Source organism: Rutidosis leptorrhynchoides, chromosome 2 (assembly GCF_046630445.1).
Source record: "Rutidosis leptorrhynchoides isolate AG116_Rl617_1_P2 chromosome 2, CSIRO_AGI_Rlap_v1, whole genome shotgun sequence".
In the NCBI taxonomy this organism is placed as follows: Eukaryota; Viridiplantae; Streptophyta; class Magnoliopsida; order Asterales; family Asteraceae; genus Rutidosis; species Rutidosis leptorrhynchoides.
In genome coordinates this window covers 444,342,062-444,630,419 of record NC_092334.1, presented here as the reverse complement: position 1 = coordinate 444,630,419, position 288,358 = coordinate 444,342,062, and the positions used below count along the sequence as shown (strand labels likewise).

Here is a 288,358-nt window from a genome sequence, read left to right as displayed (position 1 = left end):
CCAAAGTCCACCTTATGTGTTTGGTGGTCCTCCTTCACCAAACTATAGTCCGAATACTTTACCTAATTCTCCCGATTACCACCCAAGACCGGAAGGCAAGGGGAAACGTCTTGAAGAAACTGGCCCATCAAAGAAAAGATCTCGATCTCCTTTCTACGACGAAGTTGATGCCAAGTACGAGATCATGAATCTGCAAAAAACTACAGATGACCTAATTCACCATATTGCAAGGATCGATGTTCAAATGAAGGAAAAAGACCTAGCAATCAGGAAGCTCATGGAGGAAAATGCTAAGCTAAAGAAGGAGATAAAGTTGGTGAAGTATGAAGGTGATAGAAATGCCCGATGGGGGAATCAATCTCTCTCCTACCTAAGAGAAGATGTTGACCTTAGATTGAAGATGGAGGAAAACCGCATGAATAATCAACTTTCTATGAGGAACCACAAGTACTATGTAATCAACAATGGTGTTTCTAATCTTTATGATAATCTCGAGTTCGTGCATGAGAAACAAAAGGCGAAGAATGAGAAAGTTGAGAAGTTTATGAAGAAGGTTGAGGACGAGAAGAAGAAATATGATGACTACTGCAATCTTAATATTTCCTAGTTTATCCTATTCTAATTTCTCATCTATGTAAAGGCTATGCCTTAAACCAGTTCTATATCCGAATCGTGTATTAAAAAGGCTTATTTAATGCCTCATTCATAATAATATAAAGTGTTTTGTTTATATCATATTCATCTTTATCCTATCGGATTTATCAAACTTCTATACACCCTTATGTAGTGAAGAATCATGGTTCGTCCAAATACACTAACTCTTACCACGATGTTTCATAATTTCCCCGTCTGACTACGTCTTCCACAACTTCCATAACTATCAAAGATATGAAGGTTAACCAAGTCTATAAAGACTGCAACTTAAAACTAGCCAACCATAAGTTAGTAACTGTTTTCACGGATGACATTTCGAACTGCTCCAAGAGTGAGAAAGGACGTGAGCAACATTTGCAAACTCATTCTTGAGAAAAAGAACAACTCTACGCAAACTTTTTCAAAGTGCAAGTTTTGGCTTAAAACCGACATGTTGTCGATCCAGCTAAGATTACTGATGTCCTTAACACACTATATTAGAAGTCATCATTGATCACATATCCTGACCTTATGGAGTGACCTTGGAAAGGAAATATGAATTAGTGAAATATAATGATGGTGGCCAACGTGATTATATTACGGTAATTCATAGAGATATTCCAATATTATGACATATGGAATAGAAAGTGAATCAAAGAAAAACTCTCAAGCTATCTGTTCAAAAACCCAAATGCAAGGGCATGAAAAGAGAAAAATGATCATCTTGATATTTAGTAGATACGAAGAACTCATTCTAATCAAACTATATATCTATCTCATACTCATTTAACAAACTTTCATGTACCATAAAAAGTTGTAGACAATCGAATCTTGAAATTCATTCATCCTAAATGGATATCTCCTGATCATCGATACATAATCATCACTTGTTATTACACTCTCAGTGTAAATTCTCATATGACTTTCAAAAACCTATGTTATTTGAACCCTCCAACGTCGATATTACAAACACCATGTCCAATATTATATTATCTATGTCGAGATGATAAATATCTCATATGTATAATCTTCTAAAGAATGGAACCTCCATACATGTATCGTTTTAACTATCATAGTCAAGAGACTTCTGTACTCGTACATCTACTTATAATAGACTACTTGGCACCATGCAAGTAATGGCACCATACTCAAACAATAATCGATCATTGTCAACTCGAAAACCAGAGGTGAAATACACTATCTCAAGTTATGGCTTGAGCCAAACTCATCTGAAAACTGCTGTAACAATTAAAATGATTCCATCATACTTTAACGTATCCTCCTCTTAGATCAATTAAGGCTGAATTCAAACAATCATTACATAGTTGAAAGTCAATGCTTTAACATTTATTTATACTTGTCTAAGCGACTGCCAGATTATTCATGCCGAGTTCTTTAACTCTCACTATCATTCGAACGATTCAAAGTTGCAAAACTTATTTGAAGTTCTTTCATGCATAACTCTAAATCCGAGGGATTTACTCATTCGATGATAATTACATTATCATCCTTCTTACTTAAATGATAACATTTTTAGTCCAAGGACCCGTGCCCTGATAAAAGTCAATTCATTAGTTTTCACTATCTCGAAACAATTATTACACAAATTATCCTCCAAAATTTTAAAAATCTTCAATTAATTTTTCTCAAACGAATAAACTCTTAAACATCCTGTCTTTCAAATATTCTTTACACGTGTCTTTATTTTTAATTTATCCTAGAAAATGATTTTTCACTTATGCGATCTATAAAATCTTATACATAAATATACCTATACATATTTTGATTAGTACATATCAAATTATACTTTCGCTTCTACAAATTTCCACTTTGATTAAATCGAAATTACTTCACAAATTTTACGTAACCCTAGTTTTACTATGAACATCATTTCGTCACCTTCTCTAAAATTACTTTCACTAACAATATCAACACTTTCGCATTTTTATCAATTTACCTTTGTTTTATCGAATTAAACATTCTTTTAATCAACTCTTTTTCGTATTGTCCAAATTATTTCACGTAAAATAATAAGTGTTGTACGTAACTCAAGTTTTACTAATAGCTCCGCTTCATTTATATTGTTATATCAAAAGTCGCAACTTTTCAAGAATTACTTTGGCTTATTATTAAAAACTTTCGTATTGTTCTCCAATGCGTTTGGATCAACTTTATTCTCATTTTCCGTGCAAGAACGAAACTTATCTCCCTACAAACATCATCTCTTCCTTGTTGTGTTAGTCATTAAGAAGTTTCTACTTTCGGTATTTCACGGCTAAACCACGATGCTCTTATAAATGTTAAATCTATGATCTTTCGAACAAGGAAGCAAAGGTTCCTTCATGATAGAAACAATATCTCATAAAAAATGATTCACCTTTATTCGAATCCGCGTTTAAACTCATAAGTAAATAATAGACCGACCCGCCATTTGTGCAAAAATGACTTTCTTGCTCTGAAGGAGTTACCTTAAACGTTTATGAAGATACTCTACACATTTCTTCCTTCTTGGATTGTAACTAGATGTTATTCTAGTCAAGTCTAGATCTATGATTCGACATGAAGCTGAAATCATAAATCTTGAAGCTACATTCTGAAAATATTTCTAAAGACAAGTTCTCATGTATACTGAACGATGTCTTTCATTTAATCACTCGTATTATTCTGAGGTCAATGAATCCACAACTAATGTCTCATTTGCCTATTAGACATCTCTTGAAAACTAAAGGTATTATGGTTACCTTTCGCAACTTGGAGCTGGTACTATCTCTAACAAACACCAACCATACATCAAACTACGTAACTAAAATCTTTACGTACTCTACTCTATTTTATCTGCCCTACTATTGTGGCATGAACACTCAAGACTCTAATGAGCTCAACGACACATTTAATGCTGGTATAGCATCATCTTTCCTTTTAAAGAAAAACTAGTCAAACGACACTCTTGTTATTCCTTGGAAAATCTCCGCATTTAATGCACTTTGTAAACGACCTATTAAGTTTAAGGATCATGGGATCAAACATATAAACAAAACAATATACTTATTGTTAACACTCATTAGAATTCACGTAAGGGCCCCGATTGTACCAGGGAACGTGAAAATCAAACTTTATTGTTAAAATCCGTTGGGATTCGCGTAGCAGCCCCTAATATACATGGGAACGCAAAGACCAAATGATACGGAAATACTTCCATCTCTTCTCAACTGCTGATGCAAACGAGAGCTTTACCTAAAACTTCGGGACGAAGTTTCTAATAACGGGGAGGTACTATAGCGACCCTCATTTTTCCATTCTATATTAAATGCCCAAACAATATAATTAAACTTAACGATTAAACTTTAATCAATAATTGTTAAGCGCTAAAAAATTATAAAACGTATAATTAACTTTGTGTGATAAACGACAAGTTAATAAAAATAAATAACCTTAAACTTTGTACATTTAAATAATTAAACTTGGATAATTAGGGAACCATTTAAGCTAAACCAAAGTACAAGGTTTAAAACGAAAAACTTCCAAACTACCCCATGTAACCCTAGCCGACTTTTAAAGGGGGAAAAATTACCCATATACCCTCCCAAATTCGGCCACCCCCTCCCTAAACCCTAATCCTAACTTTTCCTTCAAGTAAACCTAAATCTAGAATTATCCTAATGCAACTATAAATAGATGAGCCATTCTTAGGTTTTCTTCATCCCATTCTCATACAAATAATTCTCTCTCAAGTCTCTCTCCCCTCTCTCTTGGAATTCGGCCAAGAAACCCCCACCACCATCGAAATTCATCAAGATCTTCAAGGGTTTTCCAAGTGATCTTCAAGTGTTCTTCTTATTCTTCGTGTTCTTCAAGAATCTTCAAGGTGTTCTTCGAATCTTCAAGGCTTTGATCTTCAATCATCAAAGAATTTCTTCTTTTCTTGTTAGTCATCTTCGAATCTTCAAAGGTATAACATAAACTCTAAACTATTTACATAAACTTTGATATTTGTTAATTCATATTCATAATATAAACTTGTTTATTCATAAGTATATACATAAACACACCTAGATCATATACATTTATATTGTTCTTGTAAAAAAATATACATATACATACATACATACATGTCGACTTTTAAAAAAAAGTGAAAAAGGAAGTTTGATCTTTAAAAGCTAGGAGATTAGATAAAGATTTATTTATGGTTAATTAAGGAGACAAAATAACTATATATATATATATATATATATATATATATATATATATATATATATATATATATATATATATATATATATATATATATATATATATATATATATATACATATGCATACATATCGACATATACATATATATACATGTAAATTTTTTTTTTATATATATACATATATATACGAATTATATGTACATATACATATTAAAACCCTAAACCCTAATTACACCTAAACTGTACTACTTTAGTTAAAACCCTAATTTATTAAACCCTAATTAATTAAACCAAAACCCTAGACATTTATTAAACCCTAGGACATTTATTACTAAACCCTAATTATTAAAATACTACTTTGATTAATTAAACCTAGTTCATTAATGAAACCCTAATATTACTTAGACTATTATTTTACACTTACACTTATACTATTATTAACACCTATAACCTACTACTTATATTATAACACATAAAAACATGTTGGGATATGTATTAGAGATGTATAGATCTTCGAACTTTCTTGACGAATGGTTTCTACAAAACTCTAGGCGGAAGGGTTTGGATTTTCCGATTTAAAGGATCCTATAGCTCAAGCCCCTAGACCTGAAATGGCCATTCGAAGGGAAAGGGGTGATGGGAAGCTTATCTAATACGCGCAAGTATCCTAAAATAGAAAACACTCTTAAAGTAGAAACTTTCTTGTTATAGAAACTTACTAAAATAAGGAACCTACTAAAAGTGGAAACTTTCTAAAAATAGAAACTTACTAGGAAAGGAAACTTAGTAAAACGAACTATACTTAAAACACTATCATACTTAAACAACTACTTAAACTTGGGCAAAAACATTTACTACTCTTAAATATCAATAGGTTGACTTTTCTGCTCACTCATCCAACTTTCTATTCTGAGGAATAACTAGCTCTCTCTCTACTTACTAAGGTGAACTCATAGCCCCACTCTTTATTGCTAGCAAACTTACTTACTTTTATTGGGGTGAGACACATGCTGTTTTTACATTATACACTTTAGACACAAGTACCAACTGCTAAAACTATGCTATACCTGGCTATGACCAACTAAGTCCCTACAGTGATATTTTTAATTGCTCGTTGATTGCATGCTTAATTATTGGGGGTAGGCCTATCGGGAGTAACGTCCCCGATACATTTGACTAAGTCTTTGTATTACTTAATAATGAAATTAAACCGACAAGGATAGACACAACTTGTCATTGGGACAAACTTGAACGTTTAGTCTAAATATCACGCACTGGCATAACTTTTTGATCCCGCGGGAGATCAACTTTACAAACCAAATCTTGTGGTCTAAAAATAATGATAACTACTTTTGTTAAACCTATGATTTCACTCAACCTTTTTGGTTGACACTTTAGCATGTTTGTCTCAGGTGCTGATTGATTCAAGCTTACTTACTTACTGCTTATGTGATGCTACTTGGACTTCGGAACAAGAGATATCGCATTTACTATTCTTACATTTGAAACATTTAATTTATTGTAATTTCAATTCTTGTAACGATATTTCATTTTCCGCTGCGTACTCTCAATAAAGTTTAATTTTATCATGTAGTATTGTTCTCGTATATTATAATATGTTGGTTTATTTGATATTAGTGACGTTTCTTCCAGACCCTATCTGGAGGACGTTACAGTTTTTAGTCTCTATACACTTTGTAATTAAGATTATTTCAAGTTTCTTTCAATTATTCAAGGTATTATCACTTTTAATTCTTTTTTCTACGTTAGTTATGTTTTTATTTACTTTTAACTGCATCTGTTCGTCTCCAACTATGATCTAAACGTTCATAGTGGTTACTTTACGAAAACTAAACTTTGTCTGGGAATCAGATGAAGGCGCCGGCTTCCTCAGTTAAATCCGCCGGCTTTACTGAGACAAATCCGCCGACTTCGTACTTTAATCTGTACAGTTTCTGGTTCTTTTCTGGATCTGTATGGTCGAGTTTCTGTAATGATATTTGAACTGTTTTGAATCTTTTGTGATTTAATATATTTGTCATGCTTAATGATTAGATAACATGATTTTAGGGTTGATTATTACTTAATCCGATTATCTATTATTCGATTCATGCTACTTGTTTAGATCTAGTCCATCAAACTTGTTAAATTGAATTGCATGCAACTAGGTTAAAAAATAATAGTGATAAACTTGTTTGATTTGAATTATTCTTTTATAATAAAGTTTGTGTAAGACCCTAAACCCAAGTGTTCAGGTATACATAAATGTCGAATAATCAAACTGAAACTGACAGCCTGAGTTGGAGCTTGTGCATGCCACGTACATGTAGTGGTGCGCTCAGCGCACCTATCCTGCTACAGAATTTTGCTTTTTGCTATTTTGAGTTAAACGAAGGGCATTTTGGTCTTTTCACTTGAGGCTGGATGTGTAGCCATATTATAAGTTTGGGATCCAATTTTGGATCATATTTAACATCCATAAATACTCCCATTTCATCTAGAGAGAGAGATTTCAAGAGAGAGATTGGAAATTTGGGGAAGAAGGAGCTTGAATCGATCAAATGCTCGAGTGTTTAAGTTATTCATCTCGCTCCTAGCTACGTTGTGATAGTATTGGTAAGTTCTAACTCTGAGTTTTCATAGTTTGATTATTGTTCATAATTGGGGTTTTGATTTGGGTGTTCTTGAGTAATCCCACTAGTTGATAAATGGGTGATTAAGCTAATAAATGGTATTGATAACCATTGTTGGTGAGTTTTGGGTTGGAGGATGAAATTGATTAGTTGATAATCATGTTCGGGTGTTAATATCACTAGTTAACTTAGGTTATAAGTGATTAATTGTGTAAGCTTGCAAAATGGGTGTTTTGACTAGAGATTAGCTCAAAATGGGTTTTGTGTAAATTGATGCAAGTAATATGTTTTGATGATGAAACCTTGAGTAAAATGAGTTGTTGGAACATAATCACTAGTCGATTATGATTATGGGGGTTTTTGGGTGAGATTTGACTTAGTCAAAGTGGAAGTAAGTGCTAATGGGTCGAAATTTGCACTTATGGTGTTTTAGGTATAAGCTAGAGTGTTTAGTGTAGTGACCGAACTTTTCCATGTTTATATATATTAAATGAAATTGTTATTTACATGATTAAGTGTTTTCAACATGTTAAGCAATCAAACTTGTTAAGACTTGATTAATTGAAATAGGTTTCATATAGACAATTGACCACCCAAGTTGACCGGTGATTCACGAACGTTAAAACCTGTAAAAGCTATATGATGACATATATATGGATATATATAGTTAACATGATATTACGATAAGTATGTATCTCATTAGGTATTTTAACAATGAGTTATATACACAAAAATGAGACTATTGAATTAAGAAACTCGAAAACGATATATATAACAATTATCATTATAACAACGTCTTACTAAATACATATGAATCATATTAAGATATTGATACACTATGTTTAATCATGATAAATGATAAGTAAACATATCATTAAGTGTATTAACAATGAACTACATATGTAAAAACAAGACTACTAACTTAAGGGTTTCGAAACGAGACATATATGTAACGATTATCGTTGTAACGACATTTAAATGTATATATATCATATTAAGATATATTAATTCATCATATTATTATGATAATATAATAATTTAACATATCATTAGATATAATAAATAATGGATTAACAACATTTAACAAGATCGTTAACTTAAAGGTTTCAAAACAACATTTACATGTAACGACTAACGATGACTTAACGACTCAATTAAAATGTATATACACGTAGTGTTTTAATATGTATTCATACACTTTTGAAAGACTTCAAGACACTTATCAAAGTACTCCTACTTAACAAAAATGCTTACAATTACATCCTCATTCATTTTCACCAACAATTCTACCCGTATGCACTCGTATTTGTACTCGTACAATACACAGCTTCTAAACATATTTACTATTGGTATATAGACTCCAATGATCAGCTCTTAGCAGAACATGTGAGTCACCTAACCATGTAGGAACCATCATTTGGCAACTAGCATGAATGATAACACAAAATTACAAACTAATGGAGCCTTTATGAACACCCCATATTCACGTGAAGGAGTACACACACAAACACTTTCATTTTCAATTTTTCTTGAATCAAACTTATCTCTCTCAAGTGTTATTCCATTATTCTAAGTGTTCTTCAACATCTTCATCAAAATCTAGCTCAATCTAGTTCATAAATCCATACATAAACCAAGTTATAAAACAACTACTCAAGAACACACCAACAACACTTCCAAGTTTGCTAGCTTACTTCCAATCTTGCAAATTCATTTTGAGTGATCATCCAACCTTAAAAAATCCTTCTTATTTACAATAAGATATCATTCTAATACAAGGTAATACTCATATTCAAACTTTGATTCAATTTCTATAACTATAACAATCTTATTTCGAGTGGAAATCATACTTGAAATTGTTTTCGTGTCATGATTCTACTTCAAGAACTTTCAAGCCATCCAAGGATCCTTTGAAGCTAGATCCATTTTTCTCATTTCCAGTAGGTTTATCCATAAAGCCTGAGGTAGTAATGATGTTCATAACATCATTCGATTCATATATATAAAACTACGTTATTCGAAGGTATAAACTTTTAATCACTAGAACATAGTTTAGTTAATTCTAAACTTGTTCATAAAAAAAAGTTAATCCTTCTAACTTGACTTTTAAAATCAACTAAACACATGTTCTATATCTTTATTATATGCTAACTTAATGATTTAAAATCTGAAAACACGAAAAACATCGTAAAATCGGATATACGCCGTCGTAGTAACACCGCAGGCTGTTTTGGGTTAGTTAATTAAAAACTATGATAAACTTTGATTTAAAAGCTATTCTTCTGGGAAAATGATTTTTCTTATGAACATGAAACTATATCCAAAAATCATGGTTAAACTCAAAGTGGAAGTATGTTTTCCAAAATGGTCATCTAGACGTCGTTCTTTCGACTGAAATGACTACCTTTACAAAAACGACTTGTAATCTATATTTCTGACTATAAACTTATACTTTTTCTATTTATATTCATAAACTTAAGTTCAATATGAAACCATAGCAACTTGAATCACTCAAAACGGATTTAAAACGAAGAAGTTATGGGTAAAACAAGATTGGATAATTTTGCTTGTTGTAGCTACGTGAAATTTGTAACAAATCTATACAAATCCTAACTTAATCAACTTTTGTTGTATTATACATGTATTCCAACATATATTATGTAATCTTGGGATACCATAGACACGAATACAATGTTTTGACATATCATATCGACCCATCTATATATATATTTCGGAACAACCATAGACACTCTATATGCAGTAATGTTGGAGTTAGCTATACAGGGTTGAGGTTGATTCCAAAATATTATATATACTTTGAGTTGTGATCTAGCCTGAGACTTGTATACACGAGGTCGTGGATTGATTCGAGATAAAATATATTGCTTTATTTTTGTACAGCTAACTGTGGACAACTAGTTGTAGGTTACTAACGAGGACTGCTGACTTAACACACCCAAATCATTAAAACGTAATAAAAAAATGTTGTAATTATATTTTGATCATACTTTGATATATATGTACATATTTGTTATGGGTTCGTGAATCAACTCGTGGCCAAGTCTTACTTCCCGACGAAGAAAAAATCTGTGAAAGTGAGTTATAGTCCCACTTTTTAAATCTAATATTTTTGGGATGAGAATACATGCAGTTTTATAAATGATTTACAAAATAGATGCAAGTACGTGAAACTACATTCTATGGTTGAATTATTAAACCGAATATGCCCTTTTTAGTCTGGTAATCTAAGAATTAGGGAACAGACACCCTAATTGACGCGAATCCTAAAGATAGATCTATCGGGCCCAACAAGCCCCATCCAAAGTACCGGATGCTTTAGTACTTCGAATTTATCATGTCCGAAGGGAGTCCCGGAATGATAGGGGATATTCTATATGCATCTTGTTAAGGTCGGTTACCAGGTGTTCACCATATGAATGATTTTTATCTCTATGTATGGGATGTATATTGAAATATGAAATCTCGTGGTCTATTATTACAATTTGATAAATATATAGGTTAAACCTATAACTCACCAACATTTTTGTTGACGTTTAAAGCATGTTTATTCTCAGGTGATTATTAAGAGCTTCCGCTGTTGCATGCTAATATATGGACAAGATTTGGTGTCAGCATGCTTGTATAATATTGTTTAAAACTGCATTCGAGATTTATTTTGTTGTAACATATTAATATTGTAAACCAATATGTATTGGTAGTGTGTAAGTGTGATATTTTTATATTATCATTTCTGGATAATTTAGGTGGTGTCTTTTTAACCTTGTCGATAAAATAAAGGTTATGGTTTATTTTAAAAACGAATGTAGTCTTTGAAAAACTTCTCATATAGAGGTCAAAACCTCGCAACGAAATCAATTAATATAGAACGTTTATAAATAATATGAACGGAACATTTCATTTAGCTTACTTGTTGTGAATTACTTAGGTGATTTACTTTTGGACAATTAGGAGCTCAAGCGGGATTGGCTCTTCAAGTAACCGAGGTGAGTGGAATATTTATACATTTATGTATATAATTTAGTTGCTTGCGTGCAACGTGGAAAGTGTTATCCGGTAGGATACGCTTTTCGTGGGCCACATTTGGGTTGGGAAAAATATAGTGAGTCCGTATGGATAGCTCTTCGTCGGCTATATTTGGTTTGCGTTATGTGGTGAGTGATATTCGGAAGGAATGACTCTTTGTCGACCACGATTGGAGGTGAGGCATGTGGCGAGTGGTTAATGTTTGACCTATCGCTCTTCGTCGGCCACATGTGTGCTTTGGGGTAAGTGGTGAGTGTTATCCGTTTGGAGATCCGCTCTTCGTTGGCCACTTATCGTAGGATGGTAAGCGAATTCGCTTTTCGTTGGCCATCCTTGTGATTGAGGTAAGTGTTAACGTTTCGGTTGCACTTCATGGTGCGTAGTGGTGAGTGGTTAATGATTTTGACCTACCGCTCTTTGTCGGCCACGTACGCATTGCGATGGGTGGTGAGTGGTTAACGTATTTGACCTACCGCTCTGTGTCAGCCACCATCGAGTCGAATGTCGACATTGTGTATATTGGGGTGTGTAAGTTTTTGTTAGCATTGTACGTTGATTATTCGTTTATTACGGTTTTCTAATGATATTGCGTTGTTTGTGTAGGTGTATGCAAATGATTGAATTATGTATGTATGCATATAAGTATTGCATTCACTATGCATTAGCTTACCCTCTAGTTGTTTACATTTTTAGGTTCGGAGGCGGACGTGGCAAGGGTATGCTCGGGATTAGATGAATTCCCCTTTTGATGCTTGCTTGGATTACTTTTGGATTCGACTTAGGATTGGGTAGTTTATCCCCAAACATCATGCTGGTAATTATGTTTGGAACTTAAACCCATGTACTCGAAAACTTGAATTTTGTACGAAAGTCGTAAAACGGCCGATGTGGGCCCGGTGTCGTAAAACTTGTTTTATTATTGAAACGTGTTAGTTTTACATATTATAATATGTTGTGAAAAGCATTTAGTCTAAAAGTGCCGGAAAGTGGGAGATCTTTAATCAAAAAATGAAAATTTTAGACAGCGGGCTGTCAGGCCATGTGCGCGCCGCGCACAACAAGGGTTGCGTACCGCGCACCCTTTTGTTATAAAAAAAATATTTTGCATAATTGGTTGGATAACGGGTTGGGTCGTTACAAGTGGTATCAGAGCATGGTCTAAGGGATTTAGGTGACTTGAGATAGGCCCCTAGACTTAGACTTTTTGTGTGTGCTTATTTGCTGCAGGACTTGTAGGATTACGGGTCGGTTTGGGTTTTAGTTAGTGCCTTAGAGAATAGGTGAATTAGCTATGTATTGATTATGTTGTTACTAATCATGTTATTTTGTGTTGAACATCTAGAGAGATGGTTGTTGTATTCATGAGCTCGGCATGGTGTGTGAGCGTAATAATGCTTCGCGACCATTATTACGGTTGCAAGCCAAGTCAAGTAAGTGATGTACAACAAGTATTGAACTAGATGGGATGTGCGAACGGTGGTGTATTTATATGATTGTGAATATTGTTCGTGACAGTGTATGTAATTTATTCGTGTTGCGTTCCTAACCAAGTTCATTTCTTAGAATGAAGACGAGGAACGGACATGATAACGAAGATCAAAGCGAAGACTCCGAGTTCAAGGCCAAGGTTGAGGCCATTATATAAAGGCATTGTGCGGATCTTCTAGAGGACGTTAGGAAGATGTTCCTAGATTCGATTAATGAGGAAGTAGTCGATCTAGTCAGGGAACAAGTGAAGATTGTTCTTCACGAAGATAATATAGTAAGGCGAGACTTCTACTACAAAAACTTTAATGATGCTCAACCTTCCACTTTTGATGGCGAACGAGACCCACTCAAGAGTGCTCGATGGATCTCCGATATGGAGGGGGCCTTTCGTACTAGTGAGTGCCCTCTCAATAAGAAGGTGAGGTATGGTAGTAGTATGTTAAGGGGTGACGCCAAGTTGTGGTAGGATACGAAAATCCAACTCTATGGTGAGGAACAATGTATGGAGTTCACATGGGACGAGTTTAAGGCAGAATTTTTCAAGGAATATCGAACTTCGGCTGACCTTTCTAAGCTTAAGGATGAGTTGCGTGCTTTGAGGCAAGGGTCAATGGATTTAAACACTCTCAAATCCATTTTCTTATCGAAGACCCAATTTTGCCCGGAATATGTCGGGAATGACCACATGTTGAAGGAAGACTTTTACCGAACCTTGAATGATCATTACCAAGAGAAGATTAGTAGGAACTTGGTGAAAACTTTTGATGAGTTGTTTGACATGGCGAAGGGTTTTGAGACGCTTGTCCTGAAGAAAAGTGGTTCCGATGTTAGTAAGTGAAAGTTCGAAACTACGATACATTCGAACAAAAAGAGTAAGAGTATTTCTGAGGGTGTCGGAAGCATGAAGAAGAGTGGTACCCGTGGTTTTATACCCACGTGTTATAATTGCGGACAAAGGGGTCATTTGTCGCGTGAATGTACGAATGCGAAGTCTAACAAGGTTACGTGTTTTAATTGTCGAAAGGAGGGACACCGAAAGTCGGCGTGTTCGGAACTAGTTGGTGATGCATGAGAACCTGACGACGATGTTCAGGTACTTTTCGATATTTCTTTTGAAAAGTACTTATGATTTTGCTTGATGCATTTTGTGTTAGTGCGTAGAGTGATGAGGGGTAGCGTTCCTTATGGAATTACCATATGATGATGGTCGGGATGACGGACGAAGGGCGTAAGACTTGGTGCTTCCAAGCATTCCTTAGTGTTGGGAGAAAGATTTTAACAAGCCATGAGAATGGGCTTTGGTGTTGTTTTGGTAGCGCGTAGTCGCTTTTGTGTCGTAATTGACGAAACATAAGTTTTGTCGGGTACGATGACTTAAGGTCACTTTAGCGTTGTGATGGGTGACATCGGATGAATGGAACCCACAAAGTCGAGTCTTTCGGTCTCGATGAATGTTGGTAGTGGAGTCTATGCGACGCGTGGTCAGGTGCCTCTTTCATACCTGCAAGCGTAATATTCGACTCCAACGATGTTGTGGTTACGTTGTACTTAGGGTACCGGAGAGAAACCCTTAGGTACATGAGTGACTAGGTGGAACTTTAACAAGCTATGGCAATCGGAGGATTGCAAAAAATAAAGTTTGTGTAATTTGTGATGAACTCTTCGTTCGAAGTGATTAAGGATAGGTTAAGATCCTTTGTATGCTCAAGGTTGGAGCAAGATGTGGTAACGGGTCGTGTGAACCTAATTGTTGGAAAAGTCTACCTTTTGGTAGCATTGTACGGTTGTACAAGGTGCGTGTTGTGTTGGCTTTATGTCGTTGCTTAAATAACGCCAACGGGTGACGGTGAGCGTCAATTTCTAGTGTGCGAAATGAATTCTTGGGAATTCAAGTGCTACGACCGATGGAGAGATTGGTCACATATATCGGGGAGTGGTAATTATCGCGAGATGTTGTTACCACAACGACGTGGTTAAGGAACGTAGATCCAAGTGGGGAAGTTACACTCCCACATGAGGAGGTTTTAGTGTGAAACTTCGGATGATGCTCATGGTAGATCCGGCGATTAGTGTCGGGACCTAGATTCGTCGATTTGTGGTAAAGTACAATTTTGGTTAAATTGTATTTATTGGTTTGGATGTGAATTACTACTTGAGGTGATAATGTGGTTAAGCTCATTAAGAGACAAATGGGCGGGCTCGTTGAGCAAGGTAGGGTCCCGTAATCGAGGGATGGTATGCCAATTTCTCTTTTAGAGAAATGTATTCTTGAACGTATGCGTGATATAGGTTATAATTTGCGCGATCGTGATAGCGATGTTTGTGCATACGTATGATTTCGTGTGCTGGAGATTCCAAGTCAAGTGGAATGATTCTAAGTATGCGTATATACTTAGTTTGTTTGTAGGTATTGTGGTAAGTGTTATCTAATTGCGAGGATTCACTTTTCGTTGGCCACGATTGGAGTGTGATAAGTAGTAAGTGTTATCCGTTAGGATTCGCTTTTCGTTGGCTACTTAATGGTGTGTGGAATGCATTTTCTGTTAGGAATCGCTTTTGTTTGGCCATGTGTGAGGAGAGGTAAGTGTGATCCGTAAGGATGCGCTTTTTGTCGGCCTCTTGTTGCGTAGTAGTAAGTGGTTAACGTTTGATCTACCGCTTTTCATCGGCCACGTACGGGTGAGGAAGTGGGGCAAGTGGTATCCAATCGTGAGGATTCACTTTTCGTCGGCTCCATTGTGTTGTTTGTCGGCCATATTATTAGTGTGTTGTTACTTTAGTGGTATACATGATAAGGGTACGCTAAAGGGATTGTGATATCGCATATTTAATACGCGTATTCCTTAGCGATATCGATCACATTTTGGTCCTTTTGGATACGATTTGGTGTTATTTCGATAAGTGTTATGAAAGTTCGTGTTCTAAGACCAAGAAGATGAAATTTGAAGTTATTTGATGGTTTTAGTGATTTTCTATGTAAACGAGTGAAAGAGATTGGTTCGATTCGAGTTTGGATGGATTTAGTGAGTTTTTATGCTCGGATTCAGCAAAAGGGGCCTGGAGCGCCGCTCAGAAACATGGAGCGCCGCTCCAGTAGGCAAGAAAATGATGTTGAGGGGTTTTGGAAGTCCACAGACAGATTTTCAGCATATGGAGTGCCGCTCAACATTTGGCGCGCCGCTCCACTTTCAGCCAGCTTCAGAATTTTCCTATTTAAAGCACGAATTTTTACCCTAATGATCATATATTATTCCCAGACGATTTGCAGCAGCTTTTGGACGAAAAAAAGTAAATTTTGGGGAATCCCAAGATCATTCTAACGCTTCAATTATTACGGGAACATGCTTCGATTCATTCTTCGTACAAGGTTACTAGGCTTGGTTAGTGATCTTGTTTGAACAAAGGGAACCCTGTTTCAATTTAGTGAACTAATTTCCAATTGATTTGTCTTAACCAATTGGGTGCTTACTGGACCAAGGGGGTAAACCGGGTAACATAGATTGAACAAAATAAGGGTGAATTGTGTGGAGCGAACGCGCAACCAATTAAATCTTAATCTTATAATTAGTTAATTACTAAGTCACAAATGAAAGAGGTCTTTGGTGAAAGGGAACCCTAAGCCAATAAATCCTAGTTTGACGTGTTTGCTAAAAGAGAACTCTGGGTAAACCGACTCTGTAGTTGCACGTATTGATAAATTGAACTAGTGCTTAATAACAAATCATCCGACACTGTGAATAAGAGATCTAGGCGAACATTCTTTTATCTATTGAATTCAAATATATTTACTTTTCGTTGAGTCTGCATTTATTTTCTATAAGCTTTAAAACACAAAATATTGTCTTTTACTTTTGATCTATCCTTGATTTGGCTAATCGTTAAATAGCCACAAAACAAATTATCTCGTACTTTCAATTTTCATAGATTAACTTAGTTATTTTTTATTAGTTGCAAACTTAATTCTCACGTTTAAACTGTCCTTGGAATGATTTTGAAATTACCAACTTTATACTATTGCACGATCGGGTACACTGCCCGTTAGTGTGTAGTAATCTTTAAACCGGCATTTTCCAGAGATAAATTATATACTAGATTTCACACATCAAGTTTGCTAACTCGGTACAAGATATGAAATGTTAGCATGTGTTTGTCATGCGGTCGAGGCGTGAGTTCGTTCTGGTTTGGGAATGAAACGAGACTTAGTGCTCGGTTTGGTACATTTTGTATATCGCGGATGATGATTTAAATCGAAAGGGTAACTTTTGAGTAAAGTCGCCTAAAGGAGTTATGCGAAATCTTCGGATTTGTGGGAATTTTTGTGGACATCGAATTTGGACGGATGTCGGAGGACCATCGAGTATGGGTCCTGTTAGTTAGAGTGGCGAGGATCACGGGGACGTGATCCAATTTAAGTGGGGGAGAGTTGTAAGACCCTAAACCCAAGTGTTCAGGTGTACATAAACGTCGAATAATCAAACTGAAACTAACAGCATGAGTTGGAGCTTGTGCGCGCCACGCACATGTAGTGGTGCGCTCAGCGCACCTATCCTGCGACAGAATTCTGGTTTTTGCTATTTTGAGTTAAACGAAGGACATTTTGGTCTTTTCACTTGAGGCCGGATGTGTAGCCATCTATCAGTTTGGGATCCAATTTTAGATCGATTTCACATCCATAAACACTCCAATTTCATCTAGAGAGAGATTTCTAGAGAGAGATTTGGAGATTTGGGGAAGAAGGAGCTTGAATCGATCAAAAGCTCGAGTGTTAAAGTTATTCATCTCACTCCTAGCTACGTTGTGATAGTAGTAAGTTCTAACTCCGAGCTTTCATAGTTTGATTATTGTTCATAATTGGGGTTTTAATTTAGGTGTTCTTGAGTAAACCCACTAGTTGATAAATGGGTGATTAAGCTAATAAATGGTGTTGATAACCATTGTTGGTGGGTTTTGGGTTAGAGGATGAAATTGATTAGTTAATAATCATGTTCGGGTGTTAATATCACTAGTTAACTTAGGTTATAAGTGATTAATTGTGTAAGCTTGCAAAATGGGTGTTTTGACTTGAGATTAGATCAAATTGGGTTTTGTGTAAATTGATGCAAGTAATGTGTTTTGATGATGAAACCTTGAGTAAAATGAGTTGTTGAAACATAATCACTAGTCGATTGTGATTATGGGGGTTTTCGAGTGAGATTTGACTTAGTCAAAGTGGAAGTAAGTGCTAATGGGGCAAAATTTTCACTTATGGTGTTTTGGGTATAAGCTAGAGTGTTTAGCTTATTTGTTGTGAATTACTTAGGTGATTTACTTTTAGACGATTAGGAGCTCAAGCGGGATTGGCTCTTCAAGTAACCGAGGTGAGTGGAATATTTATACATTTATGTATATAATTTGATTGCTTGCGTGCAACGTGGCAAGTGTTATCCGGTAGGGTACGCTTTTCGTGGGCCACATTTGGGTAGGGAAAAATATAGTGAGTGATATCCGTATGGATAGCTCTTCGTTGGCTATATTTGGTTTGCGTTATGTGGTGAGTGATATCCGGAAGGAATGACTCTTTGTCGACCACGATTGAAGGTGAGGCATGTGGCGAGTGGTTAATGTTGACCTATCGCTCTTCGTCAGCCACATGTGTGTTTTGGGGTAAGTGGTGAGTGTTATCCGTTTGGGGATCCGCTCTTCGTTGGCCACTTATCGTAGGATGGTAAGCGGATTCGCTTTTCGTCGGCCATCCTTGTGATTGAGGTAAGTGTTAACGTTTCGGTTGAACTTTTCGTCGGCCTCATGGTGCGTAGTGGTGAGTGGTTAATGATTTTGACCTACCGCTCTTCGTCGTCCACGTACGCATTGCGATGGGTGGTGAGTGGTTAACGTATTTGACCTATCGCTCTTCGTCGGACACCATCGAGTCGAATATCGACATTGTGTATATTGGGGTGTGTAAGTTTTTATTAGCATTGTACGTTGATTTTTCGTTTATTGCGGTTTGCTAATGATATTGCGTTGTTTGTGTAGGTGTATGCAAGTGATTGAATTATGTATGTATGCATATAAGTATTGCATTCACTAAGCATTAGCTTACCCTCTCGTTGTTTACATTTTTAGGTTCGGAGGCGGGCGTGGCAAAGGTATGCTCGGGATTAGATGAATTCCCCTTTTGATGCTTGCTTGGTTTACTTTTGGTTTCGACTTAGGATTGGGTAGTTTATCCCCAAACATCATGCTGGTAGTTGTGTTTGGAACTTAAACTCATGTAGTCGAAAACTTGTATTTTGTACGAAAGTCGTAAAACTGCCGATGTGGGCCCGGTGTCGTAAAACTTGCTTTATTATTGAAACGTGTTAGTTTTACATATTATAATATGTTGTGAAAAGTGTTTAGTCTAAAAGTGTCGGGAAGTGGGAGATCTTTAATCAAAAAATGGAAATTTTGGACAGCGGGCTGTCAGGCCATGTGCGCGCCGCGCACAACAAGGGTTGCGCAACGCGCACCCTTCTGTTATAATTTTTTTTTTACGTAATTGGTTGGATAACGGGTTAGGTCGTTACAGTTTGATATTGTTAGGCTTAATCGAAGATCCTTTGTTTAGATTTGTTTAATTAATGATTGCATGAAAACTTAGTAGTAATTGACTTTCAGCTAGTAACTTGAGTTGATCTACTTGGTGTTTAATAGGTTATATAATTTGTCAGTCTATTTGCATGTTGATCCTCATCACAAGATTAATATGTATCATGTAATTGAATTAAATATGAAGAATTGAGATGTTAGTTATGCACATCACATATCTAGCATATGCTTTAAGTCCTACCTATTGAATGATATGCAACACTGATAATAGTTGGTCTATGATTATTATCTTGCTTTGTGTTAATATAAGTCACGAAACTTGTCTAATATGATTCCCGTATGAGTTATTCGTTCATGTAACTGCTTTTATTTATATTTGTTTATTTTGAATCTTCAATTCCTTATTATTTCAATTGTTTTGTTTATCTTTAAATCATGTCTTTCCTAAAAGATAAGAATCTATCCTATAAAAAACATAATATATATTTCTAATTCTTTAATAAGAATTGGACTAAAGAATAAAACAACAACTCTTATCTGCTTCCACGCTCTCTTGGAACGATAACCTAAAATTCTATATCTGACCGGGTCTTGTTGCTCATTACGGTGTTAAAAGTAAAATAAAGTTTTATAAATTTAAAAGTTGAATAGAAAATTAAGCACTACTGCACACACACTTTTGACACATCAACTTTTTAGCGCCGCTGCCGGGGAGCGCGGTAAATACGGAAATTGAATATATTTTGGTTATTGATATTTCTTAAAAACGGGTGATGACTATCTTCCTTTAGGGAAATGTTGATGGGCTTCCGATTTAATGGGCTCTGCAGGAACCTAGACGCTGACAGGTCACTTAAGTATTGAAAGATTCAATAGGCTGATTTATGTTTGATTATTTGTTGTTACGCGATAAAAGTTGTTCTATAAAATACTCATATATATAATATTAATATATTTATAGTTACTATCATAATTATTTAATAATTAATTAAATTTTAGCATATTAATATAATATTAAATTTTAGTTATTTATTACTTCCATATTAAATTAGAATCTTAATTTCCTAAAACTCTTAATACACTTCCTAGAACATTTGAAATGACAGCATCTATTCTAAAACCAGAACCTATAGAAAACACTATGTTAGTGAAAACTGCTCAAATTTTAAGGTTTGATGATATTGATTCTTCTCTTGAGGAAGACTTTTGGGAATTAATGAATGTAGACACATGAGATTTTAACCATATATGTATTAAGGATGGAGATCTAGATGCCGAGTTTGATGAGTTTATGAAGGTCAACATCAATGATGAATCCGAGAATGAACTATTTGAAATATTTACTAAGAAAGAACTTAAACCGGAAACACCACTTGAAATATATGTAACTCCGATAGACTTCGTGTATCCTCAAGAAATTATCATATGTGAAATGGTATTTAAAGACCCCGTTTGGCAAGAACCCATAAACGAAAACAAAATTATTGCCACAAGACCTACACAATGGAAAACAATTTATTGACACTCGGGTTAATTTCAAAATTTTGAACAAACAGTAAATTAAATATATCTTTACAACCCGAGGTGTTAATGATTGGTTAACGTTACTAATTCGTAGAACGTTTTCCACTGATTTTATATGCCGCCCGATAAGTGTGGGGGAAGTTAAACCCCACTAAGGAAAAATTTAAATGGGGTTGAGTTAAGTTTATGACTTAATAAATAAGCATGTTTTATGGTTCGGTTGATGGCCTTCTATGAGTAGTAACCTGAGTGGCGCATGCTGATCTTCGCGCTAACATTTTTATTTCTTCGTATACAGCTTATAAAACCCGGTGATGTTTTCGCACCCTTTTAGTTTTACATTTTTGTCTTCCTTTATTTTATCGTTGTAGTATAAATTCATGCAAGTGAGGACATTGCATGATTTTAAGTGTGGGGAGAAAAAAATGAATTTTTAACTTAATTAAAAACCCAAGATAAATTTTTGAAAATTGTTAAGGAAATACTAATAAATTGAGGTTTTTATCACACTTGATTTTGTTTGTCCTATATTATAAAAAATTGTTGTTTTGATTAATAATTCATACCCTTAAGAGTAACTAGTTTTTGACTCCCTATATGGTGTAATTTTTAAATTTTAAGATGGAATAAATTGTAAAAAAAATATAAAACACCTAAAATCAAGGTAATGTTAATGATAAAGAAATATTTAGGATTTTAAATTTATGTTAGCCTTTTTGATTTTACCCCATTTTAAGCCAGTTTACCCAGGTTGTTAGCACCTAGTATGCGTGCTAGAAACAAATAGTTACCATTAGAAACCTAAACCTTCTTAGGAATAACCAATTTAAACAAAATTCCCATTCCTAACCTAAACCTTTTTGGAAGTATAAATTCTTAGTCAAACTTATGTCTTTTCATTAATCTAATCTTAAAGCTAATAGAACTACTCTCAACTTCGAGATCGGACTACTTGTTTAATATAGGAAGTAAACGCCAAAAATTGTGAAACGATTGCAAACTTATAGCCACTACTAAATGACATAATAAGCATGGACCACTGAGGCAGCAAAAGAGTCCCAATGAGGGCTAATTTAGAAGAAATTACCAAATGTGAAGCTAAGTGCTAAGCATGAAAGTAAAAGAAATGAAAAGGTAAAAGAGCCCAATGAAGGCCAATAAGAGTGATGAGAGCGAGAGAAAAGAGTTCCAATGAGAAACACACACCTTTTAAAAACTATAGTTAGAAAATAAAAGAGTTCAATGATGACCAACTATTGTATAAATCTGAATTAATGAACATTAGGACCACTTGTACTCCTTGGTCTGGTTTAGACTAGTTCTTATAATAATAAGAGAAAATTGTGCGGATAGTCCCTGTAGTTTGTACCACCCAGCTTGGATAGACGAAGTTGCTGTTTTGAGTGTGGATAGTCCTTGTGACTTAAAAGTGGAGTAAGGATAGTCCAGTTCACTAACACTGTTAATTTTTCTGTTAAAACTGAATCATGTGCCAAGCATGTGAGGGTATTTTTGTCATTTATCCTTCCTCATCCTTACTTATCTTGTTCATCCCTTTTCATTTTTTCTTTATCTTTAACCATTATATCATCTAGCCACAAATAAATTACAACACACAAACAAATTAAATAACTGAACTCAAACACAAATAAATCTGCAACTTGTTCTTCCCACATCAAACTCAATCCAAATTTAGAAAACCTTCTGTATTGATGTTCAAACTCAATCCAAATTAAATAACTTGTTCTTCCCACGTCAGATGCAAAAACTCAAAAACAATATGTATAAACCCAAAATCATGGGATTAAATTTAATCAAAGAAAATAAAGTATGAAAGAGACTGATTGTTCGGTGCTATTGATCAAAAAACCCAGATCTTGTATCAAGGTTTGAACCTTTATAACTACAAATCTGGTAATCGGAAAATATCAAAAATCAAAGCAAACCCTCCATCGTTTTATCTTTGTTTCTTCCAGATCTAGTGCAACGAAGATGAATCAGAGATCGAAGTTTCAAACCTTGATTTGTAGTAAAAGAAGGATTCGAAGCAAAAGAAGGATTTATATCAAACCTTGATTGAAGTTTCAGATATCGAAGATGAAACAGATCGAAGTTACATATATTAAAAGAAGGATTTGTATTTATTTGTTTGGAATTGAAAAGATGAAACGTAAAGTTAGTTTTTATGAATTTATTATTTGTTTGTGATTTCCCCACAATTGACAAAGTGATTGAAAAGATGATTTTTATTAATTTATTTATTTGTTCGCGTATGATTTGTTTATGAATATATATAATTATATAAAAAAGAATTAAGTAGTGACGATCGAGTGGTTCTAAACTTTAAACCCATTGATATATTATACACCACCCGAGATGTAAATAACTGGCTCACTATTCTAATTCGTGAAACTTATTCTACCGACTTCACATATCGTCAGCTAAGTGTGGGGAAGTCTAACCCCACTTAACGTTAAATTAGGGGTTCGGGTTAGTGCATAACTCGTTAATAAACATGCATAATAAGTAAGGGTAAAAGACGCATTTTCAAATATTAACAAACAGCTCAGAAAATCAGCCGTTTTTGAAGAGAAAAAAACATGTGTGATAAAACAAGAAGGGATGAACGATGAGGCGCGCCATCTATCATTCGACGAGCTTTGTAATTACAAAACTGGGTATCTTTAACTACTTTTCTGCACTAATCACCCTCATGAATTTATAATTAGAGTCTGATTTCATGCAAATGAGGGCATTGCATGATCTCAAGTGTGGGGAAGGGTTATAAATTCTCTCAGGTTTACACTTGGTTTAATTGCCAAATTTTGTGAAAATTTGAAAATTTTTCAACTAAATGAATTCAAAATCATGTTATACATATTTATGAACGATGAAAACTAGGTGTTAATACCGAAATTATCGTTACCTCGGAAAGGACATAAAATTGAGAAACACCCTAAAACGTAAAATGGAATAAAGAAGAATAAAAAGGCAAAGAAAGAAACTAAGTGTGGGGAGAATGTACCAAGTTATTCAATTAAAAAAAACTATCTATCACATGTTTCTGTAAAGTTATTGCAGGTGCTTTTGTTTTGGACTAAATTGACTGTTTTACCCGCAATATTATAATAAAGATAAAAGAAAAGATGGATCTACACGATGAATCAATTCAATCATTAAATGGAAGTAAAGTCTTCCGAAAAAGACACGCGCTTCTTGATTTAGTCAAGAAGTTGTCGTCCAGACCAGCTGTAGGTTGACGAAAAATCTAGAAAAGTCATCTCAAAAATCAGCAGGAAATCCACGGACCTCAGCATCAAACAGGGTCGCCAAGTGGTCAGACTTATCCTAACCATGAGAGGATCTGTCTCGTAAAATGGGGAGGGCGCCGTGCAAATTAGCTTGATAAGACTAATGAGTCAGATCCCCAGAAAGGATAATCTCCTTAAAGATTAAAAATCAGCTTTTAAGACTGATATTACTCAATCCTAGAGATTGACCTTAAAGATTGAGAATTACAAACTCATGAAATTCGATGATATCTAAACTCGAGCTTGAACGAGAAAATATTTTGATCAAATTAAAACCGATTTGTTTTCTGAAAACCCATTTTTAATGCGTTCATTACCATTGAACGTAAAATCCTAGGAATTCACCTAGAATTCATTAGGTCACCTGAACCAATTCGGGTGTCAACCGTAAGAACTGTGGTTGCATTGTATGGTCGAAGACAGGACCTTGTGCCAGACCGAAAAAAAATTATAGGGTGATCTTTACTATTGCTCCTACAAAAGATAGTAATTGCATCCGACACGTTTTAGACCATGAACAAATGCATGTCATTAGACATTGCCTTAACAGTTTCTTGTTCATCGCTTTCCTTTACAACCGGACGGTAGTTTGCCTAAAGGTGATATACGGGACAAGTATACTGGACGTGTTGCTTTCCCAATACAAGTTTAGCAAGTAGGTGACACAAAACCATAAGTTTTGAGCTAAAATTTTCAAATCTGAAACCCACAAAACCCATAAAAACATTTTGCAAACACCGGTGAAGGGGTATTCCGGAAAACTTATCTAGGGTAAAAGCTAGAATGAATTTTCAAAAGATCAAATGTTTTCATAAAGATCCAATTTCCTTAAGGATCTAAATTTTTATAGTCATGTGGGACTGTAAACCACATCGTTACTATCATTGTTTATACCGCCATATCAAAATCACTAATATATAAAGTGTGAAGAATAAAGAAGTGATTCGTGTGATTTAATTTCAAGTTCTGTATTGCTTGAGGACAAGCAACGTTCAAGTGTGGGGATATTTGATAGTGCTCCAAATGAACATATATTTAGTAGCAATATCCTCCCAATATGTAAATTATTTAGTTGTAATTGTCCTATTTTAAGTTGTAATCGTTTATATTAAATAAGTGCGAAGACAAAAGGCGAAAACGACGATTTGAAGACGCAAATGACCAAAAAGCTCAAATGTACAAGATACAATCCAAGTGGTTCAATTTATTGATGAGAAATGTCTAAAAATGACAAAAGTACAAGTTGCGGAACGCAAAGTACAAGATATTAAATTATACGAAAGGACGTTCAAAAATCCGAAACCAGGACCTGAGCCAACTATCAACGCCCGACGCAACGGACCAAAAATTACAAGTCTACTATGCACAAGAATATAATATAATATTTAAATAATTATATAAATTATTTATATATTTTATATTATATTAAATAGTGTCGGCAGACTAAAAAACAAATGAATGTGAGCTGGTGCCAGACACCATGCGATCGCATGGCCAGAAGGCACATATCCCATGCGATCACATGGCCCGAAAAAGTTGGTCAGGTCCTATAAATAGCCAGCTTATTCGACGAGTTTTAAACATAATAATAGTAATACTCCTCTAATAATATATATATATATATATATATATATATATATATATATATATATATATATATATATATATATATATATATATATATATATTATAGTATAGGGTAGTTTTATATTAGATTAGTTTGGGTTATGTAAAGGTTATTTTACGGGTTTTAAAGTCGAAGCTCTGTCCGTGTAACACTACGCGATAAATAATCAATGTAAGCTATGTTCTCCTTTTTAAATTGATGTCTCGTACTTAAGTTATTATTATGCTTATTTAATCCGAAGTAATCATGATGTTGGACTAATTACTAAAATTGGGTAATTGGGCTTTGTACCATAATTGGAGTTTGGACAAAAGAACGACACTTGTGGAAATTAGACTATGGGCTATTAATGGGCTTTATATTTGTTTAACTAAATGATAGTTTGTTAATTTTAATATAAAGATTTACAATTGGACGTCCCTATAAATAACCATATACACTCAATCGGACACGATGGGCGGGATATTTATATGTACGAATAATCGTTCATTTAATCGGACACGGGAATGGATTAATAGTCTATGGAATTATTAAAACAGGGGTGAAATTATGTACAAGGACACTTAGCATAATTGATAACAAAGTATTAAAACCTTGGGTTACACGCAGTCGATATCCTGGTGTAATTATTAAACAAAGTATTAAGACCTTGTTACAGTTTAAGTCCCCAATTAGTTGGAATATTTGACTTCGGGTATAAGGATAATTTGACGAGGACACTCGCACTTTATATTTATGACTGATGGACTGTTATGGACAAAAACCAGACAGACATATTGAATAATCCAGGACAAAGAACAATTAACCCATGAGAATAAAATAAAATCAACACGTCAAACGTCATGATTACGGAAGTTTAAATAAGCATAATTCCTTTATTTTCATATTTAATTGCACTTCTAATTATCACATTTTTAATTATCGCAATTTTATTTCATCGCACTTTTATTTATTGCAATTTCATTATCGTTATTTATTTTACGCTTTAAATTAAGTCTTTTATTTATTTAATATTTTACATTAGGTTTTAACTGCGACTAAAGTTTTAAAATCGACAAACCGGTCATTAAACGGTAAACCCCCTTTTATATATTATTATATATAATTATAAATATTTTGTACAAATATAGTTAATTAAAATATAGTGTACAATAAGCCCGCTCCCTGTGGAACGAACCGGACTTTCTAAAAACTATACTACTCTACGATTAGGTACACTGCCTATAGTGTTGTAGCAAGGTTTAGGTATATCCTATCTGTAAATAAATAATAAATATCTTGTATAAAATTGTAACGTATTTAATAGTTTTTCCCAGTAAAATATAAGCTATTTCATATACACCTCGCATAACATCAAGTTTTTGGCGCCGAACCCCTAATTAGGTTAGTTTATTTAATTATTATTTTTAGTTTTATTTAATTAATTTGTATTTTTAGTTTAATTAGTTTTAATAAATTATAAAACTAATACTTTTATAAAATAAATAATATAAAAATAATATTTTTATAAAAATTGTACTTTTTACAACTTTAAGTTTATTTTTATATTTTGTATCTTTTTATTTGTTTTAGTGTAATATTTGTATTTTTTTTTTGCTCGTATTTAGTTTTAATATAGTTTTTACCATAGTTATTTTTATTTCTAGATTTTTAGGCTTTGCCGTAAAATCCCTGAAGTGCTTTTTCAATAGACTAAGACTTAGGTGCTTTAGAATTTTGCGACGCTGTTTATAAATTTTAGTACCTTTTTAAATTATTGCCATTTTGGGATATAGTTTTCCTTTTAAGCTTTAATATTTTTAGACGCAACTTTTAATTCTTAGTTTTTAGTTCCTTTTTAAGTTTCGACGCGCTACATTCTTATTTTTATTTTTCGACGCCTATTATTTTTCGACATTTTTATTTTTCGACGTTTTTCGACGCACTTCTTTTTCTTTCTTATTTCTCGACGATCTAGTTTTTAGGACATAGAATTTTGTATTTCTTCTCTAAAATTTCAAAAACGAAAAATTATTTTAAGCGGTTAAATTGATAGACATCCAAATTTTCTGCTTCGTAGTAATAGTTGGATTTGTTAGTGGCTGAGTTGTGAGCTTCCGATTTAAAGGGTTCTGGCTCCCTGCTGCATCTATTGGCTATTCGAAACGTGGGCAAAAGCAGAAAAGTCTATTAATTTGATAACTTATATAATTTTTATTTTTATAACTAATAGGATAATTAAGTAAATGCACCACATTGTAACTAAATTTTGGTAATAAGCGCATTATGGAAAATCTCGAGAATATTTTGGAAACTCTTTATGACATCCGAAATCAATTTAATCAATACTCTCAAATGGGTGTTGATGAAAATTCGTTCGGTCAATCTTGGATCACGAATGACGAAACAATAACTGGTTGTGAAATCTGTGGAGATTATCACTCAACATGGAAATGTTATTATTACGTTCCTATGGAAAATTATGAACCCATGGAACCTGAAGGGAACGATTATGAAGAATACAATTCAAATTGGGATTATTCCCAAGAATATTTCCAAACTCCACAACCAGAAGATGAGGAAAATTATGTGTCTGAAAATTCTTTAGATTATATGAAAATCAAACTCGAAGAACTTGATGCTTAAAATGAACAAATGAGAGAGTTTGTAAATAGGCAAGCTGAAACTCTATCAGATTACGCACCTGTTGATCTGAGGAGTCATGTACAAGAAAATCTCATATCATCGAATTTTGATGAATTCGAGATCTCCGAAATCACCAATTATCCCGATGATACTTTTTATTCAGTTTTACCAATTTCACAACATATCGACACATTAGTCTCTACCGACAAAATCATCGATCCATCAATGAATGAAGAAGAAGTAAGGGTGACAAATTGGTACTCTTGGGAAAACGATGACGTTGAAAATTTTACCCCCGAGACCAAAATGGTGAGACCAATAAGTACCATTAATGAAGAAGAATTTGCTTCGATCCCGAAATTCACCATTCCACAACCTTCCAACCCAATATTCTCAATAGACGAGTCATCTACCAAAGATGAACTACAAGCTGTAATAGATATTGACACCTCGAATTTCACCCAATTGGGTAATAGAGGTGAAAACCTTGATCCCGAGAATGAACGAAAGGAAATGTTAGGAATTGTCCACCTATAGAAATATGTATGTCGGTGTATATCGATCCATTTGACCAAGAACCAGAAAAGAGACGTATCCATTTACTAAAAGCTACACTTAAAAAAGAATTAAGTAGTGACGATCGAGTGGTTCTAAACTTTAAACCCATTGATATATTATACACCACCCGAGATGTAAATAACTGGCTCACTATTCTAATTCGTGAAACTTATTCTACCGACTTCACATATCGTCAGCTAAGTGTGGGGAAGTCTAACCCCACTTAACGTTAAATTAGGGGTTCGGGTTAGTGCATAACTCGTTAATAAACATGCATAATAAGTAAGGGTAAAAGACGCATTTTCAAATATTAACAAACAGCTCAGAAAATCAGCCGTTTTTGAAGAAAAAAATACATGTGTGATAAAACAAGAAGGGATGAACGATGAGGCGCGCCATCTATCATTCGATGAGCTTTGTAATTACAAAACTGGGTATCTTTAACTACTTTTCTGCACTAATCACCCTCATGAATTTATAATTAGAGTCTGATTTCATGCAAATGAGGGCATTGCATGATCTCAAGTGTGGGGAAGGGTTATAAATTCTCTCAGGTTTACACTTGGTTTAATTGCCAAATTTTGTGAAAATTTGAAAAATTTTCAACTAAATGAATTCAAAATCATGTTTATACATATTTATGAACGAGGAAAACTAGGTGTTAATACCGAAATTATCGTTACCTCGGAAAGGACATAAAATTGAGAAACACCCTAAAACGTAAAATGGAATAAAGAAGAATAAAAAGGCAAAGAAAGAAACTAAGTGTGGGGAGAATGTACCAAGTTATTCAATTAAAAAAAACTATCTATCACATGTTTCTGTAAAGTTATTGCAGGTGCTTTTGTTTTGGACTAAATTGACTGTTTTACCCGAAATATTATAATAAAGATAAAAGAAAAGATGGAACTACACGATGAATCAATTCCATCATTAAATGGAAGTAAAGTCTTCCGAAAAAGACACGCGCTTCTTGATTTAGTCAAGAAGTTGTCGTCCAGACCAGCTGTAGGTTGACGAAAAATCTAGAAAAGTCATCTCTAAAATCAGCAGGAAATCCACGGACCTCAGCATCAAACAGGGTCGCCAAGTGGTCAGACTTATCCTAACCATGAGAGGATCTGTCTCGTAAAATGAGGAGGGCGCCGTGCAAATTAGCTTGATAAGACTAATGAATCAGATCCCCAGAAAGGATAATCTCCTTAAAGATTAAAAATCAGCTTTTAAGACTGATATTACTCAATCCTAGAGATTGACCTTAAAGATTGAGAATTACAAACTCATGGAATTCGATGATATCTAAACTCGAGCTTGAACGAGAAAATATTTTGATCAAATTAAAACCGATTTGTTTTCTGAAATCCCATTTTTAATGCGTTCATTACCATTGAACGTAAAATCCTAGGAATTCACCTAGAATTCATTAGGTCACCTGAACCAATTCGGGTGTCAACTGTAAGAACGGTGGTTGCATAGCATGGTCGAAGACAGGACCTTGTGCCAGACCGGAAAAAAATTATAGGGTGATCTTTACTCTTGCTCCTACAAAGGATAGTAATTGCATCCGACATGTTTTAAACCATGAACAAATGCATGTCATTAGGCATTGCCTTAACAGTTTCTTGTTCATCGCTTTCCTTTACAACCGGACGGTTGTTTGCCGAAAGGTAATATACGGGACAACTATACTTGACGTGTTGCTTTCCCAATACAAGGTTAGCAAGTGGGTGACACAAAACCATAAGTTTTGAGCTAAAATTTTCAAATCTGAAACCCACAAAACCCACAAAAACATTTTGCAAACACCGGCGAAGGGGTATTCCGGAAAACTTATCTAGGGTAAAAGCTAGAATGATTTTTCAAAAGATCAAATGTTTTCATAAAGATCCAATTTCCTTAAGGATCTAAATTTTTATAGTCATGTGGGACTGTAAACCACATCGTTACTATCATTGTTTATACCGCCGTATCAAAATTACTAATGTATAAAGTGTGAAGAATAAAGAAGTGATTCGTGTGATTTAATTTCAAGTTCTGTATTGCTTGAGGACAAGCAACGTTCAAGTGTCGGGATATTTGATAGTGCTCCAAATGAACATATATTTAGTAGCAATATCCTCCCAATATGTAAATTATTTCGTTGTAATTGTCCTATTTTAAGTTGTAATCGTTTATATTAAATAAGTGCGAAGACAAAAGGCGAAAACGACGATTTGAAGACGCAAATGACCAAAAAGCTCAAATGTACAAGATACAATCCAAGTGGTTCAATTTACTGATGAGAAACGTCTAAAAATGATAAAAGTACAAGTTGCGGAACGCAAAGTACAAGATATTAAAGTATACGAAAGGACGTTCAAAAATCCGAAACCGGGACCTGAGCCAACTATCAACGCCCGACGCAACGGACCAAAAATTACAAGTCTACTATGCACAAGAATATAATATAATATTTAAATAATTATATAAATTATTTATATATTTTGTATTATATTAAATAGTGTCGGCAGACTAAAAAACAAATGAATGTGAGCTGGTGCCAGACACCATGCGATCGCATGGCCAGAAGGCACATATCCTATGCGATCACATGGCCCGAAAAAGTTGGTCAGGTCCTATTAATAGCCAGCTTATTCGACGAGTTTTAAACATAATAATAGTAATACTCCTCTATTGATAATAAATATAAATATATATATATATATATATATATATATATATATATATATATATATATATATATATATATATATATATATATATATATATATATATATATATTATAGTATAGGGTAGTTTTATATTAGATTAGTTTGGGTTATGTAAAGGTTATTTTACGGGTTTTAAAGTCGAAGCTCTGTCCGTGTAACACTACGCGATAAATAATCAATGTAAGCTATGTTCTCCTTTTTAAATTGATGTCTCATACTTAAGTTATTATTATGCTTATTTAATCCGAAGTAATCATGATGTTGGACTAATTACTAAAATTGGGTAATTGGGCTTTGTACCATAATTGGGGTTTGGACAAAAGAACGACACTTGTGGAAATTAGACTATGGGCTATTAATGGGCTTTATATTTGTTTAACAAAATGATAGTTTGTTAATTTTAATATAAAGATTTACAATTGGACGTCCCTATAAATAACCATATACACTCAATCGGATACGATGGGCGGGATATTTATATGTACGAATAATCGTTCATTTAACCGGACACGGGAATGGATTAATAGTCTATGGAATTATTAAAACAGGGGTGAAATTATGTACAAGGACACTTGGCATAATTGATAACAAAGTATTAAAACCTTGGGTTACACGCAGTCGATATCCTGGTGTAATTATTAAACAAAGTATTAAGACCTTGTTACAGTTTAAGTCCCCAATTAGTTAGAATATTTGACTTCGGGTATAAGGATAATTTGACGAGGACACTCGCACTTTATATTTATGACTGATGGACTGTTATGGACAAAAACCAGACGGACATATTGAATAATCCAGGACAAAGAACAATTAATCCATGAGAATAAAATAAAATCAGCACGTCAAACATCATGATTACGGAAGTTTAAATAAGCATAATTCCTTTATTTTCATATTTAATTGCACTTCTAATTATCACATTTTTAATTATCGCAATTTTATTTCATCGCACTTTTATTTATTGCAATTTCATTATCGTTATTTATTTTACGCTTTAAATTAAGTCTTTTATTTATTTAATATTTTACATTAGGTTTTAACTGCGACTAAAGTTTTAAAATCGACAAACCGGTCATTAAACGGTAAACCCCCTTTTATATATTATTATATATAATTATAAATATTTTGTACAAATATAGTTAATTAAAATATAGTGTACAATAAGCCCGCTCCCTGTGGAACGAACCGGACTTACTAAAAACTATACTACTCTACGATTAGGTACACTGCCCATAGTGTTGTAGCAAGGTTTAGGTATATCCCATCTGTAAATAAATAATAAATATCTTGTATAAAATTGTAACGTATTTAATAGTTTTTCCCAGTAAAATATAAGCTATTTCATATACACCTCGTATAACATCACTTGGTTAAAGGGAAGCCGCTGGCTTGGGTCAAAAAGTCAACATTTTGCCCGACATAATTTTCTTGGCCTCCAAGCTCACATCTAAAGTGAAGCCGCCAGCTTGACATCTGAAGCCACCGGCTTGGACCTAAAACGCGTTTTATTAAGCGATCAAGTATTGAGTGGAGAAAAAGTCACCTTCAAGGGAAAGCCGGGGGGCTTCGTACGAAGCCGCCGGCTTGGCTCGGATTTCGAGGTCTATAAATACTGGCTGAGTTTTACAGTTTACATGGTACCTTTTCATTCTGCACTTTCAATATACGAATTAGTTAGGTTTTAGGGTTAGTTTTTAGTCTCTATACACTTTATAATCAAGATTATTCCAAGTTTCTTTCAATTATTCTAGGTATTATCACTTTTAATTCTTGTTTCTACTTTAATTATGTTTTTATTTACTTTTAACTACATCTGTTCATCTCCAACTATGATCTATATGTTCATAGTAGTTACTTGGATGAAAACTAAACTTTGTCTGGGAATTAGATGAAGCCGCCGGCTTCCTCAGTTAAAGCTGCCGGCTTTACAGAGACAAAGCAGCCGACTTCGTACTTTAATCCGTACAGTTTCTGGTTCTTTTCCGAATCTGTATGGTCGAGTTTCTGTAATGATATTTGAACTATTTTGAATCTGTGATGCTTTAATATACTTATTTGCCATGCTTAATGATTATATAACATGATTTTAGGGTTGATTAATCTTAATCCGATAATCTATTATTCGATTCATTCTACTTGTTTAGATCTAGTCCATCAAACTTGTTAAATTGAATTGCATGCAACTAGGTTAAACAACATAATAGGGATAAACTTGTTTGATTTTAATTACACTTATATAATAGAGTTTGATATTGTTAGGCTTTATCAAAGATCCTTTATTTAGATTTGTTAAATTAATGATTGCATGAAAACTTAGTAGTAATTGACTTTCAGCTAGTAACTTGAGTTGATCTACTTGGTATTTAATAGCTTATATAATTTGTCAGTCTATTTGCATGTTGATCCTCATTACAAGATTAATATGTATTATGTAATTGAATTAAATATGAAGAATTGAGATGTTAGTTATGCACATCACATATCTAGCATATGCTTTAAGTCCTACCTATTGAATGATATGTAACACTTAGCTTAGCCTATTAAGGGATAATAGTTGGTCTATGATTATTATCTTGCTTTGTGTAAATATAAGTCATGAAACTTGTCTAATATGATTCTCGTATGAGTTATTCGTTCATGTAACTGCTTTTATTTATATTTGTTTATTTTGAATCTTCAATTCCTTATTATTTCAATTGTTTTGTTTATCTTTAAATCATCTCTTTCATAAGAGATAAGAATCTATCATATAAAAAAACATAATATATATATTTCTAATTGTTCAATAAGAATTGGACTAAAGAATAAAACAACACTTATCTGCTTCCATGCTCTTTTGGGACGATAACCTAAAATACTACATCTGACCGGGTCTTGTTGCTCGTTAGGGTGTTCAAAGTAAAATAAAGGTTTTATAAATTTAAAAGTTGAAAAGCAAATTAAGCACTACTGCACACACACTTTTGACACATCAGAAACCATTCACGCTTTGGCTGATTTATGAGCAAGCATTAATCGTATGCCTTACTATCTTTTTAATAGATTAGAGCTAGGAGACTTATTACTAACCAAAGTGATGATCCTACTTGCTGATCATACAATTCGTTATCCCAAAGGCATAGTTGAGAATGTCAAAGGCATAGTTGAGAACGTCTTGGTAAAAGTCGATCGCTTATTGTATCCTACGGATTTCGTAGTGATGGACATTAAGGAGGACCTTAATACCCCTATTGTTTTAGAACGACCGTTCATGAATATGGCTAGGACAGTCATCGATGTTTACAATCAATCCTTGGTCTTATGATCACATGAGAAGTGTGTTACGTTCAAAATTGACCAACCTACCTATTTATTTGAACATGAAGATATGTTTACTATTTCCAGCAGCCGGATCACTTCCGACGACGAATCTCCACCATCAACCACCGACACAGAGATGAGAATTATGTCACCTGAGCCACAGTCTGATGAAGATCCCGATATGGAAGAAGAAGTTCCTAAAGAAGAAATATAGGAAGAGGAAGAATCCGAGGAGGAAATGGAAGTTGAAGAAATTGAGGAGGAAATGGAAGAAACGGAGGAAGAAACTGATATAGCCGGTGTTGTAAATCTCCCGAGATCTCCCCCGAGATCTCGTTTTTAGAAGACAACCGAGACGAGATGTTCATCTCCCGAGATTTCTCTGTCAATGGGGTCAAACTTAGTCAAAGCCACGATTTCTCGGATTTTCATGCTAATTTGTAAGATTTTCTTGTAAAATTCGTAATCTCTAACATTTTCTCGCTCATTTCTCGAATATTTGTGTAACATCTCGTAAAAATGTGTATAAATATACATATATTTAGGTTTTTATGTATATTTTTATTAAAAAAAACTATAAAGTCAACGTAAGTTAACGTCCGAGACCTCCCCGAGATTATTCCGAGATGCCGAGATCTCCCTAAAAAGTCCAATTGAGATTATGCAGTAGCTATTCAAGAGCACCATGAAGAGATTATGCAGCTTGAGACGGAAGATCATAGCTAAGGATTGGTGATTCGTTTCCGTAAAACAAATGAAGAGCCGACCGATGTCAAAGATATAAAGATTGATCCTATCAGCAGAGAAGCAAGACACCAGAGCATAGTCACACCTCATTCACCTGCCACTTCAGTTGAGTTCCCATCCTACGACTCAGTTTCAGATGATGAGGATGATCAGCCACGCCTAGATATTCTGGTCGATACTCGCTCTCTCCCGACAGTTTCAGCTCAAGAGGAGCCGGACTCTTCTTTAGAACATTCCGAAATTCCAATCATATCAACCCATGCTGATATAATTTCATTCATCAATGATAACGATGAATTCTTTGATGACATTCTCGAAGCCATCCGACACTCGACGATCGAATTGACGACTTGCTTAACTGAGCGGATTGAAGCTATCAAAGATGAGTATACCCGATACGAGCAGAGAAACAATAATGATACGGCATTATTGGAAGCAGGACTTCAGAACTTTATCGTTGCACTCCACGATCATATTCGCCGAGAGGAATGGGAAAGGGAGCACAATTCAGTAGTTCGTACCATGCACGAGACAAGGTTTTGCCGAGAACAGAAGAACATCTATACCAAAGTGTGCAACGCTTTAGCAGGATCAGCACTTCCTTATTCCATTACTCAGAGATCACTATTATCCCTTATCCATTGAAACATGGAGCTTTTGACTGGACGCCCGACTTCCCACTCTGATTCACAAATGGTCGAAGACATTAGAAGCCTTTTCATTCTCTTAGCTCAAGACGATTTCGAGAGCACACCAGAAAGACTTGTGATCTATGTTACTATCGATCACCACGCCAATCTGATTATCAAAGGGTTAGAAACCGCTGTTATGGAAGAAGAGCATCGCAACAATCCTTTCTCCTATTTGGATCCAGACAGAGTTAACCTTGCCACATTTGTGACATCTGAGCTCAGACGTATCTTTAATGAGTCAATGGATCTGAGCTTCACATTCAAATCTGGTTGCCGTGAGATCTACTAGAAAGCAGGTGCCTTGTTTCTAGACTCAGGTTTGCTATTTACCTTCCTTCCAGCTCCGACTAATAACTAATCTATGCCGAACTGTCAACAGTTTTTGCGGAGATCCCCATTCTGAAGATTTTAAGACCATGAAGATACAGTTCCTAGCATTACTTGAAGACCTCAGACATGAGCATCCGAGACGAGAAACTATCACCACCAGTACCGCATCTATGATTGACGTACATGGGACCGTCAGTAGGGCTGTGGAGTACATCCTCGTCGGACTTCAGGACTTATCTAAAGCTATGACTGCCCACTATCTCTCCTTCATAAAATCGACACGAGATATTCCGGACCTTCTCCACTTTTTGGTCTGTCATTCTCTCAGGATCTACCCACCGAGATATGTTCACCCTCAGCTTAACGAAGACATCATCAGGAGGGATTTATCTACTTTACCATGGTAGACAGAGTATTGGTCAAGCCAACGACGTTAAACAAAAGCGCTTCTTGGGAGGCAACCATGAATAAAGTAGAGTAGAAGACAATAAAGAAATGAAGATGACAAAGAGCCTATTGAGACCAAGAGCCGAGAGATCGAAACCTTCTGCCTCTTCAAAGTCAGCCAGCTTCTTAATCCGCTTTCTCAGCAGCTGACAAAGGGTACTCTTTTCTTGTTTTTACCGCATTAGCTCTATTTTCTAGATAAATAAATCGCATCCTTTCTTATCACTAAGTGTGAGATTCCATCCCAAATAACCACAAAGGTAAATGTTTCCCAAAAATCTTTATTAAAAACCCTAAGTGTGGGATTCCACAATAGGAACATTAGGGACAATGTTCGTCTAAGTGTGGGATAGCGATGAACGTTTATCGTATTAAGGGTGAGTTTGTTTACCTCTTAATGGAATGGTTCAGCGCTGAATGCTGAATGATTCAGCATTTAGCGCGTTTGTTTCTGACCTCTGAATGACTGATGGTGCTGAATGGTTCAGCATTCATTGCTGAACCATTCAGAGCTGGAATCCTCTCTTAACCATTAAGCACCTACTTTTTATTAAATATTCTCTTTAATTTATATCATTAACACTTATTAATAAACTATATTGTAATTTTTATTCATGTCAATGATTAATAAGGTAATTTTACATCATTCTATAAAAATGATTATCAAACAGCTTATTATCATTCAGAAGCAACATCATTCGGAACCTTTGAATCATTCAGATTCTGAATCATTCAGCGCTAAATCATTCAGTTTTATCAAACGCACCTTAAGTTTGTTATCAAGATTCTGTGTTCTTAACCCAAATTTCAAAATTTTTAACCAAAAAGGAAGCCTTTACGAAAAAGTACTTTTAAAAAACTAAAACGTTTGTAAATAAAAGAAAGGGTTATCCAAAATAAGAATCTTGCTAGGGCGAACTGATTCTCTAAAAGATCATTGCATGACTTTTCGTATTCGACCAAAATTGATTATGGTGAGGCACCCAAATAAGACTATGAAAAGCATTCATTTTTAACGCTTCACTATTTTCCGTTGAGTGTGCCGATGTTTTTGCTGGGAATCAGAACTTGCTCCTGATCTACATATCTGAGCAGCAAAGTGTGATATAGGTATATACCAGAAGAGCTAGCCATTTGTCAAGAAACCACTCTCACCCCTTCATTCATTTCCCTTCATCATCTACCTTCACTACATACTCTACCCAGAAAATGAAAATCTCCTCATACGAAATTCCAAAAATAGTCACTAAAAGATTATGGCAAAAGTCTTAAAAAAACTACTAGCGGAAGCTCCTCGAGATGGTATTCGAAAAAAAAATAATAGTTATGATACATCTCGATTCAAAATTCTGAGGAAAGGAATAGAATTTATAAAACTCAAAATGAAAACTGCTGAAGTTCCAAGAGCCCAATTCAAAGGAGAAACCCCTAGAAAGAAGTTCAAAAGAACTCAAGTGCTTCACAGAATTAGTTGCACTCCTATCTATCCTTTTTTCATACATATCAATAAAGTCTTTAAAAAGACTATTCTACCATTTTTACCTTTTTCACCACCGAAAGTCAAAACTCCACTCTTCAAACACCTTCATTAACCCTTTTTGACAAATGATCTAGAAGATATGGGTATCACCACCGTCATACCAAGCACGCGAAAGATTTGAGTCTCGACCAAGCCTATGACGAAAGGTACAAATATGACTGGCTATGAGCGAGCAAAATTCTAGATCTATAGTGTAGTGACCCGAACTTTTCCATGATTATATATTATATATTTGATCTATATTTACATGATTAAATGTTTTCAACATGTTAAGCAATCAAACTTGTTAAGACTTGATTAATTGAAATGAGTTTATGTAGACAATTGACCACCCAGTTTGCCTGATGATTCACGAATGTCATAACTTGTGATAGTTATATAATCGTTTTTTTATGTAAGTTTTTATTTTATATATATATATATATATATATATATATATATATATATATATATATATATATATATATAAGAAAAAATACAATTAAATCAAAGATGTACAAGTAAAACACTATTTACTACAGTAAAACACTATTTACTACAGTAAATTTTTGCTTTGCTACATTGAAACACTATTTGCTACAGTGAATTTTCGCTTTGCTGCAGTAAACACTATTTACTACAGTAAACACTATTTACTCGTATTCAATCCGTATTCATACTCGTACAATACCCAGCTTATAGACGTATATACTATTGGTATATACACTCAATGATCAGCTCCTTAGCAGCCTTAATGAGTCATCAAATATGTGAGAACCATTATTTGGAAACTAGCATGAATGATTACACTAAAAATCAAACTAATGGAGCCTATATACACATGCATACATTCATGTGAATGATGAACACACACACACACACACACACACATATTTTCAATCAACTTCCATGCATCAAACTCATCTCTCTCAAGTTCTCTCTTGATGTTCTAAGTGTGTTCTTCATCATCTTCATCAAAATCTACATCAATCTAGCTCATAAATCCATACATAAATCAACTTACAAAACAACTACTCAAGAAAACTTCAAGAACACTTTCAAGTTTGCAAGTCTACTTCCAAGCTTTCTAATCCATTCCAATCAATCATATAAGATCAAGAAACCTTTGTTATTTATAGTAGGTTATCTTTCTTATTCAAGGTAATATTCATATTCAAACTTTGATTTGATTTCTATAACTATACCTATCTTAATTCGAGTAGTAATCTTACTTGAACTTTTTTTCGTGTCATGATTCTACTTCAACAACTTTCAAGCCATCCAAGATCCTTTGAAGCTCTAGATCATTTCTTGTCATTTCCAGTAGGTTTACCTACTATACTTGAGGTAGTAGTGGTGTTCATAACATCATTCGATTCATATATATATAACTATCTTATTCGAAGATTATAACTTGTAATCACCAGAACATAGTTTAGTTAATTCTAAACTTGTTCGCAACCAAAGTTAATCCTTCTAACTTAACTTTTAAAATCAACTAAACGCATGTTCTATATCTAGATGATATGCTAACTTAATGATTTACAACCTGAAAAAACGAAGAACACCGTAAAACCGGACATACGCCGGTGTAGTAAAACCGGGGGCTGTTTTGGGTTGGAAAAATAAAAACTATCTTAATCTTTGAAATTAAAGTTTGTTTTCTGGAAAAATAATATTTCATATGAACATGATACTATATCCAAAAATCATGGTTAAACTCAAAGTGGAAGTATTTTTTTTTTTCAAAATGGTCATCAAGATGTTGTTCTTTCGACGGAAATGACTACCTCTTTAAAAAATGACTTGTAACCTGTATTTCCGACTATAAACTTATACTTTTTCTGTTTAGTTTCATAAATTTCAGTTCATTATGAAACCATAGCAACTTGATTCACTCAAAACGGATTTAAAACGAAAAGGTTATGGGTAAAACAAAATTGGATATTTTTGCTTGTTTTAGCTACGTGAAACTTTGTAATAAATCTATACTAACCATAACTTAACTAACTTATATTGTATTATACATGTAATCTAATATATATTATGTAATCTTGATAGACCATAGACACGTATACAATGTTTTGACATATCATATCGACGTCATCTATATATATTATTTGGAACAACCATAGACACTCTATATGCGGTAATGCTCGACTTAGCAATACATGGTTGAGGTTAATTCCAAAATAATAAATATACTTTTAGTTGTGATCGAGTATGAGACTTGTATACACTGGGTCGTGGATTGATTTGAGATAATATATATTGATTTATTTCTGTACTACTAACTGTGGACAACTAATTGTGGACTACTAACGTTGGACTGTTAACTTAACAAATTTAAATCGTTAAAACATAATAAAATATGTTGTGAATATTTTTCGATCATACTTTGATATGTATGTAGGTTCATGAATCAACCCGTAGCCAAGTCTTATTTTCGACGAAGTAAAAATCTGTGAAAGTGAGTTATAGTCCCACTTTTAAAATCTAATAATTTTTGGATGAGAATACATGCAGTTTTATTAATGTTTTACAAAATAGGCACAAGTACTTGAAACTATATTCTATGATTGAATCATTATACCGGATATCACCATTTTAGCTTGGTAGCCTAAGAATTTGGGAACAGATCCCCAAATTGACGCGAATCCTGAAGATTGATCTATGGGTCTAACGAACCCCATCCAGGTTATGGATACTTTAGTACTTCGATTTTTTATATACAGATGAGTGTACCTGTATATTGGGGATATTCTAGATGCATTTTGTTAATGTCGATTACCAGGTGTTCATCATACGAATGATTTTTTTATACACTTGCGAGTGTATGATTATTTATTAAATGAAATCATGTGGCCTGTTAATTACAGTTTGATATATATATATATATATATATATATATATATATATATATATATATATATATATATATATATATATATATATATATATATATATATATATGATTATTTATTAAATGAAATCTTGTGGCCTATTAATTACAATTTGATATATATATAGGCTAAACCTATAACTCACCAACATTTTTGTTGATGTTTTAAGCATGTTTATTCTCAGGTGATTATTAAGAGCTTCCGCTGTTGTATGCTAAATTAAAGACAAGATTTGGAGTCAGCATGCTTGTATGATAATGTTAAAAGAAAAACTGCATTCAGAAAATAAATTATTGTAATATATTATCGTAACCCATTATGTAACGGTCGTATGTAAACGTTGTACTTTAGATTGCCATTATTTGGTAATCTACGCTATGTCTTTTAAACCTTTATCGATAAAGTAAAGGTTATGGTTTGTTTTAAAAATCGAATGCAGTCTTTGAAAAACGTCTCATATAGAGGTCAAAACCTCGCAATGAAACCAATTAATATGAAAGTTTTATAATCGATATGAATAGGACATTTCAGTTGGTATCCGAGCATTGGTCTTAGAGAACTAGAAATTGCATTAGTGTGTCTTATCGAGTTTGTTAGGTTGCATTAGTGAGTCTGGACTTCGACCGTGTTTTTCTTTAAAAACGATTGCTTAACACGTGTGTTGGAAACTATATATTGTTAACATGTAAATAATATGTGATATATTAATCTCTTAACGTGCTTGCTATTGTGTGATAGATGTCTACCTCTAGTACAAATCCCATCGACTCACCTAATAATAATGAAAAGTCGAATGTATTTTAGGAAGATTCACAAATTCCGGAAGAAGAAGAAGAGGAACCGGAAGAAGAAGTTCCGGAGGAGGAAATATTAAGAACCACAGAAAAACAGATAAATAAAAGAAAATCCTCAACCAATGGACCAAATTTAAAAATGGTCAATGGTGTTTCCGCCGAGGAAGCAAAATATTGGGAAAATTACCAATTCTCTGATGAATTGGATTCCGATGAGGATTCCGATGATGTTATAGAAATTACCCCGGCTTAATTTAATAAGGCAAAAGAAAATAATAAGGGAAAAGCTATCAAAATAGAAAAACCCGAGTCCAAAACCGATGAACTTTATGTTAACATGAAATATCCCGATGGGATATATCGTAAACACCCGTATTTCTTAAACTTTAACTATAATCCAGGAACATCTAAGCCACCAGGTTTTTCTAAACCATTTGTGAAAACAATGGCTCGTATTAGAGGAGCACCATGTATCCCTAGGAAATTAGCAAAACGAACCAAGTCCGAGGAGGAGGAAACAAGTGAGTCGGAATAAAAAATTGTAATCATGCTATGTAATATATGTACTGTAGTGTGCTTGTACTTTTATAGTGTATGTAAAAATGGCTTGTAATGTTTGTATTCTATCATCCTTTACAAGACCAAATTTTTTCATCTCTTTTACAGTATAAAAATACAAAATGGATGTTAAGGATAGACGACCGAATATTTTAGAAGACTTACCAGGGGATATGATTGATGAAATCTTGTCTAGAGTTGCTCAGAATTCATCGGCTCAATTATTTACGGCGAGATTAGTTTGTAGGAAATTTGACAGACGTTCAAGGCATGCCTTGGTTTATAAAAGGCTTTCCTTCGATAGATGGTGTATATCACTGATAGTGCTCTAAATGATCATATATTTAGTCGCAATATCCTTCCAATATGTAAAGTTTTTAGTTGTAATTGTCCTATTTTTAAGTTGTAATCGTTCTATTTTTAAGTTGTAATCATTTATATTAAATAAGTGCGAAGACGGAAGACGAAAATGAAGATTTAAAGACGCAAACGTCCAAAATGCTCAGACGTACAAGTTACACTCCAAATGATACTATTATCGATGAATAACGTCTAAATATTGACAAGAGTAAAAGCCGCAAAATGCAAAGTACAATATATTAAAGCATACGAAAAGACGTTCGAGAAACCGAAACTGAGACATAAACCAAGTATCAACGTACGAGTCAACAGACCTAAAATTACAAGTCAACTATGCACAAGAATATAATATAATATATATAATTAATAATAATAATTATAATAATAATAATAATAATAATAATAATAATAATATAATAATATAATAATATATAATATATAATAACTAAATTCAATCGATTGATTGAATTAGCAGCCATCAAGTTGAATTATTTTAATCATGCCAACAAACTTTCAACTTGGGACTAGTACTATTTTACACTATAAATACGGAGTATGATCGATCAATTGAAACACACACCTTCACACACCAAATATCTATCAATCCCTCTGTATAATGTAATATATATATATATATATATATATATATATATATATATATATATATATATATATATATATATATATATATATATATATATATATAATATTTTAGTTTAGTTTTATATTAGTTAGTTTGGGTAATGTAACGGTTAATTTACGGGTTTAGAAGTCAAAATTCTGTCCGTGTAAAGCTACGCGATAAATAATCACTGTAAGTTATGTTCTCCTTTTTAAACTAATGTCTCGTAACTAAGTTATTATTATGCTTATTTAAGCCGAAGTAATCGTGATGTTGGACTAAATATTAAGACGGGGTTAATGAACTTTGAACCATAATTAAGGTTTGGGCAAAAGACCGATACTTGTGAAAATTGGACTATTGACTATTAATGGATGGGGGTAATTGTCTATTCGAGTGAAAACTCATTGGAGTCTGTTAAACCTATTCTCAAATTATTTAATCTAATAATTAATAATGATTGTAGTTGTCCTATTTAGTGACGTTTATACGGAATCTTTTACAATTATTTAATTAATCAATTGGGTTGGGTAATTGATTATTCATTCTGATCAAGTGGATGAATTAATATTCATAAACTAATTAAAACAGGAGTGGATTATACACAGGGAGACCTGATATAATTGTTGACAGAAGTGAAAACCGCGTCACAGTCTAAATTCCTAATTAGTTGGACTATTTGACTTCGGGTATAAGGGTTAATTTGACGAGGACACTCGCACTTTATAATTATGACCGATGGACTATTATGGACAAAAACCAGATAGACGTATCAAACAATCCAGGACAAAGGACAATTAACCCATAGTAATAATTTAAAATCAAAGCGTCAAACATCATGATTACGAGAGTTTAAATAAGCATAATTATTATATTTTCATATTTCCTCGTACTTTTAATTACATTTTTTTATATTGTTATTTTCATTATCGTCATTTATATTTACGTTTGACTTAAAATCGACAAACCGGTCATTAAACGGTAAACCCCTTTTATATATTATTACTATAAATAATTATATATATTTTGTACAAATATAGTTGTTTAAAATATAGTGTAAAATAAGTCGTCTCCCTGTGGAACGAACCGAACTTACTAAAAACTATACTACTCTACGATTAGGTACACTACCTATAGTGTTGTAGCAGATTTTAGGTATATCCCATTTGTAAATAAATAAATTAAAACTTGTGTAAATTGCGTCATATTTCGTAATAAAAATAATAGTATATTTCGTACACCCCCGCTACCACATTAAGTTTTTGGCGCCGCTGCCGGGGAGCGCTAAAACGCTATATTTTTAATTTATATTTGTAAAAATAAAAAAATAATAAAAATAATAAAAATAATTAAAAATAATTAAAAAATAAAAATAATAAAATAAAAAATATATATTTTTAAGATTTTTGTTTATAAAAGTATTTTTATTTTAAGTTTATAAATATAAGTTTATTTTTATTATTTATCTATTATTTTATAAAAATTAAAAAAAAACAAACGAGTTTGAACCTGAAATGAAATCTGAGCCTGCATAGCTCTGCGATCGCGGAGTAAATTAAGTAGAAACTGTGATGACCCGTCCAAATCCATTTGGATGAATACATCATTCATCGATTTCACAGTGAGGTACTGACCTCTACATGATATGTTTTGTAAACATTGCATTCTTTTGAAAAGGCACACCATAAATGAATATCTAATTCTAAGGTTTTTGACGTTTGATGATTTCTACATATAGACAATCACCGTAAATAATAGTTTATAAAACTACATCCGTTGATAATGCAGTCAAAATAAGATACATGGTGATGATTTTGTGAATGCAATGTTTTCTCGAATAAAGCATGTATGACTCCATGCACATAACTTATATAACATATAAGCAAACAGCGGAAGACTTCTAGGAACCTGAGAATAAACATGCTTAGAAGTGTCAACACAAAGGTTGGTGAGTTCATAGTTTTAATGTTGTGCATAATCTGTATATAAAGGCGGATCACAAGATTTCAGTTGTTTCATCCAAAAACGTTTATCAAAATATTCTACAAGATTGAGCACCCTGGTAACTAAACTTTAACGTATATATAATAAGTACCCCTGTTTTAACATACATGCAACCAACATGTATAATACACGCAATTCAACGTGTACTAAACTCAAATAGCATACGTCTGTTTTATAGTTCAGGCTAGGGTTTCTATACCTGGAACAGACGGGGATGTCAAGCCTTATGGATCCATATATAACTACTCGTGCCCACCAGTTCTTATAACCGGCAGTTACTAGTTACCAAAGCTAAGGGATTTTCGGTTCAAACTCAGTGTAGAATTTAGTATGTACTTGTGTCCATTGTGTTTAAAATAAAGTGCTTGTATTCTCAGCCCAAAAATATAGATTGCAAAAGCAATTAAAAAGGGAGCATATGAAACTCACCTTAGCAGCACATAAATTCATTCACCGAAATGTGACCGAAACTCGAAATGCAAAGTAACCGTAGATCTCAACCTAGAGAATATATGTTGGTCAATAAATGTCTAACAAGCTAGGTCAGGTCATAGTGTATCACAATCCTAATGCTCGAGACCGACATGCAAAAGTTAACAAAAGTCATCTCAAAAGTCAATCTGACCCAATATGATCTTTAAATCTATACATGTTTATTATATTAACATAGTATAAGTCTTGATAATTGAACGAATTTTTAGTTTATCAAACTCAAAATATTATTTATTTTAGGAGCTGTATTATATTTGAATTATCATGGCAATCGAAAATATTTTATTATTTCACATAGTTTTTCAATACTTGTAAAATCAGATTATAGTGTTTATAAAGTTTTAAAACATGATAAGACAGTCAACTTTGACAATTGTTCAACAAAACGAGACGTGCCTTATATAGAAATTTATTTACTCGATTAGTAATGTCTAAAAATCCAATTTATCAATCTCATAGACAAGTTGTTTAAATATTAATTTGCAGTTTCAAACACAATTTCAATTAACGTCAAACATAATTCAGTTGACCATATCTTTTAATTCGTTCATTAAAATCACGCGATTTCTAAATGAAAAGTTATTAATTTTTCGCCAGATTTCCAACAACATGCATATCATATACTTTATATCAGTAGTACAAGTATTAAATTCGTGATTCATCATAAAACTATATAACGACGACATTCAGCATACAAGCATGCATAAACATATATATTCGAGCACTAGACATGGATACCCTATTAATATATAAAAGATAAGATATGAATGCTCACATATCAATATTGTGATTCAATATTGTAGGAAAGTACGTAGACGTAAAGATAGTGGTTGGTCTTAGATTCAAGAACAATACCCCGAACAATACCCAATATTTCCTTAGTTTAAAATGGTTTGAAACCCGAATTAAAAACACTCTCGTATAAACTTTATTATTATTAAACTTAAATTAATATTATAATTATAATTATAAATATAAATACATCAATATTGAACAGAGAAAGAAATAAAAAAAATTACGTTTCATCGACTGAATTTGTTGGCTTTTATAGACATTTGTGAGATAGGCGGCTCCTCGATCGTGAAGCATTTATGCCTTACAGATTCACGATCGCGAAGGTGCGCATTTCCAGCTCAGAGATTTTTGTTCATTAGCTTGTCGACATAATTAATTATTATATATAATTTATATAATTTATATAATTATATATATATTATATTATATTCTAGTGCATAGTTGACTTGTAATTTTAGCTCCGTTGTCTCGTACATTTACGCCCGGTTTATGTCTCGGTTCCGGTTTCTCGAACGTTACTTCGTACGCCTAAATATTTCGTACTTTACGTTTTGTGACTAGTACTTTTGTCAATATCTAGACTTAATTCATTGATAAACTATATTACTCAGAGTATAACTTGTACGTTCGAGTGTTTTGGTCATTTGCTTCTTTAAATTACCTTCTCGTTATTTATTAAAATACATTTAATAATATATTAAGTCTTTATAACAAATCGTTTTAAATTTAAGTTTATATTATATTTCATCACGTTATAAAACATATATATTATCATTCAGGAATGTATAATCTGTACGTTTGAACATGTTAGTTATTTACATCTTCAAATCTTCGTATTTAACTTTGTCTAATCATAATCTAATGTCAACCGAATGTGTTCTCGTTGTTTACTAAATAAATTTGAAATCTCATATATATCCGTATATTAAAAGTTAATAATATTTTTACTAATCTTAAAGTTTTAAAACACGTTATTACATAACACATTTTATTACTTAAATATTTATCTGAAACAAATAAGTATAACGTTATACGTTTAACATTTCGTTAATGTTTCTAAATCATAATGTATTTCATTATTTTCATATCAATCAAATCGTTTAATGTTTTATTAACATTTATTAATTTATTACACACACACACACACACACACACACACACACACATATATATATATATATATATATATATATATATATATATATATATATATATATATATATTTACAATTAATGTTCGTGAATCGTAGAGTAGTCGAAAGGTAATTGATTACATGAATATAGTTCCAAAACTTTTGAGACTCAACATTACAGACTTTGATTATCGTGTCGAAATCATATAAAGATTAAGTTTAAATTTGGTCGAAAATTTCCGGGTCGTCACAGTACTTACCCGTTAAAGAAATTTCGTCCCGAAATTTGATTGGGATCGTCATGGCTAACAATAAGTATGTTTTCATGATGAATATGAGTTGATACATAGGGTTTTATCATGATTGAGGAATATGGATAAAATAATTCGATTACTCGAAGTGTATGAATGAAGATATCGTAAAAGAGTGAAATGAGAAAATTAAAGATTCGTCTTAACTTTTGACGTCATCACGGTTGATCTCCGGATTAAAGAAAATCTTTGTAATCTATATAAGATTTGATTCTTCGATAATTAAGGAAATTAGGATTTTCTTTGATTTTGTGCGTAATCTGCCTCGATTGATATGTCTGATATCTTACCATAAATTAGCCTCCTTCGTTTCCTTATTTTCATATCTCCCATCTTCTATACTTTTTCCCTTAACTTATATTTCCGAAACATTCGTCGATATGCTCCATCCAGTTTTAATTCTTGATATATTCTTGACTATCACATCTGTCATTCTTCTTTTTCATCTACCACCGGAGGAATCTGTTAACTTCTATTATGCTCTTGGGTTTATAGTGTTTTTAGTTCTCCCGTGTCTTTATATTGCTATACGCATCGATACACATGGTTTGTAATTTCTGGATTGTTGTTGGGCTTTATATCTTCCCTTATATTTTGGAGTCCCTGCTTCTGTATTTCTATAATCATTGACATCCACAGTTAATGTTCTCTCATATTTGCTGCGATTTATACTCCCATTTCTATTTCGGAGCTTCATGCTTTTGTTTTCTCTTCTTGCCATTAAGCACGGTAAGTAATGGTTCAGAATTTGTAGGTATGAAATTTGGAATGAACATAACTAATGTTCTGAGAGATAAATTGTAATAGCACGATCTTGATTTGTTAAATTACCAGAAGTCACGGGAAAAGATAGAACTATCAAGAAGATATGTTCTTGATATGTTCGGAGATTAGATTGAATATAAGAGTCGTGTAACATGGCACATAATGACGTTATGGTCTGTGAATCATCACATTCCATTAGAAACTCAGCATGACTTACTGTAATATAATCACGTTGATCAAGTGTCATTATATTATACTAACTCATGCTTCAATTCCCAACACTACTTCAAAAACATTCATATTTTAAATTCGAATTTTTTAGAATTTAGAAACTAAAACAGTTTCCTTTATGATATAACACAGATAGCGCGAAGAGATAAATGATTTCAAATAAGAATAGTTATGAATATATCTCCAGAAATATCGAGGATATTTATAATGAAAGATACGATGATATCTTAGAATTTCTAATATCGAAAGATGATAAAGAAGATTTGTCCGTAAAGGTTTAGAGTCAGGAGCAAGGTATTCATTAATGACTTCAGCAGATACTGAATCATTTAGATTCTTTGAAGGCATGTTTAGTCTTTGTGATTTGTCCACAGCCTCCTTCATGGTTTGCTCAATCCGTTTTCCAGTTCCAAACCTTCTCTTTTTCTGAGCTTTGCCAATACACTATTCTTTATCATCAAACTTTTGACTGTTAAAGTCGTTTATCGTTTGTGCTGCTTCATCAGCTTTTTCAACATTCAGAGTATTGATTCGTAGACTGGTTGCTTTTCAAAATTTCAGAATGAAAGCTCATAATTCTAAGAGATGAATGTTATATGTATACATATGATATTCTAGTACAGTTTTGAATTCAGAGTATGGCATTTGAATGAGAAAAGAATTTAAGAGTGATGTTTTCTGTTAAATCTTGGCTTGGATTCTGATTTTTCAAAATCAAAATATGTAATCAAATTTGGATGCTAATGGTTGTTTTGATTTCTATGATAGAATGTATATCGTTGTGGAAGTAGTGAGTATAGTTGATGATTTGCTGAATCAGAATCGAAGAATGTAACATATTAATTGTGAATTTATATATCTCTCGGGTATTACCTAGCTGTTAAAAGTTTCACAAGTAATATTTTGTACCAGAGAATTTTATTACAGTCTTTATGAAAATATATGTATGTATATTTTCTTCAGATGTAATACAGATTTAATGAGTTAATATACTATTAAACTCATTTGATTTTCGGCTGGAACTAGAAATGAATAATCTCTAAAACATTAGAGATTACATAATCTTAGTGGAGTATTTCACTAATGTAATCAATACTTCATTATCTATTCTTATTGATATTCCTCGGTGAATGATGTTGGTACTCGTGGAATTCTTGTGAGTTTCGCAAGATACGAATGATGTTTTCTGGAAAGTTTCAAGTACATCGAAAATGAAAGTGTAAAATCAAACATGTATTTGAATAATACACTTGATTTATTATGAAATGGAATCTATTAAGTCGAAGCAGAGATTATAGTTAACGATTATTAAGTCATTAACGAAAGATGTACATCATAGCATATTAGTAACATGAACTAACCGAGTAGTACCTACCAGTTAAGATTCACACGTAATAGCTTAGTACGAAAAGATTTATTTTGATTTCAAAATTCATATATATATATATAATATACATATAATTTCTTCAGGAGAAATGAGTTAATACTTCATAACTCGTTGATACAATATACGCGTTGTTGATTTGTGATGATGTTGGTGATTATGGAACTGGCGGAGCTTGTGATGTTATAGGTGCTGCTGGTGCTGACGATGCTGACGGTACTGACGTGATGGTGATGCTGACGGTACTGACGTGCTAGTGATGCTGACGGTACTGTTGATGCTGCTTGTATAACAAGTCTAGCTTGTAAATAGCGCACCATTCCTGTCAGGGTTTCACTTCATTATTTCTATCCGCCCACTCATCTGATTTAAAATTTGCTCTAGAATATATAATCTCTAAAACTTTTAGAAACTACATATTCTCTGCAGAATATTTCTTCGATGAAGTTATGAATCAATACTTCATCGTTTATTGTTGTTGGTATTCCTTGGTATCTACAGGGCGTATGACATTGATGCTCGTGGGACAGATTGTGAAGTTGAGGTTTGCGATGTAATTGTTGTTGGTGATGGTAATGGTACTGTTGGTGTTGATGATGGTGGTACTGTTAATGCCGGTGATGCTGCTGGTGCTTGTGGTATTGAGACTTGCGATGTGGATGTTGTTGGTGGTACTGGTGTCGTTGCTGGTGCTTGTAATCTTTGCACCATATTCACCAATGCCACTACTCGATCGCGAAGATCGTTGACTTCTTCTATTACACCAGGATGATTGGCGGTTCAGGCGAGCGGATGAATAAGATTTAGAAATTGAGATAATATATAATCATGATGAGATACTCTGGAAATGAGAGAGAAAATGGTGTTTCGGACTGGTTCGCCGGTAAGTGCTTCAGGTTCTTCGCCCAGAGGAAAATGTGATAGATGGAAGGGATCACCTTCTTCTTGTCTCCAATGATTAAGTAGGCTACGAACTCATCCCCAATTCATCCAGAATAGATAATAATGGCTAATTGGTTGATCCATTTTGGTTACGCTACTTTCAGAGCTCAGGTCGAAATCCATATCGGAATAGCTGTCGGAATCTAAGGAATTTGAACTAGATACGAGATCCATCTTGTGTAATCATGGAAATGATTTTTGATGTGATATAGATTATAGGACTTAGATTTGGTATTCTTCAATACATATTTTACATATGTATATATAATACCAAAATCCCATAAATTACGGAGAAATTTTTGAAAGATGTCAGGCAAAGTTTACACTAACAGATATGCTAAGATATGAAGTCGTCTGTACACTATCTATGCAAGAAATGCAGAAAACGTGTCTAGACTTAAGAATGAAAAGCAAGTAATTTCTGACAAGAAATGATAAGCAAAACTTGGTAAAAACATATACGGTCATAGTCCAGACTCACTAATGTATCCTAACAGTTACCAGTTAAACACACTAATGCAAATTCTGGTTCCCTATAACCTCAAGCTCTGATACCAACTGTGATCACCCGTCCAAATCCATTTGGACGAATACATCATTCATCGATTTCACAGTGAGGTACTGACATCTACATGATACGTTTTGTAAACATTGCATTCTTTTGAAAAGTCACACCATAAATGAATATCTAATTCTAAGGTTTTTGACATTTGATGATTTCTACATATAGACAATCACCGTAAATAATAGTTTACAATACTACATCCATTGATAATGCAGTCAAAATAAGATACATGGTGATGATTTTGTGAATGCAACGTTTTCTCGAATAAAGCATGTATGACTCCATGCACATAGCTTGTATAACATATAAGCAAACAGCGGAAGACTTCTAGGAACCTGAGAATAAACATGCTTAAAAGTGTCAACACAAAGGCTGGTGAGTTCATAGTTTTAATGTTGCGCATAATCTGTATATAAAGGTGGATCACAAGATTTCAGTTGTTTCATCCAGAAACGTTTATCAAAATATTCTACAAGATTGACCACCCTGGTAACTAAACTTTAACATATATATAATAAGTACCCCTGTTTTAACATACATGCAACCGACATGTACAATACACGCAATCCAACGTGTACTAAACTCAAATAGCATACGTCTGTTTTATAGTTCAGGTTAGGGTTTCTATACCTGGAACAGATGGGGATGTCAAGCCCTATGGATCCATATATAACTACTCGCGCCCACCAGTTCTTATAACCGGCAGTTACTAGTTACCAAAGCTAAGGGATTTTCGGTTCAAACTCAGTGTAGAATTTAGTATGTACTTGTGTCCATTGTGTTTAAAATAAAGTGCATGTATTCTCAGTCCAAAAATATAGATTGCAAAAGCAATTAAAAAGGGAGCATATGAAACTCACCTTAGCAGCACATAAATTCATTCACCGAAATGTGACCGAAACTCGGAATGCAAAGTAACCGTAGATCTCAACCTAGAGAATATATGTTGGTCAATAAATGTCTAACAAGCTAGGTCAGGTCATAGTGTATCACAATCCTAATGCTCGAGACCGACATGCAAAAGTTAACAAAAGTCATCTCAAAATTCATCTCAAAAGTCAACCTAACCCAATATGATCTTTAAATCTATACATGTTTATTATATTAACATGGTATAAGTCTTGATAATTGAACGAATTTATAGTTTATCAAACTCAAAATATTATTTATTTCAGGAGCTGTATTATATTTGAATTATCATGGCAATCGAAAATATTTTATTATTTCACATAGTTTTCCAATACTTGTAAAATCAGATTATAGTGTTTATAAAGTTTTAAAACATGATAAGACAGTCAACTTTGACAATTGTTCAACAAAACGAGACGTGCCTTATATAGAAATTTATTTACTCGATTAGTAATGTCTAAAAATCCAATTTATCAATCTCATAAACAAGTTGTTTAAATATTAATTTGCAGTTTCAAACACAATTTCAATTAACGTCAAACATAATTCAGTTGACCATATCTTTTAATCCGTTCATTGAAATCACGCGATTTCTAAATGAAAAGTTATTAATTTTTCGCCAGCTTTCCAACAACATGCATATCATATACTTTATATCAGTAGTACATGTATTAAATTCGTGATTCATCATAAAACTATATAACGATGACATTTAGCATACAAGCATGCATAAACATATATACTCGAGCACTAAACATGGATACCTTATTAATATATAAAATATAAGGTATGAATGCTCACATATCAATATTGTGATTCAATATTGCAGGAAAGTACGTATACGTAAAGATAGTGGTTGGTCTTGGATTCAAGAACAATACCCCGAACAGTACCCAATATTTCCTTAGTTTAAAACGGTTTGAAACCCGAATTAAAAACACTCTCGTATAAACTTTATTATTATTAAACTTAAATTAATATTATAATTATAATTATAAATATAAATACATCAATATTGATCAGAGAAAGAAATAAAAAAAATACGTTTCATCGACTGAATTTGTTGGCTTTTATAGACATTTGTGAGATAGACTGCTCCGCGATCGCGTAGCATTTATGCCTTACAGCTCTGCGATCGCGAAGGTGCGCATTTCCAGCTCAAAGATTTTTGTTCATTAGCTTGTCGACATAATTAATTATTATGTATAATATATATATATAATTTATATAATTATATATATATTATATTATATTCAAGTGCATAGTTGACTTGTAATTTTAGCTCCATTGTCTCGTACATTTATGCCCGGTTTATGTCTCGGTTCCGGTTTCTCGAACGTTACTTCGTACGCTTAAATATTTCGTACTTTACGTTTTGTGACTAGTACTTTTGTCAATATCTAGACTTAATTCATTGATAAACTATATTACTCAGAGTGTAACTCGTACGTTCGAGTGTTTTGGTCATTTGCTTCTTTAAATTACCTTCTCGTTATTTATTAAAATACATTTAATAATATATTAAGTCTTTATAACAAATCGTCATAAATTTAAGTTTATATTATATTTTATCACGTTATAAAACATATATATTATCATTCAGGAATGTATAATCTATACGTTTGAACGTGTTGGTTATTTACGTCTTCAAATCTTCGTATTTAACTTTGTCTAATCATAATCTAATGTCAACCGAATGTGTTCTCGTTGTTTACTAAATAAATTTGAAATCTCATATATATCCTTATATTAAAAGTTAATAATATTTTAACTAATCTTAAAGTTTTAAAACACGTTTTTACATAACACATTTTATTACTTAAATATTTATCTGAAACAAATAAGTATAACGTTATACGTTTAACATTTCGTTAATGTTTCTAAATCATAATGTATTTCATTACTTTCATATCAATCAAATCGTTTAATGTTTTATTAACATTTCTTAATGTTTTATATAATGTTCGTGAATCGTAGAGTAGTCGAAAGTTTATTGATTACATGAATATAGTTCCAAAACTTTTGAGACTCAACATTACAAACTTTGATTATCGTGTCGAAATCATATAAATATTAAGTTTAAATTTGGTCGAAAATTTTCGGGTCGTCACAGAAACCCTCACGATCGCGAGGGTAGTCTGACAGGTCAACACTAGCATTTAATGCGATATTAGGGTCAAATATTAAATATTATTATTATTTAGGGTTTAGTTTTTAATATTATTAGTATTTAGTTTTAATATTAATTTGTAATATTAAGTTTTATTATTATTAATTATATAGATTAATATTTTTATAGAAATAATATATAAAAATAATATTTTTAATTAAAATTTTATTTTTATCACTTTCTTTTCTTTAAAATTTTAGACGATACATTTTTAAGTTTTTAGATTTTAGTTTTTCGACAAGTTATTATATTTTGTACAAGTGATTAAATTAATAGACGCCAATTTTCTGGTTCATAGTAATAATTGGATTTGTTAGTGGCAAGTTGTAAATTTTCTGATTTAAAGAGTCCTGGCTACCTGCTACATCTTTTGGCTATTCGAAACGTGGGCAAAAGCAGAAAAGTCTATTAATTTGATAACTTATATAATTTTTAGTTTTATATCTAATAGGATAGTTAGTAAATGCACCACATTGTAGCTAAAAATTGGTAATAAGTGTATAATGGAAAATCTTGAGAATATTTTGGAAACTCTTTCTGATATCCAAAATCAATTAAATCAATACTCTCAAACGAGTGTTGATGAAAATTCGTTCGATCAATGTTGGATCACGAATGATGAAACAATAAATGGTTGTGAAATCTGTGGAGATTATCATTTAACATGGGAATGTTATTATTACGTTCCTATGGAAAATTATGCACCCATGGAACCTGAATGGAATGATTATGAAGAATACAATTCAAATTGGGATTATTTCCAAGAATATATCTAACTCAACAACCAGAGGACGAGGAAAATTATGTGTCTGAATTTTTTTTAGATTATATGAAAATCAAACTCGAAGAATCTAACGCTCAAAATGAACAGATAAGAGAGTTTGCAAATAGGCAAGCTGAAACTCTATCAGACTACATACATGTTGATCTGAGGAGTCGTGTGCACGAAAATCTCATATCATCGAATTTTGATGAATTCGAGAGCTCCGAAATCACCAATTATTCTGATGATACTTTTTATTCAGTTTTACCAATTTCACAACATACCGACACATTATCCTCTACCGACGAAATCATCGATCCATCAATGGATGAAGAAGAAGTAAGGGTGACAAATTGGTACTCTTGGGAAAATTATAACATTGAAAATTTTACCCTCGAGACCAAAGTAGTAGGACCGATAAGGACCGTTAATGAAGAAAATTTGCTTCGATCCCGAAATTCACCATTCCACAACCTTCCAATCCAATATTCTCAATAGACAAGTCATCTAGCAAAGATGAACTACGAGCTGTAATAGATATTGACACCTCGGATTTCACCCAATTGGGTAATAGAGGTGAAAACTTTGATCCCGAGAATAAATGGAAGGAAATGTTAGGAACTGTGCACCCTGAAGAAATATGTATGTCTGTGTATAACGATCCATTTGACTAAGAACCAGAAAAGAGACGCATCCATTTACTGAAAGCTACACTTAAAGAAGAATTAATTAGTGACAATCGGATGGGTCTAAACTTTAAACCCATTGATATATTATACACCACCCGAGATGTAAATAACTGGCTCACTATTTTGATTCATGGAACTTATTCTGCTGACTTCACATATCGTCAGCTAAGTGTGGGAAAGTCTAACCCCACTTAACGTTAAATTCGGGGTTCGGGTAAGTGCATAACTCGTTAATAAACATGCATGATAAGTTAGGGTAAAAGACACATTTTCAAAGATTAGCAAACAGTTCAGAAAAGCAACCATTTTTGAAGAAAAACATGTGTGATAAAATAACAAAAGTAATGAACGATGAGGCGCGCCATCTATCATTTGACGAGCTTTGTAATTACAAACTAGGTATTTTTAATCACTTTTCTACACTTATCACCCTCATGAATTTATAATTATAGTCTTATTTCATGCAAATGAGGGCATTGCATGATCTCAAATGTGGGGAAGGGTTATAAATTCTCTCGGGTTTATACTTAGCTTATTTTCTAAATATTATGAAAATTTGAAAAAATTTCAACTAAATGAATTCAAAATCTTGTTTATACATATTTATGAACGATAAAACTAGGTGTTAATACCGAAATTATTGTTACCCTAAAAAGAGGACATAAATTGAGAAACAACTAAAATGGTTGAATTTATTTATTAAGATATAAAAAGATGCATGAAAAAAGCCAAGTATGGGTAGAATGTACCAAGTTATTCAATTAAAAACTATCTATCACATGTTTCTATAAAGTTATTGCAGGTGCTTTTGTTTTGGACTAAATTAACTGTTTTACCCGGTTTATTGTAATATAAATAGAAAGAAAAGATGGATCTACACGATGAATCAATTTCATCATTAAAAGGAAGTAAAGTCTTTCGAAAAAGACACGCGCTTCTTGATTTAGGTCGGGAAGTTGTCGTCCAGACCAGCTGTAGGTTGACAAAAAATCTAGAAAAGTCATCTCTAATATCAGCAGGAAATCCAGGGACCTCAGCATCAAACGGGGTCGCCAAGTAGTCAGACTTATCCTAACCATGAGAGGATCTGTCTCGTAAAATGGGGAGGGCGCCGTGCAAATTAGCTTGATAAGACTAATGAATCAGACCCCCAGAAAGGATAATCTCCTTAAAGATTAAAAATCAGCATTTAAGCCTGATATTGCTCAATCCTTGAGATTGACCTTAAAGATTGAGAATTACAAACTCATGGAATTCGATGATATCTAAACTCGAGCTTGAACGAGAAAATATTTTGATCAAAAATTAAAACCGATTTGTTTTCTGAAAACCTATTTTCAATGCGTTCATTACCATTGAACGTAAAATCCTAAGAATTCACCTAAATTCATTCGGTCACCTGAACCAAATCGGGTGTCGACCGTAAGAACGGTGGTTGCATAGCATGGTCGAAGACAGAACCTTGTGCCAGACTGAAAAATTTATAGGGTGATCTTTACTATTTCTCCTACAAAGGATAGTAATTGCATCCGACACTGTAACGACCCAACCCTCGTTATACCCAAAAACACGCCTTAAAAAAATTCCTGGGTCAGTATAACTGGACGGCGTCCAGATTTCAGGACGGCATCCAGATTTCAGGACGGCGTCCAGATCTGAAGGCCAGGATGGCGTCCAGCCTTTCGGGATGGCGTCCCAATGAACTACCAGAAACTGATCCCCGTGCTCAACTTACATGAGTGGAAAACCCGCTTCCTAACACTTTCAAATGAAACCCTTTTTACAACATGTTAATATAAGTAAAATTAAAAGATTTCTACAATAAAGCCAAGTTTTACAACATCGGGCCCACATCGGCCGTTTTACGAATTTCATTCAAAATTACGAGTTTCCACCATAAGAGTTTAAATTCCAAACTATACTAGAGCTTGGTGTTTGGGGTTAAACTACCCAAATCTTGGTCGAACTTCCAAAAACTAACACATCCAAAAGCGTCTTCTATCAAACAAGCGGGATCCCTAGTCCAACCGAACGCCCTTACCCTTGTCAACGCCTGAGCCTATAAAAAGGTAAACAACGAGAGGGTAAGCAAAGCTTAGTGAATGCAATAATTATACACAAACATATATAATATACCTACTTGCAAACACTTACACACATACCGCATACATGCTAGCAACAGAATTAGCTTATCATCTCAATACAAAGCTATTAACCTCCGATAACACAAGCTAGCACAACAATAGCATATATATAACTCGAACAACGCAATATGCTTACGCTATAACACAATAACCATGGTTAACCAATCGTACAAGGGAATGGCACTCGCGAAAGGCCATCGGTGTTCATAACATCCGTTATTGTACTTAACACCTCGTATCACTAAACCCTCGGGTAGCATCTTAACACCTCGATGCTTCACCCTTTATCTTACGGAGTGGACACCTCGGCACTTCACTCCTAGGTGGCATCTTAACACCTCGATGCTTCACCCTGAGTGGCGTCTTAACACCTCGACGCTTCACTCGTCGCATGAAACGTGGTGTCTTAGCACTTGACACTTCACATCTCTCGCTACAATAAATAAATACATTATATACCTACGCATATAATTATTCCACTCACCTTATAGTCTTTTGTGAAAGTTAGCCGAACTTGCAACCTTCAACGTAACGTACCTATCACATTAGGTACATAATCAAACACACAATCAAGTTGGTCAACCAACTCACTCACCATCTTGGCAACATTTTGACCCATAGTGCAAATCTTGACCCATTTGCACTCTTAACCCCAAATTAGGTCAACTTCGCCAAAAACCCTAACACTAGCCCAAAATGGTCTTAACCCACTTAATAGCGCAAGGTTATCGCATCCACACGCTCATTTTACAACTTAGGTCACCCAAGACTCATTTGACCCATTTCAAGGTTAACACACCCATTTGGGTCACCCACAACCCAAATAACATCCATATACTTAATCTAAAGGTGTGCTAGTAATTACTAAACAATTTAAGACTCGAGAACACATTTAACATTTCAAAACCCTAGGTTAGTCATCCTTTGAGTCCTCATGTCCCAGACTCACCCAAAACCCCCAATTCACTAACAAAACGGTTCTATGTTCATCACTAACTCAAACCCTAACCCTTATCACTAATTAAGTAGAGGAATTAGGTTTAGAACTTACCGCCACAATTACAACGTAGCTAGGGAGTAGATGAACAACTTTAAAACACGTACTTTGACCCGAAACAACCTTCTTCCACCTCGATTTGAGCTTTCTCTCACAAGGAAACTCTCTCTCTCTCTCTCAAAACTTGAAGTGGATGAAGATAATGTAGGTAAAAGTGAAGTAAAGGCACCCACCAACTGACCCTTGGAGCCTTAAAGTCGCTCCCCAAGTGAAATTACCCATTTACCCCTTTTAAATATCATAAAGGAGACAGCTGGCCCACCAGACCATTTGGATGGCGTCCAATGGTCTGGACGGCGTCCAGTCCTTCACATTGGGATGGCGTCCCATCATTTTGGATGGCGTCCCGATCAACTGAGGAAACAGGATCTTACAGACACGTTTTTGGACCATGATTATCTGCATGTCATTTGACATTGTCTTCACAGTTGCTTGTTCAACGCTTTCCTTTACAACTGGACGGTAGTTTACCGAAAGGTAATATACGGGACAAGTAAACTAGACGTGTGCTTTCCTAATACAAGGTTAGCAAGTGGGTGACACAAAACCACAAGTTTTGAGCTAAAATTTTAAAATCTGAAACCACAAAACCCACAAAAACATTTTGCAAACACCGGTGAAGGGTTATTCCAGAAAACCTGTCTAGGGTAAAATCTAGCTTGAATTTTCAAAAGATCAAATGTTTTCATAAAGATCCAATTTCCTTAAAGGATCCAAATTTTTATAGTCATGTGGGATTGTAAACCACATCGTTACTATCATTGTTCATACCGTTGTATCTAAATCACTGATGTATAAAGTGTGAGAATAAAAAAGTGATTCGAGTGAAGTGTGAATTAATTTCAAGTTATGTATTGCTTGAGGACAAGCAACGTTCAAGTGTGGGTATATTTGATAGTGCTCCAAATGATCATATATTTAGTCGCAATATCCTTCCAATATGTAAAGTTTTTAGTTGTAATTGTTCTATTTTTAAGTTGTAATCATTTATATTAAATAAGTGCGAAGACAGAAGATGAAAATGAAGATTTAAAGATGTAAACGTCCAAAATGCTCAGGCGTACAAGTTACACTCCAAATGATACTAATATCGATGAATAACGTCTAAATATTGACAAGAGTGCAAGCCGCAAAACGCAAAGTACAAGATATTAAAGCATACGAAAAGACATTCGAGAAACCAGAACTGAGACTTAAACCAAGTATCAACGTACGAGTCAACAGACCTAAAACTACGAATCAACTATGCCCAAGAATATATATAATATATATATAATTAATAATAATAATAATAATAATATATAATATATAATAACTAAATTCAATCGATTGATTGAATTAGCAGCCATCAAGTTGAATTATTGTAATCATGCCAACTAACTTTCAACTTGGGAATAGTACTATTTTACACTATAAATACGGAGTATGATCGATCAATTGAAACACACACCTTCACACACCAAATATCTATCAATCCCTCTGTATAATGTATTACATATACATATATATATATATATATATATATATATATATATAATATTTTAGTTTAGTTTTATATTAGTTAGTTTGAGTAATGTAACGGTTAATTTACGGGTTTTGAAGTCGAAATTCTGTCCATGTAAAGCTACGCTATAAATAATCATTGTAAGTTATGTTCTCCTTTCTAAATTAATGTCTCGTAACTAAGTTATTGTTATGCTTATTTAAGCCGAAGTACTCGTGATGTTACGGGGTTATTGAACTTTGGACCATAATTAAGGTTTGGGCAAAAGACCGACACTTGTGGAAATTGGACTATTGACTATTAATGGATGGGGTAATTGTCTAATAGAGTGACAACTCATTGGAGTCTGTTAAACCTATTCTCAAATTATTTAATCAAATAATTAATAATGATTGTAGTTGTCCTATTTAGTGACGTTTATACGGAATCTTTTACAATTATTTAATTAATCAATTGGGTTGGGTAATTGATTATTCATTCTGATCAAGTGGATGAATTAATATTCATAAACTAATTAAAACAGCAGTGGATTATGCACAGGGAGACCTGATATAATTGTTGACATAAGTGAAAACCGCGTCACAGTCTAAATCCCTAATTAGTTGGACTATTTGACTTCGGGTATAAGGGTTAATTTGATGAGGACACTCGCACTTTATAATTATGACCGATGGACTATTATGGACAAAAACCAGATAGACGTATCAAACAATCCAGGACAAAAGACAATTAACCCAGAGTAATAAATTAAAATCAAAACATCAAACATCATGATTACGAGAGTTTAAATAAGCATAATTATTATATTTTCATATTTCCTCGTACTTTTAATTACATTTTTTCATATTGTTATTTTAATTATCGTCATTTATATTTACGTTTGACTTAAAATCGACAAACCGGTCATTAAATGGTAAACTCCCTTTTATATATTATTACTATAAATAATTATATATATTTTGTACAAATGTAGTTGTTTAAAATATAGTGTAAAATAAGTCGTCTCCCTGTGGAACGAACCGAACTTACTAAAAACTATACTACTCTACGATTAGATACACTACCTATAGTGTTGTAGCATATTTTAGGTATATCCCATTTGTAAATAAATAAATTAAAACTTGTGTAAATTGCGTCATATTTCGTAATAAAAATAATAGTATATTTCGTACACCCCCGCTACCACATCAATCACATTGGGGGGACCTTAAGTTACGCCATGTTTTTTTTAAGGCATTATGTGCGGGAAACCCTAATGCAATTTTTCGCTATGGGTTGAGAGCCTATTTTGACTCCACATATCCCAACATAGGACTTCGTTCTTTAGAAAGAGCTTCAAACATGCAACTTAAAGAAACATGTTATGTTTACCGGTTAGTGATGTTCGCTTCTCACCAAATTGAGAAAAAGAACATAGGATTGCAACTTCTAAATAAAACTTTCCCACAGGTGACGGACTCAGTAGTTGGGGTGAGAAATAAGGTTTTTAGATTGTTACGGGACTGTTGGGCATTACGTAACCCCCGTCCTTTTGACAACATTACAACATGCTGCCTAGCCAACGGTTACAACGGTTATTTTCCACAAGACCAAGGATAGGAAATAGTATTAGTGAAACCCGAATGTATGACTTGTTTCTGGACCTATGAATTACGTATCTTTATTGCCTTTGCTGAACGACTTGCGTTTAACTAGAAATGCTTTCGCAAATACCTTGTATCAAAGATATTATGTACTATATTTCATGCTATATGTAAAATAGCGGTATTGTATGTTTGTAAAAATTTTGTATAAAAGTTTGAACTTGTAATCAGTTTTTCATATAGAATTGTAGTAGTTGAATTGTATATTAGCTACTAAGTATGAACTTAACGGGTAGGTACTACCCGAATTAAAACTTATAAAACGCTAATATGAAGAAAAAGCTTTTATAAATAAGTTCATATTATGCTATGAAATACTATTGACTACTCTTAAAATTCTATGTGATTAACTAAATTCTTTTGGCTATTTTTGAAGGAAATGGCACCGACGACTCGTCAGAACTTGAACATGAGCGAGGAAGACTTCCGTGCTTTCCTTGCAGCAAATATAGCCGCAGTACAGGCTGCAATGCAAAACAACAACAATAACTCAGGGTCTAGCAGTGGAGTTAACTCCACAGGAAACCGTGTAGGATGCTCCTACAAGGCTTTCACTGCTTATAAGCCTTTGGAATTCGACGGGACTGAAGGACCAGTCAGACTGAAACGATGGACCGAGAAGGTTGAATCTGTGTTTGCTATAAGCAAATGTGCTGAAGAAGACAAGGTAAAGTACGCCACGCATACCTTCACAGGTACTGCGTTAACATGGTGGAACACCTATCTCAAACAAGTGGGACAAGATGCTGCTTACGCACTATCGTGGTCAGCATTCAAACACTTGATAAACGAGCAGTACCGTCCCAGAAACGAAGTCAATAAGCTCAAGACAGAGCTTAGAGAGTTACGAGCGCAGGGATTCGATATCACCACATATGAACGACGATTCACCGAGTTGTGTTTATTGTGTCCAAGAGTGTTCGAAGATGAAGAAGAGCAGATCGATGCATTTGTAAAGGGGTTACCAGAAAGAATTCAGGAGAATGTGAGTGAAAGCGCGCCCACTTCAATGCAAAAGGCAATCCGAATGGCTCACAAACTTATAAACCAGATTGAGGGAAAGATTAAGGAACAGGCGGCTGAGGAGGCCAAAATAAAGCAAGTCAAAAGAAAGTGGGAGGAAAATAGTGACAAGGGTCACCAATACGACAACTACAACAACCGACCCAAAAATAACAACAACCGTCCCAATAACAACAACAACCGTCCCAACAACAACAATAATGACAACAAAAAGCAGAAAACCAGATGCCTAAGGTGTGAGAAATATCATCCGGATAATTATTGTAGGGAGTTATGCACAAAATGTAGCAGAACAGGTCACAGTGCTGCAAAGTGTGGAGTCTACGGACCAAAGGCCAACAGAGTGAAAGGAACAAATAATGTCGGAACATTTAATGCCGCCATTACTTGTTTTGGGTGCGGAAAGAAGGGCCATTACAAAACTGCATGCCCAGACGAATTGAATAAGAATGGGCAAAACCGCGGAAGAGTCTTCAATATCAATGCGGCAGAAGCGCAGGAAGACCCGGAGCTTGTTACGGGTACGTTTCTTATTGACGATTAACCTGCTTATGTTTTATTTGATTCGGGTGCGGATAGAAGCTATATGAGTAAAGATTTTTGTGCCAAATTAAGTTGTCCTTTAATGCCTTTATATAATAAATTTTTACTCGAATTAGCAAACGGTAAATTAATTACAGCAGATAAAATATGTCGGTATCGAGAAATTAAACTGGTTGGCGAAACGTTTAAGATTAATTTGATACCAGTAGAGTTAGGGAGTTTTGACGTGATAATTGGTATGGACTAGTTGAAAAAGGAGAGAACAGAGGTCGTATGTTACAAAAACGCAATTCGCATCGTACCTGAAAAAGGAAAACCCTTAATAGTGTACGGAGAAAAGAGCAACACGAAGTTAAATCTTATTAGTAGTTTGAAGGTGCAAAAACTAATAAGAAAAGGTTGCTATGTCATTCTAGCACATATCGAGGAAGTCAAAACTGAAGAAAAGAACATCAATGATGTTCCCGTCGCAAAAGAATTTCCCGATGTATTTCCAAAAAGAATTACCGGGACTACCTCCACACCGATCTATTGAATTTCAAATAGATCTTATACCAAGAGCTGCACCGATAGCTCATGCTCCTTACAGACTGGCACCTAGCGAAATGAAGGAATTACAAAGTCAATTACAAGAACTTTTAGAGCATGGTTTCATTCGACCAAGTACATCACCGTGGGGAGCTTCGGTGTTGTTTGTCAAAAAGAAGGATGGTACATTCAGGTTATGTATCGACTACCGAGAGTTGAACAAACTTACCATCAAGAACCGTTATCCACTACCAAGAATCGATGACTTATTTGATCAACTGCAAGGTTCGTCAGTTTATTCGAAGATTGATTTACGTTCCGGGTATCATCAAATGCGAGTGAAGGAGGATGATATTTCGAAGACTGCTTTTAGAACTCGTTACGATCATTATGAGTTTATGGTTATGCCGTTTGGATTAACTAACGCACCAGCTGTGTTCATGGACCTCATGAACCAAGTGTGTGGACCATATCTTGACAAGTTTATCATTGTTTTCATCGATGACATACTTATTTACTCTAAAAATGATCAAGAGCACGAAGAACATTTGAGAAAAGTGCTAGAATTGTTAAGAAAAGAAAACCTGTACGCCAAGTTTTCAAAGTGTGCATTTTGGTTGAAAGAAGTTCAATTTCTCGGTCACATAGTGAGCAAAGAAGGTATTCAGGTTGATCCGGCAAAGATTGAAACTGTTGAGAAATGGAAAACACCGAAAACCCCAACGCAAATACGCCAATTTTTGGGATTGGCTGGTTACTAAAGAAGATTCATCCAAGATTTTTCTAAAATAGCAAAACTCTTGACTGCATTAACGCATAAAGGGAAGAAATTTGAATGGAAGGATGAGCAAGAAAGAGCATTTTAATTGTTAAAGAAAAAGTTAACTACGGCACCTATATTGTCATTGCCTGAAGGGAATGATGATTTTGTGATTTATTGTGATGCCTTAAAGCAAGGTCTTGGTTGTGTATTAATGCAACGAACGAAGGTAATTGCTTATGCGTCTAGACAATTGAAGATTCATGAGCAAAATTATACGACTCACGATTTAGAATTGGGCGCTGTTGTTTTTGCATTAAAGACATGGAGACACTACTTATATGGGGTCAAAAGTATTATATATACAGACCACAAAAGTCTCCAACATATATTTGTTCAAAAACAACTGAACATGAGGCAGCGTAGGTGGATTGAGTTGTTGAATGATTACGATTTTGAGATTCGTTACCACCCAGGGAAGGCGAATGTGGTAGCTGACGTTTTGAGTAGAAAGGACAAAGAACCTATGCGGGTAAAAGCTATGAACATAATTATTCGTACTAACCTTACTACTCGAATAAAAGAGGCGTAACAAGGAGTTTTGAAAGAAGGAAATTTGAAGAATGAAATACCCAAAGGATCGGAGAAACATCTTAATGTTCGGGAAGACGGAACCCGGTATAGGGCTGAAAGAATTTGGGTACCAAAGTTTGGAGATGTGAGAAAAATGGTACTTAGGGAAGCACATAAAACCAGATACTTAATACATCCCGGAGCGGGAAAGATGTACAAAGATCTCAAGAAATATTTTTGGTAACCGGGTATGAAAGCCGATATTGCTAAATATGTAGGAGAATGTTTGATGTGTTCTAAGGTAAAAGCTGAACATCAGAAACCATCAGGTTTACTTCAACAACCTGAAATCCCGGAATGGAAATGGGAAAATATTTCCATGGATTTCATTACTAAATTGCCAAAGACTGCAAGTGGTTATGATACTATTTGGGTAATAGTCGATCGTCTCACCTAATCAGCACACTTTCTACCAATGCGAGAAGATGATAAAATGGAAAAGTTAGCACGACTATACTTGAAGGAAGTCGTCTCCAAACACGGAATACCAATCTCTATTATCTCTGATAGGGATGGTAGATTTGTTTCAAGATTTTGACAGACGTTACAACAAGCATCGGGAACTCGTCTAGACATGAGTACTGCCTATCATCCACAAACTGATGGGCAGAGTGAAATGACGATACAGACCCTTGAAGACATGCTACGAGCATGTGTTATTGATTTTGAAAACAGTTGGGATCGACATCTATCGTTAGCAGAATTTTCCTACAACAAAAGTTACCACTCGAGTATTGAGATGGCACCGTTTGAGGCACTTTATGGCAGAAAGTGCAGGTCTCCGATTTGTTGGAGTGAAGTGGGAGATAGACAAATTACGGGTCCAGAGATTATCCAAGAAACTACCGAGAAAATTATTCAAATTCAACAACGGTTGAAAACCTCCCAGAGTCGACAAAAGAGCTATGCAGACAGTAAAAGAAAAGATATAGAATTTGAAATTGGAGAGATGGTCATGCTTAAGGTTTCACCTTGAAAATGCGTTGTTTGTTTTGGAAAACGACGAAAATTAAACCCGAGATACATTGGGCCATTCAAGATTATTGATCGTGTCGGACCGGTAGCTTATCAACTTGAATTACCTCAACAATTAGCTGGTGTACATAATACTTTTCACGTCTCGAATCTGAAGAAATGCTTAGCCAAAGAAGATCTCACTATTCCTTTAGACGAAATCCAAATCAATGAAAAACTTCAATTCATTGAAGAACCCGTCGAAATAATGGATCGTGAGGTTAAACGACTTAAGCAAAATAAAATACTAATAGTTAAGGTTCGATGGAATGCTCGTACAGGACCCGAGTTCACCTAGGAGCGTGAAGATCAGATGAAGAAGAAATACCCGCACTTATTTTCAGATGATGCGACAACACCTCCAACTGCTTAAAATTTCGGGACGAAATTTATTTAACGGGTAGGTACTGTAGTGACCCGAACTTTTCCATGATTATATATTATATGTAATCTATATTTACATGATTAAATGTTTTCAACATGTTAAGCAATCAAACTTGTTAAGACTTGATTAATTGAAATGAGTTTATGTAGACAATTGACCACCCAGTTTGCCTGATGATTTACGAACGTCATAACTTGTGATAATTATATAATCGTTTTATTCATTTTTATGTAAGTTTATATATATATATATATATATATATATATATATATATATATATATATATATATATATATATATATATATATATATATATATATATATATATATATATATATATATATATATATATATATATATATATATATATATATATATATATATATATATATATATATATATATATATATATATAAGAAGAAGAAATACAATTAAATCAAAGATGTACAAGTAAAACACTATTTGCTACAGTAAAACACTATTTGCTACAGTAAATTTTCGCTTTGCTACAGTAAGCACTATTTACTACAGTAAACACTATTTACTCGTATTCAATCCATATTCGTACTCATACAATACCCAGCTTATAGACGTATATACTATTGGTATATACACTCAATGATCAGCTCCTTAGCAGCCTTAATGAGTCATCAAACATGTGGGAACTATTATTTGGCAACTAGCATGAATGATTACACTAAAAATCAAACTAATTGAGCCTATATACACATGCATACATTCATGTGAATGATGAACACATACACACACACACACACGCACATTTTCAATCAACTTTCATGCATCAAACTCATCTCTCTCAAGTTCTTTCTTGATGTTTTAAGTGTTCTTCATCATCTTCATCAAAATCTACATCAATCTAGCTCATAAATCCATACATAAATCAACTTACAAAACAACTACTCAAGAAAACTTCAAGAACACTTTCAAGTTTGCAAGTCTACTTCCAAGCTTTCTAATCCATTCCGATCAATCATCTAAGATCAAGAAACCTTTGTTATTTACAGTAGGTTATCTTTCTTATTCAAGGTAATATTCATATTTAAACTTTGATTCAATTTCTGTAACTATAACTATCTTAATTCGAGTAGAAATCTTACTTGAACTTGTTTTCGTGTCATGATTCTACTTCAACAACTTTCAAGCCATCCAAGATCATTTGAAGCTCTAGATCATTTCTTGTCATTTCCAGTAGGTTTACCTACTATGCTTGAGGTAGTAATGGTGTTCATAACGTCATTCGATTCATATATATAAAACTATCTTATTCGAAGATTATAACTTGTAATCACCAGAACATAGTTTAGTTAATTCTAAACTTATTCGCAAACAGAGTTAATCCTTCTAACTTGTGACGATCGCTCCAAATCTATATGGACGAACACGTCATTCATTGATTTCATTGCGAGGTATTTGAACTCTATATGATACGTTTTGTAAACATTGCATTCTTTTCAAAAGGTACACAATAAATGAATATCAATTTCTAAGGTTTTCAACGTTTGATGATTTCTACATATAGACAATCACCATAAATAATAGTTTACCATAATACATCCGTTGACAATGAAGTCAAAATAAGATACACGGTGATGATTTTGTGAATGCAAAGTTTTCTTGAATAAAGCATGTATGACTCCATGCACATAGCTTGTATCACATATAAGCAAACAGCGAAAGACTTCTAGAAACCTGAGAATAAACATGTTTAAAAGTGTCAGCACAAAGGTTGGTGAGTTCATAGTTTTAATGTTGCGCATAATCTGTATATAAAGGTGGATCACAAGATTTCAGTTGTTCAATCCAGAAACGTTTATCAAAATATTCTACGAAATTGAGCACCCTGGTAACTAAAGTTAACGTATATATAATTTGTACCTTTTGTATAATCATCTTAATAATACACGCAAACCAACGTGTACGCTTCTCAAATAGCATACGTCCGTTAAAAGGCTAGTGCTCTAACTCGGACGGGGATATTAGCCCTATGGATCCATATACTACTACTCGCGCCCACCAGTTCTTATAACTGGCAGTTAACAGTTACCAAAGCTAAGGGATTTTCGGTTCAAACTCAGTGTAGAATTTAGTATGTACTTGTATCCATTGCGTTTAAAATAAAGTGCATGTATTCTTAGCCTAAAAATATATATTGCAAAAGCAATTAAAAAGGAATCAATGAAACTCACCTTAGCAGCATATAAAGTCGTTCACCAAAATGTGATCGAAACTCGGATTACCAAATAACCGTAGATCTCAACCTAGAGAACATATGTTGGTCAATAAATGTCTATCAAGCTAGGTCAGGTCATAGTGTATCACAATCCTAATGCTCAAGATCGACATACAAAAGTTATCCAAAGTCGTTTCAAAAAGTCAATTTTGACAGTTGTTTAACAAAACGAGACGTACCTTATATAAGGATTCATTTACTCGGTTGGTAATATTCAAAAATCCAATTTATCAATCTCGTAAATAAGTTGTTTAAATCTTAATTGCAGATTCAAAAGCAATTTCAATTAACGTCAATCATAATTCAGTTGATCAATCTTTTAACCCGTTCATCGAATTTATTCGATATCTAAATGAAAAGTTATTAATTTTTCGCCAGCTTTCCGAAAACATATATATCATATACCTTTTACCAGTAATATATGTATTTAATTCGTGATTCATTATAAACTGTTTAACGACAAAATTTAGTATACAAGTATGTATAAATATATATTCGAGCACTAGACATGGATATACTATTAATATATAATAAGATATAAATGCTTACATATCAATATTGTGATTTAATATTGTAGGAAGGTACGTAGACGTAACGGGGATGATAAACACTAGATTTGATTCACAAATATACCCCCGAACATTACCCATAACCTCCTTGGCAATAACCCATAATTTCCTTGGCTTTATCCCCATCATAAAACTTGTTTTGAATTTATTCGAGCAAAACCTCGTCGTAGTATTTTATGTGTAATACTAATAATAAGAATAATATTAATAATAATAAGATTTAATATTATTAATATTCTTATTAATAATAATAATAATAATAATAATAATATAATAAGTAAATAAATACGGAGTAATGGAATGAATCAGAAACAGATATGCTCGAGCTTTTATAGGTGTGGCCTTAATTCAGACCCCATGCGATTGCATGGTTCTGAAGGCCATTTTTCATGCGATCGCATGGCCCGTTTTTCCAGCTCACATATTTTTGTAATTTAGCTCGTCGACATAATTTAATATAATATATATAATTTATTTAATTTATATAATTAATTATATATTATATTAAATTCTCATGCATAGTTGACTTGTAATTTTTGTTCCAATAAGTCGTACGTTGTCACTCGACTTATGTCCCGGTTTCGATTTTTCGAATGCCCTTTCGTACGCTGAGAAAACTAATACTTTTCGTTTCGTGACTCGTACCTTTGTCAAAATATAAACTTAATCATTGATAACTATGTCACTCTAAGTGTAGCTTTAATCAATTAAGTGTTTTGGTTATTTACTTCTATAAATCATCGTCTAGTAGTATATACATATACATATACATATATATATATATTTATTTATTTTGAAATAGTGTTTACTGTAGCACAGTTGTTGTAGCAAAGTCAATTTTTACTTAGGCAATTCACTGTAGCAAAGTCAATTTCACTGTAGCAAATAGTGATTTTCGAAGACAATGTAGCATTTTGGGTACTGTAGCAATTTGAAAATACTGTAGCAAATTAGTGTTTTACTGGTTCATCTTAAACGCTTTAGTTAACTTATCTAAATATCAATCGAATCAATAAATGAATGTTACTATCGTTTACTAAATAACTTGAAATTATATATATGTATATATCTTTTTAATATACATAAATCAGTTTTTAAATACACATTGGAAGTTATTTATAATTAATTTTAATAATAAATATTTCAACTTATCATATATATTCAAATAGATATTTAAACCAATAAGTTTAATGTACGGTATCAAACAATTAATACATCGTTACATTTTCAAGTTATAGTATATATGTATCTATTTACATATAATTGTTCGCGAATCGTCGAAAACAACCGAAGGGTATTTAAATATATAAAAGTAGTTCAAAAATTTTGAGATTCAGTTTTACAGACTTTGCTTATCGTGACAGAAATGTTAATCATACAAAGATTAAGTTTAAATTTGATCAGAAATTTTCGGGTCATCACATAACTTAACTTTTAAAATCAACTAAACACATGTTCTATATCTATATGATATGCTAACTTAATGATTTACAACCTGGAAACACGAAGAACACCATAAAATCGGACATACGCCGTTGTAGTAAAACCGGGGGCTGTTTTGGATTGGAAAAATAAAAACTATCTTAATCCTTGAAATTGAAGTTTGTTTTCTGAAAAAATGATATTTCATATGAACATGATACTATATTCAAAAATCATGGTTAAACTCAAAGTGAAAGTATGTTTTTTTTTTCAAAATGGTCATCAAGATGTCGTTCTTTCAACGAAAATGACTACCTCTTTCAAAAATGACTTGTAACATGTATTTCCGACTATAAACTTATACTTTTTCTGTTTAGTTTCATAAATTTCAGTTATGAAACCATAGTAACTTGATTCACTCAAAACGGATTTAAAACGAAGAAGTTATGGGTAAAACAAAATTGAATATTTTTGCTTGTTTTAGCTACGTGAAACTTTGTAATAAATCTATACTAACTATAACTTAACTAACTTATATTGTATTATACATGTAATCTAACATATATTATGTAATCTTGATAGACCATAGACACGTATACAATGTTTTGACATATCATATCGACGTCATCTATATATATTATTTGGAACAACCATAGACACTCTATATGCGGTAATGCTCGAGTTAGCTATACAGGGTTGAGGTTGATTCCAAAATAATATATATACTTTGAGTTGTGATCGAGTCTGAGACTTGTATACACTGGGACGAGGATTGATTCGAGATAACATATATTGATTTATTTCTGTACTACTAACTGTGGACAACTAATTGTGGACTACTAACGTTGGACTGTTAACTTAACAAATTTAAATCGTTAAAACGTAATAAAATATGTTGTGAATATTTTTCGATCATACTTTGATATGTATGTAGGTTCGTGAATCGACCCGTAGCCAAGTCTTATTTCTGACGAAGTAAAAATCTGTGAAAGTGAGTTATAGTCCCACTTTTAAAATCTAATATTTTTGGGATGAGAATACATGCAGTTTTATTAATGTTTTAAAAAATAGGCACAAGTACTTGAAACTATATTCTATGATTGAATCATTATACCAGATATCACTATTTTAGCTTGGTAGCCTAAGAATTTGGGAACAGACCCTCAAATTGATGCGAATCCTGAAGATAGATCTATGGGCCTAACGAACCCCATCCAGGTTATGGATGCTTTAGTACTTCGATTTTTTATATACAGATGAGTGTACCTGTATATTGGGGATATTCTAGATGCATTTTATTAATGTCGGTTACCAAGTGTTCATCATACGAATAATTTATTTTTATACACTTACGAATGTATGATTATTTATTAAATGAAATCTTGTGGCCTATTAATTACAATTTGATATATATAGGCTAAACCTATAACTCACCAACATTTTTGTTGACGTTTTAAGCATGTTTATTCTCAGATGATTATTAAGAGCTTCCATTGTTGCATGCTAAATTAAAGACAAGATTTGGAGTCAGCATGCTTGTATGATAATGTTTAAAGAAAAACTGCATTCAGAAAATAAATTGTTGTAATATATTATCGTAACCCATTATGTAACGGTCGTATGTAAACGTTGTACTTTAGATTGCCATTATTTGGTAATCTACGCTATGTCTTTTAAACCTTTATCGATAAAGTAAAGGTTATGGTTTGTTTTAAAAATCGAATGCAGTCTTTGAAAAACGTCTCATATAGAGGTCAAAACCTCGCAACGAAACCAATTAATATGAAACGTTTATAATCGATATGAACGGAACATTTCATATAGGGAACTCCATACACTTGAGTGAATGAATGACCCGTGAGAGATAGTCAAAAGTCATGCAACCTCCCCTTATGCTTGCAGAGATAGCTTCAAACCCTAACAAAATGATTATTTTATGTTAAGCTCTTATAATAAAAATCAAACCGCTTAGTTGATTAAAAAGGAAACTTTGGAAGATTTCTTGAAGTTAAAAACGAGAAATTTTCTTGAGGACAAGCAAAGCCTAAGTGGGATATTTTGATATCGGCTAAAAAGTCATGTTTTTACCCCCGATATCAGGCCCATATTTAATAAAGTAATCTACGTTATGGCCAAAATACGCGTCTATTTGCTTAGATTGGTACATTTGGTAATTACGAAGGCAATGTAAAAAGAATCAGCGAAAACGGACTTAAAACGAAGAATCTAGAGCGAAAACGGCAAAATATCAGAAAACACCCAAAAAATATGGCCTGCCACACTATGTGGACGACCTGCCATATTAAAAACGGCTTGCCAGTTAAACGGGCTGATCAAACGGCCTACCTTCAAATCAAACGACCCAACAGCAAATCAAACTGCCTAACTGGCCGGCCGGCCACAAAATTAAACGGCCTGCCAAGATTTCAGACGGTCTGCCAGGCCAGAACTTAGTATAAATAAAGCTCATCTATCTCCATTTCAACACACTCTCCACTCTCCATTCTTCAATTTACTCTCAAATTTAGTTTAGTTTTCTAGTCTAGTTCTAGAATAGTCTTTCGAGGCCTTCTCACCTCCGAGCGAGAAATTAAGTACCCGGAGGAGAACGCCGAAGATTGTACTAAGAAGCTGTTTAGAGACGGAGTTGTCACTTTTGTACTTTCGGAACTCGATTAATATATTGGTACTTTTATCCTGACTCTATCTTGTTATAATGTCTTTTATTACCTTGATAGATGATATTATTGCCATGATTAGCGAGTAGTTATATTTTGTGCATGCTGTGATGTAGTTGTTACGCTGTCTGAATATACAAATTGTGTAATGAGATATTGTTGAGATGCTTTCTGATTATGATTAAACTCAATCGCTTTTCCGACTAATAGAACGTGGTTGTCGGCCCTGCGATTGGAAAGTCGCGAACCCCGATTCAGAGTACACTATCTGTGTCACCACTTGGTAAGACACCTCTGCAGGATACATAGGGCGTTTGTCACAGGCACAATGATTGTAGTAAGGCAATCTACCCTACGGATTCCGACAGAGATTCTTTCGTAATGGAAACCCTAATTGATACAGGAGTACAAGGCCGGCCTCAGGCTATGCTAGAGTAGTTACTACGCATATAAACCTAGTACGTATATCGAGGAGGTACGTCGGTTGTAGTACTCTATACTTCTGCTATGCATGGTCATGGAAACGACCTCACTGCTGAAGAGTACATTGCACCATAACGCGGTCTCAGACATTGCACTCCGTCTGAGGGAATCTTTAGTAATATGAACTGTTTATTTAAACCAATAAAGGATTGAAACCGTTAGGATAACCGAACGTTCACATGGAGACTACTGTCTGGCCATGACGTTCCTTTATGGTTGATTTCTTTTAAATAAGAACCTAATTGATCTTTATAAACCAATCGTTAACGAAAGCATCGAAAACGTATCATGTCTCTCGGATAAGGGATACCATCTACTTTCGCTTGTGTTTAAGAAAGTTTGGGCCAAGTACGCTGCCTTATCGGGTCGCTCATAATAAAAGAGTCGTCTAGTGTTAAGAAGTAGCTGTGTTACTCTGGCGTCGAGGGAAGAGGCGTTGCTGCCCATTCAGAATCGTCAAGCCTATCGCATACATTATGCCCAGTGACATGTCAGTCCTCTGACAGGGGCGGTAGGACCAATATAACGGGTAAAAGGTTATCAACTATTCATGAGCCATCATTACACAACTCAGCAATGTAACTAACAAAATCATAGCATGTACATCTTTAACCTTATCTGAAATACAAATTTTACCTCTCTGTATTTATTTTATCCTTTAGAAAATTGGAAAACCCAAAATAGAAACACAACTACTCCTTGTTAATTATTTTTGTCAGGTTTTATGTTCGATTCTGTAGACTTCTTTAAAAACGACCATAGGTCATACTTCCCATACTCACCCTAAGGAGTAGTAGATTTAGGCCCCGACCTTATAAATTTAAAACACGGGTACATCCCCGCTGGGAGACCTCGACCGACGGCGTGCGACCCGACGACACTGCACACTAAAACATAACCGTCCGTTTTGACCATATCAATTGGTGATGACGCTATGTTGGAAAGAGTCTAAGCATCATAATACAAAAGTTAATAATCGGTGATAAGCATTGATAAAGATGTGTCTAGCAATGCATACAACAACAAATAAGCGTTTTAATTATTCAACTACTGTATCATGTGTTTATTATTAACAAACTATCTAGGATTTCAAATGAATCTTCATTACCCACTTCATCAATTAAACGTAGATATGACGGATGATTCGAATCTAATTAAATTAAGACGAATGTTAATTTGAATGAAAATAAATAGGACAAATGGCTCGAAATGATAACATATGTTGTCAAATTTGACAATTAAGGTAAACTCAATTTTTACTTGAGCCCGAAAAAAATTCTAATTTTTAATTTATAAAAGAAAAGAATTACGATTTCAAATTTTTTTATATTAAAATTGAGGTAATCATCGTCAAATTCAGTCATTAGTCAAATATAATTGGTTGATCCCTTAAGTTTCTTAAATATTGCACCTATAATCCTCTTCATCAACTTCATAAGAACACTTATATTGTATCATGTATCATCAAAGAACATCTTAAAGCATCGCTCAAAATCGAACATCATCACTACAAATTAGTGTTTACAAACTCAAACTTATAAAGAATAAATTCGAACATCATCACTTCAAATTCTATAATCCAAATTAATTGATACTAATAATTACTGTTTCGTGCTGCAAAAAACTTTATCGTCTTCATTGTCAGATTCAGGTCCACAACTCATCTTGATCTTCTTCATGGAGGCGGCGGTTTAGCGCGGAGCTGCAGCAACGGTAGAGCTTTAACAACGGCGGAGGTGCAGCAGCGAAGGAGGTGCAGTAGCGAATACACGATCCAACTTCTTGTGAACTGGATTCGGATCTAGAACCAGGTCGGAACGAGTTTGAATTTGGGGGTTTAGGGTTAAGGTTTGAACTTGAGGAAATGAAATTGGGGGGTAAAGTGATTGCGTGAGTGAGTATATGTATGTATGTATGTATGTATGTATGTATGTATGTATGTATGTATGTATGTATGTATGTATTGATTGGTGAGTGTATGTATGTATGTATGTATTGACTAGTGGGTGTATGTATGTAATCACAGAAGCTCCATAATTTATGATTGTGATAACTCAACAAAATAAGGGCTTTGATTGGTGAGTATATGTATGTATTTACGAGACGCGAACAAGGATCCAGAATCCAGGCAAGAAGTAGAAATAAATAAGACGTGTTTGAGATGAATGTATTAGATATAATTGATAATAATGTGAGAACCCTAATTGACAAGTAAAGGTGTTCTTGATGGTTTGAGGTTATGAAGATGATGAAGAGGATGATGAGTGCAATTTTTTAACAAACTTTAAGGACCAACCGTGTATTTTTGACTAACGATTGTTAATAAATTTGACGATGTTACTTATTCTTTGATAAATTAAAAATCGTAATCTTTTTGGGGCTTAAGTAAATTGGAGGCCACATTGATTGTCAAATTTGATAACTTAAATTACCTTTTCGGATCATTTGCCCAAATACATAAGGAGAATGTTATATGGATGACGTACAACTATATCTATATTTTCTATTAAAATTGTAAAATGATCATGTCATTAATATGTCTAATTCTTTCTTAAAAAAAATTCAAAAACAAAAACGAAAAAATCTGGAACACCTAGATGATGTCATTATTGCTAATTAATTTAGAATTAAAATAATATATTAAATTAAATCAATTAAATATGTCTAATCATTCCTTAAAAAATATTCAAAAAGAAAAACAAAAAAATCTAGGACACCTAGATGTTGTCATTATTCCTAATTAATTTAGAATTAAAATAATAAATTAAATTAAATCAATTAAATAAAATTAATACTATATAATTATAATTAAAAATAAAATTAACTAAAATTAATTCAATTAATTTAATAAAGCCATTATTATATGTAGGTATATAATCAAAAATAATCATAGTTTTCACGAGGTTGAACCATGTATTTCCAATTTCTCTTTTAATGTTAAATAAATATCATTTATGACAAGTAAGATAGTAATTGTAATGAAAATTGGAAGATGGTGGTGGGAAAATTAATGTAGTTCATTTATTCTGACCAAGTTAACAACGAAAAGTTTTTTAGTCGAAATCTGTGATCCCACGGGTTATTAAACTAAATGACTTTAGCATTATATTCACTTAATACCTAAAGCATATCATTAAACTGTTTCGTTTAAACAAACCCGTAATTTCACGGGTCATTTCACTAATTTAACTATATATCACATATTACATATAACTTAATTCTATATTTCTAACTGAAAAGGTTACCATAAATGATATTATTGTCAAAATTAAATTAAATTAACTTAGAAAATCAACTACGAGTAATAAATATGAATTAGGATGTTAATCGATTCAGTTTTTGGTTTCTATTTTTAATATAGTGCCAAATTTAATTTCATATTATTGTTGCTACGTTTAGAATTCTTCAATAAAGAAATGCACTACGAATTAGTGGTGTTCATAGGTTCTGTAACATCCCGCCTTTTTCCGTTTACTTTTCCGTTTAACTATTTAAGTTCCGTTATATGTTTATAACACATCCCGTTAATATGCGTTGAATTATCTCGTTTAGGTAATTCCCGCACCCGGTTTAAAGTTGAGGGACCAAACTTGCCAAAGGTTGAAACATTTGACTAGGTCAAAGAGTCAACCCCTTTTCATCCATTCATTTCACCTCCTCTTCCTCTTTTTACTACTTTCAAATCCTCTCAACATTCAAACACAAATTCATCATCTAAATCCGGAATAAGGAGCTAGCAACAAAACAAAATACATATTCGTGATCCTCTCTTCATCCTCTTCGATTTGATACCAACTTCATCACTTTTGGGTAACATTTCTAAAACACTAGATTTCTTTAAATTCGTGTTCTTGACTTAAAAGTATGTTAATTAGTGTCTATGGCTCATTGTGATGTCGTGTATGTAATTTGTATGCTCGATTTGTTGTTTTTGGTGTAACTAGTTCATTATGAAAATTGCTTGCTAAATCCTTGATTTTGGATGATCAAATGTTGTTAGATTGTTAAAGTGCATGTTTTAAAAGTGTTACTAGCATCATTAGCTTCATGTTGATGTATAGGTTGATTAAAGAAACTTCATTAACATGATTATTGTTTTTGTGATGCTTGACTAGGGTTTGATAAGCTTTATATGAACTTTGATGCACCAAATGCTATGAAATATTGTAGATAAGAGTTTTGTTGCAATGTGTGTTTGATTACCTTCGAAACCGCATATCATACATGTAAATTGGTTTCCCGAATCATGAAATGCGTTTTAGAACTTGAAACTTTGATTATGAATGTTTAATACGGTTTTTGGTGGTTGTAAGTGTTGAATTGCTTGATGAAATGTGTCTAGGTGTTTTCCTCGTCAAATTACCTTTCCGATGATATATGATACATGTTCTAAGTGTTTGCGGGTCATGAAATGTGTTGGTTTGTGTTTTGGTTCGTGCACTTAGGAAATACAGCAAACAGGGCCTGGAAACCGATCAGGACGCCGTCCAGAAACTGGGGACGCCGTCCCACCTTTTGAACCTGGACGCCGTCTAGGATATCAGGACGCCGTCCCACCCTTCATTTTGGGACGCCGTCTAGCCATTTGGGACGCCGTCCCATTGTACTAAAACTGGCTGTTTGGGTTGTCATTTGACGAAAAATGTTTGGGATGTTCTAGACCTCCAATTCACTTGCAACTTGTTTTAACATGCTTATATATGAATAACTAGCATAGAAAGTTTGTCCGAGACCCGACCCGAACATGTTGACTTTTCCGTTGACTTTGACCCGACCAAGTTTGACTTTTTGTCAAACTTAACCAAATACTTATGCAACCTTTCTAACATGATTATTTACTTGTAACTTGCATGAAACTTGACTAGTTGATTCACATGTTAATATAATCGAGTCGTAACGAGCCATAGGACTAATTGAACATCTTTGACCCTTCGTGACTATCGTTATTGATACAACCTATTTGTTTAGGTCAAGACTAGCATTGTTCTTTGCACACGTTACTTGTCGAAGTACTTTTTGGTTCGTGCATACAAGGTGAGATCATAGTCCCACTTTTACTCTTTTTGAACTTACTTTTGGGATGAGAAAACATAAACGTTCTTTTAAACTACGTGAACACAAGTACAGGGAAAACAAACATTCTACATACGAGTTTGAACACAAATCCTCAATTCGATTATCATTAGTTACATCAGATGGTGTAAGCGAGAACTTATGTTATATGGCCATATGGGTTTGACAAACCCTCACTTCGGACGGTTCGCTACCGTCTACGGGTGAAATATATTTTCGGGAAACAGTGTATGTTCTAACACTATTATTACGGGGTTCAACGGACGGAATGTTAAGCTTTGATAATTGAGTGCTCGTGAATATTAACTTTTAGAATGTACTATGACTTTATCGATGTTGCAAATCTTGTGGTTCAACTTACTTTTACTCACTTACTTATTTAAACCTATGATTTCACCAACGTTTTCGTTGACAGATTCTCTATGTTTTTCTCAGGTCCTTGAACTTAGGTGATATATGCTTCCGCTCATACTTTTTGATACTTGCATTGGATGTCGAGTATACTTGCATACGTGGAGCGTCTTTTTGACTACTTTTAATTGTGTCGCACGTGTTTCATACAAACTTTAAACATTGTTATGTACTTGTTATGGAAACTACTTTTGTAAACTTTGAAACACCCTTATTTATGAAATGAATGCGACATACTTTTCGGTCAAACTTTGTTATAAAGACTTACGACCATGTAATGGGACCATACGTAGATGACGCCGTCATTTGACGATTTGTCGGGGTCGCTACAAGTGGTATCAGAGCCTTGGTTGTAGGGATTTAGAGTTCATTGGTGTCAACCCCGAGTCATAGGGTACATTGGTGAGTCTAGACTACAACCGGCATATAGACTTGACATAGGAATTACTTGACAAATTGTGCATTTATACTCTAACTCTTCTACTCATATCTACTCTTATTCTATCTAAATCTTGCGTCATATAATTTAATTGACACGCCACCTTGACTATATGATGTAATGTCGAATGCACATATGAATTAGGGTAATATAATTCCCGGAAATTATATTACGGTGACTCATATGAACATACCGACATTATGACATAAAGAATTTAAGGCGGGTCAAGGATAATTTTCTCTCTATCTTTATTCCATATCACGGTTAGTATTATTTAGAATACTAACCAACGGTATTCTTTTGTTTTGAAGGAACAATGCCTCCTCGCCGTGTACGACGCAATGAAACTCCCGAACAAGCCTTACAACGCATGATAGCCACCGCCGTGGATGCGGCCATGGCCGGTCACTCGTCTAACAACAACAATAACAACAACCACAACAACAATAACCAAGGAGCCGGTAACTCTAGCGAAGGGTGCTCCTACAAAGCTTTCATGGGGTGCAAACCTCACACTTATGATGGAACCGGGGGACCGGTTGTGCTTACTCGTTGGTTTGAACAAACCGAGGCCGTCTTTAGCATAAGCGGTTGTCGGGATCAAGACAAGGTCAAATACTCCACCCACACTTTCTCCGGAATTGCTCTAACATGGTGGAACACCTATGTTCAATCGGTGGGTACCGATGAAGCTCATGCCCTCTCTTGGGCCGATCTAAGGGAAAAGATGATTGTTGAATATTTTCCGCGCGAAGAAACCCGAAAGCTTGAGGAAGAACTAAGAGCTTTGAAAGCGGTCGGAAACGATCTTAAAACTTATAATCAACGCTTCGCCGAACTATCCTTGATGTGTCCTAATCTTGTTAACCCCGAATCTCAAAGGATTGAGCTCTACATGCTCGGTCTTCCAAAGAGCATCAAACAAGGGGTGATGTCATCCAAACCCACTACTCATCAAGCCGCTATGAACATGGCTCGCCAACTAATTGAAACGGTTGACGAAATCGTAGTGCCGGCTCCTAAGGCCGAGGACAAGTCGGGTGGCAACAAAAGGAAATGGGAAGCCACTCCATCAACCAACTACAACAACAACACCTTCACCAAAAAGCCTTTCAACAACGACGGCAAGAAGGGTTATGTCGGAAACTTACCTTTTTGCAACAAATGCCACAAGCATCATCACGGCGAATGTAACAAGCTAGTTTGTCACCATTGCCAAGGTGTTGGTCATAGGGCCAACAATTGCACAAGCGCCGCCCCCGTTGCTCGAAAGGGGCCCAATCCTCCAAAAACGGTCACTTGTTACGAATGTGGCCAAACGGGCCATTATAAGAACGAATGCCCGAAAAAGAAAGCCAACCCCAACAACCGAGGTCGAGTCTTTAACATCAACACCGAGGAAGCCCGAGATGACAATGAACTAGTCACGGGTACGTTTCTTCTCAACAACTCTTATGTTACTTGCTTATTCGATTCGGGTGCCGATAAATGTTTTGTGTCTAAGACTTTGGCTCCTACCCTTTGCACTCCACCACACCCTTTAGATACTACTTATTCCATCGAAGTGGCCGACGGAAAACTCTTAAGTGCCGACACATATTACCGGGGGTGTACTTTGAACATTTTGGGTAAGGAATTTGAAATTGACTTGATACCCATGGAATTAGGGAGTTTTGATGTAATAATCGGTATGAATTGGATGGTCAAAAATAAATCTCACATTCTTTGCGATCTTCATGCAATCCGAATTCCTATCGAGAATGGTGAACCATTGATTGTCTATGGCGACAAAAATTGCACCGGACTCAATCTCGTTTCGTGCCTTAAAGTTCGAAAGCTACTTCGCAAGGGTTGTTTCGCGATTCTTGCTCACGTTAAGAAAGTCGAGGCCGACGAAAAGCGCATCGAAGATGTGCCAATTGTTAGTGACTTTTCCGATGTATTTCCCGACGAATTACCGGGTCTTCCACCTCATCGACCGGTTGAATTTCAAATCGATCTTATTCCAGGAGCCGCACCCGTAGCGCGTGCACCATATAGACTCGCTCCATCCGAATTGCAAGAATTACAAAGTCAAATCCAAGAGTTACTTGACCGTGGTTTCATTCAACCTAGCCATTCACCATGGGGCGCTCCGATTTTATTCGTCAAGAAGAAAGACGGATCCCTACGAATGTGCATTGATTATCGTGAACTAAACAAATTGACGGTTAAGAACCGATATCCCCTTCCTCGCATCGATGATCTCTTTGATCAACTACAAGGTTCTCGTGTATATTCAAAAATCGATCTCCGTTCGGGTTATCATCAACTAAGGGTTAAGGGGGAAGACGTCTCCAAAACTGCTTTCCGGACTCGTTATGGTAGTTATGAATTCCTTGTCATGCCTTTCGGTCTCACTAACGCACCGGCGGTGTTCATGGATCTCATGAACCGCGTGTGCAAACCTTACCTCTACAAATTCGTTATCGTGTTCATCGATGATATTTTGGTCTATTCTAAAAGCGAAGAGGAACACAGAGAACATCTCCGACTCGTGCTTGAACTCTTGAGAAAAGAACAACTCTATGCCAAGTTCTCCAAGTGTGAATTTTGGTTGAAGGAAGTTCAATTCCTCGGTCATGTTGTAAGTGATCAAGGCATTAAAGTCGATCCCGCGAAAATCGAAGCCATTAGTAAATGGGAGACTCCTACTACTCCTACTCAAATTCGTCAATTCTTGGGTCTCGCCGGATACTATCGTAAATTCATCAAGGATTTCTCCCTAATCGCTCGTCCTTTAACCGCGTTAACTCACAAGGAACGAAAATTCGTTTGGACATCCGAACAAGAAACCGCTTTCCAAATCTTGAAAACTAAACTAACCACCGCTCCTATCTTGTCACTTCCTGAAGGCAATGATGATTTTGTTGTATATTGTGATGCCTCGAAAAACGGTTATGGATGCGTATTAATGCAACGAAAGAAAGTCATTGCTTATGCCTCTCGACAACTCAAAGTCCACGAACGAAACTACACGACACATGATCTTGAACTCGGTGCCGTCATCTTTGCACTTAAGCTATGGAGACATCATCTTCTTGGTACCAAGAGTACTATCTTTACCGATCACAAAAGTCTCCAACATATCTTCGATCAAAAGCAACTAAACATGAGACAACGAAGGTGGATTGAGACCTTGAACGATTACAATTGTGAACTTCGTTACCACCCCGGGAAGGCAAATGTAGTGGCCGATGCCTTAAGTCGAAAGGAAAGAGCGGTGCCTCTTCGTGTCCGAGCTTTGAATATCACCATCCACTCCAACCTTAATAGCCAAATTCGGGTAGCCCAAGATGAAGCTCTTAAGGACAACAACATCGCACGCGAACTATTAAACATTCTCGTCTCCCGATTCGAAGTTAAGGAGACCGGACTTCGATATTACGCCGGAAAAATTTGGGTGCCTAGATATGGCGATCTACGAAACCTCATCCTAAACGAAGCCCACAAATCGCGATACTCGATTCATCCCGGCGCCAATAAGATGTACCATGACCTTAAAGAACAATATTGGTGGCCGAACATCAAAAAGGAGGTTGCTAGATACGTCGCCAATTGTTTGACTTGCGCTAAAGTCAAAGCCGAACACCAAAGACCGTCCGGGTTACTTCAACAACCCGAGATCCCGCAATGGAAGTGGGAAAGGATCACGATGGATTTTATCACCAAACTACCGAAAACGTCAGGCGGTTATGATACAATTTGGGTCATTGTTGACCGTCTCACCAAATCCGCGCACTTTCTCGCCATGAAAGAAACCGACAAAATGGAGAAACTTGCACGACTTTACATTAAAGAGATTGTAGCCCGACACGGAGTACCGTTATCGATTATCTCCGACCGAGATGGTCGTTTCGTTTCTAGATTTTGGCGTACGTTACAAGAAGCGTTGGGAACGCGTTTGGACATGAGCACCGCATATCATCCCCAAACCGATGGGCAAAGTGAACGTACAATACAAACCTTAGAGGATATGTTACGAGCCTGCGTTGTTGATTTTGGAAAAGCTTGGGACAATCACTTACCTCTCGCCGAATTCTCTTACAATAATAGTTATCACGCGAGTATTAAGGCCGCACCTTTTGAAGCGTTATATGGTCGAAAATGTCGCTCTCCTCTTTGTTGGGCCGAAGTGGGTGACGTGCAAATTTCCGGGCCCGAACTCATTCACGAAACAACCGAAAAGATTCTTCAAATCCGAGATAGGCTTCGGACGGCCCGGAGTCGTCAAAAATGCTATACCGACAAAAGACGCAAAGACCTCGAATTTCAAGTCGGTGACCGCGTCATGTTAAAAGTCGCACCTTGGAAAGGTGTCATCCGTTTTGGGAAACGTGGGAAACTAAATCCGCGGTACGTTGGTCCTTTCGAAATCTTAGAGCGTATTGGAACCGTTGCTTATCGTTTAAACCTTCCGCCTCAACTAAGCTCCGTCCATCCTACTTTTCATGTATCTAACTTGAATAAATGTCTTGACGAGCCCGATATCGTCGTCCCTCTCGAGGAACTTACTATTAATGACAAACTCCATTTTGTGGAGGAACCGGTTGAAATTGTGGACTACGTCGAGAAGGAATTGAAACAAAGCCGGATCCCGATTGTTAAGGTCCGATGGAATGCCAAAAGAGGACCCGAGTTTACTTGGGAAAGGGAAGATCAAATGCGAAAGAAACACCCTCATCTATTCCCGGTTTCGGAAACGTCAGATTCTGAGGAAGAAACTACGATTACTACGCCTGCTTAAATTTCGGGACGAAATTTCTTTTAAGGTGTAGGTAATGTAACATCCCGCCTTTTTCCGTTTACTTTTCCGTTTAACTATTTAAGTTCCGTTATATGTTTATAACACATCCCGTTAATATGCGTTGAATTATCTCGTTTAGGTAATTCCCGCACCCGGTTTAAAGTTGAGGGACCAAACTTGCCAAAGGTTGAAACATTTGACTAGGTCAAAGAGTCAACCCCTTTTCATCCATTCATTTCACCTCCTCTTCCTCTTTTTACTACTTTCAAATCCTCTCAACATTCAAACACAAATTCATCATCTAAATCCGGAATAAGGAGCTAGCAACAAAACAAAATACATATTCGTGATCCTCTCTTCATCCTCTTCGATTTGATACCAACTTCATCACTTTTGGGTAACATTTCTAAAACACTAGATTTCTTTAAATTCGTGTTCTTGACTTAAAAGTATGTTAATTAGTGTCTATGGCTCATTGTGATGTCGTGTATGTAATTTGTATGCTCGATTTGTTGTTTTTGGTGTAACTAGTTCATTATGAAAATTGCTTGCTAAATTCTTGATTTTGGATGATCAAATGTTGTTAGATTGTTAAAGTGCATGTTTTAAAAGTGTTACTAGCATCATTAGCTTCATGTTGATGTATAGGTTGATTAAAGAAACTTCATTAACATGATTATTGTTTTTGTGATGCTTGACTAGGGTTTGATAAGCTTTATATGAACTTTGATGCACCAAATGCTATGAAATATTGTAGATAAGAGTTTTGTTGCAATGTGTGTTTGATTACCTTCGAAACCGCATATCATACATGTAAATTGGTTTCCCGAATCATGAAATGCGTTTTAGAACTTGAAACTTTGATTATGAATGTTTAATACGGTTTTTGGTGGTTGTAAGTGTTGAATTGCTTGATGAAATGTGTCTAGGTGTTTTCCTCGTCAAATTACCTTTCCGATGATATATGATACATGTTCTAAGTGTTTGCGGGTCATGAAATGTGTTGGTTTGTGTTTTGGTTCGTGCACTTAGGAAATACAGCAAACAGGGCCTGGAAACCGATCAGGACGCCGTCCAGAAACTGGGGACGCCGTCCCACCTTTTGAACCTGGACACCGTCTAGGATATCAGGACGCCGTCCCACCCTTCATTTTGGGACGCCGTCTAGCCATTTGGGACGCCGTCCCATTGTACTAAAACTGGCTGTTTGGGTTGTCATTTGACGAAAAATGTTTGGGATGTTCTAGACCTCCAATTCACTTGCAACTTGTTTTAACATGCTTATATATGAATAACTAGCATAGAAAGTTTGTCCGAGACCCGACCCGAACATGTTGACTTTTCCGTTGACTTTGACCCGACCAAGTTTGACTTTTTGTCAAACTTAACCAAATACTTATGCAACCTTTCTAACATGATTATTTACTTGTAACTTGCATGAAACTTGACTAGTTGATTCACATGTTAATATAATCGAGTCGTAACGAGCCATAGGACTAATTGAACATCTTTGACCCTTCGTGACTATCGTTATTGATACAACCTATTTGTTTAGGTCAAGACTAGCATTGTTCTTTGCACACGTTACTTGTCGAAGTACTTTTTGGTTCGTGCATACAAGGTGAGATCATAGTCCCACTTTTACTCTTTTTGAACTTACTTTTGGGATGAGAAAACATAAACGTTCTTTTAAACTACGTGAACACAAGTACAGGGAAAACAAACATTCTACATACGAGTTTGAACACAAATCCTCAATTCGATTATCATTAGTTACATCAGATGGTGTAAGCGAGAACTTATGTTATATGGCCATATGGGTTTGACAAACCCTCACTTCGGACGGTTCGCTACCGTCTACGGGTGAAATATATTTTCGGGAAACAGTGTATGTTCTAACACTATTATTACGGGGTTCAACGGACGGAATGTTAAGCTTTGATAATTGAGTGCTCGTGAATATTAACTTTTAGAATGTACTATGACTTTATCGATGTTGCAAATCTTGTGGTTCAACTTACTTTTACTCACTTACTTATTTAAACCTATGATTTCACCAACGTTTTCGTTGACAGATTCTCTATGTTTTTCTCAGGTCCTTGAACTTAGGTGATATATGCTTCCGCTCATACTTTTTGATACTTGCATTGGATGTCGAGTATACTTGCATACGTGGAGCGTCTTTTTGACTACTTTTAATTGTGTCGCACGTGTTTCATACAAACTTTAAACATTGTTATGTACTTGTTATGGAAACTACTTTTGTAAACTTTGAAACACCCTTATTTATGAAATGAATGCGACATACTTTTCGGTCAAACTTTGTTATAAAGACTTACGACCATGTAATGGGACCATACGTAGATGACGCCGTCATTTGACGATTTGTCGGGGTCGCTACAGGTTCAGTTTTCGAATTTTTTTGGTTTCTTTGGTTTATTAGGTTTGGTTTTTTCGCTTTAAATTTTATTGGCAAAACTGAAAACCAAAATCTATTTAAATTTCAAAACCAAAATCAAAATCGATCTGAAAACTGAATTTGAATCCGCTTTGATTCTATTAGAAACGAAAAATCTTAAAAAATTATTGTATTATTTAACCAAAATAATCATGAAAAACCGATTTCGAATTCGACTTTTGATTTAAAAATTAATCTCGTCAATATATATTAATAATTTAATATATTACGAGTATTAATTGATTTAAGTTTTCGGTTAAACTGAATTCGTAAAAGTATAACTAAAAATCGAATCGTAAACTGTATTCAAATTTGAATCTGAACCGAAATTGAACCGCAAACCAAATTTAAGTTCGGTTTGGTAATTTCGATTTTTATTTTCGGTTTAAGTTTCGAGTTAATCTGTTTAGCTAAATATTGAACACCGCTTATATAAATATAAATATTGTCAAACCTATTGTCATATCCATATCTAATCACAAGTGTCACCTTTTATTTAGGAAAGGTTGAGGCTTAAATCTTATCCTCTTATCATCTTATCTTGTAATCAAGAAAGCTGTAGACACCAAGGAAGTCTTTAAACAACAATAGATGAACTTTAAATAGGCAGATTGAAATAAAAGTATAAGTTATTTCACAATTAGGTACACAGATATAGATACATAGAGATGTATATTTATGTTTCTTTAATGTATGTACGTGGATCAGCCGGGTCCAAATGTAGGAGTTTAAAAAAAGAATGGTGTTTTGTCTTAACAATTGAAATCCAGAGGCATTAACCATTCGTACTATATTGCAATCATGTTTTGACCATTTGGCATAAAATGGTTATATTTAGGGATGGCAATGATCATCCGTTCCGATGGATATCCACCCGATCCGACCCGGTTAAAGCGGATATGAATTATCTTAAATGGATATGGATGAACATAAATGGATATGGATATGGATATGGATGAAATATTTCATCCATGGATGTATCCATTTACACCCGAAATGTATATACAAATACAAAAATATAGATATATACATACACAATAACTATTACAAATGTATTTACCATTACACATATATTTTGTTTACGACCATATAATGAATTCATTACGAGGAATCTCAATAAAACATGTAAATCTAACTTAATAAACATAAATATTAGACATATAATTTGTCATAATTCATGTTTGATGGTAAATTTAACAAATTGTATTGAATCTTCGACAAAAATTACACATTCTGGTGGAAAATTTTAATTTATGTTATGTTAAATTTATTTTTGTTATATTACGTTTTTGTTTTCATTACATATTAGAAAAAAAATATATTATATTCTTTAAATATCTAATGGATATCCATTAAACCGCTTAATCCATTGGATATGGATATAGATGTATGAACTGAATCTAAATGGATATGGATATAGATATGGATGAATAAAAACTAAATGAATATGGATGTGAATATGATGTTACCCGATCCATATCCGATCTATTGTCATGCCTAGTTATATTTGTTATCTTTTGAGGATGAACAAAGTAGACAAGTGTTTCTTGTGTTGGGTTTGTTTTTGTCTACATCTAATAGAAACAATGTAATCATGTTGTGAAGCACAGGATTTACGGGTCATTTAAATCGGTACTATTATAAGTTTCTAATCGATTTGAATCTAATAAGTTGTTTTATTTGAGTATTTGGCATTATTTATATTTGGTAAAATTAACATCAAATTTGTGAAACTTATCTGAAGATCTTTATATATTTTTATAATCTTTATTCTTTTCATAAACTTTCTTGTATTTATCTGCATTTTTGATTAGTTTAAGGGTTCATTAAATTTGATAATATAATTGTTTCGGTTCAAAACATAATGTAAAGTCAAAGACCGTGTGCTCCATGCCTCCATCTTTTCAGTGAAATTTCTAAGTTTTAATATTAATAATATGTATAAATCTAACTCGTTTTACTAGGATATAAAAGTCGATAGAAGATTATAATATTGAAGAAGCTATTAAGTATCGAAAACAACAAAGATAAAACATGTGGCACAAATGAGAGTCATCCTAACTTGTAAGTTCACCCACTCCTCGTACTATGCCTTTTGGTTTTCTAGGTAACATCACATGCAATACAAACAAAACCTAAATATTTGGTCTTTCATAAACCATAATTGGCATCAACGTTCTAAATATATTTTATACTTAACAACGGGTTTGAAGAGTGTAGAGTACATACCCGTAAAAATTGACTGCTAACTGTCGCGCAAATTGCAAGGATCAAGGGGGTTGTGCCCCCTTGCTAGATCCAAGGGGCGGCGCCCCTAGCTGTGGTCAAACAACTTTTCACGCCTAAAATGAATAGTCATGTATCTTTAATAAAACTACCAAAAACTTATGGTATATTCGGTTTTTTTAGCAATTTTCTGCATTCATATAAAACACACAGAAAGACACTGATTCTCTTTTACGTGATTTTGATTTGTTCTTGCCTGAAAACAAAATCGTTCATGTCTTATCCTAATTAGGATTTTGTGTAACCCAATACTTGTGATGGGCGAAATACCTAATTAAAAAAGTGTTACATGATTCAGGAACCAATCCAGATTGTCTGTTTCATACTCGTTTTGTTACAAATTAGGCATGCAAATAATAATCAAAAAACGTTGTCAAGCCGCATAAAGCAAAAGTGTAAAAGAAGACTTTTGGCTTATAAAGCGTAATAATGAGAGTCGGATTCGTTAGCTTGTTGAGATATACCAACTTTTCGAACCTATAACGTTAAGAAATTATAATAAACGTGTGTTCTTGAACAATCTTAACTACTTTGATAGTAGTTTTGTTATAAAAAAAGAGCCGTAGATGAGTCATTTTCAACATTCTTTAGTGCTCAACAAATATTATAGTTGTATAATAGTGCTAAAAACTAAAGCTTTTTTTTTTTTTTTATAGCAGCCAGATTAAGTGAATATATGCTTGTTCCTCTTTATTAAGTGGAGTCCCTGATCACTGGATCTACATATCAATCTTTATCAGTTGATTAATCCTCGATTATAAAACCCACTTTTCTTAACACTTAAGTTGTCAAAACTCGAAAAGCAATAGTAACACGATCCCTACATACATTTGAAAAGCCAAATTCGACTATAAGACGGATTTTTATTTTTGTTTTATTATTTTTGTTTTTGTTGTTGTCGTAAAGTTATACATATATAGCTTTATCGAAAAAAAAAGTTATACATATATATGGCTGCCTAGTGCCTAGATATGCAGTAATAGAGATTCTAAAATGGGTGGCTATAATTAATCTTTTTTGAACCTTCGTTTTGTATAATTAGCATACCTAGGTTGAAAACTTGACTTCACTTTCGATAAAAGCCGAAAAAAGTAGTGATATTTGAAAATTTACTTGTGAGAATCAGATTTATAGATTTATGACAATTTATGACTAGCAAAAGAATTATATTTACAATCTAGACTTCGGCGGATCATAATAGGAAATACGAGAGGTAATGTCGTACTCGCCCCCTAAAATTTGTATAAGTAATGAAATTTATAACTCTTTTAACTATGAAGGTTTGTGCTTTTAAATAACTAAATTTGGAGCACAAAGAAATATGACTAAAATGGTAACATGCAAAATGCATTATCGACTATCCATTTCACTTTTTCGTGTCTTTCGGTAATTTTCTCCTTAATTAAATTGCGAATAAGTATCGTATGTTCAAGAACTCTCGACTTTAAAGATGTACAATTAAAATTAAAATCAATATTGTTACCGAAAATATGTACTTGTATGAAATAGACAGTATATATTAGTATAAATTTGAGTACAGTTTACACATTATTCAAACATACAAGTCGAATATTAAATCCTCGATTGCATTGTATTTAGTGAGGTAGATGAATAGAAAGTGATGTACGCCTTTTATCTAGTAACCTAAATATCCACTGAAACCGTTAGCATTTTTTTTTTTTTTTTTTAATTTATAAAAAAAACGATAATAAAAATTCGAAAATTATATGAAGGCCTCGGGATGTGTGATGACCCGGAGATTTTTGACCAAATTTAAACTTAATTCGTATTTGATTTTGACACAATGAGCAAAGTCTGTAATGTTGAGTAACAAAGATTGTAAACTATATTCATAATATCATTTGACCTTTGACTGTTCTCAACGATTCACGAACAATTGTGTGCAAATAAAAATGTATATATATGAAATTCGATAAGTATATATAGTTGTTATAAGATTATTACTTTTATGGTTATTATTAAAATAAATATCAATATAAATAATATTATGATATAAATATAAAAATTGATATGTACAAATTGCTATAGTATTATAATTATTGATAATAAGATTATCATTAATAATAGTGATATTATAATAATTAATATTATTATTATTATTATGAATAATATTGTTATTACTATTTTTATAATTAATATTATTATTATTATTATTATGGCTTATTATTATTATTATTATTATTATTATTATTATTATTATTATTATTATTATTATTATTAATCATAATATTATTTGTATTTAGATTATTATTAAAATAATTATAATTATTAATTATTTAATAACTATATAAATCATATGAACCAATTACGAATCTAAATCTATTGTGTGTAACTATCGAGCTGTAGATGATTTTTGTTGCTGTCTCTAAGTTGTTACAAGTCAAGCTCAGATCACAATACCAACAAAAGAGTCGATTAACATCAATCTCATCTTTTATTTTTTTATTCAATTCTGTATCAGATTTCAAAACAATACAAAATCCAGTACAAATCAATATCGTTCTTTATTTTTTTTTGTACGATCGATTCCTTCTGTCGATGAATCTTGCTATAAGACAAGGAGTTACACTGATATATTACTTCATTCAATTAACATTACATCCGGAATGAAATTAGAAAATCAAACGGAAATATTAAGATACATATACATAGGCTTATATTACTTACACAAATATGAAAGCTCGTATCACCTCACCACTTTCTTCATTTGATCACCTTCAATTGATCACTATAACTAATATCACCCTCTTTGATTGAACACCACCACAACCTTCGAACCTCACAAAACTAATCACCATGGTTACTACACACGTTCAAACTAATCTAAACCAAACCAAACACTTTTAAATACTTCTGCTACCATCGTGACTCTATCACCTGTTTTACAGATCAACCATCACCTTTCTTTCTCCATTACTTTCTCTTGTTTCTCCTACCTTAAACCATCGACAACAAACTACTGCACCTGCTGCTAGATTGAAGATATTAAAGGCTGCAATTTCTTTTTGCTTTCTGTTATTAAACCATTGAACAAAACCACAAATATCCATCCTTGCTACTGCAATATTCTTTCTGTTTTTCTGCTCCTGATCCAGCCACCACCATCTGCAAAACATCATCGTAAATGGCTGTGCAGGTATCTCAATTCCTTTTCTATGTCAAATACCAACCCAACAACAAGAAAAATTGATAGGTATTGACGATAAAAAAAAAATAGGAAGACATGTGCAAATCAAGTGAGTGGAAATTATAAAGAGTGATGTTAGGAACAAAAGAACCATACCAAAACCTTTATTATTCTCGTGGCTGCTTTATTACTGGGACCAGATGATATCATCACTAGTTCAATGATTAAACAAAGCACTTCTATTCGATTTTTTTAATTTTTGGATGCAAGTTGGGCGGCCTTTTTCCTGATGGGACGAAATATACATGGCCCATGACATTCTTTTTACTCATTAATCTTCTGCTTTCTTGTTGACAACAAAACAAAAACACTCACAGTAATTAAGCGACGATGATGATTAGGATCATGATAGATGATTACGATAACGATGTATGATGATGATGGATAAAGGGTGATGGGATTATAAAAATGATAGTGGATGATGTTGGTGATGATGATTAAATATTAGGTGATACATGCGTTTTTCTTTATATGTATTTATGTTCTGCCACTTGCAATTCACGTACCAGGTCAAACAGCAAAGCCATGAAAATTCTGATGGGCCACAGGATACTAGTTTTTTAGTGGGCCTAATAATCTATGGTGTTGTTGGGCTAGTAGGATTTAAGTTAAGTCTTGTTCAATTCTAGTGGATATTGGGCTGTTATTATTAGACTAAGCCCAATAGACCTATGGGCCGACTATTCTATTGCTATTGATCGCGAACTGGTACGGCAACTATTCTGTTTCTTTGGACAAACAAATATAAAAATGGTGAGGGTGTATTAATACCATGAAACATGATGAAAGACTTTTAGATGATGATAGTATTATGATAGAGATGGAGTGATAATCATATTAATGAAAGGATTAGACTTGTGGTTTTTGATGATGATATAGATGATGATGTAGATGATGATAAGAGAACGATGATGATTATGATTATGATTAAGTTTGAATGATGATATGCGTATGTTATAGTTCGGATGATGATGAGCAAAGAAGACAAGGATGATGAAGAGATTAAATGAGTTTTGTTTTGAAGAAGAAGAAGAAGAAAACAAGAAAAACGGGTTAGATAAATTTAGGGTATAGAATATAATAGAAAAACAAGGATAGTTGAATGGTTAGAGGCGTTATCGAGTTAGCGGGACGTCACGGGTTCGGGCATGGGCATTATTTTTTTAAAGGCTTATTTTATGAAGTAGCCATCCTTATTATACTTATTATTATTATTACTATCATAGGTATTAATATTATTATTAGTAGTATTATTAATATTATTATTAGTATTATCATAAAAAATATCATTTTTCAAATTATTACTATTAACAAAAGTATTTTTATTAAAATTATAATTTTTACTAAAATTATATTTTTATTAAAAAAATAATAATAATAATAATAATAATAAATAACATTATTAATAAAATTAATATTCTTATTATTATTTTGAATTAATATTATTGATATCATTATTATTAACATTATAAAGAGAGTACAACTTTTTAATTACTAAGTATTGGTATTATTTTACCAATTAACAAATAATACATAACACTAAATTTAAAACATATAACATATAAATTATTAAAATAACTAGTATAGCACTAATAATATAAATTCGTTCGATTACAATCAAATGTGTTAATATATATATAAATGATATAGGTTCGTGAATCCGAGGCCAAACCCTACAATTGTTCAATGCCGTCATATGTATTTTTACTACAAAATACATTAGGTGAGTTCATTTGATTCCCTTCTACTCTTTACATTTTTGGGACTGAGAATACATGCGCTACTTTTACAACTGCTTTATTAAATGCTTTTGAAATTCATTTAGAACTGCGAATACATGAAATGCTTTTATAAATGTTTGACGAGATAGACACAAGCAAAACATTCCTCGAATGAATTAGGTGGATGTGATAATTACCACCATTGAATTATGTGGACGTGATAATTGCCACAATTGATATGAATATTTTTCCCCTGATTATTATTGCTTGGTAACCTAAGAATTAGGGAACATCACTAATTTTGAGAATTAGTGCACGCCTAATTGACGCGAATCCTAAAGGTAGCTACCGGGTTTAACACCCCCACCCAGAATGTTCACTAGACGGAAGGGCTAGTGGGCGTGGTGTTTAGTACTTCGAAGTTTATATGATTATTATACAGACGAGATGTTCTGTTTTGGGGATATTATTATGCGCATTATATGTTAAGATCGGTTACCAAGCCAAGCTATGAAAGCAATGAAAAGTGAATGTTATGTATCGAGAGAATGATTTTATACACAGGTTATGTGTATGTTATTTTTGTGCACGAGATATGTGTACGGTTACTAAGATTTATGAAAGATGATTTCGTACACGAGAAAGGTGTACTGTATTTAAAAGATATCGCATGTACATTACAGGTGGGTATAGGATTCGGGCCCATTTGTACCATGCAGGATTTAAATCTTGTGGTCTATCAAAATGATGAATTTTATTGTTTTATGATAAACCTATGAACTCACCAACCTTTTGGTTGACACTTGAAAGCATGTTTATTCTCAGGTATGAAAGAAATCTTCCGCTGTGCATTTGCTCATTTTAGAGATATTACTTGGAGTCATTCATGACATATTTCAAAATACGTTGCATTCGAGTCGTTGAGTTCATCAAGATTATTATTAAGTCAATTATAGTTGGATATATTATGAAATGGTATGCATGCCGTCAACTTTCGATGTAAATGAAAGTTTGTCTTTTCAAAACGAATGCAATGTTTGTAAAATGTATCATATAGAAGTCAAGTACCTCGCGATGTAACCAAATGTAATGTATTCGTCCAGATGGATTAGGACGGGTCGTTAGAGTTGGTATCAGAGCGGTGGTCTTAGCGAACCAGGTCTGCATTAGTGTGTCTAGTTGATAAGTCGTTAGGATGCATTAGTGAGTCTGGACTTCGACCGTGTCTGCATTTCAAAAGTTTTGCTTATCATTTAGTGTCGAAAATTATTTGCTTATCATCCTTAAAGTCTAGACACGTCTTACTGCCTCTATTGCATAGACTGTGTATAGATAAATTTATATCTTAGCGTATCTGTTATTGTTACCTTTGTCTGACAGCTTCCGTAGATTTCTCCGTAACTTATGGGATTTTAGTATTATATATGCACATGTAAATTATGTATTGCAGGGTACTAATCTACATCCTATAATCTATTTCTTATCAAAAAATCCTTCATCTGATCGTACGAGATGAAATCCCTCAACCAGTTCGAATTCCTCGAATTTCGACAGCTATTCCGATATGGAGTTTCACCTAAGCATCCTCAATCCCTGTCACCAGAATGAATCAACCAATCATCCATCCTCAATTCATCTGATGAGTCTTTAGTCGACTTAATCAACGGAAACGAGAAGAAGGCAATTCCCTTCCACCAACCGAATTCACCTCTTGGTGAAGAACCTGAAGCAATTACCGGCGAACCTGTCCGAAACACCATATTCACCCTCATTGCCAGGATATTCCACAACGATTATATGATATCCCAAATTCTAAACCTTATTCATCCACTCGTTCCGACCGACAATCATCCAGGAATAATAGAAGAAGTCAACGAACTTCGCGCTCGAGTAATCAATTTGGAGAATATGGTGCAAAATTTACCAACTTCAACAACATCACCGACATGAACAGAACCACCAGCAACAGCACCCGTACCATCAACAACACACGCCTCAACATCTCATTATGTACCTCGAGCATAATCATCGTTCTACGAATCGTTCCACATCATTTATCTTCGTTCTTCCTGGTGATTATGTAATTTCTAATATTTTAGAGATTATGTATTCTAGTTCTAACGGTAAATCAAATGAGTTTAATATCATATTAACTCATTAAATCCATGATTACATCTGAAGAAAAAATATATGTATATATGTTTTCATAAAGATTGTAATTAAAAATTCTTTTGTACAGACTGTTAATGGTGAAAATATTTTAACGGGTAGGTAATACTCGAGGAATATTTAGATTTCACATTAATAAGTTACATTGTACCTTCTTCGAATCTGATTCAACGGTTATTTACTATCTTACTTACATCTACAGAGATACGAATCCGTTTACTGCAGAATAACCATTTTTATTCAATTTCATATTTGGATTTTGACTTATGTGATGACCCGGAATATTTCGACTTATTTTGAACCAAATTCTCGATATGGTTTAATATTTCCGACACGATAAGCAAAGTCTGTAATGTTGAGTCACGAAAGTTTTGGAACTATATTCATGTAATCAATTATTCTTTGACTGTTCTTGAAGATTCACGAACAATATATATATATATATATAACTTAATGTGCATATATATACATATATATATATATATATATATATATATATATATATATATATATATATATATATATATATATATATATATATATATATATATATATATATATATACATGATTTCAAGTTATTTAGTAAACGATAGTAACATTCGATTGATATTTAGATAAGTTAACTAAAACGTTTAAGATGAACCAGTAAAACACTAATTTGCTACAGTATTTTTGAATTGCTACAGTACCCGAAAAGCTACAGTGTTTTCGAAAATCACTATTTGCTACAGTAAAAAACTTGCTACAGTAACTTTGCTACATTAAAACACTATTTCAAAATGAAAGTGTATATGTATATACTACGAGACGATGATTTATCGAAGTAAATGACCAAAGCACTCAAGTATATAAGTTACAATTCTAGTGATATAGCTTATTGATAATTTAAGACTATATTTTGACAAAGATACGAGTTACGAAATGAAAAATACAAGTTTTCTCAGCGTACGAAGGGACATTCGAAAAACTGGAACCGGGACATAAGTCGCGTGATGACGTACGACTTATCGGAACAAAAATTACAAGTCAACTATGCACGTGAATTTAATATAATATATAATTAAATATATAAATTATATATTATAAATATAAATTAAATAATATGTAGACAAACAACAGGACAAAAATCATTGTGAGCTGGAAATCCATCCCATGCGATCGCATGGCAGCCCTGTCCAGGCCACATCTATAAAAGCTCGAATTCTGGCTCAGTTACATATCATTCATCTATCTGTATTACTATATTACTCCGTAATTATTATTAATTATTTTATTATTTATATTATTATTAATAAATATTATTATTATTATTATTAATATTATTAGGATTAATATTATTATTATTAATCTTATTATTATTATTAGAATATACATAAAATATTACGACGAAGCCATGAGCAGGTCACTTTTGAAATGGATTTTCGAGCGGGATAAAGCTAAGGAAATTATGGGTTATAGCTATGGAGGTTATGGGTAATATTCATGGGTATTGTTTGCAAATCAAACCTAGTGTTTATCACCTCTGTTACGTCTACGTACTTTCCTGCAATATTGAATCACAATATTGATACGTGAGCATTCATATCTTATCTTTTATATATTAATTGTGTATCCATGTCTAGTGCTTGAATGTATATGTGTTTAGGCATGCTTGTATGCTAAATTTCGTCGTTAAACAGTTTATGATGAATCACGAATTAAATACATATATTACTGGTAAAAGGTATATGATATGCATGTTTTTGGAAAGCTGGCGAAAAATCAATAACTTTTCATTTAGATATCGAATAGTTTCGATGAACGGATTAAAAGATATGATCAACCGAATTATGATTGACATTAATTGAAATTGCTTTTGAATCTGCAATTAAGATTTAAACAACTTGTTTGTAAGATTGATAAATTGGATTTTTGAATATTACCAGCTGAGTAAATGAACCTTATATAAGGCACGTCTCGTTTTGTTGAACTATTGTCAAAATTGACTTTTTGAAACGAATTTGGATAACTTTTGTATGTCGATCTCGAGCATTAGGATTGTGATACACTATGACCTGACCTAGCTTGATAGACAATTATTGACCAACATATGTTCTCTAGGTTGAGATCTACGGTTATTTGATATTCCAAGTTTCGGTAACATTTCGGTGAACGACTTTATGTACTGCTAAGGTGAGTTTCATTTGCTCCCTTTTTAATTGCTTTTGCAATCTATATTTTTGGGCTGAGAATACATGCACTTTATTTTAAACGCAATGGATACAAGTACATACTTAATTCTACACTGATTTTGAACCGAAAATCCCTTAGCTTTGGTAACTAGTAACTGCCAGTTATAAGAACTGGTGGGCGCGAGTAGTAGTATATGGATCCATAGGGCTTGATATCCCCGTCCGAACTAGAGCACTAGCCTTTTAACAGACGTATGCTATTTAAGAAGCATACACGTTGGTTTGCGCGTATTATTAAGATGAGTATACAAAGGGTACAAATTATATATACGTTAAGTTTAGTTACCAGGGTGCTCAATCTTGTAGAATATTTTGATAAACGTTTATGGATGAAACAATTGAAATCTTGTGATCCACCTTTATATACAGATTATATGAAACAATAAAACTATGAACTCACCAACCTTTGTGTTGACACTTGTTAGCATGTTTATTCTCAGGTTTCGTAGAAGTCTTCCGCTGTTTGCTTATGTGTTAGACAAGCTATGTGCATGGAGTCTTACATGACATATTTTTCAAGGAAACGTTGCATTCACTAAATCATCACCATGTATCTTATTTTGACTGCATTGTCAACGGAAGTATTATTGTAAACTATTATTTACGGTGATTGTCTATATGTAGAAATCATCAGATGTCGAAAACCTTTGATTTAAATATTCATTTATGGTGTGCCTTTTCAAAAGAATGCAATGTTTACAAAACGTATCATATAGAGGTCAAATACCCCCCAATGAAATCGATGAATGACGTGTTCATCCATATGGATTTAGAGCGATCGTTACTAGGGATGGCAATGGATGTTCTATCCATGGATATCCACCCGATCCGATCCATTTATAACGGATATGGATGATGTAAATGGACGATTAACGGATATGGATATGGATATGGATATGGATGAGCTAAATATTTCGTGGATCGGATATGGATGACAATTTATCATCTACGGATATATCCATTATCACCCGAAATACATCTATATATACATATATACATATTAAAATATATGCATATGCATCTACATATCGATATACATATACATATAACCTCCAAATTCTTAAATTATCAACGAAAATAAGGATTGTGATAGTCACAATTATTAAATTGTTACTAACAATATTTAAAGTTACATATTTAGATTACTTTAAACGTATATTTACTTATATTATAGCGTATTTTGCTCAACTAAATTCACAATCGGCGGCAATTTACAATCAAAACATGTGTAACAAATAAAAAATGTAAAGATTTAATATTTACATTTGTTATAATCTATCTTAAATTGATAAAATTGTCGTTAGATTAACATTTCATTTGATATCCAACGGATATCCATTAACCCGCATAATCCATCGGATATGGATATGGACGGTTGAAATGAAATTAAATGGATATGGATATGGATATGGATGAGCAAAATTTAAATGGATATGGATGTGGATATGGCATCATCCGATCCATATCCGATCCATTGCCATCCCTAATCGTTACAATTGGTATCAGAACGTTGGTCCTAGCGAACCAGGTCTTGCATTAGTGTGTCTAACTGATAGTTGTTAGGATGCATTAGTAAGTCAGGACTTCGACCGTGTCTGCATGTCCAAAAGTTTTGCTTATCATTTCTTGTCGAAAATTATATGCTTATCATTCTTAAGTCTAGACACGTTTTCCTGCATTTATTGCATAAATAGTGTATAGAAAAAAATTCATATCTTAGCGTATCTGTTACTGTAAACTTTTCCTGACTTCTTCCGAAAATTTCTCCGTGATTTATGGAATTTGATATTATATATACATATGTAAATTATGTATTGAAGAATACCAAACTAAATTCTATAATCTAATTCATATCAAAAATCATCTCCCTAATTATACAAGATGGATCCCGTATCTAGTTCAAATTCCTTAAACTCTGATAGCTATTCCGATATGGATATTCACCTGAATTCCGAAGACAGTGTAACCAGAATGGATCAACCAATTAGCCATCATCTATTCTGGATGAATTGGGGATGGGTTCGTAGTCTACTTAATCATTGGAGACAAGAAGAAGGTGATCCCTTCCATCCACCACATTGCCCTCTTGGCGAAGAACCTGAAGCACTTACCGGCGAACCTGTTCGAGACACCATTTTCTCTCTCATTTCCAGAGTATCTCGTCACTATAATATACTATCTCAAATTCTGGATCTTATTCATCCGCTCGTCCGAACCGCCAATCATCCCGGTGTAGTAGAAGAAGTCAACGAGCTTCGCGCTCAGGTAGTGGCTTTAGAGAATATGGTCCAAAGGTTACAAGCACCAGCAGCATCACCGACATCAATAGTACCACCGACAACAACACCAACAGTACCATTACCACCACCAACAACATCCGCATCGCAAACCTCAACTTCACAATCTGTCCCACGAGCATCAACGTCATACGCACCGTAGTTACCAAGAAATACCATCAACAATAACCGATGAAGCATTAACTCATTTTTCCATGAAGAAATTTTATGTATATTTAATATATATGAATTTTGAAATCAAAATAAATATTTTCGTACTAAGCTATTACGTGTGAATCTTAACTGGTAGGTACTACTAGGTTAGATCATATTACTAATATGCAATGATGTACATCCTTCCTTAACAACTTAACCATTGTTAACTACAATATCTGTTTCAACCCAATGAATTCCATTTCATAATAAACCAAGTGTATTAATCAATTACATAATTGATTTTACATTTTCAATTTCGATATACTCGAAACTTTCCAGAAAACATCATCTGTGCCTTGTAAGGTTCACAAAAATTCCACGAGCACCAACATCCTTCACCGAGGAATATCAATAAGAATAAATAATGAAGTATTGATTTCATTAGTGAAAAACTCCGCAAAGATTATGTAATCTTTAATGTTTTAGAGATTAATCATTTCTAAGTCAAGCCGAAAATCAAATGAGCTTAATATGATATTAACTCATTAAATCTGTGTTACATCTGAAGAAAATATACATACATATATTTTCATAAAGACGGTAATAAAAATTCTTTTGTACAAAGTATTAATTGTGAAATCTTTAACGGGTAGGTAATACCCGTGAAATATATAAGTTCACAATTAATATGTTACACTGTACATTCTTCAACTTTGATTCAAAAATTATTAACAATGCTCACAACGATATACAATCGTTTTCATACAAATTCAATTACATATTCTGATATTGATGGATCAGAATCCAAGTCATAACTCTGAACCGGTGACATCATTCTTAGATCTCTACATCTTTCAAATCTATACTTTGACTTCAAAACTGTGCAAGATCCTTTAGCGTTGTTTTTACCAAAAATAACCTTGCAATTTCTTTTTCAAAAGTATCCAGTTTTACCCCACTTTCAACCAGTCAATTTTGACTTTTCAGATTAGCCTTATTATAACCTTGACATATACATTTTTGTTACCGGGGAACCTTTTATGTTCCACCACATTAGCAGTAAATTTACCAACAACTTTATTAATCCTTGACCTTTCAAAAAATCCTTATACTCATTGAAACCCTATCATGTACTCATCCACATTTTGTAACAATAATTGCCATACCAACTACAGGGAATTAGCAATCAGTATTTCGAATTTTGCAGCAATTCTATGAAAACAGTTATATATATATATATATACACATATAATGTCTATCTTTTAGACTTACATACTCCGAATGTGAAGTTTCTGAAAAACATCCCAAACTACGAAACTAGTTCTCCGAAATTGGAAAAATGTTGATGAAGCAGCAAAAACGGTAAACGACTTTAACAGTCAAAAGTTTGATGATAAAGAATAGTATGTTGGTAAAGCTGAGAAAAAGAATAGGTTTGGAATTGAAAAACGGATTGAGCAGACCATGAAGGATGCTGTGGACAAATCACAAAGACTAAATCTACCTTCAAAGAATCCAAATGATTCAGTGCCTGCTGAAATCATTAGTGAATACCTTGCTCTTTACTCTAAAACCTTTGCGGACAATATTCTTCATCATCATCTTATCTTAAATATTCTAAGATATCATCGTATCTCCCATTATAAATATCCTCCATATTTCTGAAGATATTTTTTGAAACCATTCTTATCTGAAATCATTACCTCTTCACGCTATCTGTGTTACATCATAAAAAAAACTATTTTAGTTTCTAAAATCTGAAAAATTCGAAAAAAATGGATGTTTTGAAGTAATGTTGGGAACTGAACCATGAGTTAGTATAATATAATGACACTTGATCAACGTGATTATATTACAGTAAGTCATGTTGAGTTTCTAATGGAACGTGACAAAGGTTCACAGATCACACCCTCATCATAAACAATGTTACATAACTCTTTCATTCTATATAATCTCTAAATAAATCAAGAAAATATATTTCTTGATGATTCGGTCTTTTCCGGATATTCTGGTAATTTGACAAATCAAGACCGTGTCATTTCAATTTCTTTCTTAGAACATTAACTATGTTCATTCCGAAATCCATACCTATGAATTCTGGACCATTATTCGCTGACTTAAAATCGGGAAGAGAAATCAAAAGCATGGAGCTCTGAAATATAAAGGAGAATATAAGCCCGATAACAACCCCGAAATTTACAAACCGTGTATATCAATGCGTATAGCAATATAAAGACACGGGAGAATGAAAAACACTATAACCCCAAGGTAATGGTAGAAGAAAATAACTTCCTCTGGCGGTAGATGAAAAAGAAGAATGACAGATATGAAAGTTAGGAGTATATCAAGAATCAGAACTGGATGAAGCATTTCACAATCTTTTGGAAGTATGAAATGAGGAAGAAGATATAGGAGTGGTGAAAATAATGAAACGGAAGAGGTCAATTTATAACGAAATATCAGACATAGCAATCGAGGCAGATTACGCATTTAATCAAAGAAAATCCTAATTTCCGTAAATTCCGAAGAATCAAATCTTATTTAGATTATGAAGATTTTCTATTCCTTAAATTTCGGAAATCAATCGTTATTACGTCAAGAGATAAGACGTATCTCTATTCTCCATTTCACTCTATCAGGATAACTTCCCTCATACGCTTCAAGTAATTGGATTGTTTTATCCATATTATTCAAACGGTGATAAAACTCTATTTACTGACACATATATGTCATCAAAACATTTTTATTGTTAGCCATGACGACCTCACTCAAATTTCGGGACGAAATTTCTTTAAAGGGTAGGTACTGTGATGACCAGGAAAATTTTGACTTATTTTGAACCAAATTCTCGATATGGTTTAATATTTCCGACACGATAAGCAAAGTCTGTAATGTTGAGTCACGAAAGTTTTGGAACTATATTCATGTAATCAATTATTCTTTGACTGTTCTCGAAGATTCACGAACAATATATATATATATATATATATAACTAAATGTGCATATATATATATATATATATATATATATATATATATATATATATATATATATATATATATATATATATATATACATGATTTCAAGTTATTTAGTGAACGATAGTAATATTCGATTATTGATTCGATTGATATTTAGATAAGTTAACTAAAACGTTTAAGATGAACCAGTAAAACACTAATTTGCTACAGTATTTTTGAATTGCTACAGTACCCGAAAAGCTACAGTGTTTTTCGAAAATCACTATTTGCTACAGTAAAAAAACTTTGCTACAGTAAAACACAATTTCAAAATGAAAATGTATATGTATATACGAGACGATGATTTATCGAAGTAAATGACCAAAACACTCAAGTATATAAGTTACAATTCTAGTGATATAGTTTATTGATAATTTAAGACTATATTTTGACAAAGGTACGAGTTACGAAACGAAAAATACAAGTTTTCTCAGCGTACGAAGGGACATTCGAAAAACCGGAACCGGGACATAAGTTGCGTGATGACGTACGACTTATCGGAACAAAAATTACAAGTCAACTATGCACGTAAATTTAATATAATATATAATTAATTATATAAATTATATATTATAAATATAAATTAAATAATATGTCGACAAACAACGGGACAAAAATCATTGTGAGCTGGAAATCCATCCCATGCGATCGCATGGGAAATGGTCTTGGAGGCCATGCGATCGCATGGCAGCCCTGTCCAGGCCACATCTATAAAAGCTCGAATTCTGGCTCAATTACATATCATTCATCTATCTATCTGTATTACTATATTACTCCGTAATTATTATTAATTATTTTATTATTTATATTATTATTAATAAAGATTATTATTATTATTATTATTATTATTATTATTATTATTATTATTATTATTATTATTATTATTATTATTAATATTATTAGGATTAATATTATTATTATTAATCTTATTATTATTATTAGAATATACATAAAATATTACGACGAAGCCATGAGCGGGTCACTTTTGAAATGGGTTTTCGAGCGGGATAAAGCTAAGGAAATTATGGGTTATAGCTATGGAGGTTATGGGTAATATTCATGGGTATTGTTTGCAAATCAAACCTAGTGTTTATCACCTCTGTTACGTCTACGTACTTTCCTGCAATATTGAATCACAATATTGATACGTGAACATTCATATCTTATCTTTTATATATTAATTGTGTATCCATGTCTAGTGCTCGAATGTATATGTGTTTAGGCATGCTTGTATGCTAAATTTCATCGTTAAACAGTTTATGATGAATCACGAATTAAATACATATATTACTGGTAAAAGGTATATGATATGCATGTTTTTGGAAAGCTGACGAAAAATCAATAACTTTTCATTTAGATATCGAATAGTTTCGATGAACGGATTAAAAGATATGATCAACCGAATTATGTTTGACATTAATTGAAATTGCTTTTGAATCTGCAATTAAGATTTAAACAACTTGTTTGTAAGATTGATAAATTGGATTTTTGAATATTACCAGCTGAGTAAATGAACCTTATATAAGGCACGTCTCGTTTTGTTGAACTATTGTCAAAATTGACTTTTTGAAACGAATTTGGATAACTTTTGTATGTCGATATCGAGCATTAGGATTGTGATACACTATGACCTGACCTAGCTTGATAGACAATTATTGACCAACATATGTTCTCTAGGTTGAGATCTACGGTTATTTGGTATTCCAAGTTTCGGTAACATTTCGGTGAACGACTTTATGTACTGCTAAGGTGAGTTTCATTTGCTCCCTTTTTAATTGCTTTTGCAATCTATATTTTTGGGCTGAGAATACATGCACTTTATTTTAAACGCAATGGATACAAGTACATACTTAATTCTACACTGAGTTTGAACCGAAAATCCCTTAGCTTTGGTAACTAGTAACTGCCAGTTATAAGAACTGGTGGGCGCGAGTAGTAGTATATGGATCCATAGGGCTTGATATCCCCTCCTGAGCTAGAGCACTAGCCTTTTAACGGACGTATGCTATTTGAGAAGCGTACACGTTGGTTTGCGTGTATTATTAAGATGAGTATACAAAGGGTACAAATTATATATACGTTAAGTTTAGTTACCAGGGTGCTCAATCTTATAGAATATTTTGATAACCGTTTCTGGATGAAACAATTGAAATCTTGTGATCCACCTTTATATACAGATTATATGAAACAATAAAACTATGAACTCACCAACCTTTGTGTTGACACTTGTTAGTATGTTTATTCTCAGGTTTCCTAGAAGTCTTTCGCTGTTTGCTTATGTGTTAGACAAGCTATGTGCATGGAGTCTTACATGACATATTTTTCAAGGAAACGTTGCATTCACCAAATCACCACCATGTATCTTATTTTGACTGCATTGTCAACGGAAGTATTATTGTAAACTATTATTTACGATGATTGTCTATATGTAGAAATCATCAGATGTCGAAAACCTTTGATTTAAATATTCATTTATGGTGTGCCTTTTTAAAAGAATGCAATGTTTACAAAACGTATCATATAGAGGTCAAATACCTCGTAATGAAATCGATGAATGACGTGTTCATCCATATGGATTTGGAGCGATCGTCACAACTTATCATAATCCAACAAGTGGCATAATGAAGAAAACATTGGACAAAATAAAATTTGTTAGAAACAAACAAATTAACTATGAGAAATTTTGTTAAGAATCTACACTAACTGTTCCTAGCTAATTGTTCCTAGCTAACTGATTACATTTTATTTATCGCAATTTACATTCTCGCAATTTTATTTATCGTCATTTAATTTTTGTTATTTACTTTACGCACTTTATTTATCGTCATTTAATTTCTGTTATTTATTTTTACGCACTTTAAATATCGGGACACGTATACAAGGTTTTGACATATCATATCGACGCATCTATATATATTATTTGGAATAACCATAGACACTCTATATGCTGTAATGATCGAGTTCGCTATACAGGGTTGAGGTTGATTCTATAATAATATATATACTTTGAGTTGTGATCGAGTCTGAGACATGCACACGGGTCACGATACATATTAATTAATTCGAATATTATATATTAAATTATTGAACTGCTAACCGTGGACTATCAACTGTGGACTACCAATATTGGACAATTATAATGAATTAAAATATTGATTATAACATATGAAACTAAACATTTCTTCAAGTTTGCCACTTGATTTCATCTAAAACCTCAATTATATCTTGACGATTACAATCTGCATTCAAACCTATCATGATTCTTGAAAACACCTCAATCGAGAGGATGAACCAACCGCACTTCATCTACGGAATGAAAGATTGATGCATATAGTTATGCACCTAAAAGTTCTCGAAACCTAAGTAAACATTTAACATGTATCTGTGTTAGCTCCTTTGGCATTGTTATTACCAAAAATAACATTGTAAATCTTTTTCAAATTAGCCAATTTTGTCACAGCTCCAACAAATCAACTTCGACTTTTCGTTCAAAACAACCTTATTATAACCTTGATATAGGTACGTGCTCTTCTATTGTTATCGGGGAACCTTTTATATTTCACCATATTACCATCAGCGTTTAATCATCTAAAAACACAATTCTCCTGAGACCTCCTCGGATTGATAACCGATGATTCAGATATTGTAGCATTAGATGCAGAGGAAACAGAAAAATTGTAGATGGTCTAAACGGCCAAAAATTTGATGATAAAGAAGGGAGTGTTAGGAACACTCGATAGAAAATTTGGTATTGAAAAACAGATTGAGCAAACCATGAAGGAGACCAAGGCCAAATAGAAGGACTAAACCCTATATTCAAAGAATCCAGGTAATTCTGGACCCGATGAAATCTTTAGAGAATATTCTGCTCCGAAGTCATGTTAAAATCTTGCGAAACATTTTTCCTTATCAACCATCGAACTTAGAAATTCCAAAATATCATCATAAATATCTTCGATATTTCTGAAGATATTTTCATAAATATTCTCGTCCGAAATTATTTATCTCTTCATGCTATCTATATTACATCATAAAGAAAGCTACTTTAGTTTCTAAATTTCTTTAAAATTTGAGTTTGAATTATGAATGATTTTGAAGTAGTGTTGGAAATTGATGCATGAGTTAGTATAATATAATGACACTTGATCAACATGATTATATTACAGTAAGTCATGCTGAGTTTCTAATGGAACGTGATGATTCACAGATTATAACGTCATCATGTGCCATGTTACACGACTCTTACATTCTATCTAATCTATAAACATATCGAGAACATATTTTTCTGATAGTTCTATCTTTCCTCTTGAATTCAGATAACTTAACCAATCAAGATCGTGCTATTACAATTTCTCTCTTAGAATATCTGCCACGTTCATTCGAAATACCATACCTAAGAATTTGGGACCATTACTTGTTGTACTTAGGGTTGAAAAGAGAATAAAAAGGCAAAGAACTCTGAAATATAAGAGAAAATATAAAGCCTAATAACAACACGGAAGTTACAAACCCTGGATATTAATACGAATAGCAATATAAGGACACAGTAGAATTAAGAATAGTATCACCCCAAGGTAATAATAGAAGTAAACAGATTTTGCTGATGGAAGATTGAAAAGAAGGATGATAGAAATAATAATTAGGAAAATATCAAGGATTAGAACTGGATTAAGCATTTTCACAATCTTTTAGATGTGCGAACTAAGAAAGAAAGAATAGGAATGGTGAGAATAATGGAACGGAGTGAAATGTCCCGTTCTTATTGATTAAAAACGTTCCATATTAATTGATTTCGTTGCGAGGTTTTGACCTCTATATGAGACGTTTTTCAAAGACTGCATTCATTTTAAAACAAACCATAACCTTTATTTCATCAATAAAGGTTTAAAAAGCTTTACGTAGATTATCAAATAATGATAATCTAAAATATCCCGTTTACACACGACCATTACATAATGGTTTACAATACAAATATGTTACAACAAAATAAGTTTCTTGAATGCAGTTTTTACACAATATCATACAAGCATGGACTCCAAATCTCGTCCTTATTTAAGTATGCGACAGCGGAAGCTCTTAATAATCACCTGAGAATAAACATGCTTAAAACGTCAACAAAAATGTTGGTGAGTTATAGGTTTAACCTATATATATCAAATCATAATAATAGACCACAAGATTTCATATTTCAATACACATCCCATACATAGAGATAAAAATCATTCATATGGTGAACACCTGGTAACCGACATTAACAAGATGCATATATAAGAATATCCCCATCATTCCGGGACACCCTTCGGATATAATATAAATTTCGAAGTACTAAAGCATCCGGTACTTTGGATGGGGTTTGTTAGGCCCAATAGATCTATCTTTAGGATTCGCGTCAATTAGGGTGTCTGTTCCCTAATTCTTAGATTACCAGACTTAATAAAAAGGGGCATATTCGATTTCGATAATTCAACCATAGAATGTAGTTTCACGTACTTGTGTCTATTTTGTAAATCATTTATAAAACCTGCATGTATTCTCATCCCAAAAATATTAGATTTTAAAAGTGGGACTATAACTCACTTTCACATATTTTTACTTCGTCGAGAAGTAAGACTTGGCCACTGGTTGATTCACGAACCTATAACAATATATACATATATATCAAAGTATGTTCAAAATATATTTACAACACTTTTAATATATTTTGATATTTTAAGTTTATTAAGTCAGCTGTCCTCGTTAGTAACCTACAACTAGTTGTCCACAATTAGATGTACAGAAATAAATCGATAAATATTATCTTGAATCAATCTACGACCCAGTGTATACGTATCTCAGTATTGATCACAACTCAAACTATATATATTTTGGAATCAACCTCAACCCTGTATAGCTAACTCCAACATTCACATATAGAGTGTCTATGGTTGTTCCGAAATATATATAGATGTGTCGACATGATAGGTCGAAACATTGTATACGTGTCTATGGTATCTCAAGATTACATAATATACAATACAAGTTGATTAAGTTATGGTTGGAATAGATTTGTTACCAATTTTCACGTAGCTAAAATGAGAAAAATTATCCAATCTTGTTTTACCCATAACTTCTTCATTTTAAATCCGTTTTGAGTGAATCAAATTGCTATGTTTTCATATTGAACTATATTTTATGAATATAAACAGAAAAAGTATAGGTTTATAGTCAGAAAAATAAGTTACAAGTCGTTCTTGTAAAGGTAGTCATTTCAGTCGAAAGAACGACGTCTAGATGACCATTTTAGAAAACATACTTCCACTTTGAGTTTAACCATAATTTTTAGATATAGTTTCATGTTCATAATAAAAATCATTTTCTCAGAATAACAACTTTTAAATCAAAGTTTATCATAGTTTTTAATTAACTAACCCAAAACAGCCCGCGGTGTTACTACGACGGCGTAAATCTGGTTTTACGGTGTTTTTCGTGTTTCCAGGTTTTAAACCATTAAGTTAGCATATCATATAGATATAGAACATGTATTTAGTTGATTTTAAAAGTCAAGTTAGAAGGATTAACTTTTGTTTGCGAACAAGTTTAGAATTAACTAAACTATGTTCTAGTGATTACAAGTTTAAACCTTTGAATAAGATAGCTTTATATGTATGAATCGAATGATGTTATGAATATCATTACTACCTTAAGTTCCTTGGATAAACCTACTGGAAAAGAGAAAAATTGATCTAGCTTCAATGGATCCTTGGATGGCTCGAAGTTCTTGAAGCAGAATCATGACACGAAAACAAGTTCAAGTAAGATCATCACTTGAAATAAGATTGTTATAGTTATAGAAATTGAACCAAAGTTTGAATATGATTATTACCTTGTATTAGAATGATAACCTACTATAAGAAACAAAGATTTCTTGATGTTGGATGATCACCTTACAAGATTGGAAGTGAGCTAGCAAACTTGAAAGTATTCTTGATTTTATGTAACTAGAACTTGTAGAATATATGAAGAACACTTAGAACTTGAAGATAGAACTTGAGAGAGATCAATTAGATGAAGAAAATTGAAGAATGAAAGTGTTTGTAGGTGTTTTTGGTCGTTGGTGTATGGATTAGATAAGGATATGTAATTTTGTTTTCATGTAAATAAGTCATGAATGATTACTCATATTTTTGTAATTTTATGAGATATTTCATGCTAGTTGCCAAATGATGGTTCCCACATGTGTTAGGTGACTCACATGGTCTGCTAAGAGATGATCATTGGAGTGTATATACCAATAGTACATACATCTAAAAGCTGTGTATTGTACGAGTACGAATACGGGTGCATACAAGTAGAATTGTTGATGAAACTGAAAGAGGATGTAATTGTAAGCATTTTTGTTAAGTAGAAGTATTTTGATAAGTGTATTGAAGTCTTTCAAAAGTGTATAAATACATATTAAAACACTACATGTATATACATTTTAACTGAGTCGTTAAGTCATCGTTAGTCGTTACATGTAAGTGTTGTTTTGAAACCTTTAGGTTAACGATCTTGTTAAATGTTGTTAACCCAATGTTTATAATATCAAATGAGATTTTAAATTATTATATTATCATGATATTATCATGTATGAATATCTCTTAATATGATATATATATATATACATTAAATGTCTTTACAACGATAATCGTTACATATATGTCTCGTTTAAAAATCATTAAGTTAGTAGTCTTGTTTTTACATATGTAGTTCATTGTTAATATACTTAATGATATGTTTACTTATCATAGTATCATGTTAACTATATATATATATATATATATATCCATATATATGTCATCATATAGTTTTTACAAGTTTTAATGTTCGTGAATCACCGGTTAACTTGGGTGGTCAATTGTCTATATGAAACATATTTCAATTAATCAAGTCTTAACAAATTTGATTGCTTAACATGTTGGAAACATTTAATCATGTAAATATCAATCTCAATTAATATATATAAACATGGAAAAGTTCGGGTCACTACAGTACCTACCCGTTAAATAAATTTCGTCCCGAAATTTTAAGCTGTTGAAGGTGTTGACGAATCTTCTGGAAATAGATGTGGGTATTTCTTATTCATCTGATCTTCACGCTCCCAGGTGAACTCGGGTCCTCTACGAGCATTCCATCGAACCTTAACAATTGGTATCTTGTTTTGCTTAAGTCTTTTAACCTCACGATCCATTATTTCGACGGGTTCTTCGATGAATTGAAGTTTTTCGTTGATTTGGATTTCATCTAACGGAATAGTGAGATCTTCTTTAGCAAAACATTTCTTCAAATTCGAGACGTGGAAAGTGTTATGTACAGCCGCGAGTTGTTGAGGTAACTCAAGTCGGTAAGCTACTGGTCCGACAAGATCAATAATCTTGAATGGTCCAATATACCTTGGATTTAATTTCCCTCGTTTACCAAATCGAACAACACCTTTCCAAGGTGCAACTTTAAGCATGACCATCTCTCCAATTTCAAATTCTATATCTTTTCTTTTAATGTCAGCGTAGCTCTTTTGTCGACTTTGGGCGATTTTCAACCGTTGTTGAATTTGGATGATCTTCTCGGTAGTTTCTTGTATAATCTCCGGACCCGTAATCTGTCTATCCCCCACTTCACTCCAACAAATTGGAGACCTGCACTTTCTACCATAAAGTGCTTCAAACGGCGCCATCTCAATGCTTGAATGGTAGCTGTTGTTGTAGGAAAATTCTGCTAACGGTAGATGTCGATCCCAACTGTTTCCGAAATCAATAACACATGCTCATAGCATGTCTTCAAGCGTTTGTATTGTCCTTTCGCTCTGCCCATCAGTTTGTGGATGATAGGCAGTACTCATGTCTAGACGAGTTCCTAATGCTTGCTGTAATGTCTGAGACGATCAACTATTACCCAAATAGTATCAAAACCACTTGCAGTCCTTGGCAATTTAGTGATGAAATCCATGGTAATGTTTTCCCATTTCCATTCCGGGATTTCGGGTTGTTGAAGTAGACCCGATGGTTTCTGATGCTCAGCTTTAACCTTAGAACACGTCAAACATTCTCCTACGTATTTAGCAACATCGGCTTTCATACCCGGCCACCAAAAATGTTTCTTGAGATCCTTGTACATCTTCCCCGTTCCAGGATGTATTGAGTATCTGGTTTTATGAGCTTCTCTAAGTACCATTTCTCTCATATCTCCAAATTTTGGTACCCAAATCCTTTCAGCCCTATACCGGGTTCCGTCTTCCCGAATATTAAGATGCTTCTCCGATCCTTTGGGTATTTCATCCTTTAAATTTCCCAGTTTTAAAACTCCTTGTTGCGCCTCCTTTATTTGAGTAGTAAGGTTATTATGAATCATTATATTCATAGATTTTACTCGAATGGGTTCTCTGTCCTTCCTGCTCAAGGCATCGGCTACCACATTTGCCTTCCCCGGGTGGTAACGAATCTCAAAGTCGTAATCATTCAATAATTCAATCCACCTACGCTGCCTCATATTCAGTTGTTTCTGATTAAATATGTGTTGAAGACTTTTGTGGTCGGTATATATAATACTTTTGACCCCATATAAGTAGTGCCTCCAAGTCTTTAATGCAAAAACAACCGCGCCTAATTCCAAATCATGCGTCGTATAATTTTGTTCGTGAATCTTCAATTGTCTAGACGCATAAGCAATCACCTTCGTTCGTTGCATTAATACACAACCGAGACCTTGCTTTGATGCGTCACAATAAATCACAAAATCATCATTCCCTTCAGGCAATGACAATATAGGTGCCGTAGTTAGCTTTTTCTTCAATAACTGAAACGCTTTCTCTTGTTCATCATTCCATTCAAATTTCTTCCCTTTATGCGTTAATGCAGTCAAGGGTTTTGCTATTCTGGAAAAGTCTTGGATGAACCTTCTATAGTAAGCAGCTAGTCCTAAAAACTGGCGTATGTGTTTCGGAGTTTTCGGGGTTTCCCACTTTTCAACAGTTTCTATCTTTGCCGGATCCACCTTAATACCTTCTTTGTTCACTATGTGACCGAGGAATTGAACTTCTTCCAACCAAAATGCACACTTTGAAAACTTAGCGTACAATTCTTCCTTCCTCAATACTTCTAACACCTTTCTCAAATGTTCACCGTGTTCTTGGTCATTCTTTGAGTAAATAAGTATGTCATCAATGAAAACAATGACAAACTTGTCAATGTATGGTCCACACACTCAGTTCATAAGGTCCATGAACACAGCTGGTGCATTAGTTAAACCAAACGGCATGATCATAAACTCGTAATGACCGTAACGTGTTCTGAAAGCAGTCTTTGGAATATCATCTTCTTTCACCCGCATTTGATGATACCCGGAACGTAAGTCAATCTTTGAATAAACAGACGAGCCTTGTAGTTGATCAAATAAGTCGTCGATTCTCGGTAGTGGGTAGCGGTTCTTGATGGTAAGTTTGTTCAACTCTCGGTAGTCGATACACAACCTGAATGTACCATCTTCCTTCTTGACAAACAAAACAGGAGCTCCCCACGGTGATGTGCTTGGTCGAATGAAACCACGCTCTAAAAGTTCTTGTAATTGGCTTTGCAGTTCTTTCATCTCGCTGGGTGCGAGTCTGTAAGGAGCACGAGCTATTGGTGCAGCTCCTGGTATAAGATCTATTTGAAATTCAACGGATCGATGTGGGGGTAATCCCGGTAATTCTTTCGGAAATACATCGGGAAATTCTTTTGCAATGGGAACATCATTGATGCTCTTTTCTTCAGTTTGTACTTTCTCGACGTGTGCTAGAATAGCATAGCAACCTTTTCTTATTAGTTTTTGTGCCTTCAAATTACTAATAAGATGTAGCTTCGTGTTGCCCTTTTCTCCGTACACCATTAAGGGTTTTCCTTTTTCTCGTATAATGCGAATTGCATTTTTGTAACAAACGATCTCTGCTTTCACTTCTTTCAACCAGTCCATACCGATTATCACATCAAAACTCCCTAACTCTATTGGTATTAAATCAATCTTAAATGTTTCGCTAACCAGTTTAATTTCTCGATTCCGACATATATTATCTGCTGAAATTAATTTACCATTTGCTAATTCGAGTAAAAATTTACTATCCAAAGGCGTCAATGGACAACTTAATTTAGCACAAAAATCTCTACTCATATAGCTTCTATCCGCACCCGAATCAAATAAAACGTAAGCAGATTTATTGTCAATAAGAAACGTACCCGTAACAAGCTCCGGGTCTTCCTGTGCCTCTGCCGCATTAATATTGAAAACTCTTCCGCGGCCTTGTCCATTCGTGTTCTCCTGGTTCGGGCAATTTCTAATAATGTGGCCCGGTTTTCCACATTTATAACAAACTACATTGGCATAACTTGCTCCGACACTACTTGCTCCACCATTACTCGTTCCGACACCATTTGTTCCTTTTGTTCTATTAACCCCTGGTCCGTAGACCTCACACTTCGCCGCGCTCTGACCATTTCTTTTACACTTGTTGCAAAATTTGGTGCAGAACCCCGAGTGATACTTTTCACACCTTTGGCATAGCTGCTTCTGATTGTTGTTGTTGTTGCGGTTATTATTGTTGTTGGGATGATTGTTGTAGTTGTTGTTGTTGTTGTTGTTGTTGTTGTTGTTGTTGTTGTTGTTGTTGGGCCGTTTGTTGTAGTTGCGATTGATTTTGCGATTGTTGGGATAATTGTTGCGATTATTGTTGTAATTGCTGTTGTTGTTGTATTGGTGATTCTTATCACCGTTTTCCTCCCACTTTCTTTTGACTTGCTTCACATTGGCCTCTTCAGCAGTCTGTTCTTTAATTCTTTATTCAATCTGGTTCGCTAGTTTGTGAGCCATTCTACATGCCTGTTGTATGGAGGCGGGCTCGTGTGAACTTATATCTTCTTGGATTCTTTCTGGTAATCCTTTCACAAACGCGTCGATCTTCTCTTCCTCATCTTCGAATGCTCCCGGACACAATAGGCACAATTTTGTGAATCGTCTTTCGTACGTGGTAATATCAAATCCTTGGGTTCGTAACCCTCTAAGTTCTGTCTTGAGCTTATTGACCTCGGTTCTGGGACGGTATTTCTCGTTCATCAAGTGCTTGAATGCTGACCACGGTAGTGCGTACGCATCGTCTTGTCCCACTTGCTCTAGATAGGTATTCCACCATGTTAACGCAGAACCTGTGAAGGTATGCGTAGCGTACTTCACTTTGTCCTCTTCAGTACACTTACTTATGGCAAACACCGATTCGACCTTCTCGGTCCACCGTTTCAATCCGATCGGTCTTTCGGTTCCATCAAATTCCAAAGGTTTGCAGGCAGTGAATTCTTTGTAGGTGCATCCTACACGATTTCCTGTACTGCTAGATCCAAGGTTATTGTTGGTATGTAGTGCAGCCTGTACTGTGGCTATATTTGAAGCTAGAAAAGTACGGAATTCCTCTTCATTCATATTCACGGTGTGTCGAGTAGTCGGTGCCATTTCCTTCAAAATAGTCAAATGGAACAAGTTAATCATACAAAATATTAAGAGTAGTTAACAGTATTTCGTAGCATAATATGAACTCATTTATAAAAGCTTTTTCTTCATATTAGCGTTTTATAAGTTTAAATTCGGGTAGTACCTACCCGTTAAGTTCATACTTAGTAGCTAATATACAATTCAACTACTACAATTCTATATGAAAAACTAATTATAATAATATTTCGCGTTCATACTTTTATACAATATTTTACAAACTTACAATACCGCTTATTTTACATAAAGCATGAAATATAGCACACAATAACTTTGATACAAGATAGTTGTGAAGATAATTCTAGCTAGTACACAAGTCGTTCAGTAAAGGCAATAAAGACACGTAATTCATACGTCCAGAAACAAGTCATGCATTCTGGTTTTACTAGGACTACTTCCCATCCTTGGTCTTGTGGAACATAACCGTTATGGCCGTTGATAAGACAGCGTGTTGTAACGTCGTCAAAGGGCCGAGGGTTACGTAATGTCCAACAGTCCCGTAATAATCTAAAAACCTCATTTCTTACCCCAATTACCGACTCCATCACTTGTGGAAACGTTTTGTTTAATAGTTGTAGCCCGATGTTCTTGTTCTCACTTTGGTGAGAAGCGAACATTACTAACCCGTAAGCATAGCATGCTTCTTTATGTTGCATGTTAGCCTCTTTTTCTAAATCATGAAGTCCTATATTCGGATACATTGAGTCAAAATAATTTCTTAACCCGTTGCGTAAAATAGCATTTGGGTTCCCCGCAATATATGCGTCAAAGTAAACACATCGTAACTTATGGATTTCCCAATGTGATATCCCCCATCTTTCGAACGAAAGCCTTTTATAAACCAAGGCATTCTTGGAACGTTCTTTGAATGTCTTACAAACTGATCTCGCCTTAAATAGTTGTGCCGAAGAATTCTGACCGACTCTAGACAAGATTTCATCAATCATGTCTCCGGGTAGGTCTCTTAAAATATTGGGTTGTCTATCCATTTTGTGTTTTTATAGTGTAAAATAGACAAGAGTTAGATTCATAAAAAAAATACTTATTAATACAAGCAATTTTTACATATATCATAAAGCATAAGCACACTATATTACATATATTACACCACATGAATACAACTATCTTATTTCGACTCGCTTGTTTCTTCTTCTTCAGTTTTGGTTCGTTTTGCCAAGTTTCTAGGGATATATGATGTTCCCCTAATACGAGCCGTCGTTATCCACATTGGTTTAGAAAAACCTGGTGGTTTAGAGGTTCCCGGGTCATTGTTACAACTTAAGGACTTCGGGGGTTGACGATACATATAAAGTTCATCGGGGTTGGAATTAGATTTCTCTATTTTTATGCCCTTTCCCTTATTATTTTCTTTTGCCTTTTTAAATTCAGTTGGGGTAATTTCTGTAACATCATCGGAATTCTCGTCGGAATCCGATTCATCGGAGAATTGGTAATCCTCCCAATATTTTGCTTCCTTGGCGGAAACACCATTGACCATAATTAACCTTGGTCGGTTGGTTGAGGATTTTCTTTTACTTAACCGTTTTATTATTTCCCCCACCAGTTCTATTTCTTCATCCGGTTCCGATTCTTCTTCCGGTTCCGATTCTTCTTCCGGTTCCGACTCTTCTTCCGGTTCCTCTTCGGGAACTTGTGAATCAGTCCACGAATCATTCCAATTTACATTTGACTCTTCATTATTATTAGGTGAGTCAATGGGACTTGTTCTAGAGGTAGACATCTATCACATAATATCAAACGCGTTAAGAGATTAATATATCACATAATATTCACATGTTAAAAATATATAGTTTCCAACAAAATTTGTTAAGCAATCATTTTTCAACTAAACACGGTCGAAGTCCAGACTCACTAATGCATCCTAACAAACTCGATAAGACACACTAATGCAAAATTCTGGTTCTCTAAGACCAACGCTCGGATACCAACTGAAATGTCCCGTTCTTATTGATTAAAAACGTTCCATATTAATTGATTTCGTTGCGAGGTTTTGACCTCTATATGAGACATTTTTCAAAGACTGCATTCATTTTAAAACAAACCATAACCTTTATTTCATCAATAAAGGTTTAAAAAGCTTTATGTAGATTATCAAATAATGATAATCTAAAATATCCCGTTTACACACGACCATTACATAATGGTTTACAATACAAATATGTTACAACAAAATAAGTTTCTTGAATGCAGTTTTTACACAATATCATACAAGCATGGACTCCAAATCTCGTCCTTATTTAAGTATGCGACAGCGGAAGCTCTTAATAATCACCTGAGAATAAACATGCTTAAAACGTCAACAAAAATGTTGGTGAGTTATAGGTTTAACCTATATATATCAAATCATAATAATAGACCACAAGATTTCATATTTCAATACACATCCCATACATAGAGATAAAAATCATTCATATGGTGAACACCTGGTAACCGACATTAACAAGATGCATATATAAAAATATCCCCATCATTCCGGGACACCCTTCGGATATGATATAAATTTCGAAGTACTAAAGCATCCGGTACTTTGGATGGGGTTTGTTAGGCCCAATAGATCTATCTTTAGGATTCGCGTCAATTAGGGTGTCTGTTCCCTAATTCTTAGATTTCCAGACTTAATAAAAAGGGGCATATTCGATTTCGATAATTCAACCATAGAATGTAGTTTCACGTACTTGTGTCTATTTTGTAAATTATTTATAAAACCTGCATGTATTCTCATCCCAAAAATATTAGATTTTAAAAGTGGGACTATAACTCACTTTCACAGATTTTTACTTCGTCGAGAAGTAAGACTTGGCCACTGGTTGATTCACGAACCTATAACAATATATACATATATATCAAAGTATGTTCAAAATATATTTACAATACTTTTAATATATTTTGATGTTTTAAGTTTATTAAGTCAGCTGTCCTCGTTAGTAACCTACAACTAGTTGTCCACAATTAGATGTACAGAAATAAATCGATAAATATTATCTTGAATCAATCCACGACCCAGTGTATACATATCTCAGTATTGATCATAACTCAAACTATATATATTTTGGAATCAACCTCAACCCTGTATAGCTAACTTCAACATTCACATATAGAGTGTCTATGGTTGTTCCGAAATATATATAGATGTGTCGACATGATAGGTCGAAACATTGTATACGTGTCTATGGTATCTCAAGATTACAAAATATACAATACAAGTTGATTAAGTTATGGTTGGAATAGATTTGTTACCAATTTTCACGTAGCTAAAATGAGAAAAATTATCCAATCTTGTTTTACCCATAACTTCTTCATTTTAAATCCGTTTTGAGTGAATCAAATTGCTATGGTTTCATATTGAACTCTATTTTATGAATCTAAACAGAAAAAGTATAGGTTTATAGTCGGAAAAATAAGTTACAAGTCGTTCTTGTAAAGGTAGTCATTTCAGTCGAAAGAACGACGTCTAGATGACCATTTTAGAAAACATACTTCCACTTTGAGTTTAACCATAATTTTTGGATATAGTTTCATGTTCATAATAAAAATCATTTTCTCAGAATAACAACTTTTAAATCAACGTTTATCATAGTTTTTTAATTAACTAACCCAAAACAGCCCGCGGTGTTACTACGACGGCGTAAATCCGGTTTTACGGTGTTTTTCGTGTTTCCAGGTTTTAAACCATTAAGTTAGTATATCATATAGATATAGAACATGTGTTTAGTTGATTTTAAAAGTCAAGTTAGAATGATTAACTTTTGTTTGCGAACAAGTTTAAAATTAACTAAACTATGTTCTAGTGATTACAAGTTTAAACCTTTGAATAAGATAGCTTTATATGTATGAATCGAATGATGTTATGAACATCATTACTACCTTAAGTTCCTTGGATAAACCTACTGGAAAAGAGAAAAATGGATCTAGCTTCAATGGATCCTTGGATGGCTCGAAGTTCTTGAAGCAGAATCATGACACGAAAACAAGTTCAAGTAAGATCATCACTTGAAATAAGATTGTTATAGTTATAGAAATTGAACCAAAGTTTGAATATGATTATTACCTTGTATTAGAATGATAACCTACTGTAAGAAACAAAGATTTCTTGAGGTTGGATGATCACCTTACAAGATTGGAAGTGAGCTAGCAAACTTGAAAGTATTCTTGATTTTATGTAACTAGAACTTGTAGAATATATGAAGAACACTTAGAACTTGAAGATAGAACTTGAGAGAGATCAATTAGATGAAGAAAATTGAAGAATGAAAGTGTTTGTAGGTGTTTTTGGTCGTTGGTGTATGGATTAGATATAAAGGATATGTAATTTTGTTTTCATGTAAATAAGTCATGAATGATTACTCATATTTTTGTAATTTTATGAGATATTTCATGCTAGTTGCTAAATGATGGTTCCCACATGTGTTAGGTGACTCACATAGGCTGCTAAGAGCTGATCATTGGAGTGTATATACCAATAGTACATACATCTAAAAGCTGTGTATTGTACGAGTACGAATACGGGTGCATACAAGTAGAATTGTTGATGAAACTGAACGAGGATGTAATTGTAAGCATTTTTGTTAAGTAGAAGTATTTTTATAAGTGTATTGAAGTCTTTCAAAAGTGTATAAATACATATTAAAACACTACATGTATATACATTTTAACTGAGTCGTTAAGTCATCGTTAGTCGTTACATGTAAGTGTTGTTTTGAAACCTTTAGGTTAACGATCTTGTTAAATGTTGTTAACCCAATGTTTATAATATCAAATGAGATTTTAAATTATTATATTATCATGATATTATCATGTATGAATATCTCTTAATATGATATATATACATTAAATGTCTTTACAACGATAATCGTTACATATATGTCTCGTTTAAAAATCATTAAGTTACTAGTCTTGTTTTTACATATGTAGTTCATTGTTAATATACTTAATGATATGTTTACTTATCATAGTATCATGTTAACTATATATATATCCATATATATGTCATCATATAGTTTTTACAAGTTTTAATGTTCGTGAATCACCGGTTAACTTGGGTGGTCAATTGTCTATATGAAACATATTTCAATTAATCAAGTCTTAACAAATTTGATTGCTTAACATGTTGGAAACATTTAATCATGTAAATATCAATCTCAATTAATATATATAAACATGGAAAAGTTCGGGTCACTACACGGAGGAGTTTAGTTATAAAAGAAAAATCAGACGTAACAATCGAGACAGATGACCACATTTAATTAAAGAGATCCTAATTCCCTTAAATCCTAAAGAATCAGATCTTTTAGATTTCGAAGATTTTGTTAAATCCCTAGAATTCCGGAATTCAACCATGACTAGTCAAAAGTTATGATGAAACTTGTCTCTCTCATTTCACTCTTTTGTAATAACTTCACTCACCCACTTCGAGTAATCGAATCATATTATCCACATTGCTCTATGGTAATGAAATTCTATTTTATCAACTTATATTCGTCATGAAGACATTCTTATTGTTAACCATGACAACCACACTCAAATTTCGGGACGAAATTTCTTTAACGGGTAGGTACTGTGATGACCCAGAGATTTACGACCAAATTTAAACTTAATTCGTATTTGATTTCGACACGACGAGCAAAGTCTGTATGTAACGACCCTGGATTTTCCAACGTTTATTTATTAATAATTGTTATTATTAATACTTGTGATTAAACAAATGTATGTTATTACATTTACATGTTGCCATGATTGCCCGTACTTGACTTTAATTGCCCGAAACGTCTTTGTGACACACGAAACTTACACGAATAATATTTTCAAGTATTATTTACATTCATGATTAAGTTTTATTAATCATTTTAATTAACTAAGGTTATTAGTTAATTACTTGGGCTTTGTTGGATTTAATTGTTAATTAATTGAACTTGGGCCTTTATTAGTGTTATTGGACTTTAGAAGCCCACCCTACATCTTTTATGGACTTATTAGCCCAACAATACTTGTAAGTATTACCTTAGAACATAACTAAATGGTTTAACTAGTCATGGAATCTTGTTACATGTTACATCCCCATGCATGCACCCTTATTATCCTACTTTTGAAGCTTTACATGTATGAACCCAATAGACTTTCTCCTCTCCCTTTTTTTTTCTGCTGGCCGTGGACTACCATGGGTGAGAGAGGGTTCAAAATCTTTTTTTTACTACTTGAAACACTTGCATTTCTCTCATTCTCACATACACTCTTACTTACATTATTTTCTCTCATTTCTTTCTCTCATTCTTTCTAAATATTGTAAGTAACTTGAAGACCTTTTCTCTTCTTCTTTTCTTTGTAAAACCGAAACCCAACACCCCTTAATCATCATCATCTTTTGTTCTTTGATGCTGTTAAATTACTTGATACTTGTTAGTTGTTGTTGTTACTTAGTTACATGAAGTTTGTTGTCGTAATTACTTACTAGTCATTATGAATCAAACTCTTTAGTTTGTTCATCATTTATCTTGTTTTAACAAGAACATACAAGAACTAACTTTCTAGTTATGTTCTACATATAATGCTTTAAAAAGATTGTAAGTTCATGGTTGTAAATCATACTTGAAGCTCATGAAGTAAACTTTAAAGTTTACTTTCTAAAGATCAAGACTTAGGCTTGAATCTTTAAAGTATGAACAACCTTGAACTAGTTACTTGTTTACTTGGTTTACTTCTTTATATTATGCACTTTGATTTCATGTTTGTTGGTTCAAATGGTCAAGTATTACAAGTTAGTCTTGATCTCATACTTTCTTGAACAAAAGTTAACTTTAAAAGTTCAAGAACATGTAAGTAAGCTTTCTTTAATTATAACTTTGTACACATATGTTAGATCTAGACTTTTGAGTCTTGGATCTTCAAGATCAAACTAAGAACTATGTTCTACAACTCAAGATCTTGATTTCATAAGTTTACTTTCAAGTTTGTAACTTATTATTAGTTTTAAAGTTCATGTATGTGTTAGATCTAAGACTTTGATGTAACTTTGGTTCATCAAACTTCATACAACTCTTAAGTGAGTTGTGCTACATGTCTTAGACTTATACTTATGTCATAATAGTCAAAACTTGGTTAATATTACTTTTATAGTTCATGTATGTGTCGGATCTAAGACTTTGATGTAACTTTGGTACATCAAAACACTTGCAACACTTAAGTGAGTTGTGCTTCATGTCTTAGACTTACACTTGGGTTATGATGGTCAAACCTTGGTGAAAATGATGCAAACACATCGATGAGTTATACACTTGAAGCGATATGCATCAAGGATGAGAACCATGATAAGCATCGAGCACCAAGAACCACCGGAACCTACTGACCCTACTGTTTTACTATTTCTGTGTCTGACCCGTACAATCTGGGCTACTGTAATTATGAATTTCAGATAGCTCTATTCGAGTAGATAACTTTTCATATAGGACTCGTCTTAATCCGAGTTACGGTTTAGGATTTATGGCCCTCCGATAGTCACTATGTCCATTTAATGTTGTGCTAAAAATTCTGACCTACTCGCACTTAGACCGTCGCCACGGTCAAACGAAGACTAGTTTGCTTCTGTAATTTTTACCACAACTAAAGGACTCATATACAGAGCCATGCCACTGGTCTCACCTTATTTCAGTAGGTATTGAGGCCGTGGTGACTGACCGAACTCAGCCTTTGTTTTAAACTACTTTCATGAACGAAACTTACTTTACACCTTTTGTTTGATGATGAATGATGATGACCCTTAAGACCTTATTTACATACTTTTAAACCTATTCAGATAATTTACTGACTTAGTACTATTTGACTTAGGTTGAGGACCCGTTTGGACAGCCTTCATTACTTGCTTACTTTCCGAGTCATACTTTACCGCTACTTTATCATTGTGAGTTATAGCATTCCCTTTTTACTTTAACTTATTTTGGGAACTGAGAATACATGCGGATTTTATGTTTTACATACTAGGGATGAGTACTTAAACTTATATATGTGTGGGTTATACAATGGCATAAACATTCCCTTTAGCTCGGTAACGTTTAATCATTGGTTTTTGAACCGTGAACGCGAATCTTAGATATGGATCCATAGGGTTTGACATCCCCACTCGGGCTAGTCGCGCTAGCATTTAACGAGTGTTTAATACTTTGTAAACATACGCACTTTCCAAGTGTACATTCAGGGGGTATAAACGTTAAGTTAGTTACCAAGTGCCAACGGTTAACATATACTTTATCATACTATTTTGAAACGCTCTTTGTAGCACTGAAATCTCGTGGCCTACCTTACATTACTGTTATACTTAAACTATAGCTCACCAACCTTTGTGTTGAAGTTTTTAAGCATGTTTTTCTCAGGTGCTTAAGGTTATTTGCTTCCGCTGTTGTGCTAGTCTTGCCGTAGACACCCGCTGCTCTAGTGTTATCACCGCATGAACTGTTTATCTTGCATTCAAACTTTATTACATTTGAAACTATGTTTTGTAACGACCTAAGGGTCACATACATTTATTCATGCTTGCTATTCGTAGAAGCATACTGTGGGTGTAAAACATTTGATGTCAATTATGACGTCATCTTTCCATCGTGAATGCAACTTCTTTTATTACAGCATATAGTACTTAACCTTGTAATGATCCTGTTGTTGATGATTCGTACACGATGGTTTTGTACGGGGTATCACATTTGGTATCAGAGCATTGGTTGTAGGGAATTAGGTTGCATTAGTGAAAGGACCCGTTCATATACATTATAAACGATTCACAATAGTTGATTACATCGCGAGGTATTTGACCTCTATATGATACATTTTACAAACATTGCATTCGTTTTTAAAAGACAAACTTTCTTTACAACGAAAGTTGACGGCATGCACACCATTTCATAATACATCCAACTATAATTGGCTTAATAATAATCTTGATGAACTCAATGACTCGAATGCAACGTCTTTCAAAATTTGCCATGAATGACTCCAAGTAATATCCTTAAAATGAGCTAATGCACAGCGGAAGATTTCTTTAATACCTGAGAATAAACATGCTTTAAAGTGTCAACCAAAAGGTTGGTGAGTTCATAGGTTTATCATAACAATCATTTCAATATATTAATAGACCACAAGATTTCCATTTATAAATATATGTACACTCGCAAGTGTATAAAAGTATTCTATAAGTTGTAGGCACCCGGTAACAAGCCTTAACGTTCATGTTTTACCCTCTGAAGTACACCAGATCAAGTGTGTTTAAAATAACCTCGAAGTACTAAAGCATCCCATAGTCAGGATGGGGTTTGTCAGGCCCAATAGATCTATCTTTAGGATTCGCGCCTACCGTACATAGACAAGTAGTTTAATGTTACCAAGCTAAGGGTATATTTCTGGTTTAAACCCACGTTGAATTAGTTTTAGTACTTGTGCCTATTTCGTAAAACATTTATAAAAACAGCGCATGTATTCTCAGTCCCAAAAATATATATAAAAGGGAGCAAATGAAACTCACAATACTGTATTTCGTAGCAATTATGTATATGACGGCACTGAACAAGTGCAGTGTTTGTCTCGGATTCACGAACCTATATTAAGTATATATATTTATATGTTGGTCAATATCTGTCTAACAATTTAGGTCAAGTCGTAGTGTATCACAATCCTAATGCTCGAGACCGACATGCAAAAGTCAACAAAAGTCAACTTGACCAAAAATGACTTCCAAAATCTATACATGTTTATTATATAACTCATATATAGTAGTTTTATATATTTAAATATATTTATCAGATCTTATTATACTAAATAATACAAGTCATTTATTAATAAATAAAAATTTATATTAAAATTCATATATGATAAAAATATACTTTTATATATCCCAAATAATAAAATTTATAAAATTCACTTAATATCATAAAAATATAGTGGTATGTATTATTAATGTAATTACATTACGTGTGGTAAAAATATCTTTGTACGCATATTTATTTGATAAAATAATATTGATAATAATAATAATGATAAAAAATAATAAAATGATAGTTTCAATAAAAATATTAATTTTTAGTAATAAAGATAATTTTAGTAATAACATCAACTGATAACAGTTATAATAATCATTTTAATAATAATATTAAAATAAATGATAATTCAGTTGACCATATCTTTTAATCCGTTCATCGAAACCACACGATTTCTAAATGAAAAGTTATTAATTTTTTTTTTCTTCAGATTTTCAACGACATGCATATCATATAACTTATCTCAGTAGCATATGTATTAAATTCGTGATTTATCATAAACTATTTAACGACAAAACTAAGCATACAAACATGCATAATCATATATACTCGAGCACTAGTCAGGGATACACTATTAATATATAAAAGATAAGATATGAATGCTCACGTATCAATATTGTGATTCAATATTGCAGGAAAGTATGTAGATGCAACGAAAATGATAAACGTTAGGTTGACCTCACGAGCAATACCCTCGATCAATACCCATAACCTTCATAGCTATAACCCATAATTTCCTTAGCTCTATCCCATTTGAAAACTTATTTTGAAATCGTCTGAATATAACTCCGTCGTAGTATTTTATGTATACTAATAATATCTTGAAATAATACTAAGTAAATATATATATATATATGTAATTCGATTGAGAGAGTTTAGAGAAATATATTTTCAAGTTTCTATGAAATAATGAAACCTATTGAATTCTATTTATAATAGATTTTTGAATTATTAAAGTGAATTATTAAAGTATGAATTATTAAAGTGAATTATTAAAGTATGAATTATTAAAGTGGATTATTAAAGTATGAATTATTAAAGTGAATTATTAAAGTATGAATTATTAAAGTGAATTATTAAAGTTAAAGTAAAGTAAAAGTAAAGTAAAGGTAATGTTAAAGTATAGTAAAAGTATAAAAAACTATGTATGTATAATACGCGTATAAATATATATAATATTAATTTAAATCGTTATATTTATTTAATGAAATAAAATATAAATATCGTTATATTTATTATACTGGTTAAGTAATGAGTTGTCAAAAGTGATTCTAGATATTTATAAAAGTTATATACGTTTTAATAATAAAGTTCTTTTTAAACTAAAAACGTCTTTGTACGTTTGAAAATAGATTAATAGAATATTATGGAAACCAATTCTCCACTAACTTTTGTCTAACTTTCGTAAATGACACTTTTTGTTTTTATTTATAAATAGCTTTACAAATTATTCTGAATATCGTTAAGAGGAATAGATTTTCTCAAATCATAGTGGACCTCTCAACAGAGACTTGTAATCATAATTCAATGTTTCTGATAATTCAATCATTTAATATATATATTTTTTTTCGTCAAAAATCATATTGAAACAAATACGTTCGTGTAAAGTATTATACGTTTAATACTTTATTAATATTCTCAAGTTATAATATATATACATATACATATCTATTTATATATAACGGTTCGTGAATCATCGGAATTTGGTCGAGGTTATAATGAATGTATGAACACAGTTTAAAATTCTTGAGATTTAACTTAACAAACTTTGCTTATCGTGTCTGAATAATATAAAGATTAAAGTTTAAATTTGGTCGGAAATTTCCGGGTCGTCACAGTACCTACCCGTTAAAGAAATTTCGTCCCCGAAATTTGATAGAGGTCGTCATGACTAACAATGAGAATGTTATTATAACGATTATAGAGTTTTATCATGTTCAAGAAGAATGGATAAAATAATTCGATTACTCGAAGCGTATGAGTGAAGTTATCGTAAATGAATGAAATAAGATAATAGTGATTCGTCGTATCTTTTGACGTCATCACGATTGATCTCCGAAAAAAAAATCTTTGTAATCTATTTTGGATTTGATTATTCAGCGATTAAGGAAATTATGATCCTCTTCGAATTAATGCGATAATCCATTTTGATTTCTCTGTCGGATATTTCACTATAAATCCACCTCATTTGTTTTCTTACAACTCACACCTTCTCAACTCATATTTTAAAGTATTTGTCAATATGCTTCATCCAGTGCTGATTCTTGATATACTCCTCACTTTCATATCTGTCGCTCTTCTTTTTTATCTGCTTCCGGAAGAATCTATTTACTTCTACTATACTCTTGGTTTTATAGTGTTTTTAATTCTCCCGTGTCTTTATATTGCTATATGCATTGATATATACGGTTTGTGATTTATGGGTTGTTGTTGGGTTTTATATCTTCCCTTATATTTCAAAGTCCTTGCTTCTTCTATAATCATTGTCATCCACAGTTAATTGTCTCTTCTATTTGCTATGATTTATACTCCCATTTCTAGTTCGGAGCTTTGTCCTTTCGTTTCTTCTTCTTGCGATTAAGCACCGATTGTAATGGTCCAGAATTCGCAGATATAAATTTCGGAATGAACATTGTTAATGTTCTAGGAAGGAAATTGTAATGTCACGATCTTGACTTGTCAAATTACCAGAATACCTCGGAAAAGGCCGAATCATCAAGAAATATTTTCTTGATATTTAGAGATCAAAGAGAATACAAGAGTCGTGTAACATAGCACATGATGATGTTATGATATGTGAATCATCATGTTCCATTTAGAAACTCAGCATGAATTACTGTAATATAATCACGTTGATCAAGTGTCATTATATTATACTAACTCATGCTTCAGCTCCCAACACTTCTTCAAGAATATTTCTATTTTAAACTTGAATGTTTCAGAATTTAGAAACTAAAATAGTTTCTTTTATGTTATAATACAGATAGCGCGAAGAGGTAAATGATTTCAGATAAGAATAATTATAAAAATATCTTCAGAAGTATGGATGATATTTATAATGAAAGATACGATGATATCTTAGAATGTCTAATATCAGAGGATGATGAAGGATATTATCTGCAGGGGTTTAGAGTCAGGAGCAAGGTATTCGTTAATGACTTCAGCAAGTACTGAATCATTTGGATTCTTTGAAGGCAGGTTCAGTCTTTGTGATTTGTCCACAGCCTCCTTCATACTTTGCTCAATCTGTTTTCCAGTTCCAAAGCTTCTCTTTGCCAATATACTATCCTTTATCATCCAACTTTTTACTGTTAAGGTCGTTTACAGTTTTTGCGGCTTCATCAGCATTTTTCAAAATTTCGAGAACTGGTTCGCAGTTTAGGGTGTTTTTCAGAAATTTCTCATTCAAAGAATGTAAGTCTTGGAGGTAGACGTTGTGTGTATATGTAATTGTTGATGTAGACATGCTGCGAGGTTTCAAAATTCTGATTGCAGATTCTCAATAATTGGTATGGCAATTCTTGTTATAAGGTACGAATGAGTATATGATAGGGTTTCGATAATTATAATGATTTTTTTTTTTTGAAAGTCAAAGATCAGTGAAGTTGTTGGTAAGTTTATTGCTAATGTGGTGAATATAAACGATTCCCCGGTAACGTTGGCTAAAGGGCAACGTATCTATCGAGGTTATAATAAGACTGTTTTGATTGAGAAGTCGAAGTTGACTTGCTGGAGCTGTGACAAAACTGTCTATTTTGAAACGGAATTGAAAAGTTATTTTAGCTAGTAAATGCCAAAGGGTCTAACACGGATACGTGTCGAACTATGACTTGGGTTTTGAGAGTTTTTTTTCAGGTGTATAATTGTGGGTAACATGTGGTTGGATCATCATCTCGATTGTTCCTTAGTTGAAGTGTCTTCAGGAATTTCGAAGGGTTTGAGCACATATTGTAATCGTTAATACATATGATGTTCTAACACAGTTTTGAAGTCAAAGTATAGCTTTGAAAGATATAGGAATCTAAGAGTGATGATACTGGTTATATTTCGAATTGAATTATGCGATTTCAAAATCAGAATATGTAATTGAATTTGAATGAGTATGATTGTTTTGATTTATATGAAAGAACGGATATGGTTGTGAAAGTAGAGAGTATAGTTGATGATTGCTGAATCAGTTTCGAAAAATGTAATATATTAATTGTGAATTTATATATCTCTCGGGTATTACCTACCCGTTAAAAAAATTTTTCACAATTAATATTTTGTACAAAAGAAGTTTATTACAGTCTTTATGAAAATATATGTGTATATTTTCTTTAGATGTAATATAGATTTAATGAGTTAATATTAAATTAAACTCATTTGTTTTATGGTTGGAACTAGAATTGAGTAATCACTAAAACTTTATAAATTGCATAAGTATTTCTTCAATAATATTGAAATTATGAATCATTACTTTGTTATTTATTGGTTTTCGTGAAATTCTTGTGAACTTCGCAAGGTACAAATGATGTTATTTGAAAAGTTTTGAGTACATCGATGATGAAAGTGTAAAATCAAACATATATTCGAATAATACACTTGATTTATTATGAATTGGATTTTTATTGAATTGAGACAGAGATTGTAATTAATGATGGTTAAGTTGCGGACGAAGGACGTACATCATTGCATATTTGTAATATGAATTAACTGAGTAGTTAAGATTCACACATAATAGCTTAGTACGGGAAGATTTATTATGGTTTAAAAATTTATACATATAAAATATACATATAAATCTTTCGATTGGAAATGAGTTAATACTTCATAACTCGTTGATACAATATATTTGTTGTTGATTAGTAATGATATCCACAATGATTCTTGAACTGACAGAGTTTGTGATGTTACAGGTGCTGTTGATTCTGACGATACTGACGGCACTGACTGTGTTGATGATGCTACGGTCCTGTTGATGATGTTGGTAAAACAATTCTAGCTTGTAAATCGTACACCATTTTCGATCAAAGTTTCTACTCTACCATCTCCGTTCACTCATCCGATTTACGGTCAGAATTAAATAATCTCTAAGATTTTGGAGATTACATAACTACCGTAGAGATATCTCTTCAATGAAGTTTATGAATTAATACTTCATCGTTTGTTGTTGTTGATATTCCTGGATATTTACAGGGCGTATAACGTTGATGTTTGAGATACCTATTGTGATGTTGCGGTGTGGGATGTGGATGTTGTTGTTGGTGGTGGTGATGGTACTGTTGGTGTTGCTGATGGTGGTACTGTTTATGCTGCTGGTGCTGCTGCTGGTGTTTGTAACCTTTGCACCATATTCTCCAAAGCCACTACCCGAGCGCGAAGCTCGTTAACTTCTTCTATTACACCGGGGTGATTATCGGTTCGGACGAGCGGATAAATAAAATCTAGAATTTGGTGTAGTATGTAATCGTGACGAGATACTCTAGAAATAAGAGAGAAAATGGTGTTTCGGATAGGTTCGCCGGTAAGTGCTTCAGGTTCTTCGCCAAGAGGGCAATGTGGTGGATGGAAGGGATCACCTTCTTCTTGTCTCCAATGATTAAGGAGGCTACGAACCCATCCCCAATTCATCCAGAATAGATGATGACTAATTGGTTGATCCATTCCGGTCACACTGCTTTCGGAACTTGAGTGGGATTCCATTTCGGAATCCGAGGGACTTGAACTAATGACGAATTCCATTTCGTACAATTGAATAAAGAATTTTTTTTTCGATATGAAATGATTTTCCAGCTATCGGGTGGTATTCTAATTATATAGAGCAAAAGGTTTCGTAGATTACGGAGGAATTTACGGAATATGTCAGGCAAAGTTTACAGTAACAGATATGCTAAGATATGAATTAGCAGATACGCTAAGATATGAATTTTGTCTATACACTATTCATGCAATCAATGCAATAAGATGTGTCTAGACTAAGAATGATAAGCAGGTAATTTCCGACAAAAATGATGAGCAAAACTTTTGAAATGCAGACACGGTCGAAGTCCAGACTCACTAATGCATCCTAACGACTATCAGTTAGACACACTAATGCAGACCTGGTTCGCTAAGACCACCGCTCTGATACCAACTGAAAGGACCCGTTCATATACATTATAAACGATTCACAATAGTTGATTACATCGCGAGGTATTTGACCTCTATATGATACATTTTACAAACATTGCATTCGTTTTTAAAAGACAAACTTTCTTTACAACGAAAGTTGACGGCATGCACACCATTTCATAATACATCCAACTATAATTGGCTTAATAATAATCTTGATGAACTCAATGACTCGAATGCAACGTCTTTCAAAATATGCCATGAATGACTCCAAGTAATATCCTTAAAATGAGCTAATGCACAGCGGAAGATTTCTTTAATACCTGAGAATAACCATGCTTTAAAGTGTCAACCAAAAGGTTGGTGAGTTCATAGGTTTATCATAACAATCATTTCAATATATTAATAGACCACAAGATTTTCGTTTATAAATATATGTACACTCGCAAGTGTATAAAAGTATTCTATAAGTTGTAGGCACCCGGTAACAAGCCTTAACGTTCATGTTTTACCCTCTGAAGTACACCAGATCAGGCGTGTTTAAAATAACCTCGAAGTACTAAAGCATCTCATAGTCAGGATGGGGTTTGTCAGGCCCAATAGATCTATCTTTAGGATTCGCGCCTACCGTACATAGACAAGTAGTTTAATGTTACCAAGCTAAGGGTATATTTCTGGTTTAAACCCACGTTGAATTAGTTTTAGTACTTGTGCCTATTTCGTAAAACATTTATAAAAACAGCGCATGTATTCTCAGTCCCAAAAATATATATAAAATGGAGCAAATGAAACTCACAATACTGTATTTCGTAGCAATTATGTATATGACGGCACTGAACAAGTGCAGTGTTTGTCTCGGATTCACGAACCTATATTAAGTATATATATTTATATGTTGGTCAATATCTGTCTAACAATTTAGGTCAAGTCGTAGTGTATCACAATCCTAATGCTCGAGACCGACATGCAAAAGTCAACAAAAGTCAACTTGACCCAAAATGACTTCCAAAATCTATACATGTTTATTATATAACTTATATATAGTAGTTTTATATATTTAAATATATTTATCAGATCTTATTATGCTAAATAATACAAGTCATTTATTAATAAATAAAAATTTATATTAAAATTTATATATGATAAAAATATACTTTTATATATCTCAAATAATAAAATTTATAAAATTCACTTAATATCATAAAAATATAGTGGTATGTATTATTAATGTAATTACATTACGTGTGGTAAAAATATCTTTGTACGCATATTTATTTGATAAAATAATATTGATAATAATAATAATGATAAAAAATAATAAAACGATAGTTTCAATAAAAATATTAATTTTTAGTAATAAAGATAATTTTAGTAATAACATCAACTGATAACAGTTATAATAATCGTTTTAATAATAATATTAAAATAAATGATAATTCAGTTGACCATATCTTTTAATCCGTTCATCGAAACCACACGATTTCTAAATGAAAAGTTATTAATTTTTTTTTCTTCAGATTTTCAACGACATGCATATCATATAACTTATCTCAGTAGCATATGTATTAAATTCGTGATTTATCATAAACTATTTAACGACAAAACTAAGCATACAAACATGCATAATCATATATACTCGAGCACTAGTCAGGGATACACTATTAATATATAAAAGATAAGATATGAATGCTCACGTATCAATATTGTGATTCAATATTGCAGGAAAGTACGTAGACGCAACGAAAATGATAAACGTTAGGTTGACCTCACGATCAATACCCTCGATCAATACCCATAACCTTCATAGCTATAACCCATAATTTCCTTATCTCTATCCCATTTGAAAACTTATTTTGAAATCGTCTGAATATAACTCCGTCGTAGTATTTTATGTATACTAATAATATCTTGAAATAATACTAAGTAAATATATATATATATGTAATTCGATTGAGAGAGTTTAGAGAAATATATTTTCAAGTTTCTATAAAATAATGAAACCTATTGAATTCTATTTATAATAGATTTTTGAATTATTAAAGTGAATTATTAAAGTATGAATTATTAAAGTGAATTATTAAAGTGAATTATTAAAGTATGAATTATTAAAGTGGATTATTAAAGTATGAATTATTAAAGTGAATTATTAAAGTATGAATTATTAAAGTGAATTATTAAAGTTAAAGTAAAGTAAAACTAAAGTAAAGGTAAAGTTAAAGTATAGTAAAAGTATAAAAAACTATGTATGTATAATACGCGTATAAATATATATAATATTAATTTAAATCGTTATATTTATTTAATGAAATAAAATATAAATATCGTTATATTTATTATACTGGTTAAGTAATGAGTTGTCAAAAGTGATTCTAGATATTTATAAAAGTTATATACGTTTTAATAATAAAGTTCTTTTTAAACTAAAAACGTCTTTGTACGTTTGAAAATAGATTAATAGAATATTATGGAAACCAATTCTCCACTAACTTTTGTCTAACTTTCCTAAATGACACTTTTTGTTTTTATTTATAAATAGCTTTACAAATTATTTTGAATATCGTTAAGAGGAATAGATTTTCTCAAATCATAGTGGACCTCTCAACAGAGACTTGTAATCATAATTCAATGTTTCTGATAATTCAATCATTTAATATATATATTTTTTTTCGTCGAAAATCATATTGAAACAAATACGTTCGTGTAAAGTATTATACGTTTAATACTTTATTAATATTCTCAAGTTATAATATATATACATATACATATCTATTTATATATAACGGTTCGTGAATCGTCGGAATTTGGTCGAGGTTATAATGAATGTATGAACACAGTTTAAAATTCTTGAGATTTAACTTAACAAACTTTGCTTATCGTGTCTGAATAATATAAAGATTAAAGTTTAAATTTGGTCGGAAATTTCCGGGTCGTCACAATTAGTGAGTCTAAGACCGACCCGAGTAGGATTCACTAATAGGACTAATCTACAACTTGCTAGTTTACTTGTTTCCGCTGAACTTACTGCATGCAGCTGCTTACTTTTACTGCTATATGTTGTATGCTATTACATGATTTCACTACTGTATGATATTACTTACTTTTGATTGCATGCTACTTCTGTACGATTCGTTATTATTGCCATGCTACTTATTGTTACACATGATTTAAACTGTTGGCCTAATACGTGCTTGCTTTATGACTTACTGACATGGAAAAATTTATTTTTCCTTGTTCAGATGTCGGATATTCCACCTGCTATCATTTTGGGCAGTTCAGACTCGTCAGCCACCCCACCTGCTGTTGTTGCCGACACACCGATCCCGTTACCCACGAGTGACCCCGGCGCTTCATCTTCCGGGACTAGCAGCCAGGCGCCTGCCCCAGTGGTTACTTCTAGCGGAGCCCAGGACCCTTCGGAGATTCCAGCTCCATCTGCCCCCGGACCCTCAGGATCACAGCCCCGCTCCGGTGAGATTGTGATTCCCGCGGAGTTCGGGGAAGGTCCTTTCCGTAACCGATATTGCCATTGGTGCCGACGCGCCCCTGATGGACGTCTCATTCCGATCGGACCCGATAGGTACAGACAGATGATGGCCGCTCAAGGACGGCCAGTTCAGCCACCCGTACAGCCACCACATGATTCGGACGACCCGTCATCCACTGATGCTTCATCCGACGACACCTCCTCAGACGACTCCAGTGATGATGAGGACCCTGCGGATGCACCTATTCAGCCACCCTCCACCCCGCCGAAGAAGCGGTATCGCTTCGACGGTACCATCATTCCAGGGATCAACGGAGGACGAGCCTTCACTGACGCATTTGGTCGGCGTCGTAGGGTTACCGCCCGTAAGCAGCTTGTGCCGTACCCTGCGGATCCCTTCATCTGTAAGCCTTACCGCCTGGTAGCCTCTACGTCTGGAGCCGGACCCTCTGCACCACCGGCATCACCTGCACCACCAGCACCGCCTGCCCCACCATCTCCCACTGTCGATGAATTGACAAGGGAGGTAGAGATTCTCCGAGCTCGAGTTACTGAGCTAGAGGACCAGATGGCCCATGTTATGGACATCCTTCACCCACCTTCACCGTAGGGTTTTTGTATTTAGATTTCATTATGTAATCTAGTTATAGTTTTATGTTTCACTTATGTATTGTACGGACTTATTCAGATGTATGAAACTTATTATTATTAATGGAACTTTGCGTTATTTAATTCTTGCACGATGTTCTATTTACATTACTGTACGATGATTCTGTGGTATTTGTACCTAGATGCGTTATTTAATAATATGTAATGTTTTGATTCCATGTTGGTTACCATATACTGTATTATTACTATTTGAATGCTGGATTTTGACTTGAGTCAAAAATTTTGTTTAGAACATCATGGCTAGCGGTCGATCCACACCTACTGCTGCTCAAATTGAAGAGATGATCCAAGAACGTGTAGCCGCAGCCATTGCGGAAATGCAACCCCAAGCTCCACCGCCACCGCCACCACCACCGGTTATTCAACCCATTTGTAATGGGTGCACTTACAAGGAATTCCAGAGCTGTAAACCACATAACTTCAGCGGCACTGAGGGACCGGTTGGTCTCACCAGATGGTTCGAGAAACTTGAATCAGTATTCCGAGTTAGCAATTGTTCAGAGGACAACAAAACCAAATTTGCTTCTTGCACGCTGTCTGATGGCGCGCTCACGTGGTGGAACACAATGGCACAGGCAAAAGGCATTGATGAGGCGTATGCTACGCCATGGGAAGAATTTAAGTGTGCCATGATTGAGGAGTATTGTCTGAGAACCGAGATACAAAAGATGGAAATGGAATTCATGCAGTTAAAGGCCGTTGGGAACGACCTTGATGGTTACAACGGGAGATTTTTGGAGTTAGCCCTGATGTGTCCGACAATGGTCACCCCAGAATTCAAGCGTATGGAGAGATACTTTTGGGGACTCCCTAAGTCCATCAAGGGTAATGTCACCTCATCCAAGCCACCGAATGTTCCCGAAGCAATGCGCATGGCGCATACACTCATGAATCAAATCACCATTGATGAGCCATAGAAGGCTAAGTTTGAAGCTGGTAGTAGTGAAAAGAGAAAGTGGGACAACAACAACAACAACAGGGGGAGAACCTACGATCAAACCTCCGCCAAGAGGCAAAACAACAACGGTGGAAACCCCAACCCCAACAACAACACCAACTCCAACCCGAACTACAAGGGAACCTTACCACAATGCAAACGGTGCTACAAGCACCATACTGGGTATGGCAATGTTGTCTGTGAGAAGTGCCAACTGTCTGGACATATCGGGAAGGACTGCAAGGTCACCACTTTGAATGGGAAGCCAAACCCCACAGGGCCAAGGAAGTGTTACGAATGCGGACAGACGGGCCATTTCAAAAATTTATGTCCAAATAAGCGAAAAGATGGTGGACCACCGCGCGCTAGAGCTTTCAATGTTAATGCAAGGGACGCACGCGAAAACCCCGACTTGGTGACAGGTATATTCAACAATCTTTTAGCTTCTGTCTTGTTTGATACTGGTGCGGATAGAAGTTATGTATGTAGGCATTTTTGTGATAAGATTAATTGGTCGTTAGTCCTGTTAAAAGAGAGTATGCTTGTCGAGGTCGCCAATGGAAAACTTGAGAAAGTTGACCATGTTAGTCGAGGAGCTATTATCAACATAGCTGGTGCAGATTTCGAAATTGATTTGATACCCATCAAACTGGGAAGTTTTGACGTGATCGTTGGTATGGATTGGCTGACGAAAGTAAAGGCCGATATTATCTGTGGAGATAAAGCTCTTCGTATACCACAAGGAGACGGCGAGCCACTGGTTATTTACGGAGAGATATGTACCTCGAAGCTGAACCTCATTAGTTACGTGAAAGCACAAAAGATCATGAAGAAGGGACGTCTTGCTGTCCTAGCGTATGTGAAAACGGTAGAAACTGAGGTGAAGAATGTGAATGACGTTCGAATTGTGAACGAATTTTCCGATGTCTTTCCAGAGGAATTGCCTGGATTACCGCCGCCGAGAGCAGTAGAGTTTCAGATCGACTTAGTGCCAGGAGCAGCACCTGTAGCTCGCGCACCTTATAGACTCGCACCTTCCGAGATGCAAGAATTACAAAGTCAACCACAAGAACTACTAGACCGAGGGTTTATCCAACCAAGTTTCTCGCCTTGGGGCGCACCTGTTCTGTTTATGAAGAAGAAGGATAGATCCTTCCGTATGTGTATCGAATACCGTGAACTCAACAAATTGACAATCAAGAATCGGTATCCTCTTCCTAGAATTGATGATCTTTTTGATCAACTACAAGGATCGAGCGTTTACTCTAAGATCGATTTGCGATCCGGTTATCACCAGTTGTGGGTGAAGGAAAGTGACGTGATGAAGACTGCATTTAGAACTCGTTATGGCCATTATGAGTTTCTCGTGATGCCATTCGGATTAACCAATGCACCTGCCGTGTTCATGGATCTCATGAATCGTGTCTGCAAGCCGTACTTGGATAAATTTGTTATCGTCTTCATAGATGATATCCTCATCTACTCTAAGAGCGAAGAAGAGCATGAGCAACACCTCCGATTAGTAATTGAACTCTTGCGACAAGAGCAACTTTACGCCAAATTCTCCAAGTGTGAATTTTGGTTGAAGGAAGTCCAGTTTCTGGGTCATGTTGTGAGCGACCAGGGTATCAAAGTTGACCCCGCCAAGATTGAAGCTATCAGCAAGTGGGAGACCCCCACTACTCCGACGCATATTCGCCAATTCCTAGGTCTCACCGGTTACTACCAAAGGTTCATTGAAGGATTTTCTCTGATTGCGCGTCCTTTGACCGCGCTGACTCACAAGGGCAAGAAGTTCATTTGGGAACCCGCACACGAATCAGCATTTCAAACTTTGAAGAAGAAGTTAACCACCGAACCAATCCTATCGCTTCCTGAGGGCAGTGACGACTTTGTTGTTTATTGTGATGCATCGAAGAGTGGTTTTGGTTGTGTACTGATGCAACGATCAAAAGTTATTGCCTATGCCTCCAGCCAATTGAAGATTCACGAACGGAACTACACTACTCACGATCATGAACTTAGAGCCGTTGTCTTTGCGCTCAAATTGTGGAGACATTATTTGTACGGAACTAAGAGCACTATTTTCACCGATCACAAGAGTCTCCAGCACATCTTCGATCAGAAACAACTGAATACGAGACAGCGTCAATGGATCGAGACGCTCAACGACTACGATTGTGAACTTCGTTATCATCCTGGAAAGGCCAATGTTGTAGCTGACGCTTTAAGCCGAAAGGAGAGGACGGCACCTCTTCGTGTTAGGGCTCTGAACATCACCATCCATTCGAACCTCAACAGCCAGATCAGAGTAGCCCAAGATGAGGCTCTCAAGAAGGAGAATATAACTCATGAACATTTGAACATACTTGTCTCTCGATTCGAGGTTAGGGATACTAGACTCCGATGTTATGCCGGAAGAATTTGGGTACCTCTTTATGGAGATCTACGGAACCTTATACTTGATGAAGCACACAAATCGAGATATTCGATTCATCCTGGAGCGGGCAAGATGTACCACGACCTTAAAGAACAGTATTGGTGGCCGAATCTTAAGAAGGACTTTGCGACTTATGTTGGTAAGTGTTTGACTTGCTCGAAGGTCAAAGCCGAGCATCAAAGACCCTCTGGATTACTTCAACAGCCAGAGATCCCATAATGGAAGTGGGAAAGGATCACAATGGATTTTATCACTAAGCTGCCAAAGATGGTTGGCGGATACGATACCATTTGGGTTATTGTTGACCGCCTCACCAAATCTGCACACTTCCTAGCGATGAAGGAAACTGATACAATGGAAAGACTTGCTCAACTATACATCAAGGAGGTTGTATCTCATCATGGTGTACCTTTATCGATCATCTCCGATCGCGATCTCCGTTTTGCTTCTAGATTTTGGCGTTCTTTGCAAGAAGCCATGGGAACCCGTCTCGACATGAGTACTGCTTATCATCCACAGACCGACGGGCAAAGTGAACGAATTATTCAGACCTTGGAAGACATGTTGCGTGCATGTGTCATCGATTTCGGAAAGGCCTGGGAAAGACATTTGCCACTCGCCGAATTTTCGTACAACAACAGTTATCACTCAAGCATTAATGCTGCACCTTTCGAAGCATTGTATGGCCGCAAGTGCCGATCTCCTATTTGTTGGGCCGAAGTAGGCGAAAAGCAAATCACCGGACCCGAGGTAGTCCACGGAGAAGATTGCTCAGATTCAAGCTAGACTTAAGACTGCCCGTGATCGCCAAAATAGTTATGCCGATCTTAAACATAAAGACTTTGAATTCAACGTCGGTGACCGTGTAATGTTGAAAGTTGCACCTTGGAAAGGTGTGATTCGTTTTGGAAAACGTGGAAAGTTGAACCCACGATACATTGGTCCTTTTGAAATCTTGGAACGTGTTGGACCCGTTGCATACCGTTTGGATCTACCAGCACAATTGAGCTCAGTTCATCCTACCTTCCACGTGTCAAACTTGAAGAAGTGTCTTGCTGCACCTGAACTTATCATACCACTGAAAGAACTTACAATTGATGACAAACTCCACTTTGTGGAAGAACCATTTGAGATTATGGACCGTGAGGTCAAGACTTTGAAACTCAACAAGATTCCGATCGTCCGAGTACGATGGAATGCCAAACGAGGACCTGAGTTTACTTGGGAGCGAGAGGATCAAATGATGCGGAAGTATCCTCACCTTTTCCCAACTCTTCCATCTACCTCAGCTTAAATTTCGGGACGAAATTTTCTTTAACAGGTGGGTAATGTAACGACCCTGGATTTTTCAACGTTTATTTATTAATAATTGTTATTATTAATACTTGTGATTAAACAAATGTATGTTATTACATTTACATGTTACTGAAACAACCCAACCCGTATTCCATACGATAATTTTTTTTTTTTTGTAATGATACACATTTACGCGCCAATAAAATATGTAAACCAATCCACAAGTTCCATTTAAACGTTCAACAATTTAATTGTTTACAAAAGGCACGAAGGCCATTAATTAAGTTCAATACAAGTTTGACCCACTACAACGATAGTTTATAATCCAAACGACCCTTTGAGCATGGTTTGGGACTAAACTACCCAAAACGTTAGGCCAACTTTCAAACTTCAACAAAACATCATCAAAGGCCACCTAGTGCCCGATAACCCCTTTGCCCTTATCCGCACCTGCAACTAAAAAGATAAACAACGAGAGGGGTAAGCTAATGCTTAGTGAATGCAATAATTATACATGTTCATATATAACCTACTTACTTGCAATCACTTACACAATACCGTATACAAGCTAGCAATTCGACAATCATACAAAACATTATGCATATACCAATAACCGCAATTCACATTGAGCTAGCAATAACAAAAGCATATAGTTCGTATTTAAGTATGCTAATGCACAATTCATACAACCATGGTTAACCAATCGTAAACGGAATGGTACTCTAATTTCCTATTTGGTGTTCATAACAGCCATTAGTGCACAACACATATATCACTAACCCTTGGACAACACATATCCGTTTATAAAATCGTTAGTGTACAACACACATAACACTAAATTGGACAACACATATCCATTCATAAATCATTAGTGTACAACACATATAACACTAAATTGGACAACATATATCCGTTCTTAAAACTGTTAGCGTACAACGCATATATCACTAACTTGGACAACACATATCTATTTCTACAAGTAAACACATCATATACGTACATGTATACTTATTCCACTCACCTTGACACAAGGATGATGATTATGCACGCCCGAACTTCAAGACAATGTACCTAATTCATTAAGTACACATTCAATACACCAACTAGTGGAATTAACCACATTACACTTACTTGAGCATTTAATGACCCAATTCGCATTAAATGACTCAATCACACCAATACCGCCCTTAAATGGCCAAGACCCGACTTTAACCACTAAAGCTTGTGCATTAAAGTCTACTAACTTCAATTAACACAAACTTAGGGTAATTCATACCCATTTCACCCAACTAGGTCAACTAGTACATTTTGACCCATTTTAATTTACTTAGCCTCTCAATCAAGTTAAACTTACCCATTAACACTTCTTCCATAAATCCAAAAGTGTATTAGTGACTAGCAATACCATTTGACACTTACAACCTCAAATCATAAGACCAAAACCCTAGTTTGTGGCCATTAGGGTTTCATTACAACAACATAACCCAAATTCACCCATTTTACCCTCAAATGGGTCATACAAGTCTCTAGTAACCAAAACCCTAGCCATTAACCAATTAAAACTTAAAACATAGAGTTAGAACTTACCGAGACTATCAACGTGTAGCTAGAGACAAGGAGAACAACTTTAATTCTTGCCCCAAAGATCAACCCTCAAACCTTCCCTCTCAAAACTCACTTTTAATCTAAATGAGTGTTGAGTTTTTGGGAGAGAAAATGAAAGAAAAGATAAAAGAAATTAAATGAAATGGATGGGTGGTTGGGATTTAATGCTCCCATCAGATTTATACGCAAAATTACCAATTTGCCCCTTAAAGTCATTTAAATTGAGCTAAAACTGGAGTCTGTCCAGCAGCATTGCCGCGGCGCGGCCCATTTGTCGCGGCGCGACATATCGAAGGAAAAATGACCCTTGTTAACCTGACTTCTGATCTGGAAATGCTTGAAATGCCGCGGCGCGGACCCATTTGTCGCGGCGCGGCATAAGACTGCATCTGAACAGTTCGACCATCATAAACAAGTTTCGACTTAATTTAATTTGTACATTCCAAACCCGCTTCCTATTTTCACCTAGCCTTCAACAATAGTCTCACAAGACTTAACGCTAACTAAACCCACGTATAGACTTTCATATTCACACATTATCAAGTATACGTTTATATATATCTATACGTATATTCATACATTTACACATAAGCTAGCGAGTTATAAACGTACGAATGATCAAGTATGTACCTTTCAATACGTACGGGAAAAACGGGATGTTACAGTTGCCATGATTGCCCGTACTTGACTTTAATTGCCCAAAACATCTTTGTGACACACGAAACTTACACGAATAATGTAGTGACCCGAACTTTTCCATGTTTATATATATCAATTGAGATTAATATTTACATGATTAAATGTTTCCAACATGTTAAGCAATCAAACTTGTTAAGACTTGATTAATTGAAATAGGTTTCATATAGACAATTGACCACCCAAGTTGACCGGTGATTCACGAACGTTAAAACTTGTAAAAACTATATGATGACATATATATGGTTATATATATAGTTAACATGATATTATGATAAGTAAACATATCATTAAGTATATTAACAATGAACTACATATGTAAAAACAAGACTACTAACTTAATGATTTTGAAACGAGACATATATGTAACGATTATCGTTGTAACGACATTTAATGTATATATATCATATTAAGAGATATTCGTACATCATAATATCATGATAATATAATAACTTAAAATCTCTTTTGATATTATAAACATTGGGTTAACAACATTTAACAAGATCGTTAACCTAAAGGTTTCAAAACAACATTTACATGTAACGACTAACGATGACTTAACGACTCAGTTAAAATGTATATACATGTAGTGTTTTAATATGTATTCATACACTTTTGAAAGACTTCAAGATACTTATCAAAATACTTCTACTTAACAAAAATGCTTACAATTACATCCTCGTTCAGTTTCATCAACAATTCTACTCGTATGCACCCGTATTCGTACTCGTACAATACACAGCTTTTAGATGTATGTACTATTGGTATATACACTCCAATGATCAGCTCTTAGCAGCCCATGTGAGTCACCTAACACATGTGGGAACCATCATTTGGCAACTAGCATGAAATATCTCATAAAATTACAAAAATATGAGTAATCATTCATGACTTATTTACATGAAAACAAAATTACATATCCTTTATATCTAATCCATACACCAACGACCAAAAACACCTACAAACACTTTCATTCTTCAATTTTCTTCATCTAATTGATCTCTCTCAAGTTCTATCTTCAAGTTCTAAGTGTTCTTCATAAATTCCAAAAGTTCTAGTTTCATAAAATCAAGAATACTTTCAAGTTTGCTAGCTCACTTCCAATCTTGTAAGGTGATCATCCAACCTCAAGAAATCTTTGTTTCTTACATTAGGTCATCATTCTAATACAAGGTAATAATCATATTCAAACTTTGGTTCAATTTCTATAACTATAACAATCTTATTTCAAGTGATGATCTTACTTGAACTTGTTTTCGTGTCATGATTTTGCTTCAAGAACTTCGAGCCATCCAAGGATCCATTGAAGCTAGATCCATTTTTTCTCTTTTCCAGTAGGTTTATCCAAGGAACTTAAGGTAGTAATGATGTTCATAACATCATTCGATTCATACATATAAAGCTATCTTATTCGAAGGTTTAAACTTGTAATCACTAAAACATAGTTTAGTTAATTCTAAACTTGTTCGCAAACAAAAGTTAATCCTTCTAACTTGAATTTTAAAATCAACTAAACACATGTTCTATATTTATATGATATGCTAACTTAATGATTTAAAACCTGGAAACACGAAAAACACCGTAAAACCGGATTTACGCCGTCGTAGTAACACCGCGGGTTGTTTTGGGTTAGTTAATTAAAAACTATGATAAACTTTGATTTAAAAGTTGTTATTCTGAGAAAATGATTTTTATTATGAACATGAAACTATATCCAAAAATTATGGTTAAACTCAAAGTGGAAGTATGTTTTCTAAAATGGTCATCTAGACGTCGTTCTTTCGACTGAAATGACTACCTTTACAAAAACGACTTGTAACTTATTTTTCCGACTATAAACCTATACTTTTCTGTTTAGATTCATAAAATAGAGTTCAATATGAAACCATAGTAATTTGATTCACTCAAAACGGATTTAAAATGAAGAAGTTATGGGTAAAACAAGATTGGATAATTTTTCTCATTTTAGCTACGTGAAAATTGGTAACAAATCTATTCCAACCATAACTTAATCAACTTGTATTGTATATTATGTAATCTTGAGATACCATAGACACGTCTACAATGTTTCGACCTATCATGTCGACACATCTATATATATTTCGGAACAACCATAGACACTCTATATGTGAATGTTGGAGTTAGCTATACAGGGTTGAGGTTGATTCCAAAATATATATAGTTTGAGTTGTGATCAATACTGAGATACGTATACACTGGGTCGTGGATTGATTCAAGATAATATTTATCGATTTATTTCTGTACATCTAACTGTGGACAACTAGTTGTAGGTTACTAACGAGGACAGCTGACTTAATAAACTTAAAACATCAAAATATATTAAAAGTGTTGTAAATATATTTTGAACATACTTTGATATATATGTATATATTGTTATAGGTTCGTGAATCAACCAGTGGCCAAGTCTTACTTCCCGACGAAGTAAAAATCTGTGAAAGTGAGTTATAGTCCCACTTTTAAAATCTAATATTTTTGGGATGAGAATACATGTAAATTTTATAAATGATTTACAAAATAGACACAAGTACGTGAAACTACATTCTATGGTTGAATTATCGAAATCGAATATGCCCCTTTTTTTATTAAGTCTGGTAATCTAAGAATTAGGGAACAGACACCCTAATTGACGCGAATCCTAAAGATAGATCTATCGGGCCTAACAAGCCCCATCCAAAGTACCGGATGCTTTAGTACTTCGAAATTTATATCATATCCGAAGGGTGTCCCGGAATGATGGGGATATTCTTATATATGCATCTTGTTAATGTCGGTTACCAGGTGTTCACCATATGAATGATTTTTATCTCTATGTATGGGATGTGTATTGAAATATGAAATCTTGTGGTCTATTATTATGATTTGATATATATAGGTTAAACCTATAACTCACCAACATTTTTGTTGACGTTTTAAGCATGTTTATTCTCAGGTGATTATTAAGAGCTTCCGCTGTAGCGTACTTAAATAAGGACGAGATCTGCAGTCCATGCTTGTATGATATTGTGTAAAAACTGCATTCAAGAAACTTATTTTGTTGTAACATATTTGTATTGTAAACCATTATGTAATGGTCGTGTGTAAACAGGATATTTTAGATTATCATTATTTGATAATCTACGTAAAGCTTTTTAAACCTTTATTGATGAAATAAAGGTTATGGTTTGTTTTAAAAATGAATGCAGTCTTTGAAAAACGTCTCATATAGAGGTCAAAACCTCGCAACGAAATCAATTAATATGGAACATTTTTAATCAATAAGAACGGGACATTTCAGTTGGTATCCGAGCGTTGGTCTTAGAGAACCAGAATTTTGCATTAGTGTGTCTTATCGAGTTTGTTAGGATGCATTAGTGAGTCTGGACTTCGACCGTGTTTACTTGAAAAATGATTGCTTAACAAATTTTGTTGGAAACTATATATTTTTAACATGTGAATATTATGTGATATATTAATATCTTAACGCGTTTGATATTATGTGATAGATGTCTACCTCTAGAACAAGTCCCATTGACTCACCTAATAATAATGAAGAGTCAAAGGTAATTTGGAATGATTCGTGGACTGATTCACAAGTTCCCGAAGAGGAACCGGAAGAAGAGTCGGAACCGGAAGAAGAATCGGAACCGGAAGAAGAATCGGAACCGGATGAAGAAATAGAACCGGTGGGGGAAATAATAAAACGGTTAAGTAAAAGAAAATCCTCAACCAACCGACCAAGGTTAATTATGGTCAATGGTGTTTCCGCCAAGGAAGCAAAATATTGGGAGGATTACCAATTCTCCGATGAATCGGATTCCGACGAGAATTCCGATGATGTTATAGAAATTACCCCAACTGAATTTAAAAAGGCAAAAGAAAATAATAAGGGAAAGGGCATAAAAATAGAGAAATCTAATTCCAACCCCGATGAACTTTATATGTATCGTCAACCCCCGAAGTCCTTAAGTTGTAACAATGACCCGGGAACCTCTAAACCACCAGGTTTTTCTAAACCAATGTGGACAACGACGGCTCGTATTAGGGGAACATCATATATCCCTAGAAACTTGTCAAAACGAACCAAAACCGAAGAAGAAGAAATGAGCGAGTCGGAATAAGATAGTTGTATTCGTGTGGTGTAATATATGTAATATAGTGTTCTTATGCTTTATGATATATGTAAAAATTGCTTGTATTAATAAGTATTTTTTTTATGAATCTAACTCTTGTCTATTTTACAGTTTAAAAACACAAAATGGATAGACAACCCAATATTTTAAGAGACCTACCCGGAGACATGATTGATGAAATCTTGTCTAGAGACGGCCAGAATTCCTCGGCACAACTATTTAAGGCGAGATCAGTTTGTAAGACATTCGAAGAACGTTCCAAGAATGTCTTGGTTTATAAGAGACTTTCGTTTGAAAGATGGGGGATATCACATTGGGAAACCCATAAGTTACGATGTGTTTACTTTGACGCATATATTGCGGGGAACCCAAATGCTATTCTATGCAACGGGTTAAGAAATTATTTTGACTCAATATATCCTAATATTGGACTTCGTGATTTAGAAAAAGCGGCTAACATGCAACATAAAGAAGCATGTTATGCTTACGGATTAGTAATGTTCGCTTCTCACCAAAGTGAGAACAAGAACATCGGACTACAACTATTAAACAAAACGTTTCCACAAGTGACGGAGTCGGTAATTGGGGTAAGAAATGAGGTTTTTAGATTATTACGGGACTGTTGGACATTACGTAACCCTCGTCCCTTTGACGACGTTACAACACGCTGTCTTATCAACGGACATAACGGTTATGTTCCACAAGACCAAGGATGGGAAGTAGTCCTAGTAAAACCAGAATGCATGACTTGTTTCTGGACGTATGAATTACGTGTCTTTATTGCCTTTTCTGAACGACTTGTGTACTAGCTAGAATTATCTTCACAACTATCTTGTATCAAAGTTATTGTGTGCTATATTTCATGCTTTATGTAAAATAAGCGGTATTGTAAGTTTGTAAAATATTGTATAAAAGTTTGAACGCGAAATATTATTATAATCAGTTTTTCATTATAGAATTGTAGTAGTTGAATTGTATATTAGCTACTAAGTATGAACTTAACGGGTAGGTACTACCCGAATTTAAACTTATAAAACGCTAATATGAAGAAAAAGCTTTTATAAATGAGTTCATATTATGCTACGAAATACTATTAACTACTCTTAATATTCTGTATGATTAACTTGTTCCATTTAACTATTTTGAAGGAAATGGCACCAACTACTCGACACACCGTGAATATGAATGAAGAGGAATTCCGTACTTTTCTAGCTTCAAACATAGCCGCAGTACAGGCTGCGCTACATACCAACAATAACCTTGGATCTAGCAGTACAGGAAATCGTGTAGGATGCACCTACAAAGAATTCACTGCCTGCAAACCTTTGGAATTTGATGGAACCGAAGGACCGATCGGATTGAAACGGTGGACCGAGAAGGTCGAATCGGTGTTTGCCATAAGTAAGTGTACTGAAGAGGACAAAGTGAAGTACGCTACGCATACCTTCACAGGTTCTGCGTTAACATGGTGGAATACCTATCTAGAGCAAGTGGGACAAGACGATGCATACGCACTACCGTGGTCAGCATTCAAGCACTTGATGAACGAGAAGTACCGTCCCAGAACCGAGGTCAATAAGCTCAAGACAGAACTTAGAGGGTTACGAACCCAAGGATTTGATATTACCACGTACGAAAGACGATTCACAGAATTGTGCCTATTGTGTCCGGGAGCATTCGAAGATGAGGAAGAGAAGATCGACGCGTTTGTGAAAGGATTACCGGAAAGAATCCAAGAAGATATAAGTTCACACGAGCCCGCCTCCATACAACAGGCATGTAGAATGGCTCACAAACTCGTGAACCAAATTGAAGAAAGAATTAAAGAACAGACTGCTGAAGAGGCCAATGTGAAGCAAGTCAAAAGAAAGTGGGAGGAAAACGGTGATAAGAATCACCAATACAACAACAACAGCAATTACAACAATAATCGCAACAATTATCCCAACAATCGCAACATCAATCGCAACTACAACAAACGGCCCAACAACAACAACAACAACAACTACAACAATCATCCCAACAACAATAATAACCGCAACAACAACAACAATCAGAAGCAGCTATGCCAAAGGTGTGAAAAGAATCACTCGGGGTTCTGCACCAAATTTTGCAACAAGTGTAAAAGAAATGGTCATAGCGCGGCGAAGTGTGAGGTCTACGGACCAGGGGTTAATAGAACGAAAGGAACAAATGGTGTCGGAACGAGTAATGGCGGAGCAAGTAGTGTCGGAGCAAGTTATGCCAATGTAGTTTGTTATAAATGTGGAAAACCGGGCCACATTATTAGAAATTGCCCGAACCAGGAGAACACGAATGGACAAGGCCGTGGAAGAGTTTTCAATATTAATGCGGCAGAGGCACAGGAAGACCCGGAGCTTGTTACGGGTACATTTCTTATTGACAATAAATCTGCTTACGTTTTATTTGATTCGGGTGCGGATAGAAGCTATATGAGTAGAGATTTTTGTGCTAAATTAAGTTGTCCATTGACACCTTTGGATAGTAAATTTTTACTCGAATTAGCAAACGGTAAATTAATTTCAGCAGATAATATATGTCAGAATCGAGAAATTAAACTGGTTAGCGAAACATTTAAGATTGATTTGATACCAGTAGAGTTAGGGAGTTTTGATGTGATAATCGGTATGGACTGGTTGAAAGAAGTGAAAGCGGAGATCGTTTGTTACAAAAATGCAATTCGCATTATACGAGAAAAAGGAAAACCCTTAATGGTGTACGGAGAAAAGGGCAACACGAAGCTACATCTTATTAGTAATTTGAAGGCACAAAAACTAATAAGAAAAGGTTGCTATGCTGTTCTAGCACACGTCGAGAAAGTACAAACTGAAGAAAAGAGCATCAATGATATTCCCGTCGCAAAAGAATTTCCTGATGTATTTCCGAAAGAATTACCGGGATTACCCCCACATCGATCCGTTGAATTTCAAATAGATCTTGTACCAAGAGCTGCACCAATAGCTCGTGCTCCTTACAGACTCGCACCCAGCGAGATGAAAGAACTACAAAGCCAATTACAAGAACTTTTAGAGCGTGGTTTCATTCGACCAAGCACATCACCGTGGGGAGCTCCTGTTTTGTTTGTCAAGAAGAAAGATGGTACATTCAGGTTGTGTATCGACTACCGAGAGTTGAACAAACTTACCATCAAGAACCGCTACCCACTACCGAGAATCGATGACTTATTTGATCAACTACAAGGCTCGTCTGTTTATTCAAAGATTGACTTACGTTCCGGGTATCATCAAATGCGGGTGAAAGAAGATGATATTCCAAAGACTGCTTTCAGAACACGTTACGGTCATTACGAGTTTATGGTCATGCCGTTTGGTTTAACTAATGCACCAGCTGTGTTCATGGACCTTATGAACCGAGTGTGTGGACCATACCTTGACAAGTTTGTCATTGTTTTCATTGATGACATACTTATTTACTCAAAGAATGACCAAGAACACGGTGAACATTTGAGAAAGGTGTTAGAAGTATTGAGGAAGGAAGAATTGTACGCTAAGTTTTCAAAGTGTGCATTTTGGTTGGAAGAAGTTCAATTCCTCGGTCACATAGTGAACAAAGAAGGTATTAAGGTGGATCCGGCAAAGATAGAAACTGTTGAAAAGTGGGAAACCCCGAAAACTCCGAAACACATACGCCAGTTTTTAGGACTAGCTGGTTACTACAGAAGGTTCATCCAAGACTTTTCCAGAATAACAAAACCCTTGACTGCATTAACGCATAAAGGGAAGAAATTTGAATGGAATGATGAACAAGAGAAAGCGTTTCAGTTATTGAAGAAAAAGCTAACTATGGCACCTATATTGTCATTGCCTGAAGGGAATGATGATTTTGTGATTTATTGTGATGCATCAAAGCAAGGTCTCGGTTGTGTATTAATGCAACGAACGAAGGTGATTGCTTATGCGTCTAGACAATTGAAGATTCACGAACAAAATTATACGACGCATGATTTGGAATTAGGCGCGGTTGTTTTTGCATTAAAGACTTGGAGGCACTACTTATATGGGGTCAAAAGTATTATATATACCGACCACAAAAGTCTTCAACACATATTTAATCAGAAACAACTGAATATGAGGCAGCGTAGGTGGATTGAATTATTGAATGATTACGACTTTGAGATTCGTTACCACCCGGGGAAGGCAAATGTGGTAGCCGATGCCTTGAGCAGGAAGGACAGAGAACCCATTCGAGTAAAATCTATGAATATAATGATTCATAATAACCTTACTACTCAAATAAAGGAGGCGCAACAAGGAGTTTTAAAAGAGGGAAATTTAAAGGATGAAATACCCAAAGGATCGGAGAAGCATCTTAATATTCGGGAAGACGGAACCCGGTATAGGGCTGAAAGGATTTGGGTACCAAAATTTGGAGATATGAGAGAAATGGTACTTAGAGAAGCTCATAAAACCAGATACTCAATACATCCTGGAACGGGGAAGATGTACAAGGATCTCAAGAAACATTTTTGGTGGCCGGGTATGAAAGCCGATGTTGCTAAATACGTAGGAGAATGTTTGACGTGTTCTAAGGTCAAAGCTGAGCATCAGAAACCATCAGGTCTACTTCAACAACCCGAAATCCCGGAATGGAAATGGGAAAACATTACCATGGATTTCATCACTAAATTGCCAAGGACTGCAAGTGGTTTTGATACTATTTGGGTAATAGTTGACCGTCTCACCAAATCAGCACACTTCTTGCCAATAAGAGAAGATGACAAGATGGAGAAGTTAGCACGACTGTATTTGAAGGAAGTCATCTCCAGACATGGAATACCAATCTCTATTATCTCTGATAGGGATGGCAGATTTATTTCAAGATTCTGGCAGACATTACAGCAAGCATTAGGAACTCGTCTAGACATGAGTACTGCCTATCATCCACAAACTGATGGGCAGAGCGAAAGGACGATACAAACGCTTGAAGACATGCTACGAGCATGTGTTATTGATTTCGGAAACAGTTGGGATCGACATCTACCGTTAGCAGAATTTTCCTACAACAACAGCTACCATTCAAGCATTGAGATGGCGCCGTTTGAAGCACTTTATGGTAGAAAGTGCAGGTCTCCGATTTGTTGGAGTGAAGTGGGGGATAGACAGATTACGGGTCCGGAGATCATACAAGAAACTACCGAGAAGATCATCCAAATTCAACAACGGTTGAAAACCGCCCAAAGTCGACAAAAGAGCTACGCTGACATTAAAAGAAAAGATATAGAATTTGAAATTGGAGAGATGGTCATGCTTAAAGTTGCACCTTGGAAAGGCGTTGTTCGATTTGGTAAACGAGGGAAATTAAATCCAAGGTATATTAGACCATTCAAGATTATTGATCGTGTCGGACCAGTAGCTTACCGACTGGAGTTACCTCAACAACTCGCGGCTGTACATAACACTTTCCACGTCTCGAATTTGAAGAAATGTTTTGCTAAAGAAGATCTCACTATTCCGTTAGATGAAATCCAAATCAACGAAAAACTTCAATTCATCGAAGAACCCGTCGAAATAATGGATCGTGAGGTTAAAAGAATTAAGCAAAACAAGATACCAATTGTTAACGTTCGATGGAATGCTCGTAGAGGACCCGAGTTCACCTGGGAGCGTGAAGATCAGATGAAGAAGAAATACCCGCATCTATTTCTAGAAGATTCGTCAACACCTTCAACAGCTTAAAATTTCGGGACGAAATTTATTTAACGGGTAGGTACTGTAGTGACCCGAACTTTTCCATGTTTATATATATCAATTGAGATTAATATTTACATGATTAAATGTTTCCAACATGTTAAGCAATCAAACTTGTTAAGACTTGATTAATTGAAATATGTTTCATATAGACAATTGACCACCCAAGTTGACCGGTGATTCACGAACGTTAAAACTTGTAAAAACTATATGATGACATATATATGGTTATATATATAGTTAACATGATATTATGATAAGTAAACATATCATTAAGTATATTAACAATGAACTACATATGTAAAAACAAGACTACTAACTTAATGATTTTGAAACGAGACATATATGTAACGATTATCGTTGTAACGACATTTAATGTATATATATCATATTAAGAGATATTCGTACATCATAATATCATGATAATATAATAATTTAAAATCTCTTTTGATATTATAAACATTGGGTTAACAACATTTAACAAGATCGTTAACCTAAAGGTTTCAAAACAACATTTACATGTAACGACTAACGATGACTTAACGACTCAGTTAAAATGTATATACATGTAGTGTTTTAATATGTATTCATACACTTTTTAAAGACTTCAAGATACTTATCAAAATACTTCTACTTAACAAAAATGCTTACAATTACATCCTCGTTCAGTTTCATCAACAATTCTACTCGTATGCACCCGTATTCGTACTCGTACAATACACAGCTTTTAGATGTATGTACTATTGGTATATACACTCCAATGATCAGATCTTAGCAGCCCATGTGAGTCACCTAACACATGTGGGAACCATCATTTGGCAACTAGCATGAAATATCTCATAAAATTACAAAAATATGAGTAATCATTCATGACTTATTTACATGAAAACAAAATTACATATCCTTTATATCTAATCCATACACCAACGACCAAAAACACCTACAAACACTTTCATTCTTCAATTTTCTTCATCTAATTGATCTCTCTCAAGTTCTATCTTCAAGTTCTAAGTGTTCTTCATAAATTCCAAAAGTTCTAGTTTCATAAAATCAAGAATACTTTCAAGTTTGCTAGCTCACTTCCAATCTTGTAAGGTGATCATCCAACCTCAAGAAATCTTTGTTTCTTACAGTAGGTTATCATTCTAATACAAGGTAATAATCATATTCAAACTTTGGTTCAATTTCTATAACTATAACAATCTTATTTCAAGTGATGATCTTACTTGAACTTGTTTTCGTGTCATGATTTTGCTTCAAGAACTTCGAGCCATCCAAGGATCCATTGAAGCTAGATCCATTTTTTCTCTTTTCCAGTAGGTTTATCCAAGGAACTTAAGGTAGTAATGATGTTCATAACATCATTCGATTCATACATATAAAGCTATCTTATTCGAAGGTTTAAACTTGTAATCACTAGAACATAGTTTAGTTAATTTAAACTTGTTCGCAAACAAAAGTTAATCCTTCTAACTTGAATTTTAAAATCAACTAAACACATGTTCTATATTTATATGATATGCTAACTTAATGATTTAAAACCTGGAAACACGAAAAACACCGTAAAACCGGATTTACGCCGTCGTAGTAACACCGCGGGTTGTTTTGGGTTAGTTAATTAAAAACTATGATAAACTTTGATTTAAAAGTTGTTATTCTGAGAAAATGATTTTTATTATGAACATGAAACTATATCCAAAAATTATGGTTAAACTCAAAGTGGAAGTATGTTTTCTAAAATGGTCATCTAGGCGTCGTTCTTTCGACTGAAGTGACTACCTTTACAAAAACGACTTGTAACTTATTTTTCCGACTATAAACCTATAATTTTTCTGTTTAGATTCATAAAATAGAGTTCAATATGAAATCATAGCAATTTGATTCACTCAAAACGGATTTAAAATGAAGAAGTTATGGGTAAAACAAGATTGGATAATTTTTCTCATTTTAGTTACGTGAAAATTGGTAACAAATCTATTCCAACCATAACTTAATCAACTTGTATTGTATATTATGTAATCTTGAGATACCAAAGACACGTCTACAATGTTTCGACCTATCATGTCGACACATCTATATATATTTCGGAACAACCATAGACACTCTATATGTGAATGTTGGAGTTAGCTATACAGGGTTGAGGTTGATCCCAAAATATATATAGTTTGAGTTGTGATCAATATTGAGATACGTATACACTGGGTCGTGGATTGATTCAAGATAATATTTATCGATTTATTTCTGTACATCTAACTGTGGACAACTAGTTGTAGGTTACTAACGAGGACAGCTGACTTAATAAACTTAAAACATCAAAATATATTAAAAGTGTTGTAAATATATTTTGAACATACTTTGATATATATGTATATATTGTTATAGGTTCGTGAATCAACCAGTGGCCAAGTCTTACTTCCCGACGAAGTAAAAATCTGTGAAAGTGAGTTATAGTCCCACTTTTAAAATCTAATATTTTTGGGATGAGAATACATGCAGGTTTTATAAATGATTTACAAAATAGACACAAGTACGTGAAACTACATTCTATGGTTGAATTATCGAAATCGAATATGCCCCTTTTTATTAAGTCTGGTAATCTAAGAATTAGGGAACAGACACCCTAATTGACGCGAATCCTAAAGATAGATCTATTGGGCCTAACAAACCCCATCCAAAGTACCGGATGCTTTAGTACTTCGAAATTTATATCATATCCGAAGGGTGTCCCGGAATGATGGGGATATTCTTATATATGCATCTTGTTAATGTCGGTTACCAGGTGTTCACCATATGAATGATTTTTATCTCTATGTATGGGATGTGTATTGAAATATGAAATCTTGTGGTCTATTGTTACTATTTGATATATATAGGTTAAACCTATAACTCACCAACATTTTTGTTGACGTTTAAAGCATGTTTATTCTCAGGTGAATATTAAGAGCTTCCGCTGTTGCATACTAAAATAAGGACAAGATTTGGAGTCCATGTTTGTATGATATTGTGTAAAAACTGCATTCAAGATACTGATTTCGATGTAACATATTTGTATTGTAAACCATTATGTAATGGTCGTGTGTAAACAGGATATTTTAGATTATCATTATTTGATAATCTACGTAAAGCTTTTTAAACCTTTATTTATGAAATAAAGGTTATGGTTTGTTTTAAAAATGAATGCAGTCTTTGAAAAACGTCTCATATAGAGGTCAAAACCTCGCAACGAAATCAATTAATATGGAACGTTTTTAATCAATAAGAACGGGACATTTCAGATCACAACTCAAACTATATATATTTTGGAATCAACCTCAACCCTGTATAGCTAACTCCAACATTCACATATAGAGTGTCTATGGTTGTTCCGAAATATATATAGATGTGTCGACATGATAGGTCGAAACATTGTATACGTGTCTATGGTATCTCAAGATTACATAATATACAATACAAGTTGATTAAGTTATGGTTGGAATAGATTTGTTACCAATTTTCACGTAGCTAAAATGAGAAAAATTATCCAATCTTGTTTTACCCATAACTTCTTCATTTTAAATCCGTTTTGAGTGAATCAAATTGCTATGGTTTCATATTGAACTCTATTTTATGAATCTAAACAGAAAAATTATAGGTTTATAGTCGGAAAAATAAGTTACAAGTCGTTTTTGTAAAGGTAGTCACTTCAGTCGAAAGAACGACGTCTAGATGACCATTTTAGAAAACATACTTCCACTTTGAGTTTAACCATAATTTTTGGATATAGTTTCATGTTCATAATAAAAATCATTTTCTCAGAATAACAACTTTTAAATCAAAGTTTATCATAGTTTTTAATTAACTAACCCAAAACAGCCCGCGGTGTTACTACGACGGCGTAAATCCGGTTTTACGGTGTTTTTCGTGTTTTCAGGTTTTAAATCATTAAGTTAGCATATCATATAGATATAGAACATGTGTTTAGTTAATTTTAAAAGTCAAATTAGAAGGATTAACTTTTGTTTGCGAACAAGTTTAGAATTAACTAAACTATGTTCTAGTGATTACGAGTTTAAACCTTCGAATAAGATAGTTTTATATATATGAATCGAATGATGTTATGAACATCATTACTACCTCAAGTTTAGTAGGTAAACCTACTGGAAGTGACAAGAAATGATCTAGCTTCAAAGGATCTTGGATGGCTTGAAAGTTCTTGAAGTAGGATCATGACACAAAAACAAGTTCAAGTAAGATTTTTACTCGAATTAAGATAGTTTATAGTTATAGAAATTGAATCAAAGTTTGAATATGAATATTACCTTGAATAAGAAAGATAACCTACTGTATATAACAAAGGTTTCTTGATCTTAGATGATTACTTGGAATGGATTAGAAAGCTTGGAAGTAAATTAGTAAACTTGAAGGGATTTTTGAAGTGTTCTTGAAGTGTTCTTCCTATGATGATTATAGCTTGATTCTTGAAGTGATTTTTGATGAAGATGATGATTAACTACTGGAAAAATACGTTCATAATAGTGTGTGTGTGTTGAGAGATAATTAGAAAGAGAATTGGAAGTGAAATGGAGTGAATGATGAGTGGCAATTGGTGAGTGGTGAGTGGGGTTAAAAGGAGTTCTAGTTAGTTGACTAGCTCATGGTAGAAGTTAAAATTGATTAGTCATACATGACATAATCAAGAGTGGAATTCCAAGCTAGTTCCTATTGGTATATACTCATAGTAAGTACGTTTTGAAGCTGTGTATAATACGGGTAAGAATACTACTAGAATTCTTGATGAAAGAAAAGAATGGAAAAGTAACTGTAACCATTTTCGTTAAGTATGAGTGTTTTGATATATGTCTTGAAGTCTTCCAAAAGTATTTTAATACATCTAAATACACTACATGTATATACATTTTAACTGAGTCATTAAGTCATCGTTAGTCGTTACATGTAAGTGTTGTTTTGAAACCTTTAAGTTAACGATCTCAATTAATGTTGTTAACCCATTGTTTATTATATCTAATGAGATGTTAAATTATTATATTATCATGATATTATGATGTATTAATATATCTTAATATGATATATATACATTTAAATGTCATTACAACGATAATCGTTACATATATATCTCGTTTCGAAATCCTTAAGTTAGTAGTCTTGTTTATATGTATATAACTCATTGTTAATATACTTATGGAGATACTTACTTATCATAATCTCATGTTAACCATATGTATATCCATATATATATCGTCATGTCGTTTTTACAAGTTTTAACGTTCGTGAATCGCCGGTCAACTTGGGTGGTCAATTGTCTATATGAAACATATTTCAATTAATCAAGTCTTAACAAGTTTGATTGCTTAACATGTTGGAAACATTTAATCATGTAAATATCAATCTCAATTAATATATATAAACATGGAAAAGTTCGGGTCACTACAGTACCTACCCGTTAAATAAATTTCGTCCCGAAATTTTAAGCTGTTGAAGGTGTTGACGAATCTTCTGGAAATAGATGCGGGTATTTCTTCTTCATCTGATCTTCACGCTCCCAGGTGAGCTCGGGTCCTCTACGAGCATTCCATCGAACCTTAACAATTGGTATCTTGTTTTGCTTAAGTCTTTTAACCTCACGATCCATTATTTCGACGGGTTCTTCGATGAATTGGAGTTTTTCGTTGATTTGGATTTCATCTAACGGAATAGTGAGATCTTCTTTAGCAAAACATTTCTTCAAATTCGAGACGTGGAAAGTGTTATGTACAGCCGCGAGTTGTTGAGGTAACTCAAGTCGGTAAGCTACTGGTCCGACACGATCAATAATCTTGAATGGTCCAATATACCTTGGATTTAATTTCCCTCGTTTACCAAATCGAACAACGCCTTTCCAAGGTGCAACTTTAAGCATGACCATCTCTCCAATTTCAAATTATATATCTTTTCTTTTAATGTCATCGTAGCTCTTTTGTCGACTTTGGGCGATTTTCAACCGTTGTTGAATTTGGATGATCTTCTCGGTAGTTTCTTGTATAATCTCCGGACCCGTAATCTGTCTATCCCCCACTTCACTCCAACAAATCGGAGACCTGCACTTTCTACCATAAAGTGCTTCAAACGGCGCCATCTCAATGCTTGAATGGTAGCTGTTGTTGTAGGAAAATTCTGCTAATGGTAGATGTCGATCCCAACTGTTTCCGAAATCAATAACACATGCTCGTAGCATGTCTTCAAGCGTTTGTATCGTCCTTTCGCTCTGCCCATCAGTTTGTGGATGATAGGCAGTACTCATGTCTAGACGAGTTCCTAATGCTTGCTGTAATGTCTGCCAGAATCTTGAAATAAATCTGCCATCCCTATCAGAGATAATAGAGATTGGTATTCCATGTCTGGAGACGAATTCCTTCAAATACAGTCGTGCTAACTTCTCCATCTTATCATCTTCTCTTATTGACAGGAAATGTGCTGATTTGGTGAGACGATCAACTATTACCCAAATAGTATCAAAACCACTTGCAGTCCTTGGCAATTTAGTGATGAAATCCATGGTAATGTTTTCCCATTTCCATTCCGGGATTTCGGGTTGTTGAAGTAGACCTGATGGTTTCTGATGCTCAGCTTTGACCTTAGAACACGTCAAACATTCTCCTACGTATTTAGCAACATCGGCTTTCATACCCGGCCACCAAAAATATTTCCTGAGATCCTTGTACATCTTCCCCGTTCCAGGATGTATTGAGTATCTGGTTTTATGAGCTTCTCTAAGTACCATTTCTCTCATATCTCCAAATTTTGGTACCCAAATCCTTTCAGCCCTATACCGGGTTCCGTCTTCCCGAATATTAAGATGTTTCTCCGATCCTTTGGGTATTTCATCCTTTAAATTTCCCTCTTTTAAAACTCCTTGTTGTGCTTCCTTTATTTGAGTAGTAATGTTATTATGAATCATTATATTCATAGATTTTACTCGAATGGGTTCTCTGTCCTTCCTGCTCAAGGCATCGGCTACCACATTTGCCTTCCCCGGGTGGTAACGAATCTCAAAGTCGTAATCATTCAATAATTCAATCCACCTACGCTGCCTCATATTCAGTTGTTTCTGATTAAATATGTGTTGAAGACTTTTGTGGTCGGTATATATAATACTTTTGACCCCATATAAGTAGTGCCTCCAAGTCTTTAATGCAAAAACAACCGCGCCTAATTCCAAATCATGCGTCGTATAATTTTGTTCGTGAATCTTCAATTGTCTAGACGCATAAGCAATCACCTTCATTCGTTGCATTAATACACAACCGAGACCTTGCTTTGATGCATCACAATAAATCACAAAATCATCATTCCCTTCAGGCAATGACAATATAGGTGCCGTAGTTAGCTTTTTCTTCAATAACTGAAACGCTTTCTCTTGTTCATCATTCCATTCAAATTTCTTCCCTTTATGCGTTAATGCAGTCAAGGGTTTTGCTATTGTGGAAAAGTCTTGGATGAACCTTCTGTAGTAACTAGCTAGTCCTAAAAACTGGCGTATGTGTTTCGGAGTTTTCGGGGTTTCCCACTTTTCAACAGTTTCTATCTTTGCCGGATCCACCTTAATACCTTCTTTGTTCACTATGTGACCGAGGAATTGAACTTCTTCCAACCAAAATGCACACTTTGAAAACTTAGCGTACAATTCTTCCTTCCTCAATACTTCTAACACCTTTCTCAAATGTTCACCGTGTTCTTGGTCATTCTTTGAGTAAATAAGTATGTCATCAATGAAAACAATGACAAACTTGTCAAGGTATGGTCCACACACTCGGTTCATAAGGTCCATGAACACAGCTGGTGCATTAGTTAAACCAAACGGCATGACCATAAACTCGTAATGATCGTAACGTGTTCTGAAAGCAGTCTTTGGAATATCATCTTCTTTCACCCGCATTTGATGATACCCGGAACGTAAGTCAATCTTTGAATAAACAGACGAGCCTTGTAGTTGATCAAATAAGTCGTCGATTCTCGGTAGTGGGTAGCGGTTCTTGATGGTAAGTTTGTTCAACTCTCGGTAGTCGATACACAACCTGAATGTACCATCTTTCTTCTTGACAAACAAAACAGGAGCTCCCCACGGTGATGTGCTTGGTCGAATGAAACCACGCTCTAAAAGTTCTTGTAATTGGCTTTGCAGTTCTTTCATCTCGCTGGGTGCGAGTCTATAAGGAGCACGAGCTATTGGTGCAGCTCCTGGTACAAGATCTATTTGAAATTCAACGGATCGATGTGGGGGTAATCCCGGTAATTCTTTCGGAAATACATCGGGAAATTCTTTTGCAATGGGAACATCATTGATGCTCTTTTCTTCAGTTTGTACTTTTTCGACGTGTGCTAGAACAGCATAGCAACCTTTTCTTATTAGTTTTTATGCCTTCAAATTACTAATAATATGTAGCTTCGTGTTGCCCTTTTCTCCGTACACCATTAAGGGTTTTCCTTTTTCTCGTATAATGCGAATTGCATTTTTGTAACAAACGATCTCTGCTTTCACTTCTTTCAACCAGTCCATACCGATTATCACATCAAAACTCCCTAACTCTACAGGTATCAAATCAATCTTAAATGTTTCGCTAACCAGTTTAATTTCTCGATTCCGACATATATTGTCTGCTGAAATTAATTTATCATTTGCTAATTCGAGTAAAAATTTACTATCCAAAGGCGTCAATGGACAACTTAATTTAGCACAAAAATCTCTACTCATATAGCTTCTATCCGCACCCGAATCAAATAAAACGTAAGCAGATTTATTGTCAATAAGAAACGTACCCGTAACAAGCTCCGGGTCTTCCTGTGCCTCTGCCGCATTAATATTGAAAACTCTTCCGCGGCCTTGTCCATTCGTGTTCTCCTGGTTCGGGCAATTTCTAATAATGTGGCCCGGTTTTCCACATTTATAACAAACTACATTGGTATAACTTGCTCCGACACTACTTGCTCCGCCATTACTCGTTCCGACACCATTTGTTCCTTTCGTTCTATTAACCCCTGGTCCGTAGACCTCACACTTTGCCGCGCTATGACCGTTTCTTTTACACTTGTTGCAAAATTTGGTGCAGAACCCCGAGTGATACTTTTCACACCTTTGGCATAGCTGCTTCTGATTGTTGTTGTTGTTGCGGTTATTATTGTTGTTGGGATGATTGTTGTAGTTGCTGTTGTTGTTGTTGTTGTTGTTGTTGTTGTTGTTGTTGTTGGGCCGTTTGTTGTAGTTGCGATTGATGTTGCAATTGTTGGGATAATTGTTGCGATTATTGTTGTAATTGATGTTGTTGTTGTATTGGTGATTCTTATCACCGTTTTCCTCCCACTTTCTTTTGACTTGCTTCACATTGGCCTCTTCAGCAGTCTGTTCTTTAATTCTTTCTTCAATCTGGTTCACTAGTTTGTGAGCCATTCTACATGCCTGTTGTATGGAGGCGGGCTCGCGTGAACTTATATCTTCTTGGATTCTTTCCGGTAATCCTTTCACAAACGCGTCGATCTTCTCTTCCTCATCTTCGAATGCTCCCGGACACAATAGGCACAATTCTGTGAATCGTCTTTCGTACGTGGTAATATCAAATCCTTGGGTTCGTAACCCTCTAAGTTCTGTCTTGAGCTTATTGACCTCGGTTCTAGGACGGTACTTCTCATTCATCAAGTGCTTGAATACTGACCACGGTAGTGCGTACGCATCGTCTTGTCCCACTTGCTCTAGATAGGTATTCCACCATGTTAACGCAGAACCTGTGAAGGTATGCGTAGCGTACTTCACTTTGTCCTCTTCAGTACACTTACTTATGGCAAACACCGATTCGACCTTCTCGGTCCACCGTTTCAATCCGATCGGTCCTTCGGTTCCATCAAATTCCAAAGGTTTGCAGGCAGTGAATTCTTTGTAGGTGCATCCTACACGATTTCCTGTACTGCTAGATCCAAGGTTATTGTTGGTATGTAGCGCAGCCTGTACTGCGGCTATGTTTGAAGCTAGAAAAGTACGGAATTCGTCTTCATTCATATTCACGGTGTGTCGAGTAGTCGGTGCCATTTCCTTCAAAATAGTCAAATGGAACAAGTTAATCATATAGAATATTAAGAGTAGTTAATAGTATTTCGTAGCATAATATGAACTCATTTATAAAAGCTTTTTCTTCATATTAGCGTTTTATAAGTTTAAATTCGGGTAGTACCTACCCGTTAAGTTCATACTTAGTAGCTAATATACAATTCAACCACTACAATTCTATATGAAAAACTGATTATAATAATATTTCGCGTTCAAACTTTTACACAATATTTTACAAACTTACAATACCGCTTATTTTACATATAGCATGAAATATAGCACACAATAAATTTGATACAAGATGGTTGTGAAGATAATTCTAGCTAGTACACAAGTCGTTCAGCAAAGGCAATAAAGACACGTAATTCATACGTCCAGAAACAAGTCATGCATTCTGGTTTTACTAGGACTACTTCCCATCCTTGGTCTTGTGGAACATAACCGTTATGGCCGTTGATAAGACAGCGTGTTGTAACGTCGTCAAAGGGACGAGGGTTACGTAATGACCAACAGTCTCGTAATAACCTAAAAACCTCATTTCTTACCCCAATTACCGACTCCGTCACTTGTGGGAACGTTTTGTTTAATAGTTGTAGCCCGATGTTCTTGTTCTCACTTTGGTGAGAAGCGAACATTACTAACCCGTAAGCATAACATGCTTCTTTATGTTGCATGTTAGCCGCTTTTTCTAAATCACGAAGTCCTATATTCGGATATAATGAGTCAAAATAATTTCTTAACCCGTTGCGTAAAATAGCATTTGGGTTCCCCGCAATATATGCGTCAAAGTAAACACATCGTAACTTATGGATTTCCTAATGTGATATCCCCCATCTTTCGAACGAAAGCCTTTTATAAACCAAGGCATTCTTGGAACGTTCTTCGAATGTCTTACAAACTGATCTCGCCTTAAATAGCTGTGCCGAGGAATTCTGACCGACTCTAGACAAGATTTCATCAATCATGTCTCCGGGTAGGTCTCTTAAAATATTGGGTTGTCTATCCATTTTGTGTTTTTATACTGTAAAATAGACAAGGGTTAGATTCATAAAAAAAATACTTATTAATACAAGCAATTTTTTTTTTACATATATCATAAAGCATAAGCACACTATATTACATATATTACACCACACGAATACAACTATCTTATTCCGACTCGCTCGTTTCTTCTTCTTCAGTTTTGGTTCGTTTTGCCAAGTTTCTAGGGATATATGATGTTCCCCTAAGACGAGCCGTCGTTATCCACATTGGTTTAGAAAAACCTGGTGGTTTAGAGGTTCCCGGGTCATTGTTACAACTTAAGGACTTCGGGGGTTGACGATACATATAAAGTTCATCGGGGTTGGAATTAGATTTCTCTATTTTTATGCCCATTCCCTTATTATTTTCTTTTGCCTTTTTAAATTCAGTTGGGGTAATTTCTATAACATCATCGGAATTCTCGTCGGAATCCGATTCATCGGAGAATTGGTAATCCTCCCAATATTTTGCTTCCTTGGCGGAAACACCATTGACCATAATTAACCTTGGTCGATTGGTTGAGGATCTTCTTTTACTTAACCGTTTTATTATTTCCCCCACCGGTTCTATTTCTTCATCCGGTTCCGATTCTTCTTCCGGTTCCGATTCTTCTTCCGGTTCCGACTCTTCTTCCGGTTCCTCTTCGGGAACTTGTGAATCAGTCCACGAATCATTCCAATTTACATTTGACTCTTCATTATTATTAGGTGAGTCAATGGGACTTGTTCTAGAGGTAGACATCTATCACATAATATCAAACGCGTTAAGAGATTAATATATCACATAATATTCACATGTTAAAAATATATAGTTTCCAACAAAATTTGTTAAGCAATCATTTTTCAAGTAAACACGGTCGAAGTCCAGACTCACTAATGCATCCTAACAAACTAGATAAGACACACTAATGCAAAATTCTGGTTCTCTAAGACCAACGCTCTGATACCAACTGAAATGTCCCGTTCTTATTGATTAAAAACGTTCCATATTAATTGATTTCGTTGCGAGGTTTTGACCTCTATATGAGACGTTTTTCAAAGACTGCATTCATTTTTAAAACAAACCATAACCTTTATTTCATAAATAAAGGTTTAAAAAGCTTTACGTAGATTATCAAATAATGATAATCTAAAATATCCTGTTTATACACGACCATTACATAATGGTTTACAATACAAATATGTTACATCGAAATCAGTTTCTTGAATGCAGTTTTTACACAATATCATACAAACATGGACTCCAAATCTTGTCCTTATTTTAGTATGCAACAGCGGAAGCTCTTAGTATTCACCTGAGAATAAACATGCTTTAAACGTCAACAAAAATGTTGGTGAGTTATAGGTTTAACCTATATATATCAAATCGTAACAATAGACCACAAGATTTCATATTTCAATACACATCCCATACATAGAGATAAAAATCATTCATATGGTGAACACCTGGTAACCGACATTAACAAGATGCATATATATAAGAATATCCCCATCATTCCGGGACACCCTTCGGATATGATATAAATTTCGAAGTACTAAAGCATCCGGTACTTTGGATGGGGTTTGTTAGGCCCAATAAATCTATCTTTAGGATTCGCGTCAATTAGGGTGTCTGTTCCCTAATTCTTAGATTACCAGACTTAATAAAAAGGGGCATATTCGATTTCGATAATTCAACCATAGAATGTAGTTTCACGTACTTGTGTCTATTTTGTAAATCATTTATAAAACCTGCATGTATTCTCATCCCAAAAATATTAGATTTTAAAAGTGGGACTATAACTCACTTTCACAGATTTTTACTTCGTCGAGAAGTAAGACTTGGCCACTGTTGATTCACGAACCTATAACAATATATACATATATATTAAAGTATGTTCAAAATATATTTACAACACTTTTAATATATTTTGATGTTTTAAGTTTATTAAGTCAGCTGTCCTCGTTAGTAACCTACAACTAGTTGTCCACAGTTAGATGTACAGAAATAAATCGATAAATATTATCTTGAATCAATCCATGACCCAGTGTATACGTATCTCAGTATTGATCACAACTCAAACTATATATATTTTGGAATCAACCTCAACCCTGTATAGCTAACTCCAACATTCACATATAGAGTGTCTATGGTTGTTCCGAAATATATATAGATGTGTCGACATGATAGGTCGAAACATTGTATACGTGTCTATGGTATCTCAAGATTACATAATATACAATACAAGTTGATTAAGTTATGGTTGGAATAGATTTGTTACCAATTTTCACGTAGCTAAAATGAGAGAAATTATCCAATCTTGTTTTACCCATAACTTCTTCATTTTAAATCCGTTTTGAGTGAATCAAATTGCTATGGTTTCATATTGAACTCTATTTTATGAATCTAAACAGAAAAATTATAGGTTTATAGTCGGAAAAATAAGTTACAAGTCGTTTTTGTAAAGGTAGTCATTTCAGTTTAAAGAACGACGTCTAGATGACCATTTTAGAAAACATACTTCCACTTTGAGTTTAACCATAATTTTTGGATATAGTTTCATGTTCATAATAAAAATCATTTTCTCAGAATAACAACTTTTAAATCAAAGTTTATCATAGTTTTTAATTAACTAACCCAAAACAGCCCGCGGTGTTACTACGACGGCGTAAATCCGGTTTTACGGTGTTTTTCGTGTTTTCAAGTTTTAAATCATTAAGTTAGCATATCATATAGATATAGAACATGTGTTTAGTTAATTTTAAAAGTCAAGTTAGAAAGATTAACTTTTGTTTGCGAACAAGTTTAGAATTAACTAAACTATGTTCTAGTGATTACGAGTTTAAACCTTCGAATAAGATAGTTTTATATATATGAATCGAATGATGTTATGAACATCATTACTACCTCAAGTTTAGTAGGTAAACCTACTGGAAGTGACAAGAAATGATCTAGCTTCAAAGGATCTTGGATGGCTTGAAAGTTCTTGAAGTAGGATCATGACACAAAAACAAGTTCAAGTAAGATTTTTACTCGAATTAAGATAGTTTATAGTTATAGAAATTGAATCAAAGTTTGAATATGAATATTACCTTGAATAAGAAAGATAACCTACTGTATATAACAAAGGTTTCTTGATCTTAGATGATTACTTGGAATGGATTAGAAAGCTTGGAAGTAAATTAGTAAACTTGAAGGGATTTTTGAAGTGTTCTTGAAGTGTTCTTCCTATGATGATTATAGCTTGATTCTTGAAGTGATTTTTGATGAAGATGATGATTAACTACTGGAAAAATACGTTCATAATAGTGTGTGTGTGTTGAGAGAGAATTAGAAAGAGAATTGGAAGTGAAATGGAGTGAATGATGAGTGGGGTTAAAAGGAGTTCTAGTTAGTTGACTAGCTCATGGTAGAAGTTAAAATTGATTAGTCATACATGACATAATCAAGAGTGGAATCCCATGCTAGTTCCTATTGGTATATACTCATAGTAAGTACGTTTTGAAGCTGTGTATAATACGGGTAAGAATACGACTAGAATTCTTGATGAAAGAAAAGAATGGAAAAGTAACTGTAACCATTTTCGTTAAGTATGAGTGTTTTGATATATGTCTTGAAGTCTTCCAAAAGTATTTTAATACATCTAAATACACTACATGTATATACATTTTAACTGAGTCGTTAAGTCATCGTTAGTCGTTACATGTAAGTGTTGTTTTGAAACCTTTAAGTTAACGATCTCAATTAATGTTGTTAACCCATTGTTTATTATATCTAATGAGATGTTAAATTATTATATTATCATGATATTATGATGTATTAATATATCTTAATATGATATATATACATTTAAATATCGATACAACGATAATCGTTACATATATGTCTCGTTTCTAAATCCTTAAGTTAGTAGTCTTGTTTATATGTATATAACTCATTGTTAATATACTTATGGAGATACTTACTTATCATAATCTCATGTTAACCATATGTATATCCATATATATATCGTCATGTCGTTTTTACAAGTTTTAACGTTCGTGAATCGCCGGTCAACTTGGGTGGTCAATTGTCTATATGAAACATATTTCAATTAATCAAGTCTTAACAAGTTTGATTGCTTAACATGTTGGAAACATTTAATCATGTAAATATCAATCTCAATTAATATATATAAACATGGAAAAGTTCGGGTCACTACAATATGCATCAAGGATGAGAACCATGATAAGCATCGAGCACCAAGAACCACCGGAACCTACTGACCCTACTCTTTTACTGTTTCTGTGTCTGACCCGTAGGACCTGGGCTACTGTAATTATGATTTTCAGATAGCTCTGTTCGAGTAGATAACTTTTCATATAGGACTCGTCTTAATCCGAGTTACGGTTTAGGATTTATGGCCCTCCGATCGTCACTATGTCCATTTAACGTTGTGCTGAAAATTCTGACCTACTCGCACTTAGACCGTCGCCACGGTCAAACGAATACGAGTTTGCTTCTGTAATTTTTACCACAACTAAAGGACTCATATACGGAGCCATGGCCACTGGTCTCACCTTATTTCAGTAGGTATTGAGGCCGTGGTGACTGACCGAACTCAGCCTTTGTTTTAAACTACTTTCATGAACGAAACTTACTTTACACCTTTTGTTTGATGATGAATGATGATGACCCTTAAGACCTTATTTACATACTTTTAAACCTATTCGGACGATTTACTGACTTAGTACTATTTGACTTAGGTTGAGGACCCGTTTGGACAACCTTCATTACTTGCTTACTTTCCGAGTCATACTTTACCGCTACTTTATCATTGTGAGTTATAGCATTCCCTTTTTTACTTTAACTTATTTTGGGAACTGAGAATACATGCGGATTTTATGTTTTACATACTAGGCACGAGTACTTAAACTTATATATGTGTGGGTTATACAACGGCATAAACATTCCCTTTAGCTCGGTAACGTTTAATCATTGGTTTTTGAACCGTGAACGCGAATCTTAGATATGGATCCATAGGGTTTGACATCCCCACTCGGGCTAGTCGCGCTAGCATTTAACGAGTGTTTAATACTTCGTAAACATACGCACTTGCCAAGTGTACATTCAGGGGGTATAAACGTTAAGTTAGTTACCAAGTGCCCACGGTTAACATATACTTTATCATACTGTTTTGAAGCGCTCTTTGTAGCACTGAAATTTCGTGGCCTACCTTACATTACTGTTATACTTAAACTATAGCTCACCAACCATTGTGTTGACGTTTTTAAGCATGTTTTTCTCAGGTGCTTAAGGTTATTTGCTTCCGCTGTCGTGCTAGTCTTGCCGTAGACACCCGCTGCTCTAGTGTTATCACCGCATGAACTGTTTATCTTGCATTCAAACTTTATTTCATTTGAAACTATGTTTTGTAACGACCTAAGGGTCACATACATTTATTCATGCTTGCTATTCGTAGAAGCATACTGTGGGTGTAAAACATTTGATGTCGATTATGACGTCATCTTTCTATCGTGAATGCAACTTCTTTTATTACAGCATATAGTACTTAACCTTATAATGATCCTGTTGTTGATGATTCGTACACGATGGTTTTGTACGGGGCATCACACTGTAATGTTGAGTAACAAAGATTGTAAACTATATTCATAATATCATTTGACCTTTAACTATTCCCGACGATTCACGAACAATTGTGTGCAAATAAAAATGTATATATATGAAATTCGATAAGTATATAGTTGTTATAAGATTATTACTTTTATGGTTATTATTAAAATAAATATCAATATAAATAATATTATGATATAAATATAAAAATTGATATGTACAAATTGTTATAGTATTATAATTATTGATAATAAGATTATCATTAATAATAGTGATATTATAATAATTAATATTATTATTATTATGAATAATATTGTTATTACCATTTTTATAATTAATATTATTATTATTATTATGGCTTATTATTATTATTATTATTATTATTATTATTATTATTATTATTATTATTATTATTAATCACAATATTATTTGTATTTAGATTATTATTAAAATAATTATAATTATTAATTATTTAATAACTATATAAATCATATGAACCAATTACGAATCTAAATCTATTGTGTGTAACTATCGAGCTGTAGATGATTTTTGTTGCTGTCTCTAAGTTGTTACAAGTCAAGCTCAGATCACAATACCAACAAAAGAGTCGATTAACATCAATTTCATCTTTTATTTTTTTATTCAATTATGTATCAGATTTCAAAACAATACAAAATCCAGTACAAATCAATATCGTCCTTTATTTTTTTTTTATACGATCGATTCCTTCTGTCGATGAATCTTGCTATAAGACAAGGAGTTACACTGATATATTACTTCATTCAATTAACATTACATCCGGAATGAAATTAGAAAATCAAACGGAAATATTAAGATACATATATATAGGCTTATATTACTTACACAAATATGAAAGCTCGTATCACCTCACCACTTTCTTCATTTGATCACCTTCAATTGATCACTATAACTAATATCACCCTCTTTGATTGAACACCACCACAACCTTCGAACCTCACAAAACTAATCACCATGGTTACTACACACGTTCAAACTAATCTAAACCAAACCAAACACTTTTAAATACTTCTGCTACCATCGTGACTCTATCACCTGTTTTACAGATCAACCATCACCTTTCTTTCTCCATTACTTTCTCTTGTTTCTCCTACCTTAAACCATCGACAACAAACTGCTGCACCTGCTGCTCGGTTGAAGATATTAACAGCTGCAATTTCTTTTTGCTTTCTGTTATTAAACCATCGAACAAAACCACAAATATCCATCCTTGCTACTGCAATATTCTTTCTGTTTTTCTGCTCCTGATCCAGCCACCACCATTTGCAAAACATCATCGTAAATGGCTGTGCAGGTATCTCAATTCTTTTTCTATGTCAAATACCAACCCAACAACAAGAAAAATTGATAGGTATTGACGATAAAAAAAAAAAAATAGGAAGACATGTGCAAATCAAGTGAGTGGAAATTATAAAGAGTGATGTTAGGGACAAAAGAACCATACCAAAACCTTTATTATTCTCGTGGCTGCTTTATTACTGGGACCAGATGATATCATCACTAGTTCAATGATTAAACAAAGCACTTCTATTCGATTTTTTTTATTTTTGGATGCAAGTTGGGCGGCCTTTTTCCTGATGGGAAGAAATATACATGGCCCATGACATTCTTTTTACTCATTAATCTTCTGCTTTCTTGTTGACAACAAAACAAAAACACTCACAGTAATTAAGCGACGATGATGATTAGGATCATGATAGATGATTACGATAACGATGTATGATGATGATGGATAAAGGGTGATGGGATTATAAAAATGATAGTGGATGATGTTGGTGATGATGATTAAATATTAGGTGATACATGCGTTTTTCTTTATATGTATTTATGTTCTGCCACTTGCAATTCGCGTACCAGGTCAAACAGCAAAGCCACGAAAATTCTGATGGGCCACAGGATACTAGTTGTTTAGTGGGCCGAATAATCTATGGTGTTGTTGGACTAGTAGGATTTAAGTCTAGTCTTGTTCAATTCTAGTGGATATTGGGCTGTTATTATTAGACTAAGCCCAATAGACCTATGGGCCGACTATTCTATTGCTATTGATCGCGAACTGGTACGGCAACTATTCTGTTTCTTTGGACAAACAAATATAAAAATGGTGAGGGTGTATTAATACCATGAAACATGATGAAAGACTTTTAGATGATGATAGTATTATGATAGAGATGGAGTGATAATCATATTAATGAAAGAATTAGACTTGTGGTTTTTGATGATGATATAGATGATGATAAGAGAACGATGATGATTATGATTATGATTAAGTTTGAATGATGATATGCGTATGTTATAGTTCGGATGATGATGAGTAAAGAAGACAAGGATGATGAAGAGATTAAATGAGTTTTGTTTTGAAGAAGAAGAAGAAAACAAGAAAAACGGGTTAGATAAATTTAGGATATAGAATATAATAGAAAAACAAGGATAGTTGAATGGTTAGAGGCGTTATCGGGTTAGCGGGACGTCACGGGTTCGGGCATGGGCATTATTTTTTTAAAGGCTTATTTTATGAGGTAGCCATCCTTATTATACTTATTATTATTATTACTATCATAGGTATTAATATTATTATTAGTAGTATTATTAATATTATTATTAGTAGTATCATAAAAATTATCATTTTTCAAATTATTACTATTAACAAAAGTATTTTTATTAAAATTATCATTTTTACTAAAACTATATTTTTATTAAAAAAAATAATAATAATAATAAATAACATTATTAATAAAATTAATATTCTTATTATTATTTTGAATTAATATTATTGATATCATTATTATTTATTAACATTATAAAGAGAGTACAACTTTTTAATTACTAAGTATTAGTATTATTTTACCAATTAACAAATAATACATAACACTAAATTTAAAACATATAACATATAAATTATTAAAATAACTAGTATAGCACTAATAATATAAATTCGTTCGATTACAATCAAATGTGTTAATATATATATAAATGATATAGGTTCGTGAATCCGAGGCCAAACCCTATAATTGTTCAATGTCGTCATATGTATTTTTACTACAAAATACATTAGGTGAGTTCATTTGATTCCCTTCTACTCTTTACATTTTTGGGACTGAGAATACATGCGCTACTTTTACAACTGCTTTATTAAATGCTTTTGAAATACATTTAGAACTGCGAATACATGAAATGCTTTTATAAATGTTTGACGAGATAGACACAAGCAAAACATTCCTCGAATGAATTAGGTGGACGTGATAATTGCCACCATTGAATTATGTGGACGTGATAATTGCCACAATTGATATGAATATTTTCCCCCTGATTATTATTGCTTGGTAACCTAAGAATTAGGGAACATCACTAATTTTGAGAATTAGTGCACGCCTAATTGACGCGAATCCTAAAGGTAGCTACCGGGTTTAACACCCTCACCCAGAATGTTCACTAGACGGAAGGGCTAGTGGGCGTGGTGTTTAGTACTTCGAAGTTTATATGATTATTATACAGACGAGATGTTCTGTTTTGGGGATATTATTATGCGCATTATATGTTAAGGTCGGTTACCAAGCCAAGCTAGAAAAGCAATGAAAAGTGAATGTTATGTATCGAGAGAATGATTTTATACACAGGTTATGTGTATGTTATTTTTGTGCACGAGATATGTGTACGGTTACTAAGATTTATGAAAGATGATTTCGTACACGAGAAAGGTGTACTGTATTTAAAAGATATCGCATGTACATTACAGGTGGGTATAGGATTCGGGCCCATTTGTACCATGCAGGATTTAAATCTTGTGGTCTATCAAAATGATGAATTTTATTGTTTTATGATAAACCTATGCACTCACCAACCTTTTGGTTGACACTTGAAAGCATGTTTATTCTCAGGTATGAAAGAAATCTTCCGCTGTGCATTTGCTCATTTTAGAGATATTACTTGGAGTCATTCATGACATATTTCAAAAGACGTTGTATTCGAGTCGTTGAGTTCATCAAGATTATTATTAAGTCAATTATAGTTGGATATATTATGAAATGGTATGCATGCCGTCAACTTTCGATGTAAATGAAAGTTTGTCTTTTCAAAACGAATGCAATGTTTGTAAAATGTATCATATAGAGGTCAAGTACCTCGCGATGTAACCAAATGTAATGTATTCGTCCAGATGGATTAGGACGGGTCGTTAGAGGATGTATATTTTACGGTAAAATCGGGCGCCGAAACCGTGCGTCGAAAACGGGGGCCGAAAACCGGGGGCCGAAAACGCGCGCCGAAAACGGGCGCCGAGGCCGGGCGTCGAAAAAGCGGGTCTAAAAAGCGGGTCAAAAACGGGCGTCGAAAACACGCATCGAATAACGCGCGTCGTATGATGCGCCTCGAAATCGCAACTCTGAAATCGAATCTTTTGAAGTAAACCCATTTGGACCCATTTAGACCTATTTGGTTCCTCAGGTAATTTTCTATTATGTGATTGGACCCATTTGGGCCTTGGAGTAATTTTTGATATTATGGGCTTAGACCCATTTGGGTCTTCAAGTAAACCCAATGGAGCCATTTTTTAAGCCTTGGGTCTTATTTGCCAGGTCTAATCTTACCTAACTGTAAAGTAATAAAATTAAAATGATACATGGATAGTTTAAAAAGCTGGTATTCGGAATTGGGTTCCCTCCAAAAAAAAAATATATATGAACAAACAGTGGGAAAAAAAAGATCTATACCGAGAAAGATGACGCCCAATTTGCATCCACATATAAGTACAGATCACACTTTTCGAAGAGATAAGTAGAGTGTAGAATCCAGATCACGAGCAGATAAGTCGACAAATATAAAGCAGATTCATATGTTCACGGCTTTATTCAGGAGACGAAAGCCAAGGGTTAGGTGCCACGTAAGTGTAACCATGAAAATGCTCACCGCCAGTTGGCGTAGGCGCTGGTGAATCATCTAAAGGCATTGCAGTCCAACACTTGTCGAAATTTTCAGTGCAGTCTTCACCGCTTACATCTGGTTTGAACTTCGGTTGCAACTCTCTAGATTCCAATTTCCTCCAGTTGATTGTTCGAAACCATTTATGACCTTTTATATCATCACTACCGCGGGGCCCACTACCTAACCTTGTTGACGGGTCCTTCGTTAACAACTTCAAGAAAATATAAACTTAAATTAGCTCAACTGAATAAAGTGCATGAACGAAATGTGTATAACTAACGGATGAACTTACTCCTTTGAGTAAAGAATGAGCTTCACCGCTCAATCGTGGTAGCAGCTTTATTTTCTCATTAATGATCTTTTCTTGAAGTTTCTTTCTGTTGGAATGAATGTATGGTGGCTGAAGAGAATATGATGAACGTACGATCAATTAGAACCACAAATAGATGATACAGTCATGCAGCTAGAGAGCTAAAATGGGTGTCAAAATGGCCATTATTTGGTGCTGGGACTGTTGGGGTTAAGCATTTATAGTATTCATTCATGTATGCAGCTATAAATAAAAATTTGGGGTACATTTGACTCTTGTGGTCATGTGATCTGTTCATCTTTCAAGAATTCGATTTTACCAATTTCGAAGGTTCGTTGTTATAAACAAAGAATAACCCAAATCATCCCATTCATAAGTAATCAAATCGTATCCCAAATATATTTTCATGATTCCAGATTATACAGGTACAAAGATACCTTCCCAGTTAGCATTTCATACAAGAGTATCCCAACACTCCACCAATCTGCACTTTTATTGTGTCCTTTAGCAAGCAATATTTCGGGAGCCATGTATTCAGTGGTCCCACACATTGAATTTGATCTGCTTGATTCGTCAATTTCCTTTGCCAGACCAAAATCGGTTAGCATAACCTGTGACACAAGTACAGAATTTATTGAACATACAAAGATACAATTGTTGTTTTAGAACAATTGAATGTGTGTTTCTCGTCATGCAACTTACATGCCCATCAGCATCCATAAGTATGTTTTCTGGTTTAAGATCTCGATGCACAATCCCGCTTTGATGAAGATGTGAAACCGCGGATACTATCTCAGCGGTATAAACTCTTGCTTGATCCTCACTGTACAAAAAATACCCGAAAACAATAATTTAAAACACACATGAATTGTAATCATAAATCATAAACCAACTACAATCTAACAAAAATGTACCTGAAGATCCCTTGACGATATAGATGAAAGAAAAGATGGCCTCCATTGATAAAATCCAGAATCAAATACAGCTTTGTTTTTGTCTGTAAATTGCACACACCATAAAGAACAGCAGACGGAACAAAAGGTTATATTTTGTAAGAGTAAATGGCATTAAAAGGTACCCAAATGCACCAAATTTCTCATTTTGGAATTCGACTTGTTTTGATCATTTTTTACCACCAAAAGGGATTCTTTAATTGTTTGAAGAATCACGACATATACTTCTATTTTTTTTAGAACCAGAAAGGGACATTATACCTTTTTAAGCACCAAAGCACAACAAAAAAAAAAAAAAAACAAAAAAAACAAAAAAATCCCGTTTTGGTGGTGAACAAAAACTTAAATGCCTTAAGTTGACCAAAAAAATCATGTACCCGAAATGAGAAATTTGATATAGTTGGGGCAAGGTTGCGAAAATCGCTACTCGGGGAGGGAGTAATTTCCGAGTAATCCCGAGTAAAAGTCGAATTGGACGATAGGTTGAGTTGAGTAATCGTCGAGTGATGAACGAGTAATCCATAATTCTGCATCACCGAGTTTGGGTACCATTTTGTGCCATTTACCCTTATGTAACTAAGCAATTAACTAATTTCTTCAACTACTTATCATCTGTTTAAGAATAATATTAGGGTCAAATAATTTCTACATAACCTACAAATGAAGTCAGCTCAATTCATGTTAATATTAGCCCTACAAGCCAGTACTATCACTTTCCAAAAGCGCCAATGAATGCATACATCAGTAGTTCATAACAAATACGAGTATCAATAACCAATATATACTCAATTGAAGTTCTAGCTAAATTTCCAACCAATCTATAATCACAAAGATTTTATAACCCTACATAACAATTAACAAGAACAATAATTCAAATTAAAACAAGCACCTGAAAAGAATAACGAAGCTGCACAACGAAAGGATGAATAACTTTAGTAAGTATATCCCTTTCAGCTTTCATATAATCCACATGATTATTTTTAATAATTGTATCCTTCCTCATCACTTTCATTGCATAAATCCCATCCCCAATTACACCCTCACCATCACCATTAATTACATTTCTACCCTTCCTTCTGACCTGAAACACCTTCCCAAATGACCCTTTCCCAATAACTCTCATTATCTCAAAATCCCCAGGCCCAATTTTACAAAAATCCAATTTCCCCTTCTTTTCAATTTCAACTTCCACAACCTTTTCGACTTCGACTAAATCGTCTTCTTCACCGGAGCTTTCGGGATCGAATTCGTGCTGAAATGGTAAAGATTTTGAACAAGTGTAACGAGGTGAAGGGCCAATGAATGAGTGTGACCTATTGTGTATTATTTGAGGATCACCAATGAATAAATTAGGGTTAGGGTTAGGGTTTGTGGATGATGATGATGAATTAGGGCCAAATACATCGGCAAAATCAAATTCATTATCAGTTGATGATGATTGGGGAATTGTGAGGTTATGAAGCTTACTTGCTAACATGGATTGTAGTGTTTTCTTTTGTTGAGCTGCTGCTGCTACTGGTGCTGACGTCATGCTTACAGTTGTAATGATTGTGTGTATAACTGTGAGTGTTTGTTGATTTCTGCCGAGAAATTACTTCAGGGCGGGGTGGAACACTTAGGGTTACATTTTTCTAAAAAAGGAAGAAATTATATTTATAGATATACAGATTTTGAAAAAGATGATGAACTTGCAAATATAACAGTAGAAAAGTGGTTCACTCAGGGGAGATGGAAGTGAGTCAAGTAACGATGAGATTCGAAGTATATATTCGAGTAATATGAATACGAGAGTATTACATTTCATTAAAAAAAAAAAAAAAAAAATAATAAAATTTCAGAGACAGTCAAAGTTTATTGTTTCATATTTATAGACATTCATATTTAAAAATAATTTTATAAGTTACTCAAGTTTATCATTTCATGTTGGTAGGTCACAATATTTAAAAATGGTTTTGTAGCTCATCTAAGTTCGTATGTTGTTACATAATACATATATACCAAATCAGACTAAAAACTCTTTGAAAAAACTATAAAAAGCTCAAATACTCGTTTACTTGGTAACAACTAATCGTTATACAAATAATGTTAATTAAGAAAAGCATTGTTATTTGTGTTATTCATTTATCATAACGTCTGATCTACGCACCCACAATTTCACCACTTATCAATTTGGATCCGATCAATTACTTGTCAATACCTTTTCAATTAGGGCACAAAATTCTCAGATCTGAAGGTAACATAACGGATCTACTAGCGAGAGTTTGTAGTAAACGAGAAACCTCACCTCGCCATTTTCGCCGTCTGCTGCCTTGGAGCTGCCGGAAATCACTGCTGCCGGAAATCTCTCCTGCCGGAAACTCCTTGTCTTTACAAGGCTGTGTTTGGCTCTCTGATCCCTTTTCCTTAAGTCCATACTCTGTGATATTTCTGCTTTACTTTTTCGCTGTATTTGCGTATTCATATCCTTGAGGTTTTCAAAGTTGTGTTTATTAATTATATCCTTGACTATTATTATTATACTATTATATTAGTGATTATTATTATTATTATTATTATTATTATTATTATTATTATTATTGTTATTATTATATTATATTTTTATTTTTATATTATATTGCCACTTCTGCCTTTTCCCTTTTATTTATTATATAGGGTAAGATAGACTCTAGTCGTAGTGATGGTCACGTGAGGTCATGTCCTTCGAGCTTAGGGGCGGCTAGGTCTAGAAGGGGTAGAGATTTTCGTGTTAGGATTAGAGTAGGTAGTTGGAATGTAGGAAGTTTGACGAGCAAATCCCGTGAACTTGTAGAGACGTTACTTAAGAGTAAAGTGGACATATTGTGTGTTCAAGAGACCAGATGGAAGGGTGAAGAGGCGGTTGACATTGGTGACTACAAGTTGTGGTTTTCGGGTTCCAGAGTAGCTAGAAACGGGGTAGGGATCTTTATAGGGCCCCGTCATAAGGATAATATTGTGGGTGTGGGTAGGTGTAGCGATAGGATTATGTCGGTTAGGTTAGTTATCCAGGAGGAGTCTTACATGGTTATTTGCGCTTACGCACCTCATGCTGGTTTAGGCGAAGAAGAAAAAAGTCGCTTTTGGGAATCGTTAGATGAAGTTGTGAGGAGTTGCCCCGCTGATCATCGATTACTTATTGGGGGAGACCTTAATGGACATATAGGAACGATTTCAGACGGATATGCGGGTGTCCATGGGGGCTTTGGGTACGGAGTTCGAAATGAAGAAGGACGCTCCATTCTCGAATTCGCTGTTGCCCACGATTTGGTTGTTGCAAACTCTTTCTTTAGGAAGACGGAAGCTCAGCTAGCAACCTTCCACAGTGGAGGTCATAGTACTCAGATTGATTATTTGCTGCTTCGCAAAGGGGACCTTAGGACCTGCAGAGACTGTAAAGCCCTGACTACCTGGACCTGTTCCACTCAACACAGACTTTTGATCATGGACTTGGTTCCGCAGAGACGGGTTACTAGGAGATGGAGACCCACCCAACCTAGGATCCTTTGGAAGAATCTGAATGAAGAGAAAGCCGAAACTTTCAAAGCATCTGTTTTGGAAAGAGTAGAGGCAGTAATGGATACTGTTACTCATGGGGATGCAGATCAGATGTGGAATAGTTTCGCATCAACTATTAGAGATGTCGCCAAGGAAACCTTAGGTGTGGCAGTAGGGACATCGAGAGGACACAAGTCTTGTAGAGAATCATGGTGGATTAGTGATGAGGTTCAAACCAAAGTCGCACTTAAGCAACTGAGGTTTAGGGAGCTCGTTACATGTCGGGACGGGACACGTGATGACAGAACTAGGGCAGAAGAAAGGTATAAAGAAGCTAAAAGAGAAGCTAAGAAGGCCGTTGCCCGTGCAAAAGATAAAGCGTATGAAGTTTTGTATAGGAAACTAGACTCCAAAGAAGGAGCAAATGATATTTACAGGATTGCTAAAGCTAGGGAGCGTAGGAGGAGGGATATAGATAACATCAAGTTCATCAAGGATGAAGCCGGTCAAACCATAGTAAAGGAAGACGAAATTAGGAAAAGATGGGAAGGGTATTTCCAATCTCTTTTCGTGGGTGAAGGACCCGGGCGCCAAGAGGACCCGCAGGACTTGGGAATAGGACATTTCCAGAACAACAATTTCTGTAGGAGAATCAGTCAGGAAGAAGTAAGATCGGCACTACGAAAGATGGGTAGAAACAAAGCTGTTGGACCAGACCAGATCCCAATAGAGGCGTGGCGGTGCCTAGGCGAGCATGGTGTCAGGTGGTTGACGTGTCTTTACAATAAGACGCTTAGAAGTTATAAAATGCCTACGGAATGGAGACTCAGCGAGATTATCCCCATTTACAAAAATAAAGGGGATGCCCAAATCTGTGGTAATTATAGAGGCATAAAATTACTTAGTCATACTATGAAGCTTTGGGAGAGAGTGATTGAGACTAGACTCCGACGCGAAACTACGGTTTCCGAAAACCAATTTGGTTTCATGCCAGGGCGCTCTTCGATGGAGGCAATTCATATTTTAAGAAGCGTTATGGAGAAGTATAGGGAGAAACAAAAGGGTCTAGAGATGGTCTTCTTAGACTTGGAAAAGGCCTATGATTGCGTACCGCGAAAGTTGATTTGGAAGACCCTTAACGTTAGGGGTATCCCAAGTAGATATATTAGAGCTATTATGGATATGTACGATGGGGCGAAGGCCTGCGTTCGGACGCCTGTGGGAAACACAGAGTATTTCCCGATAGAAGTAGGGTTGCACCAGGGATCGGCCCTTAGTCCTTTCCTTTTTGCTTTGATCCTCGACGAGCTGTATCGAGGAATACAAGAGAACATCCCTTGGTGTCTGATTTTTGCCGATGATATCGTGCTTGTATCGGAAACAAAGGATGAGCTTAATAGAAGGCTGGAACAATGGAGGGAAGCCTTAGAACAAAATGGGCTACGGATCAGTAGACAAAAGACGGAATATCTTAGTTGCGAATTCGGTAGGACTGATGATGAACTTAATGTTGGAGGGAACATCAGCATTGGGGACCAGATCTTGCACCCACAAGAGTCGTTTAGATATCTAGGCTCGGTCCTCCACAAATCAGGGAGGATAGATGAGGACGTGACTCATCGTATTAAGGTAGGTTGGTTGAAGTGGAGAGCAGCGAAAGGGGTCTTGTGCGACAAGAAGATACCACTCAAATTGAAAGGAAAATTCCTCAAGGTGGCAATCAGACCTGCCATGTTGTACGGATCAGAATGTTGGCCAATGACGAAGGCCCAAGAGAGAAGGATGGAGGTGGCAGAAATGAGGATGCTTAGGTGGACGTGTGGTAAAACCATGCTAGATATGATCCCAAATGGTGTGTTTAGGGAAAAACTTGGAGTCAGTAGCATCATCGACAAGCTAAGAGAAGAACGACTTCGTTGGTTTGGGCATGTGATGAGACGACCACGTATTGCCCCGGTTAGGAGAGTTGAGGCACTCACGGTAGATGGTGTAAGGAGAAGGGGTAGACCTACTCGTAGGTGGATGGATAGACTAAGACTCGACATGAGGGAGCTTTCGTTGACCGAGGACATGACTTCTGATAGGGATGCGTGGAGGGCTAGAATAAGAATAGTTGAGTAGGGCTACTTTTATTTTTATTATTATTATTGTTATTGTTATTGTTATTGTTATTGTTATTACTGTTATTACTGTTATTACTGCTATTACTGCTATTACTGTTATTATTCTTACTATTACAATTATTAGTATTGTTATTGTTATTATTATTATTTTTTGTATCACTATTATTAATTATTAGTGTATTAGTATTTGTATTACAAATATTTATTACTATTAATATTTATATGAACTATTATTATTACTATTATTTGTATTACTATTACTATCGTTTTTATTAGTTTTATGTACTGTTACTAATATTATTAAATGAGTATGTTTTTGGTATCTTTGGTTTTGGATGTATGCATGCTTGCTTGGTTGTTTGTACGTATGCACGTAGGTTCTTGTATGTTTGTATGTATGTATGCATGCATGTAGGTTTTGTAATGAAGGTGTGATGCAGTTACACACGTTTTTGTATGTGAGTTTGTTTTTTATGTATGTATATTTGTAGGTAGGTATGTATGTATGCTTGTTTTTTACTTGTCTGCAGTTGTGGTATATTCACTCATGTATGTATGTTTTGCTAATAGGTTTATGTAGGACTGGGTGTTTATGCTATGTATGTATGGTTGTATGTGTGGCTTTATGCATGTATGTATGTACGTAGGTATGTTTCATACTTGTACGTAGGTATGTCTCATGTATATACGTAGGTATGTCTGGTGTGTATGTAGGTTTAGGTATGTGTGTATGTATGTACGTATGTATGCATGTGTGTATGATCAAGTGATTCGCATCGCTCGGTGCATCTTGGGACCATTATGGCCGAGGACGACTTCCCTTGCTCTAGAGCTTGGTTGGTTCCTTTTAGTTGGGTGGTTTCGGGGGTGTCTACCGTAAAGGTGCATGAGTGGTTTTTGGTTTGCTAAGGGTGGTTGGCTCTTTGCTTGCGCAACAACTTCCACCCGGCATGCCCTCGAGTTGCTGTCCACAAGGTCTTTTGGCTCTATTTATTGAGGCAACGACAAGCGTCGTTTTAGTGGCGTCTTGACTGCCGCTCAGAGCCTAAATTGATTCTTAGGCATGCTTTAAACCCCATGAAAATCTGATTCTACCATTTTCATGGCGTCCCCCCTATATTTTATTATTATTATTATTATTATTATTATTATTATTATTATTATTATTATTATTATTATTATTATTATTATTATTATTATTTTTATTATTATTTTTTATTTATCTTTGTATGTTTTAATTTATTTTTTAATTTCTATTTTCTAGTTTGATATAAAAAAAAAAAAAAAAAAGAGTCTTTTTTTAGCCGGAGGTCCTCACGGAAGCAATCTCTCTACCCTGGAGTAGAGAGGGGGATGAATTTCCTTTACCGTGGGTGGAGAATTCTCTCGACTCGTGGTAACAGAAACGACTTCTCTTCTAGTTTAGGGTAGAGGAAGGACTGTCTACACCTTACCTCCCCCATACCTCGCAGGCGCGGGATTGAGTATTGTTGTTGTTGTTGTTGTTGTTGTCTAATGAGAGTTAGATTTTGATACGTATGAAACAACACATGAACTTGTATGATCTAGAAAATTATTTTTAAATATGGGTGACTTATAAATACGAAAAGATAAATTTGGGTGACTTACAAATCGTTTTCAAATGTATGTGGCTTAAAAACATAAAACGGTAAATTTGAGCGGTCTCATGATATATAATCCAAAAAAAAAAAGTTATTCCACTTTATTTATGGCGAAAAAACGAAAATTTAAAACAAGCTTTTTTCACGAATTGGAATAAGAGAAATAAGATAGAAGAAACAAACGTGGACAGTGCTCGAAAGCAGTTTTTAATACTTTTCCCCGGCAAAAATAACAAAAACTAATTAGTCGGTTTGTATTTCTTACCAACTTTTTCCTTTTAAACCGAACACATGTATCATGAATGTGAAAGTATTTTCATCATTTTTCTTATCTTCATTCTTATCAAAATTTACATACCTCAATTTTTTCACCTTCAAACTCATCAACTTTCAATCAAAACATATATACATATTTGACTGAATCAAAGACGTACTGTATTTGATTTTTGGTTTTAGGCATTTAGTTTTGGCGAGTTTAGTTATCATTTAGACGGTTTCAGGTCATTGTTGGTCATTTCAAGTTCAGCTCGTGGTGGTACATGCTACAACCATGGATTTCTCATTCAATTTGTTTGTATGGCCGTATTTATTTGGCATGACGTTCCAGTTGGATTTTGTCTCACGTGTTAAGATCATGCTCAGTGTTTATCCGCTTCCATGTGTCAACTGATATCAATTATTGACTTTTAGTTTACATGAAGATTTGTTCTAATGTTGACAGTGTACTTCATAACGAAACCAAATTACAATATGTATCTTCATCATATTAGTGATTAGTGATTTGTTTTTCGAAAAGCAAATTTCATTAGTGATTGTAAAACGTATGTCATCAGTGGGGATTGTACAAAGTGTGTATACAAATTTGTTATCTCCAATTCTGAAAGGTTTGTTATGAGCAAAGAACTTCACGAAGACGATTGATACAACTTAACCTTTTACAGAACATAAAAGTGTGCATATTAGCAATATGTAAACAGATTTGTTTCGAATATTCCAAGTATAATCTTAATAGCTACCAACATAAACTAAACCAAAATGTCCATTAATCACCAAACCAAAATTATACCAAATTTTCAGAACACTCTCAACAGATATACGTGTTCGTTTTCATAGTATATAAGAGGGGTGGAATACATATGAAAAACTCAAATTTGATAAACCCCGACCAAAATTTCAAGGAATATCTTAATCTCAGATTACAACAATTGTACACCACATCACCCACCCCCACCCTACTATAATCCCTTTTAAATTGAGTAATCAAAAAAGATTAGGCATAAAAAATGACCTTTTTTCCCCCATCATATTATATGATATGATATATGATATACTATGATACATAGCCCATATTCAACTCAAGTGGCCTCAAAGCTTCTTGAACGATTTCTTGGACTCTGCGATTGCGTCTGCAAACCTCTGAAAGCTCTTCAATTGGAATTGTCAACCCTTTAATATCTACACCTGAAGCTGCATCAGATAACGCTTGTAAAAATCTTGATTTTTCCATGTCTGTAGCAGCAGATACTGGTATCAAAGACACACTATCCTTAGCCCATTCAAGAGCTTTCGCCCCATATGCTCGAGATAGCGCCAGCAGGGCATATGCCACCTGTCACAATCACACCAAATAATTAGAGAAAAATTTATTCGAACGCAGTTTTGTAAAAGAAGTCTTACCGTTTCTAATCGTGAACTTGGGAGAGCCCCAGTTGAAGCAGCAACCAAGATTCTAGTAATGCTGGCACCTCGAGGTACAATAACGCTGTCCCTTAATGAAATAAGTTGTTGTCCCGGACTAGATTTTCCCAAATCAAATATGTCTGACAAAAAACTTAGTATTGAATTTGATGCCTCCCTGCGCATGCAATATAATTATAATGTTTAAAACATGTCTGTATTAAAATTTAAAGAGCCAAAACATCATATATATATATATATATATATATATATATATATATATATATATATATATATATATATATATATATATATATATATATATATATATATATATATACAAACGTAACAACAATGGGAGAGGGATAACCTGTGCTGAACTGTAATTCCGATCATGGAGCATTCCACCAGCGACGGGAATACGGGAGACGGGAAAAGTAAATGCGGGCAATATCGAATGCATCTAGATGCCAGCAGGAAACAATCGTCTGCTATATCTGGCCTCGAAGTGAAGTCCTAAAAATCCGAAACATCAGATTAAACTAATGTCAAAGCAATCAATGTGAGAGATTGAACTATTATAAGTGATGAAAACATACCTGAAGTTTTGTAAGCAAACATGCTGTATTGCTAAACAGAGATTCGATTAATACTTTTAAGTAATCCGCACAAGAAGGATCAGACCCAAATATCTGCAGCAGAATCTCCAATGATCACTATTTAATCGATAGTGTAACGCTAAAACTAAAAGTGGCATTTTTGTGGGGGTTGAATAAGCAGTAAGCTGGATACATGCGTACATGTGACTGGAAACATACTTGTCAAAAAATAACATCACATATACAATAATCTAAATCTCCTGATGAAAATAACTTTGGACGTTTTCTGCTCAAAGATACATTTTCAGGAACTTCTGATCTATGTAACCAGTTGACTAGTTAGAGATTAAAAATACCCAAATCGACCTGTTAAGTTAAAGCAACAAAATTGCCACCTATAGTTGAAACTTTTGATAGTGAAAGTATACCTTTATAACTTCACTAGAGAGATATAAGAAACATGGTTGATGGTGTTGCTTATATAACCCTTGTATCTCCTCAAGCATTGCTCCAATTGTAACTCCCATAAACCTTTTAGACGTTCTCACCTTCACAACAATTAATTGAACAAATCATTAGCTAAACAAAATGTATATAATTTAATAAAGCATATAGACTTGAACTCACGGCATGTTTACAGGCCCGGCAGAGTGATTCCATTGTCCGCATATCCCAGGCGCGACTACGATGTCAGCATTCATAAGTTTATATTTGGACAAACATGTGCCAGTCAGAAAAAATGAAAAATGTAAGCCATATATAAGAAATTTAGAAGTGATATGGGTGGAATTTTGACCCATTTGTTTCAAAAATGGGTTAATATGGGTAGTGTTCATCCCACACGGGTCAATAAAAATATTACAGGTTGTAAGTCACATGAAGACTACTTCGATAATCATCACTATTGTAATACTATTGCTTTTGTGATCATTATTAACATACAGTATTTATTACTCTTACTTGTAAAAAACTATAGACCGGCCAAAAAGTGTTGGGGAGTTGGTTCAGCCTGCTCATTTAACCCCTAAATAAAAAATGAACCAATTCTACTCAACCCATTTTGACCCGTACCCCATCTTACCACCTTTTATTAAAACTTACATATCAAAGATGGCCTTAAAAATTGGCCAAAGTCTTTGAATTGCATCAGCTACAGCTTCTGGATTATTTACATATCTGCATATAATTCAATATTATGAATTATTAGCACTCTAGGGAAAACATAAATCAGCAACCAGAGCGAAGAATTGTTTTAAAACCTAAAAATATTTGCTAGCCGATCGATATGAACAGTGATATCACGTGCAGGCTTTTGACCCAATACCAGAGGGCCCTGATTAATCACTTCCTGCTCATAGACATGCAAGTCAATAAGAAAAAACACAAAAGTAAATTTACTTTATATCATTCTTTTAATGTTAAAAAACATTCCTAGAATAGTCAAACCTGTAGAGGTGCAACAGCAGGAATGCAAAGTGCCTCAAGGGCTGGTTTAGCCTGGTCTGCAGGAAGCTCTGTGATAACTATACTGCAACAAAAAATTTATGAGAAATTGTTCAAGTTAATTGGGTAAATCAAGGCTAATTTAAATGGGTCGTTTCCGGTATGAGTTAAAATGTACAGGGTCAGATGGAACACTTTGTTCTCCAAAAATCTAAAAGAAAAGATGTCCAATTAGTGTGCCAGATATGATTACAAAATTATATTACATACGTATTACTATATTATATTAATAATAATATTGTGAGTTACGTAGGAGGTTTAATGCATTATTATTACACCGTCGGTGACGTTTGACCCGTTCGAGCCATTATTTCCCTTTAGCTACTTTTTTTTACCTGTATCCATTAGGGGAAATCATTACATGAAGTAAACCATTCACAAGTGAAAGCCCTTTAAGTGCAACCTTCAACTCATGTGACGATAAGATTTAGCTTTTACAAGATTGTTATAGTACCTTAAGGCTTCAACTAGATGCAAAGAATCTTGAGCTGAAACTTTGAAAGAACTTTCTCCGGTCATTGCCTTTTGGTATATTTGGAAAAGACCGTCTAAAGATCCACGCAGCTTTTTCCCACAGTCTATAATCATAATCATAAAATTAATTTTTATTATCACCAAATAGGAGAGAATCGGGATATAATATTACAAGCCTTCAAAAAAAAGGATATAATATTACAATGGATGAACTGAATGGAATACATTACCATCACATATATGTCTGAAAGCCAATGCAGCAGCTGCAGCAGAATCTTCAGACATACTCATGCCACTTACAAGTATATCAATGACCGGAGGCAAAAAAGAAAGTCCATTTGGTGCAGCATCAAGCCATTTAGAATAGGCACCAACAGTCAAGCATACTGGAAATCCGATATATAAAAGCATCGAGTCCAAGTCAAAACATTTTTTTTAAACATCCAAGTCAAAACATTAATTGGACATATTTAACATATCAACTAATGATATGATTACAGGAGGAACGGGTGGTTGGGTAACAAGTCAAAACGGCTAACTATTTGGTCCAAGTCAAAACACGATGGACTGGGTACTAGACACTTTTTGTCTAAGGTCTGCACAAGAGAAATGATAAGCCAGTAGATATGTTAAATATGATTACGCAATCATATAATTACAACGATATTTTAATTTTTTAGATATAGTTTATGAGTTTTTATAGAAAAATATATGCTAGGTGAGTTTCGACCCATTTGACCCATTAGCTTTTAAACTATATTTATTAGTTTACCCGACTGACCCATTAGATAAAAACCATAACCCCAAATCAGCCCATTCGTAGGTACAGGGGATCCGCCTATACTTATGAGGTCCAGACTAAGGGTTATAAACAAATATGGTTTTCTGTAATCAGATAAATAAAGTGGAATAACCTGTCTGAAGTAGAAGCGAATGGTGAGGAAGTTTTGGAAGCACCGACATAATCTGTCCAATAAGTAAAATCAGATAATCAATCAAGACTAGTATAAACAAGGTTTAATCAAATAAGGAATGCTTGTAGGTCAAATATATACCTGGGGCATAACATCTGCTTCAGTAAGGGAAACAAGATCAGATATGGCCCTGATGCAATACAGTTGAGCCTCTGACGGCCGCCAATCCATCAGATCACCATTTTGGTGGCTGCTTAGAGCCTGGAAATCATTAATCATACAGTAAGAACTGAATATAACTCAATTTAAGAGTATAAAAGATCACTGGCGAACAATTTATAAGTAAATTATAAGTACTTCGATATAAATGAATAATGCTGGATATGATATATTTCAGTTTAGTTGATGAACAACGAGCATATTAAAAAGCAAGAATAATGTAACATAAACTAGCATGTGTCTCTAACTTTATGACATAAGGTAAAGTTGTACCTCAACAAGCTTCATGTATAGGATCTTGAGTGTGATATCACCTCCTAACACTAATGCTGCATCAATTAAGACATCCGCAACAGCTACAGATAGAATGGTATATCAGTAGGTTACAATAAGATATGAAATTGATCAGAAACTAGGAGCACGTGCACAACATATTAAAAGGTAAGAGAAATTTGTAGAGCTGCAAATACACAACAATATTAAAGATTTTCAGCAAGAACAATGTTAAATTATGTAAATCAAATACCATATCTTGTCTGTTTAAAATCCTTCTGGTCCTCTTTTGATAGTTCTGAATAATCCTGAGGATACTGAACTCTGCAACTAACCTGTAAGCAATATTTGTTGCAAAGAGAAGACAATTCCTAAATTAAGAATAAAGTAGTACAAATATTCCATTTTATTGGTTGTATATATTTAAGTTGGAACTTGTTTGGAATATATATATGTCGTAACCTAGTAACATCAACAAATAAGAGTACAAGACTACTAAAGTTACTCACCAGGGATACAAGTAATTCGTACGATGAACGAAAAACCTGCACCCTTCTATTTCTCTCCGCTTCAATTAAAGTTTCATTACCAAGTGATAGATATGAATCTCTGCAAAATAAATATAATTATACCAAAGATTTGGTAATATAAAAATAATAAAATGAAAAATTGAAAAGGACTCGCATCTCTATCAAACAAATCTGAAGATTGTGCCAGAAGTTAAATGTCATGGAAGCAATATCATATTCTGGATGGGCAGCAACTTCCAATAACGCGTGAACAATCAACATTGATTCATCTGAGCCTGTTAACATGATATTCATGTCAACTAAAAAGTTAAATCAAAATGATCAAAGGAGTTTCGATATATTACACAATAACTGGACAAGTAATAATACCAGTTGCAATTAATTCAACATAGGAATCACCCATATCAGCAAATAATCGAGCAATGGCCTTAACGTCTTCTTCATCCTAAACCGAATAACAAATAAAACCCTTCTTCAAGATATATCCCATCAAAGTTAGGCAAAAATGTCCTCTCAAATACCTTCGATAAATCTCTAAGTTGTGGCTTCAAATTCATAACTTGTGGCACAATAACTTGAATTAAAGGCATATGAACAGAAAAATCATCCATGTTTCTTGCAGAAGTGTAATGTATCAATTCAGAAATGACTGCAAATAGGCAAAATTTAACAATACTACATAAGAAACAAGAACACAATAATCAACCTTACAACATTATGTTAGAAACAAGTAAAGTATATATACACAGAGGCACACACATTAAAAATGCCAATTCCAATGAAACATATATAATTTTCTTTTATATTACCATTCACAGCTGCCTCTGAGAGCACATCAGAAGTTAAGCTAGAGAGAGCTGTTAGCACCAATGGGTGACTAGCAAGAGCGGATGCAGGGATCCTGTTATCAACAAATATTAAGGAAATTATCTAGTTAAAGCAGGATGAACGTTATCATCCCGTTAATTTACGGCCAAAAAAGAATGAGAATGAACCTATGTCGTAGGCGAAGCCAAGATGCAAAAGCCTCCAAAGCCTGAATGTTAATTTGTGTCAAAAAAGGAACAAATTTAGTGAAAACAAAAGGATGATATGTATAATTACATTGAATGGAAATAGATAGAAAGATAACAAAAGAAATTGGAAAGTCTGATTACAAAAGGCACAGGTCAAATGAGTATTAGAGCATTCAATCCACAATATGGAAGCAGAAATTAATGACGTTAGTATCTGTATACAATGATAGTTAAATCAATATATGCTTGATACAGCGTACATCTAATATGGAAAATAATGAAGTATTTATGAATATTGACACTTAATTTACTTTCTACATCAGAAAATAAATACGTCAAGTCGTTATTCTTAAATAGCACCTGTTCTTTTAGCTCTTGAATATTTAAACATGCAGCTAAAATGCCAAGAGCAACATCCATTGTAGAGGCAAGTTCATCTTCAAATTTCCTGCGTCTATCTGGACGAGCAGCTATCTTGTAATTAAAGAGTTCCTGATGTAAAACAAACAATATATACACGTTAACAGCTCCATAACCAACTTGGTAACAGCATTTATAACATCGACCCAAATCTATATTTACATTCCTATCAGCTTTACCTTATACTCCCAGGCACATAAAACAAAGGGTAAGGTGTTCAGGGTAAACCCAACCAGTTTCAACACGTATAACATTGTTGAGACCCGTTACCCATCCTGCCCATTTTCACACCTCTGCTTCTATAATTACAGTATTATATATTGTGAGTAAGTATAGATTCTAGCATGCACCTCTGGTAAGACTCTGAGTAGCTCCAGGAAACTTGGAACAATATCAGGATGTGCGTTCATCTCATCTCGAAGCCATTTCATTATGCCACCATCTCCCCAATCTTCTGCAGGGACTTGAACAGCCAATGCTGCTACAGCAAGACTAATCTGAACAAACACGAAGTGTATTGATAAGAATCTTAAAAGATAAAGGCTTGCGAGTAGCCAACAATATGTGGGTGTTTATATAAGACTCTGTAGTCAGTACCTGAGTTCTAACTTTAGGTGGGCCCTTGTGAAATGTTTTCAATAAGTTCTGCAGTTGAAATTCCAGCTGTTAAACCTCATGTTCAATTTAAGTAACGATAGAACTATTTACTCACATTTAATGAATCACGTAGGGAACGAAATGCTTCAGAGGGTAATTCTTCAAAATCTCGCTGCACCTATTAAAATAAAAAGGAAGCACGTAATAATTTGTATATGAAAGGTGACCAAACAAATTTGAAGCCGATAAGAACACTGAACACTTAACATTATAAAGCATAAAAAATGCATATTAAATTAATAGATAGAAAGGAATTATACCTTCTTTGATTACGATGTAAGCAAGGATATATGAAATTACCTTACTTCTGAGAGTTTGTGAGCAAAATATTTGGGTCTCTACGTTGCTACTAGCATCATGAAGCAAATTATCAGCTACCTACAAGAAATTAAACAAATGGCAACTTATTAATAATAACTTTAATAAAGACATTGGGGTCAAATACGACCAACTTCTGACAACAAGCTTATCATTATACACACAGCAAGAAATATAGAACTTTGTCTAATGTATAATTTAATTTAACGATTACGCATGGCACCCGCCACAAATCAAAATTTACTAACATGCAAGCCAACAAAGAAAACCGTCCGACATAAGGCATATTCCACAAAGTAGTTTCATTAGACATCCTAGATTTTGATTTTTGATAAAACATAATATCAGAAACGGATCTTCAAAAAATATAAAATAATAATAATAATATCGGATACAGACTCCACACAAGTATCGTTGAACCCAAAACTGCAATATAACTTACATGATTAAAGAGTTCTGTTATATATCTAATGTCTTTTTGTTATAATACCAAATTTCACATGCTTAAAACAGATATAAACTCGTCAAACCCCTAATAGATGAGCCCACGTACTACATCTGAAACCAATAGATTCCATATAATAACTTTACTAATTAAAACATCCACAAAACTTATTTTCCTCTGTTTTATCATTTTGATGACAGGATTTTATTTTTAGATAGCACAATAATAACAAAACCATACAAATTCACGTCCTACAGAACAAGCTTTCTTTCATTAGTTTGGCACCATTAACACCCTATGTAGGTTACAGCACCAAGATTCATATGTGAGCATCTAACGAAATCGAAATTGAACGCTCAGTTGTAATCCCCCTACGCGAAAGATTTTACAAGCACCTCCACTGAACCAAACTAAATAATATAAGGATGAGAAACCTCAATTACGTAAAGCGGCTGATATAACTAAAAGGATATTCATCTGCATCATACCTCATTATTCGACCCAGTCGTATTTCAAAATAAATATTTCAACCTAGGTTCCTAGTGTACACTTTTCCCCCATTTCTAATACCTATATTTACGATAACCTAAATTCCACAACCACAATTCCCTAGGGCACTACAAACCTAACTTAAAACCATTATAGCAACTTTAAATCTAACAACAACATAAACGTAGCTAATTAATCACAGTTCAAACTCTCAATTAATAACCAAAACCTAATTTAATAATTCAACTAAATTCACTACCAATTGTACTCTAGTAACATCAAATTACTACACATATGTAAGTGTCAAACAATAAATTGTTGAATTCAACCGATCAGTAGCTAAAAATACACACACCTGCCAAGCATCGAGTGTTCGTTGAAACTTTTGAAGCCATTGATCGGCTTGAGTACGAACGGCGTCGTCTGGATGATGATATAGTGCATTCAATGCTTCTTTCACTATATCCTCGAGCGAAGCCATCAATCGGTAAATCGAGGAGAATCTAATTCAAATCGTTTATAATTATATAGGGTTTTGATTTGATTTGTGTGTAGGAGTATAGATGAATTGGTACTCCGTAATAATTAGGAGATACGTGTATATGTGATATAATTATAATAATAATAATAATAATAATAATAATAATAATAATAATTATAATTATATTTATTTATTTATTTAAGTTTAAATTTATATAAATAAAAATAATTATAAACTAATTACTCCGTATAAAATAATACTCCGTAGTGTAAATGTATATGTTTGTATAATTTTGTTATGATGAATTTGGCGCCCGTGTGGTGCAAAGAGTGGTTTTTAAGGGTTGATGGTGTTTGGAACTTTGTGACGTGTTATGCTTTGTTTGTTTCGTTGACTATTGGTCAAAATTGTTAATTTCATTTTTCCTTACGGGTCGGGTGTTTCTTGCTATTTTAATTCGACAAGGCAGAAACATTTGTGTGTAAAAAAAAAAAAAAAAACTTAAATATAATATAAATATAAATATAAATCCATATCTATATGCTGGTGTCATTTCTGTTAGACCGTAACATGTCACTTTAACAATTTTCGTCAATTCTTTATATTTTAAAAGGAGTTTTCTATTTTCTATGTGCAAAGGCTATTTTTAAGGATTTGTTTTATCAAGATTTAGTGGTATATTGGAGAAGTTATTTGCAGGAGGTGAGTAGTTATTTTGAAGGTATAAACACTACATACATGTCTAAGTTTATTAAGGATAGCGCTAAGGATTATATTTAGATTTTTACTTTTTAAAATAACTAGTCCTATATTTTCTCTTTTTAAGTTGCAGTCTATATGTAGTTTATATTAAAATTCTATAATGATAATGTCATTATTAGGCTAATTTCTTTGTTAAAAAATTAAAAAGAAAAAGAAATAAATCTAAGTCCTTAAGCTGATGTCATTAATCTAATTAATTACTAATTAAATTAAATCTACGTATTTATTTATTTCATATTTTTCGGGGAAAAAATTCACTCTCCTCAATTATTAATTATTACGAGTAATTGTTCACACGTGCATTTAGCTAAATGAAAATATAGATCAATAATTAGAAATTTATTGGATTAAGGTGTGTGTATGAGCTAAATTAGTATTTTAATCTGATGATTAAATGTATACCCGACGATATTGTGTGTAAATTTTTATACATTGAGGATTGGGGATGGGGATTATTGATTTGTTGACTTGTGAAGTTGACCCACCTCAATGATCATATGTATAATATTTGAAGTCTTATGTACAACCATATAATAAAACACTCACATGATCATATATACAAACTTTAAAACAAATTGTACAATCTTTTACAAAACACTCCATTAACACATTTACAAACTTTAAAGCATATTGTACAACCTTCATATAATAATTGTATTTTATTTTTTGATAAAATTTCAAATAATTATTGAAGAATATTCAAATGAATCTAACTTTTAAATTCAGATCCAATGGACCAATCAGAATGCGACATGTGGCGCGACAATCACATGTGATTGAAAAAAAAATTGAAAAAATTTATTTTTTCCAATTCTTTTTTCAATCACATTTGATTGAATTTGACATGCAGTAAATCACATGTGATTCTGCATGCCAATCACATGTGATTCTGCATGTCAAATCTAATTACATGTAATTGAAAACAAAATTGAAAAGAAAAAAATTTTGGAAAAAAAAATTTGAATTTTTATTTTTCAATTACATGTGATTGGATTTGACATGCAGAATCATATGTGATTGAATTTGACATTCTAAATCTTTAAAATTAATAAAATTAAAAAAAAAACTGAAAAAAGTATTTTTTTTTCAAAAAAAAATAAAAAAAAAATTTCAAAACAAAAAATTTCCAATCACATGAGATTGCTCCACATGTCACGCCCTGATTGGTCCGTTGAATTTCAAGTAAATTGTTGGATTCAAGGGATTACTATAACATCCCGCCTTTTTCCGTTTACCTTCTGTTATGTCATTTTAAAGTCCGTTATATAATTTTAACATCTTCCGCTAATACGCGTTTTAAATTATCTCGTTTAGGTAATTCACGCACCCGATTTAAACTTGAGGGACTAAACTCGCAAAGATGCCAAACATTTGACTAGGTCAAGGGTCAAACCCTTCCTCCTCCATTCATTCATCCTCCTCTTTCTCTAATACTTCCATTCTTTTTCTCTCAAACAACCAAACAAAGAATCTCTAACGACCCGTCCTAATCCATAAGGACGAATACATTACATTTGGTTACATCGCGAGGTATTTGACCTCTTTATGATACATTTTACAAACATTGCATTCGTTTTTAAAAGACAAACTTTCATTTACATCGAAAGTTGACAGCATGCATACCATTTCATAATATATCCAACTATAATTGACTTAATAATAATCTTGATGAACTCAACGACTCGAATGCAACGTCTTCTGAAATATGTCATGAATGACTCCAAGTAATATCTCTAAAATGATCAAATACACAGCGGAAGATTTCTTTCATACCTGAGAATAAACATGCTTTCAAGTGTCAACCACAAGGTTTGTGAGTTCATTAGTTTAACATAATCAATCATTTTCATAATTTTAATAGACCACAAGATTTCCTTTATTCAATAATCATACACTCGCAAGTGTTTAAAAATCATTCATATGGATTGAACACCTGGTAACCGACATTAACATCATGCATATAGAATATCCCCAAAACAGAAATCCATCTGTATAATATAAACTCGAAGTACTAAAGCATACCATTTTCCAGTATGGGGGGAGTTAGTGCCCGTAGATCTACCTTTAGGATTCGCGTCAATTAGGGTGTCTGTTCCCTAATTCTTAGGCTACCAAGCTAAAAGGGGTGATATTCGATTCGATAATCCAACCATAGAATGTAGTTTCGATTACTTGTGTCTATTTCGTAAAACAGTTATAAAAATAGCGCATGTATTCTCAGTCCCAAAAATATATATTGCAAAAGCATTTAAAAAGGGAGCAAATGAAACTCACAATACTGTATTTTGTAGTAAAAATACATATGACGATATTGAACAATGCAGGGTTGACCTCGGATTCACGAACCTATATCATTCATTTATATATTAAAATGTATACTGGAAATCACATAATTTCATTTACTAATATATGTTATTTATGTAGTTGTAGTTATATAAAATTTATACTAGATTTCATTTAAAAATCATATATTTATATTATATTTTAATTTACATGTTATATATGTTTATTTTGTATATATATATATATATATATATATATATATATATAGGTATATATATATATATATGTATCTAAAATGATTATTATAGTTATATTAGTATCTATATATATTTAGTATTATATTAAAAATACCTAATTTGTTATATTAAAAATACCTAATTTGTTATATGTAATCATATATATAATGATAATATGTTTTTTTTATATATAATTATATGGAATATCAATATATTTATAGTATATATAATAAGTGTGTTTTTATGTACAAAATATTTATTTGTTAAAAATGTAAATTTTGATATTAATGTTTTACTAATGATAATAATAATAACTTTATTAGTAATGAAAATATTAATAATAATAATAATAATAATGATATTGTTAATAATGGTACTTATGTTAATAATAATTATAATAATCTTAATAACTATAACAATGATATTAATACTAGTATTAATGAAAATAATAATGTTAATTCCAATACTAATGTTAGTAATAACAATACTTTTATCGATCATTTTAATACTAATGGTAATACTTTTAATAGTAATAATAATAATAACAATATTGATAATTATAATAATGATGATCTTAATAAAAATATTATCTATAATACTTAATAATACTAATAATAATAATAATAATAATAATAATAATAATAATAATACTAATAATAATAACACTAATAATTTATAATAACAATGATAATAATAATAATAATAATAATAATAATAATAATAATAATAATAATAATAATAATAATAATAATAATAATAATAATAATAATAATAACAATAATAATAATAATAATAATAAAAATAATAACTACCTTAGAAAAGGCTTCTAAAAAGAATGTGCCTCACACGAGGCTCGAACCCTCGACCTCTCGGAAACCCGCTAACACCTCTAACCAATGCTCCAATTCTGATTTCTTGAATTTACAGGAACCTAAAACTATTTAACCCTAAAATACTTTAGTTCCCTTTTTCTTCTCCTGCTTCATCGTTTGATCAACCAGAGGGACTCATCAATCAAAAACCATTAATTACCCAACGATTTAGGTTCTTTACTAGAAACCTAAACGACTTGATGTTGTGATTCTAACTTAACAGACTCAACACACACAAAAAATACACAGGTAGCTGTTAGCGAGCAAAATGAAGAACAATTTGGAATTTGACTAGAACTTCGAAATTCATATCAGTAAATCAATAGAAGGCATTTTGAATTTGCAATCTAAACAGAAGTAATTAGACTGTGGGGTTTTGAGTTACCAGAAAAATAATAAAAAATAAAATAAAAGCAGAAGCAGTTCTTCGCTATCATATCAAGAACTCCAATATTTGATTTTTAAAATCGAGCACTTACAGCCTATGATTACTACATGAAATCTATTTTAAATCGTTCATAAAACCTTCGAAGATCATCAATTTAACTAGAAATAACCTCTAGATTATGAATTCGAATTTTAAAGAACCGGTTGACTTTTTATTTTCGAACTTTGACTCCAATATTCAAGATCATTAGGAAGAATTAAAGTTTGAAATTATGCAGATAGTTCAACTATACATATCCTAACACATCTGCATTCTTAGATTTTGGAAATTGATTAAAAATCGAACTTTTGCAAACCAATATACACGTACAGTGTAACGACCCGTCAAAGTACACTTGACGACCATCGTTATCTTGGTCCCACAGCTTGATCATAACTCTATATGAATTTGATAAATAACCTTGCATTCTTTATTTAAAAATGATTTCCTATAAAGGAAACCTACCAAAATATGTAAGTTTTAGAAAAACCATACATTATTACTTAACCAAAAGTTGACCAAAACAAAGTCAACAACATCCACTATTAAATGTATCAAAATAGAATGCAAGTTAATGTTTAACAAAAGCTGCCATCATAAATATACAGACTCTCTAAGCACAGCGGAAGCAATCAATCATGAACCTGAGAATAAAACATGCGAGTAACTGTCAACAAAAATGTTGAGTGAATTATAGGTTTAATATTGCAAACAATATTTAAATTTAAACCATAAAAATTTATGTTTGAAAACATAAAAACTCCTTTTTGGACCACAAAATTATATGCTCGAAAACATATAAAAATATTATTTCATTTTTCGTGAGCCACCTGGTAACCACTTAACCCTTTATTTACCCTTTCCAAACACAAAAAAATAATATACACCGAACAAGTGTATCTTCAACTAAATACGAAGTACTAAACATTCCGATTATAAATTGCTAGCGCGACTAGCTCGAAATGGGGTTGTCAAACCCGATAGATCTATCCATAGGATTCGCGTTCACCAGTAGAAACCAGTGATTACAGTTACCAGACTAGAGAATATTTCCGTTCAACTCACAATGAATAATTTAAACCAAATACCACTTGTGTCCAATGTATAAAATAAATTGCATGTATTCTCATCCCAAAAGATTTAAAACTGTATAAAAAGGTGGGACTATAACTCACCTTAATAGCAAACGAAGTAACCCCATAAATATGAGAACAGCCAATGAAGTAAAGTGATCAGGAATGATCACAACACCAACCTATAAATAAAGCAGGTCGATATAAATAACTAACTTAGGTCAAGTCTTAGTATGATAGCTATTGTACAGGTTGCAAGTAGTCATAGAACAATACTCAACATGCATCGGTTTGATCGAAACAGCGTACGGACACACACTTTCTACTTTTAGAAAGTTTCTATTTTTAGCAGGTTTCCATTTTTGGAAAGTTTCTATTTTAGAAAAGTTTCTATTTTAGGAAAGTTTCCAAATTTAGAAAGTTTTTAAGTTAGGAAAGTTTCCTTAATTAGAAAGTCAACAAAAGTCAACTGAAAGTCAAAGTCAACCAAAAGTCAACTCAAAAGTCAACCTTGGTCAAACATAGTCAACATTAATTTTAAAAGTATAAGTTGTAATAATAATATAAGTTATAATGTTATTTAAAGTCACATATGTATAATTATGTCATAACATAAGTTTAATTAAATTAAAATGAATTATTAAAGTTAACATAAGTTTAAATGATATAATTAATATAACATAAGTATTTAATTAATTAATTAAATATTAGTCATAATATAAGTATTATTAATTAATAATAAGCTTTAATCATATCATAAGTATTATTAATTAATAATGAATTATTAATCATATCATAAGTTTCTAATTATAATTATTAAACCATAAGTATTTAATAATTAAATTATAATTAAATAATAACTAAGCCTTATAATAATTAAATAATTATTTAATCTTTATTATAAGTCTTATTATAATAATCTCATAATATAAGTTTAATACTTATCATAAGTATTTTTCATTAATAATAAAAGTATTATTAATCATAAGTTTAATTAAAGTTTAGTTAAATCATAAGTAATTATTAAATGATATAATAAATATATATCATAAGTCTTAAATTAAAATAATTACTTTTTATAGCATAAGTAATTTAATAATAATGAAAATCATTATTTTTATCATAAGTCTTAATAAATAACCATAAGTTTTAATTAAAAGTTCATCGGGTCATAACTTGAGCCCCGAGTGTCGGTTTTCGGCGAGTCTTATATATATCTCCGCCTAACCAATCCACCCGACACATTAGTGCACTCAAGAAACCCCAAGAACAGTAACCAAGTCGTGACCAACAGCCCTTAATCAACTTGGAGCTTTAATCCGTTCAAAAACATGTTTTAGTCATAACGGGTGATCCGTGGCTCGGATTTCGATGACCCGAACATGAAAGTTCATCCCATCATCAATCCTAAAACACTAGTACACTCTAAAGACTCCAAAAGTGGTCACAAAGTCGGACCATACCTGATTCAATTCGTTTTCACCTTTTAAACTCAACAAAACACCATTTTAATCATAACTAGAGCTCCGGGAATCGAAATGACATGAATCCGGAGTCTAAAATTAATGTATTGATGAGAGAAACTCATCTAAACACTTTAATTTCACTTTTATATCAGTTATGTTTACAGAAAATAACAAACAAACCGCTGTCCCAAAACAATCAAACCGAGAACATGAATTAACGAGCATTTCTACGCATACTATCAACAATACAATAACATACAATCATCATACTATCAATATATCATACAAAATCAGTAAAATATATAAAAAATCAAAAATCTAGGGTTAGGGTTTATACCCTAATCAAGAATTGATTTATATGAACGCGTAGAGAAGAACGGCAGCAATCCGATTATGTAAAAAGCCCTATGATCCAAGCTTGATTTGATGATGAATGATGGTGATGTTGGTGTTGTAGGTGACGGTCAAAGAAGGGAAAAAGGGAGAGGGATGAGAGAAAATAGAAACTAGGTTTAGGGAAAATGGAATGGTAAGTGTGAAATGAAAAAAAATGAAAAAAAAAGAAATCACAAACCACCCCCATCTAGGGTGTCCGGTTTTCCATGGGTAGGGTGGGCCCCACTTTGGCCCAAAATTGATAAATGATTAATTGCTTGTGGCCCGAACGCCCGATCGAAGCCCGAAACGCGAAAACGCTACTACACGATTGATTTTTCAGAGAGATAACAAGTACGCGACAGATAAAATATATAAACACTATATATAATCATATGACATCAAAATATAATATTTAAAATAATTAGGACTTAAAAATCCCAAAAGCTTGACCGTTGGTTTGAAAACCGAAAAGATTCGCCGGATTGAAATCCGCGACACGTAGAAACGTATAACTTAAAATATGAATACAAATATTCACATGGCACATAATAATAAAGATATTATTACAAAAAAATAAATAATGATATAGGTCATAGAAATGGCGTGGCACGAATAACAGTTAACGGTCGTTAAATAATTAATGGCAAAAGATAACGGAAAAAGTTGGGTCGTTACAGTACCTTCCCGTTACGAAAATTTCGACCCGAAATTTAAGAAGGTGCAGGGGTTGACTCAGCATCTGGAAACAAATGCGGGTACTTCTGCTTCATCTGATCTTCACGCTCTCAAGTGAACTCGGGACCGCGTCTGGCGTTCCATCTAACTCGGACATTAGGAATTCTACTCTGCTTGAGAGCCTTAACCTCTCGATCCATAATTTCAACAGGTTCCTCAATAAAATGAAGTTGATTATCAACATGAAGTTCCTCCAGAGGCATAGTTTTATCGGCGGCGGCCAAACACTTCTCTAAATTTGATACATGAAAAAATGTCATGAACAGCGCTGAGTTCTTGTGGCAATTTCAAACGATAAGCCACTGGTCTAACTCTCTCAATAATCTCAAACGGTCCAACAAAACGAGGACTTAACTTTCCCCTTTTACCAAAACGTATCACGCCCTTCCAAGGTGATACCTTCAACATAACACGATCACCAATCTGAAATTCAATATCGTTCCTTCTCTTATTAGCATAACTATTTTGCCAACTTCTGGTGGTTCTCAATCTTTCCTTAATCTGTACGATCTTCTCGGTAGTCTCATGAATAATTTCTGGACCTGTGAGTTGAGCATCCCCAACCTCATTCCAATCAGACAGGAGACCTACTTTTTCTACCATACAGAGCTTCAAACGGTGCGGCTTTAATACTTGCATGATAACTTGTTGTTATAAGAAAACTTAGCCAACGGCAAGTATCTATCCCAACTATTACCAAAATCAATTACGCATGCCCTCAACATGCCTTCTAACGTTTGGATGGTCCTTTCATTCTGACCATCCGACTGTGGATGATAAGCGGTGCTCATATCCAATTTAGTTCCCAAAGCATCTTGTAAAGAATGCCAAAACCTCGATGTAAATTGACTGTCTCAGTCCGAAATAATCGATACGGGAACACCATGTCTCGAAACAATCTCCTTCAAATACAAACGAGTAAGCTTCTTCATTGAATCTATTTCCTTAATTGACAAGAAATGAGTTGATTTAGTGAGTCGATCTACAATCACCCAAATGGTATTATAGCCACCCGAAACTCTCGGTAACTTTGTAATAAAATCCATCGTAATACCTTCCCACTTCCACTCGGGAATCTCAGGATGCACCAAAAGTCCAGACGGTTTCTGATGTTCAGCTTTGACCTTAGCATAGGTCAAACACTTAGCCACGTAAGTAGCCACATCAACTTTCAAGTTGGGCCACCAGTACAGCTCCTTAAGATCGTGATACATCTTTCATGAAGCAGGATGAATAGAGTACTTAGACTTATGAGCCTCATGCCCACATCTAACACAAGTTGTTGCAATTCACCAAATTTCAGAACCTAAAGGCGTCCCGCAAAATACCGAGTGCCATCGGTTTGTACCTCAACTGTTTACTCAAGCCTCTGACCTTCCCGTTACGAAATTCTCCTCCTACAAGGCTTCTTGTTGTGCCTCAAGAATCTGCCTAGCGAGGTTAGTTCGAATTGTCATATTCAAGGCTCTAAACCTACGAGGTTCAACTCTCTCTTTTCGAATCAATATCAGCCACAACATTGGCCTTCCCCGGATGATATAAAAGTTCATAATCATAATCATTCAACGTCTCAACCCATCATCGATGCTTCATATTTAGCTGTTTTTGATCAAGAATGTGTTGAAGACTCTTATGATCGGTGTACACTGTACTCTTGACCCCATATAAATAATGTCTCCAAATCTTAAGTGCAAACACAACAGCTCCCAACTCTAAATCATGGGTTGTATAATTCTGTTCATGGATCTTTAACTGACGTGACGTGAAAGCGATGACTTTCTTTCGTTGCATCAAAACGCAACCAAAGTCCTGGCGCGATGCATCATAATAGACAACAAAATTGTCATTACCCTCAGGTAGTGACAATATCGGCACGGAAGTTAACTTCTTCTTCAGAGTTTGAAAAGCAGACTCTTGTTCACTCTTCCACTTGTGCTTCATCCCCTTATGCATTAAAGTAGTCAGAGGTTTCGCTAATAGTGAAAAATCTTGAATGACCTTCTATAATAGCCTGCCAAACCTAGGAACTGATGAATCTGAGTAGGAGTCTTCGGAGTTTCCCACTTCTCAATCGCCTCATTCTTAGCAGGATCAACTTGAATTCCTTGTTTACTAACAACGTGCCCAAGGAATTGAACTTCTTTCAACCAGAACGCACACTTGGAAAATTTAGCATACAGCTCTTCTTTTCTCAACAAATCAAGCACTAATCTCAAATGGTCTTCGTGCTCTTCATCACTCTTGGAATAAATAAGGATGTCGTCGATGAAAACGATAACGAATTTGTCCAGATAGAGTCTACACACGCGTTTCATGAAGTCCATGAACACAGCAGGTGTATTTATCAATCCGAACGGCATAACAAGGAATTCGTAGTGACCATAACAGGTGCGAAAAGCGGTTTTCGGAATATCAGTTTCTTTAACGCCCAGTTGGTGATAACCGGAACGAAGATCAATCTTAGAATAAACAGACGAACCTTGAAGCTGATCGAACAGATCATTAATTCATGGAAGAGGATAACGGTTTTTAACTGTAATCTTGTTCAACTCGGGATAACCAATACACCATCGGAACGAACCATCTTTCTTCTTAATAAACAAAACAGGAGCTCCCTAAGGGGACGAACTGGGACGAATGAAATATAGTTGTAACAATGAAGGAAGAAATATATGGAGTAGTCACATCGGTGGCATAGATATTTAAGGCAATTCTCTTAAAGGAGATAACGAGGATCATGGACTTCAAAGTAAATTTTCATTACATTTTCGAAAGGAAGACGTACGAAAGGTGTGATATTTCAACGAGAGTGAACTTCCTTGTACAACGAGCGAGGAAATCTAGGATTCATCCACATTCTTAATTTTATGTGAGGATGAAAAGAACGCGAATCATGGGTTATAAAGAATGGGCGACTCCAGGTGAGATGAATCTCCAAAAATAATTTCGTGCACCTCAAAGTATTGAATCCTAGGATTGATGTTTACGAGGGTGCCGTGGTTAACCGCGAATATTGAGAGTAGAAACTCCTCAAACGGTCTAGTGTAATATGTATCCATGATACCCACTATAACAACAGTTGGGGTAGAGACCCACCTAGCGCCTTTTCTACAATAGGGTGACCACTGAGTGTACCCCAGGAAATTGATTTATCAGTCCGCGTTTCGGCCATGTCCAACCATAAGAGGGAAAATCTTATGAGCGCAAAGACTCTCCAACAAATTTTATAAAACCGGCATCCAAAGTGGTGTAAGAGTTTCTATCAATTAACTTAATGGTAAGTTGCATCCTTAAACGGAGGATGAGAAGAACTGTGATCCAAACACTCTGTAGAGTAATGCGAAAATTTGATAAAATCAATCAAAGGAGTTTTGAAAAAGCTTTAAACATTTGATGTGACAACATAAACGGAACGGAGTTCTTAGTAAATTTAGAAGTATGTACAACGTGTACCATTTTATATAAAACAAATTGACTTAGTCAAACAGCTCAATAAATGAGTGGTTTTAAAATGATTCTGGAGGTATGATTTAGTATATACTAGCCAAAATAGGTTAGGGTAAATTTATTCATTTGAATCCATACGTACATATATGATTTTATAAATTGTATACATGACAAAATATTTCATTACTTCTGTTCACCCATAAATTTCATGAGAACCGCCCAACTAAACAGATGTGTAAAACTCCCGATGATAAACAGAGTATCTGTATTTCAGAGGTTACAAGTTGAAGTAAGTTCGTGGAAGATCGAGTAAAGGACTTGAATCGTCGTGCGACATTTGACCAACAAATGTTACGAGGTCATGAAAACCAATGAGTTAAATGTTGCCTTGACTATTATCAGGACATAAGTCCTTGGGCCAAAACTGTTCCCGAGCGAAGCTGTTGCTAACAAGCGAGTTATGAAGGATAGAGCATGAGATATATAATCTGGTTAAAACGAGCTTCTCGTATATCATCAAAAAAAAAGATAATGAATATTTTCCCTATCCATGTAATACATCGGAACTTCTGAATGAGTAGTGTAAAAATTTTCTTTGACTCGCTTTCTATTCCTCATGTCACAATATTGGAACTTCTTTATGAATTAACGTAATATAATCACGTTGGCCTGACGCCATTATATTATACTAATTCATAGTTCCATTCCAATAGCACTACATGAGGTCAGGACATGCGATCAACCTCGAATTTCCACACAATTTCTCTAAAACGATTTCTTAAGCAATGTGCTAAGGATAGCACAAGAGACGAGAATATCAAAAGTAATGATTAAGAGTAACTATGACATAAAAATGTCTTTGAAGTATCCAGAGTCTTTAAACGTCAAGAATGACGTTTTCGGTTCACAACCCAAAGCACAAAGGCATAACGACACAAAGGCACGTAATATAACAAGAATGTTATATACCTAAACATAATAGCTGACATTGAAATGCCTAGCCTTTAGAAGTCAAGAATGACATCTCGCTTAATATATCTCAAACGTCAAACACATAACCATAATAGACGACATAAAAATGTCGAGAATTTCAGAAGTCAAGAATGACATCTCTCGGTTTCACTATCCGAGGTGTTCTTATAAAGATAAACTCCCATGAGTTAGAGAATGCGTTTAAATCGGAATGGGAGTCGCTCCCGGATTCAGAACATAACAGAGATGTATGTATGATAATAATATACATGCCAATATAATACAAATAATCACATATAATAATATATTATAGGTCGGGCTGTAGACTAGACTCACTAATGTACCCTATTGACTCGGGTAACGTCATCAATGCAGCCTAATTCCCTACAACCTGGCTCTGATACCACCTGTAACGACCCGTCAAAGTACACTTGACGACCATCGTTATCTTGGTCCCACAGCTTGATCATAACTCTATATGAATTTGATAAATAACCTTGCATTCTTTATTTAAAAATGATTTCCTATAAAGGAAACCTACCAAAATATGTAAGTTTTAGAAAAACCATACATTATTACTTAACCAAAAGTTGACCAAAACAAAGTCAACAACATCCACTATTAAATGTATCAAAATAGAATGCAAGTTAATGTTTAACAAAAGCAGCCATCATAAATATGCAGACTCTCTAAGCACAGCGGAAGCAATCAATCATGAACCTGAGAATAAAACATGCGAGTAACTGTCAACAAAAATGTTAAGTGAATTATAGGTTTAATATTGCAAACAATATTTAAATTTAAACCATAAAAATTTATGTTTGAAAACATAAAAACTCCTTTTTGGACCACAAAATTATATGCTCGAAAACATATAAAAATATTATTCCATTTTTCGTGAGCCACCTGGTAACCACTTAACCCTTTATTTACCCTTTCCAAACACAAAAAAATAATATACACCGAACAAGTGTATCTTCAACTAAATACGAAGTACTAAACATTCCGATTATAAATTGCTAGTGCGACTAGCTCGAAATGGGGTTGTCAAACCCGATAGATCTATCCATAGGATTCGCGTTCACCAGTAGAAACCAGTGATTACAGTTACCAGACTAGAGAATATTTCCGTTCAACTCACAATGAATAATTTAAACCAAATACCACTTGTGTCCAATGTATAAAATAAATTGCATGTATTCTCATCCCAAAAGATTTAAAACTGTATAAAAAGGTGGGACTATAACTCACCTTAATAGCAAACGAAGTAACCCCATAAATATGAGAACAGCCAATGAAGTAAAGTGATCAGGAATGATCACAACACCAACCTATAAATAAAGTAGGTCGACATAAATAACTAACTTAGGTCAAGTCTTAGTATGATAGCTATTGTACAGGTTGCAAGTAGTCATAGAACAATACTCAACATGCATCGGTTTGATTGAAACAGCGTACGAACACACACTTTCTACTTTTAGAAAGTTTCTATTTTTAGCAGGTTTCCATTTTTGGAAAGTTTCTATTTTAGGAAAGTTTCTATTTTAGGAAAGTTTCCAAATTTAGAAAGTTTTTAAGTTAGGAAAGTTTCCTTAATTAGAAAGTCAACAAAAGTCAACTGAAAGTCAAAGTCAACCAAAAGTCAACTCAAAAGTCAACCTTGGTCAAACATAGTCAACATTAATTTTAAAAGTATAAGTTGTAATAATAATATAAGTTATAATGTTATTTAAAGTCACATATGTATAATTATGTCATAACATAAGTTTAATTAAATTAAAATGAATTATTAAAGTTAACATAAGTTTAAATGATATAATTAATATAACATAAGTATTTAATTAATTAATTAAATATTAGTCATAATATAAGTATTATTAATTAATAATAAGCTTTAATCATATCATAAGTATTATTAATTAATAATGAATTATTAATCATATCATAAGTTTCTAATTATAATTATTAAACCATAAGTATTTAATAATTAAATTATAATTAAATAATAACTAAGCCTTATAATAATTAAATAATTATTTAATCTTTATTATAAGTCTTATTATAATAATCTCATAATATAAGTTTAATACTTATCATAAGTATTTTTCATTAATAATAAAAGTATTATTAATCATAAGTTTAATTAAAGTTTAGTTAAATCATAAGTAATTATTAAATGATATAATAAATATATATCATAAGTCTTAAATTAAAATAATTACTTTTTATAGAATAAGTAATTTAATAATAATGAAAATCATCATTTTTATCATAAGTCTTAATAAATAACCATAAGTTTTAATTAAAAGTTCATCGGGTCATAACTTGAGCCCCGAGTGTCGGTTTTCAGCGAGTCTTATATATATCTCCGCCTAACCAATCCACCCGACACATTAGTGCACTCAAGAAACCCCAAGAACAGTAACCAAGTCGTGACCAACAGCCCTTAATCAACTTGGAGCTTTAATCCGTTCAAAAACATGTTTTAGTCATAACGGGTGATCCGTGGCTCGGATTTCGATGACCCGAACATGAAAGTTCATCCCATCATCAATCCTAACACACTAGTATACCCTAAAGACTCCAAAAGTGGTCACAAAGTCGGACCATACCTGATTCAATTCGTTTTCACCTTTTAATCTCAACAAAACACCATTTTAATCATAACTAGAGCTACGGGAATCGAAATGACATGAATCCGGAGTCTAAAATTAATGTCATGATGAGAGAAACTCATCCAAACACTTTAATTTCACTTTTATATCAGTTATGTTTACAAAAAATAACAAACAAACCGCTGTCCCAAAACAATCAAACCGTGAACATGAATTAACGAGCATTTCTACGCATACTATCAACAATACAATAACATACTATCAATATATCATACAAAATCAGTAAAATATATAAAAAATCAAAAATCTAGGGTTAGGATTTATACCCTAATCAAGAATTGATTTATATGAACGCGTAGAGAAGAACGGGAGCAATCCGATTATGTAAAAAGCCCTATGATCCAAGCTTGATTTGATGATGAATGATGGTGATGTTGGTGCTGTAGGTGATGGTCAAAGAAGGGAAAAAGGGAGAGGGATGAGAGAAAATAGAAACTAGGTTTAGGGAAAATGGAATGGTAAGTGTGAAATGAAAAAAAATGAAAAAAAAGAAATCACAAACCACCCCCATCTAGGGTGTTTGGTTTTCCATGGTTAGGGTGGGCCCCCCTTTGGCCCAAAATTGATAAATGATTAATTGCTTGTGGCCCGAACGCCCGATCGAAACCCGTAACGCGAAAACGCTACGGATAAAATATATAAACACTATATATAATCATATGACATCAAAATATAATATTTAAAATAATTAGGACTTAAAAATCCCAAAAGCTTGACCGTTGGTTTGAAAACCGAAAAGATTCGTCGGATAAAAATCCGCGACACGTAGAAACGTATAACTTAAAATATGAATACAAATATTCACATGGCACATAATAATAAATATATTATTACAAAAAAATAATAATGATATAGGTCATAGAAATGAAGTGGGAGGAATAACAGTTAACGGTCGTTAAATAATTAACGGCAAAAGATAACGGAAAAAGTCGGGTCGTTACATACAGGGCAGTCGATGATTTTTTTTTAAAGTTTATTTCATTTTTATTCATCCACAATTGCAAGTGTTGATATATATCGATCAATTAATGGGTTTGAAAGAGATTGATAACGACATCCGACATAAATAAAATTAAGATACAGTTTCGATAGCTATATGAAACAGATTTCGTACATTTATTTGTTTTTTTTATAATTTTTATAATTATTATAAATAAATAAATAAATTAACTAGTAATATTAATTGTAATTTATAATTATATAAAATTACTAGGTAATAATAATAGAAATACTAATAATTGTAATAATAATAATAATAGATGTACTAATATTAATTATGATAATAATAATAACAATAATTACATTAATAATAATACTAACATTAATGATAAATAATAAAAATTATAATAATAATTATATCAATGATAATAATAATATTATCAATGATAAAAATAGTGATTTTTAAATGTTTAATGTAATAATAGTATCTAATAATAATACAAGTAATATAAAAGATATAACAAGTTACATGTATTCAATTTCATATATATATTAAAAATAATAATACAATTTTTAATATTGAAAGTAATAATATTAATATTAATATAATAATTATCTTCAAACTTATAATTAAATTTGATATAATAATATTACATATTATTAAATATGTAGTACTTATATTATATAATAACTTATTTGAATATTTGCTGTTTATGTATTGTCTAAATTACAACATATAATATTAATTGTGTATAGAATTTATATATATATTTATTTTAAATATCATCTTAATTATTTTTTATATTACTCTATATATTTAATTCAAATGATTAAATAGTATTATATTAATCTAAATTAATATATATATATATATATATATATATATATATATATATATATATATATATATATATATATATATATATATATATATTCACCTATTCATTTACACACAATTGTTCGTGAATCGTCGGAAGTAGTCAAAGGTCAAATGGTATCATGAAATAGTTCCAAAATTTTCGAGACTCAATATTACAGACTTTGCTTATCGTGTCGAAATCATATACAAAATTAAGTTTAAAATAGGTCAGAAATTTCCGGGTCGTCACAGAATCATCAACCATTTTGAATTTAGTAAGCGTTCTTCAAAACTAATTGCATATTTGGAATCCTTGCAACTTCCTCTTCGAATCCATACCAACTTCATTACATTTGGGTAACTTTCTAAAAACACTAGATTTTGTTTTCTTGATGTTTTTAACTTATAAAAGTGTTAATTAGTGTCTATGGCTCAAGTCTAACACGAATATGTGAATTATATGCTCGATCTTATTATTTTAAGTAACTAGCATGAACTTGAAACTTGGTGTGTTTGATCTTGAGGTTTGGTTGCTTAAATGTTGTTAGATGTTAGAAGTCCATGTATTAAATGTGTTACTAGCATCACTAGCTTCATTTTGATGTGTAGGTTGATTAAGAAAGCTTCACTAACATGATTATTGATTTTGAGATTTTGGTTAGGGTTTGATAGACTTGAATATGAACTTTTGGTGCATTAAATGCTTGACAATATTGTTTGTAGGTGTTTAGATGCGATGTATGTTTAATTACCTTCGAAATGGCGTATCATACATGTAAATTGGTTGCCCGAATCATGAAACGCATTTAATGGACTTGAATGTAATAAATGGTGAGCATTTAATGCGATTTTAGTTGTTGTAAATGTTAGATTGATTGATGAAATGTACTTAGTTGCGTTCCTCGTCCAATTACCTTTCCAACGGTATAAGATACATGTTTTGATTGTTTGCGGATCATAAATTGTGTTTGTTTAAGTTTTGGTTCGTGCACTTGTGTAATTTCAGCAATCAGATCTGTGTACTAATCTGGACGCCATCCAGATTCTTGGACGCCGTCCAGGCCTTCACATCTGGACGCCGTCCAGCAAATCTGGACGCCGTCCAGATGAACTGCCAGGTTCTGATTTGGTTGGTCATTTTTCATTTAATTCTAACTATGCTACGCACCTCCGATTTACATGTAACTTGTTCTAACATGCTTATATATGATTAAAAATTTCAGAAAAATAGTTCGAGACCCGACCCGAATGTGTTGACTTTTTCATTGACTTTGACCCGACCAAAGTTGACTTTTGATCAAACTTAACCAATTACTTATGCAACCATTCTAACTTACTCTTATACTTGTATCTTGCATGAAACTTGGCAAATTTGATTCACATGCTAATTAATCGAGTCGTAACGAGCCATAGGACTAATTGAACACTTTGACCGACCGTGTTTACCGATATTGATACAACCTACTTGTTTAGGTCAAGACTAGCATTCGTTCTTGCACACGTTACTTTGTGAAGTACCTTATTTACTCGTACACTCAAGGTGAGATCATAGTCCCACCTTTTCAACAACTTTTACTTTTAAACTATGGGATGAGAAACATATACGTATCATACTTTTATGCTTTGAACACAAGTACGAAAACAAACATTCAACAGCGAGTTAGAACGAAAAGCCTCAATTCAATTATCATTAGTTACACTTGCAGGGTGTAAACGTGAACTTATGTTATGTGATCACATTGGGCTTGACGAGTCCTCATTCGGACGGTTCGCTACCATTAGCGGATGAAATATATTTTCGAGTATAGTGTATGTTCTAACACTATGTAACAGGGTACAAAATAGTTAAGTCTTGATAATTGGGTGCTCGCGAACGTACTTTTGGAATACAAACAATTTGGATAATCAACTATACAAAATCTTGTGGTTCAAAAACAACGTTGCTATTACACCTATGATTTCACCAACGTTTTTCATTGACAGTTTTCTATATGTTTTCTCAGGTCCTTGAATGCTAGGTGATACATGCTTCCGCACATTATTTTTGATACTTGTTTGGATATCGATTATACATGCATACGTGGAGCGTCTTTTGACTTCACTTAATTTGTGTCGCATAGGTTTCAGTTGTACTTAAAACATTGTAACATGTTTGGTCGTCGAACTACTTTGTAAACTTTGAAACATCTTTATAATTTAAATGAATGCGACATATTTTGGTCAAACGTTGTTTTAAAGACTTATGACCACGTAACGGGACCTAAGTAGACGGCGCCGTCAATGACGATTTTGTCGTGTCACTACAGATGGTATCAGAGCGTTGGTTGTATGGATTTAGAGTTCATTGGTGTCATCCCCGAGTCATAGGGTACATTAGTGAGTCTAGACTACAACCGACATATAGACTTGAAGTAGGAATTACTTAACTACTTGTGCATTTATACTCGAACTCTTCTATTCATATCTAACTTTTATTCCATCTTAATCTCACGTTGTTTAATTTGATTGACACGCCACCTTGACTTAGTGAAATAATGTCTAATGCACATATGAATTAGGGTAATATAATTTTCGGGATTATATTACGGTGACTCATATGAACGTTCCGACATTATGACGTAAAGAATTTAAGGCGAGTCAAGGAAAATTTTCTCTTTATCCTCATTCCATATCACGGTTAGTATTATTGAGAATACTTGTCATGACCCGGATTTTTCCATGATTATATATTGAACAATATTAATATTTACATGATTAAATATTTCCAACATATTAAGCAATCAAACTTTTTAAGACTTGATTAATTGAAATGAATTTTATGTAAACGTGTGACCACCCAACTTGTCCGATGATTCACGAATGTTATAACTTGTAAATAACATGATAATATATATTTGAACTTATATATATATATATATATATATATTTAATATGATGAAATGATAATTAAGTATCTCATTAAGTATATTAACAATGAACTATATACATAAAATGAGACTACTAACTTCAGGATTTCGAAACGATATATATACGTAACGATTATCGTTGTAATAACGTCTTAATATTTATATATCGTATTAAGATATATTAACAAACTATGTTATCATGATAATATAACAATTTAACATCCCATTAGATATAATAACAATGAGATTAATTGCATTTAACAAGGTCGTTAACTTAAAGGTTTCGAAACAACACTTACATGTAACGACTAACGATGATTTAACGACTCAGTTAAAATGTATATATATATATAGTGTATTAAGATGTATTAATACACATTTGAAGGACTTCAATACATATATCAAAATACTCTTACTTAACAAAAATAATCACAATTGTATTCCCATTTGTTTTCATCAAGAATTATACTCGTATTCGCTCGGTATTTGCACTCGTATTATACCCAACTTCTAGATGTATTTACTATTGGTATATACCAATAAAAATCTGCTCCTTAGTAGCCTTAAATGATTAAGGAACATGTGGAACCAACCATTTGTCAAGTAGCATAAATTATTTAGCAAGAAAACAAAATTAGGAATCTTTTCTTTCTTTATAAACTAAAAACGTTTTTATGCATACACACCATTTCTTCATTCCATTTTCTCATATTTACACTCCCAATTCTCTCTCAAAATACTCCTAACTTCATACTTGATCATCTTCAAGTATTTTCCCCATCATTTAGCTTTAATTACAAGCTTTAATCATCATAAAAACAACCTAGAATCAAGAAGTTGCAAGATTACTTCCAATCTTTTTAATCCAATCCAACAACTCATCAAAGATCAAGAACTTCCATATAATCTCAGTAACTTTTCATTCTTAATCAAGGTAATAATCATATCCAAGCTTTGGTTTAATTCCTATAAACATAACTACCTTAAATCAAGTAGTAATCTTACTTGAACTTGTTTTCGTGTCATGATTCTGCTTCAAGAACTTCCAAGCCATCAAAGATCCTTTGAAGCTCAAGTTATTTTCTCATCATTTCCAATAGGTTTACCTACTATACTTGAGGTAGTTAATGATGTTCATAACATCATTCGATTCATATATATATATATAACTATCTTATTCGAAGATTTAAACTTGTAATCACTAGAACATAGTTTAGTTAATTCTAATCTTGTTCGCAAACAAAGTTAATCCTTCTAACATAACTTTTAAAATCCACTAAACAAATGTTATATATCTATATGATATGCTAACTTAATGATTTAAAACATGTAAACACGAAGAACACCGTAAAATCGGACATACGCCGTCGTAGTAAAACCGGAGGCTGCTTTGGGTTGGATAATTAAAAACTATGATAAACTTTGATTTAAAAGTTGTTCTTCTAAGAAAATGATATTTCTTATGAACATGAAATTATATCCAAAAATCATGGTTAAACTCAAAGTGGAAGTATGTTTTTCAAAATGGTCATCAAGATGTCGTTTTTCGACGGAAATGACTACCTCTTTCAAATATGACTTGTAACTTGTAACTCTGACTATAAAACACTACTTTTTAAGTTTAGTTCTAAATACTACAGTTCATTATGAAACCATAACAATTTGATTCACTTTAAACGGAGTTGTAATGAATATTTGGCGAGCAAAACAAAATCTGCTAAAGTTAACGTTGTATGGACGAAATTTATATTGTAAAAACTATATTAACCATATCCTTGCTAAAATTTCCTATATATATTTGGATATATTATCATTAGTATAATAAAATATTATAATCTTAGTTAATTCCGAGATTGTATATATATATATATATATATATATATATATATATATATATATATATATATATATATATATAATAATCTTGGTACATTCAATGACAATAAGTATACAATACGTTTTGATAAATCCTATGACAATAAGTATACAATACGTTTTGATAAATCCTAAGACAATACGTATACAATACGTCTCTGGGTTGATGCAAAGACAATACGTATACAATACGTCGTGGGGTAATTCTAAGATTATGTATATACCGATTATTGGATTGTTGGACATTTTGGACTATTTTGGACTACTAACAAAGAACTACTAACATAAAAATGTTAAAAATTAATATATAAGTATTCTATGAACTTGTTTTATTTTATTCACATGTCGTATTATTATCTTAATCATTATTATTGTTATAGGTTCGTGAATCCAAGGACGACGGCCATATTTTTAATAAGCTGAAAACTTATTATTAATATACTTTTACTACCGTGAGTATATAGTCCCATTTTTAAACTTTAAAAATATTTTGGGATGAGAATACATGCATTTTATGTTTTACGCCATGGACGCAAGTACTTAAAATATATTCTACGTTGAGTTGTGCCACATTGCATATCTTCCCTAATAGCTTGGTAACTAATATTTACATGTTGTAAGAACATGTAAGCGCGAATCCTATTGATAGATATATCGGGTTTGACAACCCCAACCAGGCTAGTCGCTCTAGTATCGTAAACGGTTGCATAGTGCTTCGTTTTTACTACACTCGGTACAGTGTAGGGAGATTTTATAATAAAGGGAATATGCTACATTTATGGTTAAGTATGGTTACCGAAGCGCTCAACATCTTATAGAATATCTTTATTGAAATATTTATAACTATGAAATCTTGTGGTCTATATTTATATCGATGCTAGCTTTAAACCTATATATCTCACCAACCTTTGTGTTGACTGTTTAAGCATGTTTATTCTTAGGTCCTTAAAAAAGTCTTCCGCTGTTGCATTATCTGAGCAAGCTGTGCATGGAGTCTCATGCTTTTGTTTAAATGAATTGTTGCATTCAATAAAACCTTTGTCATGTATTATATTCGACTGTTATGTCATGTGTGTAGTATTTGGAAACCGATGTATTATGGGGATTATTTCTTAAATAATCGCCCACTTGTTTAAAACATGCATTATGTATAATAAGGGTGTGTCTTCTTATGAAACGAATGCAATATTTTCTAAAAAGTATCATATAGAGGTCAAATACCTCGCTATGGGACCAATAAATAACGTACCGCGTTTATAGTAATATGGACGAGTCGTTTCAATACTAATTAAAGATATTCTTGTGTTTTGAAGGAACAATGCCTCCTCACCGTGTACCATGCCATGAAACACCCGAACAAGCTCTACAACGAATGATAGCCACCGCCGTGGATGCAGCCATGGCCGATCACTCATCCAACAACAATAACAATAACAACAACCACAACAACAACAACAACAATGGAGCCGGTAATTCAAACGAGGGATGCTCCTATAAAGCTTTCATGGGGTGCAAACCTCACACTTACGATGGAACCGAGGGACCAGTTGTGCTCACCCGATGGTTTGAGCAAACGAAAGCCGTCTTTAGCATAAGCGGTTATCGGGACCAAGACAAGGTCAAATACTCCACTCACACTTTCGCCGGTGTCGCTCTTACGTGGTGGAAAACCTATGTACAATCGGTGGGTACCGATGAAGCTCACGCCCTCTCTTGGGCCGATTTAAGGGAAAAGATGATCATCGAATATTTTCCTCGTGAAGAAACCTGAAGGCTCGAACAAGAGCTAAGAACTTTAAAAGTGGTCGGAAACGATCTCAAGGCCTATAATCAACGATTTTCCGAACTAGCCTTGATATGCCCAAACCTTGTGAACCCTGAGTCTTTTAGGGTTGAACTTTACATGGATGGTCTTCCAAAGAGCATCAAACACGGGGTAATGTCATCCAAACCCACTAATCATCAAGAAGCTTTGAATATGGCCCGCAAATTGATTGAAACAGTGGATGAAATCGTAGTACCGGCACCTAAGGCCGAGGATAAATCGGGTGGCAACAAAAGAAAATGAGAAGCCACTCCATCAAACAACTACAACAACAACAACAACTTCACCAAAAAGCGTTTCACCTCCGACGGCAAGAAAAGTTATGTCGGAAATAAACCTTTTTGCAACAAATGCCACAAACATCACTATGGAGAATGTGACAAGCCTTTTTGCCACCGGTGCCAAAGAAGTGGTCATTTGGCCAACGATTGTAGAAATACCGCCCCCGTTGCTCAAAAGGGGCCCAATGCGCCAAAATTGGGCATTTGTTTTGAATGCGGCCAACCGGGTCATTTTAGGAATGTGTGCCCAAAGAAGAAAGCTAACCCCAATACACGCGGCCGAGCGTTCAACATCAACATCGAGGAAGCCCGAGATGACAATGAACTAGTCATGGGTACGTTTCTTCTCAATGATTTTTATGTCTCTTGTTTATTCGATTCGGGTGCCGATAAGAGTTTTGTAACCAAGACTTTGACTCATTCTTTTAGCACTCCACCACTCCCACTAGGTACTACTTATACCATTGAGGTGGCCAAAGGAAAACTATTGAGTGCCGACAAATTTTATCGGGGGTGTACATTAAACTTAATGGGTAAAGAGTTTGAAATTGACTTGATACCTATAGAACTAGGGAGCTTTGATGTAATCAATGGTATGGATTGGCTAGCCAAAATGAAATCTCACATTCTTTGCGATCTTAAAGCGATTCAAATTCCTATCGAGAATGGTGAACCCTTGATTGTCTATGGCGATAAGAGTTGCACCGGACTCAACCTCGTCTCGTGCCTTAAAGTTGAAAAATACCTTCGTAAAGATAGTTTCGCGATTCTAGCCCATGTTAAAAAAGTTAAGATTGATGAGAAGCATATAGATGATGTGCCAATTGATAGTGACTTTTCCGATAAATTTCCCGACGAATTGCCGGGTGTTCCACCTTATCGACCGGTAGAATTCCAAATCGATCTTATTCCGGGAGCCGCACCCGTAGCACGTGCACTGTATAGACTTGCTCCATCCGAAATGCAAGAATTGCAAAGTCAAATCCAAGAACTACTTGACCGTGGTTTTATCCAACCTAGCCATTCACCATGGGGCGCTCCGATTTTATTCGTTAAGAAGAAAGATGGATCCCTATGAATGTGTATCGACTATCATGACCTAAACAAATTGATGATTAAGAACCGATATCCTCTTCCGTGCATCGATGACCTCTTTTACCAATTACAAGGATCTCGTGTATATTCGAAAATCGATCTCCGCTCGGGTTATCATCAATTAAGGGTTAAGGGGGAAGATGTTTCCAAAACCGCTTTCCGGACTCGTTATGGTAGTTATGAATTTCTTGTTATGCCATTTGGTCTCACTAACGCACCGGCGGTGTTCATGGACCTTATGAACCGCGTGTGCAAACCGTATCTCGATAAATTCATTATTATGTTCATCGATGACATCTTGGTCTATTCTAAAAGCGAAGAAGAACACGAACAACACCTTCGACTCGTGCTCGAACTCTTGAGACAAGAACTGTCATAACCCGTCCTTAACCATAAGAACGAGTTAGATAACGTATGATTTCATTGCGAGGTATTGACCTCTATATGCGACATTTTTAAAAGAACAACTGCATTTATTTTACATTACAAACCATAACTCTTATTTTAATACAAGCTTTAGACAATAAAAAGATGATTATCGTTTAACGATAATCTTAGACTTACAAACTTTACATGTGATGATAACAATACGATTTCTAGCATATTTTACATTACAAATCCTCCGATATGCAGTTTTATTTTTGACACAAATATGCATACTCAAGATCTTGTTTAAATTCAACATGTTGCAGCGGAAGCTTCTAATTATCACCTGAGAATGAACATGCTTAAAACGTCAACATAAAGTTGGTGAGATATAGGTTTAATGCCGGCAGCAATATATATATAGACCACAAGATTTCATATATAAACATTTTAATAAAAATATTCTAAGTGGTTGAGCACTTGGTAACCATACTTAACATTTAATCACGTTGCATATTCCCTTTATTATGAAATCTTACTACACCGTACCAAGTGTAGTTACGAAACGAAGTACTGTGCAACCGTTGAATACTGGTCGTCCAGTCCGGTTGGGGTTGTCAGGCCCGATAGATCTATCAACAGGATTCGCGTTTACAATACCGCTGTAAATAATAGTTACCAAGCTACAGGGAAGTATGCCAGTGGTACAACTCAACGTAGAATATATTTTTCAGTTACTTGTGTCCATAACGTAAAACATAAAATACATGTATTCTCATCCCGAAATACTTAGAGTTTAAAAGTGGGACTATATACTCACTTTTGCCTTGAAGATATATATATTTTGACTTGGTCTCCGGTTGATATCACGAACCTATCCATATATAGTTTATCAATATATTTCCATTTTAAACAATCGTCACATATGTATACTTATTATACTTTTAATAGTTTTAATAATTTCTTAGTCCGTAGTTAGCAGTTCGATGTTAGTAATTCAATTTTAAATGGTTCATTTTTAGGTGTTTAATAAACCCCCAACGAAATAAATAAAACCCCCATCGTATATGTATTGGTCGAGATTAATCTTGACCCACGGTACCGGTGTTGTCAAATGACGTGTTGCGTACAATAATGGGATCTTATGATTAATCTTCTCGTATTGTTTACGGGTGATCCTGAACCATATAAAATTAAATTATGAGTACATATATATAAAATATCATGTTATTTTAAAAAGATGTGATTTATTTAATTTTTCTCCAATTATTTTCGTGACTAAACAAGTCTTGGATATCCGATTTTGTTTTGGTCATAGTTTCTTCGTTACAACTCCGTTTTCGTTGGTTCAACTTGCCACTTCCTTGGATCGAGTCCCTCTTTAAGAATATGAACTGTAAATACCTTAGTTTGTATTCGAAATCACAGGTCAAAGGTCAAACTTTGGTGAAACTTATGAAGTTAATCATTTTTGTTACAAAAATATCATTTAATGACCATTTTTCTAAAAACACTTATACTTTGAATTAAATCATGAAATTTTTATGTGTTATCATATTCATAGCAAATATCATTTTTCCAGAAAATAAACCTCCAATTCAAAGTTCAAGATAGTTTTTAATTATCCAACCCAAAACAGCCCCCGGTTGCACTCCGACGTCGTAAAAACAGTTTTTAAGGTGTTCTTTGAAAAACCAAGTTATACCTTGTTAAATTAGCATATATTTATGTTATATTACAGGTCTTGAAGTATTTTAAAAGTTAAGTTAGAAGGATCTATTTAGTTTGCAAACAAGTTTGAAAACATTCAAACTATGTTCTTGTTGTTAAAATTTTATACCACAAAATAAGATAGCTATATATATATGAATCGAATAAGGTTATGAACAAAGTTACTACCTCAAGTTACTTGGACAAGATTGCTGTAAAAGAGGAGTAAGAACCTAGAACCAAAAGGGTGATGGAATTGGATGAAAGATTGGAAGTAAACTTGTGTTCTTGGAAGGATTCTTGAAGTGTTTTTGTAAGGTTTTTCTTATGGTGTTTAAGTGATGTTTTTATGGCTAGATCTTCATGGATACTAGCTGAATAGTTATGGAGTTTCTTAAGAGTGTGTTTTTGTTAAAGGAAATGTGTAGTAAAATGAAAATGGAATGGAGTATAAATGGTGGTGTAAAAGGTGTATAAGTTTGTAATTTTGTGAAAAAATCTTTTAATCATGTGAAATTGTCATACTAGATAACAAAAGTAGTTACCTTATACATAAGGCATTGAACAAGGGCTGGTTGGTGGTGATTTGATGTGTATATACCAATAGTAAATACGTATAGAGGTTAGGTATGATACGAGTACATGTTCTCTAGATATACGTATAGAAATTTTGTGAAAAATGGAATGAGAATTCAAATATAGCTATCTTTTGTGAATACACTTATATTGTTTTATGTATTTAAGTCCTTAAAAAGTGATTAAATACATTACTTATACGATATATGTATAAACATTATAGGTCATAAGTATTTATGTCAAATAACGTTACGTATGGTTATCGTTTTAAAAACTTAAGTTAGTAGTTTAAAAATATACTTGTAACTTATTGTTATTAATACAAAATGAGGTATTAAAACATTCTTAGATCATGTTAAATATGTATATATACATATATATACACAAACGTATAATTATCATATATTGTATAGTTCGTGATATCATCGGTCAAACTAGACGGTCAAACGTTGTGTAAAACTCTTTTCGAAGACATAAGTCTCAACAATTTGGATTGCTTGTCATGTTGGTAAGGTTTAATTTATGTAAATATTAATCTTATAAGTATAGAATGATCGAAAAAGTGCGGGTCATTACAGTACCTACCCGTTAAATAAATTTCGTCCCGAAATTTTAAAATTGTACCTATTTTGCGTCATCGAGAAACAAGTGTGGATACTTTTGTTTCATCTGATCCTCTCGTTCCCAAGTAAACTCAGGACCTCTTCGAGCATTCCAACGAACCTTAACGATCGGTATGTTGCTCTGCTTGAGCCGTTTAACTTCACGATCCATGATTTCGATTGGTTCTTCGATGAATTGTAGTTTCTCGTCGACATGGATTTCTTCAAGAGGAATGGTGAGATCTTCCTTTGCAAGACACTTCTTTGTAGTGACCCGAACTTTTCCATGTTTATATATATTAATTGAGATTGATATTTACATGATTAAATGTTTCCAACATGTTAAGCAATCAAACTTGTTAAGACTTGATTAATTGAAATATGTTTCATATAGACAATTGACCACCCAAGTTAATCGGTGATTCACGAACGTTAAAACTTGTAAAAACTATATGATGACATATATATGGATATATATATATAGTTAACATGATACTATGATAAGAAAACATATCATAAAGTATATTAACAATGAACTACATATGTAAAAACAAGACTACTAACTTAATGATTTTTAAACGAGACATATATGTAACGATTATCGTTGTAAAGACATTTAATGTATATATATCATATTAAGAGATATTCATACATGATAATATCATGATAATATAATAATTTAAAATCTCATTTGATATTATAAACATTGGGTTAACAACATTTAACAAGATCGTTAACCTAAAGGTTTCAAAACAACACTTACATGTAACGACTAACGATGACTTAACGACTCAGTTAAAATGTATATACATGTAGTGTTTTAATATGTATTTATACACTTTTGAAAGACTTCAAGACACTTATCAAAATACTTCTACTTAACAAAAATGCTTAGAATTACATCCTCGTTCAGTTTCATCAACAATTCTACTCGTATGCACCCGTATTCGTACTCGTACAATACACAGCTTTTAGATGTATGTACTATTGGTATATACACTCCAATGATCAGCTCTTAGCAGCCCATGTGAGTCACCTAACACATGTGGGAACCATCATTTGGCAACTAGCAAGAAATATCTCATAAAATTACAAAAATATGAGTAATCATTCATGACTTATTTACATGAAAACAAAATAACATATCCTTTATATCTAATCCATACACCAACGACCAAAAACACCTACAAACACTTTCATTATTCAATTTTATTCATCTAATTGATCTCTCTCAAGTTCTATCTTCAAGTTCTAAGTGTTCTTCATAAATTCCAAAAGTTCTAGTTTCATAAAATCAAGAATACTTTCAAGTTTGCTAGCTCACTTTCAATCTTGTAAGGTGATCATCCAACCTCAAGAAATCTTTGTTTCTTACAGTAGGTTATCATTCTAATACAAGGTAATAATCATATTCAAACTTTGGTTCAATTTCTATAACTATAACAATCTTATTTCAAGTGATGATCTTACTTGAACTTGTTTTCGTGTCATGATTCTGCTTCAAGAACTTCGAGCCATCCAAGGATCCATTGAAGCTAGATCCATTTTTCTCTTTTCCAGTAGGTTTATCCAAGGAACTTAAGGTAGTAATGATGTTCATAACATCATTCGATTCATACATATAAATCTATCTTATTCGAAGGTTTAAACTTGTAATCACTAGAACATAGTTTAGTTAATAATAAACTTGTTCGCAAACAAAAGTTAATCCTTCTAACTTGACTTTTAAAATCAACTAAACACATGTTCTATATCTATATGATATGCTAACTTAATGATTTAAAACCTGGAAACACGAAAAACACCGTAAAACCGGATTTACGCCGTCGTAGTAACACCGCGGGCTGTTTTGGGTTAGTTAATTAAAAACTATGATAAACTTTGATTTAAAATTTGTTATTCTGAGAAAATGATTTTTATTATGAACATGAAACTATATCCAAAAATTATGGTTAAACTCAAAGTGAAAGTATGTTTTCTAAAATGGTCATCTAGACGTCGTTCTTTCGACTGAAATGACTACCTTTACAAAAACGACTTGTAACTTATTTTTCCGACTATAAACCTATACCTTTTCTGTTTAGATTCATAAAATAGAGTTCAATATGAAACCATAGCAATTTGATTCACTCAAAACGGATTTAAAATGAAGAAGTTATGGGTAAAACAAGATTGGATAATTTTTCTCATTTTAGCTACGTGAAAATTGGTAACAAATCTATTCCAACCATAACTTAATCAACTTGTATTGTATATTATGTAATCTTGAGATACCATAGACACGTATACAATGTTTCGACCTATCATTTCGACACATCTATATATATTTCGGAACAACCATAGACACTCTATATGTGAATGTTGGAGTTAGCTATACAGGGTTGAGGTTGATTCCAAAATATATATAGTTTGAGTTGTGATCAATACTGAGATACGTATACACTGGGTCGTGGATTGATTCAAGATAATATTTATCGATTTATTTCTGTACATCTAACTGTGGACAACTAGTTGTAGGTTACTAACGAGGACAGCTGACTTAATAAACTTAAAACATCAAAATATATTAAAAGTGTTGTAAATATATTTTGAACATACTTTGATATATATGTATATATTGTTATAGGTTCGTGAATCAACCAGTGGCCAAGTCTTACTTCCCGACGAAGTAAAAATCTGTGAAAGTGAGTTATAGTCCCACTTTTAAAATCTAATATTTTTGGGATGAGAATACATGCAGGTTTTATAAATGATTTACAAAATAGACACAAGTACGTGAAACTACATTCTATGGTTGAATTATCGAAATCGAATATGCCCCTTTTTATTAAGTCTGGTAATCTAAGAATTAGGGAACAGACACCCTAATTGACGCGAATCCTAAAGATAGATCTATTGGGCCTAACAAACCCCATCCAAAGTACCGGATGCTTTAGTACTTCGAAATTTATATCATATCCGAAGGGTGTCCCGGAATGATGGGGATATTCTTATATATGCATCTTGTTATTGTCGGTTACCAGGTGTTCACCATATGAATGATTTTTATCTCTATGTATGGGATGTGTATTGAAATATGAAATCTTGTGGTCTATTGTTACGATTTGATATATATAGGTTAAACCTATAACTCACCAACATTTTTGTTGACGTTTAAAGCATGTTTATTCTCAGGTGAATATTAAGAGCTTCCGCTGTTGCATACTAAAATAAGGACAAGATTTGGAGTCCATGTTTGTATGATATTGTGTAAAAACTGCATTCAAGAAACTGATTTCGATGTAACATATTTGTATTGTAAACCATTATGTAATGGTCGTGTGTAAACAGGATATTTTAGATTATCATTATTTGATAATCTACGTAAAGCTTTTTAAACCTTTATTTATGAAATAAAGGTTATGGTTTGTTTTAAAAATGAATGCAGTCTTTGAAAAACGTCTCATATAGAGGTCAAAACCTCGCAACGAAATTAATTAATATGGAACGTTTTTAATCAATAAGAACGGGACATTTCATTCTTAAGGTTCGAGACGTGAAAGGTATTATGTACTCCAGCGAGTTGTTGCGGTAACTCGAGTCGATAAGCTACCGGTCCAATGCGTTCGATGATCTTGAACGGGCCTACATACCTTGGGTTTAGTTTACCCCTTTTTCCAAAACGTATTACACCTTTCCAAGGTGACACCTTTAACATAACCATGTCCCCGATCTGAAACTCTAATGGTTTTCTTCGGACATCGGCGTAGCTCTTTTGGCGACTACGAGCCGTTCTCAATCTCTCCTTGATTTGTACTATCTTTTCAGTAGTTTCATGTATGATCTCGGGACCAGTTAATTGTCGATCTCCTACTTCATTCCAACAGATAGGAGATCTGCACTTCCTTCCATACAGTGCTTCGAATGGTGCAGCTTTAATGCTCGCATGATAACTATTATTATACGAGAATTCTGCTAACGGTAAATACTTATCCCATCCGTTTCCAAAATCGATCACACATGCCCTAAGCATGTCTTCAAGAGTCTGAATTGTTCTTTCACTCTGCCCGTCAGTTTGCGGATGATATGCGGTACTCATATCCAAACGAGTTCCTAGGGCCTCCTGTAGTGATTGCCAGAACTTTGATGTAAATCTACTATCACGATCGGATATAATGGAAATAGGTATTCCATGCCTTGAAACTATTTCCTTTATATATAATCGTAATAATTTCTCCATTCTATCTGTTTCCTTTATAGGCAAGAAATGTGCAGATTTGGTAAGACGATCAACAATTACCCAAATGGTGTCATATCCCCAGGCAGTCTTTGGTAACTTCGTGATGAAATCCATGGTAATACCATCCCATTTCCATTCTGGGATTTCTGGTTGTTGAAGTAACCCTGACGGCTTCTGGTGTTCTGCTTTGACTTTGGAACAAGTTAAACACTCCCCAACATATGTTGCAACGTCTGTCTTTAAATTAGGCCACCAATAATGTGTCTTAAGATCTTGGTACATCTTTCCAACTCCAGGATGTATCGAATATCTTGTCTTATGTGCCTCGTTCAATATCAACTTCCTTAACCCACCCAACTTTGGTACCCAAATACGATTTGCAAAATATCGAATTCCATCTTCCCGCATAACGAGTTGCTTCTCATACTTCTTCATTATTTCATTTCTTATGTTTTCTTTAGTAAGTGCTTCTCGTTGAACTTCTTTGATTTGTGAGTTGAGATTCATGCGAATTTTTATGTTCATCGCTCGTACTCGAATTGGTTCTCGTTCCTTTCTGCTTAATGCGTCAGCCACTACATTCGCTTTCCCGGGATGATAGCGAATCTCACAATCGTAGTCGTTTATCAGCTCGACCCACCTACGTTGCCTCATGTTCAGCTGTTTCTGATCGAAAATATGTTGAAGACTTTTATGATCAGTAAACACAGTGCATCTAACCCCATATAAGTAGTGTCTCCATATCTTCAACGCAAACACGACTGCTCCCAGTTCTAGATCGTGCGTCGTATAATTCCGCTCGTGAATCTTCAATTGTCGGGATGCGTATGCAATAACTTTCTTTCGTTGCATAAGAACACAACCAAAACCTTGTCGCGAAGCGTCACAATATATTTCAAAATCATCGTTCCCTTCAGGTAACGATAAAATAGGCGCCGTAGTTAACTTCTTCTTCAGTAATTGAAATGCGTTCTCCTGCTCCGAGGTCCATTCGTATTTCTTCCCTTTTTGCGTTAATGCTGTCAACGGCTTAGCTATTCGGGAAAAATCTTGAATAAACCTTCTATAATAACCGGCTAAACCCAAAAATTGGCGTATCTGCATTGGTGTTTTAGGAGTCTCCCATTTTTCAATGGCCTCAATTTTAGCTGGATCAACCTGAATTCCTTTGCTACTAACAACGTGACCAAGAAATTGCACTTCTTTCAACCAGAAAGCACACTTAGAAAATTTAGCGTATAGCTGTTCTTTTCTCAACAACTCTAATATCAACCTTAAATGCTGCTCATGCTCTTGCTCACTCTTGGAATAGATAAGAATGTCATCAATGAAAACAATAACAAACTTATCTAAATATGGACTACAAACTCGATTCATGAGGTCCATGAATACAGCTGGCGCATTCGTCAATCCAAACGGCATGACCAAAAATTCGTAATGACCGTAACGTGTCCGAAAAGCAGTTTTCGGTATATCTTCTTCTTTGACGCGTAATTGATGATAGCCCGATCTTAGGTCAATTTTCGAGTACACACATGATCCTTGGAGTTGATCAAATAAGTCATCAATTCTCGGTAGTGGATACCGATTTTTGATAGTTAACTTATTTAATTCACGATAATCTATACACATCCTAAAAGATCCATCTTTCTTTTTAACAAATAGAATCGGAGCTCCCCACGGTGAAGTACTTGGTCGTATGAATCCACAATCCAGTAATTCTTTTAACTGACTCTGAAGTTCTTTTAACTCGGACGGTGCAAGTCTATATGGAGCACGGGCAACTGGTGCAGCTCCTGGTACTAAATCTATTTGAAATTCTACAGATCTAAATGGAGGTAGTCCCGGCAACTCGTCAGGAAAAACTTCAGGAAAATCTCTTGCCACAGGCACGTCGTTGATGCACTTCTCTTTTTCTTTCTTTTCGAATTTATTAACATGTGCTAGAATAGCATAACATCCCTTTTCTAAACACTTCTTGGCTTTCAAACAGCTAATGAGTTTTAGCTTTGAGTTACCCTTCTCTCCATAAATCATCACCGGCATTTTATCCTTACAAGGAATGTGAATTGCCTTCTTGGCACACACAACTTCAGCTCCTACTTTGGACATCCAGTCCATGCCGACTATTACATCAAAACTTCCTAATTCTACGGGTATTAAATCAATTTTAAATGTTTCTCCGGCTAAATTTATTTTACAATCACGGCAAATTTTATCGGCTTTAATTAGTTTACCATTAGCTAACTCAATCATGTACTTAGCATCTAGAGGTAATGATGAACAATTCAATTTAGCGTAAAAACCTCTACTCAAGTAACTTCTATCGGCACCAGTATCAAATATAATAGATGCGGATAAGTTATTAATGGTAAACGTACCCGTAACAAGCTCCGGGTCTTCACACGCCTCTCTAGCATTAATAACAAATGCTCTTCCACGTGCAGATCCATTATTCTTCTCTGGATTCGGACACTGGCTCTTATAGTGACCTTGTTTTCCACACCCATAACAAGTAATGGTAGCCAAAGCAGTTCTATTTGCATTGGTGGCAGGAGTCTTGGTACCATTTGTATTTGTAACGAGGGCCCTACAATCTTCAGCAAGATGACCCTTTCGATTACATTTGTTGCATACCACATTACAGTAGCCAGAGTGATGTTTGTGGCATCGGTTACATAAAGGATTTTGTCCTTTGTAACCAAAGCTTAAACCACTACCCGCACCTTGCGTGATTTCTTGTTTCTTAAAAGATTGTTGTTGGTTACCTCGATCATAATTTCCATTCCACTTTCTTTTGTTACCTGATACCTTCACATCAGTATTGAATACTTTCTTATCCATGATGACCTGATCCATTAGCTCGTTTGCCATGGTTATAGCTTCATGAATTGTCTTAGGTTTCGATGCTGTAACATTTGCCTTGACCTTTTTGGGCAAACCATCTTTGTACATTTCAATCTTCCGTTCTTCGGTTGGGACCAATTCAGGACATAGCAAAACTAATTCCATGAATCGCTGATTGTAGTTGGTGATTTCAGTACCAATAACCTTCAGACTTCGTAATTCATCTTCCAACTTCCTAACCTCATTCCTTGGACAATATTCGTTGATTAACATTGTTTTGAATTCTTCCCATGGAGTATCATAAGCTACATCTCCTCCTACAGCCTTCACAAAATTTTTCCACCACGTGAGTGCACTATCTTGTAAAGTGCACGATGCATACTTGGTCATGTCCTTTTCAACACAACCACTGATTTTAAACACAGTCTCCATCTTTTCTATCCACCGGGTTAAACCGATCGGTCCTTCCGTTCCACTGAATGATGAGGGCTTGCAAGCTTGAAAAGTCTTGTAGGTACATCCTACACAAGGATTTGGGTTAACTGCAGCAGCTCTTGCAGCTTCGACCCATAACATTCTGTCGTTCACTCGCTGGTTGATGAATTCCTCGACTTCTTGTTCCGTCATTCGATTCAATCGCGCCATTTCCTAATGAAAGAAAATAATTATTCACATGGAATATTATAGATGTAGTGTGTATTTATAGTACATTATAGCTTGTTAACAATATGAACCAGGTATTATTATAAAAGCCTTTTCTTCTTATTAGCATTTTATAATTATATCTAGGGTAGTACCTACCCGTTAATGTTCATACTTAATAGCTTAGTACAGAACCAATTACTACAATCTAAATAATACTTAACCATGGAAAATTATTGCATTTCATACTTCACTATTTTACATATGCTTATCTTACATCGAACATTAAGCAAACCACACTAATAATATTATACAAAACATCATATGATCCCATGGTTTAATACGGCAGCGTATCGTTTGGTCTATTTTCTAGGACGTTTAGGTTCAAGGAATGGCCTAACGCTTATCCTAGCTGTCTGCCTATATTTTGGCTGTGGGGCTGAAGAACTGGATGCCGGGATAGAACGAATAGGAATAGCGGGAATAGGGGTGGTAGTGTCTAGTGGAGTTGGTGCCACATCATCCTTACTAAACTCGAGATTTGAATTTTCTAATTCATTAGCCTTTCGTTTCTTTCCTAGTTCGAACTTGTCTTTTGTAATTTCCTGGATTTCTTCCTCGGGTTCACTTTCCTCCTCGGGTTCACTTTCCTCCTCGGGTTCACTTTCCGGGTTCTCTATAGTCGGTTCATCCGGAATTTGTGAGTCTTCCCCAAAGATATTATTTTCTTCATCGGATAGGTTAATGACTGGAACACCATCTGAAGATTCTGGTTCGGAGTCGCTGAATGTGATAACAAGTTTTGAGCCCGACATCTATCACACAACAACTAACCCATTAGTACTACATAATATTTACATATAAATTTTAACCAACAATGATAAGCAATGGTTTTTAAAATCAGACCCGGTCAAAGTCCAGACTTACTAATGTATCCTAACGACTTATCGGTTAGACACACTAATGCAAACCTGGTTCACTAAGACCACCGCTCTGATACCACATGTCATAACCCGTCCTTAACCATAAGAACGAGTTAGATAACGTATGATTTCATTGCGAGGTATTGACCTCTATATGCGACATTTTTAAAAGAACAACTGCATTTATTTTACATTACAAACCATAACTCTTATTTTAATACAAGCTTTAGACAATAAAAAGATGATTATCGTTTAACGATAATCTTAGACTTACAAACTTTACATGTGATGATAACAATACGATTTCTAGCATATTTTACATTACAAATCCTCCGATATGCAGTTTTATTTTTGACACAAATATGCATACTCAAGATCTTGTTTAAATTCAACATGTTGCAGCGGAAGCTTCTAATTATCACCTGAGAATGAACATGCTTAAAACGTCAACATAAAGTTGGTGAGATATAGGTTTAATGCCGGCAACAATATATATATAGACCACAAGATTTCATATATAAACATTTTAATAAAAATATTCTAAGTGGTTGAGCACTTGGTAACCATACTTAACATTTAATCACGTCGCATATTCCCTTTATTATGAAATCTTACTACACCGTACCAAGTGTAGTTACGAAACGAAGTACTGTGCAACCGTTGAATACTGGTCGTCCAGTCCGGTTGGGGTTGTCAGGCCCGATAGATCTATCAACAGGATTCGCGTTTACAATACCGCTGTAAATAATAGTTACCAAGCTACAGGGAAGTATGCCAGTGGTACAACTCAACGTAGAATATATTTTTCAGTTACTTGTGTCCATAACGTAAAACATAAAATACATGTATTCTCATCCCGAAATACTTAGAGTTTAAAAGTGGGACTATATACTCACTTTTGCCTTGAAGATATATATATTTTGACTTGGTCTCCGGTTGATATCACGAACCTATCCATATATAGTTTATCAATATATTTCCATTTTAAACAATCGTCACATATATATACTTATTATACTTTTAATAGTTTTAATAATTTCTTAGTCCGTAGTTAGCAGTTCGATGTTAGTAATTCAATTTTAAATGGTTCATTTTTAGGTGTTTAATAAACCCCCAACGAAATAAATAAAACCCCCATCGTATATGTATTGGTCGAGATTAATCTTGACCCACGGTACCGGTGTTGTCAAATGACGTGTTGCGTACAATCATGGGATCTTATGATTAATCTTCTCGTATTGTTTACGGGTGATCCTGAACCATATAAAATTAAATTATGAGTACATATATATAAAATATCATGTTATTTTAAAAAGATGTGATTTATTTAATTTTTCTCCAATTATTTTCGTGACTAAACAAGTCTTGGATATCCGATTTTGTTTTGGTCATAGTTTCTTCGTTACAACTCCGTTTTCGTTGGTTCAACTTGCCACTTCCTTGGATCGAGTCCCTCTTTAAGAATATGAACTGTAAATACCTTAGTTTGTATTCGAAATCACAGGTCAAAGGTTAAACTTTGGTGAAACTTATGAAGTTAATCATTTTTGTTACAAAAATATCATTTAATGACCATTTTTCTAAAAACACTTATACTTTGAATTAAATCATGAAATTTTTATGTGTTATCATATTCATAGCAAATATCATTTTTCCAGAAAATAAACCTCCAATTCAAAGTTCAAGATAGTTTTTAATTATCCAACCCAAAACAGCCCCCGGTTGCACTCCGACGTCGTAAAAACAGTTTTTAAGGTGTTCTTTGAAAAACCAAGTTATACCTTGTTAAATTAGCATATATTTATGTTATATTACAGGTCTTGAAGTATTTTAAAAGTTAAGTTAGAAGGATCTATTTAGTTTGCAAACAAGTTTGAAAACATTCAAACTATGTTCTTGTTGTTAAAATTTTATACCACAAAATAAGATAGCTATATATATATGAATCGAATAAGGTTATGAACAAAGTTACTACCTCAAGTTACTTGGACAAGATTGCTGTAAAAGAGGAGTAAGAACCTAGAACCAAAAGGGTGATGGAATTGGATGAAAGATTGGAAGTAAACTTGTGTTCTTGGAAGGATTCTTGAAGTGTTTTTGTAAGGTTTTTCTTATGGTGTTTAAGTGATGTTTTTATGGCTAGATCTTCATGGATACTAGCTGAATGGTTATGGAGTTTCTTAAGAGTGTGTTTTTGTTAAAGGAAATGTGTAGTAAAATGAAAATGGAATGGAGTATAAATGGTGGTGTAAAAGGTGTATAAGTTTGTAATTTTGTGAAAAAATCTTTTAATCATGTGAAATTGCCATACTAGATAACAAAAGTAGTTACCTTATACATAAGGCATTGAACAAGGGCTGGTTGGTGGTAATTTGATGTGTATATACCAATAGTAAATACGTATAGAGGTTAGGTATGATACGAGTACATGTACTCTAGATATACGTATAGAAATTTTGTGAAAAATGGAATGAGAATTCAAATATAGCTATCTTTTGTGAATACACTTATATTGTTTTATGTATTTAAGTCCTTAAAAAGTGATTAAATACATTACTTATACGATATATGTATAAACATTATAGGTCATAAGTATTTATGTCAAATAACGTTACGTATGGTTATCGTTTTAAAAACTTAAGTTAGTAGTTTCAAAATATACTTGTAACTTATTGTTATTAATACAAAATGAGGTATTAAAACATTCTTAGATCATGTTAAATATGTATATATACATATATATACACAAACGTATAATTATCATATATTGTATAGTTCGTGATATCATCGGTCAAACTAGACGGTCAAACGTTGTGTAAAACTCTTTTCGAAGACATAAGTCTCAACAATTTGGATTGCTTGTCATGTTGGTAAGGTTTAATTTATGTAAATATTAATCTTATAAGTATAGAATGATCGAAAAAGTGCGGGTCATTACAAGAACGACTCTATGCCAAATTCTCTAAGTGTGAATTTTGGTTGAAGGAAGTTCAATTCCTCGGTCATATCCTAAGTGACCAAGGTATTAAGGTCGATCCCGCAAAGATCGAAGACATTAGCAAATGGGAGACTCCTACTACTCCTACTCACATTCGTCAATTCTTGGGTCTCGCCGGGTACTATCGTAGATTCATCGAAAACTTCTCTTTAGTTGCACGTCCTCTAACCGCGTTAACTCACAAGGGAAAGAAATTCATTTGGGTGACCGAACAAGAATCCGCGTTTCAAGTCTTGAAGACGAAGCTAACCACCGCACCTATCTTGTCACTTCCTGAAGGCAATGATGATTTTGTTGTATATTGCGATGCCTTTAAACATGGTTTTGGGTGTGTATTGATGAAACAAAAGAAAGTCATTGCTTATGCCTCTCGACAACTAAAAATTCATGAACGGAACTACACGACACATGATCTCGAACTCGGAGCTGTTATCTTTGCACTTAAAATGTGGAGACACTATCTTTATGGAATCAAGAGTACTATCTTCACCGATCACAAAAGCCTTCAACACATCTTCGATCAAAAACAACTAAACATGAGACAACGACGGTGGATTGAAACATTGAACGATTATGATTGCGAACTTCGTTACCATCCCGGGAAGGCAATGTAGTAGCCGATGCGTTAAGTCGAAAGGAAAGAGCGGTGCCTCTTCGTGTCCGAGCTTTAAACATCACCATCCACACCAATCTTAATAATCAAATTCGTGTAGCCCAAGATGAAGCTCTCAAGGATGAAAACATCTCTCTCGAATACTTGAACGTCCTCATCTCTCGATTGGAAGTTAAAGAAACCGGACTCCGATATTTCGCCGGAAGAATTTGGGTGCGTAGTTATGGGGACCTACGAAGCCTTATTTTAGACGAAGCCCATAAGTCAAGATATTCGATTCATCCCGGTGCCAATAAGATGTACCACGACCTCAAGGAACAATATTGGTGGCCGAACATTAAAAGGGACGTCGCTACTTATGTTGGAAAATGCCTAACTTGCTCCAAAGTCAAAGACGAACATCAAAGACCGTCCGGACTACTTCAACAACCTGAAATCCCGCAATGGAAGTGGGAAAGGATAACGATGGATTTTATCACAAAACTACCAAGAACGGCGAGCGGTTATGATACTATTTGGGTTATTGTAGACCGTCTCACCAAATCCGCGCACTTCCTAGCCATGAAGGAAACCGACAACATGGAAAAACTTGCACAACTTTATATTAAAGAGATCGTTGCCCATCACGGTGTGCCTTTATCGATTATTTCCGACCGTGATGGCCGTTTTGTTTCTATATTTTGGCGTACTTTACAAGAAGTGTTGGGAACGCGTTTAGACATGAGCACCGCATATCATCCACAAACCGACGGACAAAGCGAACGCATGACTCAAACCTTGGAAGACATGTTACGAGCTTGCGTGATCGATTTCGGAAAAGATTGGGACAAGCACTTGCCTCTCGCCGAATTCTCCTACAACAATAGTTATCACGCGAGTATTAACGCCGCACCATTCGAAGCATTATACGGCCGAAAATGTCGTTCACCTCTTTGTTGGGCCGAAGTAGGCGACACACAAATCACCGGACCCGAACTCATTCATGAAACAACCGAGAAGATCGTTCAAATTCGAGATAGGCTTAGGACGGCTCGAAGTCGTCAAAAGAGCTATACCGACAAAAGACGCAACGACCTCGAATTTCAAGTCGGCGACCGCGTAATGTTAAAAGTCACGCCTTGAAAAGGTGTGATCTGTTTTGGGAAGCGCGGGAAACTAAATCCACGGTATATTGGTCCTTTCAAAATCTTGGAGCGTGTTGGAACCGTTGCTTATCGTTTAGATCTTCCGCCTCAACTGAGCTCCGTTCATCCTACTTTTCATGTATCGAACTTGAAGAAGTGTTATGCCGAACCCGAACTCGTCATCCCTCTCGAGGAACTTACTATTGATGACCAACTTCATTTTGTGGAGGAACCGGTTGAAATTGTGGACACCTCCGTCAAAACGCTAAAACAAAGCCGAATTCCAATTGTCAAGGTCCGTTGGAACGCCAAAAGGGGACCCGAGTTTACTTGGGAAAGGCAAGATTAAATGCGAAAGAAATACCCTCATTTATTCGTGGATTCGGAAACGCCAGATCTCGAGGAAAAAACCATGACCACTACGCCTACTTAAATTTCGGGACGAAATTTCTTTTAAGGGGTAAGTAATGTAACATCCTGCCTTTTTTCGTTTACCTTCCGTTATGTCATTTTAAAGTCCGTTATGTCATTTTAAAGTTCGTTATATAATTATAACATCTTCCGCTAATGCGCGTTTTAAATTATCTCGTTTAGGTAATTCACGCACCCGATTTAAACTTGAGGGACTAAACTCGCAAAGATGCCAAACATTTGACTAGGTCAAGGGTCAAACCCTTCTTCCTCCATTCATTCATCCTCCTCTTCTCTAATACTTCCATTCTTTTTCTCTCAAATAACCAAACAAAGAATCATCATCCATTTTGAATCTAGCAAGCGTTCTTCAAAACTAATTGCATATTTGGAATCCTTGCAACTTCCTCTTCGAATCCATACCAACTTCATTACATTTGGGTAACTTTCTAAAAACACTAGATTTTGTGTTCTTGATGTTTTTAACTTATAAAAGTGTTAATTAGTGTCTATGGCTCAAGTCTAACACGAATATGTGAATTATATGCTCGATCTTGTTATTTTAAGTAACTAGCATGAACTTGAAACTTGGTGTGTTTGATCTTGAGGTTTGGTTGCTTAAATATTGTTAGATGTTAGAAGTCCATGTATTAAATGTGTTACTAGCATCACTAGCTTCATTTTGATGTGTAGGTTGATTAAGAAAGCTTCACTAACATGATTGTTGATTTTGAGATTTTGGTTAGGGTTTGATAGACTTGAATATGAATTTGTGGTGCATTAAATGCTTGACAATGTTGTTTGTAGGTGTTTAGATGCGATGTATGTTTAATTACCTTCGAAACGGCGTATCATACATGTAAATTGGTTGCCCGAATCATGAAACGCATTTAATGGACTTGAATGTAATAAATGGTGAGCATTTAATGCGATTTTGGTTGTTGTAAATGTTAGATTAATTGATGAAATGTGCTTAGTTGCGTTCCTCGTCAAATTACCTTTCCAACAGTATAAGATACATGTTTTGATTATTTGCGGATCATAAATTGTGTTTGTTTAAGTTTTGGTTCGTGCACTTGTGTAATTTCAGCAATCAGATATGTGCACTAATCTGGACGCCGTCTAGATTCTTGGACGCCATCCAGGCCTTCACATCTGGACGCCGTCCAGCAAATCTGGACGCCGTCCAGATGAACTGCCAGGTTCTGATTTGGTTGGTCATTTTTCGTTTAATTCTAACTATGCTACGCACCTCCGATTCACATGTAACTTGTTCTAACATGCTTATATATGATTAAAAACCGCAGAAAAATAGTTCGGAACCCGACCCGAATGTGTTGACTTTTTCGTTGACTTTGACCCGACCAAAGTTGACTTTTGATCAAACTTAACCAATTACTTATGCAACCATTCTAACTTGCTCTTATACTTGTATCTTGCATTAAACTTGACAAATTTGATTCACATGCTAATTAATCGAGTCGTAATGAGCCATATGACTAATTGAACACTTTGACCGACCGTGTTTACCGATATTGATACAACCTACTTGTTTAGGTCAAGAATAGCATTCGTTCTTGCACACGTTACTTTGTGAAGTACCTTATTTACTCGTGCACTCAAGGTGAGATCATAGTCCCACCTTTTCAACAACTTTTACTTTTAAACTATGGGATGAGAAACATATACGTATCATACTTTTATGCTTTGAACAAAAGTACAAAAACAAACATTCCACAGCGAGTTAGAACGAAAAGCCTCAATTCAATTATCATTAGTTACACTTGTAAGGTGTAAACGTGAACTTATGTTATGTGATCACATTGGGCTTGACGAGCCCTCATTCGGACTGTTCGCTACCGTTAGCGGATGAAATATATTTTCGAGTATAGTGTATGTTCTAACACTACGTAACAGGGTACAAAACAGTTAAGTCTTGATAATTGAGTGCTCGCGAACATACTTTTGGAATACAAACGATTTGGATAATCAACTATACAAAATCTTGTGGTTCAAAAACAACGTTGCTATTACACCTATGATTTCACCAACGTTTTTCGTTGACAGTTTTCTATATGTTTTCTCAGGTCCTTGAACGCTAGGTGATACATGCTTCCGCACATTATTTTTGATACTTGCTTGGATGTCGAGTATACATGCATACGTGGAGCGTCTTTTGACTTAACTTAATTTGTGTCGCATAGGTTTCAGTTGTACTTAAAACATTGTAACATGTTTGGTCGTCGAACTACTTTGTAAACTTTGAAACATCTTTATAATTGAAATGAATGCGACATATTTTGGTCAAACGTTGTTTTAAAGACTTATGACCATGTAACGGGACCTAAGTAGACGGCGCCGTCAAAGACGATTTTGTCGGGTCGCTACAATTACAACTCACAATTATTATTATAAATATAAATACTCAATTTTGAGCAATAACAACAACAACAAAACTCAATCCCATATGTGTGGGATATGTGGGAGGTGAGACGTAGACAATCATTCCTCTACCCTAGAATAAAGAGAAGTCATTTCTCCTCCCGAGTGAAACACTCCAACTCTAGAGAAAGTCTTCCCTGTCTATGTTCGATGGATAGAGAGATTGCTTCCAAGAGGACGCCCGGCACAAAAAAAATAAAAAATAGATAAATAAATAAAAGAAAAAATAATAATAATAAAATAATAATAATAAAACAAATATTAAAAGAAAAAATAAAAAAGTTATATATATATATATATATATATATATATATATATATATATATATATATATATATATACAAAATAAATGAAAAAGGAAAGCCATGAAAATGGTAGAGTCAAATTTCATGGGTTTTAATCATGCCTGGAGTTCAATTTAGGCTTTAAGCGGCAGTCAAGTCGACAATAAATCGACGCTCATTGTTCATTCACTTAATAGAGCCGTAAAAAAATAAAAAAAAACTTTGAGCAAACTTTATTATTATTATTATTATTATTATTATTATTATAATTATAATAATAATAATTATTATTATTATATTTATTATTATATTATTATTATTCCAATTCAAATATGATTTCTCTTTACGAGATTAATTACATTATGTATGCAAAATATACGTCTCAATAAAAGGTTGTAATGTAGGCTTTTATGACAAGAAAAATAGTAATTGTGATGAAAATTGGAAGATGATAGTGAGAGAAATAATATAGTTTTTTATTTTGACCAAGTTAAGTATATCAATGTGTTTGTAAAAACAACGAGAAGTTTCTTAGTCGGAATTCGCCGGATCATTAAACTAAATGACTTTAGTGTTTAAATTCACTTAATACCTAAAATATATCATTAAACTGTTTCGTTTAAACAAACTCGTAGCTCCAAGGGTCATTTCACTAGTTGATCAATAAATTGCAAACTTGACAAATCTTTTTCAGGAACTACAACAACCTACGTCCAAAAATCCGCTCAACTAACGAATGAATAAACTTATTTTGTTCTAATGAAACTTAAATATATAATTTAATTTAAGTAAACAATCAAATATCCATATTAAATAAAAAATATGATATTTACATAAATTTATGTATATCAAACTTTTTGACATTTGAGAACACGTAATTTAACGAACGGAATCATAAACATATCATTATATGTTCTATTACTATTGTTGTTATTGTATTGGTTATTCTGTTATTATTAAGTTATTTAAATTTAATGATGTTGTTTGTTGGGTCATTTAAAGCTTTAGCTATTTGGCCAAGCTTTTCTAGGTATATTATATTATGATATTGAAAAATATTAATGGTATCAAAAATTTGTGAAGTTGCTGCGGATTTGTAAGATATCAATGTTCAAAAAAACTTTACAACATTGAATGAGAACAATTTATTGTTGCATTGTAATTGTATTTAATATTAATGTTTATGATACTAGATATTTTTAATAGTAAGATTTTCAATACTAATCTTATCAATAATAAAGAATTTTTTAATTATAATTGTATTATACATTTGATCAGTATCAATACTAACGTTATCAAAAACTAATTTATATAATTGTCGTGTAACGCACTAGCTCATATAACTATTATTTATATATCTATACCTCGCAAATGCGGGATTGATCGTTGTATATTTTTTTATTCATGATTATAAATAAATATATATCTAAATTTAACTTCATATATATAATATAAATAAATAATTGTGGTAAAGGAATCATAAATTAATATACTCTCCGGACCAAAGATATATTCTCAAATCGAACTGTTTTAACAATTTTAGCTCTTTTAGATTAGTAAGTAATCTAAATTGTAAAACCTAACTCTCATAACTAAATTACCACCAAACTATTGGTTGAGTGGTAAAAAGCCTCAGTTATTTTTGGACCTGTATCCTTAAAAAAATAGGTGCATGTTCAAATCATGGGGGGAGTTTTCTCTAAAGGTTGCGCCTCTGGTATCCTTCACTTTGTGCGGACCAAGCAGTTAACCTAAAGCATTCCGGGTACACTTTGCGTGATGGATGCGATGTGTTTCTTCCTAACGGGTGCGTGGGTGACAAATGAGAGGATTCGATACCGATATTGCCGTTCTAAAAAAAAAAAAAAAAAAAAAAAAAAACTCTCATAACTAAATAATTATTTTAGGCAGTATTTAGAAGTAAGTCTAGAATTCAACCATTATTTATGAGATGTAGGTATATATGGTACCTTTAGCTTAAAGAATTGACAACAGACAAGATAGTGGTTTAGTGTTTCTCATGTTCAATCATGTAATGAGTTTTAGCTTGATCAAATACTATATACTATACTACAATGTTTTATACGTTCAATTTGATAGTTGTCATATTTAAGCAAAAGATTCGTATAATAGTTTTTCATGTAAGAACAATCATAGTGCATGCGTTCTTATATCCACGGAGCCACCGTGACTCGATGACACACAATGTCACTCGTGTTTTGGTGACACGTTGTCTGTGGCAAAAGTAGGAGGATTTTTTATTTTTGTGAAGTCACGTCCATTCCTTTGTAGTGTTTCGGTTTGTTTTATGTCTTAGATGAAAAGAAAAACAATAAAAATACAGTTAACATTAGGGGAAAATGAAAATGATTAAATAAATATTACGTTAAAGAATTCAGATTCAATTTTCTCCTACAAGGCTATAAGTACAAAAAAATAATTTTACTTATATACTAATTGGCGTTGATATTTTTGGTCATGTTTCTGGTTGTTTTCACATACTAATTGGTGTTGATTTGTTGGTCATATATTGCTCTAGCTATTGTCGTTTTAGTCAAAACGTCGACATTTCTTTTTGTTCTCACCCATGTGAAGTTTACCATAGATTATATGTTTGTTTTGTGACACAGTACAAAACAAATTACAAAATGGTGCAGCTGGTAAAATGAAAATGAAAACTTATTGTGCACACACACCTAAGTTCGATTCCAACCCAACTTCTTTTGATTTTTATTTTTTTACTTTGGCACACATCTCTATTTTTGTAGGAATAACTTTTTACCAACTTCTCTACAATTCCATTTTATATACTCTCTGTAAAAATCTATAGAACAATATCAGAAAACATCAATAATCAACCAATATCACAACCAAAATTGTTGCAATCGAATAATCTCAACACACTAAATCAACAAGACTCAACAAATAGTCGATCCTTATTACAATAATCACACGAATGCATAAATAACAGATCACAAGATGATGATCAGATACAAATTAGATGATTGAGAGAAAGAAATCAAGTGAAAACGATAATGAAAAACTGAATGATGAAAACCCTAGGATAAAGAGTTATAACCCTAATCAGAATACTTGACCGACATAATTTAATAATTTACACAATGACCCCTTCAGCTTTTATCTTTTAAACTTGTGCCACATTAACTATTAAACAACATCAATCCAAGAAAGAAATATTCCATTTTAGCCACAACAAGTCTTAGATCTAGCTTGACAAGTCCATAAGATAATCTTGCAAACAAATCTAGAACAAACCGCAAGTGAGAAGATGAAAATACAAAAAATAAGCTTGATTTATATATTTTAACATCCTCCCTCAAGCTTATTTTTGAAACATATTAAAGAGTCCCAACCCTTTGCATAAAAAATTATGTTGAGAAGAGCTCAATCCTTTTGTTAAAATGTCAGCCAGTTGATTTGAAAAACCAATTTTTTCAGTTTTAATTAAACCTTAAGAAATATTTTCTCTAATATAGTGAACATCAATGTTAAAGTATTTTGTCCTTTCATGAAAAATAGGTTTAGCAGAACTGTTATTACAAAACAAGTTTATAGGTAAATTAACTTGAATGTTAAGATCAAGTAACAAATTTTTTAACCAAATAATGGTTAAAAAATTAGAAAGTGTTTTGTTCTTTCTAAGTTCTCTCTAGTATATATATATATATATATATATATATATATATATATATATATATATATATATATATATATATATATATATATATATATATATATATATAATCATTGCAAGGTATTTATTTAATTATAAATATTTATTTAATTTCTGAAACATATCATTTCATTGACATTTGATTGTTAACTTCGTCAATGCGTTTGATTACTCTTTTTTCTAAAACTAAAAAATTAGAAACACTAATTTACAATTAACAATGCACTCCCTATGTACAACTACTTATGCACTCTATTTATTAAATTAGTATTATCCCTATACTACTATTAAATGTATAATTAATAATATTAATGGTTATAATAATAATAATAATAATAATAATAATAATAATAATAATAATAATAATTATTATTATTATTATTATTATTATTATTATTATTATTATTATTATTATTATTATTATTATTGTTGTTGTTGTTGTTGTTGTTGTTGTTGTTGTTGTATTATTTGTACCAATTATCAATTTTGTTAATATATATAATTGAGTCGTACCGTAAGTCATCAAATTTTAATTTTACCTATAATGTTTCTCGTTTCAGTTTATCACATTTGCTTCTATTTTTTCCTTCTTGTTAGCAATTGAATTTAACAAACAATCACACCTCCCCCTACATGAACTGCATATGCAATATCTGGACAGACAAGTAGTGTTAATGTGACACCACGATCGACTGTGTAATGACAGAAAAGATCTTTTATGAATATGTTTCCCACATTGACGGAACTTGAACACTAACAACGAGGAGGTCAAAATAACTTAATTAAAACATGTACGGAGTATGTAATGACTCGCCTTTTACTATTTACTTTCCGTTTACTTAAATTAAATTCCGTTATTTAATTATAACATCACCTGTTAATTTGAGTTTTTAAAATATTTCGTTTATATAATTCACGCACCCGTATTTAAACTTGAGGGACCAATATTGTCAAGTGGGTAAAGAGATGACTAGGTCAACTAGTCAACCTTCATCCTCCTCCATTCATTTCATCCTCCTCATTTGATACTTCCATCTTTTTTTTTTGCTCTCAACACCCAATTCAAGAATTCATAATCTATTCAAGATCTAGCAAGCATCAACTAAAACAAATTACATATTCAGAATCCTTGCATCTTCCTCTTCGAATCCATGCCAACTTCATCTCGTTTGGGTAACTTTCTAAAAACACTAAATTTCTTGTTCTTGATCTTTAAAACTTAAAAGTGTGTTAATTAGTGTCTATGACTCAAGTCTAACATGAATATGTGATTTATTTGCTTGTTCTTGCTATTTTGATGTAACTAGCTTAAACTTGAAGATGACTTGCTTGATCTTGAGATTTGTTTGATTAAATGTTGTTAGATGTTAATAGTGCATGTATTAAATGTGTTACTATGATCACTAGCTTCAATTTGGTATGTAAGTTGACTTGAAAAAGCCTCATTAACATGATTAAGGATTTTATGATTTTGGGGTTAGGGTTTGGTAGCTTTGAATGTGATTTTTGATGCATTAAAAGCCTTGCAATGTTGTTTGTAAGTGTTTGGTAGTATTGTATGCGTAATTACCTACAAAACGGCGTATTATATGTGTGTAATAGGTTCTCGAATCATCTTATGCATTTATTGAACTTGAAACTTTGATAATGAGCTTTAAATGACCATTCGACGATAATTCGGTTATTGAAAATGATGTTTTTGTTTGATGAAATGTGTTTAGTTGTATTCCTCGTTAAATTACCTTTCCAACGATATAAGATACTTGTTTTGAATGATTACGGTAAAACAAATTGTGATGTTTTAAGTTTTGGCTCGTGCATATAATAAATGCAGCAAACAGCTGCTGGAAGACTAAGCTTCGCGATCGCGAAGCCAGTAAGGCATGGGGTCTCGCGATCGCGAGATATCCCTTGACCAAACTCCCTTTTTGATTTTTGCAATTTCGTTCCCGCTTATCCGCAACTCCGTTTAACATGAAATTTTGCCAACATGCTTATATATGACTACATTTTTATGTGTAATGGTCAGAAACCCGACCCGAACCCGTTGACTTTGACTTTGACCAAGTTTGACTTTTAGTCAAACTTAACCAAACTCTTATGCAATCGTTCTAACTTGCGTTTATACTTATATATTGCATGAAACTTGACAATTTGACTCACATGCTATATTAATCGAGTCGTAACGAGCCATAGGACTATTTGAACACTTTGACCGACTTCATGCTTTACCGATATTGATACAACTGATGTGCGTAGAGGTGTATACAAAATATTTATATATTTACTAGGAAATACTATTAAATACGATACAATTTTACAAAAATTATTTATTTATTTATAGAGTGGATATACCTAAACCTTGCTACAACACTTATAGGCAGTGTACCTAATTATACAGTAGTGTAGTTTTTAGTAAGTCCCGTTCGTTCCACAGGGAGCTAGCCAAGTTTAATGCTATATTTTAAAACTATATTTGTATAAATATAAATATATATATATATATATATATATATATATATATATATATATATATATATATATATAAGTAGTATTATTATTATAAAAGGGGTTTTTACCGTTTAATGACCTGTTTGTCGATTTTAAAACTTTAGTCGCAGTTAAAACCTAATGTAAAATATTAAAAATAAATATAACTTTAATTTAAAGCGTAAAGTAAATGACAATAATTAAAGTGCGATAAATAAAAGTGCGATAAATAAAATGACAATAAATAAAATTGCGATAATTAAAAAGTACGATAATTAAAAGTGCAATTAAATATAATGACAGTAAATAAAAGTGCGATGAAATATGAAATAAAGGAATTATGCTTATTTAAACTTCCGTAATCATGATGTTTGACGTGTTGATTTTAGTTTATTACCATGGGTTAATTGTCCTTTGTCCTGGATTATTCAATATGTCCGTCTGGTTTTTATCCATAACAGTCCATCAGTCATAAATATAAAGTGCGAGTGTCCTCGTCAAATTATTCTTATATCCGAAGTCAAATATTCCAACTAATTGGGGACTTAAACTATAATTATACCAATTTTCCTTGTATATAATTCACCCCTGTTTTAATAAGTCCATTAACTATTAATCCATTCCCGTGTCCGGTTAAATGAACGATTATTAGTACTTATAAATATCCCGCCCATCGTGTCCGATCGAGTGTATATGGTTATTTATAGGTACGTCCAATTGTAAATCTTTATATTAAATTAACAAACTATTATTTAATTAAACAAATATAAAGTCCATTAATAGCCCATAGTCTAATTTCCACAAGTGTCGTTCTTTTGTCCAAACCCCAATTATGGTACAAAGCCCAATTACCCAATTTTAATATTTAGCCCAACATCATGATTACTTCGGCATTAAATTGTAGTGACCCGAACTTTTCCATGTTTATATATATTAATTGAGATTGATATTTACATGATTAAATGTTTCTAACATGTTAAGCAATCAAACTTGTTAAGACTTGATTAATTGAAATATGTTTCATATAGACAATTGACCACCCAAGTTGACCGGTGATTCACGAACGTTAAAACTTGTAAAAACTATATGATGACATATATATGGATATATATATATAGTTAACATGATACTATGATAAGTAAACATATCATTAAGTATATTAACAATGAACTACATATGTAAAAACAAGACTACTAACTTAATGATTTTTAAACGAGACATATATGTAACGATTATCGTTGTAAAGACATTTAATGTATATATATCATATTAAGAGATATTCATACATGATAATATCATGATAATATAATAATTTAAAATCTCATTTGATATTATAAACATTGGGTTAACAACATTTAACAAGATTGTTAACCTAAAGGTTTCAAAACAACACTTACATGTAACGACTAACGATGACTTAACGACTCAGTTAAAATGTATATACATGTAGTGTTTTAATATGTATTTATACACTTTTGAAAGACTTCAATACACTTATCAAAATACTTCTACTTAACAAAAATGCTTACAATTACATCCTCATTCAGTTTCATCAATAATTCTACTCGTATGCACCCGTATTCGTACTCGTACAATACACAGCTTTTAGATGTATGTACTATTGGTATATACACTCCAATGATCAGCTCTTAGCAGCCCATGTGAGTCATCTAACACATGTGGGAACCATCATTTGGCAACTAGCATGAAATATCTCATAAAATTACAAAAATATGAGTAATCATTCATGACTTATTTACATGAAAACAAAATTACATATCCTGTATATCTAATCCATACACCAACGACCAAAAACACCTACAAACACTTTAATTCTTCAATTTTCTTCATCTAATTGATCTCTCTCAAGTTCTATCTTCAAGTTCTAAGTGTTCTTCATATATTCTACAAGTTCTAGTTACATAAAATCAAGAATACTTTCAAGTTTGCTAGCTCACTTCCAATCTTGTAAGGTGGTCATCCAACCTCAAGAAATCTTTGTTTCTTATAGTAGGTTATCATTCTAATACAAGGTAATAATCATATTCAAACTTTGGTTCAATTTCTATAACTATAACAATCTTATTTCAAGTGATGATCTTACTTGAACTTGTTTTCGTGTCATGATTCTGCTTCAAGAACTTCGAGCCATCCAAGGATCCATTGAAGCTAGATCCATTTTTCTCTTTTCCAGTAGGTTTATCCAAGGAACTTAAGGTAGTAATGATGTTCATAACATCATTCGATTCATATATATAAAGCTATCTTATTCGAAGGTTTAAACTTGTAATCACTAGAACATAGTTTAGTTAATTCTAAACTTGTTCGCAAACAAAAGTTAATCCTTCTAACTTGACTTTTTAAAATCAACTAAACACATGTTCTATATCTATATGATATGCTAACTTAATGATTTAAAACCTGGAAACACGAAAAACACCGTAAAACCGGATTTACGCCGTCGTAGTAACACCTCGGGCTGTTTTGGGTTAGTTAATTAAAAACTATGATAAACTTTGATTTAAAAGTTGTTATTCTGAGAAAATAATTTTTATTATGAACATGAAACTATATCCAAAAGTTATGGTTAAACTCAAAGTGGAAGTATGTTTTCTAAAATGGTCATCTAGACGTCGTTCTTTCGACTGAAATGACTACCTTTACAAAAATGACTTGTAACTTATTTTTCCGACTATAAACCTATACTTTTTCTGTTTAGATTCATAAAATAGAGTTCAATATGAAACCATAGCAATTTGATTCACTCAAAACGGATTTAAAATGAAGAAGTTATGGGTAAAACAAGATTGGATAATTTTTCTCATTTTAGCTACGTGAAAATTGGTAACAAATCTATTCCAACCATAATTTAATCAACTTGTATTGTATATTATGTAATTTTGAGATACCATAGACACGTATACAATGTTTCAACCTATCATGTCGACACATCTATATATATTTCGGAACAACCATAGACACTCTATATGTGAATGTTGGAGTTAGCTATACAGGATTGAGGTTGATTCCAATATATATATATAGTTTGAGTTATGATCAATACTGAGATATGTATACACTGGGTCATGGATTGATTCAAGATAATATTTATTGATTTATTTCTGTACATCTAACTGTGGACAACTAGTTGTAGGTTACTAACGAGGACAGCTGACTTCATAAACTTAAAACATCAAAATATATTAAAAGTGTTGTAAATATATTTTGAACATACTTTGATATATATGTATATATTGTTATAGGATCGTGAATCAACAAGTGGCCAAGTCTTACTTCCCGAGGAAGTAAAAATCTGTGAAAGTGAGTTATAGTCCCACTTTTAAAATCTAATATTTTTGGGATGAGAATACATGCAGGTTTTATAAATGATTTACAAAATAGACACAAGTACATGAAACTACATTCTATGGTTGAATTATCGAAATCGAATATGCCCCTTTTTATTAAGTCTGGTAATCTAAGAATTAGGGAACAGATACCCTAATTGACGCGAATCCTAAAGATAGATCTATTGGGCCTAACAAACCCCATCCAAAGTACCGGATGCTTTAGTACTTCGAAATTTATATCATATCCGAAGGGTGTCCCGGAATGATGGGGATATTCTTTTATATGCATCTTGTTAATGTCGGTTACCAGGTATTCACCATATGAATGATTTTTATCTCTATGTATGGGATGTGTATTGAAATATGAAATCTTGTGGTCTATTATTATGATTTGATATATATATGTTAAACCTATAACTCACCAACATTTTTGTTGACGTTTTAAGCATGTTTATTCTCAGGTGATTATTAAGAGCTTCCGCTGTCGCATACTTAAATAAGGACGAGATTTGGAGTCCATGCTTGTATGATATTGTGTAAAAACTGCATTCAAGAAACTTATTTTGTTGTAACATATTTGTATTGTAAACCATTATGTAATGGTCGTGTGTAAACAGGATATTTTAGATTATCATTATTTGATAATCTACGTAAAGCTTTTTAAACCTTTATTGATGAAATAAAGGTTATGGTTTGTTTTAAAATGAATGCAGTCTTTGAAAAACGTCTCATATAGAGGTCAAAACCTCGCAACGAAATCAATTAATATGGAACGTTTTTAATCAATAAGAACGGGACATTTCAGTTGGTATCAGAGCCAGGTTCTAGAGAACCAGAATTTTGCATTAGTGTGTCTTATCGAGTTTGTTAGGATGCATTAGTGAGTCTGGACTTCGACCGTGTTTACTTGAAAAATGATTGCTTAACAAATTTTGTTGGAAACTATATATTTTTAACATGTGAATATTATGTGATATATTAATCTCTTAACGCGTTTGATATTATGTGATAGATATCTACCTCTAGAACAAGTCCCATTGACTCACCTAATAATAATGAAGAGTCAAATGTAAATTGGAATGATTCGTGGACTGATTCACAAGTTCCCGAAGAGGAAACGGAAGAAGAGTCGGAACCGGAAGAAGAATCGGAACCGGAAGAAGAATCGGAACCGGATGAAGAAATAGAACCAGTGGGGGAAATAATAAAACGGTTAAGTAAAAGAAAATCCTCAACCCACCGACCAAGGTTAATTATGGTCAATGGTGTTTCCATCAAGGAAGCAAAATATTGGGAGGATTACCAATTCTCCGATGAATCGGATTCCGACGAGAATTCCGATGATGTTATAGAAATTACCCCAACTGAATTTAAAAAGGCAAAAGAAAATAATAAGGGAAAGGGCATAAAAATAGAGAAATCTAATTCCAACCCCGATGAACTTTATATGTATCGTCAACCCCCGAAGTCCTTAAGTTGTAACAATGACCCGGGAACCTCTAAACCACCAGGTTTTTCTAAACCAATGTGGAAAATGACGGCTCGTATTAGGGGAACATCATATATCCCTAGAAACTTGACAAAACGAACCAAAACCAAAGAAGAAGAAACAAGCGAGTCGGAATAAGATAGTTGTATTCGTGTGGTGTAATATATGTAATATAGTGTGCTTATGCTTTATGATATATGTAAAAATTGCTTGTATTAATAAGTATTTTTTTTTATGAATCTAACTCTTGTCTATTTTACAGTATACAAATACAAAATGGATAGACAACCCAATATTTTAAGAGACCTACCCGGAGACATGATTGATGAAATCTTGTCTAGAGTCGGTCAGAATTCTTCGGCACAACTATTTAAGGCGAGATCAGTTTGTAAGACATTCGAAGAACGTTCCAAGAATGCCTTGGTTTATAAAAGGCTTTCGTTCGAAAGATGGGGGATATCACATTGGGAAATCCATAAGTTACGATGTGTTTACTTTGACGCATATATTGCGGGGAACCCAAATGCTATTTTACGCAACGGGTTAAGAAATTATTTTGACTCAATGTATCCGAATATAGGACTTCATGATTTAGAAAAAGCGGCTAACATGCAACATAAAGAAGCATGCTATGCTTACGGGTTAGTAATGTTCGCTTCTCACAAAAGTGAGAAAAAGAACATCGGGCTACAACTATTAAACAAAACGTTCTTACAAGTGACGGAGTCGGTAATTGGGGTAAGAAATGAGGTTTTTAGGTTATTACGAGACTGTTGGTCATTACGTAACCCTCGTCCCTTTGACGACGTTACAACACGCTGTCTTATCAATAGCCATAATGGTTATGTTCCACAAGACCAAGGTTGGGAAGTAATCCTAGTAAAACCAGAATGCATGACTTGTTTCTGGACGTACGAATTACGTGTCTTTATTGCCTTTGCTGAACGACTTGTGTACTAGCTAGAATTATCTTCACAACCATCTTGTATCAAATTTATTGTGTGCTATATTTCATGCTATATGTAAAATAAGCGGTATTGTAAGTTTGTAAAATATTGTGTAAAAGTTTGAACGCGAAATATTATTATAATCAGTTTTTTATATAGAATTGTAGTAGTTGAATTGTATATTAGCTACTAAGTATGAACTTAACGGGTAGGTACTACCCGAATTTAAAGTTATAAAACGCTAATATGAAGAAAAAGCTTTTATAAATGAGTTCATATTATGCTACGAAATACTATTAACTACTCTTAATATTCTGTATGATTAACTTGTTCCATTTAACTATTTTGAAGGAAATGGCACCGACTACTCGACACACCGTGAATATGAATGAAGAGGAATTTCGTACTTTTCTAGCTTCAAACATTGCCGCAGTACAGGCTGCGCTACATACCAATAATAACCTTGGATCTAGCAGTATAGGAAATCGTGTAGGATGCACCTACAAAGAATTTACTGCCTGCAAACCTTTGGAATTTGATGGAACCGAAGGACCGATCGGATTGAAACGGTGGACCGAGAAGGTCGAATCGGTGTTTGCCATAAGTAAGTGTACTGAAGAGGACAAAGTGAAGTACGCTACACATACCTTCACAGGTTCTGCGTTAACATGGTGGAATACCTATCTAAAGCAAGTGGGACAAGACGATGCGTACGCACTACCGTGGTCAGCATTCAAGCACTTGATGAACGAGAAGTACCGTCCCAGAACCGAGGTCAATAAGCTCAAGACAGAACTTAGAGGGTTACGAACCCAAGGATTTGATATTACCACGTACGAAAGACGATTCACAGAATTGTGCCTATTATGTCCGGGAGCATTCGAAGATGAGGAAGAGAAGATCGACGCGTTTGTGAAAGGATTACCGGAAAGAATCCAAGAAGATATATGTTCACACGAGCCCGCCTCCATACAACAGGCATGTAGAATGGCTCACAAACTAGTGAACCAGATTGAAGAAAGAATTAAAGAACAGACTGCTGAAGAGGCCAATGTGAAGCAAGTCAAAAGAAAGTGGGAGGAAAATGGTGATAAGAATCACCAATACAACAACAACAGCAATTACAACAATAATCGCAACAATTATCCCAACAATCGCAACATCAATCGCAACTACAACAAACGGCCCAATCACAACAACAACAACAGCAACTACAACAATCATCCAAACAACAATAATAACCGCAACAACAACAACAATCAGAAGCAGCTATGCCAAAGGTGTGAAAAGTATCACTCGGGGTTCTGCACCAAATTTTGCAACAAGTGTAAAAGAAATGGTCATAGCGCGGCGAAGTGTGAGGTCTACGGACCAGGGGTTAATAGAACGAAAGGAACAAATGGTGTCGGAACGAGTAATGGCGGAGCAAGTAGTGTCGGAGCAAGTTATGCCAATGTAGTTTGTTATAAATGTGGAAAACTGGGCCACATTATTAGAAATTTCCCGAACCAGGAGAACACGAAGGGACAAGGCCGCGGAAGAGTTTTCAATATTAATGCGGCAGAGGCACAGGAAGACCCGAAGCTTGTTATGGGTACGTTTCTTATTGACAATAAATCTGCTTACGTTTTATTTGATTCGGGTGCGGATAGAAGCTATATGAGTAGAGATTTTTGTGCTAAATTAAGTTGTCCATTGACGCCTTTGGATAGTAAATTTTTACTCGAATTAGCAAATGGTAAATTAATTTCAGCAGATAATATATGTCGGAATCGAGAAATTAAACTGGTTAGCGAAACATTTAAGATTGATTTGATACCAGTAGAGTTAGGGAGTTTTGATGTGATAATCGGTATGGACTGGTTGAAAGAAGTGAAAGCAGAGATCGTTTGTTACAAAAATGCAATTCGCATTATACGAGAAAAAGGAAAACCCTTAATGGTGTACGGAGAAAAGGGCAACACAAAGCTACATCTTATTAGTAATTTGAAGGCACAAAAACTAATAAGAAAAGGTTGCTATGCTGTTCTAGCACACGTTGAGAAAGTACAAACTGAAGAAAAGAGCATCAATGATGTTCCCATTGCAAAAGAATTTCTCGATGTATTTCCGAAAGAATTACCGGGATTACCCCCACATCGATCCGTTGAATTTCAAATAGATCTTGTACCAGGAGCTGCACCAATAGCTCATGCTCCTTATAGACTCGCACCCAGCGAGATGAAAGAACTGCAAAGCCAATTACAAGAACTTTTAGAGCGTGGTTTCATTCGACCAAGCACATCACCGTGGGGAGCTCCTGTTTTATTTGTCAAGAAGAAAGATGGTACATTCAGGTTGTGTATCGACTACCGAGAGTTGAACAAACTTACCATCAAGAACCGCTACCCACTACCGAGAATCGACGACTTATTTGATCAACTACAAGGCTCGTCTGTTTATTCAAAGATTGACTTACGTTCCGGGTATCATCAAATGCGGGTGAAAGAAGATGATATTCCAAAGACTGCTTTCAGAACACGTTACGGTCATTACGAGTTTATGGTCATGTCGTTTGGTTTAACTAATGCACCAGCTGTGTTCATGGACCTTATGTAATGACCCGCACTTTTTCGATCGTTCTATACTTATAAGATTAATATTTACATAAATTAAACCTTACCAACATGATAAGCAATCCAAATTGTTGAGACTTATGTTTTTGAAATGAGTTTTACACAACGTTTGACCGTCTAGTTTGACCGATGATATCACGAACTATATAACATATGATAATTATACGTTTGTGTATATATATGTATATATACATATTTAACATGATCTAAGGATGTTTTAATATCTCATTTTGTATTAATAACAATAAGTTATAAGTATATTTTGAAACTACTAACTTAAGTTTTCAAAACGATAACCATACGTAACGTTATTTGACATAAATACTTATAACATATAATGTTTATACATATATCGTATATGTAATGTATTTAATCACTTTTAAAGACTTAAATACATAAAACAATATAAGTATATTCACAAAAGATAGCTATATTTGAATTCTCATTCCATTTTTCATAAGATTTTCTATACGTATATCTAGAGTATATGTACTCGTATCATACCTAGCTTCTATACGTATTTACTATTGGTATATACACATCAAATCACCACCAACCAGCCCTTGTTCATGCCTTATGTATAAGGTAACTCTCTTGTTCATGCCTTATGTATAAGGTAACTACTTTTGATGTTTAGTATGACTAATTACATAAAAATACAACATGAAATTTTGTCCATGTTTTTCCATTAATCATGTTTTTATGGCCTTAAATACATCTTCCATTTTCAAATTTTATTACCTCATTTCTTTAACCAAAAATACACTCTTAAGAAACTCCATAACCATTCAGCTAGTATCCATGAAGATCTAGCCATAAAAACATCACTTAAACACCATAAGAAAAACCTTACAAAAACACTTCAAGAATCCTTTCAAGAACACAAGTTTACTTCCAATCTTTCATCCAACTCCATCACTCTTTTGGTTCTAGATTTTTACTTCTCTTTTACAGCAATCTTGTCCAAGTAACTTGAGGTAGTAACTTTGTTCATAACCTTATTCGATTCATATATATATAGCTATCTTATTTTGTGGTATAAAATTTTAACAACAAGAACATAGTTTGAATGTTTTCAAACTTGTTTGCAAACTAAATAGATCCTTCTCACTTAACTTTTAAAATACTTCAAGACCTGTAATATATCATAAATATATGCTAATTTAACAAGGTATAACTTGGTTTTTCAAAGAACACCTTAAAAACTGAATTTACGACGTCGGAGTGCAACCGAGGGCTATTTTGGGTTGGATAATTAAAAACCATCTTAAACTTTGAATTGGAGGTTTATTTTCTGGAAAAATGATTTTTACTATGAATATGATAACACATAAAAATTTCATGATTTAACTCAAAGTATAAGTATTTTTAGAAAAATAATCATTTAAGGTTTTACATGATGGAAAATGATTAACTTCATAAGTTTCACTAAAGTTTGACCTATGACCTGTGATTTCGAATACAAACTAAGGTATTTACAGTTCATAGTCTTAAAGAGGGACTCGATCCAAGGAAGTGGCAAGTTGAATCAACGAAAACGGAGTTGTAACGAAGAAACTATGACCAAAACGAGATCGGATATCTAAGACTAGTTTAGCTACGAAAATAATTGGAGAAAATTAAATAAATCACATCTTTTTAAAATAACATCATATTTTATATATATGTACTCATAATTTAATTTTATATGGTTCAGGATCACCCGTAAACAATACGAGAAGATTAATCATAAGATCCCATGATTGTACGCAACACGTCATTTGACAACACCGGTACTTTATGTACGCAACACGTCATTTGACAACACCGGTACCGTGGGTCAAGATTAATCTCGACCAATACATATACGATGGGGGTTTTTATTTATTTCATTGGGGGTTTATTAAACACCTAAAAATGAACCATTAAAATTGAATTACTAACATCGGACTGCTAATTACGGATTAAGGAATTATTAAAAGTATTAAAAGTATTATAAGTATATAAATGTGACATTTGTTTAAAAAGAAAAGGTATTGATATATTATATATGGATAGGTTCGTGATATCAATCGGAGACCAAGTCAAAATTACATATCTTCAAGACGAAAGTGAGTATATAGTCCCACTTTTAAACTCTAAGTATTTCGGGATGAGAATACATGTATTTTATGTTTTACGTTATGGACACAAGTAACTGAAAAATATATTCTACGTTGAGTTGTACCACTGGCATACTTCCCTGTAGCTTGGTAACTGTTATTTACAGCGGTATTGTAAACGCGAATCCTGTTGATAGATCTATCGGGCCTGACAACCCCAACCGGACTGGACGACCAGTATTCAACGGTTGCACAGTACTTCGTTTCGTGACTACACTTGGTACAGTGTAGTAAGATTTCATAATAAAGGGAATATGCGACGTGATTAAATGTTAAGTATGGTTACCAAGTGCTCAACCACTTAGAATATTTTTATTAAAATGTTTATATATGAAATCTTGTGGTCTATATATATATATTGCTGCCGGCATTAAACCTATATCTCACCAACTTTATGTTGACGTTTTAAGCATGTCTATTCTCAGGTGATAATTAGAAGCTTCCGTTGCAACATGTTGAATTTAAGCAGGATCTTGCGTACTCATATTTGTGTCAAAAATAAAACTGCATATCCGAGGATTTGTATTGTAAAATATGCTAGAAATCGTGTTGTTATCATCATTTGTAAAGTTTGTAAGTCTAAGATTATCGCTAAACGATAATCATCTTTATTTTGTCTAAAGCTTGTATCAAAATAAGAATTATGGTTTGTAATGTAAAATATATGCAGTTGTTCTTTTAAAAATGTCGCATATAGAGGTCAATACCTCGCAATGAAATCATACGTTATCTAACACGTTCTTATGGTTAAGGACGGGTTATGACATGTGGTATCAGAGCGGTGGTCTTAGCGAACCAGGTTTGCATTAGTGTGTCTAACTGATAAGTCGTTAGGATACATTAGTAAGTCTGGACTTTGACCGGGTCTGATTTAAAAACCATTGCTTATCATTGTTGGTTAAAATTTATATGTAAATATTATGTAGTACTAATGGGTTAGTTGTTGTGTGATAGATGTCGGGCTCAAAACTTGTTATCACATTCAGCGACTCCGAATCAGAATCTTCAGATGGCGTTTCAGTCATTAACCTATCCGATGACGAAAATAATATCTTTGGGGAAGACTCACAAATTCCGGATGAACCGACTATAGAGAACCCGGAAAGTGAACCCGAGGAGGAAAGTGAACCCGAGGAGGAAAGTGAACCCGAGGAGGAAAGTGAACTCGAGGAAGAAATACAGGAAATTACAAAAGACAAGTTTGAACTAGGAAAGAAACGAAAGGCTAATGAATTAGAAAATTCAAATCCCGAGTTTAGTGAGGATGATGTGGCACCAACTCCACTAGACACTACCACCCCTATTCCTGCTATTCCTATTCGTTCTATCCCGGCATCCAGTTCTTCAGCCCCACCGCCAAAATATAGGCAGACAGCTAGGATAAGCGTTAGGCCATTCCTTGAACCTAAACGTCCTAGAAAATAGACCAAACGATGCGCTGCCGTATTAAACCATGGGATCATATAATGTTTTGTATAATATTATTAGAGTGGTTTGCTTAATGTTCGATGTAAGATAAGCATATGTAAAATAGTGAAGTATGAAATGCAATAATTTTCCATGGTTAAGTATTATTTAGATTGTAGTAATTGGTTCTGTACTAAGCTATTAAGTATGAACATTAACGGGTAGGTACTACCCTAGATATAATTATAAAATGCTAATAAGAAGAAAAGGCTTTTATAATAATACCTAGTTCATATTATTAACAAGCTATAATGTACTATAAATACACACTACATCTATAATATTCCATGTGAATAATTATTTTCTTTCATTAGGAAATGGCGCGATTGAATCGAATGACGGAACAAGAAGTCGAGGAATTCATCAACCAGCGAGTCAATGACAGAATGTTATGGGTCGAAGCTGCAAGAGCTGCTGCAGTTAACCCAAATCCTCGTGTAGGATGCACCTACAAGACGTTTCAAGCTTGCAAGCCCTCATCATTCAGTGGAACGGAAGGACCGATCGGTTAACCCCGGTGGATAGAAAAGATGGAGACTGTGTTTAAAATCAGTGGTTGTGTTGAAAAGGACATGACCAAGTATGCATCGTGCACTTTACAAGATAGTGCACTCACGTGGTGGAAAAATTATGTGAAGGCTGTAGGAGGAGATGTAGCTTATGATACTCCATGGGAAGAATTCAAAACAATGTTAATCAACGAATATTGTCCAAGGAACGAGGTTAGGAAGTTGGAAGATGAATTACGAAGTCTAAAGGTTGTTGGTACTGAAATCACCAACTACAATCAGCGATTCATGGAATTAGTTTTGCTATGTCCTGAATTGGTTCCAATCGAAGAACGGAAGATTGAAATGTACAAAGATGGTTTGCCCACAAAGGTCAAGGCAAACGTTACAGCATCGAGACCTAAGACAATTCATGAAGCTATAACCATGGCAAAACGAGCTAATGGATCAGGTCATCATGGATAAGAAAGTATCCAATACTGATGTGAAGGTATCAGGTAACAAAAGAAAGTGGAATGGAAATTATGATCGAGGTAACCAACAACAATCTTTTAAGAAACAAGAAATCACGCAAGGTGCGGGTAGTGGTTTAAGCTTTGGTTACAAAGGAAAAAATCCTTTATGTAACCGATGCCACAAACATCACTCTGGCTACTGTAATGTGGTATGCAACAAATGTAATCGAAAGGGTCATCTTGCTGAAGATTGTAGGGCCCTCGTTACAAATACAAATGGTACCAAGACTCCTGCCACCAATGCAAATAGAACTGCTTTGGCTACTGATGTGCGAAAAGTGGTATATGAATTATCGTATGGAAAATACCGGTTTTAGAGATTGCTACACACTAACGGGCAGTGTACCCGATCATGTAGTAGTATAGAAACTGGTTTAGTTCCGTGTATCGTTCCAAGGACAGTTATATCAGTCAAACTAGAATTAGAAACTATATTATGATTAACAAAGTGAATTAAAGTAAAAGTACAAGTTTTATGTTTTGTGGCTGTTTTAACGATTTAGCCAAATCAAAGAAGGTTAAATGTAAAAACAATATTTTTAGTCTTTTGGTTTATAAGATGCAAATAAATACAAATAAAGCAAGTAAAATAGTTTTGAATTAAATCAAAGAGATGAAATGTTCATCTAGATATTTTACCCTCGGTATTGGATGTAAATTAGATATTAAGCCCTGATTGAATAATTATGTGTGTAGTTATCTAATAGGTTCACTAAGAGTTCTCTCGGATAAACACGCAAATACAATAACAAGATCAAGGGTTCCCTTTTCACTAAAGTTCTTGTATTTGTAATCAAATAACTATAAGTATGCTAATCACCTAAATCGACTCGCCAAGAGTTCTCTTTAGCAAGTACTCAAACTAGATTTACTAAGCGAGGGTTCCCTATAACTTAGACCTTTTCGTTTGTGACTAGTTGATCAACAAGATCAAAGACTTGAATAACAATTGTCTTTGCGTTCGCTCTACACAATTCATTTCTATTTTGTTTAACCGTTTTAATCTAGTTTACCCCCTTGGTCCGGTTTAGCAAACAATCAATCTAAGACAAGTTGATTGTAAATCAATATGATACATCAACAAGAGTTCTCTTTATCAACAACATATCAATTAACTAGATACAAATGGTTTTAACAACAATAAGCATGGTTCTTAATTCAAGCTTCAATCTATCACGCATAATACATTCAATCAATAAGTTTACATCCAATACCTTGGTTATTAATCTAGACAAACATTATAGAAACTAGCCAACAATCATGGTAACAGACAACAATACAATCAAATTATAAACTGAAATCATTTCTGAGAACAAGTGAATCACCTACAAGAACAAGAGTTCTTGGATGAAGAAGATGTTGATGGATGATGCCTTGATGTTGAGCCTCTTCAAAGAGGTTGGAATTCTCCAATATGCTCCTGAAAATCGTCTCTAAAGCTCTCTGGTTCGTAACTCCAATGAAACAGTCCCAAAAATGAGGTTTTAAGGTGGAGAAATTAGGTAAAAAGCAGAAAAGTCGGGTACACCTACTTTGGGACGTCGTCCTAAAAGGCAGGACGGCGTCCCACTTTACAGAGCAAGACGGCGTCCCAAATCTGCAAGACGGCGTCCCAGTTAAAAGGCCAGGACGGCGTCCTGGGACCCTAGACGGCGTCCTGGTTGGATTTAAGGCACTGTTTCGTTTTCTTTTTAATATTAGCTCATTTGGACGAAGCCTAACATATCGGAAGCATTGTTATATCATTTTAGAGTGCTATCTTGACCCTAACTCGTATCGGGATCAACCAATGTCATAAATCATCGAAATTCTTTGCAAATCATTCTTCCGATATAAATTCGCGCATCTTGTCTTATTACTTGTAGATCACCTTCATTATCTTCGATTATAGAGCGTTTTAAGTGATATTGCGATAGATATATATGATGTAATTGAGCAATATCAAAACACCCCACACTTAAACCTTGCTTGTCCTCAAGCAATTCTTTCGTTACAAAGTAGAACAATATCAATCATAATCAAACATTACATGAATTACTCGAAACACACGAAACACATACGTTGAAATGAAACACAACTCACACTATATGAAACACACACTTTAAGTAACACACTCACGCTATATACACTATGGAAACACACGCTTTAAGTATAGTACACTTTTATTGAAATCACACGCACGCTTTATACACAATGGAAACACACACATATTTTTGGTAGATTAGAGCCAAGTATCCGAAAAAAATGATCCTAGGGAAATCAGGACCTTGATGAAAACGTTTTATGGTTATGAAAATATCATGCTAGTTTTTAATACTAGACACGTTTTCCGATTTTGTCGGATTTTTGAATTTTGAAAAAAAATGAGTGCGGGTTTCCCGCTATTGGTCAAGCCAATCCCTCCCACGGTACCTAACATCATGAGATGTCGGTAGAAAATAATGTGCTTAGGAGGATACACATTACGTCCGGATATCATTGATAATCATGAGGTAATTATCTAATCCGTTAAGTCAATCATAAAGATTGAAGTTCATCAGGCTTAAAAGCTGATATATTACCTTTTCGGAGGTTATCCACTGGGAATCTGATCAATCACTGACAATTTGTGTATCATGGTGCGCTTCCCATTTGACTAGCAAATCTCCCTCATTGAAATAAGCTTTGACTACCAGTTTCCCTGTTTGATGTTGAGGCCTGGTAGATTTCCAGTCGATTTTAGCAATGACTTTTCAAGACTTTTCGTCACCCTACAACTGGTCTGGACTACAACTTCTAAAATAAATCAGCAAGTGTGTCGTTCGGGAGACTTGACTCCCTTTAGGATGGAATGGATACATCCTGTATGGTCATAATAAGTGATCGGACGCAACATTGTCCTTGTTAGGAGAAACAATGAGGATCGTCCTTAGGGTTTTCGATCTGGCGCGAGATCCGGTTTCCGACCACGCTATACAATCACCGCTCTCTCACGGTTTACACTCGTTTTTGGTACAAGTGACCTACAAGTTAGCTTACTAAACTAGTAGGATTTTCACTCAAATAATTGAATGATGGAGCAACTTCAAAGACTATTAATAATTTAAAATGTAAACCAACATTTATTTTCTAGATTTTAAGACCATAATGTGTATAACGTGATTTTTGGGCTTTTAATCGTTTTTAAGGCTACTTGAAAATTTTAAAATTTTTTTAAATAAGCTTATAATCAATTAAGTTTATAAAATATCTTTTAAAAATTTATATTTATAACGGAAATTCGGTTGTTAAACCTGATCTTAATCCGTCGATAAATTTTAAAATCAATTTTATAAAATTTAACCTTTTACAAGTTATGTTGCTTTGAACGCCTTAATTTTAGTAAAACGAGTTCCCGATAAATTTCTACTCCCCACCCCACACTTGAGATCATGCAAGGCCCTCATTGCATGAAATCAGAAAAAGGATTAAATTTAGAGGGCAAAGTGATAGGGTGATTGTAGAAATTTCCAATTTTTGAACCTGTAAATCGTGGAACATGTAGACGGATGCCGCTGAACTTACTGCCAGCATAAGAGCATCGTCTAGTCCGCGATTATCATCATACACACATCATAATATCAAATGTCGCTGAACTTAATGCCAGTCTTTGAAGTTCAATCATGCTGCACAAATAAACAAACCACACAAAGCATATAAAAATAACGGTGTTTTTACAACCACATCCGTTTATCAAACCACACATTAGTATATTATTACAAACCGAAATTGTATCAAAATACATCACACAAATAAAATAGTCTCAAACCAAAGTACAAAATGATCAAATAGGCACGCAGGCCTAGTTATCAAACGGCCAAAAATAATTACCCGAACCATCTCTGTACGGGCGTCCCTGTGGATATTGCTGCTCAAATCTGTTCCGAGCATCCTGCAACGCAGCGGTATTATCATAAATCGGGTGAGGCGGAGGTGGGTTTTGAGGATCCGTGTAATATTGGGGTGTCAGACGTGTCGTCCCATAGTACTGCTCGGGGTTGGAATAAAACAACTCTGAGTTAAGGTTATTCCAATCAATACCATAACTCATCCATCCCTGATCGTGCACTTGAGCAATCTGTCATTGCTCCATTCGCTGCTGACTATCCCACATTCGATCGTTGTGCATCCTTTGTTCGTTCGGGCTCAACCTCATGTTATTAACACTACCAACCAAACTGTCCCAACTTGATTGGGACGGATGCCACGGAACCTGTTCACCAACATTGGTCTGTGCCTCCATTTCTGCCTCCTCTTCCTGCTGCTGTTCCTGTTGAACACCACTGCTACTCGCGCCACCTGCACCTGCTGCCACAAAGGGTACCAAATGCCCATTTCTGTCTTTCATAATGATTTCGGCATTAATATAAAAAACCTTTTTCAATGGTTTCATCACACTCGTAAATTCCTGTAATCTGTCGAAATCAATGTTAAAGTGTCGGGCAAATCGGGTTATGTAGTGCCCCCCCAGAAGTGGCTTCTGTAGCCGTGTCTCTGTAGCAATGGAAAGAAAATAGTTACCGATCAACCCAGGAATGTCGGTATAGGCACCCCGCTTGATTTGATCCATAATCCACAAATCTAATGTTTTCACCTTCTCATTACCCTCAATCCTCGCATTAAACGTGCATGCGATGAGTCGATGAAGCAGCCTATCATCCCGGGCTGCGATTTCATTGTACCGGTGTTTGCTTGATCGAAAATGTGCAGGCGCATTATTTGGCTTACAAATTCTGCGCCAATAAGAAGTGTCATCAAACTGATGTCGGCCAACATAATCAGAAGCCCTCAAGTATTCACCTAACTGTGTGTCGGTGAGTTCCTCAAAAATACCCAGAATTCGACAAAGCTGAAAACTGCTCAAACCCCTGTCTTGGCCTCCTAGACGAAACCGTAGAAACTCAGTTGACAAATAATCACTTACATTGCTAAACCGCATAGTAGAGTAGAATTCTTTAAGAAGCACCGGGTAGATTGGTTCATTGATGCTAAAAACATGTTCCCAGGCGTGGGCTACTACTCTACCGTAAGGAATGGCGAGTAAATTAGTAACATGTCGGCGCATGCCCGCCTCCTCCAATGGCCCCCAAATAAAATACCAAGTAGCATTAATGGGCCTGCGGTTTATTCTCTCAAAAGTTTCGGTGTAGTCTTCGTCATTCTGTACCTGTGTTAACCAAACCCGAGGATCATTTAGATCCTCCTCCTCTTCTTCTCCGGAAGAAGACGATGAATGATGTTGTTGTGGTGGTGGTGGTTGTCTTGGTGGAGCCAAACCTGATGGCCTTCATCTTTTAGCCGGTCCTCCTCTGCTTGATTGTCCCTGCAAAACATTATACACAAAACCAAAAGAACATAGAAACCGTTGTGTTAATGTTAGCTAAAACATAACCGAGTAGCAGGAGAACTTAATCATTCAATTCCTAGTTCAAAAGTATTATGATTCATTTACACCAAAGTGCATGTTCACAAGTTTATACCAGAGTCAACCAAAGTCAACTTGAATTCATTAACACACTTTCAAAAAATGAAAATCATAACATCACAAAGTAGCACAAACTTAGGACTTAAAAGGATTCAAGTATGTTGTGTCATAGGTCATAACATTTAACTTTGCATTCTAATCATATTCATCACAAATCATAATACAATTTTCACAACTTTTAGCTCAAATGACCTTATAACATCATACATTATGGCATTCCATTCCCTTATTTGATTCAACATGACCTAACAAATGAAAAACAAGCATACACATTTCATAAATTCATTACAATTCACAATATGCTTAGAAATTCACTAACTTTCAAAAACGACCCGGCCAAGTTGACATCAACATCACCAACACAATCAAATACTTCACAAGAATCATAAACATCAAACATAAACCCAACATCATAAATTAAGCACTCAAAATTCGGATTTACACTCTACAAACCCTAGCATCATGAACAAACCCTAAATAACATGTATTCTTTGCAAAATAAACACATTAGGGCAATTTAAACATCTAAGGTATGTTAATCTTAACAATAATCATGCAAATCAAACACCCCACACTAATCTTTAACCAATTTATAGATATAGACATATAATTCAAGTAATTGATAAAGAAAAGTGAAGAAATGTAGAATCCATACCCAAAAGCTCATGATTGGAAGCTTGAATTTGAAGATTAAATCGCGAATTTGATGTAGAAATTTAGGGTTCTTGAGAGTGGTTCGGTTTTTGGGAGAGAAAATATAGATAGAATGTGTTTTGTGGATAGGAAATAAGTGGGTAAGGGTATAAAACGCGTTTAATTTTCTGAATCAGGGAGTCGGGACGTCGTCCCAAAATACAGGACGGCGTCTCGATATTCAGAGTGGGACGGCGTCTAGCTCTGGGGACGGCGTCTAGATGTACAAAGTGGGACGACGTCTAGCCAAACAAGACGGCGTCTAGGAGTTTAAATTGGGACGGCGTCTTCCCTTGTGGGACGGCGTCCCGTAACACTAAAACCCACTGACCTGTAATTTTGAGTCGTTTGCGTTTCGGGGTCTTACGGTAATCATTTTGTACCAAACAAAAATTTATAGCACACACAATACAAACCTAATTACAAATGTGAACCATTTTTTACGAGTCGTTCACCAAACTCGTCCCCGTTTTGATTTAGGCGTTTTTCTTGAAGTTGAGGCTAACCTCATCCTCAATTTCCAGGGGACCATCAACGTAGTGTTTGACCCGGTGGCCATTCACTTTAAAAGTATCGCCTTTCCAGTTTACCATTTCAATTGTACCATAAGGGTACACCCTTCTAACCACAAATGGTCCCGTCCATCGGGACTTTAGCTTTCCTGGCGATAACTTGAAACGAGAGTTATAAACAAGGACACGATCTCCTTCCATGAATTCTTTTGGATGTTTCAATCTCTTGTCATGCCATTGTTTAGTTTTTTCCTTGTAAATTAGAGAGTTGTCATAGGCTTCAAGCCTCAACTCGTCTAATTCGTTTATTTGGGTCAAACGTAACCGACCCGCTTCTTGGTAATCTAAATTGCATGCCCTTAACGCCCAGTGTGCTTTATGTTCAATCTCCAACGGGAGATGGCATGCTTTTCCGTATACCATACGGAAAGGAGTAGTTCCTATTGGTGTTTTGTAGGCCGTGCGAAATGCCCACAATGCATCATATAACTTGTTTGACCACTCTTTTGGATTAGCACCAACGGTCTTTTCTAGTATGCGTTTTAATGACCGGTTGGTGTTTTCTACTTGCCCACTCGTCTGGGGATGATAGGATGTCGAAATTTTATGGATTACTCCATATCTTTTCAACACCTTTTCCATTTGCTTATTGCAAAAGTGGGTGCCCCGGTCACTTATAAGAGCTTTAGGCGTGCCAAATCTAGAGAAAAGCTCTATCAAAAAATTTACCACTACTCGGCCATCATTTGTTGGTAGAGGCTTTGCCTCCGCCCATTTAGACACATAATCTATGGCGACAAGTATGTAGAGGTAAGAGTGAGATTTTGGAAAGGGGCCCATAAAGTCAATTCCCCAAACATCGAACACCTCGCATACTTGGATGCTTTGTTGAGGCATTTCATCCCGTTTAGTTATTTGACCGGCCCGTTGGCACGCGTCACAAGCCTTGCAAACAGCGTAGGCATCTTTGAATATTGTAGGCCAATAGAAACCGGCCTCGTAAACTTTCTTCCCCGTGATTTGGGGACCAAAGTGCCCACCTGTTGGACCACGGTGACAGTCAAGCAGAATTTCGGTGCATTCTTTCCCCGCAACACACCTGCGAATAATTCCATCCGCACATCGCCTGAATAAATAAGGGTCTTCCCAAAAATAGTACTTTAGGTCACTAAAGAATTTCTTTCTTTTCTGATGTGACCAACCAGTTTCTAGGTACCCTCCAACAATGTAATTGGCGAAGTCAACAAACCACGGATCCTCCACCTTCTCTACTCTCATTAGGAATTCTCCGGGAAAATCATCTTTAATACTCGATTCATGGAGTACTTCAAGATTGGGATTATCGAGTCTAGAAAGATGGTCCGCTGCAAGATTTTCTGCACCTTTCTTGTCCTTAATCTCGATATCAAATTCTTGCAAAAGCAAGACCCACCTTAACAATCGAGGTTTTGCATCCGGCTTAGAGAAAAGATATTTTAATGCCGAATGATCAGTGAAGACAACAGTCTTTGATAGGACAAGATAAGATCGGAATTTGTCAAAGGAAAAGACGATCGCAAGGAGCTCTTTTTCTGTTGTTGTGTAATTTAATTGGGCTCCTTGTAAAGTCTTGCTCGCATAATAAATGGGTTGAAAATGTTTCTCAACCCGTTGGCCCAAAACTGAACCAACCGCAAAATCCGATGCATCGCACATTAGCTCGAATGGTAATGACCAATTTGGAGCTATGATTATTGGTGCGTTGACAAGTTTTTCTTTTAAAATTGTGAATGCCTTAGTGCATTCACTTGTGAAAACAAAGGGTGCATCTTTTTCAAGAAGTTTATTTAATGGCGTTGCAATTTTTGAAAAATCCTTAACAAATCGCCGGTAGAACCCGGCATGCCCAAGAAAACTTCTCACACCCTTTACGTTTGAAGGAGGTGGAAGGTTTGCGATGACGTCAACCTTTGCTGGATCCACCTGAATACCAACACTTGAGATTTTGTGCCCTAAGACAATGCCTTCTTTAACCATAAAGTGGCATTTCTCCCAATTTAGCACTAAGTTCGACTTCTCACACCTGATTAGCATTTTCTCCAAATTTAGAAGGCATGAATCAAAAGTGTCACCGAAGACTGAAAAGTCGTCCATGAACACTTCCATGCAATCCTCAATCATATCGTGGAAAATGGCCATCATACACCTTTGGAATGTCGCAGGAGCATTACATAGACCAAAGGGCATTCGGCGATATGAGAAGGTGCCATAGGGACACGTGAAGGTAGTCTTTTCTTGGTCTTCGGGGGAGATGGGAATTTGAAAGTACCCCGAAAAACCATCTAGGAAACAATAAAAGCTATTTCCTGCAAGTCTCTCTAACATTTGATCAATAAATGGTAGAGGAAAATGGTCTTTTCTTGTGGCTTCGTTTAACTTTCGATAATCTATACAAACCCGCCACCCCGTAACAGTTCGTGTCGTGATAAGCTCGTCCTTATCATTGGTGGTAACAGTTATACCACCCTTTTTAGGAACACAATGAATCGGGCTTATCCACGGACTGTCTGAAATCGGGTAGATTAGACCTGCATCTAGCAATTTAATGATTTCCTTTTTGACAACGTCTTGCATATGAGGATTTAGTCTTCTTTGACGTTGCACCACTGGTTTGGAATTTTCTTCCATTAAGATCTTGTGCGTGCAATAAGAAGGACTAATTCCTTTTATATCATGGATTTTCCATGCAATGGCCGGTTTGTGGGCCTGTAACAAGGAAACAAGACGTTCTTTCTCATTTTGAGAGAGAAGTGAGGAAATAATTACCGGAAGTTTTGAATCTTCCTGAAGGAAAGCGTACTCAAGATGATCAGGGAGCGGTTTAAGCTCCAAAATGGGAGGTTCCTCAATTGAGGATCGACTCCGGTACTCGCTATCCTTGCTTAGTTTTTCTATTTCCTCTTCAGTTGGTTCACACTCATTGGCCATCAAAAATGTGGCCATCACATCCATTTCTTCTTCAGTGAATTCATCATCTCCATTTGCCAAATCGTATACACCTGTTTCATCCGATTCGGGAGATTCCTGCAAGAACTCGTAATGCGAATCTATGCTTTGCATGAAATAACAAGTATCATCCGAAGATTCGGGATATTTCAATGACTTGTCAATTGCAAAAGTCGCACTAGCTTCACCAATTCTAAGGGTCAACTGCTGGTCATAAACATCAATGACACATCGAGCAGTATTTAAAAATGGCCTACCCAGAATAATTGGTATTCTCTCATCAACTTCCATGTCTAAAACCACAAAGTCAGCCGGAAAGATCAGATTTCCGGTCTTAACTAACAAATTCTCTATTATTCCTCGAGGGAATTTTATAGAGCGATCAGCTAGTTGAATAGCCATTCGTGTGGTTTTGAGTTCCCCAGGGGCTAACTTAAGGTAAATTGAATAGGGCATTAAATTGATACTAGCCCCCAAATCGGCTAATGCCCTCATGCAATCAAGGTCACCCATTAGACATGGAATAGTAAAACTACCCGGATCTTGAAGCTTTTCAGGAAGTGTGTTAGACACCAGCGCGGAACATCTAGCATTTAAAGTTACTGATGAAACGCTTTCCATCTTCTTTCGGTTAGTAAGTAAGTCTTTTAAAAACTTAGCATACTTTGGCATTCCGGAGATAACATCAATAAAAGGCATGTTTATGTTTATCTGTTTAAACATATCTAGAAATTTTAGCCTTTCGGCTTCTAGCCTTTCTTGTTGTTGTTTTCTTGGGAATGGGAGCGGTGGTTGATATGGTTTCACTACGGGTTTTTCCCGTTCTTCCTTTTCAACCACTTTTTCCGGCTCCTTAACCGGTTCATCGTTTTGGTTCAATGGAACTCTGAAATCAGAATTTTCGGGCATTTGTGGAGCATCGTATGCTAAACCACTCCGTGTGGTAATAACATTTGCGTGCTCATTTCTGGGGTTCTTGTTGGTATCTCCCGGTAAACTACCGGGTTTTCTCTCACTCAGTAAATTGGCTAAACCACTCATTTGTTTTTCCAAATTTTGGATTGATGCTTGTTGGTTACGAAACTGATGTTCGTTTTTCTCGTTGGTTTGATTTATGTTTGTGACAAGCTGACTTTGTGATGCAATTAACTTTTCCAACATATTCTCTAAATTTGACTTTTTCTCCTCCTGTTGGGGTTTTTGATAATAACCCGGAGTTTGTTGTTGGAACCCACTACTTGACCCTTGTTGAAAATTAGAATTTTGACCTTGAGGGTTGTAGGGGTTGTTAAAGTTACGGTTAAATTGGGCTCTACCCTGAAACTGGTTATTATTTCTCTGGCTTATAAAAGCCACTTCTTCTTTTTGAGCCATGGTTAACCCGGCATCACAATCTTTACCTAAGTGTAGACCACCACAGTATTCACAACCTACTTTCATACTATGGATTTCTTTTGTGATTTTGTCCATGTTTCGGACAACACCGTCTATTTTTACACCTAGGGAGCTGAAGTCATCATAAGCACCGGCGCTTTGGACTTGAGCATTTCGAGTAATTGGGCGTTCTTGATGCCACTCATGAGAATAATCGGCTAATTTTTCGATTATCTCATAAGCCTCTTGCTCGGTTTTGTCCATAATTGAACCTCCGGATGCTTGATCAATGGAAATTCGGGTTGCAACTTCGCAACCCTTATAGAAGATTTGAACCTGTTGAAAGGTATCCAAACCATGGTTTGGACAACCTCTAAGCATTTTGGAAAATCTATTCCATGCTTCGTACAAGGTTTCCATAGGCTTTTGACAGAACTGGGTAATCTCCTGTTGGAGTCTCGCTGACTTAGATGCTGGAAAATATTTCTTAAGAAATTTTTCCATCATACTATCCCATGTTCTTATCGTAGCCTCGGCTAATGAATCTAACCAACTTCTTGCTTCCCCTTGGAGTGTCCACGGGAAAAGTCTTAGAAATATAGCCTGGTCAGTTTCTGGTTTTAATTTGAAAAGAAGACATATCTCTTCAAAGAGACGAATATGTTCGTTTGCGTCTTCATTAGGACCGCCACTAAATTGACACCTATTATTAATCATTTGAAGAATAGGTCCTTTAATTTCAAAATTTACCTCACCCGTGAGCGGAGTAATAGCACTACCTTGTCCGGTTCGCGTCGCTTTCATCCTTTCTGCCATTGATTGTCTTGGTACCAACGGTCTTTCTCCTTCCATTTCAAAATTTGGTGGTTGAACTGGTTTACCAAAGTCTGAATATCTAGGCTTGGTGGTACTTGATTCTGAATCAAAAGTTTCCTGCTTTGATGAAGATTCAAAAATATCAAGCACTTCTTTTGGAATTCTACCAAGCTTTCTATCCGGTTCTGTCAATGGTGTAAATAATGGAGATTCTGAACTTCGGGTATGTGGCATATGCAACCTATAATCTGCCAATCACACAACTAACAAAAACTATCACACATACCGATTCTACAAAATTAAAAATCAAAGACTATTAATAATTTAAAATAATTAAGAAACTACTAAATCATAAATTAGTTAATAATCCTATTTTGACACAAAACTGTCCCCGGCAGCGGCGCCAAAAACTTGATGTGCGAAAAGTGGTATATGAATTATCGTATGGAAAATAACGGTTTTAGAGATTGCTACACACTAACGGGCAGTGTACCCGATCGTGTAGTAGTATAGAAACTGGTTTAGTTCCGTGTATCGTTCCAAGGACAGTTATATCAGTCAAACTAGAATTAGAAACTATATTATGATTAACTAAGTGAATTAAAGTAAAAGTAAAAGTTTTATGTTTTGTGGCTGTTTTAACGATTTAGCCAAATCAAAGAAGGTTAAATGTAAAAACAATATTTTTAGTCTTTTGGTTTATAAGATGCAAATAAATACAAATAAAGCAAGTAAAATAGTTTTGAATTAAATCAAAGAGATGAAATGTTCATCTAGATATTTTACCCTCGGTATTGGATGTAAATTAGATATTAAGCCCTGATTGAATAATTATGTGTGTAGTTATCTAATAGGTTCACTAAGAGTTCTCTCGGATAAACACGCAAATACAATAACAAGATCAAGGGTTCCCTTTTCACTAAAGTTCTTGTATTTGTAATCAAATAACTATAAGTATGCTAATCACCTAAATCGACTCGCCAAGAGTTCTCTTTAGCAAGTACTCAAACTAGAATTACTAAGCGAGGGTTCCCTATAACTTAGACCTTTTCGTTTGTGACTAGTTGATCAACAAGATCAAAGACTTGAATAACAATTGTCTTTGCGTTCGCTCTACACAATTCATTTCTATTTTGTTTAACCGTTTTAATCTAGTTTACCCCCTTGGTCCGGTTTAGCAAACAATCAATCTAAGACAAGTTGATTGTAAATCAATATGATACATCAACAAGAGTTCTCTTTATCAACAACATATCAATTAACTAGATACAAATGGTTTTAACAACAATAAGCATGGTTCTTAATTCAAGCTTCAATCTATCACGCATAATACATTCAATCAATAAGTTTACATCCAATACCTTGGTTATTAATCTAGACAAACATTATAGAAACTAGCCAACAATCATGGTAACAGACAACAATACAATCAAATTATAAACTGAAATCATTTCTGAGAACAAGTGAATCACCTACAAGAACAAGAGTTCTTGGATGAAGAAGATGTTGATGGATGATGCCTTGATGTTGAGCCTCTTCAAAGAGGTTGGAATTCTCCAATATGCTCCTGAAAATCGTCTCTAAAGCTCTCTGGTTCGTAACTCCAATGAAACAGTCCCAAAAATGAGGTTTTAAGGTGGAGAAATTAGGTAAAAAGCAGAAAAGTCGGGTACACCTACTTTGGGACGTCGTCCTAAAAGGCAGGACGGCGTCCCACTTTACAGAGCAAGACGGCATCCCAAATCTGCAAGACGGCGTCCCAGTTAAAAGGCCAGGACGGCGTCCTGGGACCCTAGACGGCGTCCTGGTTGGATTTAAGGCACTGTTTCGTTTTCTTTTTAATATTAGCTCATTTGGACGAAGCCTAACATATCGGAAGCATTGTTATATCATTTTAGAGTGCTATCTTGACCCTAACTCGTATCGGGATCAACCAATGTCATAAATCATCGAAATTCTTTGCAAATCATTCTTCCGATATAAATTCGCGCATCTTGTCTTATTACTTGTAGATCACCTTCATTATCTTCGATTATAGAGCGTTTTAAGTGATATTGCGATAGATATATATGATGTAATTGAGCAATATCAGCTACCATTACTTGTTATGGGTGTGGAAAACAAGGTCACTATAAGAGCCAGTGTCCGAATCCATAGAAGAATAATGGATCTGCACGTGGAAGAGCATTTGTTATTAATGCTAGAGAGGCGTGTGAAGACCCGGAGCTTGTTACGGGTACGTTTACCATTAATAACTTATCCGCATCTATTATATTTGATACTGGTGCCGATAGAAGTTACGTGAGTAGAGGCTTTTACGCTAAATTGAATTGTTCATCATTACCTCTAGATGCTAAGTACATGATTGAGTTAGCTAATGGTAAACTAATTAAAGCCGATAAAATTTGCCGTGATTGTAAATTAAATTTAGCCGGAGAAACATTTAAAATTGACTTAATACCCGTAGAATTAGGAAGTTTTGATGTAATAGTCGGCATGGACTGGATGTTCAAAGTAGGAGCTGAAGTTGTGTGTGCCAAGAAGGCAATTCGCATTCCTTGTAAGGATAAAATGCCGGTAATGATTTATGGAGAGAAGGGTAACTCAAAGCTAAAACTCATTAGCTGTTTGAAAGCCAAGAAGTGTTTAGAAAAGGGATGTTATGCTATTCTAGCACATGTTAATAAAGTCGAAAAGAAAGAAAAAGAGAAGTGCATCAACGACGTGCCTGTGGCAAGAGATTTTCCTGAAGTTTTTCCGAAAGAGTTGCCGGGATTACCTCCATTTAGATCTGTAGAATTTCAAATAGATTTAGTACCAGGATCTGCACCAGTTGCCCGTGCTCCATATAGACTTGCACCGTCCGAATTAAAAGAACTTCAAAGTCAGTTAAAAGAACTACTAGACCGTGGATTCATACGACCAAGCACTTCACCGTGGGGAGCTCCAATTTTGTTTGTTAAGAAGAAAGATGGATCTTTTAGGATGTGTATAGATTATCGTGAATTAAATAAGTTAACTATCAAGAATCGGTATCCACTACCGAGAATTGATGACTTATTTGATCAACTGCAAGGATCATGTGTTTATTCGAAAATCGACCTAAGATCGGGTTATCATCAATTACGTGTCAAAGAAGAGGACATTCCGAAAACTGCTTTTCGGACACGTTATGGTCATTACGAATTTTTGGTCATGCCGTTTGGGTTGACAAATGCGCCAGCTGTATTCATGGACCTTATGAATCGAGTTTGTAGTCCGTATTTAGATAAGTTTGTTATTGTTTTCATTGATGACATTCTTATCTATTCCAAGAGTGAGCAAGAGCATGAGCAACATTTAAGGTTGATATTAGAGTTGTTGAGAAAAGAACAGCTATATGCTAAATTTTCTAAGTGTGCTTTTTGGTTGAAAGAAGTGCAATTTCTTGGCCACGTTGTTAGTAGCAAAGGAATTCAGGTTGATCCAGCTAAAATTGAGGCCATTGAAAAATGGGAGACTCCTAAAACACCAATGCAGATACGCCAATTTTTGGGTTTAGCCAGTTATTATAGAAGGTTTATTCAAGATTTTTCCCGAATAGCTAAGCCGTTGACAGCGTTAACGCAAAAAGGGAAGAAATATGAATGGACCTCTGAGCAGGAGTGTGCATTTCAATTACTGAAGAAGAAGTTAACTACGGCGCCTATTTTATCGTTACCAGAAGGGAACGATGATTTTGAAATATATTGTGACGCTTCGCGACAAGGTTTTGGTTGCGTTCTTATGCAAGGGAAGAAAGTTATTGCATACGCATCCCGACAATTGAAGATTCACGAGCGAAATTATACGACGCATGATCTAGAATTGGGAGCAGTCATGTTTGCATTGAAGATGTGGAGACACTACTTGTATGGAGTTAAATGCACTGTGTTTACTGATCATAAAAGCCTTCAACATATTTTTGATCAGAAACAGCTGAACATGAGGCAACGTAGGTGGGTCGAGTTAATAAACGACTATGATTGTGAAATTCATTATCATCCCGGGAAAGCGAATGTGGTGGCTGACGCATTAAGCAGAAAGGAACGAGAACCAATTCGAGAACGAGCGATGAACATAAAAATTCGCATGAATCTCAACTCACAAATCAAAGAAGTTCAACGAGAAGCACTTACTAAAGAAAACATAAGAAATGAAATAATGAAGAAGTATGAGAAGCAACTCGTTATACGGGAAGATGGAATTCGATATTTTGCAAATCGTATTTGGGTACCGAAGTTGGGTGGATTAAGGAAGTTGATATTGAACGAGGCACATAAGACAAGATACTCGATACATCCTGGAGTGGGAAAGATGTACCAAGATCTTAAGACACATTATTGGTGGCCAAATTTAAAGACAGACGTTGCAACATATGTTGGGGAGTGTTTAACTTGTTCCAAAGTCAAAGCAGAACACCAGAAGCCGTCAGGATTACTTCAACAACCAGAAATCCCAGAATGGAAATGGGACGGTATTACCATGGATTTCATCACGAAGTTACCAAAGACTGCCTGGGGATACGACACCATTTGGGTAATTGTTGATCGTCTTACCAAATCTGCACATTTCTTGCCTATAAAGGAAACGGATAGAATGGAGAAATTATTACGATTATATATAAAGGAAATAGTTTCAAGGCATGGAATACCTATTTCCATTATATCTGATCGTGATAGTAGATTTACCTCAAAGTTCTGGCAATCACTACAGGAGGCACTAGGAACTCGTTTGGATATGAGTACCGCATATCATCCGCAAACGGACGGGCAGAGTGAAAGAACAATTCAGACTCTTGAAGACATGCTCAGGGCATGTGTGATCGATTTTGGAAACGGATGGGATAAGTATCTACCATTAGCAGAATTCTCGTATAATAATAGTTATCATGCGAGCATTAAAGCTGCACCATTCGAAGCATTGTACGGAAGGAAGTGTAGATCTCCTATCTGTTGGAATGAAGTAGGAGATCGACAATTAACTGGTCCCGAGATCATACATGAAACTACTGAAAAGATAGTACAAATTAAGGAGAGATTGAAAACAGCCCGTAGTCGCCAAAAGAGCTACGCCGATGTTCGAAGGAAACCATTAGAGTTTCAGATCGGTGACATGGTTATGCTAAAGGTGTCACCTTGGAAAGGTGTAATACTTTTCGGAAAAAGGGGTAAACTGAACCCAAGATATGTAGTCCCGTTCAAGATCATCGAACGCATTGGACCGGTAGCTTATCGACTCGAGTTACCGCAACAACTCGCCGGAGTACATAATACTTTTCACGTCTCAAACCTTAAGAAGTGTCTTGCAAAGGAAGACCTCACCATTCCTCTTGAAGAAATCCATGTCGACGAGAAACTACAATTCATCGAAGAACCAATCGAAATCATGGATCGTGAAGTTAAACGGCTCAAGCAGAGCAACATACCGATCGTTAAGGTTCGTTGGAATGCTCGAAGGGGTCCCGAGTTTACTTGGGAACGAGAGGATCAGATGAAACAGTAGTATCCACACTTGTTTCTCGATGACGCAAAATAGGTACAATTTTAAAATTTCGGGACGAAATTTATTTAACGGGTAGGTACTGTAATGACCCGCACTTTTTCGATCGTTCTATACTTATAAGATTAATATTTACATAAATTAAACCTTACCAACATGATAAGCAATCCAAATTGTTGAGACTTATGTTTTTGAAATGAGTTTTACACAATGTTTGACCGTCTAGTTTGACCGATGATATCACGAACTATATAACATATGATAATTATACGTTTGTGTATATATATGTATATATACATATTTAACATGATCTAAGGATGTTTTAATATCTCATTTTGTATTAATAACAATAAGTTATAAGTATATTTTGAAACTACTAACTTAAGTTTTCAAAACGATAACCATACGTAACGTTATTTGACATAAATACTTATAACATATAATGTTTATACATATATCGTATATGTAATGTATTTAATCACTTTTAAAGACTTAAATACATAAAACAATATAAGTATATTCACAAAAGATAGCTATATTTGAATTCTCATTCCATTTTTCACAAGATTTTCTATACGTATATCTAGAGTATATGTACTCGTATCATACCTAGCTTCTATACGTATTTACTATTGGTATATACACATCAAATCACCACCAACCAGCCCTTGTTCATGCCTTATGTATAAGGTAACTCTCTTGTTCATGCCTTATGTATAAGGTAACTACTTTTGATGTTTAGTATGACTAATTACATAAAAATACAACATGAAATTTTGTCCATGTTTTTCCATTAATCATGTTTTTATGGCCTTAAATACATCTTCCATTTTCAAATTTTATTACCTCATTTCTTTAACCAAAAACACACTCTTAAGAAACTCCATAACCATTCAGCTAGTATCCATGAAGATCTAGCCATAAAAACATCACTTAAACACCATAAGAAAAACCTTACAAAAACACTTCAAGAATCCTTTCAAGAACACAAGTTTACTTCCAATCTTTCATCCAACTCCATCACTCTTTTGGTTCTAGATTTTTACTTCTCTTTTACAACAATCTTGTCCAAGTAACTTGAGGTAGTAACTTTGTTCATAACCTTATTCGATTCATATATAGATAGCTATCTTATTTTGTGGTATAAAATTTTAACAACAAGAACATAGTTTGAATGTTTTCAAACTTGTTTGCAAACTAAATAGATCCTTCTCACTTAACTTTTAAAATACTTCAAGACCTGTAATATATCATAAATATATGCTAATTTAACAAGGTATAACTTGGTTTTTCAAAGAACACCTTAAAAACTGAATTTACGACGTCGGAGTGCAACCGGGGGCTGTTTTGGGTTGGATAATTAAAAACCATCTTAAACTTTGAATTGGAGGTTTATTTTCTGGAAAAATGATTTTTACTATGAATATGATAACACATAAAAATTTCATGATTTAACTCAAAGTATAAGTATTTTTAGAAAAATAATCATTTAAGGTTGTTTACATGATGGAAAATGATTAACTTCATAAGTTTCACTAAAGTTTGACCTATGACCTGTGATTTCGAATACAAACTAAGGTATTTACAGTTCATAGTCTTAAAGAGGGACTCGATCCAAGGAAGTGGCAAGTTGAATCAATGAAAACGGAGTTGTAACGAAGAAACTATGACCAAAACGAGATCGGATATCTAAGACTAGTTTAGCTACGAAAATAATTGGAGAAAATTAAATAAATCACATCTTTTTAAAATAACATGATATTTTATATATATGTACTCATAATTTAATTTTATATGGTTCAGGATCACCCGTAAACAATACGAGAAGATTAATCATAAGATCCCATGATTGTACGCAACACGTCATTTGACAACACCGGTACTTTATGTACGCAACACGTCATTTGACAACACCGGTACCGTGGGTCAAGATTAATCTCGACCAATACATATACGATGGGGGTTTTTATTTATTTCATTGGGGGTTTATTAAACACCTAAAAATGAACCATTAAAATTGAATTACTAACATCGGACTGCTAACTACGGATTAAGGAATTATTAAAAGTATTAAAAGTATTATAAGTATATAAATGTGACATTTGTTTAAAAAGAAAAGGTATTGATATATTATATATGGATAGGTTCGTGATATCAATCGGAGACCAAGTCAAAATTACATATCTTCAAGACGAAAGTGAGTATATAGTCCCACTTTTAAACTCTAAGTATTTCGGGATGAGAATACATGTATTTTATGTTTTACGTTATGGACACAAGTAACTGAAAAATATATTCTACGTTGAGTTGTACCACTGGCATACTTCCCTGTAGCTTGGTAACTGTTATTTACAGGGGTATTGTAAACGCGAATCCTGTTGATAGATCTATCGGGCCTGACAACCCCAACCGGACTGGACGACCAGTATTCAACGGTTGCACAGTACTTCGTTTCGTGACTACACTTGGTACAGTGTAGTAAGATTTCATAATAAAGGGAATATGCGACGTGATTAAATGTTAAGTATGGTTACCAAGTGCTCAACCACTTAGAATATTTTTATTAAAATGTTTATATATGAAATCTTGTGGTCTATATATATATATTGCTGCCGGCATTAAACCTATATCTCACCAACTTTATGTTGACGTTTTAAGCATGTCTATTCTCAGGTGATAATTAGAAGCTTCCGTTGCAACATGTTGAATTTAAGCAGGATCTTGCGTACTCATATTTGTGTCAAAAATAAAACTGCATATCCGAGGATTTGTATTGTAAAATATGCTAGAAATCGTGTTGTTATCATCATTTGTAAAGTTTGTAAGTCTAAGATTATCGCTAAACGATAATCATCTTTATTTTGTCTAAAGCTTGTATCAAAATAAGAATTATGGTTTGTAATGTAAAATATATGCAGTTGTTCTTTTAAAAATGTCGCATATAGAGGTCAATACCTCGCAATGAAATCATACGTTATCTAACACGTTCTTATGGTTAAGGACGGGTTATGACATGTGGTATCAGAGTGGTGGTCTTAGCGAACCAGGTTTGCATTAGTGTGTCTAACTGATAAGTCGTTAGGATACATTAGTAAGTCTGGACTTTGACCGGGTCTGATTTAAAAACCATTGCTTATCATTGTTGGTTAAAATTTATATGTAAATATTATGTAGTACTAATGGGTTAGTTGTTGTGTGATAGATGTCGGGCTCAAAACTTGTTATCACATTCAGCGACTCCGAATCAGAATCTTCAGATGGCGTTTCAGTCATTAACCTATCCGATGACGAAAATAATATCTTTGGGGAAGACTCACAAATTCCGGATGAACCGACTATAGAGAACCCGGAAAGTGAACCCGAGGAGGAAAGTGAACCCGAGGAGGAAAGTGAACCCGAGGAGGAAAGTGAACTCGAGGAAGAAATACAGGAAATTACAAAAGACAAGTTTGAACTAGGAAAGAAACGAAAGGCTAATGAATTAGAAAATTCAAATCTCGAGTTTAGTGAGGATGATGTGGCACCAACTCCACTAGACACTACCACCCCTATTCCTGCTATTCCTATTCGTTCTATCCCGGCATCCAGTTCTTCAGCCCCACCGCCAAAATATAGGCAGACAGCTAGGATAAGCGTTAGGCCATTCCTTGAACCTAAACGTCCTAGAAAATAGACCAAACGATGCGCTGCCGTATTAAACCATGGGATCATATAATGTTTTGTATAATATTATTAGAGTGGTTTGCTTAATGTTCGATGTAAGATAAGCATATGTAAAATAGTGAAGTATGAAATGCAATAATTTTCCATGGTTAAGTATTATTTAGATTGTAGTAATTGGTTCTGTACTAAGCTATTAAGTATGAACATTAACGGGTAGGTACTACCCTAGATATAATTATAAAATGCTAATAAGAAGAAAAGGCTTTTATAATAATACCTAGTTCATATTATTAACAAGCTATAATGTACTATAAATACACACTACATCTATAATATTCCATGTGAATAATTATTTTCTTTCATTAGGAAATGGCGCGATTGAATCGAATGACGGAACAAGAAGTCGAGGAATTCATCAACCAGCGAGTCAATGACAGAATGTTATGGGTCGAAGCTGCAAGAGCTGCTGCAGTTAACCCAAATCCTCGTGTAGGATGCACCTACAAGACGTTTCAAGCTTGCAAGCCCTCATCATTCAGTGGAACGGAAGGACCGATCGGTTAACCCCGGTGGATAGAAAAGATGGAGACTGTGTTTAAAATCAGTGGTTGTGTTGAAAAGGACATGACCAAGTATGCATCGTGCACTTTACAAGATAGTGCACTCACGTGGTGGAAAAATTATGTGAAGGCTGTAGGAGGAGATGTAGCTTATGATACTCCATGGGAAGAATTCAAAACAATGTTAATCAACGAATATTGTCCAAGGAACGAGGTTAGGAAGTTGGAAGATGAATTACGAAGTCTGAAGGTTGTTGGTACTGAAATCACCAACTACAATCAGCGATTCATGGAATTAGTTTTGCTATGTCCTGAATTGGTTCCAACTGAAGAACGGAAGATTGAAATGTACAAAGATGGTTTGCCCACAAAGGTCAAGGCAAACGTTACAGCATCGAGACCTAAGACAATTCATGAAGCTATAACCATGGCAAAACGAGCTAATGGATCAGGTCATCATGGATAAGAAAGTATCCAATACTGATGTGAAGGTATCAGGTAACAAAAGAAAGTGGAATGGAAATTATGATCGAGGTAACCAACAACAATCTTTTAAGAAACAAGAAATCACGCAAGGTGCGGGTAGTGGTTTAAGCTTTGGTTACAAAGGACAAAATCGTTTATGTAACCGATGCCACAAACATCACTCTGGCTACTGTAATGTGGTATGCAACAAATGTAATCAAAAGGGTCATCTTGCTGAAGATTGTAGGGCCCTCGTTACAAATACAAATGGTACCAAGACTCCTGCCACCAATGCAAATAGAACTGCTTTGGCTACCATTACTTGTTATGGGTGTGGAAAACAAGGTCACTATAAGAGCCAGTGTCCGAATCCAGAGAAGAATAATGGATCTGCACGTGGAAGAGCATTTGTTATTAATGCTAGAGAGGCGTGTGAAGACCCGGAGCTTGTTACGGGTACGTTTACCATTAATAACTTATCCGCATCTATTATATTTGATACTGGTGCCGATAGAAGTTACGTGAGTAGAGGCTTTTACGCTAAATTGAATTGTTCATCATTACCTCTAGATGCTAAGTACATGATTGAGTTAGCTAATGGTAAACTAATTAAAGCCGATAAAATTTACCGTGATTGTAAAATAAATTTAGCCGGAGAAACATTTAAAATTGACTTAATACCCGTAGAATTAGGAAGTTTTGATGTAATAGTCGGCATGGACTGGATGTCCAAAGTAGGAGCTGAAGTTGTGTGTGCCAAGAAGGCAATTCGCATTCCTTGTAAGGATAAAATGCCGGTGATGATTTATGGAGAGAAGGGTAACTCAAAGCTAAAACTCATTAGCTATTTGAAAGCCAAGAAGTGTTTAGAAAAGGGATGTTATGCTATTCTAGCACATGTTAATAAAGTCGAAAAGAAAGAAAAAGAGAAGTGCATCAACGACGTGCCTGTGGCAAGAGATTTTCCTGAAGTTTTTCCGGAAGAGTTGCCGGGATTACCTCCATTTAGATCTGTAGAATTTCAAATAGATTTAGTACCAGGAGCTGCACCAGTTGCCCGTGCTCCATATAGACTTGCACCGTCCGAATTAAAAGAACTTCAAAGTTAGTTAAAAGAACTACTAGACCGTGGATTCATACGACCAAGCACTTCACCGTGGGGAGCTCCAATTTTGTTTGTTAAGAAGAAAGATGGATCTTTTAGGATGTGTATAGATTATCGTGAATTAAATAAGTTAACTATCAAGAATCGGTATCCACTACCGAGAATTGATGACTTATTTGATCAACTGCAAGGATCATGTGTTTATTCGAAAATCGACCTAAGATCGGGTTATCATCAATTACGTGTCAAAGAAGAGGACATTCCGAAAACTGCTTTTCGGACACGTTATGGTCATTACGAATTTTTGGTCATGCCGTTTGGGTTGACAAATGCGCCAGCTGTATTCATGGACCTTATGAATCGAGTTTGTAGTCCGTATTTAGATAAGTTTGTTATTGTTTTCATTGATGACATTCTTATCTATTCCAAGAGTGAGCAAGAGCATGAGCAACATTTAAGGTTGATATTAGAGTTGTTCAGAAAAGAACAGCTATATGCTAAATTTTCTAAGTGTGCTTTTTGGTTGAAAGAAGTGCAATTTCTTGGCCACGTTGTTAGTAGCAAAGGAATTCAGGTTGATCCAGCTAAAATTGAGGCCATTGAAAAATGGGAGACTCCTAAAACACCAATGCAGATACGCCAATTTTTGGGTTTAGCCGGTTATTATAGAAGGTTTATTCAAGATTTTTCCCGAATAGCTAAGCCGTTGACAGCGTTAACGCAAAAAGGGAAGAAATATGAATGGACCTCTGAGCAGGAGAGTGCATTTCAATTACTGAAGAAGAAGTTAACTACGGCGCCTATTTTATCGTTACCAGAAGGGAACGATGATTTTGAAATATATTGTGACGCTTCGCGACAAGGTTTTGGTTGCGTTCTTATGCAACGGAAGAAAGTTATTGCATACGCATCCCGACAATTGAAGATTCACGAGCGAAATTATACGACGCATGATCTAGAATTGGGAGCAGTCGTGTTTGCATTGAAGATGTGGAGACACTACTTGTATGGAGTTAAATGCACTGTGTTTACTGATCATAAAAGCCTTCAACATATTTTTGATCAGAAACAGCTGAACATGAGGCAACGTAGGTGGGTCGAGTTAATAAACGACTATGATTGTGAAATTCATTATCATCCCGGGAAAGCGAATGTGGTGGCTGACGCATTAAGCAGAAAGGAACGAGAACCAATTCGAGAACGAGCGATGAACATAAAAATTCGCATGAATCTCAACTCACAAATCAAAGAAGTTCAACGAGAAGCACTTACTAAAGAAAACATAAGAAATGAAATAATGAAGAAGTATGAGAAGCAACTCGTTATACGGGAAGATGGAATTCGATATTTTGCAAATCGTATTTGGGTACCGAAGTTGGGTGGATTAAGGAAGTTGATATTGAACGAGGCACATAAGACAAGATACTCGATACATCCTGGAGTGGGAAAGATGTACCAAGATCTTAAGACACATTATTGGTGGCCAAATTTAAAGACAGACGTTGCAACATATGTTGGGGAGTGTTTAACTTGTTCCAAAGTCAAAGCAGAACACCAGAAGCCGTCAGGATTACTTCAACAACCAGAAATCCCAGAATGGAAATGGGACGGTATTACCATGGATTTCATCACGAAGTTACCAAAGACTGCCTGGGGATACGACACCATTTGGGTAATTGTTGATCGTCTTACCAAATCTGCATATTTCTTGCCTATAAAGGAAACGGATAGAATGGAGAAATTATTACGATTATATATAAAGGAAATAGTTTCAAGGCATGGAATACCTATTTCCATTATATCTGATCGTGATAGTAGATTTACCTCAAAGTTCTGGCAATCACTACAGGAGGCACTAGGAACTCGTTTGGATATGAGTACCGCATATCATCCGCAAACGGACGGGCAGAGTGAAAGAACAATTCAGACTCTTGAAGACATGCTCAGGGCATGTGTGATCGATTTTGGAAACGGATGGGATAAGTATCTACCATTAGCAGAATTCTCGTATAATAATAGTTATCATGCGAGCATTAAAGCTGCACCATTCGAAGCATTGTACGGAAGGAAGTGTAGATCTCCTATCTGTTGGAATGAAGTAGGAGATCGACAATTAACTGGTCCCGAGATCATACATGAAACTACTGAAAAGATAGTACAAATTAAGGAGAGATTGAAAACAGCCCGTAGTCGCCAAAAGAGCTACGCCGATGTTCGAAGGAAACCATTAGAGTTTCAGATCGGTGACATGGTTATGCTAAAGGTGTCACCTTGGAAAGGTGTAATACTTTTCGGAAAAAGGGGTAAACTGAACCCAAGATATGTAGTCCCGTTCAAGATCATCGAACGCATTGGACCGGTAGCTTATCGACTCGAGTTACCGCAACAACTCGCCGGAGTACATAATACTTTTCACGTCTCAAACCTTAAGAAGTGTCTTGCAAAGGAAGACCTCACCATTCCTCTTGAAGAAATCCATGTCGACGAGAAACTACAATTCATCGAAGAACCAATCGAAATCATGGATCGTGAAGTTAAACGGCTCAAGCAGAGCAACATACCGATCGTTAAGGTTCGTTGGAATGCTCGAAGGGGTCCTGAGTTTACTTGGGAACGAGAGGATCAGATGAAACAAAAGTATCCACACTTGTTTCTCGATGACGCAAAATAGGTACAATTTTAAAATTTCGGGACGAAATTTATTTAACGGGTAGGTACTGTAATGACCCGCACTTTTTCGATCGTTCTATACTTATAAGATTAATATTTACATAAATTAAACCTTACCAACATGATAAGCAATCCAAATTGTTGAGACTTATGTTTTTGAAATGAGTTTTACACAACGTTTGACCGTCTAGTTTGACCGATGATGTCACGAACTATATAACATATGATAATTATACGTTTGTGTATATATATGTATATATACATATTTAACATGATCTAAGGATGTTTTAATATCTCATTTTGTATTAATAACAATAAGTTATAAGTATATTTTGAAACTACTAACTTAAGTTTTCAAAACGATAACCATACGTAACGTTATTTGACATAAATACTTATAACATATAATGTTTATACATATATCGTATATGTAATGTATTTAATCACTTTTAAAGACTTAAATACATAAAACAATATAAGTATATTCACAAAAGATAGCTATATTTGAATTCTCATTCCATTTTTCACAAGATTTTCTATACGTATATCTAGAGTATATGTACTCGTATCATACCTAGCTTCTATACGTATTTACTATTGGTATATACACATCAAATCACCACCAACCAGCCCTTGTTCATGCCTTATGTATAAGGTAACTCTCTTGTTCATGCCTTATGTATAAGGTAACTACTTTTGATGTTTAGTATGACTAATTACATAAAAATACAACATGAAATTTTGTCCATGTTTTTCCATTAATCATGTTTTTATGGCCTTAAATACATCTTCCATTTTCAAATTTTATTACCTCATTTCTTTAACCAAAAACACACTCTTAAGAAACTCCATAACCATTCAGCTAGTATCCATGAAGATCTAGCCATAAAAACATCACTTAAACACCATAAGAAAAACCTTACAAAAACACTTCAAGAATCCTTTCAAGAACACAAGTTTACTTCCAATCTTTCATCCAACTCCATCACTCTTTTGGTTCTAGATTTTTACTTCTCTTTTACAGCAATCTTTTCCAAGTAACTTGAGGTAGTAACTTTGTTCATAACCTTATTCGATTCATATATATATAGCTATCTTATTTTGTGGTATAAAATTTTAACAACAAGAACATAGTTTGAATGTTTTCAAACTTGTTTGCAAAATAAATAGATCCTTCTCACTTAACTTTTAAAATACTTCAAGACCTGTAATATATCATAAATATATGCTAATTTAACAAGGTATAACTTGGTTTTTCAAAGAACACCTTAAAAACTGAATTTACGACGTCGGAGTGCAACCGGGGGCTGTTTTGGGTTGGATAATTAAAAACCATCTTAAACTTTGAATTGGAGGTTTATTTTCTGGAAAAATGATTTTTACTATGAATATGATAACACATAAAAATTTCATGATTTAACTCAAAGTATAAGTATTTTTAGAAAAATAATCATTTAAGGTTGTTTACATGATGGAAAATGATTAACTTCATAAGTTTCACTAAAGTTTGACCTATGACCTGTGATTTCGAATACAAACTAAGGTATTTACAGTTCATAGTCTTAAAGAGGGACTCGATCCAAGGAAGTGGCAAGTTGAATCAACGAAAACGGAGTTGTAACGAAGAAACTATGACCAAAACGAGATCGGATATCTAAGACTAGTTTAGCTACGAAAATAATTGGAGAAAATTAAATAAATCACATCTTTTTAAAATAACATGATATTTTATATATATGTACTCATAATTTAACTTTATATGGTTCAGGATCACCCGTAAACAATACGAGAAGATTAATCATAAGATCTCATGATTGTACGCAACACGTCATTTGACAACACCGGTACTTTATGTACGCAACACGTCATTTGACAACACTGGTACCGTGGGTCAAGATTAATCTCGACCAATACATATACGATGGGGGTTTTTATTTATTTCATTGGGGGTTTATTAAACACCTAAAAATGAACCATTAAAATTGAATTACTAACATCGGACTGCTAACTACGGATTAAGGAATTATTAAAAGTATTATAAGTATATAAATGTGACGTTTGTTTAAAAAGAAAAGGTATTGATATATTATATATGGATAGGTTCGTGATATCAATCGGAGACCAAGTCAAAATTACATATCTTCAAGACGAAAGTGAGTATATAGTCCCACTTTTAAACTCTAAGTATTTCGGGATGAGAATACATGTATTTTATGTTTTACGTTATGGACACAAGTAACTGAAAAATATATTCTACGTTGAGTTGTACCACTGGCATACTTCCCTGTAGCTTGGTAACTGTTATTTACAGCGGTATTGTAAACGCGAATCCTGTTGATAGATCTATCGGGCCTGACAACCCCAACCGGACTGGACGACCAGTATTCAACGGTTGCACAGTACTTCGTTTCGTGACTACACTTGGTACAGTGTAGTAAGATTTCATAATAAAGGGAATATGCGACGTGATTAAATGTTAAGTATGGTTACCAAGTGCTCAACCACTTAGAATATTTTTATTAAAATGTTTATATATGAAATCTTGTGGTCTATATATATATATTGCTGCCGGCATTAAACCTATATCTCATCAACTTTATGTT

At 34.2% G+C, this 288,358-nt stretch overlaps 3 protein-coding genes across 4 annotated transcripts; 1 reads left to right on the top strand and 2 right to left on the bottom strand.

The window, feature by feature from the left end:
* Positions 1-92,937: 92,937 nt before the first annotated feature.
* On the bottom strand, positions 92,938-180,314 carry LOC139892446 (serine/threonine-protein kinase AtPK1/AtPK6-like). Of its 2 annotated transcripts, XR_011774070.1 has the most exons (7): positions 179,426-180,314; positions 178,498-178,580; positions 178,286-178,406; positions 178,021-178,194; positions 177,566-177,673; positions 177,063-177,484; positions 92,938-93,073 (listed from the first exon to the last, which is right to left on the bottom strand). XR_011774070.1 is itself a non-coding variant. In XM_071875538.1 (6 exons), the coding sequence occupies exons 1-6, from the start codon at positions 180,065-180,067 to the stop codon at positions 177,197-177,199; spliced, it is 1,416 nt and encodes a 471-aa protein (XP_071731639.1). In that variant the 5' UTR covers positions 180,068-180,314; the 3' UTR covers positions 176,855-177,196. The 2 variants fall into 2 exon arrangements, 1 of the variants encoding a protein (XP_071731639.1); XM_071875538.1 differs by lacking the exon at positions 92,938-93,073 and having other exon boundaries at positions 176,855-177,484.
* On the top strand, positions 180,265-184,667 carry LOC139889250 (uncharacterized). Its single transcript, XM_071872213.1, has 4 exons — positions 180,265-180,270; positions 181,189-182,372; positions 182,697-182,813; positions 184,664-184,667. The coding sequence occupies exons 1-4, from the start codon at positions 180,265-180,267 to the stop codon at positions 184,665-184,667; spliced, it is 1,311 nt and encodes a 436-aa protein (XP_071728314.1).
* A 2,149-nt stretch (positions 184,668-186,816) lies between these two features.
* LOC139892445 (transportin MOS14-like) lies at positions 186,817-195,912 on the bottom strand. The gene is made up of 27 exons (XM_071875537.1): positions 195,684-195,912; positions 194,377-194,454; positions 194,132-194,194; positions 194,017-194,064; positions 193,770-193,916; positions 193,360-193,491; positions 192,979-193,019; positions 192,793-192,884; positions 192,505-192,632; positions 192,353-192,428; positions 192,138-192,258; positions 191,963-192,062; positions 191,707-191,788; positions 191,454-191,536; positions 191,103-191,222; positions 190,962-191,013; positions 190,278-190,433; positions 190,028-190,151; positions 189,517-189,598; positions 189,330-189,418; positions 189,172-189,246; positions 188,698-188,752; positions 188,499-188,618; positions 188,071-188,163; positions 187,842-187,987; positions 187,472-187,649; positions 186,817-187,403 (listed from the first exon to the last, which is right to left on the bottom strand). The coding sequence occupies exons 1-27, from the start codon at positions 195,807-195,809 to the stop codon at positions 187,125-187,127; spliced, it is 2,886 nt and encodes a 961-aa protein (XP_071731638.1). The 5' UTR covers positions 195,810-195,912; the 3' UTR covers positions 186,817-187,124.
* Positions 195,913-288,358: the final 92,446 nt, after the last annotated feature.

Excerpts from the sequence above, each read along its gene's own strand:
- LOC139892446 (XM_071875538.1), bottom strand. The coding sequence starts at position 180,067 with ATGACGTCAGCACCAGTAGCAGCAGCAGCTCAACAAAAGAAAACACTA. Across the intron at positions 178,581-179,425 it reads AGCTTCGTTATTCTTTTCAG|ACAAAAACAAAGCTGTATTT; the intron begins GTGCTTGTTTTA and ends TGCAATTTACAG. Across the intron at positions 178,195-178,285 it reads TTATGGATGCTGATGGGCAT|GTTATGCTAACCGATTTTGG; the intron begins GTAAGTTGCATG and ends CTTGTGTCACAG.
- LOC139892445 (XM_071875537.1), bottom strand. The coding sequence starts at position 195,809 with ATGGCTTCGCTCGAGGATATAGTGAAAGAAGCATTGAATGCACTATAT. Across the intron at positions 191,789-191,962 it reads ACGAATTACTTGTATCCCTG|GTTAGTTGCAGAGTTCAGTA; the intron begins GTGAGTAACTTT and ends TATTGCTTACAG. Across the intron at positions 188,164-188,498 it reads TCTCTAGTGAAGTTATAAAG|ATATTTGGGTCTGATCCTTC; the intron begins GTATACTTTCAC and ends ATTCTGCTGCAG.
- LOC139889250 (XM_071872213.1), top strand. Across the intron at positions 182,373-182,696 it reads AGAACTAGGGCAGAAGAAAG|GAGAATCAGTCAGGAAGAAG; the intron begins GTATAAAGAAGC and ends CAATTTCTGTAG.